Source organism: Centropristis striata, chromosome 18 (assembly GCF_030273125.1).
Source record: "Centropristis striata isolate RG_2023a ecotype Rhode Island chromosome 18, C.striata_1.0, whole genome shotgun sequence".
In the NCBI taxonomy this organism is placed as follows: Eukaryota; Metazoa; Chordata; class Actinopteri; order Perciformes; family Serranidae; genus Centropristis; species Centropristis striata.
The window spans coordinates 21,185,440-21,473,797 of record NC_081534.1 but is presented as its reverse complement, the minus strand read 5'-3'; the positions used below and the strand labels follow the sequence as shown (position 1 = coordinate 21,473,797).

The 288,358-nt window shown below is 39.7% G+C and overlaps 9 protein-coding genes, 3 long non-coding RNA genes and 3 other non-coding genes across 21 annotated transcripts; 6 read left to right on the top strand and 9 right to left on the bottom strand.

The window, feature by feature from the left end:
* The first annotated feature begins 8,088 nt into the window (after positions 1 to 8,088).
* myct1a (myc target 1a) lies at positions 8,089 to 11,654 on the top strand. The gene is made up of 2 exons (XM_059356256.1): positions 8,089 to 8,488; positions 9,995 to 11,654. The coding sequence occupies exons 1-2, from the start codon at positions 8,434 to 8,436 to the stop codon at positions 10,540 to 10,542; spliced, it is 603 nt and encodes a 200-aa protein (XP_059212239.1). The 5' UTR covers positions 8,089 to 8,433; the 3' UTR covers positions 10,543 to 11,654.
* Positions 11,655 to 12,223: 569 nt separating this feature from the next.
* Positions 12,224 to 22,288, top strand: serac1 (serine active site containing 1). The gene is made up of 17 exons (XM_059356255.1): positions 12,224 to 12,345; positions 14,315 to 14,415; positions 14,571 to 14,607; positions 14,700 to 14,842; positions 15,331 to 15,420; positions 16,055 to 16,186; positions 16,280 to 16,401; positions 17,166 to 17,294; positions 17,405 to 17,518; positions 18,860 to 19,022; positions 19,241 to 19,391; positions 19,502 to 19,640; positions 19,867 to 19,967; positions 20,576 to 20,673; positions 20,847 to 21,029; positions 21,125 to 21,268; positions 21,372 to 22,288. The coding sequence occupies exons 2-17, from the start codon at positions 14,322 to 14,324 to the stop codon at positions 21,506 to 21,508; spliced, it is 1,977 nt and encodes a 658-aa protein (XP_059212238.1). The 5' UTR covers positions 12,224 to 12,345; positions 14,315 to 14,321; the 3' UTR covers positions 21,509 to 22,288.
* On the bottom strand, positions 15,074 to 27,371 carry LOC131990989 (uncharacterized). Of its 3 annotated transcripts, XR_009396095.1 has the most exons (5): positions 26,937 to 27,371; positions 19,232 to 19,320; positions 18,839 to 18,940; positions 16,379 to 16,506; positions 15,074 to 15,413 (listed from the first exon to the last, which is right to left on the bottom strand). It is a non-coding gene; the product is annotated as an uncharacterized LOC131990989 (long non-coding RNA). The 3 variants fall into 3 exon arrangements; XR_009396096.1 differs by having other exon boundaries at positions 15,074 to 16,506; positions 18,839 to 19,028; XR_009396094.1 differs by having other exon boundaries at positions 15,074 to 16,506.
* On the top strand, positions 22,731 to 24,571 carry gtf2h5 (general transcription factor IIH, polypeptide 5). Of its 2 annotated transcripts, none has more exons than XM_059356257.1 (3): positions 22,731 to 22,801; positions 23,186 to 23,273; positions 24,062 to 24,571. In XM_059356257.1, the coding sequence occupies exons 2-3, from the start codon at positions 23,239 to 23,241 to the stop codon at positions 24,240 to 24,242; spliced, it is 216 nt and encodes a 71-aa protein (XP_059212240.1). In that variant the 5' UTR covers positions 22,731 to 22,801; positions 23,186 to 23,238; the 3' UTR covers positions 24,243 to 24,571. The 2 variants fall into 2 exon arrangements, with proteins under 2 accessions (XP_059212240.1, XP_059212241.1); XM_059356258.1 differs by having other exon boundaries at positions 22,791 to 22,812.
* LOC131990990 (uncharacterized) lies at positions 24,160 to 25,623 on the bottom strand. The gene is made up of 2 exons (XR_009396097.1): positions 24,938 to 25,623; positions 24,160 to 24,724 (listed from the first exon to the last, which is right to left on the bottom strand). It is a non-coding gene; the product is annotated as an uncharacterized LOC131990990 (long non-coding RNA).
* Positions 27,372 to 35,442: 8,071 nt separating the features above from the next.
* LOC131991017 (uncharacterized) lies at positions 35,443 to 43,090 on the bottom strand. Of its 2 annotated transcripts, XR_009396099.1 has the most exons (4): positions 42,963 to 43,090; positions 37,820 to 37,881; positions 36,255 to 36,357; positions 35,443 to 35,649 (listed from the first exon to the last, which is right to left on the bottom strand). It is a non-coding gene; the product is annotated as an uncharacterized LOC131991017 (long non-coding RNA). The 2 variants fall into 2 exon arrangements; XR_009396098.1 differs by lacking the exon at positions 35,443 to 35,649 and having other exon boundaries at positions 36,055 to 36,357.
* LOC131991726 (U1 spliceosomal RNA) lies at positions 36,610 to 36,774 on the bottom strand. Its single transcript, XR_009396163.1, has one exon. It is a non-coding gene; the product is annotated as a U1 spliceosomal RNA (small nuclear RNA).
* Positions 38,909 to 39,099, bottom strand: LOC131991748 (U2 spliceosomal RNA). Its single transcript, XR_009396180.1, has one exon. It is a non-coding gene; the product is annotated as a U2 spliceosomal RNA (small nuclear RNA).
* LOC131991737 (U2 spliceosomal RNA) lies at positions 41,345 to 41,535 on the bottom strand. The gene has a single exon (XR_009396169.1). It is a non-coding gene; the product is annotated as a U2 spliceosomal RNA (small nuclear RNA).
* Positions 43,091 to 49,072: 5,982 nt separating the features above from the next.
* ankrd6b (ankyrin repeat domain 6b) lies at positions 49,073 to 93,479 on the top strand. Of its 3 annotated transcripts, none has more exons than XM_059356295.1 (16): positions 49,073 to 49,237; positions 67,690 to 68,034; positions 77,248 to 77,346; positions 79,724 to 79,822; positions 80,928 to 81,026; positions 81,840 to 81,938; positions 84,394 to 84,492; positions 85,125 to 85,223; positions 85,748 to 85,825; positions 86,290 to 86,394; positions 87,024 to 87,137; positions 87,322 to 87,489; positions 88,476 to 88,628; positions 89,739 to 89,852; positions 90,503 to 90,803; positions 91,493 to 93,479. In XM_059356295.1, the coding sequence occupies exons 2-16, from the start codon at positions 67,909 to 67,911 to the stop codon at positions 92,086 to 92,088; spliced, it is 2,349 nt and encodes a 782-aa protein (XP_059212278.1). In that variant the 5' UTR covers positions 49,073 to 49,237; positions 67,690 to 67,908; the 3' UTR covers positions 92,089 to 93,479. The 3 variants fall into 3 exon arrangements, with proteins under 3 accessions (XP_059212278.1, XP_059212279.1, XP_059212276.1); XM_059356296.1 differs by having other exon boundaries at positions 67,687 to 68,034; positions 90,506 to 90,803; XM_059356293.1 differs by having other exon boundaries at positions 67,687 to 68,034.
* A 940-nt stretch (positions 93,480 to 94,419) lies between these two features.
* On the bottom strand, positions 94,420 to 97,134 carry lyrm2 (LYR motif containing 2). Its single transcript, XM_059356297.1, has 3 exons — positions 96,923 to 97,134; positions 95,102 to 95,242; positions 94,420 to 94,690 (listed from the first exon to the last, which is right to left on the bottom strand). Exons 1-3 carry the CDS (start codon positions 96,965 to 96,967, stop codon positions 94,610 to 94,612), a joined length of 267 nt encoding a protein of 88 aa, XP_059212280.1. The 5' UTR covers positions 96,968 to 97,134; the 3' UTR covers positions 94,420 to 94,609.
* Positions 97,135 to 100,998: 3,864 nt separating this feature from the next.
* Positions 100,999 to 167,478, bottom strand: mdn1 (midasin AAA ATPase 1). The gene is made up of 102 exons (XM_059356069.1): positions 167,204 to 167,478; positions 166,681 to 166,907; positions 165,234 to 165,458; positions 164,259 to 164,366; positions 163,924 to 164,116; positions 163,640 to 163,849; positions 162,280 to 162,411; positions 161,994 to 162,097; positions 161,011 to 161,125; positions 160,045 to 160,223; positions 158,329 to 158,410; positions 158,016 to 158,111; positions 157,268 to 157,380; positions 155,755 to 155,903; positions 155,494 to 155,554; positions 154,607 to 154,818; positions 154,410 to 154,513; positions 154,114 to 154,258; positions 153,683 to 153,779; positions 153,260 to 153,373; positions 152,255 to 152,402; positions 151,990 to 152,097; positions 149,945 to 150,096; positions 149,039 to 149,217; positions 148,030 to 148,238; positions 147,122 to 147,268; positions 146,858 to 146,999; positions 146,628 to 146,762; positions 145,566 to 145,704; positions 145,288 to 145,420; positions 144,691 to 144,821; positions 143,497 to 143,635; positions 143,123 to 143,237; positions 141,948 to 142,208; positions 141,658 to 141,855; positions 140,987 to 141,195; positions 140,760 to 140,882; positions 140,424 to 140,621; positions 139,784 to 139,891; positions 139,097 to 139,285; positions 138,410 to 138,499; positions 138,056 to 138,319; positions 137,697 to 137,961; positions 137,398 to 137,557; positions 137,148 to 137,264; positions 136,855 to 137,063; positions 136,621 to 136,769; positions 135,636 to 135,835; positions 135,321 to 135,544; positions 135,032 to 135,145; positions 134,544 to 134,673; positions 134,054 to 134,160; positions 133,768 to 133,901; positions 133,070 to 133,236; positions 132,712 to 132,832; positions 132,284 to 132,497; positions 130,512 to 130,749; positions 130,289 to 130,412; positions 129,715 to 129,879; positions 129,393 to 129,607; positions 128,425 to 128,812; positions 127,677 to 127,789; positions 126,525 to 127,194; positions 126,262 to 126,423; positions 125,735 to 126,020; positions 125,360 to 125,598; positions 124,679 to 124,774; positions 124,378 to 124,472; positions 124,078 to 124,202; positions 123,084 to 123,236; positions 122,117 to 122,226; positions 121,931 to 122,004; positions 121,637 to 121,820; positions 121,398 to 121,542; positions 120,789 to 120,935; positions 120,570 to 120,696; positions 119,533 to 119,638; positions 118,839 to 118,954; positions 117,096 to 117,503; positions 116,777 to 117,003; positions 116,486 to 116,623; positions 115,365 to 115,555; positions 114,253 to 114,414; positions 113,970 to 114,107; positions 113,414 to 113,549; positions 113,052 to 113,224; positions 112,751 to 112,882; positions 112,464 to 112,605; positions 111,036 to 111,352; positions 110,766 to 110,924; positions 110,036 to 110,137; positions 109,737 to 109,935; positions 108,312 to 108,485; positions 107,968 to 108,128; positions 107,762 to 107,851; positions 106,763 to 106,878; positions 106,048 to 106,222; positions 105,733 to 105,806; positions 105,400 to 105,514; positions 104,214 to 104,280; positions 102,171 to 102,313; positions 100,999 to 102,089 (listed from the first exon to the last, which is right to left on the bottom strand). The coding sequence occupies exons 1-102, from the start codon at positions 167,297 to 167,299 to the stop codon at positions 101,904 to 101,906; spliced, it is 16,593 nt and encodes a 5,530-aa protein (XP_059212052.1). The 5' UTR covers positions 167,300 to 167,478; the 3' UTR covers positions 100,999 to 101,903.
* Positions 167,479 to 167,569: 91 nt separating this feature from the next.
* Positions 167,570 to 180,597, top strand: casp8ap2 (caspase 8 associated protein 2). The gene is made up of 11 exons (XM_059356478.1): positions 167,570 to 167,894; positions 169,591 to 169,668; positions 170,319 to 170,393; positions 170,494 to 170,571; positions 170,713 to 170,810; positions 172,218 to 172,292; positions 172,486 to 172,601; positions 172,810 to 175,187; positions 176,739 to 179,370; positions 179,894 to 179,993; positions 180,095 to 180,597. Exons 2-11 carry the CDS (start codon positions 169,635 to 169,637, stop codon positions 180,155 to 180,157), a joined length of 5,649 nt encoding a protein of 1,882 aa, XP_059212461.1. The 5' UTR covers positions 167,570 to 167,894; positions 169,591 to 169,634; the 3' UTR covers positions 180,158 to 180,597.
* A 2,567-nt stretch (positions 180,598 to 183,164) lies between these two features.
* On the top strand, positions 183,165 to 187,826 carry gja10b (gap junction protein alpha 10 b). The gene is made up of 2 exons (XM_059356289.1): positions 183,165 to 184,577; positions 187,392 to 187,826. The coding sequence occupies exons 1-2, from the start codon at positions 183,165 to 183,167 to the stop codon at positions 187,428 to 187,430; spliced, it is 1,452 nt and encodes a 483-aa protein (XP_059212272.1). The 3' UTR covers positions 187,431 to 187,826.
* A 5,871-nt stretch (positions 187,827 to 193,697) lies between these two features.
* On the bottom strand, positions 193,698 to 281,698 carry bach2b (BTB and CNC homology 1, basic leucine zipper transcription factor 2b). The gene is made up of 5 exons (XM_059356199.1): positions 281,509 to 281,698; positions 225,615 to 225,869; positions 211,161 to 212,660; positions 201,942 to 202,148; positions 193,698 to 199,566 (listed from the first exon to the last, which is right to left on the bottom strand). Exons 2-5 carry the CDS (start codon positions 225,855 to 225,857, stop codon positions 199,066 to 199,068), a joined length of 2,451 nt encoding a protein of 816 aa, XP_059212182.1. The 5' UTR covers positions 225,858 to 225,869; positions 281,509 to 281,698; the 3' UTR covers positions 193,698 to 199,065.
* Positions 281,699 to 288,358: the final 6,660 nt, after the last annotated feature.

Genomic DNA, 288,358 nt, shown 5'->3' with positions numbered 1-288,358 from the left:
TTGCATTTTGGTCATTTTGTGTCTCCTTGTGGTCATTTTGTGTCTCTTTGCCGCTAGCTGTTTTGTTTCTTTGCATCACTCTGTAGTTGTTTTGGTCTCTTTGTAGTCTTTTTGTCTATTTGTATTTATTTTATGTTCCTCTTTGGTCATTTTGGGTCTCTTTATAGGTCTTTGTAGTCATTTTAAATCTCTGTGTAATTGTTTTGTGTCTCTTAGTGGTCATTTTATGTCTCTTTGTGGTCATGTTGTATGTTTTTATGGTGGTTTTGTGTCTCTTTGCCTCTTTTCATAGTCGTTGTGTATCATCACAAGCATTCCTTTGTAGTTGTTTTGGTCTCTTAGTAGTCTTTTTGTCCATTTGTAGTTGTTTTATGTTCCTTTGAGGTCATTTTGCGTTTCGTCCTGGTTGGTTTTGTCTCTTTAAGTTGCATTTTATTTTTGAAGGCCAGGAGGGGCTCTGACACTTTGGGCTCCTGGGCTCATCCATTCATTCAGACCACAGGCAGCATGTGAGACTTAGTAGTATATCTCTACTCGAAGCTACAAGCAGAAGACAAGACATCTCTTATCTAAAATGCTAACATGCCATAAGACATCTGCAATAGAGCAACTGTTGGTAAAGGGGTTGTTTGTGAAAATAGATAATGTAGATACCCCCAGCCACAAGACCCAGGCAGAAGAGTATTTTTGAAACAAGCCACACACAAAGCTGCATTATTTACACCTGATGTCATTCCCTGTGTTGTTGTGTAAAGTATAATACTGAATGCATCTACAAGCACTGAACTCCCTTATGGCTTTTTATTTCTTTTACCTTCATTTGCAAACATATCTGGATATGCCAACATTTAGTATAGATAAAATGCTATGCAGCTTCCCAAACAGTACCAGGGGATTGTATGCTCACTTTTACACCACTGAAATGTGATATATTATCAGATTTTCTCCTGATATGAATTAATACATCCATCCGTCCTTGCACCCGAGAGAAATCTTAAGTAGAAGCTTCTAAATTTAGATCAATAGGAGTACAATCGGGATTGAAAGAGTGCACCCACACCTGCACACTGTGATGCAGAGGAGCCACGTGGCTGCTGATGCTGTTCTCGGCTTTCACAGAAACTGCCACCTCAGAAGCCACACAGGGAGCAGCCATATTGGATCTCAGCTCTGGTGTCACCTGACGTTCCTGCTACTTTGCATGTGTCATCAATCTGATGCCGCTGGTGAGGGATGTGTGACTCTGCCACACAGAAACGCACTTTTTTACAGTGGTGGCTTGTGAAATAGTTACAGATACACCTACATTATTTGACTTTTAGGAGGGGGAAAAGGCTGAATAAATATAATAGACAAATGAATGAAAAGTTAGATAAGATAAGAAAGACAGAATCGGTGTTGAATTCACATGGCTGTAATTCATGCCAGTGTTGCCATGGTAAACTACATGTACAGTAGGCTGAGTGTCCACAATGAAGAATTGACTTCATCCAGTCAACTTCTCTGGGGATTAGCTTTCCTATTGTCTGCTTCCCAGTCTGTCCACATACAGTAACGCATACATGCACATATTGTACTGCACGGGTGCATGTGCAAGCATGTACACACAGACACATGGACAGTAAATACATACAAGAACATTGCAATAATTTGTCACACACCGGCTCGCTTAATCTCATTTGCTCTGGTAATTACTTTCCCACAAAACAGAAAAAATCATTAATTTTGCCACACTGCAGAGTTCTACGCAGACTTACAGCAACTGCATGAATCTTTCTCTATTCTCTTATCATGAAGAATAAACTCCACTGAAAGTAAAGCCAGCCAATGCACTGATAACAACAGAATGTCAGACAAAACATAACTGATTATAGTGTACTTGCATGCTGTGATACTGCATATCTAATTCAGGTATGTCCTTCTCATACTAGACATTTTTAAGACATATGAACTTGGACGGATAAGACGAACAGGGTCGGAAAGGATAAGATGCATGTAAGACATTTTTTATAGTAACTGTAAGTGTCTGAGCTCATACGGTTTTGCTGTCTCATGCCAAGCACTAGGTCACCTCTAAAAACGCTGCAAACCGAGGTGGAGCAGTGTGAGTGAGTAAGCATTTTACACCTACCTTGCAGCCTCTGCATCACATTGGTGATATCCCGAGCAGAGTGTCCGTAGTGCCTGGGTGATGCCATGCTGCTGTCCTGAGGTCACCAAAGTCACGTCCCAACTCCTGAGTGCGTCACCCTGGCAAGGCTCTCATGTTGTGATCAGATTGGGCTGCAGTAGTTTGGTGCTGTCACACAGACTGCAGGCTCTCAATGCTGAATCGTGTCCATGTTGCTGTGTTTCTCCTTTCAAGTCATCCCTGTTGCAGTGGCAGCCTGCAATCCTCACACTCTGAGAAGCTCCTCCCCTGACGATGATGTAAGTGCATACTGTATTATGTGTATGCGAGCAGTCACATACAGTATGCCTGAGCCTTTTACTTGTGCAGACAAGGCAGCTTCCTGGTCTGCATGCACTGCCACCTGCTGTCCAATCAGAAGAGATGGCTCTTGCTTCTCACCGAGACATCAGGACCAATAGCATTCCAGGTGTCTTCTCATGCCAGCTGGTGCCACTGAAAGAGATGTGTGTTATGTTTGTGAGTGTGGGACAGGGAGTGTTTGTCAGCAAGTGAGTGACACAACAAGGGAAGAAGAGAGGACAGAATGTGCTGCAGCAAAACTCACCTCTGATGGCAAAAAGTTGTTTATTTCTAAACCTCACTTGACTCCTTCTAGGGGTTGTTGCAAAGTATTAGAGACTGATTTTGTGGGCTTTTAGAAATATTACATAAACTGTGAATTTGTTTTATCTGACTGGATACTTGAAGCATAAGCCTGAAATAATGGATTACAAAAGTATGAATATTTACTTAGATTACTGAGAATAACTGCTTGAAAAGCCATGTCAAGAAATTGGAAGAAAAGGGGAAGCCTAAGTGTAGACAAATAGAAAAAAGTGGAGAACAAACCAGTAGAGAAAAGTAAAAAGCATGTGGAAGAAATCACATAAACAATTCAAGTCAGTGTTGAATAAGAATGGGCTTGGTTTGTCTGTTTGTCAGCAGAATTAAGAAAAACTACTGGCCCGGTTTTCATTAAACTTCATGGAAGACTTTAGCATCATTGGCCAAGGTGGAAAATCTTGGCAAATATCGGAATCGAGATTGTGCTGCATTCGTGTGGTGCCAGAATACTCTGAAAAATGAGTTCCCAACTGGGAAAATTCACATGAATGCCCCCTCAAGTTGGAACATTAACATTGGGAGAGAGCGAATTGGCTTTGGCATTGGCATTGGAGGTCTGCACTGCTCTTTTAGCTGATGCATTATGGGCTATGAGTTTTTCCTGCTCTAAACTGTCGTGGTTGTATCAGACTTTAAAAATCCAGTGTCAGTTGACCTCTATTAGGTATGTATGTGTCCATAAATATGTACAGTACATATAAAAGATATGTACATACATATAATTCTTGATGGATTAAATTAAATGCTTATTACGCTTCTCTGAGATGCACTTTCATACTGTTTTTGATCAATTTTACTACAGTAATTTTCTTTTAGTAGTTTGAATAATTAAAGACACACAATTATGATCATGAACCCCATGATGATGATGATGATGATGATGATGATGATGATGATAATAAAGTACTAAAGTATAAAGAAAAAAACTTTCAGGCTTCCAGCTGTCTCACAAAATGTGAAATGAAAAAGTATTTTTAATATTATTTGGCTTTTCTTATATTCACTTTTATACTGTTTTTGTTAAATTTTACTACAGTAATTTTTCTTTTAGTAGTTTGTATTATGAAACACTCAAAATTATGATGAATTTGAGGTCATGAACCCCATCATGCTGATGATGATAAAGTATTATAGTATTAAGAAACTTTAGAGCTTCCAGCTGTCTCACAAAATGTGAAATGAAGTTTGAGTATTTTTAAGATGTTACCTTGTGTGTGCGCTTTTACTCTATTATGAGATGCTCCATAATTCACTGCTTATGGAGCAGCTCCAGGATTTATCTCATGACATCATTATTTCAGTCTGCCCAACTGCTGCTCGGGTTTAAGGGGGATTTGTTCCACTTCACAAATCAAAATCCTGGGCAACAACTTATTTTAAAAACTAATGGGAATTTAATAAAAGAGTGGATTTTTCCGTTGAAATAAAATGTGAAAACACAAGTTAATTTAACAGGTGCAATGAAAATCAGTAATACGAGTAAACAACTGATCAAAACACACCGCTGCCAATAAAACATCTCTCCAAAACTCTATGTCCGATATATGCTACTGCACGGCAGATCAATGCCACTCTTTGAAATGCAGGAGGGAGGTGTGATGAACCACTGGGCTCTGAGCACTTATCGCGATGTGTAATCCCATTAGACAAGTCCTTTCATCATCATCTCAGGAGAGCTCTTAGAGGAGCTGAAAGGGGAGCTACGCTGCTCCGGCCACAGCCTCATTCAACAAAGTGAGAGATAGAGGAGTGGACATGAAAAATACGAAAGCTGATAAATTATTATTGATTGCAGATCTTCGGCTTAATTTTTGTAAATGAATGACACTAAATAAATGCACAGATGTAGTGCATGTTCAATTCAATCTGTTGGGATGACAGTGTAGTGCAATCTGCTTTCAGGATTAATTTATGGAATGGCTTTATGTTAATAAGCCGGTGGCATCAGGAGCAGGTGAATGGGAGCGATTTTATGGATCTGCGGCACAACAGAACAGCTCTCCACAATCTATGTGAGAGTCCAGATTTCTTGATCTCTTCATTGTCTAGGCTCTCTTTTGAAGCTCTGCTGTGTACTGTTTGTCTGCAGTGACTGAATAAACATGATGTTTACTGGGGGAAAAAACTCTTAGCCAAAATGATGTGGGGGGAGGGGTGATTATTTAGATTTAGGAATTGTTGAAAGTGAAAATCTTTCTTTCCCAAAAGCAGGCAGCTGTTTTTATAGGATATAATTGGCAACGCTCACTACAAAATAAGATCCAGTTTCTCTGTTGTCTATAAAAATGACATGTTATGGGGAGAATACTGCATTTACATGACAAAAATGAATATAATCCATCCAAATTACATGCCTACCCAAACTGAGCTGTCATTGGAAAAACCTGGGGGAAATCAATTACCTTGTTAGTTTAACCTCACCCAAGTCAGTAACAACTAAATCAGCACTTCATAATAATAATACATACATAAAAAGATCCAACATTTTGTAGTTATGTTATCAGCCGTTTGACTTGCCGGTGTGATAAATCGTGGGATTTAGTTGGATAGGCCGGCTCCTCTGCAGCAGAGACGGACTGCTGATTCCTACATTTTTACGCAGCTCGGCTGGGGGTGACCTCTACCGTCCAGAGCCCCTCAGGACCAAACACATTCAGCAAAAGAGAGAGCACACAGTGCTGCAGCAGAGCAGAGTAGAGCAGAGCAGAGAGCACAGACAAAGCAAAGGGGTCAATGAAAAATCTGCCTGTAGTCGCCGTTAAGATACATTTTCTTATCTAATCATTGCACAGGCAGAGAGCCGGGGCCAAGACCGCCAGTGGGGTAATCTCTTTCATGCATAGTCAGCACTTTTCTAAAATCTCATTAGAAAGTTTGTTGTCAACCTGCATGTCAAAATCAGCATAATGCCGCAGAGAAATACAGTTCTGTAACTCTTTTTATGTACTGCAAGGAAGCCATTTAATCTAGTATTGATTTAGGTTTTCCCCTAAAGGGAACAAATCTTTATAGTTAGAGGTGAGGTTAAAGAAGTTGCACTAATGTTTGGAGCCCTATGTCTACCAAAGTAATAAGAGGAAGAAAAAATAGATGTGGTTTCAACTTGCAAACCATTTCCATTTATTTAAATGAGATAAGAGCCACATGCTTTCACAAATCTTGCAACTAGATGTCCAGTTTCTGCCTTATGTCAGCAGACCATTACTCATTAAGCTGTACCAATGTGTGTCATGTTAAAACGGTGGAGAATGATGTCATGTATAAATGCAATCTAATAATCAGTATTGCTAAGCAAACACATTATTTGCACATGAAGAAAAACTTTTTGCGTGTTAATTATGAGATTTTACTTCAGCTCCTGCATTACTTCTGTGGAAAATACAGGTAGATTAGCCGACTTGGATATTTTATATATTTATTTTTTGGATATGATTTGAAATATGTAAAACAGGTTAGTCTGCATGTTTAATGGTCAGGTTTGAGTGGAGCTGCTTTCTGTTGGTTTTCTGGATGTGGTGTGAGCTTATCCTGGAGTATTACTCCATCTAGTGGAGATAGTCACTCCCTGGTTGTTGGCATTTCTTTCAACTCAGACCCTCTGCATCAATTATTGACCAGAGTGATATTAAGTTACTGTAGATAAAAACATCTTGAAGAGAGAAATTACAAGGAAAGTTTATATTACTGTTTACTATTTATTGTTTTTTGCTATCTACTTTGCTGCTGTAACACTTGAAATTTCCCCGTTGTGGGACTAATAAAGGAAATCTTAATCTTATTTCAGTGAAGAAAAGGTAACGCCTGCACAGTTACTCCACAAAAGTTAAAAAATTACAATTATTTTCCATTTGTGCAATATGTTATAGCTTCTCACATATTGTCAGTAATTAAAGCTATTGTTAATACATGCAGTAGTTCTGACACTGTGTAAAATGATACATACATACAAATTATTGCTTTTCAAAATTTAGAAACTTATTGTTCTATATGATTTTCAAAACACAGCACTAACACATTTTATCATGTATTGCTGCCTACATCCTTGAAGTCTTTACAGAAACCTAATTTTAGTCCTGGACACTCTAAATTCCCACCACTCTTCGCAGTGACATTTTGATAAGGCCATGAACTTAACACTATAGAGCTCAAAGAATGTCGCCTCCACCTATGAGCCTTCTACACCCCAATTACTCCGTAACAAAACACAATGGCCACGCATACTACTTCACACAGTGTTATGGGTGTTTGCTGGTTATTTTGGAAAGGTTTTATGGCAGGGCCAACAATTAAAGGAAGTTCAGGCTTTGGTCGGGCCATTCTCTCTCCATTGGTCCTACAGCCTTCTTCAAGAGATTCTACCAGACTAACTGAATTTCCCCTCTGGGATGAATTAAGTAATTTTGATTTGATTGATTCGGTTTGCCAGAGAGAAGGCTGAAGATTGTTTACTTCGCAGATTTGGTCTTAAAATCTCAGAATATTTTTTTATCTTTCTGGAAAAACTTTTAAAGGATGATCAACTCTGGAAAGTAAAATCTAAAGCTGATGGGGCAAATGGTTCTGGTCTATATTAGATGCATACCAATATGACGACTCGCATCCTTCCCTCTGACTGTACTGATGACCTTGCACATTTGGCTTGGAGGGGATTAAAACAATGCTGACTGTGGGATCATGAATGAGTAACATGAAGAGCTTCATTTCAATTCCCTGATGTGTTAATGTGTTAGTGTTGGTTAACTGAGAGTAGCTGTGCTGCTTTTCTATCTTATCAAACTACAATGTTTTTACTGGATCACTCCAACTGAGAGAACACCAGACGTCAAATGCAGGCACCGCTGACCTGGCAGACATTGTGGAAAGACTGAGCTTACGAACAAAGACGGTGAAATCAGAACATTGGGATATCCACAGCCTTTTTAAAAGTACACCAGAGTCATTCTTTGCATCATTACAACAGCGTATTAAAAGCACAGTACTGCCACCATCAATTCCAGCTGTGGTTTTGCCTTCAACACCCATTTCAGGCCTGTAACTGCTGGTGCAGTTCATGGCTGTCGCCTGTGGTTTCTGTGGTGGACGGAAAAAATATGCGAGAGATTAAAATATTTATAATTTCTGAAAGGAACGCAAATATTGGTGAGTGTGGTGGACTTTCTGACGGTGAAAGTTCTGGGTCTTAAGGCGCAGCGGTGTTACCATTTTACATTAATCAACCTGAAGGAAATGATGGGAGAGGAAGTGATTATAGGAACACCCCGTCTCCCCACCTCCAGGATCTCTGTCCTGGATAGATAAGCCACTCCTGTTGCTAATTTCAAGCAGAAAAGCAGGAAATGTGACAGTGTAGTTTTCCGCTTCCATAAACAAGACGAGTGCCAGAGTTAGCCGCCAGTCCTGTGTGCCTCTGGATTGAGTCTCCCTCTGAGGGAGACAGACATACTGACAGAGAAAGTGAGCGAGGGACAAGAGAGGGAGAAAGTGAGAGAACAGGAAAGAGAGGAGGCAGGAAGACAGGAAAACCCATCAGAAGAAAAGACAAACGGGCAGGAATTGAAAGAAGAAGAGGTGAAGGGAGAAGAAGGGAGTAAAAGAGACTGAACTGTATATCAGTCTCTCTTCTTCTCCTCGGAGTCATGGCTGAGAACAGCACAAATCTCTTTCTGGAAATACTTCAGTCTTTTGATGCTGGTGAGTTTTTTCTAACTTCCCTTCTCTTTTAGCTGGTCTTTTTCATGTGGTCTCCCTGATTGGCACCGTTGTTCTCCCAGGAATTCAAGCTTTAATCACCTCTGGAATAGATACAATATGTGAGCCTGATTCCTTTAGAAGATTACTTCATCAAACTTAGAGAACACTCAGAGAAAACTTTTGCAACTCACTCTAAATCTATAAGGTCCTGATATGTTTTCTTAGTGTTATTTTTCTCTCTCAGTTTTCCCAAATGTCATTTCCAGATGACTTTTGACCAGTGTCTCCTTTCCTTTCCCCCGAAATTAGAGCAAAAAAACTTCTGTGGAAATATGGGCTGGTAGCAAAGTGGGTTTAGTCTTTTTAACGCTTTACTGTAGTGAAAGGAAATTGATTTGTTTACCCTGGCAGCAGTCCAATGGGATTTGTCTTAGCCACCGCTTTCTCTCTCTTTTCTAAAGCACGCTTATGTTGGCACAACTGCTTCTAAGAAAAAGAAGCAGTGTCTTTTTCAGTGGCTTTTTTGTGGGAATGAATTGCAATCAGTTTGTTGTTGTCTCCAAAAAAAAACTTGCTCTGGTAAACATGAAAGAGGAAAACCTTTTATTATTCTGTCAAGGGGCACCATCTTGCAACACACTGCTGGCAATCCTCCATTTGTGACAAACAGATGGTTTTTGCAATATTTGGTAAAGGCATAGATTCTAATTAAAATTCTTTCCATTCCCGGGGGATAATAAAAAAGGCTGTTATTAAGGTTAAAGCGAGTCTAGATTGTATTGCTTGTGCATAACTATTTAACTCTTGTCCCTGACAGTGAACCTGGAGAGCAAATGGGTTAGTTTTACAGAAGAGATTAAAAAACGAGTGAAGTAGAAACAAAAAATATGGAGCAGCGGCAGTTCTACACAGGGGCCAACAGGGTCCACTGCCCCTGTGAAGAAGCCCTTGGCCCCTGCTGTGGCCCCTGTGTCAAATTAATAATAAAATGATCAATTTATAACAATGAACAACGGAGCAACTCTTACCTATTATTTTGTTCAAACAATATCTCATTGTACACAAAAGGAACCCAGAATGTGTACATTGTGTAACAGTTTAATTGTGCAATAAAAGCTTGTGTGTGTGTGTGTGTGTGTGTATGTATATATATAGGACCATTCTCACTGTACTGCACTTACAAAAAAAAGTAATTGTGTACAAAAATGAGAAATCTCATTGTTGTACAAAAATAATTGTTATTGATGGCAAGTCTCATTGTTTAAATCAAAGTATTTGTATCTTCCAAATATACTTAAGACAGATTTTTAAATAAGCTAAAATAAAGGTTTTGAATGCTTAAATATCATCTTTGACGTTTTTTAATGTGCCCCTCTGATTAAACACTGGCCCCTCCTTGGCTCCCACAGTAAAATTGGTCTAGAGCCACCACTGGTGTTGAGAAGGATCCATATTGAAGCACAGATGATAACATTTCCTTTTTGATTTGCGTTTCTCTCTTCACAGTCCCTCTGATCATAGCATTCTGCGTGTCCATAGCGGTGGGCCTGGTTTTGGGGGCCTTAGTTTACGTTATTTTGACCTGGATGTCCCGTCGCAGAGCAGGCTCTGCCAGGATCACCCGCCGCCCTCCTCGACAATCACGTGCATCTGCCCGCAACCGCCCAGGCTTTAACCGCAACAGCAGCTACGACCGGCGCAGCAACAACAGTTTGGTCAGTGCAGCTTTCAGCTTCCACCGCCAGACTTCCTCCCCAGATCAACTCGACCCGCTGGGGCACAAATCCAGCTTCAGGGCCTCAACCTTCCACCCTCTCCTCCAGTGCAGCCAGATCGCGAGGGAGGCTGAGGAGGGGAGCCAGACCACGCTGCCTCGCACACCAACTCTGACCACGTCAACTGGATCAGCTCAAACAGTAGTTCAGCCAGCGGCCACCCCACCCAGACCTGCGTCATTTTGGGGGAACAATGGCCTGAGGGGTTTCCAAGCCACACAGACCCCACCTCCAGCCTACGAGAGCGTTATTAGAGCCTATCAGGAAACATGCACCTGAGAGGAGTCAGAGCTCCAGGCTGACTGTAACTAAATGAGCCCAGAGTTGTAAATGGATTTACAAATGATATTGGACTAAATCTGTATTGATTTTATGAGCAGGCGGAGCAGAATGGAGCCAACAAGGACGTCAAAGGCAATTGTTTGTACTGCTCTACACTTTGAAACAACAGTTTTGTTTGTCTTTTGGTTTGTTAATATATATCTGGCGTTGACATGAGCATACTTGCCTTCATCATTCAATACTGATGTAAAATATTTTGTAAAAAGCCAGTTTACACTCTTAGAAAAGAGGAATAATGGCTGCTTATGAACAGAAATTATTCCTCTTAATAATTAGCAGTCTGTATTAAATGATGATTGACATTGTATGTTTGCACAGAATCTTTGTTTACTCTAGACAAAGCTACAAATCATACTCTAGACTGGGCATTCATGTGTTCTTTGTCCCTGCTGATCATAATAACTATGCAAAAGAGAGAATGATTGTGTATGTGTACACCAAAGAAAGGAGAATGTTTATGTTTTAAGTTGTATTTAATAAATTCTGTCATCCATGTTTCTATGCAAAGCCTGGTGGAGACCACTTTAAACTCATTTGATGTTTTAATTGCTGTCTCACATATGTTTTTTCGAGACTGTGGTATGTGGTGGTGTGTGGCATTCAAAGACATTTAGTGTGCCTGTGTTTACAAGTACAGTAAGTGTGAGCTTGAGAGGGAGATTCACAGAAAGTTGGGTAATAGCTGTCAGATGTCTTTCTAATTTATATTTGAGTGTAATTTACTGAAATTCCAGTAGTTTTCCATACAAAACCTCTATAGGGAGTTTGCTAGCCTTTATCTTGCAGATAAGGCAACAGATATGGACATAATACGATATAAATCATTAACATCTGTTGAATATTGCAATAGTGCAGTAGTCCTAAAAAATATACTACCTATACTATATTAAAAAGAATATAATGCAATCGAATACAACACCACTACAAATGACGGCCTTGTGTCAATCAGTCAGTACTGTACCACTGGCCCAACATGTGTTTCTCTGGACATTATTCAAGTAAAGTCCAAGTTTTTGTAAAAAATGTAGTTAACTCTGAGTCAATGATAGGCTACAACTAAATGTATTTCACGAGAGACAGGTCAGCTTAGCAGTAAAAACACTAGTCACAATAAGAGCACTAGTCATATAAAAGATGAAAATAAAATAATGCAATGTAATAAGATAATGTCACAACAATATGATGAAAATACAACATAGGAAAAAATGGGATGACATAAATGAAATAAAGCACAATATACATAGAAAAATTAGGATGTTGTGTAGACGTGACAAGTTTATCCAACATTATTGCATAAATGTAACAAGCAAAAGGAGGGAGATATGGCATAGGAGAGAATGGAGTGAGATAAACAGAACTACATCACTATGTACTTACAAGGATTTGTGTGAGCCTCAATAGCAGCATTCAGGTCATGTGGATTTTGATTGTTGTATTGGGTCAAAGCTGTTTTTGTAATTTATTAATTTGTCCACCCCCTTAGAGTGAAGACGTCCAATCTGACTGCTGTTCTGGCTATAAAGTTGGGTACAAGACAGCACAAACATATAATCACAAGCAGTTGTTTATACCTTTTTTAACGTTAGTTGCGGTACATGCCGTATTATTTGTGAGACAAGTTTTAGTCGTGTTTATGACGTATTATTTATGAGACAAGTTGTAGTTTTTGAACACCGGGTGTTGCAGTCGTGGAGAACATCACGGCAGTCCTTTTTAAAGGTTGTCAGTCGATAAAATAAGGTAATGTCACTTTTCAACAATTAAAATAAACCCGAACAAAAGCCTTAACCTAATCAGTGAGCTATGGAGACAACAGTTTGTAAGCTAGCGGGAAGCTGAAAGTGAAACACTAGCCAGAAGCTAAATCTTGAGTAAGTTTGTGCTAGCTAACGGTTAATTTATCTTGACCGGTCGTTACAGTTGAGAGATTATTTTAATGTTAGCGCTTTAGTTGTCAGTGTTACATAAATCTGAACAAGCGACAGTGGAGGTGGCATTAGCAACTGGCTTAACGCTAGTTAGTCCTAGTTAAGTGCCGCTATGTAAGCTAACGTTAGCATGTGAATCATTTAATGACAGTTAACCTTAAACGTTAATATTGTCGCTCGGTTGGTCATTAAAGCCTTGCAGCTGGATTGCTAACATACCAGGGTTGTTTTGCTTAAGACCGTCAATTATCAGAGGTGGGGGAAGTACTTATACCACACAAATACTCTCTTACATGCCGTCACACTGTTAAGATAATCGCCTAACTCATTTTTTCAAGTTTTTCAGGAAACACAAAAAACTTCACCAAAAGTGTAACATATGACATTTATTGATCATTTCACTCAAAAAGGATGTAACAAAGGATGGCTATTGGCATAGTATTAACACTGTGTGTAAATTATGTAACTTAAGAGAAATAAATGACTTAGGCAATTTTTGAACATGCCTTTGTGGCTTAAGCAAGATATGGTAACACTTTATTTTAAAGGTGTCTACATAAGAGTCACACAAGCCTGTCAGAAACATGACATGACAAGTATCATGAGCATTAATGTTACTTAATGTGTCAATAATGTTCATGACACATCCCATGTCATGTTTATGACACACTCATGTCACTCTTATGTAGACACCTTAGAGTAAAGTGTTACCAATATTAGTGTCAACAATAAAACACTGATCAAGTAAACTGATAACTAAACAATCTCCCTCTAGCTCTTCTTTGCTGGGTTCTTATCTGATGCCTATGAATGTGGCAAATTGTCAAAGAATTAATTACCTTAAAGGGGAAAATCACATGATCTGATCAACTGAGGATGTAGGCGATTTTACAATAGGTGGTTGGCATCATGAGGAGATGATTTAGGCAAAAAAAAACAATTTTGACAAAAAATGACGATTATTTTAACAGTGTGACGATAAAAGGGATGAAAGCCCTGCAAGAACATGTCTCTTCAGTAAACGTATGTAAATATAATCAGGAAAATGTATTTAAAATTAAAAAGACTTTTACTCCATTATGCATTATAACATTAGTTTGATATTACTTATACATTATTTTAAAAGCAGGATTTTACTGCTGCAGTTAGTTGAGGAAGTGGTGAAGCTCATATTTTCATTATGGGTAAATCTAATTAATATTATCATTATTAAATAATCAAATTATTTTATCCAGTAATTGAGTGATATCTTATCTGATATCTTAAGATTATCTTATGAAAATTCTAAGAAATAGTGAGAAATGCCAACACAATTACCCAGAGCCCAGAAGTTTTGCCCAGCCAACAATCCAAACCTCAAAGTTATTGAAAAATATATTAAAATAATTAAAAGTAAGGGCAGTAAATGATGAAGCTACAACCATGACTTGACTAATCTTTTCAGCTGTGCTTATATAATCTGTTGTTAAGTTTAACATATAAAACATATCTTATAAACTAAGTATGTTTTATGTATAAATATATAAATGTGTAAAGTATCTAGTAAGCTTTCAGTTAACTGTAATAAAGCAAAAAGTACACTCTTTCCCTCAAGTAAAGTATTTCAAATTTGCTTTTAAGTACAATATTTAAATAAATGTATTTAGTTACATTCTAAGACTGCTAATAATATGTGCTTTTCATTTAATTAGCTTTAGAAAAAGTGTCATTGGCCTCATGTCTGACTCAGATAATTCTAGTGGTCTGATTGACGTATCCCCAATATACTGGTTGACGTACAGGCGCAGAATGTCTGGTGCGGCTTTACGTTTGATCCGCTGTCGAAGACTGAGCACAGCTGGGCCGCCTGGAGTGAGGAAAGTGCTTCAGTGGAAAAATATAAGTAAGTTATTAGACATAACTGGCCTATGTGTACACTGCTTACTGCCAGCAATCAGATCTAAGGATTCTAAATACATGCATTCAACCTTTATGCTTCTGTGAGGATTCAGCTTCCAACACCTATCTAATATAGATTCCCTTTCTGCTGACTTATAGAGAAGGTTGCGAAAGTAACTGGTGCCATTGTGTCGGGGTAAGTTACAGTATTTACGTACAAACTTTGATCCCTGACTTGTGTGAAAAGATCTGTCACTGTGTTAAAGCTTATCCATTACCCTTCTACAGGGGCTGTCTTTTTATCACTTATGAAGTGGCGGCCTTGGACAAGGCTGTGACCATTGACACTAGTGCAATTCTTCAGGAGAAGTACAAGTCTTACATCTATCTGAGAGCCACTCCTTCAGATGAAAAGGACAATCTTACTGCAGGTACTGAACGTCATCCTCTAAGTCTTTATGTCTAAAGTTGTAAATTACTGTGTGCTATTTTAAATCCTTTCCAAAATTGAAAAGTTTAAGAGCATTTTGAGATTCCATTTTAGTTTAGAGGTGTTGTTTTTAGACTTCCCAAACCAGCTGGATAACATCTGGAATATGATGAGTGGCTTTTTCCCCCTTGTATGAGCGCATATCATACTGAGTTTGCCAGGTTTTCCAGGTGCCCAGTGATGTCTGTTATCATTACTTCCTGTCTATCGTTCCTTCCCCTCTCTACTATATTTCCTGCCTGAATATTTGGGTCAATCTGTTGACTGATCTCACTTCCACTGGTCAAGGTTCTCTTATTTAATGGAAACGTTCACCTAACAACCTATACTGGGATACCAACTGGGAAACTTAAATAGTGTTTTTATAGAAATGAAATTATGTTGTTTTTTTTTAGGTCACTGCAGTTATTTATTTTACACTGTGTCTAGGGCTCACACACAAAGCAAGAAGGGAACTTCATAAAGCAGCAAGGCGGTTTCTGGAAATGTCATCACGGGTTTTGCTGCAATCACTAGACGGTAAGAAAACAAGAGCTTCAACTAAAATCATTTTATAGCAAAATGTTGTACTGCTGCATGTTTCTAAGATTGGAAAGCAGAAGTCGCTGCCTCAAAAAGCACAAACCAGAAAACTACAGTTGTCCACTAATTTTTATGTGGGGTGGGCACATTAAGACCAAAGGAAGCACCTGCCTTGTACATCCACATCCTGTTTTCAATGTCTTCTCGCTGGTGCATTAATGTCAGTGTGCATTTTTTGACATTGGCTGTAATATACAGTATATAAATTATTGTTTTTTTTCACCTTATTAGCTCTGTATTTAACAATTTATCACTTTTTTGTGTAATTGCACAGATTTCTTCCCAAATTATAGAAATATGACATGTTTTTATGACATCATATTCCATCTAATTCATTACATTTTGGCTTTTTGAAAATGAATAGCTGCCAAGTTGATGACAAAAGGTTTGAAACCACAAGGTTTGTAACTTCCTAGCTGTAGTAGAAATCTGAAAGTGGTACTGTAGATGCTGGTTGTTAGTCACAGTAGATACAGTTGGAACACAATTGGGTGTCTTTGGGAATATTTGTAGTGCTCTTTGTTCTGAAAATGTTCAGCTAGTGAGTGTGCTCTCTACTTATGTGTCTTAGAGCACTTCAGCCATGTAGATGCAGACCCACATGAGGTGGCGTTATGGGTCCTACTGAAGAGGACACAGTCACCCAATAAAGCCATCAGACTACAGGCTGTTCAGGAGCTTGCAGAAAATCACCACTGGCACGGTAAAATAAACAAGTTGTTGCATATCACTTAAGGTTAACAGTATATACAACAAGTAAAGTGGTATTAGTTCACTCCTGTTGTCAATAATGCAGACTACCAGTACCAGACAGCAGCCCAGGTGATAAACCAGCAAACAGCAGTGGGCCTGGCCCGAACTCCTCAGGTAGACCTTCGATTCTTCCTGCGCTCACCTGCACTTCCTGACCTGCAGGATGTAAGTATCTCCATAGATCTGCCTATTATATAGAGCAGGAGTAGGCAACGTGAGGCTCCGGAGCCACATCTGGCTCTTCAGGCCATCCGCATTGGCTCTCTTTGGCTGTGAGAAAAAAAATATACGAAATAAAATGGTTATTTCTTTGGATTAATTTTTTTAATGATATAATTATTGGTGTAGACCCACAGCTATTTTTATTATTCAGTTGTAAAAAGGCATAGCTTAAATATAGCATTAAAAAAATGTTTTCACATTTTAGTCAACTTAAATGTGCATCATAGCTTATGAAAGTCTACACCCCGGCGCCTTAAGCTCTAAATTTTGTCAACTTCGAAGCTGGTTTTGAGTTTTCCATAACCAGGCTAGCTTTCAATTCCAAATTTGCACTTGGGTTCTTGCTACATTCTGACAATCATATTTATAAACGTTCATCATGACCTATTGGTCATGCTGGTAGGCTAATTAAGACTTAGTAGGCTGTTTTATCTCCATTGTAGGGCTCCAAATAAGGTTTGCAACTCAATTCCAACATTTATTGTCTCTTTTTGGCCAACAATAGCTCTTTTGTTAGTAAATGTTGCTGATTCCTGATGTAGAATATCTCAATATCATTATTACTTCCTCAGAGTTAGTGACTCAGATTTTTCTTTTAATAGCTTTCTTTCTTTCTTTTTTTTGCAAAGATATTGTGTGGAACATAGAGAGATAGGTAAGATATGGAATATAGTTCTGTTAACTAAGACGTGTTGACTTCTTCCCAGGGTTTGTCTGCAGAGGATGGACTGAGGCAGCTGCTGGCGTCTCTGCCTCAGTCTGAGGTGGACAAATGCGTTCAGTACTTCACCTCACTGGCCCTCAGAGAGAGCACCCAGTCATTGGCAGCACAACGGGTAATTGAGATGGAATGTCTGTGTGAACTTCTGCATACAGTCTTTTGCTTAAAGAAGTTGAACATTCAAATCTTTCAAGCCACTTACACATATACTCTCCTGTGTTGCAGGGTGGTCTGTGGTGTTTTGGAGGTAATGGGCTGCCTTATGCCCAGAGCCTTACCTCTGTTCCCTCTGAGAAGGTGGAATCCTTCTGCCTACAGGCACTGGTACAACACTCAAAGGTAACGATGGCCATTATGCATCTGAAAATAATCTAGTCTTGGAAGAAGTTGTAAAAAATGAGATTTAAAAAAAAAAAATTATAAAGCAGGTATAGGTGCTTTCTAAATTCTGGTAAAGTATCCAAACTAGCGGTGCACCGATCGATCGGCCGGCCAAACTATTGGCACTGATTTCCTTAATTCTGCGGGATCTGCGATTGGCCGATTCTTTTATGTCAAACCGATCTTATCTAGTGATCTGATCTACCTTGATAATAACCCCCCACCCGCGAAGCAGTGCTCCCAACTTTGTTGCCCCCTTAGCAACTATTTTTCAAGAAAGTGACTGGAGACAAACAATTCAACGACTCCTTCTTACTCTTCTTAAGAAGAGCTGCCGTTAGCGGCAGTTAGCTACAGTTAGCTCTGTAGCAGTACAGTGTGTATGTGCTGCTGCTGCAGGAGGTGTTCACTAAGCCATCTCTGTTTGTTTACAACAAGCACCGGACACTCTGTGCACAGTTAGCAATGCCGTTAATTCACAATCACTATGTTTATGATCAGTGGAGACTCTGTGCATAATTTGGCATGCTGCTTTCAGCTGCTGACATTGTGCACAGTTAACGACGGTGAAAACCACACGTCACCTCCGAAGTCTCTAAATCCCTCTGGGGGCTAACTTGTCCCGCCGTGGAAAACCCTCTCCCCTGTTTGTTTCTTCTTCTACAGCTTGGCATCTAGCCCGCCACACTGTATCATCAAATGCTACGCTGCCCCTGTGTGGAAGGCACCATAATACAACTTTTTTTTCCTTCCAGATATGATGAACTATTCGATTTTTTATGATTTAATGACTATATGAATATTTGAAAATCGATGCCCAGAAATGGTTCCTTTAATGCGCCGTCAGGACTGGCGTAAGGTTTTGTTGTCAAGGGATGGATGCATTTCCAACAGAGGGGAAATATACAGCTTTGTTCAGAAGGACAGTATGAGAAAAACAATTTGAATTTTGAACACCCAAGCATATAAGCATGTTCTTTCAGAAACCCAAAATACAAGTATGAACCTGAAATAATATGTCCCCTTTTGAACACAACACAGAAGTTCATCAGCAACAGCTCATCTTGTTAATGTTCCCTTAACATTTAAAAGTAAAAAGCTCATTCAAAATACAAAGCACCATTTGTTTTAGTTGGAGGCGGAGTACCCTTTTTCAGCATGCAAGTATTTATAGAACAATGCTTTATTTGTGTACACTGTGCACTTGAATTAAAACTTCTGAGCAGACTGTGTTTAATTTTGATTGCTAGGTGAGGTGAATAAATGTTCAGAACTTACTGAAACACATCCTGTCTGCAGGTCCAGAGCCACTGTGACCATATAGTTTCCAACGGGGGCCTGCAACTCCTCCAGAGAGTTTATCAGCTTCGTAGAGACTCCCTGAAGATACAGAGGAACATTGTTCGAATCATAGGAAATTTGGCACTCAATGAGAGCGTTCACCAGGCCATATCCCAGTCTGGTAAGTCTGCAACAGAGAGATCATGTGTAATCTTGACTGGGTGAAATGGGGATGATCTGTGGATAAAATGTGATTTACTCATCTACAGATGACTGGTAAACCCAGTTATGCTTCATATTCATTCACAATGTTTGTTTTTAGTTTTATTAACTGAAGACTAAACAGCACATTATAATTGTTCCTATCATTTTCTTTTATTTATTCCTTACCATATTCAGGCTGGGTATCCGTCCTGGCTGAGATGATGCAGTCTCCTCATGTCATGCAGGCGTCTCATGCAGCCCGCGCTCTGGCCAACCTGGATAGGGAGACAGTGAAAGAGAAATACCAAGATGGTGTCTATATCCTCCACCCACAAACACGTGGCAAGTAGGAAAACTATTAACTCTATTGTTATATCATTTTTTAAATAACGTACTAGCTTCATTTTATTGTATCTGAAAACAAATACTTATTTCTGATAATGTTTTGATTTTCAGCCAGCCAATAAAAGCAGACGTACTTTTCATCCATGGGATCCTCGGGGCAGCTTTTAAGACGTGGAGGCAGAAAGATCGCACCATTTCAGAGGAAGAGAAGGCAGAAAGCATGGATGACTACACAGAGTGCTGGCCAAAGGTGAAAAATCCACCAAATTGCTCTTATTATCGTGGAGTATTATGGATCTCTTTGAAGTATCTTACCATGTTTTTCCTCCTACAAGTAAATTCAATATTTGTGGCAACTATGGTTTGTCTATCTGGCTGTAGGAGTGTCTCATGTAGATTTTTTCTATTAATCTTAAAAATATTAGTCATCCCTCATTGCTGTTCTTCCATGTTCTTCTATCCTCTTTTATTGACAGTCGTGGTTGGCTGCTGACTGTCCAAATCTGAGGGTACTATCAGTGGAGTATGACAGTCACCTCAGTGACTGGGTGGCCAAGTGTCCCGTTGAGAACCAGAGGTAAGGAATCTGTCCACTGGTGTTTAAGTATAAAATATTATAGGGTTGTGCAAGTGACTAGGGTTACTTGGCAATAGTAATAACCCTACTATTTTTGCACAACTCATCTGAGATCATGATAATTTAAGGGTAATTCAACTAAAATTCTCCATGAAATTAAATGTTGCAGTAATAATAATAATAATAATAATACATTCAATTTCTATAACGCTTTTAAAAGGTACTCAAAGTTGCTTAACATATCAGAATTGAAGCACACACAAACACAAAATGCAGAAAAAACAAAAACCAAACGGATATGAGACATAATGAGTTCAGGTCTTGTAAGCTATTTTGAATAAGTGGGTTTTTAGTTGATTTTTGAAGGCGTGGGGTGAGTCTGAATTGCGAATGTGAGTAGAGAGGGAGTTCCAGAGGGTTGGGGCAGCAGTGGAGAAAGCTCTGTCGCCAACGGTGCGCTGCTTGGTCAGTATATATTATGTATATTATATATATCTTCCCCTCTATCACCCCCTTTCTATCTCTCACTATCAATAAAGCAACAAAATGCCAAAAAATAATCTTAAATAAGTGAACTGTTCATTCATTCTTTGTGTTGGTCAATTCAGGAAGTCTTTGGCCTACAGAAGTCGAGAGCTGCTAAACAAGTTAAAGCTGGCTGGAGTTGGAGAGAGGCCTGTGGTCTGGGTAGCCCACAGTATGGGAGGTATTCTGTCAAAACTTTCCTACCACAAGCATGTCAAATTTTTACTCTTATCCCTTGAATGCAACATTAAACATGAATGACTTCCACACCTCTATATGGGACTGTTTTTGTCTGTTTTAAAAATGGCACTCACTGTCTGATTGTATCCTCTTGTGTTTGATTTTTTTCATCAGGATTGCTTGTAAAGAAAATGCTACTGGATGCCTCAGAGGACCCAGACATGCAAGAACTGTTGAAGAACACGAAGGGCATCATGTTCTACAGTGTTCCTCACCATGGCACCTTTATGGCAGAGTACTCTGTTAACGTCAGATATCTCCTCTTTCCCTCTATTGAAGTCAGAGAACTGTGTAAAGGTAAGTAAATAAAATTAATTCTAAGGTCCAAGAGTGATTATGTTTCATAAAAACTGTCCAATTGGTATTGAGTCATTTTTTTGCACATTTTTAAGACTCACCGGCACTTCGCAACCTGAATGAGAACTTTCTGAACATGGCTAAAGAAAAAGAGTTCAAGGTGCTGAGCTTTGCAGAGACGCTGCCAACAACCATTGGTCCCATGATCAAGATACTGGTGGTGCCAGCACAGTCAGCAAGTATGTAACATGAATGCACATGGGAAGTGAGACGTGTGTTTATGTCTATATGTAATATTGTTGTTTTATCCCTTACCCTGTGCATGCTTTGGTTTGCTTTCAGATCTCGGCATCGGGGACCTCATTGAGGTGGATGTAGATCATCTGAACATTTGCAAACCGGAGAAGAAGGACTCATTTCTGTACAAGCGCAGCCTCCAATTCATTGTGGAAGCACTGCAGAGCTACATAAGCCACTGACTGAAATATAAAATACACTGATAAAAACCTCAGTTTTACTTGAAATAGGGGAGAGCACCGAAACTCACCCCTCCTCCCCTAAACCAAATGTAAACCTAACTGCCTCTCTTTGTTGCACATTTACATCAACAACCACTAATGTGATCGTAGTGTAATCAGGAAAATTAAATATGTTTTACACATTGACTTCTCTGGAGAGTTGTCAGTTGTAATAAAAAAAAACTTGGATGCTATTTTGTTCTCCTCGTCATCCACCTAGATTGGTCTCTCTCACTAGTGAGTCAGAATTTTAAAGACCATTGATTTTTTTAAAGAACATAACTTTGTTCAGATCATGATAATGTAGATTTTATTTTTTGGACAGTTTGTTCCATTTTGTCTTTGACTTACCATGTTGTACATTTAACATAATATGGTACATCATTAACATTTGCTTAAATATGCACTGATGCACTCATGCTCTTGAGTATTTTTGACCAGAGTGGGTTAAAATTTTACTTTTTTAATTTATTTTTATTCCTACTACAGTATGAAAGTCTTGTTGTTTGCCAAACATATTCCTTCCTGAACCTAACCGAAAAATGATCCTCTATTAACATTAGTTCAGGTTGCTTTGTTTGTATAAGACTAATCAAGAATTTTGTTTTAAATCTTGATCTTGTCTTTGTAGTCCAAACTGCCACAAACAATGCTGATAGTGAATAAATGTAAGAAGTTTGGTGTACTTGTCTGTGCTCTCTATCATTGTCATTCGAAAGCCATTTTGCAAACCATATCTTTTTTTCCCCCAGCAAAACAATATACACTTAAGAAATGTACATTTTTTCTCTTTGACCTCTTAGACTATTGTGCATGACTTCTTTATGGTTATACTAATTTTTTTATATATAATTTTTGCATCAATATGTTGATGCACCTTTATTTGTCATAAATTAATTTCACAGTTAGTTATTTTATATGTAACAGCCTCAAAATAGATGATCGAGGAACGTCCCTTATGTTTTACAAACAATTGATTGTATACATTTCACCTACCATATTAGCTGTTACATCATTGATAAAATACAATGCTACTACTATTTTTATGAATGGTACCAATATGCACTAAAAACAAGTATGCAGCGTTCTCCAGGTCATTATGGGAAATGACATATGATTTTTATTATACTGTAGTTATATCATATGCGCATTTTTTGGATCGCAGAAGTTTGTCCCTCGGCACAGACCGTACGTCATCACGTCAATTCCACAATGCTGTGAAACATCAGAGGAAACAACAACAGCAGCTAGCAGGTTAGCTGAAAGTCTGTCTCCTGTCGTTTTTAGCTCCTTCGCTTGAATAAAGCTGGGGATCCAAATCTTTATTTGTAGCGTGTTCGGTTCAATATATAAAAGTCGCTGTGTTTAGAAGAACAATCCCGGGATTATGGACTTTTTAAACTGACATTAGCGCTAACAAGCTAGCAGCTGTGTTATCTAAACTCTAACTTTACTTAACTGTTTTTGTTTTTGACTGGGGTAACTTTAACTTAAATAGATTAATGTCAGAGACAATATAGACCGAGACACAAATATGTTACCTTTATAATATATGTTTCTTTACTGGAATTTACTTCCCTTTTACTCCGTTAGCTTATCATGTTCAGGAAAGTAACACATTTGTTTATTTTGTTGCAGGTTTACACTTTTTTCTCTTTAGAATCGTCTACTGATTTCTCTTCACCTTTAAGATGGTTAACGTTCACAAAGGTGTCCTCGTTGAATGGTGAGACAATTGTAAATCTGCCTAGAAGTGTGTGCATCTAGATCAAGTAATTCTGATAATAATGATCCATTTCTGATGCTGTTACACACACACACACACACACGTACTTCTATCTTTGTGAGGGCCCTCATTGGAAGTTAGTTTCAGTTAGTTTTTAAGAGTGAGTTTGCTAGTTTTAGTTTAGGTTTTTTGTTATGCTTAGTTTTAGTTTAATTTTTTTTTTTTTAATGGGGCATTTGTTGGGTGTTAGATTACAAGAGGTCATAATAATTTTGCCTTTGTTTCCTTTTTTTATCCATCTTCATTATGTATGAAAAAAGTTGACAAAGACGAAAATGGACATTTTCACTAACATTTTAGTTAGTTTTGTAACCACAAAATATCGTTTTTTTAAAAAAAACTCGTTTTTATTTTTATTTCAGATAAGGAAAATGTTTTTTCAATTCTAGTTTCCGTTATTTCGTTAGTTTTCGTTAACTATAATAACCTTGTTCCCGAGCCCCTTACTCTAAGGTAACCATGGTTACCCTAACATAAACCCGATTGTAACCTGAACCGTAAAACAAAGTCTGAAATCCCAATAAAGCCTTTAAAGAAGTAAGGACCAGTCGAAATGTCCTCACTTCACTAAAATGTCCTCACTCCGTTGGTTAAAAACGTGGCCCGCTTCTCACTATGTAGGAAGTACAAGAACACACACACACACACAAATGTACTACCTAAGGACGTTTTTCTTCACACTTGTGCACGTTATTTCCCCACATGCCACCCTCTGCTCGCTGGTCCAGCGACCCTGCCATGAAGCAGTTCCTCCTCTACCTGGATGAAAAAATGGCCCTGGGAAAGAAGTTCATCCTCAAGGACCTTGACGACACACACCTCTTCATACTGGCAGAGGTGGTTCAGACCCTCCAGGAGAGGGTTGGCGAGTTAATGGACCAGAATTCATTCCCCGTCACACAGAAATAACACTCAACTTTCTCGAAGAAGTTTTGCCTCTTGGACTTTAAGGATCATGGTGTGCACTGTTTTAGCTGCTGACTAAAAAGGAGTAATTGCTCATTTTTTGTTACAATGTGGGAATATATAAGTAAAAAGTGCTTTTACTTTGTTTGCTTAATTTGTGCTGTCTTATTATGTCCACTATGAAATTAGATGAATACGTTTGCAGAACTTTGTTTAAAGTCAATTTTTTTGATTTGGTATTTTTACATCTGCCTCAGTTGTTTAGTTTAGTTTTTTAAAATAAGAGGTTGATTAAATCAGTGGACCAAAATAAAATGCTATATTGACACAAACATGCATAGGACTGCGGTTATCTTTTAGTATATGTGGCACTTTTAGGGACCTTTTTGCATTTAAAAGGTCATTTTGTTTAGTATGTAATCCCAAAACATCACTAAATGCTTGTTTTACCATAGGAACTGTCATTCTCATGTTTGAGAAAAAGACTGACGGATATAAGCAGAACAAAGACATTTGTTAACCTTAACATGTCGGTGGTCCAGCTAATATTGGGCATATTGGATATCCGCAAAAACAAATTCAATATCGCGCATCCCTAATTCATGTGAGTGATTGTGCGGATGAAACACAGATTATGTTCAAAGTCATTTTTTCAAGGAGTATATTCAAATTCAAGCATAATCATTATCTTGAATAACTGTTAAACAATTCCTAAACATTCAAGACATGGTATGAACCACGTTTTAAGAAACGAGGGATTCATAATTTATCACGCGTGAGTTGTTCGTTCTGATCCAGTGACAATATAAATTATTAGAAATAATTTGCAGTTACACACGATCATGCAGCATAAAAAAACATACAAACCTACTAAAAAAAGCTCTGGTGGTCTCTAGTGGAGAGCAAAGCTTACTGCAGGTTTCAACTTTCTACTGAAAATTTGAGCCAGTATGGAGTCTCCTAATATAATTTCACTATATACACTGCTCAAAAAAATAAAGGGACCACTTAAACAACACAATGTCACTCCAAGTCAATCACACCTCTGTGCAATCAAACTGTCCACTTAAGAAGCAACACTGATTGACAATTAGCAAGACACCCCCAATAAAGGAGTGGTTCTGCAGGTGGTGACCACAGACCACTTCTCAGTTCCTATGAGAGCTTTCTGGCTGATGTTTTGGTCACTTTTGAATGCTGGCGGTGCTTTCACTCTAGTGGTAGCATGAGACGGAGTCTACAACCCACTTACTTGATTCCTATGGTCTATGTCTAGTACCATCAGGTTGAATGCACTTATTGTAAGTCGCTTTGGACAAAAGCGTCTGCCAAATGACATGTAATGTAATGTAAAAATGTAAAAAGTGGCTCAGGTGGTGCAGCTCATCCAGGATGGCACATCAATGCAAGCTGTGGCAAGAAGGTTTGCTGTGTCTGTCAGTGTAGTGTCCAGAGTATGGAGGCGCTACCAGGAGACAGGCCAGTACATCAGGAGAGGTGGAGGAGGCCGTAGGAGGGCAACAACCCAGCAGCAGGACCGCTACCTCCGCCTTTGTGCAAGGAGGAACAGGAGGAGCACTACCAGTGCCCAGCAAAATGACCTCCAGCAGGCCACAAATGTGCATTTGTCTGCTCAAATTCAGAAACAGACTCCATGAGGGTGGTATGAGGGCCCGACATCCACAGGTGGGGGTTGTGCTTACAGCCCAACACCGTGCAGGACGTTTGGATTTTGCCAGAAAACACCAAGATTGGCAAATTCGCCACTGGTGCCCTGTGCTCTTCACAGATGAAAGCAAGTTCCGTTGAGCACATGTGACAGACATGACAGAGTCTGGAGTAATTTTGAGTGTGACTGCAAATCCAGACCTCCATGGGTTATTAAATTTGATTTCCATTGATTATTTTGTGTGATTTTGTTGTCAGCACATTCAACTATGTAAAGAACAAAGTATTCAATATGAATATTTAATTCATTCAGATCTAGGATGTGTTATTTTTCCCTTTATTTTTTTTTGAGCAGTGTATATATTTATTTTTTTTACCGGGGATTTTTAAAAGATAGAATATTTCATCAGAACAAATATCTGCAAATCAACCCAAATCTTATTAATCTGATTCATTTGCAACAAAAAGGAAGAGATGTTTCTTCATCAGCTCCAGATGCAACACTAAGTACAGTTCAGTGTCGGGTTAGTTCCACCGGTACGTGATGACATCCTGACGTGCGTCTTCAATAGTTCCATTATCTCCATGGTGCCCAACAAATGCATATTTCTGTTATTATTTAAAAAATTGACCGGTCGCCATTTTGTTTGAGTAATTTCAACATCAAATTTGGAGGTTTTGATGCCCCCAAGCCAAAATAACAATGTTTTCAAACCAATACACTACTTATTCACACATTCCACACCCGCCCGGGAAATTAATAATCCCCCTCCCCAAGAAATAATCATTTTATACGGAGAAATCGTCGAGTGAAAGTTTTACCCCACATTTGTGCTTTTCCAACAGGGTAAATGACCTCGATAGCTTTAATTTCACAAATTTACACTTTTACTTTTTATTTATTTTTATTTTTTTTTTTAGATTAAAGGGCTTTGAAGTTAAAGTAATCGCTAATTTTATCGTAACTAAAACAATGGAAAAAATTTAAAACGAAACTGAATTAATTTTTTATATTAAAAATTGTCTTACCTGCAGGGTTAGCGTCCACCTGGGTTGCAGGTCCTACCAGCAGGTGGTCCTCAGCGACCGGTAGTCCACTGAAGACTATTCAGACTCTTCGGGTTTTACACAAAAGTTGCATGAAGCAGTATTTTTTTTTTTAAACAAGATCCGTTTTTTAGAAGTTTGCAAAAGTTTGCTTTCCTCAGTTTGGTCAAGGTGCAAAAGGTCATTTCTTCGTCCAGGTGCAAAATGAGAAGCGACAGGTCTGTTGGCCTTTATATAGGCCTACATGACGTAACGATCATTCTGTTTCCATGACATTTACTGACGCACGTGCGTCGTTTGAAACGCAGAAAGATCTCACAATATCTCATATATAACGTTCCCAAACTGTGGAACAGGCTATCCAAAGATATTAGAGGCACGACGCAGAGTCTGTTGAATTTTTCAGAACTAAAAACACATGTCTTTAACTTACCCTTTTTATATATACGATATATAATTGAGTAATACTAATCTTTATATTCAGTGCATTCTAAATCATTTAATAAACACTTAATAAAAATAAAATGTAAAAATAATTTCTTTGGAATTACATTTATGTTAGTGTTATGACCTACATTTTACTTTAAGATGAATTGGTCGACCAGAAAATACAGAATAAGTATAACCTACGTAACATACAATGACATTTAATGATTCACAAAAGTAACATTTTTAAGCAAACTTTATTAAAAAGGTACACAATTCAATTTCAGTTCAAACAGATCAATTTTGATCTTAAAGAACCGGAGTGCAATGGTTAAGCCTCGCCCTGGGTGAAAAAATAGTAATAGGTCAAAATAGTTAGACATGCATAAATCTCACAATGAAATATCCTGTCACCAACACATCTTCTTATCACCAATTAACAATGATATTCCATCCAAGACGCATTTCATTGAAAAGATATTACACCAAAAGGACATTCCTTTCAGAAAAGGTCCCGTTTTGTGTCCCCGTTATTATCCCTTTAGGCACTTTCATTAAACAATTTATCAGGGGAGAGCGCGAACGCAGTCCCCCACTACCAGAAATTATGCAGTCGAGATTCCCACATTTGCAAAAGTCTACGTTGAACGTAGACAGTTACGGCCCGTCATTGGCCCAGAGTCTACGTTGAACGTAGACTCTGGGCCAATCAGAGAGCCAAACTGTCTACGTTCAGCCGGCCAACGTAGACTACCAATCAGTACCAATCACTACCAATCAGTGCAAAAGTCTACGTTGAACGTAGACAGTTACGGCCCGTCATTGGACCAGAGTCTACGTTGAACGTAGACTCTGGTCCAATCAGAGAGCCAAACTGTCTACGTTCAGCCGGCCAACGTAGACCGGTAGTCCACTGAAGACTATTCAGACTCTTCGGGTTTTACACAAAAGTTGCATGAAGCAGTATATTTTTTTTTTTAAACAAGATCCGTTTTTTAGAAGTTTGCAAAAGTTTGCTTTCCTCAGTTTGGTCAAGGTGCAAAAGGTCATTTCTTCGTCCAGGTGCAAAATGAGAAACGACAGGTCTGTTGGCCTTTATATAGGCCTACATGACGTAACAATCATTCTGTTTCCATGACATTTACTGACGCACGTGCGTCGTTTGAAACGCAGAAAGATCTCACAATATCTCATATATAATGTTCCCAAACTGTGGAACAGGCTATCCAAAGATATTAGAGGCACGACGCAGAGTCTGTTGAATTTTTCAGAACTAAAAACAAATGTCTTTAACTTACCCTTTTTATATATATGATATATAATTGAGTAATACTAATCTTTATATTCAGTGCATTCTAAATCATTTAATAAACACTTAATAAAAATAAAATGTAAAAATAATGTCTTTGGAATTACATTTATGTTAGTGTTATGACCTACATTTTACTTTAAGATGAATTGGTCGACCAGAAAATACAGAATAAGTATAACCTACGTAACATACAATGACATTATGTCAATATTGTCAATATCCTGTCACCAACACATCTTCTTATCACCAATTAACAATGATATTCCATCCAAGACGCATTTCATTGAAAAGATATTACACCAAAAGGACATTCCTTACAGAAAAGGTCCCGTTTTGTGTCCCCGTTATTATCCCTTTAGGCACTTTCATTAAACAATTTATCAGGGGAGAGCGCGAACGCAGTCCCCCACTACCAGAAATTATGCAGTCGAGATTCCCACATTTGCAAAAGTCTACGTTGAACGTAGACAGTTACGGCCCGTCATTGGCCCAGAGTCTACGTTCAACGTAGACTCTGGGCCAATCAGAGAGCCAAACTGTCTACGTTCAACCGGCCGACGTAGACTACCAATCAAATGTATGGTATGCAAATGAGCAATCAACGCCCTCAGACAGGTTTTGACAGCCGGCGTCAAAAGAAATACATCGCGAAAAATCCGATACATTTTCTGCCCTGTCTGATTTTTGCCCCAGGAATACGATACATTTTGACTTTTTAGCACTTTAGTTTTGTCTGGTTTTCCTTCGTTACGTCTTTTCATCACGATCGAGCATCATTTGGTACCTGATCGCCTACAGAGAAGGACGTATACCGATCGAGAGACCAAGCTAACTTTTTTTACAAGCTTTTGAGGTAAGCAAACTATATACTATTCAATTTAAACACTTATAGACACATAGAAAATGGCTTGTGTTGTGAATTCTGCGAATTCCCCAAATGTGGGAATCTCGACTGCATAATTTCTGGTAGTGGGGGACTGCGTTCGCGCTCTCCCCTGATAATATGTCAAAATAAATTCAAAGCTTATAAGAGGCTTGGTGTGTTGCTCACTGACTCTGTATTTCATGCATAGGCTGTATAAAATCTCATGTGATGTTATACAGTGAATATTAGTTAACCCTTTATCAGGCAAAGAACTATATTTGGTTACTTCAGGTGATATTTTGAGAAAAAAGTTGCGTATTTATTAGATTAGCGGCAAATCTACAAAAACAAAACAAAACGCAGATTTAAGAGATTTAAAGTGGCAAATCTGTGCAAAAAAAGTCTCAGATTTGTGGGGAAAAAAAGCTACTTTTTTCACCACTTTAAATCTCATAAATCTGCACATTTTTCTCTCGTAGATTTGCCACTTTAATCTCGTAAACTTTTTTCTCAAAATATTATTTTCATATGTTTTTTTTTTTTTACACTGATTATTTTGAGGAGGGATGAATGTGATTCAGCAGTGGTTCTCAAAATCAATCATGTGGGTTGTGAGATGAGTTACATCAGAGGAAAGCAAAAATATTGTCTGCAATACAAAATAATGTTCTGATCTTATCTTTCATCTGGTCAATGTCAATATTCCGAACAAATATTCTGGCTATTTTCTTTTTTTAAATACATTTGCTACTCGTATTAATTTCACAGTACCACAACTTGTACTTGTTCTTTTTATCACATGCCATTCCACTCTTTCACCACTTGGGGGAGACAGTAACTACACACTGTTTAGGCTCCTACAGTCGAGGTTCTGTCTGCCCAGTCACAAGGCTTTAACTTCATGCATTTTATAAATTCCACAGCAATCATTTTTGTCAGACAGAGTCCTCATGGAACTTTTTCTAACAATAGTGAGTGTTTCCACATATAAGTAATGTAGCTCAGATCTCTCTTTACGTGGGAACAATCTTACATAATCCTTTCCTTTCCTTGTAATAGACCCAACCCATCCCACCCAATGCCAGCACAGGACAAACACGACTACAGCTGAGTCTAAAAACTTTATTTATAAAAAGGAGATAACATAAGAAATGGCAACAACTCAACAGAAAACTACATAAGACAAATATGTTTTCATAACATAAATGTGATAGGGTACAATTATGTTTAGTGTCAATACAACCTTAGTGAGATGTGCTATTTTCAGTTTTACTATTTCTAGCGATTTATTCAGAAAAGTAAAGGTTGTATATAGGTCTTATTTGCTGCTTTATTCTTCATAATGACAACAACAATAATGCATCCAGTTAGCTTAGTTTATCCCCAGCAGCCAGACTTCGTAAGGATATTTTGACTGTTTTAATTAATGGCCAATTTGCATGCAGTTTAGAAGCAAAATTATACAAATCAATTTACTACAGCAAGAGAGACTGTTTCTTATCTCAATGATTAAATATACATCTGACCTGATGTACATATGATGTATCCTGTGTTTGTACTCACTTCTGTACTTGAAGGCACCATGTTGTAACTGGAAAGTTACTGGAAAGTGGAAAGTCACAGCATGGTCAAAATTACACTTACAATGTGTCTAGTGGAATAATACCAACAAACAAAATACCTTTAGTACACAATGCTCAATTTTTTTTTAACAGATTGTGACACAGCTGTGACATTAAGGCATGGGGTGTAAGTCATTAGTCAGTATTTACAACAATGTGACTTGTCTTACAGGATGTTCAGTCGGTTGTTACAGTAATTTCCGCTTACAACTTCCTCCCTTCTCTAGTATATACTTTGTGTTCATACATCCATCGTCTAAGTCATCCCATACAACCTCCCACCCTGTTCTCTTGTTCAGTTCCCTTCATATTCTTCATGATTTCTTTCAATGATTTGACAGAGACACCATTCAGTAATCAGCTGTCAAATGATTCTGCACGAATGCAGGATGGAAATGGCATCAGGGCCCTCTACTGCACTGTACTGAAATTTGCCATGTCGGTAAAAAAAAATATGAAATTGCATTCAGTTGGGACACTATTTAGGACACTAGTTTGGAGCTACCGATTATTTTTGTTTGAAAGAAAATCATATCTGTCCATACACCTAACAGGTAGAGTTAGCTGACGCTATCTATGGAACGCTGGCTCTCCTCTTAAAATCACCTCAGAATAGCCAAGGTGGACACTTTAAAAGATCAACTACAGCATTTATTTGATATAAAAAGGGTTTTGTTTGGTTGATGTGGGCATTCAGTCTTAACTAGATCTAGCTTGTAATGTTAGCCACCAAGTAGTGACGTAGGTAGCTTGCTTATCGCTAAAAAATGGAGATTATAAGTGAACTTGAGGCTACGATCGTACATTTTGGCCTGCATTTACCTACTACGATCATATTCTAGCGATATACCTCTCTAATTTATCAACAAGATCACCTGTTTATTTATAATACAAGGTTTTTAGCATAATGTTAAAGCTGGATGACCGTACGCTGTAAATATCTCCGCGTTGCACCATGGGTGTTTTGTTTAATCAACGCTATAAAGTTTATTTTTAGGAAAAAATTATACAGCATGGCTATATTTATATCGTTTTCCTGTCTACTTTGTGAATGTCACATCAACAGATAACAGATAACGTTTTTAGCGTTGTAACATGGAAGTCGAGTGACACCAGCGACAATGCACAAGCGCTCTTTCGAGCTGCGACTCGGTCAAGTGCGTCTGCGATTTGGCCCGGAGACATTATTTATGCAAAAAAAAAAAAAACTCTATCCACCTTGTTTGTATGAATTTTAATACCGGTTACATTTGCCAATTGTATATTTTCAATTCTGGTGGCAATGCTATTGCTTTTGCCTCCATTTGTGTAATAATAGTGACTATTGCAATGGTTATAATGATAATGATATTGCTAAAAGTCTATTGCCAATTTCAGGACATGGATACTCAACATCCACGACACCAGCCTGCCGGCAGAGAGGCAGCAGTGTGTTCTTGCGACCTCAAAGGCAGCCAAGGCCCAGCAGGGCAGGAGTCAGGTCTGTCCGAGGGACGACAGGATGAGGGACCCCAAGACTGCCTTCGACGAAGGTAAACATCTTGGCATTGCATTTATACTACAAGTAATGACAATGTGGTGCACTAGAGCTTTTGCTTGCCTGTTCACTAAGGTCATAAGATGTCTTGTCTTCAGCAAAGAGGCGCTGTGGCGTGCCGAGGCCTACTGAGGCCCAGTACCTGGGCCAGCTGGTACTGACCTTCGGCCGCTACACCGGCCGGACCTTAAAGTGGCTGGTCGAGAACGACGTGGGCTACGTCAAGTAGTAAGCATTTACAAGAACACCAAAGCAAACCATGAACAGTTTTCCCTTCACTGAAACTAACAGCAATGTGTGTGTGTGTGTGTGTATTTCAGTCTTGTCGACCGCCACGTAAAAGAGAACCAGCGGCCGGAGAAGCGTGGGATCAACGAGGAGTGGCTGAAAGACAGCCTCCTCAAGTATGTGGAGCTTTTTCCACCCATCTCCTGCCACCTTGAGAGGAACGTAGACAGGGCCATTTACGGCATGGGCCGTTTCCGGTCGTTTACGTTCCTCGAGATGTGGCAGTGGTACAAGCGCCACACAGCGGACCCCAAAGCCGGCAGCGAGCAGGAGCGGAGGATGGCGCAGGAGGCCCACACCTCAGTCAAGCAGCAGCTGCCACCTCCCACGCGCCGTGGTCCGACGACGCTCCGGACGACACTGCTCTGGTGGATGCCCTCGCCACCTTCGAGAGCCATGGAGAGCCCATCTCCACCAGCCAGCCTCCTGTGTCCGCCGGAGGCTGCCTCTGAGCAGCAGCCTCCTGAGCAGCAGACGCCCGTGCCGTCCACAGCGCCTGGTCAGGGGCCCCCTGACGCTCGTCCCGAGGAGCCGCCATCGACCTCACAACCGCCGTCGACCTCACAGCCGCCGTCTGCCACCACCTTGTCACAGAGTGACTCTCCTGTAAGTGTAAAATCACAAAAAACACAAGCAATGTTAATGCATTTCACAAAATGACCGCATTATGGAAAATAAATTACTAAATGTTGTGTGTTGTTGTACACCTTGTGTCTTGCAGGTGGAGCTGGAAGGCTGGGTGCGCCTCTGGGAAGACCCCAACAGCATCCCCTATGCCGACATCCCCTGGCTGAAAGAGGACAGCGAGCGAGGCCTCTTCACGCCAGTGCAGGTCTACAAGGACATAAAGGGCGTGATTAGAAGGCGGCGTGTGTTGAAGTCGGACCGGATGTGGTTCTACCCACCCGAGCAAACACATTTCCATCACATTGCATTAATCTGATAATACCTGTTTGTTGTGATGTTCAGGTCCCCACTGTGCCGCGCGGCCTTATCAGGTGTACCTGATAAGCGGCATCGCCAGGTGGAATGCTGACCGGAGCTCCGACGCGGTGTTTGGAGGTGGAGGCCGGCACCACCGGGTGTACTCTGCGCCCCTCATCGACCGCCTGAACTCCCGCTGCCAGCAGCTCTTTGGCGAGCCGGTGGAGCGAAACTTCAGGGCCCCGGCTGATGTCCAGTCCGATGAGCTGCTCGGGCTGGAGTACCTCTTCAGCCAGAGCACGGGGGACGCGTTCTCACTGGAGGGGATCATCAACGACGGTCCTGGGCCGAAGGAGGAGGTCGTTCAGCCTGGGGAGGCTGACCCAGACGTACCATACTGATGTGGAGCCCCGCATCACGCTGACCAGCAGCGAGACTGCTTCCGTCAACCCTCCTGCCTTTGTGAGTACAATATCTACTGATAGAAGAGAATACAGTGTTAATGTGAAAAACTGAAAAACAAGACATTGTATACATTGAAACTTACCTACTTTTCTCTCTCTCTCTCTCTCTCTCTCTGTGTTTTACAAGAGGACGTCTGCAGTGACAATCCTCTGCCCGGGTTCCAGAAGCTGGAGGCTTTCTGTGCTGCGCTGGTGGAGGTCGGCTTGACGGACCAGAAGCTGCTCCTCAACACTGCACAGCGAAACAGGGTCCTGGATGCCTGGAACGCCGTAGAGGAGCACGACAAGCAGCCGCAGCGGTACCACCAGCTCTACCGAACCCACTGGGGCAACACCCTGTACTGCAGGACCAAGAGGGACGACCTGGCTGACGCCGCCGTGGTCCAGCGCGTCAAGATGGCAAAGAGGTACGCGCCAGCTCAGCAGGACATCAGCCCGCAGCACAACCGGCTGATGTATGTGCTGGTCAAGCTGCGCACCCCTCAGGCCTCTCGCTCCAGCCCCGAGAAGACCAGCATCCTCAAGGGCTACAAGAGGATCCAGCACCGGGTCTTGGTGGAGGACCCGATCTTGTGCAAAGCGGGCATCCCTCTCCCCAAAATCAACACCAAGACGGTGAGAGACTTCATCCGCCAGCAGGAGAGGCTGGTCAACCTCCACGCCACCAGGCAGCCAGTCGCCACCTCAAAGAGAGCGTCTGTGTCTTGTGAGCAGCTGCCTCCTGCACCGCGCCAGCCTGACGTCCTCCCTCCACCTGACTACCCCGTGATGGAATACATCCCCACGCCCAGCACAGCCGGCACCAAGGTGTTGAGGGGTCGGACGAACCTGCTGCTGGAGACGCCGCAGCCTCCTCCACAGCTCCTGCCTCTGCCAGTGAGGAGAATCCCCGCCACCTCCACCATCACCAGGCCTCCTCCGGTGCTGCCCCTCGTCTCCTGCTCTGCCCCGTCCACCGTCACCACGCCTCTGCTGCCCCTCGTCTCCTGCTCTGCCCCGTCCATCGTCACCACGCCTCTGCTGCCCCTCGTCTCCTGCTCTGCGGGCCTCTCCTCCACACAGCCTGCTGGTCAGGCCTCCATCCCGCAGGTCACTCCGCCTGTGTCCATCAGGCCAGCTGTTCAGCCGCCCTCTGGACAGAGTGCTGCTGCGGTAGGGTCGTCATGGTCCCGATCCGCGCAGTACAAGAAAAGGGAGGCTGACAGACCACCCCACCGAGCTAGGCGTGAAGCTCACCAGGGTGCACCATCTCCCGACCTGCAAGGTATGCGGGCAAACAATCCAGGGACACAAAAAGTACTCTGTGAGTGCCCTTTAACGCAGCACCTTTTGTTTTTCTCTGCACTGACTGCACACTGTTGTCCTACTTCATGCACCTTCATGTCATCAGCTGTTTACTGTGTTCTGGTTCAGCTGGATGCTGTTTGCTGTGGTACTGAATAAAATTGGTCAGTGCTACAGTCACAATGAGTCGTGGAGTGTCTGTGAATTGATTAAACAATAATAGAGCCTAGTTAATCAGAAATAAGGGGCAATATAAGTCCCAGAATAACTTAAAGTAAAGATATGGGGGGGCCTATAGGGGAATAAATGCCTCCAAGTCAAGTCATAAGGGCCATATAAATAAATGGCTTCTAGGGAAGTAGCATAAGAGGCATAGGAGTAAGTCATAATCATAATAATACTTTATTGAAAGAAAGGGAGCAAAAAAATTACATGGCATGACTTTTGAATAGCTTTTTGTTCATATACACACTTGAAATATAGCAAAAGTATGACAATGAATGCATTTAACACTTTATTCTGTTGATTGACAGCCTAGGAAGAACAGTACAGTGCATTTTCAAGCACTGTAATTATACCTTTAACTCTTGACAGAGAGGTCACAGGTCACTGTTTTGTTTGTTTTGATGATGTCAGAGCCATGTGTGCTGTCAAATCCTTGGACTTCCTGGTCCAAAACACCTGGGGGAAGGCATATGCAAATTACCATGTGGGTCAGTGACATCAGAATAATTAATTTCGCCTACGTGGACTCTAAGCCTATGGCGTGCAGGGTCAATTGCACTCCTATTCAGCACATCGCCCATTGACCTAAATACATGAAATAGATTCAATAGACAAAACAGACCAAGACTCCATAGAGTTCAGAAAGGTTTAACTGCTGATAAACTCAACAGTAGCGATCATTTAAATAGTTTACTTTTAACAAGTTATCAGGGGAGAGCGCGAACGCAGTCCCCCACTACCAGAAATTATGCAGTCGAGATTCCCACATTTGGGGAATTCGCAGAGGTCAGCTAAACCGGCTGTGCAATGGTTAAGCCTCGCCCTGGGTGAACCACCTTCTTGATCATGGTGTCTCCCCTGCCAGGTAAGTATGAGTTGTACACATCGGAGACACGTGACTCATTCACACACATACAGTGCTAACTGATGGTGCTGCTCACAATATGGAAATCTCCCAAACCAGACACTTTAAATTATCTGATTATCTCTGACAGCCTTGGTACAAAATAATTTATTTTATCTTCAGTTCATGTAGATTATTTACATTTTACTCGAGAAATGGTTATATTTCCCATCATGCATTGCTGTATTTTCATATCAAAAGCGGACCAGAAGAACACCAGTTTAAACTATTTCACTCCAAAACAAAAGATTAACAGCCCGGCAGAAATCTCAAATGAGACAAAGCTAAATAATACTGCTACCAAAAGTAGTATGATCTGTATTTAAAATTCAGAAAAACGAACAAAAGCACATTTCTGTTTCTCAGCTCACCATACCACCACTTCCTGATTCTTTGTTCATTTTTGGAGGGAAAGTGACATTCATGCTACGGACACCTAAAGGTCTGGAGTGTAACCAATGCTTTTTAAACATGCTTTTCTTTTATAAGTCAGCAGACTGGGAAACAATGGTTGTCTATTAATCAGACTGAACTTCGGTCAATTAAAAACTACAGTATAATGGAAATAAAAATCGCCATAGAACATGAACTGCTGGAGAGGATCTATTAAGAAAAAGTGTTTTGTTTTTCTCATAAGTAAAAAGGAAAAAAAAAATCGTGCTACTGCCACCTAATGGTCTGGAGTGTAATCAATGCGGTTTTTAACATGCTTGTCAACTGTGCAATCTTCTGTGTTACAGCACAAAAAATATTTGTTGAGACGGGGAAAAAATTAAGTGCACTTTTAGCGGCTTGGTACTCTCTCTGGCGTTGTGTAATTTACGAGGAGACGAAGACGACCATCTCATTTGGCATCCAGCCGTTTATTTCGGACACTGGCACTGGAATTAATTGTACAGTCAATCAGGTTTTTGCTCTCTGACACACACATGCACATCAGGGAGCCACGAAGGTCTGTTGAGAGACTTGCTCAATTATTTTCAACATGAACATAAAATAATACACTAAGCATACCTGGCACAGGAATTAATTGTACAGTCAGTCAGGTTTTTGCTCTCTCACGTACACAAGCACATCTGGAAAATATAAAATGAAAAGACAGTGCAGGTAAGCTAACTTGTGGCACTAGCCATTTTGTAAAACAAAAATAAAATAAAATCACCGTCAGCTTTTTACGAAGAGGGATGGGTTCAACCGTAAGGGAGCTATATGTAAAAAAAAAAAACACACAACTTAAACCACTCCTTTGTAGTGAAAATAAGGTAATTAATAGGGAAAAATGACGGAACTCATAGCTCGTGCACCTACAAGGGAGCCACGAAGGTCCGACTGTAGCTGCCCCCCGGGGTGCATGACCCTAAACCACTGGGGTGCTGCGTTTAATTACTATGGGACAAACAAGTTTGCATGTTGAGAGATTGAGTTTTTATATGGCAAGTGGAATCAAATTTCTTATTAACTCCGTTTCACACTCATCAAATATTTGCTTTTCTTTTTATGTCAGTAGAAAGCAGATTGGGAAACAATAGCTGTAGACAGTAGACAGAATTGTCCTCAGTACAGTCCGATTATTAGACCTAAAATCTACAGTGCAATGAACATACAAATAACATATCATAACACATGAATTGCTCGAGGGGACCTATCAGAAAAAGAACATATTTTATGTTCTTCTCATAAGTAAAAAGGGCAGTGAAGAGAAGTGTCTCACTCAACAGTTACTGAGTGGCTCATTTTACAGCAGCATGCATAAGACTATATAGTATGTGGACATTTAAACGCGTCCTGCTCTCTGCAGCGAGTTATAGACAATAGAGAAATATAGAATATAGGTTTTGAAAAATCAAAACACCAAATAGAAAAATCGTCCAATATACCGATTTTAGAGGAAAACTCTATGGTAGCCTATATAATGAATTGCAAAACTACAGCATAAGGCACATAATAACACCATCAAACGAGAACAAATGTGTTACTCACACCCTAATGAGAGGAAAAAGACAGTCGAGTTCCATGTGAATCTCCATCTAAATCTCAAACAGCACAACACATCCACGTTGTTTGCCTATATTAGTTTATAAGTTTCTTTCCTTTGACAATTTGAGGGGGTGCACCGTTCCTGGAAGTACTGCAATACCAGGTCGATGCGTGGAGTGGACGGAGCAAGCCCCTATTCCATCTCCCTGTTCCAAAAATCAATTTAATATATGGTCCCCGGGTAGGGGACGTATCAGATATTAAACTGATAAGAACAGATACTACACTTGATCTTAGCCAAAAGGCCGAGAAGCGATACCCACAATGGGTCCGCGGTAACCGGGTGATTCGCCGCACAGTCGCTCTCACTCACGGTTTAACATAATTTCAACAACTACAACACATGTAAACTCTCAGATTGGAAATACACAGTTTATTTATTCGTATATTTATGCCGAGTCGACACCAAACGGAGAAGACTGCACACTTAAGTTTTTAAAACAAGGATGTAAAAGTTAATGCTATGTCTGGTCACATGAGCTACCACTGTCCAATACGAGCTCTCTGCGAAGGAAAACCGTAAAATCATATTCATATCTTCTATGGATGTAGACTAGTTTGTCCATCAGTAAAACTATATGGTGGAGGTTAATATCACCAATTCTAATGATGGGATTTTGTATGCTGATAAATTAACTAAATAAATGAGTTACGTTTAGAGTTTACCTTACAGACTCTATTACAACGATACAAAATTATGCTTTGTCTCCCTCTGGTGACAGAAACTAGTCAAGAAACTTCACTCAGTCTGAAACTTCCACCACTCATAAATAAACTACACAATCTATTCATTCACCCTTCAGAAGATTTCCAAACATTTGTCAGTTTCTTGTCTTCCTCATTGACGATTTATTTCCATAGCTGTTGAATAAAAGCGGAAAGCCATCATAACTGTGCTTTTATTGTAGCAGGATTTACCTAATCTGGATTAACCTAAATTTATTGTAAGGGTATATTAATATCATTATCACAGGAGGTTATTTGGGTTTTTTAATAAAGGTGCACAAATTACATAGTATTATAAAAATACAATTATTTACATACCACCTTTTAAAGAGTCTTTAAAAAAGTGCTTTGACAGACAAAGCAGGGCAAGAGCAGAAAGCAAAAAGGCAGAAGACTAAAACAGTGCAGCCAGACAAGAGCAAGACAAAATCAGGGTGAAATGAATACAAGAAGACATAATATTTACCAGAAAGAGAAATAAAATAAACAAGTAACTACATCTGGATACAAAAACACAGAGATAAAGAGGTAGAAGCAATATAGACCAAATCATTTTAATTGATGGTTAAAACGGAAGAATAGAAAATTAGTCTACTAATATACGTCCAACCCTCTGGATGTGATGAAGAAGTCATGCTTTGGTGCTTTTGGAGAATCCAGACGTAAAAAACAAAGCAGCGTGGAGCTCTACAGTAAATTTACCTCTAAAGTTCTGGCTGTAAACTTCATGAGGCCAGTTTTAGTTTGATAATGATATACCAAGTAAAACTAGAGACAAGGTCAATTTTTTGTATAAAATGCTAGAACTGGATGTAACCCTCTTATATGTTACATTTGCAACATTTGTTTACATTTACAACATTTACATTTTTTTTATTGAGCATGATAGTGTTTTGAAAGTTAAAAAAAAAAATCCAAATCACATTTTATGTTGGACTAAAGAACTAAAAAGTGACACAAAATGACCAAAAGACACAAAAAAAACTTATAAATACATAAATGCTGCTGTGCTGCTCACAATATAGAAATCTCCCAAACCAGACACTTTAAATTATCTGATTATCTTTGACAGCCATGGTACAAAATCATTTCTTCTATCATGTAGATTATTTACATTTTACTTGAGAAATGGTTATATTTCCCATCATGCATTGCTGTATTTTCATATCAAAAGCGGACCAGAAAAAACACCAGTTTAAACTATTTCACTCAAAAAAAAAGATTAACAGCCCGGCAGAAATCTCAAATGAGACAAAGCTAAATAATACTGCTACCAAAAGTAGTATGATCTGTATTTAAAATCCAGAAAAAAGCACACTTCTGTTTCTCAGCTCACCATACCACCACTTCCTGGTTCTTTGTTCATTTTTGGAGGGAAAGTGACATTCTTGCTACTGCCACCTAAAGGTCTGGAGTGTAATCAATGCTGCTTTTTAAACATGCTTTTCTTTTTGTATGTCAGCAGACTGGGAAACAATGGTTGTCTATTAATCAGACTGAACTTCGGTCAATTTAAAACTACAATATAATGAACATAAAAATCGCCATAGAACATGAACTGCTGGAGAGAGTCGGAAACTCTATGGTAGCCTACATAATAAAGGTATAGTGAATTGCAAAACTACAGCATAAGACACCTAAAAAAACCATCAGCCTAGAATAAATAAACAGCAAGGCTCCTCGCAAATCTTCATATCAATCAAGAACAACAGCGGAACTAGACAGCAAATAAGCATTCGATAGGCATGTCAAAATTACATTTTCTTTAACAAGTTGAGGGGGTGCACCGTTCCTGGAAGTACTGCAATACCAGGTCGATGCGTGGAGTGGACGGAGCAAGCCCCTATTCCATCTCCCTGTTCCAAAAATCAATTTAATATATGGTCCCCGGGTAGGGGACGTATCAGATATTAAACTGATAAGAACAGATACTACACTTGATCTTAGCCAAAAGGCCGAGAAGCGATACCCACAATGGCTCCGCGGTAACCGAGTGATTCGCCGCACAGTCGCTCTCACTCACGGTTTAACATAATTTCAACAACTACAACACATGTAAACTCTCAGATTGGAAATACACAGTTTATTTATTCGTATTATTATTTATGCCGAGTCGACACCAAACGCAGAAGATCGCACTCTTTAGTTTTGAAATCAAGGATTTGAACGTTAATGATATGTCTGGTCACGTGGGCGACCAACGTCCAATAGCAGCGAAGGAATACCGTGAACTCAAATGTATATCTTTAACGATGTAGACTAGTTAATTTATTCAGTGATACTATATGGTTGAGATTTATTTAAATAATTCTAATGAAGGGATCGTGTATGTTGATGAAAATTAACAAAATAAATTAGTTTACCTCATAGTCAATGCGTTTACAACGATAAACTAAGCTCTGTCTCCCTCTGGTGACGTATGCTAGAAACTGCAATCAGTCTGAAACTTTCGCCACTCACAAGTAACCCGTACTTTGCATTACACTATATTTTAATACTGGCCACTCGGAATTCAAGGAAATGTGCAAAACTCAACAAAATATCAGTGTTAGTACATGTAAACTAGCGCTATACGGTGATACAGACCCGGTGCTGATAGAACAGTTTTAACTTCCGGTATTTACGTTTTCAAAATAAAAGTTGTACTGGCAAAGTCTTAATTTGTAAAAAGTAATGGCAAAACGGTGTTCCCCGACCCGGCCTCGGATAAGCGGATGGAAATGGATAGATTGATGGTATTCATGACTAAGAATACCAAACGTTTTTAATCACCTGTTCCGGTAGTATATGTATTTAAAACGTTTGCCATCTGTGTGTGATAGACAGGCAACGCTAACCTACACAAACTGCAACTGTTTCAGACCCCCCCCCCCTCAAACTACAACATTAATGCGAACTCCCTAACTAATAGTTAGTAACTATACACTCTTTTGCAGCTATAATTATTAAAAACACGGAATTTCAGAAGAACCTCTGCGCTTCATATTTAGCGTTAGGTAACAGCAGTAGCGTAAAGTACGTTTTTAACGTCGACCGAAGGTCACTAGAACAGTGAGCGTAACTGCGCAGCGGAGCGCTTCCATCGGTAAACAGTTTCCAAGTTTGTTTAGAACGTATAAGTTCGACAGAACGAGTGTAACCGTTAACTTAATATTACTATAATAATGTGCATATATTTTGACTCCACTAACACACCTTGAACCTTCCGTTAACATCGCCCACCCGATGCTATTCCGCTAGCAGATATGTTAGCAACAGAACATGAACGACACATAACTCGACAATAACACTCTATAACGTTATCCTGAACATTAAACCTAATGCCGACACGGAGAGGAATGAAGGTAAAATGCGCTATCTAAAAAACCGAAGCATGAACACTGCATAAACATACCTGAAATTGACTTCTACACATTGATGACACTAAACCATGACCTTCTCGTTAGCCAGCATGTGAAAAAACAGCTGCGTCAGTTCAATGTTATACAACGGAAACAATGTTTCCTTAAAAAACCAACAGGGGTCAGTGTTCTCCCTGTGTAAGTATTATGTTTGATTCTATAATACCTGTCCATACCAAGATTTTTCTTTTTTTACGAGACGATTATTGACAGTTCTAATAAGAAGCAGAAGTGTAATCAGCGTGACCGTTAATGTAAATGACAGGTTTTGGGTTACCATTTACCAGTTAGCATAGTTACCATTTTTTAGAATACAAGGGCTACTGTTATAGAGATTCAACTACTTATCATCATTTTAACGTAAACTTTTACCTGAATTTCATTCCCTGCCTAAATCAATATAAATAAAAATCAGAATGTGCCACTTCCTTACTGTGTTCCATTCATTTAGTATTGTGGGGCGACAACAAGTCTAGTGCTTGAGCATGTTCTTTTAACATATTCAATTGAACTGAATCAATGCAATAATCCCAAACGTTTGTCCAAAATGACCTCAGTCTTCAAAGAGTAGTGCAAAGAAAATATCAATATTACTTTCTACATATCTTTAAGAAGTTACTTGTTAAATCTGAAGCTAGGAAGCTCAGCTGTTAGAGGCATGTTGTAGTGTATCGTGTTATGCAATCATCTCACCACACAATGGCACTATGTGGTAACCAAACATCTTCACTTGATACCATTGTTGTACAGTCCTGAGTAAAATGCATAACAGGGTGCTGTTACGTTTTGTCATGATTCCAACAGAGATGTTGATCTACTTAATTAGCAGCCATATGCCATTGTTTGCACAAAATCTGCTGTCTTGATATTCAACATCATAACATGCTGCTGCTCAAAGAGAAAAGATAGTTCTGTCAGATTTATGGGACATCTGAAGTCGGCATAACTGGCCCCAGGCAGTGGCAAACTATGGGGCCAACAGGCCCAACAGGGAATAACTGGAATAACTTTTTCAGGCTTTTCTTAGTTTGATGTTGTACCAACCAAGGTTATGATAGTTTTGGATTTTTCATTAGTTTTAGTTTTAATTTTGTTGTGATTTCTTGATTTCAAATTCAGTTCATCTTTCATTCATTTTTAGAGTGAGTTTGCTAGTTTTAATTAGTTTTTATTTTTTGGAAAATGCTTAGTTTTAGTTTAGTTTTTATTAGTTTTGGATTTAGTTTTATTTTTTTTTGCAATGAGGTATTTGTTGGGTGTGAGATTAAAAAAAATCACAATAAATGTTGCCTTTATTTCCTTTGTCTTATCCATCTCAGCCCCAATAAGTTTATTAAGTCATTAAACCAGATAGATGAAATAGATTTCACATCAACCAAAAATATTTACGTGTGAAAAAAGTTGACAAAGATGGAAACGAAGGACATTTTAATTATATGTTTGTTAGTTTTGTAACCACATAATACAGTTTCAGTTAGTTTCCTTTTTCTTTTAAACTCTCGTTTTTATTTTTATTTCAGTTAACGAAAATGTTTTTTCAGTTCTACTTGCAGAGGTTGCATTTAACCCATCCTTTTTTTACACACAAGTGAACACTCCATGCAAGGAGCAATGTGCCTTGCTCAATGGCACTTCAGTCCTTGACCCGTCAGTACCGGGATTGGAACCGGCGACCAGTAACAAGCCCGATTCCTAACCTGTAGGCCGAGCACTGCCCCGTATAACAATATATTCAATGGTGCATAACTCAAAATAACTGGGTATCATGAGTGCATAGCTTATACTGGTTAACAGCTAGTTAGCTGTTGTGGAGTCTGATGGCAGTGGGGACGAATGAGTTCTTGAGCCTGGTTGTCCTGCAGTTCACACTTCTCTACCTCCGGCCGGAGGGCAGAAGTGTGAATACAAAAACACAAAACTCAAGAATCTAAGCAGAAGGTTATGGGGTAATATGGGATCACATTCCAGCTCTGGAACTTGAAACAAGAGAAATGAAACGTCTTCAGTGCTTTTGGTGAGTAGCTCTCTGCTGCACATCAAAGGTCAGAGCCAATGAAGTGGGCAAGAAAAGCACTTTTACCTCAGCAAGGTGAGTGTGACTGAAATAAAGCCTTTGACATAAGCTGACAAATCAGGTCCAGGTTGGAAGAATACACCAATCATGTTTCAGTGATCGAACTACCAGAGAGGTCTTTCCTGGGTTCCTCCATCACTGAGCGAACGAAAGCTATTATTCTTAGTTTTTCATTGAAAAAAAAAAATGCTGCAAGCTAATGATACAATTTTTAGACGAGTCATGGAGATTAGTGAGAAATCTCATGCTTGGGACAATTTCTGTGAGGTAGTTAGTGCGGTAGACGACAGCAGCATTGGCTACGTGAAGTGCAATTCCTGTGATAAGCACGAGCGTGAGATCCATAAGACGTGTATTTAATAGCGGCGGGGCGGGATGGGGCGGGTTGTGAAAATAAATGAGGTTGTGCGGGCGGGATGGAGCAGGTCAAATTATTAAACAAATGCAGGACCCACGGGTTGGAAAAAACCTGACTCATGCATCACTAATGGAGATCATATTTTGAACATTTATAAAAATACACAAATAATGTTGTCTAATGTATCTACGCTTACAGTGTTAGCATATCTTTTTACAAATTATATAAAGATTTGTCACATAAATTACAAACACAATTAACTGCAATATTATTATTACTTAATATCTCTTATTTAGAACACATAAAATAATGTATTTATATGAAACATATGTGATTGGTGGTATATAAAAAAATATATCTTCTTTAAGCACAATTAAAGTAGTGACTTTGCTCAGCTCTGTGAAACCTGAAACCTGCTCATTGTGACTTTAATTTGGTGTCTTGAGAACCACTTGCTTCTGTTTATCATAAAAGACTTAACCTGGAATTGCTGCAACTTTATCCTTGGTACTTAGGAGTTGGTCAGTACATCACTGAAATCCACATTAAATCAATAGTGTTTTTAAAAATGATCAAATCAAACTTCTCATCGATTGCAATAAGATAGTTTAAAAGTCTGTAAGTACAGCAGATCTCAGACCCTGTAGATTTTTCAACTTTACACAGTGTTAAAGAAAAAAATCAAGAAGAGTACACTGTGAATTTGACAGGCACTGTATTTGTACAACTGAGCACAGCAGCCTGAATCTGCATTTATTCTCACATGCACTTATCCTGAAGTCCCACTCAACAGTGGGAACCACCTTATATGTGTGAGCCCGTAGTTCTTTGAATTGCGGATAGATCAGAACAAGCCCTTAGGTTAGTGTAACACAATTTGGATCAGCTCCCATTCCTGTGACTCAGTGGCTGAGACAATGATGTTTCTAACTACCTGAAGAAAGTGTGTTAGTGTCGGCAGAAGACTCACTAAAGAAACATGAACTGACAGTTACACTGCGTTCAATCCGTGCTTCTCCAATATCTAGTTCCATTCTTTGGAAATATTCTCTTAGGTTGACAGCAGATGAAGAAGAGCACAAAGAGAAGTGGGGTGACACATCCAGGTTGCTGCAGACACTCCCTTTTCTGCAGGACAGGACCATGGCTGGTGTCCATGGCTTGGGGGCCAGTAGTGTAGATGGAGAAAAGGTGAGACAGAGTCACAGGACAGGGACTTGCTATGATGTCACCATCCTAGAATAAAGAAGACGTTTTACAATTACTCTGTCCGACAGTTTTGGCACAAGCAGAGTGTGAAATACCAATAGCTGACATTAGTGTTGCCTGTCCACTAGCACAAACAATAACATCAAACTGAGCAATGTATATATAGTATACATTCACAGCCGTATTCCTTCCCTTAAGGACCAACTAAGGGATTTTATTATCTTGCATTTCAGGGACATTCAGTGTCCCATTACAGCCTAAATGCCCGGGGCGTTTCAGCTCTTGTAAGAGTTGACATATGGGAACTGAATGCTTGTATGTTTTGCATCCATGTATCTTGTGTTCAGTCTGTTTGGAAATCAAAACACGGATAACGAAAAGTGACCTGTTTTTTCAATAATCAACTTTTCATTTACATTATACATTATACAAAAATCCCACTTTTCTCTTTTTTCAAACACAATGCACGGTGAGGATATCAAGTATGAGAAAAAGAGCCTGAATGTTGATTTTGAAAATTTACATTTTGCAATTTAGTGGTCATGTGGTTACAATTCTATGACCCCGAGGTTCCCGCAGCCGCGTAATGTCTAGTATATTTCTGTTCGTCTCATTTCCCATTTTATGTTAAGGGAGACATGGAAAATAAAAATGAGAAATGAAAATCAATTCATACTTTACAGGCATGTTTTGAAGAAAGCATTCCATTTTTACTTGAAAAAAATAAAATAAAATAAAAAAATACAACATGAAATCAAACTTGTTTTTTCGTTTTTCGTGTTTTGATTTCCAAACAGATATGGATTGAACGGAAGATTCAAGGATTGTTTTGTCATCAAATGTACAAACAGAACCAATAACTTTCAGCTCATAGCTTCAGTACAACTTTCTTGCTTACAACAATTTTTACTATAGCCTTATTAACCAGGAAAACCCTTGTTGGACCACAACCCCCATCTGAGTGTGTTTCATCCAGAAACCCATATAGTGGGTTGCAGGATCATTATTTTCTTATTGTGCTTACTTTCTGCTGTGGAAAAGTAAAAAGTAGATTTGCGACTCACAACCTGTAACTGCCAGATGGACTGCTTAGCCTGTTGAATAATGTCTGTTGTAGCTCTGGAGGAGCTTTGAACAAGTCTGGGAAAATAACCGTGATGATGTCATCAGGTCATCAGGGGTTATCTGAGCCAAGGCAGGGAGACTACAAATTTCCAAAGTAAAGTGTATGTTACAAACTTAAGGGGTGGTTTTTAAACATATCAGCTGTGTCCAAAATTCACACTAAACACTTAACTTAGGTTCTCTGTTTGTAGTGTGCACTAGAAAAGTGACTAATTTAAGTATATTCAAAAACATCACTATAAGGATAAAATGTAACTGGGTGTAAGACTACAGAACAAACAAAAAATAGTCCAACATTTTTTGGAGAACATTTAGCTTTCCCTTTAAGTTTAATTGGCTGTGGCACTGTGACATTGGCTGAGTATTCTGATCAGTGTATGTATTAAAGGATAGCATCTAATTTTAATAGAAAGGCTTTTTGAATGCTTACTGCAAAAAAAATAAACCAGTATAGTGTAGATTGTGTAAAATGTTGATCCGTGCACTTGCATGATGGTAAATATGGGATCCAGTAATGTTTGTTTGTTTTTATCTTGACCCATAATTACTAAAAACTCAAACTCTGCAGAATCATTTTTTATCATTCTTAAAACCTGTCTTTTGCAAGTTCCCAATTTTTATGGAACTACAATGTTTAATCACTGCAATATCCCCTTCCGTCATTAGCTGTTTAAATCAAATGTTATGTAGTCTTTGTTAGGCCATTTTATTTATTATATTTTATCATTTTTAGATTTATATACATGTTTACTTGCCAAAATCGACTATACACTTCATTATGAATGTATTGGGCTATAAATGCTTGTTTCACCTGTCTAATGGCTGGTACAGCAACTACATTGCTTGTAGAACACAGAAGAAGGAAACCTGCATCTGGGGCAAAGTCCTACTCAGTTTTGGGGCCAAAGGTTAAAAGGGGGAATAGTTTTGGACCGGAAATCAGCTGTTGCTGAGCTTTGTCTTCTTCCTCTCATTTCTACGGAGCCCCTCTGATGTCATGGTCAAAAATGTTTTAATTGTGGCCACAAAATACTAATTCGTGGCCATTAAATACTAATTTGTCGCCACGAAATATTAATTCTTGGCCACGAAATAAGTATAACGTACGCACGAAATACTAATTTGTAACCACGAATTAGGTAGCCTATAATGTGTGCATGAAATACTAATACTATTAATTAACAAATTAATATTTTGTGGCCACGAATTAGTATTTCGTGCGCACGTTACAGCTATATTGTGTGGCCACAATTTATTTATTTTTTGACCATGTCAAAAAAAAATGTTTGGCATTTCACTGTATTGACAGAGTATGTCAGCGTGTCTGTTGACATGCAAATTGGACAGAGAGGGAGGCGGCAGCGGCGGGGAGCGACGACAGAAACCACCGTGTGTTTTCACTTTATACCTCCCTCCCAAACAACGTGCACTTCACAAGACTATCGGACTAGCTAACACCGTCTCCGTACCAGTCAACGCTGGCGTGACAAACTGCTTTCGAGGTTAGTGCCTTTTCTTAATATTTATTTTCATGCTTTGTCCAAAATATCAGGGTTTGCATGGCTTGTTTTCGACTGCGTAAAGTGGACGTCACGAGCTCAGCTTCGGGACTCACTGTGCTGACTTCTATTATGTTCCGACTCAGAAACAAATCACTGCAATGTTCACATCATTGAGGCTAGTTAGCTCCCACACTAACTTTGGGTAACTTATCATTATTTTGTCCTTCTCTGGTAAATTTATTGCGACTTCATAAAAAACGGCACTCTCTCTGAAGTGCCTTTTCTTTACTCCCTTACTCCAAGACACGGCAGAGGCTACCTACTATCATGAAAACCTGTTAGACTTTCTGCTAACTAACGTCAAATGCTGAGTTTACAGGGACTTCAGTTTACTTAAGGTTTTGCTTTTAAACTTGGGGTGCGTCTATTTGACCTCCTAATGGTTAGGAACCCCTGTAGTCCAGTGGGTTGTCATATAAATTACAGACTATATATATTATTATAGACTATATCAGGCATATATATACATATAGTTATTATCTAAGTTTGAAAAGCTACTGTATTTACAGTATTTGTCTTTAGTGCTCGCTATTGAATAACCTTGCCGAGATATCTCCTTACTGTTCTCATTCCAGTAACATAATTCTTCAATAGATAGATAGACACTTTCTTTATCCCGAGGGAAGGGAGTTACAGTAGGGAGTTACTGTTGTTACAAAATACTATTCTTGCAATTCTGTCTTATTCTAATTCTTAAATGTAAACTATTCTAAGGGCTTTGATCTGGATTCAGATAGGTTTAGTGCATGTGAAAGATATCTGAAAACAAGAATAAATTAAGTAATTAAAAATGAATCATGACACTGGGTAGGCCTGCACAATATCTCCTGCTGTATTTGATGCAAATTAGGCTACAGCCCCTGGAAAAAAAATAACAAGAAAATGTGAAATAAAGTAGGCTTATGTGAAATCCTCTCTGCAGCATGGAACCTAGCATTTGGCTTAACCTAAATATTTAAGTCTATAAGGGTTCAAATTGAGGGTACTTAACAGTTCAAGATATGAGCTTATTAGGAAAGGCTCGGCAGTAATGTGTTATAATGATAATACCTCAGCACAATACAGCAACTTACACCCAGAGGGCAGAAGAAGTGGTTGTTGTGAGCTGTAGTAGCCTGATCTTGATGGAGTGCTACTTCCTTTGAATGAGATTTGTTTATAAGGGTTTTTAATGTCTTCAGGCAAAATCAGGATCAGTAGATCCTGGAGGGATACACACAGTAATGAGAACTCTTTTCATTTTCATGTGGCTTTCTACATTTGACTCACAGTAATATAACGGTTGAGTTTTCACTTTCTGTTTTCTGACTCTTATTAGAATTACAAAAACCGAAAACTGCCTAAAACAAAACACCCTCTGGTTCTAAGAGGTTCTACAGTATTTGATGGACCTCCCTGCCTGGTAAATGCCCAAATATTTCAAAACACCTAATTTGTATCAATCTGATGTAAATCTGTAGACCCAACCCAGCTGAGTTAAGGCTTCTATGTGAAGTGACTACTGTGGAGCAGTGTTTTCAAGGGTGGGTCCCTGATTGTAACAAAGTGCCAACAGAGGCAGGGAAGAACACTGCTAACAAGCAAACATTGATGTAAACAATTAGTGTTTTTGTCTAAAAAAAATAATAAAAAAAAATGCACTTAACACTTTTTTTTCAAGGACAGACACTATTTTTTTAGAAACAGTAAACATAACCATAACTTTAAAAAAACATAACAAAACAAACATACATGATGCTGTATCGATTCTCAAAAACACTCTATGGGATGGATGCAAACGCAGATCCCACGGTTCTGATTGTAGACGAATAGTAACGTTTTTTCTCAGATTTTATGCATATGTTGGTGTGTTTTTCTTAAATCAAATTTAAAAAACACCACAACACTATATATTGCCTTGCTGATAGTATTGAAATATATTGGCTTGTATTGAGACATAACCCTTGTGTCATGATAGGTAACATATCGCCAGATTCTTGCCCATACATTACTCAGCCCTCGTGCTGAGTAAATCGACTTTGATATTAAATCAGTAAGTTGCCCCTCTTAAACAAGACAACAACCGAACTTCCTACAGCAACAGAAACAGCTCAGTGAAATGATGGTGCTATTTTCCTGGTGTCAAAAAGCTACTGAATTCAAGTTCGATTAAGTCAAACTGATGATTCTTTTATTTATTTTATTTCTACTCGGCTGTTTGGTGCAAAGCCTATTTCCAATTTTTTTAATTTTCCTGAAAGCAAACTGTTTGAGTAATAGATGACCCTCCATAAACTGAGATCATTTAACAAATCTTTATTTTATAAAAACCTTTATAAACTCATGAACAATGTAAATTGGAAATGGAACATTCAGCCTGAATACAGCGACGTGTGGTCTTGCTCTGTGAATGCACCCACGCAGTTAGAGTACAAGCAGCCTTACACGTCTGTCCGTCTGCTCATCTCCCTGGGGAGCTGATTAGCACGGCACAGTGCAGGCGAGGTCAGAGGTCACCAGGTGTATAATGGGCACATAATGAGCCTTAATGGGCCACAGGGTGGGGGGAAGGGGCATTTTGCAGGCTCCAGAAACTAGATACTGTATGAGAGGCGATTATTTGATTTGTCTGTCAGATGGTGAGATGATGGCTATTGTGAGCAAAGTGCAAGTAAAGATGCTGAGCCCTGCCAATTCCCATGATGCTTTGCAAGTGAAAATCAATGTACTGTGCCGATTGACCATTATAAAATATGAGATCTATGATATTAATGTAATGTTTTAAGGAGATAATATCACTTCAGATTTACACATTAGAATTATAAACCCAGTCTCAGGTGTCAGTATAATAGGATAGATCCTGGATTAGTACATTGTTTGTCATAGCACTGCTTCCTAGTGAGGCACTGGAGGTGCAAGTGAATAGCTCTGTGGCAAATGAAAAGGAGCTTTCTTTAGTCTTTTGCCTTGCAGGGACTCTAAATCCCACTTAACCCTTTATTGGTAGCTTGAAACAATGAACTCCACGGCCATGCACAGCCTCTTGCTCTTTCTCTCTGCATCTGCTGAATTCTCCCAGGCCAGAGGATTAAAAAAGTGGGGGAAATGTTGGTGTACGGTCGTTTTTTCAGGACCAATGTGAAAAGAGACAAAAGACTGGTGCTGCAGAATAGAGCCTGTACTCTGTGTGTGTGTGTGTGTGTGTGTGTGTGTGTGTGTGTGTGTGTGTGTGTGTGTGTGTGTGTGTGTGTGTGTTTGTGTGTGTGTGTGAGTGAGTGAGTGAGGAGGTTTGAATGCTGTGCTCTACAGCTGACACTGTCTCCAGCTGGAGATGCGGCACCCCGGGAAGCTAAACCTCCTCCTCCTCCTCGCTCTAATTTTTGGGCGTATGTAGAGCAAGTCAGTGTAGGAGAGAAACAGAGAAAGACACCATCAGTAATGTTTGTCTGCCTGATTGCTGCAGTCATCAGTTTCTAGATCAGTTTATCTAGATGATTTAAACCAGGGACAGCCTGATTATCAGGACTAAGATAAATTTAGTTGTTTTGCAAGGTGATTACCAAAACGGAACAGAAAAACACATATCTGTCACACAAAATTGTTATTGGCTAGTTTGACCTTTTTGGGCCTCAAAAGGGTATTTAAATAAAACCCAGATTAACATAAATTAAGCAGAATGTGATAATTTGCTGATCCTTTTTTACATAATTGAATTGAAAACTTTACAAAGAAAATATTTTTTATGTTAAAACTTTTGTTTTTTGTAAATGCACTCTGAATTCTGAATTTGATACATTCTGTTTTTATTTATGTTTTTCACTCTTTCACTTAACTATTTTGGAATTGGGATTGCAATACTATTATTGCAAAATTATTATAAAACATTCCTTCTGTATATTACTGCAGATAGGAACAAATCTATGAAAATGAAAGCCAAATTGTAATAAACTAATTATACTTTAAGAGATGGGAGGGACCATGTGATTTTCTACACTTAAATGTGGTCCTATGGTGGTGTTGCGGTAATGCATTAGTTAGACCATGGGTGGTGAACTCATTGAAAGGGTAGGGGCATCTCTCAGAGGAGCACAACAGGCCTTTTCTGCTCAGTGCTCCTGGACAATAAAGGAAGACCCAGGAGGTGATTATGGCTACCAGACTGGCAAGGCTCTTCAAACTCAGAAGCATTTGGGAGGGTCTTCTTCTTTGAAGTTTAGTCCTGTCACAGTGCAAAACATGCCTATTTATAATCCGTGAGATTGTTTGTGGTGATGCTTAGATACTTACCAAACATCTCTCCAGCCTCCATTTTAATTTAACGGACGGAGATAGTTACAGTTTATACAGTAAAGTTTATTTTCAGTGATTTACCAGACTAAAGCTACATTTCCTTAATGGATGAAGAAGTGATGAATCTGACTGAAAAGGGCCTTTTGGCTTTAATGTGACAGAACAAAACACAGAGGCCAGCAACTGAAGATGAAAAATAAAAAAGACATTGAGGCATGAATGTAAGCTCACATTCTGATCCAGTTGTAATTTGTTTGGAAGGTGAAATACAGTATATTTTATATTTTAGGCATCAACTCAGATCTTTGCACCACAGCATCTACTGGCTGTATTTACCTTTTTTAACATATGTAGATAAAACCGGTTCTGACTGCCTACACAGCCTATTAAAACATTCTGCAGCTACTGCACCTCAGAAATATAATATCCATAGCGTACTTCATGTAATCATCAATATAATCATCAATATTATAGGAATCATGTTCCATTAGTCATTTATCTTGCATGTCATTTAAACTGAAATTCTGCATTTCAGTTGGTGATGCTATTTAAGATTTTATCAGAACTTTTTGGCGTAATTCTGAGAAAGTAGTCCCATTTTAACACAAGTTTGAGTTAAATTACTGTTTTGCAGAGTGTACAGTACTGGAGCTATTCTTAGTCTTTTCAACAGCTTTCTGCAGATGGAGAGAAATCAAATGACAGGACAGCAATGAATTGACATGTAGAACTTCCCTAATGCTTACGACAAGAATCCAGAACTGTGACTTCTGAGACTGAGCTTTCTGTCCTTTAGCTGGTTTTGTGCAGGCACTTTGATAAGATGTTCTTATTGTATACCAGGCGCGCCTAAACACCACCACACATAATCACCCTGACCATGAGAATGCCCTTAGTTCCCCAGGGAACATTTTGCTTCGCAAGGCCAATGTAACACTTCTTTTAATAGTAAAATGTTACTAGAAAAACTAGAAAATGCCTCTTTTTTCTCTCCAAAACTTCACTTATTTCTTACTTTCCTAGGTTGAAGTCAAAATAGTGTGAAGGCACAACATTACAGCAGAGTTGCACTAAAAGGCATGACATGTAATTATTATTAGGCTTATGTTTATGTTGACTTCTGTACTATTTATATAGATCTAATGTGGCTCAGCTGTCACATGGATGATAGATTTCTTCTTTCAATCAGTGACCTGAGGATTAGCCAACAGTTCAGCAGCCCTCCATTTCTCTACACAAAATGCACAAATGTTTGGCAGTGATTAAACCAATATATAGGTGTAAATATTTGTCTGGTTCTCTCTGGGGTATTTGTGTCCTGTTTTGCCCACCATGGCTGCTTCAGTCAGTACACAACCTCTGTCCCTCACTGTTGTACTGAGCTAGCACTGAAATAGATCTTGGGATTAATGAGTGGGTCAAAGTATTGTTTTAATCTGGTTTTGGCTCTCTGTCCCTGACTGGTGCGGGAAAGACAGATGGTGGACTTTTGAGTGAAATCCGAGGGTGGAGGGAGGGTTTGAGTGGACTTTTCTTTCTGATTACACATTTCACACACCATATAGATAAGCCACTGATCCATCACATCTACAGAGCAAGGGGTAAAGCCCTCCTGCTGGGCAAATAGCTGCACTGTTAAGAGCAGTCGAGAGGAAGCTGTTTGAATCCGTTACTGTGTTGTTGGTCCTCTGCAGTCAGATTCAGTAGTTTAGTTTTTACTAATGTGATGAGAGGAATCACCTGCAACTCTCCAACCAGAAGGGTGGATTTGCACAAAAACAGAAGCCTGATTTTCAGCACTCTGTTGCCGAGCGACTGGATTTATCAAGCATCTCAGACCCTGTTGCACTTGGTTTTAAATGCAATCAGATCACAAGTGGAAAGATGAGACACATCGCAGTTTACACCTATTTGTATCATGCATCTTCTAGGGTGTTCAGCCACACATTTATTATATGCAGATAAAACCTTGTGTAACTCAATTTCAACTGTTTCCAGTGCTTACTAAGAAGATGTTGGCCTGCATGTTGTATGCATCAGGGCACATCAGTGTTTACACTACAAAATATATGTGGTCAAATGCATTCTAGATGGGGTCAATGTACCTTGGACTCTATTTATACTTGTATTTAGCGCTGACAACTTGTGATCCGATCGCCCAAGACACATTTTTAAGCCATAGTGTAAACAGGGTCTCAGAATCAGTCCTGATTTTTGCTGAGAGTTAGGACCAAATACACTATTATGAAGCTTACACTGACAAGATGATCATGATGCATTATACTTTTTTAGTACAGTCTATATTATGTTATTCAATTATGTGTAAGTAATTATTTAATTTATTTGAGTGAATGAAATAATTGAAGTATTTGTATAGGCACACAGGTAACTTAAGAGGGCTCAATAAATGCAAAGGTATCAGGGATATAATGGTACACAGAAGGCACAATTCAGTTCATACCCCAGTGCCATGGTGTGTGAATTCTGTACAGCAGGAAAAAAATGAAATACATAAGGATCCTTTTGTCCATTTAATTTGAACCAACAGTACTGCAAATTTCAAAGACGAAATCCTCTTGCTGGTTAGCATGTTCAGTGTGTTTTCATTCACTGCTGCGTTTGGTTGCAAGCACCGGACCATTACTGCTGTGACCATGACATTTTTGCCACAAATACATGACCCATTTTTACATTATTTAAAAATATGTGATTAAGATTAGGCATTGGTATGATTCACAGACTCACAGGGCTTTAAAAAAAAGTCTGTTTGTTTTATAGCCTATAGTGCCACATCGTGCACATACAGCACATGTTGAAGATTCTCTCATTTACTGTAGTCTTATCATCTCCCCCACTTTCCAGTTCAACCTTCAGCTACACCTGTTGCATGTCCCTTACATGCAAGGAGCATTTGATATTTCTATAATGTCAGTCTGCTTATATATCTTAAATAAATAAATATTTTATTTTGCCGGTTGTAATTAAAGCTGGGGTACGCGGTTTGTTTTTTGCATCATTGGACAAAAATTACATATTGTAATTCATTCATTCAACTAATTTTAACCAATTTGATTCCTCTTTGTACTGTACTGCACTATAGATACATGGATGGATGACAATAAAATATTTCTTATCTCAGAGTTTAGCCTTAAATTAGTCCTTCATGTTTATGTAGCTAACCAGAGTATAGGGATGATTTAAATGAGTGACAAGGTTACTTTGAAGTGTGTGCACATGCCTGTTCGTGCTCATATGGACGGAGGCTTAAGACAGAGAAGGAGAGATGCAGGGGGAGAGCTGTATTTTATAGATCTGTATTGTATAGAGGAGGTATTTCCTAAGTCAGGAAAGTTGGTGAAATAATGTCGTTTGTTGAAAAATGGGTCACTCTGAGAATTTTTGGTGATTAGGAGTGATTTGATGAGATTCTTAATTTTTTTCATTTTCTGTTTAGCAGAGGTGGTGGATCTTGACTCATTGTTAGTTGACGAGGATGTAAACAAAAGCTGCACTCATTTAATATCCAGCATTTGCTGTGTACAATAACTCTTTCGCTGTTTCCCCCTGTGAACAGCAAAAAAGTCACGTTTTATGACATTTAAGTCTATTCATGTGTTAGTGTATTTGTTGTCTATTCAGGATGTTAGATTGTTGATGGTTGGTACGTGAGGACACCGACCTCTGGTACACTTGCTGCTCTGTGACTTTATGTAATTACACGTTGCAGCTAAATATATCAGCCGTGTTTAAATAGTTAATTTAATTTGGACTGCTGTAGTTCATGATAATAGTTATAGCAAAGAGTGAAGTCCTGAAAAATAATAGTAAATGCAATGCATTTATGCATTTATGTGCCGCCATATGTTACTACTCGTGGGTTTTTTTTTTTGTATTAATCAGCAAATGGATAAGACAGTACTGTTTGCTGTAGTTAAACTTTAGTTGTTTCTGGTCTCTTCCTTCGGGACAGCTTTTCTCATGTCTGTGTACGTATCTTCATGAAGTCTGTATATTTAAACAACTCAGGATTAAAACATTTGTCTTTTCTCAAATTGAAATCTTTTTAGCTTGACATGTCTTTGACAGATTTTATGGCACCCAGAGTCCATTCTGTGCGTCATACTTATGTACGCTGTGTTTTATCATTTTTTATTATACATTTAATGTGATCACAACTGCAACTAATATAAAATAATAATAATAAATATCAGTTATCATCATAAGAATTTCCCAGAGCCCATGGTCACTAGCTTTGTTGAACCAACTCAAAAATATTACATAGCCATTTAGCAGCCTATGCACATACTTATAGAACTAGAGTTACATCATACCTTCTATTTTCTTTGAAAATGTTTTGCAAGAAAACACATCTATATTTCTATATATATAAGATATGAAATGTGCTGTAGTGAGTGGCTGGACGAGTTAAGATACAGTATCTGTGTGTTAACAGCTCATGCAGAAAACCATGGGGACTGTATAGTAACGCAGGCATGCTCTATGGAGCTGTGAGTGCTCATATAAACAGTTGGAAGCGATGACCCACATAATAGAAAATGTACTGCAGGCAGTGTTGTTGCTCAGAACGCTGCAGTTAATTTTAGTACATTCATGCTTCATTACACAAAGGTAATACAGATTACTTTTTCATGTTTTCATCCTCACAGTGCAGTGAATGTTAAATTTGTATCAAGCTGTATCTGTATGCTTTGACCCCTTGCAGACTTTTTGTTCCCGGGTGTCTGAGAACATGCAGCTAATTACCTCTTAGAGGGATTTTTTTTTTTACATTTCTATAAACAACAACTGTTTCAAAGCTGGTGTTTTAAGTGTGAAGAGTGCTTCATTATTTATGATGAGCAAAAAACATATCTTTCTGGGAGGGGGAAGTAGTCTAAGCCTAAATTATTGTGCTAGTAGTACTTCTGCAGGGAACACTTTATTTGAAGGGGTGTGCATAAAACTAATATGGTCAATTATGATACTTTTTAGTAAGTTTTTTCTTTGTTATGAGTTGACATGAACCAAGACAACATACCTGTTATAAACATGTCATAGCAGGCCTAACTATCAAACTTAAAGAAACTATTTAGCTTAATGTGTTATCATTACATTAAACTATCATATGTGTTTGATTTTGACATTGGCTCTCATGAATATTTTTCTTGAAAAGTAAAGTAGAAATTTTGACTTGTTTTTAAAATATCACAAATGAATGAGTGAGGTGCACTACCAACGGGTAAAAACCCATAACGTTTTATAAGACGTCTACAGACTTGAGATATCAGCAGTAACAAAACTGTGGGATCCTGACACCCAATATATTTAACAGTAACTTACTGTATGTATGCAGTGCATTTTGTCACAGAGTCATATAGTCAGTGTTAGTTTTAGGTTTACTACATTTCTTTAAGTTAAGCTATAGCATCTTGAGTTGTAGTAGAATGTGGATAATTTGGGAGCTATGCAATATATCTGTTTGCAAATGATTTTTCCTGCAACCTCATAGCCAACATCAGCCTGGCAATGACAACATGTCTCGAAGCCACTGACACTAACAATTTACCAAGCTAGCAACTGTTAATGCAAGAAGCATTGTTAATGCAGGAATCGCTAATGCCTAATGAACATTGGGAATATCAACATTTTCCTCACGACATTATATACCATAAAACTACAAAGAAAAACTCTACACAACTAAAATTACAATATATTGACCTATCATACACCTAAAAACTAACAACTATGGCCTCTGTGATTTTCTGAAAATGTCAGTATTCAAGTCACTACTCATGAACATAGAGCTTTTACATATTTTCCACTTCCAACATCATGAATACAACAAAAGGATGCCATTCATATGGGCTCATCTCGTGCCGAGTTTGAAGGCACCAATAGACAGTCTTTGGTCAGGGATACGGATAAGTGTTTACACTACAAAATAGCACTGAATGTGTGTCACGTCTGTATGCAATGTGAGTGGTTTAGCTGACTCTAATCTTAAGTTGTTATAATATTAGTTGTTATAATAGGGGGGTGGTAGATGAGACAAATCCTCCCACCCTCCCTAGCCAATCATTTGTAGTCTGTAATCCAAAACCTATTATCACAAGCCAATTTTTGGGAGGGGAAACAGGAAAATGCAACAGAACATTCCTCTCCTGACATGTAGGTTAAAGGATGTCGGTGCACTTTTCAAGGTATTTTTGAGGTCGGTGAATGGGTCACATCACTTCCCTGTTGGGCAATTGAGAAATCTTCACACCCACTTAAACTTTAATGAAAACGTTTCTGGTTGGGGTTTTGAATGGGCTGCTGTTGGATATGCTCACAGGTGGGCACCAGCAGTTACATTCCTGGCATACTTTGGATATCAACTGCTGCCCAAGGCCTTAAAGGATGCACAGTTGCCTTCTGGCTTATCAGTTGACAGCTACCAAGGGACACTGACTTCAGCGCTGCTTTGTGAGCATGAAGAAGAAAATACACCATGTGTGTCACTGACTCAGCATTATTCATCACTTGAACACTGTTTTGAACAGTGTAATTCAGGGCTGTCATAGTGTTGTGGTAATTTGACTCAGCCGGCACACTCGCTGTGGAAAACTTCTGAAACTTCATCGCACCAAAAAATCTGTTTGTGTTGCTGTGTCAGTCCTCATATTACATAATGCGAGGTTCAATTTTACTTTTTTTCCCCCGTCCAAGGTCAGAAATCTACTTGCCTAAAGTACATTTTTACGCTTATATAATTGTTTTATTATTTATAACAACAGACTAAAATGAATTGTCATATTTCATCTTTATTTAGGTAAATGAAACATAACAAGGACAGTGTGTCATTAATGCAAAGCAATGTCAATTCTTGCATATCAAAAATTGTATCAGACAAATTCTACATTTAGGGATATGGGACAAGGGCATATGCTGGATTTTATCGCTGCAATAAATATCATTTCAAGGGTTCGCTACATGCCTTTTTAGAAAAATTACATATATTTTTTAAGTATCATAACTTTGCTCTGTTGGATGAATTGTCCTCACCAAGTTGATTGTAAAGATCTGGGAACATTCCAGCATCTCGAAAAGTAAATCTGACATTCTAGAAACACAAGCTGTCAGACAGGTTGTAAACAAGCCAAATATTATACAGATTACTGAAACCACTCTATGGAGGTCAAACTAATATGTGAGTTTCACCCACACCAAAACTCAAGCTCAACAGCAGTTATTACTGGGTATACCCTGTTTCATGTGTTTGAGACTTCAAACCTTCTCATGCCAAGTTGCAGTCAGAAGTCCAAACATTTGAGAATGGGAAGGAGCACATCATTTGCCTCTGGGACATTGTTAAACAGTGTTTTTGCTTACAGCAGCACAGTCAGGCTCAGGTGATTGTACTTCAAGATAACTGCACACCTGTTAAGTGACATAAATGTTTTCCCCTTGTTTACGTGTATGTTGTTGTTCAGGTCATCTTATGCTCAAGTAGGCATTCTTTTTTAACAAACTGGCTCAATCTCAAAATCTCAAAAGTTTAGATTTTGTTATCGATTAATTATTGATAAATCTGCCGGTACTTAATTCACAATTTTGGAGCTGTGTGGGGTTGTGCGCCATCAAATTTTACGTTACCGAATATTTTACAGTCTGTGAATCTTAATAACCAACTCAGTTATTTCTGAAACATGCTGAAACATGATATTTTTAAATGACACAGACATTACTGCAATTACACACAGTTCAACACTTCAAATCGTGGCCGAGTGTAGTGTTAACTTGGTGCAATGGTAAGTTTAATCATCATAAGATTGCATAATGTTAGCTAACTAACACTTTGAAGCTTTATTTTACAAACACAGACATCTTTTGATTCCAAGTATTAACACAATAAGTTAGAACACTTGTCTATTACTTATGACTTCAATCATCAAAGCGGTGTAATAATTTCTTCTTTCATTCGCTCCCGTTAGCATATAAGGCAGCATTATCTGGCTAATAACATAAGCTAACAAACTACTGTGAGCGCTAATAATTGCTAATAAATAAATAAAATAAAACAAGAATGCCACTCACCAAACAAACTGGAACATGGGCATCTTGTGCAGCAGTGGTACAGCTCACCACACAGCAAGTGGTGTTATTTGTCCGTTGCTTGGATTTAAAACTCCAGTGAATTGCCAGTGAATTAGCTGTGGGGCTGCAGCGTTGGTACTTTCGGTTCCGGTTCTTTTTCTTCCAGACGCTTTTCGTCACATGACCGGATGTCCTTCCATTTTCATTTTTACCTTTCGTTTTCATTTACTAGTGCAGTGCCCATAGGAAGTATGTATTCGTATAGTGGGAGATTAAGTAGATTTTTCAATTATGGCCAAATGAGGTTGAATGTGAAAGTGGGATGTACAATGAGGTGTAATACTCTTGCGTAGTGTTAATATACAAAGTGTATTGGGTAAACATAGTAATGCAACATAAGTAGTGAATAAAGCTAAATCTCTGCTTAGCATGCTAATCGCGAATAACAGAATTTGCACATTACATGCAGACTACGACAACGTCTGCAACTCCATAAAACACTTACTTTTCATAAGGTACGCACAACATCCAGCACATACACATTGAACATTGATTTACAGATGAGATGAGTCAGGCGTGGAAATCCAGAGCGAATTGGGTTACTGACCAGGTGTAGGCCTATCTCCCCTAAAAGGCGTCCGATCGGAAACAGTGCAATGCTGCAACACGTCCTACGTAAATAATGATATTTAGAAAAATTAATTCAAAATCAAGGATGCACACGTTTGTGCCATGCGCAAGCCACATCCGAAATCTTAGGTCAGTCTGACTAACGGTCAGCAAGATATGCCCTAGACACACATCCACAGACACAGACGCTTCTTGCTTTTATAGGTAGATTACCTTCCGTTTTCAATTTTTACCTTCTGTTTCCATTTGTTTACCTTCTGTTCATTTTTTTTACCTCTCACATACACAAAAAATACCTCTCACATTCACAATTTCACCTCTCACATACACACTTTTTGTGAACGTGAGAGGTATTTTTCGTGAAAGTGAGAGGTAAAATTGTTAATGTGGAAGGTAAAATTGTGTTTGTGAGAAGTACATTTTGAAGGTTAGAGGTATTTATTGTGTATGTGAGAGGAAAGAATGAATTATGGCCCATACGGCGTCTCATACAGGAAGGTCAGAGCCGGTATATCACATAGGTTATCAAGTGGACGCCTCCCATCACAGCTGTTTCTGTGAATGAAGCCTATCACACCTCAAGTAGGCGGAACAGCAAGATTCAACATGTCAGCTGTCAGAGATGCTGCTTTGACCCAAACAAGGAGGTTTTGCTGCCTGTTTTCCCACTTCACTCAGCCCCATGCAATAAATCATTGTCTAAACAAATGAAGATGCATACTACAATACACAATACTGTATTATAGTACAACCCTTGTTCCAAAATTTGGGACACTGTGTAGAATGTAAATAAAAACAGAGTCAATCAAATTTAGAATTTAAAAGAGTTAACCTTTACAAAAAACAAAAATGTATTATATTTGTATATATTTGAACTTTGTACAGTTCTAAATTGAATATGTCAAAAACGATCATCTGTTTTAATTTATGGTTAAGACAATGTCATCAGTAAACCTAGTGATTTAACAAAAGTATACACAACAGTAAGGGGCGGGATGCATTCCAGTGAGGTCAGACTTTGGCAACCAGGTTGCTGACCCCAGACTGACCCCAACTTCTCCCTCCAGGGTGATAGAAAGGGTGATAAAAGACATGAAGGTTATGGGTGTGGACCGGTCATCCTGTGCTCTTTGTATAGAAACTCTGTATAACACCAATGTTAAATCCAGGCTATTATCAGAGTTCCTGTGTCAAAACAGAATTATTATATTCAAGGCATTCAAAACACTGACTGAAAACAACATGAATAATGTGCACTAAGTTCTAAAACCGGTATCTTTACACCTGGCCAAAGATAGTTTGTCAGAGGAAAGTGTAGTGTGTAGTGTGTTGAAGTCTAATGGTTTTAATTGCAAAACAAAATATGCTATGAATGTATTATGTCCACCAGTGCATATAGTATAAAATAATACAACATTAATACAACTCCACTGCAACTATATGTTCCTCTTTGGAATTTAGGTCACTGTAATTTTGTTTTGAACATTTATCAAAAATAACTCCACTATCAATTGCGCCTTTCTTTAAGGAGGAACCACTACAGATATGAAGCAGTGTGTCTGCATGAGAAGGCAGTTGTTTTTCAGGAGCGAGCAGGTTAATAAGTATTCTCCGGGGCCTCCCCCCCTAAGCCATGTGAAAAGCAAGGGCTTGGCATTTCTTGTTCCCGGACAGAGTCCTGAGTTCCAAAAGTTTTCACAAAAGCCCCGTTGCCTAGCTGCGTGTGAGGAGCCTAGCTGCGTGTGAGAAGAGCCTCACTGTGACTGCCAGGCCTGCTTTGTGTGCGCCAGTCTCTGACTGAACAGGATCTTCTGGAGAATCGACAGGAATGCAGTAGGGGAGTGATTTACCCCCTTGTTTAATCTTATTCAGTTTTCAGCTGGCAGGAGGGAACCACTGAAATGTTTCCATAGTGCATTAGCACCCTTTTCAGCTCAAGTGAAATGACCTCCAATTGTGAGGTTTGTCATGCATTCTTGGACATTCCACTTTGTGTGGTCCAATTTCAAATTTTTGGAATGTTTGAAGGATTTTTTTCAGTGTGCAGAATCTGTTCATCCATCCGTTTATCTGTCCACATTTTCATCCATCCATCCATCCATCTATTTCCTATCTGATGTAGTGCAACTGCTCCTTTTCCTTGGTACTCAATAGGTTTAATATTATATTTCACAAAATGTGATATGGTATGGTGTAAGGCCTTTGATCCTCTTCTGCTTTAAAATTGAAATAGTCCAGTGGAAACAATCTGTTTTGCACAGCCGTGTTTTATGGTTCAGTTGGAATGAAGGAGCTAATGTTTTAGAAATAATCTACTTCTCTCTCTGTTTGTAGCAATGTATGCCTGCGGCGTTGTGAAACACTCTTGTTGATGTCATCTGTACCATGTTCTCTCATTCTCTGCTTTGTTCCCAGTAATGAAACACACAGTCATTAGAGGGACTGTCATCACAGATTAGACTCCAGGGATTAGATGGGACATGTCTCTTCCTCTTCACAGTGGAGCTGTACAATCAGTGTTGAGTTGAAAATGCTGTTTCACTGTCTCTTGCATCCTGTGTTGCTCTCAGGTTACCAGTTTGTGCGTGTGACTCTGTGGCCCTGTGGCCCTGTGGAAACGAATGATTACAAAGCGCTAATTATTTTCGGCTCATACTGTTTTATAATGTTAGCATAATTTTTCATGTACACTCACTCATTTGTTCAGTGGGAGGCATGTTGACAGCAATTAAAGAAAAAAAACCCACTCACTTCCATTACACTCTGTTGATTTTTGTGTCCTTGTTTAGTAACAGCCTTCAATAAGGGAAAGCCAAAATCCTGATGCCACAGTCAGGCTGGCTACTGTAACTCACTGCAATCTCTCATTAAGCTTTTTCTAAAAAGCAAAGCATGTTCCGGAGGTTTACCATCCATATGCTGAGATAAATGAGTATCGTCTACCGTTCTTGCTATAAGAATTTAAACCCTTGCAATGCTAACAAATTGAGACAACATCATTGTGCTTCCAACATTACAAATCTCTTTAGAACTACTGCAGAATTTGGTTAGGATTTGGCAGGGTGTCCGCAGGCTCTTAAAAATTCTTAAAATGTCTAAAATCCAATAATTTGAATTCAAGGCCATAAAATGTCTAAGATTCTCTTAAAACCTGTTGTTGAAACCTGCAGAGACCCTGTTTGGCCAAAATTGTGGTTGTGGATTACAAAAAGAATGTTGCTTGCGGGAGCAGAGTCTTAAAAAGAAGTGTTAAATTCACGTATTTGCACTTTTCAACATTTCTTACTTGTCTAACACAGGTAAAATTAGCATTATGAACCAGCGACTTTCATCACATAGTTGCTGGGGTATCGGAATAGACAGAGTCTTGACAAAGAACAAATAGACATATGCATCCATTAGAAGAAAACATGCATTTTTCATTTGCATAACAGAAACTAATTAGACACATGGGGAAAAAATGTTCAATTCAGCTCCTTTTGTTAGCAGTTTCACATGCAGTCTTTTTTGGGCATTAGGGTGGGATATGATATCTTTCAGCTTCCAAATGGGGCACACCAGGAAAATTTGAGAACCTCTGTTTTAGAGAAAGCCATGCAGCCCCACTGAGGTTCACAGAGGGGGTCAGAGGCACATGCAGGGATCTCTTTAATAATCTGACCGGGGCATCATACACCAACATTAATCCAGTTAATTGAGGGCTACTATTGGATGAACATGAGACTGTGAGAAATTTGACTGAAGCCTCACTGTGGGAGACTGAGAGAGAGAGAGACCTTCTGGCTGGGATGAAAGGCTTTTTAGCAGAAAAGTTGAAGAATGCATCTCTGCAGCCTCTTGTTTTATCTTCCTCTCTCTGCCTCCTAGCATTCAGAGAACCGCCCCATTATGACAACAAAATTATTGCAGAGAGGCTGCTCCCTCCGAAACTATGTTCAAAGTGTGTAAGCATGTCAAATAAATTTTTTTCTTATCACATTAAATTGTATTGGATATCATTTTCTTTTCTTGTACATTAAATCATAGAATGCTGTCAAAGTAAAAGCACAATTTAGTGTGTGTGTGTGTGTGTGTGTGTGTGTGTGCGCGCGTGTGTGTGTGTGCGTGCGTGCGTGCGTGCCTGCGTGCGTGTGTGTGTGTGTGTGTGTGTGTGTGGTGTGCTGCTGTGTGTGTGTGTAGTGTGCGGCTGTGTGTGTGTGTGTGTGTGTGTGTGTGTGTGTGAAGTGTGCGGCTGTGTGTTATGCTTGTGTGGAGTTTAGTGAGCATGGATAATCCTGGCCACAGTTCCAGTTTAACAGCCAATAAACACCTCATGGATCATAAAATGTAATTTGCTACAAGAATACACAATCTATAAAAGGACAAAACCCTGTAATATATGCCCATATAATGTGAGTTCTGGCAGCATAAATAACATGCAATAGAGACTCTTTAATCACAGTCTTCGAGTCAGGACATGCCGAGAGCGTCTGTTTTCACTCAGATTATTACCTCCTCATTTTATGTTTTTTTGTATTCAAAGGTAGCCTGTGGTTTTCATCCACTGTTTCTCAGAATGTTAATTTATGGTATTTAAACCATAGTTTTTCTTTAAGATTGTTACTGCAGGTTGGTTGAAAGGTTGCTGTTCAGTGAATCAAAGACTAATGTACTGCTGGATTATTTGCTCTAGATGTTTTATTGCTTGGATTCTAATTGAAACGGATAAAGTGTCACAAAAACATCAAATCTGCATCAACTTAACTATGACAAAAAAAACGTTGATTGACATTTGCTCTGGTAGCCAATTTGTTTAACACATTTTCACAGCTCTGGGGGGCCATTTTTTAAAGGTTACAGATAAGGTCAGCAGTCAACTACAGTAAAAGCAAAGTGGGAGAAAATAGTATCTTTGGGAAACTTGTGAAATTACTATTTATGCAGGAATGAACTTCAGTGTATGGTAACTCAATGTCTGTCCGTCAAAATATTTTTATTATGATGAGGAATCAGATGAGACACTTGGGGCACGGCAGCCTTGTAGCTTAAGTCACTCTATCTTCCCTGCGGTTATGCCAAAACCACAGAAATGTTTCAGAGAGGAACTCATCAAAACACAGAAGTGTGTCTGTGCTGTTAGTGCTGGGTATGAGGGTGCTCTTGCATTTTTATTGGTGTGTCATTGTGTGTAAAGGGCTTGCTTCACAGTACAGCGAGCACTCTGACCAAATTTGACCTCACTTTTTGGCTCTCATTGCGGATTATTTCTGTACAGCTCACATGATCCCACAAGGACTGTACATGGGTTTAACAACCTGGACAGTAGGGACGTCGGCCCACTCAGCCTATTCCTCCCTGTTTTCCTGTTTGCCAGCATAATGAGCGGACACATGCTGGCTTGTTTTCACTCCATGTGTTTCCTGTTCTCTTCCCAGCAGCTGAGAGGATGAAGGGGAGGAATCCTGGCAGTTTGTGGACTTTGTAGCAACAGAAGAAACAGCAGCACTGGCAGCAGCACTGGAAGCTCCTGTTTGACACCTCTGTCTGCAGCCGAGCTCACCATGAGTTAGAGGGCATTGGAGACCTTCACCACAGCTGCCTTCCCCATCGTTTTGAGCACCTTGTCACCTTGACAGCAGCATCACTCGCCCTGCTTCATGAGCCAGCAGGATGCGTCTGAGGTCCTCGCACTCTCCGAGCGCCTCCTCATAGCTTCACACAAGGGGCAAGCCGACAATGTGGTCCAGCTCATCAACAAGGGCGCAAAAGTAGCCGTTACCAAGGTGAGTGAGTGGTCCAGGGTCAATAATTAGACAGATGATGCTGGTGGATACTTTTATGCATTTGTTGTTTTTTTTTTATGATTTTGCCTTTCCAATGGCGCCCAAACATGTGGAGTGGCAGTTGGTTAAGCACATCTGCAGTTCTCTTGTTTTGTCTGAAAACTGCTTGACTGCTGGCGGACTCTTTTTGCTTGAAAAACTCACTGAATTATTAAAATTATTGCAGTTTGTTTTCTTTTAATTGAAAATATACTAATAGACTTGTTTTTTCAGATCCAATTTGGTCCTTGACAATGTCAGTACCAACCAACTTGTTGTCCATCTGTGCTCAACAGATGAAAACAATCAAATGGTGCTTTCAGATCTCACCTATTGGGCTATGGTTCCAATGGACTCTGGTGTGTCTGCCTGTTTGGTTTAGGTCATTGAACTTTGGTGAGGGCAAACCAAGCGGGTAGAGACAGTCTCGATCTGGTTGTTCAGGGTTTTTTTGGTTCCAATGGGGCTTTCAAAGAATGCGGTTTCAACACAAATTCATAATCATAATTTATAATTGATGTACTCTATATTTATACTGGATCATTTAGTAACCATGGTTTGTTAACACACATGCTCAAGTGCAAGGCTTTTCTCCCTGATACAACAGAAAGTGAGAAGGACAAAAACGTGTGTAATTAAGTGTCCCACCCTGAGCATTTTAGCAGTTCCTCGTTAAAAAGGTGAGTGTCATGAGTTAAACGCAGAAGCTACACAGTAACCACCCGCCCCTAATATCTCAGTACAGGACACCTCTTTATTGTCCTGGTGTTTTCTCTGAATATAATCAGTTAGTGTGGCTTGGACCAAAACTAAAAGGCAAAAATCATCAATGAATTTTGCCCTTTTCTGGACCAACTGAGTTGAGCCACAGTAAAAGTAACCAAAACAGGGAAATCTGATAAGTAGTTCAAATCAGCCCACAAGCTTTATCTTCCCGTCAGCAGCCTGTATTATAATGTCTGTCTGCATCTGTTGGGTGTCGTTTTACTCCCATTGTGTCACTGAATTGTGTGACTCATAGATGTGGGCCTGAGTATCGCAGATAGCCTGAGTCTGTGTTAAGGTGTCTGAGTAGCTAATCATACTGTTCTTTCACTGTAAAGTTGTGAGCTTTCCATAATGTCACACTGTCATTTTCTACTGTTTGTGAGCCAGATATCACATCTGTTCAGTCTTTGAGAGGTTAATCAGCTTTGATAACACAACAACACTTTTTCCACGGGCTCATCTGCATCTCTTAAATCAATTAGACACAAAACAGAGCATGAAAGGATCTGCTATCATATGAACACACCCCCATTATCTTTTAAACATATACTCATTAAAATAATTCCAGCAGCTTCACATTCAGTCAGGGGAACGATGTACAGACAATGTATTCACCCCTGTTGACGTTTTTTAGCCTACTCCAGGCTGTCTATGATTTTATTGTTTTGGTGAAGTGTGGCTGTGTTGTGTTGGCTTGTGTGTGTCACACATGCAGGGATCTCCTCTAAATGACACTGTGTATGATCATAGAGGGGAGGAAATATTCACATGTCTGTTGGATCCTCCTGGCTCAAATTAGCCAGCATTCATGTATGAAAATATGGTTTCATTTTTGTCAAATACAAGCCATCAATTTTAGTGTTGGATTTCCTAAAGTTGGACCTTAATAAATAAAAATAATGAGGCAACTCAGAGCCTTAAAAAAGACAATACTGTTTTTAAGACTGTTACTGATATTGTTCTGATATGTTTTAAAAATCTGACATCTACCCATTATTATAAGTAGTACTATTAAAAATTTATATTTTTACATATACATAGTACATAACTATAAGCAAATTGTATACAGTATTTATAATGTAATTATCTATACCTTATCCAAAACTCTGGACATGGAGAGTTAACATTGGGCGAGAGATGGGGTACACCCTGAACAGACAACCACTTCTGAGCATTTTTAGAGTCACCAATTGACCTAAACTGCATGTCTGTGCTTTCACAACCCAAGTCCATTTGGTTTGTCTAAATCAGAGTGAAGTTGATGCTTTTGGTTAATTTTGTATTTAGTGTAGTTTGTTTTCTCAGTGCAGAAATGTAGGCGGACCAAATAAAAAAAAAAATGTTTTAGAGGGGTTCGTGCGAAGGCGGAGAGCTGGAAATATACTTGCACTATAATTTCTTAATGGTTGGAAAGTTGGTGGTGGAAAAGGTAAACACGGAAATAAACAAAGCAACATGGAGCCGAACGCACCCTGAAAATATTACCTTGACTCTGCACTGATCTATTGTGTGCACGATTCCTTTCTCCTCCAGTTGATCTAGGATGATTTCACAAATGTCATTGTTTTTCTGGACTGTATTCAGCATCTCCTGTATGTGTTCTTGAGGTCAGAAGTCAGTCCTCTCCCAGTCATGTTGCATCCGTCACTCTGTGTACATTTCACAAAATGCCCGCGCAGGTAGCCCACAATCCGCTGTGTTTTGGTTAATTCCCTTTAATTGGGTCGGATTACGTTCACAGTGCAATGGAACCAAACTGGGTTTCATTTGGAAACGGACCAAGAGCCTCTCTCGCAAGTGGTCTGGGACCGGTTGTTTTTGTCCGCGCCAGAGTATGATTTGATCTTTCACAAGTGACCAAACACTCCGTAACAAGGTTTTAACTGCACCAGAGTTCCACTGAAATGGACTAAACATTGGGTTGTAAGTGCCCTTTTCTGCAGGACATTTTACAATTAACTATGTAGTCTTCTCTAATGAACAAACTACTTAATGATGGTTTTGTTTTTACATTGCCTCAAGCCTCCTTAATGTCACCTTTTGGCAGCTTTGATTTGCCATTAAAATAACTGTACTTAGGATCCTTGTACCATATGGTGAATTCATTTCCAGTTCTTAAATATCAAAATACAAAACAATTTCCATCAGCTGGAGTGAATTTCACTTTACTACAGCTGACCCAGCATGTATGCATGACCCATGCTGAGTAACCTCCAGGCGTTTGCGTTTGTATGCACCCAGATGTGTAACAGTATCACAGCTGAGCTGAGTGTGGCCAGATGGATCACACCGACACAGCTTTCAGTCACACACATACAAACATACAATGACAGCCAGAACTGGCAACAGTGTCTCTCAAGGCCTTGCTTTATTCTCTCATCCCAGCTCTCACGTCACCTATCAAGCTGTCCATTCGTTTTTGGTCTCTTAATGCTCCACTCTGTTCACCGCCTCCTTGCTCACTGTGTCTGTCTGCTGTTTGGTGCTGAGCATGTAGTTTTTTCATGTTTTTTTTAGGGTTTTTTTCTCTGAAAGCAGTTGCCTGCTACGGCTGAACAATTCTATGAGAGCAGTGAGAGAAAGCAGTCGAGCATCGAGTCCGGCTTTACACTCGACGCAATCTTTCTTTTTGTATGTCGCCATCTTGTTTTCCGCGACTGGGAGCAGACCATATTTGGACTGTGCTGCCCTACAAAGCCTAACTGCAGTAACTAAATTTTGGTAGAAATTGAGTTATAACTAAAAATGAACCCCTTGATGTCTGTTTTATCTTGTGTTTTAGATTTCAATTTTACTTTATTTCAGAGAAATAATGATGTAAAAATTGCAGTAACCACAAAATCCAACTCAAAACCAAATCAGTTTGTTATCACTGTGATACGATGTAGCCTTGTATTTCTTCATTGTGTTGAATAGTGAAGACAAGAATAATATAAATTATACGTTTATTTGATAGGGTAATTATTATATAGATATTGATTAAGTGAAAAAAGTGAGATAAAATGATATTAAGACTAAAATATAACATTACTTTATAATATTAAGTCTAAAATACAGAAATATTTGAATAGAGTTGTTAAACACTTTTAAACACACTTGTAACAAATTCCATTTGAAAATGTTTATTTACTGAAAAAAAAACTATAAAAGCTGAAAGAAAACAACATTGTAGTTACTGCACTCTGTTTCTGCATTACTATTAGAACCTTTTACAGCAAGACAAAACCAGAGTGCAGTAACTACATTTTTGGGGTCAGAGGTCAAATGAATCGTCATGATTTTTGAGCATAAATATTACATCATCAATACATGTAGAAAAAAGTGTCGTATCACCAACCTACCTGTAACCCATTTAGCTGGCCAGTTAAAAAAAAGGGCAGTGCGGGAGAGCAAGAGGTGGCAATTAACATAATATTGTCTTGACGATTTTTTACTCGCAATTGAGACCATAGTGTTGTCATGACAGTTTTTTTTGTGGTAATAAATCAAGTGAGAAGATAGATAGGACCAAAATGCTTCTGCAACTGCTGTCAGCGCCCCCCCGTTGGAATTTTTGGTAGAATGCAGGCTGAAGGCATTTCCAGGTTTGCCTCACTGCTCAGACCCGGAGGTTGCCTCCTGGGCTGGACAGATAAGCAATCAGCTGAAATTCACTATAAATCTTTCTAAAGTCGAGGGGTGCCACAGAGTTTCTGTTTGGAAAACAGAAAATCTGTGGCATGTTTAGCCAGTGCTGAGCTCTAATCATGTTTTAATGCTTTGTTTCTTGGATGATTCTGTTGTGTATCATGTTTTCTGTTTTATATTCTGGCATTGCAAACCAATTTTCCATGTGAACATCATAGCACCATATTATAACAGCAACAGCAATATTGCATCTGCTCTCAGTCGCTCTGATTATGTTGTTTCGACCAGCTGTATTTGGATATTTGGGCAGGATGCCATTATGAAAACTTAATCCAAGATAAAGGGGGCAGAGTTTCAGAATAAAGCATTCCTCTGCAGGGAAATGGAATGTAGGAATAATTTTTGGAAAGCTAATACGATTAATGGATTGAGACTGGGACAACATGTAGAAGATGAAAAGGGAAAGAAAGGATGAAACCAGGGGCTTGAGGAAATTAATATAAAATAAAATGTGAGGAAGAAGAAAGTGAGGATATAATGGCTTAGAGTCCAGAGCCTGATCACTTTGGGGTTTACAAAAGTTTAATCTGCATAATGACAAGGGCTTGTTTTGATCCAAATGTTTATTAGTAATTAATTAAAACAAATGATTCACACTTCACACAATATTTTTACAATAGAAACATTTAAGGCTAATATACCATTAAACATAGATGCAATACTATTATGAAAAAGATACCTGTTTTGATACCAGCAAAAAGAAAAAGGCACACAAAATAGGATATTTTGTTGTTTTAGCCTGTATCCACCATAGCTTGTGGACCTAGGGCTGGACGATATGGATCAAAAGTCACATCCCGATATATTTAGGCTGAATATATATACAATATATATCCCAATATTTTTATCGCAAAGTGAGGGCAAATGTTCAGTCAAAGTTAAAGCCAAATATGACATGTCACAAGTAGTTGAACATAAATACTGTATAACAACAGGAGGGTCTTAAAAAAAAAATTAAAACTCCATAAAGTGCACATTTAAATCAAAAATATCTTGAACAGCTTCATCTTATGAACAGCTGTACTCATGCAATGCTTACAATAAAAAAATTACTCAACAACTTTGCTAACACCACCAAACTTCAAGCAAGTATAGCAACACAAGACATAACAAGCCAACTGATATTACTAACTCATGCAACAGCAAAAAGACCTGCTCAGCATCTGCAGCCTTTTATTTCTCTGTCTCCTTTTTGTCTTTTTATTCTCTCCTTGATGTCGTCACATGATACTAAGTGAAATTGAACTACATGTCATGGCAAATCAAGCAGTTCAAAGCCTTGGGCCAGATGATGGCGATGGGCCCCTTGACTTACCAAAAACACATGCACCAAATCTTCCAAAAACTATGACTCAAAAATGAAAGAGACAAAAAGTTTAAGAGTTTCAAGCAGTGGAGTTTATTCTTGCAAAGATCAAAACCCGTATGAGCTTTCTTTGGTCCAGACCAAAAACGGACTGAAGATCCTGTCTGAAACACCAGCTTTTATACCTTTTCTCATTCTTTCTCATCCTAGGCCCAGCTTTTCTGAAAGGAACGCCTCTGACCTTCAGCAATATTGGTGTTTTTTAGCAGGCTTGCTTGGTACTTCCTAGGCTCCAATTGTCCTGGTGTCAGAGTTTAGACCTTATTTGGGCGTTAAAAATATGTAAATGGATGTTTGTGAACGTTGTAATAATTAAAGTATGATTATTCTTTAAAAAAGGAACTAACCTTTTCTGCAGGAATATTGGTGGCAGGAAACAGGAAGTTAACACATACCAAGATTTTACCTTTCTTTCTCTAGCTTCCCTGCTGCTTTTGATCAGTTTTATTTATTTATTTATTTATTTATTTATTTATTAAGTGATTACTGATTGTATATCAGGTTACAGCTCTTACTTGTAACACACACACACATTTAGCTCAACATAGGCCAAGAATGATCATGACTTCTTTTCACGTTGTTTAACACACACAACTGGATAAATGCATACATTGTTTTATACTTTCCTACAACAACTCCTGTGCTGCGATTCTGCTGCTGCTGTAAGGAGCAGACACTTTCTGTTTTTAATTGTATCGTTTGTCGTCCGATAAAGTATTGATAACAAGCTTTATGTTTATACAAAGTGGAGTCAGCGCTGATACATGAAAATCAGTTTTATTTCTATTTTGAAAAAAGTGGGGGCCAGTTCTTTGGATTGATTTCATTGATTCTAATGTAATTTGTTACCTAAAAAAATTAGTATATGGATCGGAACTTGAAATTGGCAGATACTTCATATTAAATGACTCTGATAGGGGCAAAAACGTGATGTGGACATTCCTTAACATAACATAAACCTGTTTAATTATTGAGTTATCCAGGACACTCCCGTGTTTCTCTGTTGATGAATATTGATGAATAAAGGAGCCCGGAGGAGATTTCTTATGAACAAACAAAAGCTATATTTACATTTAGCGTCACTCACCAAAACATGGAGAAAAACATCTAATGAATGCATTATATACCAGCAGATAAAAAGTAAAAAAATAAATAAATAATAGAATGTATATGCAGCTAAACAAGAGCATATTATGAGATAATGTGACACCTAACATACCACTACTGATAAAAATACAAACCCAAAGAGCCACAAATGGACCCTCAGTCAAAGGAGACAACAGAGGCTCCCTGCTGGCCTGAGGCCTGCTGTTTACCTGAGCTCGGGCCACTGTAACTCAATCTGTGGACCACATGAATACAGAGCAGACCTGAGCCACACCCAAACAAACCACAAACCTCCAAACTGTGTGGGAATACACACTTGATCTGTAATTAAACTGTTGACTCAGTATAACGACAGATTAACAGCAATCACCTGGATTTTGTGTTTGAAGTTTGAACAGTTACATCCTGCCCTGTCATTCTTCTTAATGCACTTCATTATGTTGGATGTAATTTTCAGGATGTCAGGATGTGTTGAGAGCTTTTAATCTTATCTTCCCAACAAAAGTTATTATATACATATATAAACATTAGATGTACTTATGCCTTTATCTTTTATTCCTTAACTTATTTCTATATATAATATTTTACTGAGATTGTCAACCTAACTGGAGATGTGGTATCTTCTATAAGCATGCTTCAGTATTTGCAGCATATATAATAGTGGATACAATGACTGATCGGTATTCATTCAGAGGGATTAATCATGGTGTACTTGAGCTGTGATGATGGATGTGAAGCAGCTATGACTCATAATCTTTGGAAGCATCCTGCTGCCTGATCCAGTGCCTGAGGGAGGACATTCTCTTCTTGAATGATTAGGGCTGCAACTAATTATTTTATTTTCATAATTGCAAAATATTTATGTGATTAATCAATTCATTGTTTTGACTATTGATATGTCAGAAAATAGTAAAAAAACAAAAAACAAACATGACCCATGTAATTTCCTTTAGCATTATGTGGCATCTAAAACGGATGCACTGATCCAATACTGACTCAGATGGCTGGATTGGCTGGTTTTTACCAAGTTTGGTGCATAATTTATTACTTTAATAACTAAATAATAAATAGATATAAGGAAGAATAAAGGAAAGGAACATTTAGAAATTAATTCTTGAAATACATTTATGTCCTATTTAATTATAATTTGTTTAATTTAATAATTATATTTATCAGCTCTATCAACTTTCATTTAGTTAATCATACATTAACCATTGATTATTTATTACCTTTATTTATACATTTTAACTGGGTCTCCTTACTGTTCTCTTTACTAAGAAACAGCGCCCACAAAAATCCTGCGTGTGGACGTAAATATATGACATCACTATATTTTTATTTAGGACTGAGCTTACTAGCATTATTGTGATGTTACTTTTTCCTGTCAAAGTGGTTTTACTGGGACCTTTCCTGTGCTCATCTATTGGTTGTTGATTGTGTTACGTCACTGCGACAAACCCAAGACTAGGAAAAGACTGATATGAAACAGTGCAGATTACTATGTTAAATTTAACGTTGGAGATAATGGGGGCACGCTGTGACTCCAGTAAAACTCCTAGTAAACTAGATTTACTAAAGACTTTCAGTTTTTAGTCTGGGACTGTGGAAATCTTTTGGTGTAAGCCCAGCATAAGCCACCCCATCCTCAGCCCCTCCATGTCTCCCTCTGAGTCCCTTGCTCACTTTGAGCATTTTTCAAACTCTTGAAGGAGGTGGAGTTGGCCTCAATGTTGTATGACTAATGCAATTCAAATCGTTTCTATTGTATTGGGATGGAAGCAGAACTCTTCAACATTGGAGAGAAACAAATAGTTTATTTTTTTATGCTTGGAATTTCAGTGAGCTGATCCTTTAAACCTCTACAAAGTTAAGTGACCTTTTGGCTCTAGGGCCCGCCCACAGATCCTTATATTGGCAGGATGCAGAGTTTATCCTCTACTGAGCTATCATGAACAGCTGTGCAGATTGTGCACTATTCTCTTAAACCATGGATTAAGTATTTGTTTGTTTTCAGCGGATTCATTACTGAGATGGATTGTACTCTGAAGCAGATTGTCTTCAGTTGTACCAGCAACTATGAGCATTGTTACTTACTCTGCAGCAATATCTCACTCACTGGACTGTGATTCTATGTCTGGGACAGCAGAGGTGGAGTCTTTTTACTCAACTTTGTGTTTTGTTGTTTTGTTGTGTGCACTCTGGTGTTTTGTTCACTGAGTTAAGATGTGTGTGTTTTGTGTCCACAGTATGGCAGAAGTCCCCTGCACTTGGCTGCCTACAAAGGCCACATTGAGGTTGTTCGTATTCTGCTCAAAGCTGGCTGTGACCTCGACATCCAGGACGACGTGAGTAGACTCATCTGCCTGTGAGCTGCGGCGGCCATGTTTCCACGTATCATCCACTTCCAGCTCTCACACTGTAGACCTGATTGGTGGTCACTAATGGATTATTTATCCTGTTTTATTGGAATTATTTTTCAGACATATTTTTAATAGAAAGATAACTGTAGTCTGATGACCTCTAGTAGCCTTGAATGGGACCCTCTGGACTGCCCGCTTGTGGGTTTGCCCTTGGAATGCAAGTCCCCCTTTCCCACAGATAGTAATAACCCAGATCTCTGGCATTGCCAAATTCACTCTCTGTGGTCAATGAGCTCTGCAACAGGCTGCAGTACATCCTCCACGACTGGAGGGCGCAGGAGGTGCAGACAAAGGCAGGAGGAGGAGAAGGAGGAGGAAAAGGAGGAGGAGAGAAGACAGTGGAGGAGGGCTGGGGAAGAGCCTGGAGGATCAGGGAGAGTGAAGGAGGTTAGCCAAATCTGCTCCCACTGAGCCAGCGGAAATCTGTCCCCACCATCCTTACTTCCCTGAGCAAACTCCACTCCGCCACCGCTGCTGCTTCTGTGCTCGGCTCAGTCCTCATCTAGCTTTGAATGACCCTCTCCTCCTCTTCTCCCTCCTCTTTATCCTCCATCTCTCATGAAAGTCACTGCTCATTGTTCTTTCTTCTAGTGCTCTCATGTCCAAACCTGGCCTGCTAAGTGTCACTCATCACTAATCTGCTCTGTGTGCAGAAATTCCATTTATGGCTGAGCATAAATGTGAACCTAATCTTTTCCCTGGGACTGTATGTCACTGCTGTCATATACATACATATACAAACCACTCTTGACTCTAAACAGCAAATAGAGCTGTTTGAGATGATCTGCCGTGGTTTGTTTAACTGCAGTATTGGGACATTACAGGTACATCTCCAAAAATTAGAATATCGTGAAAAAGTTCAATATTTTTTGTCAATTATTTCAGAAAGTGAAACTCGTATATTATATAGTTTCATTTCACATAGACTGAAATATTTCAAGCCTGTATTTCTTGTAGTTTTGATAATTATGGCTCACAGATAATGAAAACACAAAACTCAGTGTCTCAGAAAATTTGAATATTACATATGATCAATTAAATTATTATTATTATTATTTTAAACACAAATGTCAGGCTTCTGAAAAGTATGTTAATTTCTATACACTCAATACTTGGTTGGGCCTCCTTTTGCATGAATTACTGCATTAATACGGCATGGCGGTGATCATAAAGAAAGCCCATGTTGCTTTTATAGCAGCCTTCAGGTCATCTGCATCTAGTGTCTCTCACTTGACAACAGCCCATAGACTTCTATGGGGTTCAGTTTAGCTGAGTAGGTTTGCCAGTCCAGCCCAGTAACACCATGGTCACTGAACCAGCTTTTGGTACCTTTGCCAGTGTGGGCAGGTGCCAAATCTGGAAAATGAAATCAGTTTTCAATCTCCAAAGAACTTGTGGAAGTATGAAGAGCTCTAAAATGTCCTGCTAGGTGGCTGCTATGTTGACTGTGGACTTCAGAAAACACAGTGGACCAACACCAGCAGAGGACATGGCCCCGAACCACCACTGACTGTGGACTCACATATTGAACTTCTTCACAATATTCTAATTTTCTGAGATACTGAGTTTTGTGTTTTCATTATCTCTAAGCCAGAATCATCAAAATTACAAGAAAAACAGGCTTGAAATATTTCACTCTATGTGAAATGAATCTATATAATGTATGAGTTTCACTTTCTGAAATGATTGACAAAAAATATTTAACTTTTTCATGATATTCTAATTTTTTGAGATGTACCTGTATAGCAGCATTACCGCTCGAGAACTATTAACATTTAAAAAAAAAAAGTTTTTCTACGGTTTTAAATTTATGTCAGTAGGTCAGATGAGCAGAAGTATATCTTGAGTGTGTATAAATATGTGTAAATCAGGACATGTACACCAGCTGATCTGTGAAGTTCAAGGTGTAATTCTATTGAGCAGGACTACTAAAATCTAATTAAAATAAATAATTTAGCTAAATTATGTTTAAACTGTATGAACTCACATACAAAAGACAACCATTTGTGTGTTTGTGCCATTCAACGTAAGCAGGAATAAAACCAAAATCCCCAAAAACTAAACTATGTCTTCTAAGAGTGTGTCACCACTGATTCTGAACATCTGGTCAGAACAGCTGATTTTTTATTTATTTTTACTAAAGTCAATTGATTTAGGAAATCAACAGTTTTGAAAAAAAGTCTTATGTGGCTTAAATGTTCTCACATGGAACAGTTTTTTCTGTGGATGGATGCTGTTTTTCTGTCCTGCTGAGTGTTTCTTGTCGTTAGTTGGTGTCATGTGTTTGTGTGTTTGTTGGCAGGGGGAGCAGACGGCGTTGCAGCGGGCCGCTGTGGTGGGAAACAGTGATGTCATCAGTGCGCTCATCCAGGAAGGGTGTGCACTGGACAGACAGGACAAGGTGCACATCAAACACACACACACAGAGGCCACTGGCACATATATAACAGTCAGTTTGAGGAACAGGGTTTGTTTTAAAGCCATCATAACGACTGCATTAAAGCATCTGATAATCACAGAGAAACAGTGTGCTCATAATCTGCTTAGCCTCATTCCCCCATTAGAAGTAGAGTAGTGGGTTTAGGGTCACAGTGGAAAGAGGAATGGAACAGAAATATAGTGCATTAAAAGTCTATTTTAGTAGCTACTTAATGGTGTGTCAGTGAGTGTACAAATATAATCCAGCCAGTATCATTATGCATGATTTTATAAAGCCCTTATTTCCATTAGTCCTTTAAAGTTTTTTTTATTTTTATGAATGATAATTCTTTCTCTTTATCCTGATATAATTGGGCATACTCCAGAAACACAGTTAACCCTCATGTGATCCTTAAAAAATGTACTAATTTGTCCCTAGAGCCACAAAACGACCACTTCCCAAAAACTGCTGTAAAAATCTTATATACTAATATTTTTTTTCCACTTTAAACGAGTCAATCTTTTACAACTACTTCAGCTTGAAATATACATATCAAATTTGAATGATATTTTAGAAGTTTTTAACCATTTAACTGTCTGTTTACACAACATCCCACTTGTTTACTGAAAAAAACAAAAACAAAAAAAATAATAATTTTCCCTTAAAAAAATCTAAGGAGTATTTACTAATTACTATTTTAAGGCCATGGGATGGGTCAATGATTGGCAGCAACATTGATTTTGTTGCATCATTATTTTTTCTACAGTGTCAGATTAAATTTTTTTTTACAAATTTGTCCCTAGAGACACAAAACCACTCTCCAAAAACTGCTGTAAAAATCTTATATATTAATGTTTTTTCCACTTTAAACAAGTCAATATTTTACAACTACTTCAGCCTGAAATATACATATCAAATTTTAATGATATTTTTGGAGTTACTCAATACTCACTGTATCGTCACTGTAATTCTACATTCGATTCCTAATCTTGATGAGTAGAAATATGTTGGATATTTGTGTTGATATGAAGTCAAGTGCATGTGTCTGACTGTTGTTCATGTGACTTTTTGTCTTCTGTCCTGTCAGGATGGCAACACAGCTCTCCATGAGGTGTCCTGGCACGGATTCAGTCAGTCTGTCAAAGTACTGGTGAAGGCTGGAGCCAACACTCATGCTAAAAACAAGGTGATTCTGCAGTGGAGTTCTCAACTTCCATCCACAGATCTGAATGAACCTGTTTGCTATTAACCGATTCAGTGCTTCCTATATCGAGATAAATTCTCCAGGAAAGAAGTACAACAAAAGCTATCCATTCAGAACGAGACGTTATTTATAAAGCACCTTTCAAAACATAGTTTTGAAAATTATTTTTGATTATTTATTTATTTGATATATATTTATTTATTTATGATAAAAACAGAACACATTTAAAACACATTGCATACTGAAATCAAAAGTTCAATTGATAAGCAAAAATGACTTCTCATTTCAGTACATGCAGTGGTTTTACTGCTACAGCCTGAATTGGTCTGGCATGACCTGTAACTTATTTTGCTGATGTTAGCAAACTACAGACATTACTGAGGCTTAATGACTCTTTTCTACTTGTGCTACTGTAACGCTATGTTTCAGCTTGTCACACCTAAACATTTTTATAGGTTTATCACAAAAGTAAAACAGGAAGTGTTCACAGTGGTCTCATTTCACTCACTCAAGTCAGCTCAAATAATCTGGTCTAATATAGGAAAAGTCAATGTTCCATTATTCTGCAGTTGCCACTTTCTTTTCTCTCTCCCTCTCTCTTCGCTATCTTTTCCTTATTCTTTCATCCCACTCTGTTATTTTTGCCATCTCCACTCTTTCCCCTCTCTCATTTTTTTCTGATCTCAGTTCATTTTGCTGTCCATTCATGATTGTCAGATGAAATATGTTACCAGAGATCAAACACTGTGAACCTGAATAAGATAACACTAATAAATATTGACACTTTGTTTCTAGGCAGGAAACACAGCACTCCACCTTGCATGTCAGAACGGTCATGCTCAGAGCTCCAAGGTTCTGCTCCTGGGAGGCTCCAGGCCCGACAGCAAGAACCATGTAAGTGTTCAGCAGGGTCCAGTGGCAGTGGCGGCTGCTGCTGCTGCTGCTGCTGCTGCTGCTGCTGCTGCTGCTGCTGCTGCTGCTGCTGCTGCTGCTGCTGCTGCTGCTGCTGCTGGAAACACCTTTTTGTTGAGATGGATGCAGAAACAGCCTGCAGTTATCAAGACCAGTCGGTCCCCTCTGAATCTGCTGTAGAACATTATGGCAGAGTGCTAGTATCCCTGTCTCACAGAACAAGGCCTTTTGACATTTCTATTAGGTACCATATTCTGTCATCATTGGTACAGTGTTATTTTGGTTATGCAGGTGATGCAAAATAACATTATTGGTTGAATGCATGTCCTCAAATTCAAATTCATAGAGAAGCAAGGCTCAAAGTAGAAGCTGCATCATGTATATCATAATCAATCAGTGTGCTTCCAATAACTTTAATTTACTTTTTATACTGCTGACGAACAGGCTTCCATTAAAGCTGCATTATTCATTATTTTTAAATGAACAGAAGAAAACATGACCGTGTGTAAATCCATAGACAGTTCACCTGACTCTGCAGTCCCCTCAGCTCTACAGAGATGTTTAGTCTGACAATAGTCACTGCTTTCATCAACCTGGTTTTCAACAGCAGTAGGCAGTTGTTTTCTGGGAAACAGTCCTGAAAAACCCAGTGTACACTACCTTTCCAGCACCAAACAGCAGAGAGACAAAGTAAATAGCTAGATATTATTGTCATGAGTTGGTAGAGATTAAAGCAAATCTGATGGGGGTAAATTTTGAATTTCAGAGATATGACTGCTGCTTATCTGCTGAATTTGTAAAGAGGCAACTGCATTTCCCATGGCACCTGTATGTCAGATGTTTTATAGCTTGTTGCACTGCCCCCACCTGGCCAAAAATCTATCAATGCAACTGTATCAAGTTTTGAATACAGGTGGGACTTTTAGCTCCTTTAATTAGTTATTGACTCACTTCCTGTCAGTGAACATTTACTGACTCCTTCATCTTAGATCCTTGTTTTTTTTTTGTTTTGTTTTTTTACCTTTTCTTCCTCTGTTTCTGTATGTTTTCTGTTCCTTCTTGTAAAATGCTCTTTGAAAAAAACGTGTATCCTTTCTTGTTCCTCACCCGCTCGCATTTTTCTGATTTCTATTGTCCATCAGTTTTGAAATGCAGGATGTCAGCCTGCTCTCTGCAGCGCACTGCTACCACATTGTTGTTTACATGGCACAGAAGTCACTTAATTATGAAACACTGCATGCTACATTTGCTCTGTGCAGCCTCACAGGGAAACTGCTGTTACTCAGTACAACACAAATGCAGGAGGAAGTTGGTGGCGATACGTCTGAACAGCTGCTGTCCTCAGAAGCACCCTGAGTGCTGTGTCATGTGCTGACAGTGAACAGCCTTTAATATTTGATTGTGTTGTTTGTGGCAAGAGGACAATGCTCTTTAGTTACGTTAAAGTAGACATAGAAATAATATGTCTCACTTTTTGAAAATATTGATGCATTCATGTAAAAGGACTTAAGGCTGAAACTAACGAGGACAGCCAGTGCTGGTTAATCTTTTGTAAACTCATCACTTATTCCTTAAATATCTAAAATGACAAATGGCCACTGCAAGAAGCTAGTATCTTGAATAACTTTTTGCTTTTATTCTTGGTATAGGTATTGGAAACAGAAAAGAGGCACTTTTTTCCAAATAAACAATTTAAATAAATGATCAGTTTTCTGCATTATCATTTAATTAGTTAATCAAGGAGTCTTCTCTGAAGTATAACTAATATTTTCTATATCTATTGTATGTATCCATACTGTTAGTTAAATAGGAGACATATTTTATCCACCACGACTCGTCATTTATTCCCGTGGCCTCCACTTCGCTGTGTTTTCTTTCCATCGCTGTTCAGCTACTGTCAATGACACTCAACACTCAACACACTAATCATATTTTAGTAATTTAGGTTTTTGGATGTAAAACATGTTCTACAAACTACAATGAACTAAAAATGAACAACCAATGAGGTTGCTTTGAAATGCTTTGCATAATCAGTTTAAACTTTTCATGTCAGCCAAGCTGAGCGAAGTTTTTAGTTTGTGAAAAATTGCTGCTTTTCTAAAATAATACAATTGACATATATGTCATATATTATGGCTTTTGACTCCAAAAACAGTTGACTAATTCAGATTTTAATTTGATTCTAATTTTTTTTCAGTTTTCATATTAATGTTCACTTTCATACCAGAAAAGCACAATAGATAAATTACAATAACTGAGTACAGTATTGTTTAAACATACAGAGTCAAGCCGTAAGAAAGGACTTCATATGCTCCCGTAAAATGCTAAAATTAATATTCACATTCTGCTGTGACATACAGTATATTTTAAATGTAATTGAATGCACCATTTTTTTTTTAAATAAATACATTTTCAAATTGCAAAATATGTTTTCCAGGCGGGGGATACGTGTCTGCATGTGGCGGCCCGCTACAACCACGTGGCAGTGATCCACATCCTGCTGGGAGCCTTCTGCTCCGTGTCAGACAAGAACCTGGTGAGTAACTGCCTGGTTACAAGGGCTGCAATGATTATTTTCACTATCGATTACTCTGTCAATTATGTAAATGATAAATCGATTAGTTGTTTGGTCAATAAAATGTTCAATAAAAAATATCAATCAGTGTTTCCCAAACCACAAGATGACGTCCTCAAATCTCTTGTTTTGTCCACAAACCAAAGAGATATTCAGTTTATTGTAATAAAGGAGCAAAGAAACCAGAAATATTCACATTGCAGATGCTGAAATCAGAGATTTTGGACTTACTGTCTTTAAAAAACTGCTCAAACCAATTTTTCGATTATCAAAATAATTGACGATTAATTAATAATCGATTACTGTTCGATTAATCAAATAATTGTTGCAGCTCTACTGGTTACCATCAGTTAGATACCAGCCAAGAGTCCTTTATGAGCTTATTGTAGAGTACTAACTAATTTGACACTGGTGTGTGTGTGTGTGTGTGTGTGTGTGTGTGTGTGTGTGTGTGTGTGTGTGTGTGTGTGTGTGTGTGTGTGTGTGTGTGTGTGTGTGTGTGTGTGTGTGTGTGTGTGTGTGTGTGTGTGTGTGTGTGTGTGTGTGTGTGTGTGTGTGTGTGTGTGTGTGTGTGTGTGTGTGTGTGTGTGCAGGCTGGGGACACACCGCTACACGTGGCTGCTACTCTGAACCATAAGAAGACAGTACGTCTGCTGCTGGAGGCTGGTGCAGACAGCCACATCTGCAACGTTGTGAGTGCCTGCAGCCTTTTTCTACATCATTACTGCTGAGAAGAAGTGTTTGTGCGTTCATAAGAAAGGCCTTTGTTCTTATGCGAATTAGCACACATTTCTGTTGTGTTACCAATCTGCTCTTGAGGCATTCTTCCAACAGCACACTATCCCTGCCTTCTGTTATCTTTTTAAAAGCTGCACTCGGCAACATTTCACACTGGTAGACACAATAGGTGGCTGCTGGAAGACTATTTGAACTCATTTGGTGTTTTAAGGGGTACACAGCACACCTATGCTTTTTAACCTGCTCTGATCACTGTAAATAAGAAGATGTTATCACTTTCAGTCAGTTAGATTCCCATCACAGACTTATCACACAAGTTAACTTACAGAATCGTCTTGCCTATTGCAGTTTTAATCTAAAGAGACGTGTATTACTCACCACTGTTTATACCACTGCCTCTTCTTGATAGTTTACGGTAATTTCTTTATCTGTTTGTGTCATGTTTTTCACTGTCCTTGCTGTCTGTGTGTCTCTTCAGGCAGGTCAGACAGCTTTGGACCAGGCCAGAGAGCACAACAACCCAGATGTGGCTCTTCTACTAACCAAAGCTCCCCAGGTAAAAACTCCCAGTCCCAGCAGTCCAGACAGCTGCATACAAAAAACGTTCTTAGAGATACATTTGTCTTCATAGCAAATACCATTCCAAGACAGCTTCTATTAGCATGATATGCAGTTAAATTAAATGCATTTTCTTTTTTCTACTTTGTTTTATCTGTTATATTTTTTTTTAGCATTTTCATTGTAAAGATTCCTTGCTCAGATTTTTTATTTTCTCTCAGGTTCTTTGGTTAAAATTGCAATAGTTCTTTCTTAATAATAATAATAATAATAATAATAATAATAATAATAATCAGGTACTTTTTTGTAAACAACAGTAAAAACTGAATAGTGAGCCCTATGTACTTGTGGCCATGTTTACTGTATATACCTTCAGGGTTTATAATCTGCTTTTTTATTTTATTTACTAAGCACATGATGATTCCAGTGAGTTTTTTCTCCTATTTGTGTGTGTGTGTTCAGGTGCAGAGTTTTATGCGTGGCAGGAGTGTGAGGAAGAGGAGAGACAAGCTGAAGGCAGAGGGCAGAGCTCAGTCTGTGCCCAGAGATGAGATGCTGCCCTGTAAGGTAAAAACTGGACCATTGGTTTAAAGAAATAAAAACAAGCCAGACTGCTGGAGGGGTCATGGGAGTTTGCCCATCCAGTCTACATGTGTTTTGTGGATTTGGAGAAGGCTTATGACCGTGTCCCTCAGGGACTCTTGTGGGGGGTTCAGTGGGACTATGGGGTACCGGGCTCATTGCTACGAGCTATCTGGTCCCTATATAACCAAAGTGAGAGCTGTGTCCGCATACTCGGCACAACGTCAAACACGTTCCCGGTGGGTGTTGGCCTCCGCCAGGGTTGCCCCTTGTCTCTGATTCTATTCATGGTCTTCATGGACAGGATCTCAAGGCTCAGCTTATTCCAAAGCGTGTCATTATGTGTCCTCGAGTCAAATGTCCTGATCCAACACTTTGTTTTGTTTAGTTTAGTTTTATGATCGCACAATTCCATCAAATGGAAATATTCTGGATGTAGTGTGTATAATTTGAAACACATTTCTTCAAAATCTTTGGGGATTCGTAGATCTCCACTACAATTTTAGATTTGAGGGTTTGAAAATTTTGGCTGCATAGCATGAGTTTGTGTGAGTGCTTAAACATTCCCAGGAAAGTGCTCTATCAAACCTTTCCTCCCCTTCTGATCCCTGCAGGACAGTGCCTCTGCTGCAGATGACACTCAGAGCAGCGATCGAGCTGCCTACAAACACACTGAGGTCACAGAGTCAAACACCAGGAGAGGAAAGAACAGGAAGCAGAAAGAGAAAGTAGGTCCCTGAAGTCACCTGAACTAGATAAACAAGCTTTAATCCATTCTCATTACATCTTCATTTAAGAATAAAGAAGCTAACTGATGCCAGTTGAACCTCTGTAGACAGTTTCTTCCACAGTTACTGTTCAAGATGTACAAGATGGAATAATTACTAACCGCAGGTGCTGTTGGTGTTTCAGCCTTTATCTGACCCCCTCCGGCGCAAAGAGACCAGGCACAGTGAAGCCTTTCACAAAAGGAAATGCAAACTGCGAGGAGCCGCCCATCATGCATCTGTCCCTCCACATAACTACAAAGCCTATCAGCTCTACACACTGTACCGCGGCAAGGATGGCAAGATCATGCAGGTAAGTGCACAAACAGAGGAAGGATTATTATATTATTTATTTATATCTTGTAGTTGCTCAGGCATGTGCTCTGTAAAGTAATGTCAAGTTTTTACGATACATATAACTGAACTGCACTGGAGAGATTGAGAAGAATATTTACTAAGCCCTGTAGTGTGGGGCTATGACACTATCCACAAAGCTACCAGAGCATTTTCTTTGTGCAGTCAAACTTTATCTCAAACTTTTCAACTTTACTAACTTTTTCTGTGTACTTTGGCAGCAGAATCAGAATCATCTGATCATAACACGTATTTTAGTTCATGCATAAACGTCAAATCAATGGCAAATCCATTTATTTTCTGTTTCTAATGAAATTATGATATGAAAATTTTGGCATTTGGATATTATTCCCAGTGTTTTCAGCTTCTTATCAGCCTTACCTTGCCTCATCGCTACACCCAGACTGTGGAACAGTTCCTCACTGTCACATCTTTCTCGGCTTATTTTGTCTGTTACACATATTTACCTTGTAGTATATGTTTTGCCATAAGATATTAAAATTAAGAATTGGGTGCCAGACAGGATAATATTAACAATCCTACCCTGTCATTTTCAATAAAAATGTTAATGTGAACCAGCTGAGGGTTTAGCCTGGATAGCTACAAAATGGACAAGATAAACAAAACAAAAAGCATCAATCCATCATCAATTGAATATTATTGTATTATAGTAAACAAATTAAATGGTTTCAGGTAAAAAATACATTTCACACACAAAATATCCATTATACCTGCAGAAAAAAACCCAATTGCGCTCCTGAAGAACCTGAGCGATGTCTCTTTTCTGTCATGATTTTACAGATTCAGTGTCTTAGTGTGGCTGCATAGTTAATATGGACTAAACACTTGAATACACTTGTACCTGCAACAGCCCGTCCATAGTTGTAGTTTGTTTGACATGTTTGCTGTGTGTGCTGATCTGTTGATGTTTGGTGTGTGTTGCAGGCTCCTCTGAATGGCTGCCGTTGTGAACCTCTCATCAGTAAACTGGAGAACCAACTGGAGGCCACTAAGGAGGAGATGAAGACAGAAATCCACACTGTACAAGACCTGATGAACAGCAAGATGGGCCAGCTGGACCGCAAGAACAAACACCAGGTAACATACACATGTTAACAGAGTACAAAAGTTTTCTTCTCACCTCATTTGTTTTTTTTTGTTTTTGCTTTTAACTATATATAATATACTTATAGATACAAAATGGCATGTTGCAGTGCAGTCAACATGCAAAATACAGCCACAAAGTATCCATTATCACATCAGAATGAGCTACAAAAATGCATTCAAATGACTTTTCAATATGGAAAATGTGTCTGAGCCACTAGAATGTAAAGCAGCAGGTGTAAAAAATGTGTTTAAACCTTGGACGAAGTTGTTGTTGATTTGTGTAGTTAATGTGCAAAAGAAGGTGATTTTAAATTCTAAAGTAAATGTAGCTGTGGCTGTTAAATGAATCGAAAGGGGTAAAGTGGCCAAAACAGCTCCAAACAGTGGCCCTGTGCATCTGCTAACAATCTGAACTGACAGCACACCTCTACCACAGCAGAGGTTAGGGACTCCATTCCCTGTGTAAGTGGTTGGAACATCACAGTAACAGTGCTTTGCCTTCATTCCCCCTGGAGCAATCTTTTGCATAATACATGCACTCACAGTAGTGTAAGACGCTTCAGTTAAAAGCTTTTATCAGATAATACACAGTTGTTGATGCATGCACTCTGAGCACCACTGCTAACTGAGAGAATACAGTAGTGAATGTAGGCAGGAATGCAAAATCAACAGAAGCAGGTATGTAAGCTCAAACTTAAACACGAGAGGAACATTGGAAGTTGAACAATCCTCAGACTGAGGGACTGCAAGACATAATGGTATTTACTCTACAGCTGACTGACAAAACACTATGTGGCACAGATGTCATCATACATTCCAAGCATTTCATAGTTGAACATATTACACCTGGCTGCAGAGTTTTGCTCCCATTCAGCCACAGGAGTCATAGAAAGGTCCAACACTGATGGTGGGTGATAAGGCCTGTCAGCGCTTCAGTGCATCTCAAGGTGTTGCATGTTGAATCAGGAAAGGGACACACATTTTATTGGGAGACACTTAAAACTAAAACAGCCGAGTAAAACTGCATTACAATTAAGAAGTGTGAACAACTTCACAAAGAAGAGCCTTCTCAGTGAGTGTGACTTGTGGTTTTGCCTTCAGATCCGAGCTCTTGATAAGATGACAGTGGAGAGAGTGTCAGCAGAGAGGACTGAGTGTGTGCAGAGGATTGAGCAGCGAGCTCTGCAGGAGAGGCTGGAAACTGAGAAGAGACAGGTAACACTAACAACCCTCTCAACACAACACAGTACACAGTGTTGTGGAAAAGTTGTACACCTCTTTATTTGTTGCACAGGTACTGTATTGTTGTAGCAAAGTTGAAATAGTTGTTTTTCTGAGATATATACCTGATGTGTGATTATACTACTACTACTACTACTACTACTACTACTACTACTACTACTACTACTACTACTATATATATATATATATAATTTTATCACTTTTTACTTAATAACTATCTAGATAATAATGTCCCTATTAAATGTAATTTCTATTAATATTGTCTTCATTGTTTAACACAATGAAGAAATACAAGGCTACACTGTATCACAGTCAAATCAGTGTAAGTGTAAATTACTGCGCTCTGCTTTGGTTTTGAGTTGGATTATGTCGTTACTGCAATTTTTATATCATCATTTCTCTGAAATAAAGCAAAATTGAAATCTAAAACTTTGTCACAAGATAAAACAGACATCAAGGAGTTCATTTTTGGTTATAACTCAATTTCCACCAAAAATTTAGTTACTGCAGTTAGGCTTTGTAGGGCAGAACAGATGGCTCAAATTCTTCTAGAGTTGTTCGTCTCAAGAGATATGCCATCAACCAATATAAACTCTCCTGTGTGGTTGTATCTGCCCTTTAAGCAGGCGTCCCTGGTCAGTGAGCTTAAGAGCTGGTGTCTGTCCAAGCTGCAGAACATGGATCTTCGATTCACAGGAGATCCCAGCAACACCAAGCTGCAGCGCTCCTCCCCCGTCGTCGAGGGTCTGGATGAAGCCGATGGAGCCGGCCTCACAGTGCTGCCCTCTGGCCAGGGAGGCAGCTCCGAGTGCCTGGAGCTCCACAACAGCTCTACCCTCCTGGAGTCCAGCCAGGGCCAGCCCAGTGTGGCAGAGGGCGGCTCAGCCAACCACTACTTTGTGGTTCATGTGGAGAGCTCTCCAGGTAACGCTGCAACAGCTCATCCAATCAAATGTGCAATATAAACATTTTCATCCCACACAGACACAGGCTGATTACCATTACAGACTGAAAGTTCACCCAGATACCTCTCAGAAATTACTAATTATGGAATAAGATACAAAGCAGGCATTTCCCTTGATTCACTTAATAAGTTTGATTCACAACATTTTAACTGTTGGGACCTTGTGTGCATCTGTTGACTGGAATTTGCTCACATATTAAAAATCACTATCGTTGGATATTTTTGTTAGATTATGCTGGTATCAGAGACATAATTTCAAAGATACAGTAGTAGCACTAATTTTATTACCAGAAGTTGTGTTGGAAGTTTTGTCATTCACAAGTTACAAAACGTAAAAATAGAAAGCCCTTCAATAAGATTTAGATCTGTGTTTATTCTTTGGAATAACCAACATCACATTACTTTTTACTGGTCATTATATTTGCTAGAAACCATAATTATATCACCAAATTTTATATGCGAATGGATAGTAACATAATAATAATAATAATAATAAAACATCAGTGAAATTCTAACTCAGTCTGCCTTTGGTGTGCTTGTTCATGATTCAGTGTTACTGCACTCTATACTCAATAATAGCTCCGATAATAAATAATTTCTGCTGCGTAGTGGTGACTGTGTAACTGAATCTCTTCTGAATATTGAACAGACGGTGATAAGGCTCATAATGCACAAGTCACGTCTCCTGCAGCAGCCAAGAGCCCAATGTCATCTGTCCAGGTGGTTCGGCCGAAGGAGCGTCCTGTGATTTGTACTGAAACCCAGAGGAAGAACCAGGACCTGCAGGACGTGGACATGTTGGAGTACGGGGGGAAAGGAGGCAAGAATTACAGGGCCAGCAGCCTGTCTCCGGCCACAGAGCGTGTCTGCAGCAGCAGGACTGAAACTGGACTCAGAGACAGGGAGAGAGGGCGGGAAAGAGGGAAACACCACAAGAAGCACCCCCAGGGCAGGACTAAGTCCAGAGGGGCCACAGGGGTCAGGACTCTGGAGGTCTTTGGAGACCAACCCAATGAACCCTCCTTTGCTCAGGAGCGGGACAACATGCACGCTCTGGAGGTGACCCAGTACTTCTTTGAGGCGGTGTCGACGCAGATGGAGCGCTGGTATGAGAGGAAGGTGCAGGAGGCTCGCTGGCAGGCGGATCAGAGGGCTCAGGCCGACAGAGCTGCTCTGATCGAGAGGATCACTTACCTGGAGGATGAACTGCGCATGCTGAGGACTAACAGACATGATGACTGCTGACACAACTCATATGTCACCACCAGGCTGCATAAAACAAAAATCCATGAGATTTTACTCTCTTCCAACAGCCATGACATGACCCAAAAATAGAACAGATATGTTCCTGGACAGCCACAGCCATACTGAACACATAACTGGATTCATTATGTCCAGTGCAGTAGATATAAAGCTGTGGGGCCTGAAGCCATTACATCATATCATAATGGAATACTAAAAATGTTTCACACATAAACCCCTGTCCTGTTGGTTTTTATGGTAGCACTGTACTGGTATGTTAAGATGTTTAAATATAGTTCTATAGAAATAAGGGCAGCTCGTGTGCACTGTGTTGTAAATATACCAGTAGATATAAAGCTATGTGTCAAAACATTAATCCAATGTGCCATTAAGGAGATAGATACATCAAACACCAACAAGGTGTTCAGTGTGTACACACACACATCTACGTACACACACTGTCAGCCTAACCTTGCTCTCGATGTTGATGTGAGTAACACCATGAGCAGAAAAAATATGTAAATGTCTGAGATCTGCACAATGGTCATTGGATTAGAGTGAAAGCTGTGTGGATGGAGGGAATTACAGTATGATAAGCTTTTTGTTGGTATCAGCATGCTGGGATAAGCCCTTTCACTTTAGATGAACAAACTACTGTATATCAACCTGAAGGTTTTTAATATTTTTGCTACATGGTGTGATTTGTATAGTTATACAATTTTACAGTATTTAAATGTTTTAATTTATTAAATTTGAGAACAATTTGATCAATTAGGCATTTAAATTAAAAAAAAGATTTACAAAAAATGACATATATTTCCTCATCCTGGTTGAAAATGTTGAACAAATGGAATTGCAACTAAAAACGTAACTCCTTGGTATTCCCTTACTCATTTTCAGTCACAGATTGTATGTGTTTACATTAACATATACAGTACTCATTTCATGATCACTTTAATTTTAAGATGTGTGCCAATACAGGTACACTGAGGTTTGGAGACTAAAGGAACATTAAAGGTATTGTCTTTTTTCTTGCCTTCAATTCAGATTATTCATTTTTTTAAATGACTGTCAATGATGTCTTTAGATGACAGTTAGATACTGTTAAAGTGTATAAGAATTGCATCTGCACACTCCAGACTCCATAGATTTGAAATAACAAAATAATGGGTAACTGCTCGACCAGCTTCAAGCTAAACATTTACTCAAAAATATGGCTCAGTCAAGGAATGACATGTCTCCACACCAGCTTTCTGTAGGCAATCGAACTGCTCAGTAGCTGTGAAGTGTAATAAGTGTGTGAGTGGAATTAAGTGTTTACAATCAACTGGAATGGGCAGTAAAAAGAGGGCAAACACTCTTTGTAATTGTACGCATCTCTCTACTATTCTGTTTGTGGCTGAACCAGTTGATGATCTCTACACCTTCGACACTAGGGCTGCAACAATTAGGTGAATAAACTGTTGGTCACTTGAAAGAAAATTGATCAGCTACTATTTTGATGATCAGTTTTAACCTTTTTCAGGATATTTTTATGCACAAACACCATGATGCCTTGCTTCTTTTCTGCATTTTATGTAAATTTCCCCTTTTCGTTTTACAGATCAGGGATAGACAGAATCAGAAATGAAAATAGACATTAGTTGCAGCCCTGGTTGACACCAAACAAGGTTATATGTACAGGTGCATCTCAATAAATTATAATGTAATGGAAAAGTCAATTTCCTGTAGTTGAAGTCAAATCACCCCCAACCAAGTATTGAGTCATAAAGATGGACATACTTTTCAGAGGCCAACATTTCCATATTAAACATACTTTTTAAAATTGGTCTTTTGTAATATTCAAATTTTTTGAGACACTGAATTTTAGGTCTTCATTAAATGTAAGCCATAATCATTATAATTAGGATAAATTAGATAAATTAAGACATGAAATGTTTCATTCTGTGTGTAATGGATCTATATAATGTGTTATTTCCACTTTTTGAATTGAATTACTGACTTTTCTATGATATTCTAATTTATTGAGATGCACCTATATAGTCAACGGTTCAGCATTACGACATAGCTTGTCTTCCACTATGGCAATGTCCTGCCAATCTTGTCTCTTAGTTAAGGACAGTCCCGACATAAAAGATGAATTCTGTCATGTTGCATGAAGAAAGTTCAATGTTGTTACAGTATTACTGTCTGCTGTATGTTTGATGTAGTGATTGTCTGCTCATACCTGTTGATTAGTTTTAGACATCTCTGTGAATAAGGATAATGCACTCTGTACGGTGATACCAGATAACATTTTTTGTATGAAAAAAAAGATCATTCTGAATCTGTCTGTGGTTTCATTAGTTCATCTTTTATACATATATAACAACACAAACAAAAGTATGGCAGATGGGCCTCACGGGTTAATGGGTTCCCATTAGCATGAAACAAAACTCCCTTTAAAAAGGTGTTCCTGTCCACACTCAAGTCTCCACACAAAATCAATCGAGATCAGTCCGTTGTACACAGCAGCTCGCAGCATTTAACTCCCGGCCAATGCCAGAGACTTCTGCAGATCCTCTAGGTGGTTGTTAGCTTGTGTGATCATCATACGAATTGCATCCTGAATGAATAGTGGAAAAAAAGGAAAATTGCAATAAGGGACAGAGCAGAGGATTCTGGGAAAATAAGTACAATTTGTCTACAAATATTCCATTTTCACACATTTAGCTTTAAGAAAAACTGGTAGCTCAAGGTTCATAAAATGTTTTTTCTTGAGCTTTCAATCCCTCATTGTGGTCTTGATAAGTTTTCAACAAACTCCATGTGCAGATGAAGACTGAGAAATATGGTTAAAAGCTACAGGGAAAGCAAGTAAGAAGAATATGAGTTAAGATTTCCACTTTCAAATATTCTGATTAACATACCCTTGCTCTGAACATGAACATGAGCTCTTCACCCTAATCAACATGACAAGTCTAGGCCAACTGGCTGTGGAATGGAAAGGGAAACGCATTCATATTTTGTTTATTACCTGATCTGTGGCACTCCGATTTCTCTTGAACTCCTCTCTTGCCCAGTCCCTGAGGTACTTCCTGTCAGCCTCATCTGGTACTTTCCGTATGGTCCTCAACATATTTCTGTATATTCCCAAAACCCTCTGTCTCTGTAAAAACTGTCAAAAAAATCAGCAGTTTAGACTCAGCAGAGACAGTTTAAAACACATTTTCTTAATGAATGATCTAAAAATGTATTAAAAATTCAGTTGTAGGTGATATTACTGATGTTTCCAATAAAACTTGATCCCAAGGAAAATATTTACAATTTCAAGTTCCAAAATTACAGCAAATTACCAACAAACGTGTTCACCCCACCTGAGGCTATATATGCCTGTAGATGAAATGTTTCATCCCTATAAAAGGACCGCTACAGGCCCAATGTGTCTTCTCTCTCCCTCTGATGTCCCAATAATACATGACACAAACTTGTATTTTCCCAGAGTACTCGCACTTTTCTTTGCTCTCTCTTTCACAGGGTGGCTCGGCATCACTCCTGCTGGTCTCACTGCCGTGGATCTAGTTCGGCCCCAGATGGGAATGCTCCTCTCTGGTTCACTCTACACTCACTGCATCACTACTGGCCAATGGTGGCGCTTCATCACCTGCTACTGTCTCCTCCCAGAACTCCTGCTCCTCCCTGTCTCTCTCCCTCTCAACCATCTCTCTCTATCCTCCGTCCCTCTCCCCCTTCAACTTCTATCTACTCTTTTCTACTCTGTTGATCTGCCCTATACAACCACATCTATTGCACATCTGTTCGTCCTGGGAGATGGGTCCCTCCTCTGTCTCTCCCTGAGGTTCCTTCTTCTTTTTCCCCTGTTAAAAGGTTTTTTTTGAGGAGTTTTTCCCTGGTCGCTGTGAGGGTCTAAGGACAGAGGGTGTTGTACCATGTACAGTCTGTAAAGCCCTTTGAGGCAAATCTGTGATTTGTGATTTTGGGATATATAAATAAATTTGACTTGACACATCCTTCACTCCTATAATGAGGAAAGAGTGCATTTCTGACAGTTTTACACAAGAAAACCAGCACTGGGGGGCGTTCCATACAATGTCCAGGAAAAGCATGGCTTATTGTAAAAAGTCCAATTTAAGAGCACAGACTCTTACACAAGGAGAAATGAACTCCGTGCTGCTAAATGTATGTTTTTAGAAGCACAAACAGTGTGATTAATGTTGGAGTAACAGTGTCTAAGACTGTAGATATTAACACTTGTTTAGCCTCAGATTAACCCTGGCGACTCGCTAGGCTTCAGTCTGGAAAGACTTTGTTGTTTTGTTTGCAGACGTCTAACCGCACAACTCTATTATTAACCTGAGAATCATCAAACAACATTTATAATCGGCAAATATAACGGAATTGACGCACGAAAAGGTCTCCGTGTAATTGTTGGGATTTTAATAATTTAATAAGTAGTATTTGTTTCTCTACTACTCACAAAAAACATTCTGAACATATAATAATAATAATATATAGCTTGATAACCCCTGTGGTGGGTTTTGACAGACACACACCGGTGACCACATGAATTAAAAATATTTTAACCAATTTGCGTCACTGTAAGTAACAGTTGCAAACGTACAAAAGTGTGCCTTGAGTTGTAAAAATCACTTAACAGGTTTAAGTTATTTTATAGTCTATGAGTTCAACGAGTCGACCTAGCAAAGCTATAATGTTACAGATCTAGCGTTAGCCAACAAGCTAACACCGCCTCTAAACTACCGGAGGGGCGGACCGCAGCTGTACTGTAGCCACCAGCTCAGATATACAGTACTCCTTCCACTGTTGGTGTATTTACCTGTTTGAGTGAAAGCGCTGCAGACGGTAACCTTGAGACAGCCATTCAGACAACTACACTTGCACAACTTAGTCCATGAGACTCGAGCGGATGTTATTACATTTATTGTGGCTACTTCAGTATTTGTCTCCCTCTGGTGTAATGGAAGACGAATATCAGCTGGACAATGTATTTAGAAATATTTACTACTGTCAATAACCATAGCAACGATCCATTTACCCTTCCGCGTCCAGGGTCCTGGTCCTACGGAGGCCGGGAACGGCCATGGGTTTTTTTAATGCACCGTTATCTCGTGATATCACTTATTTTCTCGTCTTTCATTGTCGTCACCGTGTTAAAATAATCGCCTAACTAATTTTTTCAAGTTTTGCAGGAAACACAAAAAACTTCACCAAAAGTGTAAAATATGTAACTTTATACTTCTACTCCACTACATTTTGAGGCATATATTGTACTCAGGCCAGCTGACAGTCTTGCCTGGGCCCAGGACGAGATTATCTTAGATGGGCCCCCCGCGCCCAGATGTCTCCTTTTCTCGTTGTTCCTCTCCTCTCCTCTTTCCTTATAAGCCATGACTAAATGTGCAGCTATTTACCCTGTAGATTATGACTATATATTTTGAAATAAGGGGCTAATTCCCATCTTTCAAGTATAATATCCCTGATTTACAAAAAGCTTTTTTGCAGATAGCCTATTTGTGCAATGAGCTTTATGAATCTATTTTATACTTAAAAAATAAATTAAATATTAATTTAATAAAACATTGCAAGCAAAAACATTCTCTCCTGTTCCTCTCCTCTCCTTTCCTCTCCTCACATCTCTCTTTGACAAGAGACAATAATGGTTAAGATTAACAAACTACACATGCGCTGTTGCTAAATACACTCTTCATATGTATTGGAATTCTGACACTAGCAGGAAAATAACTGACTAAATAAATAAATAAACTATAAATGACTCTCTCTCTCTCTCTCTCTCTCTCACCGGTAGCCTGTCCCTCCTCTCCTCCCGCATCACTCTCTCTGTCACCTGACAGCTGCTGGATCTCTCCCCTCTCTGTCTCATCCTCTCTGACGGAGCTACCAAACTTTGTTTCTGTCAAAGATAACGTGTTGTGTCAGGCTTTCATACAAGCTAATGGACGTTAACATTAGAGCGAGCTTGTTAGGTTACGTTACAAGGCTGTAAACATTGGCTGCGCTGTTTTTTACCTTGCTCTATGTTCACTTTACTAGTCCCAGCTTCACCGTCACCACCTTTTTAAAAAATATTTGTTCATAAAATAAGGCCTCCATTTTCTTCTTCTCGTCTTCTCTTTTCTTTCCGTTTCTGAGCACCGGACTTGTGTTTACCGGACATTTTGAGCGAACTGCAAATCAAACGGCAACATCAAAGTTTGATCAGTGGCCAAACCATTTTTGTGTTGGGGGTGGGGGGGTTCTTGACCACTAGTTCAAGGACAATTAGGAAGAAAACAAATAAAAAGCTTTTAACTCAAATAAATATTACATATTTTTTCCACAAATAGGCCTATTTCATTTTGTTTTAATCATTCCATAATTTAATGAGGGCACAGTTCTGGGCCCCCCCCCCCTACCCTGGGCCCGGGACAGCAGACCCGTTTGTCCCCCCCTATCGGCGGGCGTGATTGTACTTTTTACTCCTCTACATTTAGTTGACAGCTTCAGTTACTTTTCAGGTCAAGATTTAAAATGAAAAACATGATACATTTAAAATGATTACCCATTTTTATAAATTAAACCACTTAAAAGTTTATTAGGTAGTTTAAATGAGCGGAGTGGAGTCATTTCACAGAGTGGTATTAGTACTTTTACTGAAGTAAAGGATCTGAATACTTCTTCCACCACTGTCCTTTTTACTTCTTTACTTTTTTTTTTTAAAGTATTTTTTTAACCTTTTTTTTAAAAGTTTTTTTTAAAAGTTTTTTTTAAAAACTTTTTTCTTAACTTTATTTTTTAAAACTTTTTAAAAACTTTTTTTTAACTTTTTCTTTTTAAACTTTTTAAAAAACTTTTTTAAAACTTTTTTAAAACTTTTTATTATTTTTTATAATTTTTTTATTTTTTAAATAATTTTTTAAATAATTTTTTAAATAATTTTTTAAATAATTTTTTAAATAATTTTTTAAATAATTTTTTAAATAATTTTTATTATTTTTTCTTCTGCGCAATGCGCATGCGCGGCTTTTTCCCCGCTTCTGCGCATGCGCGGCTTTTTTACGCTTCTACGCATGCGCGGCTTTTTTTCACTCTCTGCGCATGCCCGGGGTTTCTCGATTATGCGCATGCGCGGCTTTTTTCGCTTCTGCGCATGCGTGGGTTTTTCGCTCTCTGCGCATGCGCGGGCTCAGAAAGGCCGCGCATGCGCAGAAGCGGAAAAAGCCGCGCATGCGCATTGCGCAGAAGAAAATTTTTTTTTAAAAAAAATAAAAAAAAAAATTAAAAAATAATTGAAAAATAATTAAAAAATAATTAAAAAATAATTAAAAATTATTAAAAAATTATTAAAAGTTTTTTAAAAAGTTTAAAAAGAAAAAGTAAAAAAAAAGTTTTAAAAAAAGTTTAAAAAAATAAAGTTTAGAAAAAACTTTTAAAAAAAAGTTTAAAAAAAAAAGTTTAAAAAAAAAGTAAAGAAGTAAAAAGGACAGTGGTGGAAGAAGTATTCAGATCCTTTACTTCAGTAAAAGTACTAATACCACACTGTGAAATGACTCCACTCTGCTCATTAAAACTACCTAATAAACTTTTAAGTGGTTTAATTTATAAAAATGGGTAATCATTTTAAATGTATCATGTTTTTTAAATCTTGACCTGAAAAGTATCTGAAACTGTCAACTAAATATAGAGGAGTAAAAAGTACAATATATGCCTCAAAATGTAGTGGAGTAGAAGTATAAAGTTACATAAAATGTACATAAAAGTACCTCAAAATTGTACTTTAAGTCCAGTACTTGAGTAAATGTACATAGTTACTTCCCACCATTGCTACCTGCCTCTTCTAACTTATACATATCAGTTAAGAGTCCTCCTTCAGACACTGTATGAGGATTAAAGGGATAGTTTGTGCATTATTATACAAAACTTGGTACAATTATTGTCAATGCCCTCCTGAGGATAACCCTTTAAGGTTTTATTGATCGGCCCCAAGGTTGGCACTGTGGTGGCAGTCTAATTTCATATTTGGTGCCGTGGCCACACTATAACACTTAAGGCAATGAAGTTCATAGGGGTGGTATAGACTGGCCCCTGTAACGCACACACCTCGACGGCAGCATGCCCCGACACGCGTGTACTGCGAGGGCCCGTTCAGTACTGCCTGCAGTCCTAGTTACAACTTGTACTTGACAACTAAGGTTAAAATATAGCCTATAAGTGCAATTAAACTTCACTACACTGCATGTGCAGTTTCCAGCTCTGTGCGTAATTTTACGTGCATGGACCTACAGTATGCAGTGTTTATCTCATTCTTGCATCCAGATGCATCATATACACATTAGGTAGGTTTAAGCTGCCTGCAGACACCATGATCATGGTCACCTATGAATATTAAGTACTGTAGCCATATGGAACCATTGCGAATATTAAGTAGCCAATATGATTCCACCAGACCTTATGTCTGCATGGTTTAACCCAGACATTTGTAGTTAACTAATAAGGTAAAACATGTTATCTGTGCTGCATTTTGTCAGGTACTTCAAAACAGCCTAATTAAGCATCAAAACTTAAGTTTATCTAAATTGTTATCACGAGAAAACGATCTTTGTTATATGGAGATAACCAGATAACTCGTTATCACGAGATAACAGTGCGTAAATAAAACAAATCCATGGCCGTTCTCAGCTTCCGTACAGGTCCTACAGTGAATGCTGAAATTAAATGAATTATAATCATTCATGTTTTTAATTCACCCGAAAAAGTTTATGGTGAAAGATGGTGATACAACTGAATATGTATATATTGAAATTGGTAACTATTCGATATATAGACTAGTTTAGGGATTTTCTTATGATGCCATGACAAAATGTTTAAAAATGTGAGCACAGCCACAGGTGGAGCAACCTTGTAAACGGTTTATTGTCAGGATCATTCATGCTAAGGTTTAACAGATGGATGCAATGAAGAAGCAACCTCTAACATGTCAGTCCACATTACAAAACACAGAGGTGATAATTAACATTTCAATGCACATTTGATCAACACCTACCCCTACTGGACACAGTGTCACATATTATGGATGGAAGATCAACATAGCAGATATGTGTCTTTATAACCACAAAGGTGGGTTATACTGGGGCATTCACCAGAACTGGGATCTGCAGTCCCTGTGCTTTCAAGTGTAGAGAATTTCTCGCCCCTGCTCCATCACCCCGGCAGCTGATTCAGGTGTGAATTGAGATGCAATACTGTTCTTCCCTCCAAGGCACATTTTTGAGTTCCTTCGAATGCAATTCATGACCACATCGACATGCTACTGTTAGGTCATGATGCTATGAACACAATCCAACAACTCTCCTGTCAGCTCTGTACATCTGTTGTTGTTCACATTGAAGATACATGATTTGAAGACCTCCGTAACACTAAAACGTCCACACAAACATGATTTCAGGTCTATAGTACAATGGGGACAGAGGTATTTACTGACTCTTCACTGAGGTGTTTCACACAAAAGGGAATCACATTTCTGTTTATTTTTTTCATTTTTCAGACGTGCAAGTTAAACCAATCCTCATTACATTACAAAAGAAACTGAATTCCCCTGATAACAAAGACAAAACGGCAAAGGTTGCTATCAAACTCTACTAAAATCTACAGTAAAAATAAGAAAATAAAGGCACATGTACAGTGAAAAATACGTCTTTTTTTTCCCAGTCCTTTTTATGAGTTGTGGCTGAGGCTGGCAGCAGAGCAGCATTGTGCATTTGGTTGCTGCCCACTTATCTCTTCCTGTGAAAGATGGCTTATCATTGGTCGGCTGCTGTGACAAGTTCAAACCACTGTCTGAGTGCGTCGCTCAGGGTTTCTGGCAAGGCGTTGACATCTCGTAGGATGACGTAGAAGGGGAAGGGGAACTCTTCCATGTAGGAGCGGATGTCTGGCAGCTCTCCCGGCCCTTTGAATATGGGCACCTTGATGTCCAGGATGGAGTCCTGCAGCACAGCACCAGAGTTTACTTACACATTGTGTCTGGACATTCAAAATAGATAACGATCAAATTCTTCTTCACTTACCCGTGAGTTGGGGTTGTCAAGTACCACAAAGATGATGAAAACATTTGCGCTGCGTGCCGCCCGCACAGCTGCCATCACCCGCTCCTTGCCCTCCAGGAACAAGCCTCTACCGTCAGACACGATGACCAGAAGCTGGGCTGTCTCTGTGGAGGGAGGTCAGAGAAGAACAGTGGAGGGTTATATGAAAACATGTATCTATTCATACAGTTAAAATAGGTTTGCTTGCATTTCAAAATGTTCCCTTCATTGTGTGGGCCAGTAAAATTTGCCTGGTTCCAGACCCCCACATTTCAAATTTGTTCAGTGATTCTAATAGGTTGTGTATTGCTGTTATTGATGGCTGCTCTGATTCCAATGCTCATTTACATTAAGGCTTAAACTTATGCATAATTAAGGGAATTGCCACTTTGAGTGACAGCACAGTGCTGAACAGGTAGTGTAGAGTTTTTTGTTGTTGTATTTTAGCTGGAACCAAGGTTGATGAGAGCAATGGTGGGACAGAAAGCCAAAACAATCAGCTCAAAGAGACTGATCGGCTCCACAAAGCTGATGAGAACTGAAGAGTCAGGTATAGAGGTAAGAGTACATGCATTACATATCGACATTTGATCCACTGTTTATTCAAAAATATTGATAAATGCACTGAGGCTGAAAACCCAACGTTTATTTGTAATCTCTCAGAAAAGACGAAATATCATTAACTTAAGTTCTATCTCTAACTGAATAGAGGGTTCAATCTAAACTTAAACCATCTTCTTTAATGGTGGAGGACGTTTTTTCTAAAGCAGAAAGTATGTGTACTGGGTCTGGAGGTGCTGATTCAGAAATACCTATTGGCTATTTGTCACAGTCGTGCAATCTCAGAAGTGTACTGCAGATTCCAGTCTTATTTTGTGTTTAGAGTCCCAAAGGTTGACTGAGTGTCTCCACAATGCCACCTCTATCCCAGCTTCATGAAAAGGAAATGTTAGCTCCACCAGGGGTTTTAGAACTTTGACAATGACTTGTTTCTGCCTCGGAGCACCTGGCTCAGGTCCTGGACCTCCCTTCTCTGCTGGTGCTGTACTAAAGGCTTGTTTGATGGATATCAGATGCAATCTGGGTGCAGACTTCATTTACTTAGTGGCACACAGGTCAAGCCAGAGGCAAAATTACTTTTCAAGAAGTAACACTAACTGATAAGTTTGGCTTATATGGTACAAAATTGTGTTACATACATCTGTGTATAAAACCAAGAAGCGCCTGTGTGTGTGTGTGTGTATGTATGTGTGTGTGTGTGTGTGTGTGTGTGTGTGTGTGTGTATGTGTGTATGTGTGTCTAGGGCATATCTTGCTGACCGTTAGTCACACTGACCTCAGATTTCGTATGTGGCTTGCACATGGCACAAAGGTGTGCATCCTTGATTTTGAAGATTTTTGAATTCATTTTTCAAAATATCATTATTATTTACGTAGGATGTGTTGCGGCATTGCACTGTTTCTGATCGGGCGCCTTTTAGGGAAGCTCCGCCCAATTGTGTGATAGGCCTACACCTGGTCAGTAACCCAATTAGCTCTGGATTTCCACACCTGACTCATCTCATCTGTAAGTCTATTCAGCCTATCTATCTTTCGGAGTTGTAAAGTGCGCTACAATGTTCAATTTTCCAATAATATTCAAATAGTTTCCAGCGAATATCAATGTTCAATGTGTATGTGCTGAATGGTGTGCGTACCTTATGAAAAGTAAGTGTTTTGTGGAGTTGCAACCATGTTGAATGATTAAGTTTCTTTTTCTTAAAATAACTATTTCTGTGTCTCTTTATATCTCAATGTACATCCATGTATTACCCAATATACACTTTGTATATGAACACTACGCAAGAGTATTACACCTCATTATACATCCCACTTTCACACACAACCTCATTTGGCCATAATTGAAAAATCTACGATAAACCAGCTCCCAGCATGAAAGTGAGAGGCAATACATTTGGCTTTGATTACTTACAGAAAACTGCTAATTCACTGTTTGATACTGGAGCATGCAGTGAGAGTCATTACCTGAGTTTAGAGATCCAGGAATCTGCTGTCGTGCAGCTAGAAACATATTTGTTGAGGTCTCCATAAACTGCAGAGGACAAGCATGAAGAAAGAGAGTCAGTATGACATGATCAGTCACATCATATGTTTAACCACAAGCAACATGCTAAGTAGATCATTAGAACTTCAATATTAGATAAAGAAATAAGAAAAAAAGGAAACAAAATGTTGAATAAAAATCCTTTCTAATGTGACAAACTTTGACATAACAAAGTTTTTTATTAATTGTTTGAAGCATCACACCAATAAAAAAATCTGATTTGCTTCATGTTCAATTCAATTAAATTTTAATATATAGCCCAGAATCACAAAAGGCAGATTTGCCTCAAAGGGCTTTACAGACTGTGCCGGTTGCGACACCCTCTGTCCTTAGACCCTCACAGCGGCCAGGGAAAAATCCTCACAAAAACATTTTAACAGGGAAAAAAGGAAGAAACCTCAGGGAGAGCGACAGAGGAGGGACCTCCCTCCCAGGATCTATTTTGCAGATTTTCCAAAGTAAACAGCTTTGCCATTATTTGCCACAAAAAATCACTCAAAACGTAATTTCGTGGCCCTTTTCACTCTGGAAAAAATATTCCTACTAAAAGGTGAGTAAACCTTAATTTTCGATAGTTTCATGCAATTCTTTTTCTAAATAAATAATGGAAACTTGATAAAAAATGCAACTGTTGCCCTGAGGCAACAATGTACAATTATGGAAAATTGCTATGTTGCCTCAAGGGAACAATGACCCATTATGGAATCAGCATGGCAGCATGAGATATTGGTAGTGTGTGTTTAGGTATATATAATGTTCTAAAGCATACCATTCATCATAATTTTGTTTTGATCTTTACAATTTAACAAAGATATATTTGATGTTGGTTGCAGTAAAGTCAAGTTCAGGCTATTACTATACTCTGTAGGTCATAGTCTACTATTATAGTGAACTTTGCATGTCTTATTTGCTTAGAATTTCCACACATGGCAACAGGCAACAAACCCCAAAAACTTCCTCAGATGATGTTTATTTAGTCTATTTTAAGACAAAAAAAACATTTTTTCCCAACTGGCATCATAATGTGTACGATAGAGGGTTAATAACTCACACATGGCAGTTAAAGTAAAGGACAGTTGATGGAGGTGCAGTACAAAGAAAAATTACCTGTGCTATTCGGGTCTTCTTCTGTTGGAACTGACAAAGTCGGAGAATCCGAGCCCCTGACTCGTCGTTAAACTGCTGCTGGAAGGGGTGGAGCAACTGCACCTGCTCGCCGAAACTGGACACACAGGTGGAAATGTTAGTCTCCCAAATAAATACATGCAGACACAGTAGGACATCACAGATATTATTTTCTTTCCAATTCACACGTTTCGTTATTTTTGTTTTGTTTTGATTTTGAAGTGTACCCGTTTGTTAGCAGGTTCCATAAGTTTTTCTGCATATTGTTTTTCATTTTTATTTTTATTGTAATACATTGTACGTGAATGACCTTACCTGCACACAGACACCTGTCCAACTTCCAGCAGAGTGAGAGCGTTGATGATCACTGAGAGGGATTCAAACGCCAGCTGCACACACAAACGACACAGTGGCAGTTATTATTTGTACTTATTGAGTTCCATACTGTACTTTTATTATTTTTATGTACTGTTATGATCCTAGTATACTGGACTTGTCCAGTCCTCTACCGGGAACAGAAGATCATCCCTTATGAATAATTAAAACAGCCAGTTGTCTTGGTGATTATGAACATGTCATAGGAAGATCTACACAGGCGGCCTGTGAGTTTGCATACCAGGGCTCCCTTACCTGTTTGGAGTGGTTGTCCACCATGCTGGAGGAGTCGTCCACTGCCAGACAGATCTGGTACTCTCTCTTGCTGGGCTTGGTCCTCCTCAGCCAGATCTTATCTTTACGGAACTGACTGGCGATGTAGGGGATCACCTTTCTCATGTTCAGACGCTTTCCTGTGCGGTAATCACCTCTGTGGAGCAATGGAACATTGCACATATGTTTAACAGCATTGTGTCATTGGCCCTCATTTATCAAACGAGCGTATGACCGATAGTGAGCATAAAGTGTGCGCACGATCATTTCTATACAAGGCTCGGCATTTATCAATTTGGACGTGAGCGGAGGGTACGATCAGATCTTATTTTTGGTCTCAGCTCGTGTACGCAAATTTGAGTCAGTGTGAAGTCCACACGTCTGAGCAGAGAATAATTATTAGACTATTGTGTCGATGCCTGGAGCTGGGTTTTGTTTTTTAATGGTGACAGTCAGATCAGATCTGCGCTCGTTTCTACGCTTGTTTGATAATTGAGGGCCATTATGTCTCTTTGGTGTTGCATTAGCACTGGTAAACAATGAGCCTCAAATTGTCATCACAGAAGGCAAAACCACCAAAATGGTGGTGACCACAAAATAAATGGGAAGAGTAAGTATGCCTAACATGTATTTGACCACACTACATGTCATTTAAAACATCCATTATAGACACGGTAGAGAGTGTGTTGGCCCTCACTTGAGTTTAGCAGCCTGTGTGGGCTCCAGGATGAGGCGGAGCTGCTCACACAGCTGCTGGGACAGCGCTGAGGTCAGAGCCTGGTACTGGTGCCACATGGATGCTGCTGCACTCTCCTGGAACAGACAAAAATAAATAAAACTTAAGAAAATTCTTAAGAAAAAAAAAGATGTTCCTAAGAATGTTCTTAAATGCTATTCACCATTTTTTTCTTAAGAATTGTCGTATGTCTTAGGAACTTCTTAGTTTTCTCACTTAAGAAGTTCTTAGATTTTTTAACTTAAGATCACAAAAACAATTGTGGGCCTAGATAGTCTATATTGTCTAATTAAGACAGATCAGGGAGTGTAAGAGGATCCATTCTGTCTCTCAGAGGCCTATTGGTGGATTTTGCTCCCTAGCTGCCACCCAAAGAACTTCCATCTAAAAGTAATAATAGTAAGGATATGGCTTCAGTAACTTGGCCAACTTAAATAATATGTTCATAGTGAATAATTAAGTAGTATCAAATACAACAACTGCCCAACTGTAATCTAGGAATAGGCCGACACGTCACACAGACTGAAAGGACATTTCAATTATATGTCAACTTCCAAAATTAGCTTTATGCAACACATTCACAAAAAAAACAACTACTCTGACCAACTTCAATGAACAAAATGTGTTAACACATTGTCTAGGGCTTTACTAAATATTAAAGAAATCAAATAAATGTCATACTAATTTGTTCAAGTAAATACATAAAGACTTTCCTTTTCACTATAGCTGTTTTAAGACTGCTGAGGGCTTCTCTTAAAGTTGCAACGAAATTAAAGAAAAAAAAGTTGACAAAGACAAAAACTAAGGACATTTTCACTATAATTTTAGTTAGTTTTGTAACCACAAAATACTGTTTCAGTTAGTTATCTTTTTTTTAAAAACTCTTGTTTTTATTTTTATTTCAGTTAACAAAAATGTTTTTTCAATTCTAGTTTTCGTTAACTATATAATCTTGCTCACCTCCTCCTGAGTTCCTGGAGCCAGTTTGTGCCAGGCCTCCAGCTGCAGCTCCATCTCCCTCCTGATCTCATCTGGGTCTCTCTCTGTTTTCTGCACACGCACAAATACACAACTTTTCATGACATTACTGTTACAATACAACCTCTTGAGATCCAAGATGATCTGTGTGAAACAAGAGAAGAAATGAGAAAAGAGTGGTTCTTTACCTGCATGGTGTCCGACAGCAGCTCGGGGACTGTGTGGATGGTGGATTCTGTAGCTCTGTCTGTTTGCTCTGCTTTGGAATGCTGCCGGTCCTTCCACCTTTCCTCCTCCTCCTCCTCTCCCTGCCTCTGCACCTCCATCTCCATCTCCCCACTGTCTACACCTGCACAAGAACAAGAGGAAGGTGAAGGGGTGAAGTCAGGTGATGTGCAGGTTTCACAAAGCCACGACAAAGGAATGGAGTGAAAATCGATAAAGAACATAAATTCACCAAAAAACAAACAGTTGCTAAAAAAAAAGGAATTTATTTCAGCCTGACTGGGCAGGATAAAAAGAAATGCGTCACCTTTCTGGGAGGCCTTGGTGGAGTCCAGCTGTTCAGGCTTGAGCTCCTGGACCTCAGCAGCCTGGAGGTCCTCTTCCTGCTTCTCTGTTTCCATGGCGACATCCTCATCATTCTGATCTTCATCCTGGTCCTGATGAGGTCCAGCAGCTTTTTGCTGGTCTGCACTGGCAACATCTGAAAAAAAAGCAAAACCCACAGAGATGACATCAATTTATTCACTAAAAAAACCTGATCTGATGGATTAAAAAAAGTGAAATGGTAAATGGAATGGACCTGCGCTTATATAGCGCTTTTCTAGTCGCTTTGCAACCACTCAAAGCACTAAACACTATACTGTATTACAAAGCCTAACTGCAGTAACTACACAAAGAGTAACACTGAGAAAAACTGCTTTAAAGATTTTTAATGTTTTTTAACCGGCCAGCCAAATGGGTTATAGGTAGGTAAGTGATATAACACTTATTTCTACAAAAAAAATCATGAAGATTTATTTGAACTTTGACCCAAAAAATATAGTTACTGCACTTAGGTTTTGCTGTAAAAGGTTCTAATAGTAATGCACAAACAAAGTGCAGTAACTACAATGTTGTTGTGTTCTTTCAGCTTTTATATTTTGTTTTCAGTAAATAAATATTTTCAAATTAATTTCAAGTGTATTTAAGTGTTTAACAACTCTAATCAAAGATTTGTGTATTGTAGACTAAATATTATAAAGTTATGTTATATTTTCGTCTTAATATAATTATATCTTACTTTTTTACTTAATCACTAACTAGATAAGAATTTCCCTATCAAATAAAAGTATAATTTCTATTATTTTTGTCTTCACTATTCAACACAATGAAGAAATACAATGCTACACTGTATCATAGTCTGCTTTGGTTTTATGTTTAAATTCATATATATATATATCCAAATCAGACTGTGGTAAGTGCAATTACTGCGGTGTGCTTTGGTTTTGAGTTGGATTTTGTAGTTACTGCAAATATATTATATCATAATATATCATTATTTCACTGTAATAAAGCAAAAACCTAAAACTTTGTCACAAGATAAAACAGACATCAATGAGTTCATTTTTTAGTTTTCACTCAATTTCGACCAAGATTGTAGTTACTGCAATTAGGCTTTGTAGGGCAGTACAGACTGCACTCATTCACCTGTTCACACACACATTCATACTGGTGGCAGAGGCTACCAGCCTGCCACCATTGGGAATTCATTTACACACGGGAGCAATCTGGAGGTCAGTATCTTGCTCAAGGATACTTCGACATGTAGGCTGCCACAGACAGGGATCAAACCACCAACCATCTGATCAGTGCGTGACCACTCTACCAACTGAGCCACAGCGGCCGCAAATGTTGTTATAAAACACAAGAACAGTTACTTAATAAACACTTTTCAGTCTCATCGATTACTGACCATATGTCTGAGTGTCATAGGCCGCCTCTCCCTGTTTGATGTGTTCATACAGGTCTGACTCCTGCTGGACATCACTCTGCCTGTTGTCCTCGGTGCGATCCTTACTGCTCTCCACTGTACGCAGACGCTTATTAACACGTTCGTTGTAATCTCCTGTTGATCGCTCGTTGTCTGCTTGACCAGGTTTTCTCTTGAAGCTCTGGAACAGCACAGTGAATTTAAAAACCATGATAAGATGGGATGAATAACGAAAGGGAGTTAGAAGTAAAGAATCATCATAATTCAGAGGACAGCTGTACTTGAGTCTTTTTCTGTGTCTGTGTCTGTGCAGCCATTCTTGCTGTCAGCTTGGACTGGTGGCCCTCTGATTGGCTGGCATCAGCAGCTCCACTCCCATGCTCCTAACAAAGCAGAACAAGGGAAACATCTTAGTCTTTATCTCCTTTAGGGGATCATTTGAGTGTGGATGATGGACTGAAAACATGATAAGTAAGAACAAAGCAAAGACAAAGAAAGAAGACAACAAAGCAGACAGTCTCCAGTTACACATGTTGAATCTGAAAAGCATTCAGTAAACAAAGTGTTCATAAGAGTTTCAAACATCACTTTTAAGTGTCCTCTGGAAACACTTCTGTTGGGTTGTGGTCTTTGCAGCGCGTTTTCTAAATGCTGTGCTCGTGTTGTCAAATTGATGAAGATGTTTTCTCAATTTGCTTGTGTTTTGTGTATTTGCATGTTTTTTCTTAAGTTGAAGCCCTGTGAGCTCTCAGGGCCACCGTAACTTGATTAATTTCTTAACTACAATAGCCTCGGCCTGGTCATATTTCCAAGGTTATAATGTATGTATATAGGAGGCTATTACACTTATCTGCACCCAATGGTGACACCATGTTGCACGACCCTAGAGCCTTAACTTGCCGCCCATGTCAGTAGTCTTGCCTACTTGTCAAGGTGAACCTTCGTGTGACGTGTGTGTGCCGTGGCTTTGTCTCACCCGTTGTACCACACAGTGAGACAGGTGAGCTGTACCTCTTTAGCCTGGTCTCTCTCTGAAGCCTCTCCTGCCAGCTCCACGGCTGTGTCACTCTGAACGTTCTGCTCTCCAGTCTGACCGTCGGTGTCATGCTCCTTCCTCTCAGCTGACTCTGGCTGCTCCTCATCCTCACCTGCTCCTTCCTCCTCCTCCTCCTGTAAGCATTAAAAGTGCCGATAGTGATACACAGAACAAAACCATGAGTGTGGACAACGTCTGTGCTCATCACACAGTACATAGGGACAGTAGTTGTTTGACACACACACCTTTGGTTCATGTCCTTTGTCATTTGGAATAGACAGATCTTCGTCTCTTCCTGCGTCCTGTCCTCTCTCCTTCTCCTTCTCCTCCTCATCTTCATCTTTATCAGCAGCATCCTCATCTCCTTCTGTTTTCTCTCCTCCTCCCTCCTCCTCCTTCTCTTCTTCAGTCTTGGGTTCCTGCCCGTTCTCCTCTCCTGGCTGGTCCACCTGGTTCTCCTCCATCTCCTCTGCTCCCTCCCCCTCCTCGTCTCCATCTTTCTGTCCATCTTCCTTCTCATCCTGGGCCGTGGCTTTCTCATCAATATCGAATGGATTTTCCTCTGAGGAGGGAAAATGCAATCAGTCTTCACTGAGCTGCTTTAAATAAAGTGTTGTGGCTTTCACTTTAAAATGGGTAAACAATGTGTTTCACAGCATTAAAGGGCTACATGCAGCTTATGTAACTACTACTAACAAATGATTCTGTATTATTTTCAATGCTAAACCTTCAAAAAATTACACAAGGTATGTATAGCTTCGAGAGCTGAAACTATTAATTCATAATTAGATCAACAAAATGTATTTAATTAATTAACTGCTTTTCAATCTCTGGTTGCAGCCAGAAAATTATCTCAGAAAAACCATACTATGGTCTTAACGGCTAGTGAAAAATCTTCTTCAAGACAATATGATGGTAATTGTGTAAATAATGGTCCCATTTAGAACAAAATTATTTGGGGCGTGGATACCTTTGATTGACAGGTCACTAACAAGACGTGCTGTCATAAGAAGAGAAGAAAAGCAATGCATATCCACGGCAACGTGTACTTTAAAATAGCTGTGAACTTTGTCATTGTCTGTGTTTTCATCCGGTTTGGTCTCATAACTTTGATCCTTTCACACTGTAGCGTTATTTAATGTTTTTCTGAACATTTTGTTCATTTAAAAATGTCTTGTCCAGCGTTTGGTTGGACTAATAGACACTCCAATGAGTCACTGTTCATTTTTTTTCAGGTAAGAAATGTACATTTAGTTTTAGTTTTTTGCTAGCCAAACTTAACATCCCAGTTAATGCTCCAGTTAATGCTAACATGAATTAGCAGCGACTTCGCTCAGTCAGGTTGCCGGTGTAGAGAGTTGTGTAGTGTAGTGTCCTCGGTCAGGTCCACCTCTGGTTACAACTTAACTGTTACACTTAAGTCTCAATATAAATGCTCATTCCACTTTCCACTTCATTCCCTTCAATGTATTGCCAGTGTGTTCTGCTCTGCCCTGCTGAAGTCACAGTCATGACTCTCCTGTAAATACTTCAGGGACACTTGTCTTAGTGGTCTCAGAGACCATCAACCAAGGACTTCATTAACCGCAACAAAACTGTGGTTATATGCACTTTACATATTCCAGAACAACATTACGCAGACAGTAACGCTGAGCTTTGTATGCAGGTCTCACCGTCACCCTCGCCCTCTTCTTCGTCTCCAGCCTTATCATCCTGGTCCAGGTTGAGGTCGTCAGGCAGATCCATGGCCTCAGGCTCAGGTCGCTTGTCCTGCTGACCGTGGTAGGGGTCCACTTCATTCTCATCAAACTCCCGCTGGTTAAGGTAAGAGCACAGATCAGAAACAAGCATTTGGAAATCATTGATACAGTCCTGAATTTAATTTAAAGAAAGAAGGGGATGGTCCAGTGATTGGATACACTGGATACATTGGATACACTTTCTAATAAAAAAAGATTACCTCATCTCCCTGTTCATGGATTTTCTCTTTCTCCTCCACATCCATCTGTTCGTCTTTGTCCTGGCTTTTCTTGTCTTTGTTGGGGTCTGCAGCATCCAAGTTGTCGTCTTTAGCAACCAGCTCTGACTCACCCTAAGAATCAAGTGTTGACAAGAAGTTAGGGCACACTGAAAAAAGCCACATCTAACTGCTTTATATAATAATAATTCATTTAGAAAAAATATTCGATGGGCAGATTTTCAGTTTTAATGTTTTTCAAGTGTTATCTTCAGAAGTCTCGTAATAATTCTGTGTAATGTACCTCGTCCATGCCCTGGCCATATTCCTCCTCCTTGTCACTCCCTTCCTCCTCCTCATCATCCTCATCATCCCCCCACATTCTTTCATCCAGAGTGTCTGTCTGTCCTTCACCGAGGTCGCCCATCTTTTTATCCAGCTCCTCCTCCTCCTCTTTACCTGATTCATCGTCTTCACCTGCAAACGATGAAAGGAAGTAAACTCCAGTCAGCATTGATTATGGGAGACGTCTCATATTACTTTTTCTGTCGCTGTTACCCTCGACAGCAATAGAAACCTGACGTCAAGAGACAAGACTAGAAATGGAACAGACCCTAACATGAGTGGGTTTTACAAGCTCAACAGGCTATAGACAGTCCATCTTACCTGCTTCTTTCTCATCCCCATCATGCATTTTGCCATCAAAGTCCTCTGACATCTCGATAGCGTTGTCCTCCGCCTTGATATTCCCTTTATCCTGCTCTTCTTCTTTCTCCTGGCCCTCCTGGAAAGTGTCCTCCACCTGGAAGAAGAATGCAGGATAGATTAATAAGAAATATTGATCCACCTTATACATCAGTTTATGCTGCTTCAGTTAATCAATCTAAAAGAATCTCATTAATACCGTCAGCCCAAAACTCTGTGAACCCCTTGAACTTCTTTTGGAACAGATTCCACATCTCAGTTAGACATGCTGTGTATTGTCATTTTAAATGTCACTACTCAGAATACCATTGATGCAGAAGTCGCACTCAACATGTTAAAGAACAGATTTTATGGGAAAAAAGGTCACCACTGCCACTTACTAGCTTTTCAGAGCTTTCAGCAGATGACGAGTTCACTCAAGACTCATTGGCAAACAAAGCAAAGAGATGCTGTTGAAAGCTTAAAAAAGCTACCTTGAGTTAAGATTACTTTGTAAAGTTTACTAAAGTAAAATTACCTGATCTTCATTTTCTATCTTGTCACTGACGTCTTTGTTTCCCTCGCCCTCTCCTATACCTCCGCCCTCATAGTCGTGAAACTCTGTGGCACCTTCTCCATCTCCACCAGCCATGAGCTCCTGAGGCAGACAGAAACCCTGGGAAGGAGGTCACAACCATCAGTTAGTCACCAATTTTAGTTGAACTTCACTACCAAATAATGCCTGTATCACTTAGGAAAAAAAAGTAAAAAAAACCCAACATCTTTCAGATGGGACTGAGTAAGTGTTGTTGTGTCTGTACCTTCTGGGCGAGCTCAGTGAAAATGCTGGCCAGTACAGACAGCAGTTTGCCAGTGCTCCTGTGTGCTCCCAGTGACACAGCCACGTAGTAACGCACCACGTCAGAGTAAATCCCCAGCAGGGGCTCCAGATGCACCAGCATCCTGCACGCTCTGTCCACCTCCTGAACATAAGCAGACAAAGACAACTTAGACAGATGCTGATGACAGTGCATGGTACAGTACAGCTTAACCACAAGGCCCCATTCTGAAATAAAAAAGAGCTCCACAACAAATTAAATATAGTATATTAAATATAAGAATATATGTGTGTGATCTTTTTCAAGATTAAAAGCGCCTAATCTGATTTTTATGTTAAAGCTAGTTTGATGTGATTGTTTAGAACCCCATTAGTACAATTCTGATTATAGATGAGAACATGTCAATGATAAATGGAGCTAATGGTGCTTTTCTAGTTGTTTTGCAACCACTCAAAGCGCTATACACTACAGACTTCACCCATTCACACTCACATTCATACTGGTGGCAGAGGCTACACTAAACGGTGCCACCTGCCACCATTTGGTGTAGCCTCGGCCACCAGTGTATGAATGTGCGTGTGAATGCTGATCTGTGTTAAAGCGATTTAAGTTGTCACTGCGACTAGAAAAGTGCTATACAGGTGCAATCCATTTACCAAATTGGATACAGTTGTTTACTAAAACACCTAAAATAAATTTGTCACACAATAGAATTTGTGGTTTTAGTATTCTGCCATGATTTGAGAACCAATCATGCTTTCAATTCCTGACTCATGTTGCTTGTATTTCAAAATATGAGTGCACTCTTATTCAAGGACACTTCATCAGGATTAACTAATTAACTCTGTTTGAAGAAGCAAGTTAAAATTAGGTGGATTAGTTAAAAGCTTCAATTAGCTAAACTGAATGAACATAATAAACTGGTAAGCATCATAGCAGCGTGGATTAGTAAAGGTAAGAATTCATATAATTGAATTCTTGACTGAATCAACAAAAAAACACAATTACTTGCTTGAATCACTAAAATCTATATTAGTTATAGCTGGAGTAAAGGGTCCTTCTGTAGATGTCATATGAGTAGTTGTTGTTGGTACCTGGAGCTGTGGTGACTGACAGGAGTCTCTGTGTGTCTTCAGGTGGCTCAGCAGCTTCTCCAGCTGGGCAATAACATCTCCCACACACAGAGCCTCCACCTCAGCTGCCAGCTCCTCCTCCAGGAGTCGAGTCAGGTGACCAGGCTTCAGCAGGTCCTCCACAGGCTCCTCCTCTTCCTCTTCAGCACCATCTGAAAGATCAATTAACATCATGTAGACCAACATTAGTGCTGACAGAAGACATTTGACATTCTAATATATCTTGAGGAAATTTAATAACACTTTGTTAGTGCCTGTGCTTTTTCACCTGTCATTAGTAGCATTATTGTGACGGGGCGCTCTTTTTGTTTGAGTGAGTGTTTGAACAAATAAACATGGTGACTTTGGAAGATCCTAATACCAGCACATGGAGAACAAATTGTCAAGCCATGTTCATACAGCTTTAGCCTCTCTCAGGCCACAACCAGGTACAGTACAGTGGTTGTAGGATGTATGTCGGATGGGAACACAACACTTTATTTTAAATGCACACACATTAATGCACAAAATAGAAAAGAGTCTGAACCAGGCGGCAACCTCCAGGTCTGAAAACCAGGAAGTGCCTTAAGCTGCATTCTACCAAAAAGTCAGGCAGGGGGTGCTAAGTTTGGCTGCAAAAACATTTCTGTCCAAATAATGGCCCCATTTAGAAGAAAAAAGAAGATAAAGAATTGCATGATTTGGGGGGTGGCTACATTTGATTGTCACTAACAAGACGAGCCGTCATCAGGAGAGAAGCAGAACAATGTGTATCCACGGCAACGTGTCAATAAAGTTATATAGATATAGAAAAGGCCGTATAGCAGTTTGGTCTCATAACTTTGACCCTTTCACCCTTTCAGTTTTCTTAGGTTAGTAACATACATTTTGTTTTTGTGTTGCTAACACAGTTAACCTTCTTGGCTACAGTTTCTCCATAGGAAGGCCAAAGAAAGCCCGCTACTAGACAAGTGTATCTAATAACACAGCAAGTATAACAGTGTTATATTGCTGTTAGAAAGGTTCAACATTTGAGTAAGTTTTGAGTGTGTTTCTCTTATTGTAGACAGCAGAACAACTGGCCCTGAATGCATCATTCTCACCTCTCCTGGCATCTCCCTGCTGCTCTCTTTGTTGCTCTCTCTCCCTTCTCTTCACAAGCGTCTGCACAGCACACAGCACTGTGTTGATGTTTGTCTCCAGCTCAGCAGAGAACTCAGTACAGAATTCAGGCTGGTGACCTGTTAGGGAAAGAAGCAGAGGAAATGTCAGTGGTACGTATGTGATTTCATCTTACTATTTAGCAGAAGCTGGTTAGTTAGAAGTCTGTCTTTATGTCTGTTGTTAATATTTGACGGAATGATAGTATAAGGCTCATTGGTCAGTGCCTCCACCTGAGTGTGGGTGTCCCAGGGAGAGCAGCTGGGTCTTCCAGGTGGTGAACTCGGTGATGTTAGCCTCCACCTGCCCTCTGACATACTGTAGGCTCTGGCTAATAGCTGGCAGACTGTCTGCACTGCCGACGCACAAGGCCGGGGTGAAGAGCTGCTCCATGCTGGGCATCTGAGCCACTACGGCTCCCAGCTGGTCGAAGGCTGAACAGCATGTTACAAAATGGTTCCTGTGAAAAATGACAGAGATGTCGGGATTGTTTTTATTTTTTGTTACTGCTACATCAGATTACAAATAAACTATTGGGTGATTCTGATTTACCATGTGTGGAGTACTCTCTCAGAGGTCTGCTGTGCCACGTTGTCCAGCTCCGCCTTGAGGTTCTTAGTCTGCTTCAGCATTTCATTCATGCGCTGGTTTAGCTGGCACCAGGCGGCGTCTCCCCTCCGCATCAGACAACCAGGAGGCTGCCGCTGTGCTGCCAGCGGGGACGGGCACCTCAGGGTGTGCTGTCTGCAGCTGCTCGTCTCCTCCTTCTGCTGGAGGTCCTCTGGGCAGCACTGCAGCAGCCACGCTAGCTGCTGCAGGAGAGTGGCGCACTGGGCAGCCAGCGCCTGGCCTCTGCCGACCCATCCCTGGAGAGAGGCCTGGGGCGGGAGGGTGCAGCTTGTGTCCTCACTGACACTCTGGAGGTGGGCCTTAATGCCCTGGATGCTGTCTGTTAGCCTCCTGGTAGTGGCGATCAGAAGAGAAAATAGGTCAAGCTACAGTAATGAACAACTTACCACACAGAGTCCTTTTAACTGAGAATTGGTGGTTGTAGGCAGTGAATGTTTAGGGGGAGATAGCAGGTGAACAATAAATGCCAAATAGAATTGACTGTTTCCAGTTGTTCTGGTCAAAAATATCTAATAAACATGACTTAGTTAATTGATTAATTAATTATTCTTTTTTAAACCTATTAAGGTGTACAAGGGTTCAGATAATTAATATGTTGCTATCTGAAGCCCATTTCCATTTAAACTATGTCCCATAAGGCTGTGATCATCCTAGAGGTCACAGCAGCTCATTTTATACAGTGAGGTTGAGACTCAAGAAATGCCCTGACTGCAATGAACTGGCTACTACTGATGACTAACATCACACCACTTGAAGAAAACTGGGCTCCTTGAATCCACAAGAGGCTCAGCTTTCCAGTGACACCCAGTAATTCAAAGCCTGTTTAGGGACCTAAGTATGCACAAATATTCACATACAGTAGGCGGAAATAGCAAATTTGATTAACATGATAAAAACTATGTGGTTTCTGCCTTAAATTGCATGTTATCAGCATAAAGTAGAGAAGTAGTATGTCTGTAAAGAGGAGACTTGTGGGAACCCAGAGAACCTATTTTCATTGAGATCGCATGATGGCTTTGAAAATCACCATGAAATATGAGAAATAGCCTAACTTTGCAGCGTTATTTTGACAACTTTCCAACACGATATCCTGGCATACTTGGTGCCTGTAGATTCCTTAGTTTCATATAATACCAGTATCTCCAGTATATTACTAAGGAACGCTAAGCTGTTTTAACAACACAGCAACACATTGTGGATCATTTCAACTCAATGGGTCCATCTAGTAAAATCCAGCTACATAATATTGCTTTGCAACATTAACCTCATAATCCAACTTCCAAAACTGATTAAAGATGTTTCTATTCACAATTAATATTCTTCTAAAAAGATGCTGGAATTTTAAGTCAATGGTGAGACTGTAAATAACATACATGTAGCTTTTTGTAATACGGATAGAATTCAATCATAGACCCACTTCTTTCTTTCTTCTTTCTTTCAAGTTATTTTATCTGTTTTTGGATTAATTTAATACTGCAGAGATACAGAGTGAAAGGGGGAAAGACATGCAGGGAAGGGGTGCCAGCTGGATTTGACCCTCTGCTGCATGCTTATAAGGATTAAGCCTTCATGGTATGTGCACTACCAGTTGTGCCATTGGAACACCCAATTCTGCCCCGTTTCATACCGTGTTCTGCACATATAGTGGTGTGGCAGCAGACTGACCTGAGTTGGACCCACTGGTCAGTGAGCTTGGCCAGTCGATGCCTCTGTTTGAGGAGCAGCTTAAAGAGGTGAGAGGAGAAACCTCTACAGCGCTCTATGTTCCCCAGACCCAGCTCCTAAAACCAAACAGTAACACACAGAGAAACTTAAGACCAGAGAGCCAAATACACAAACACTCACATACTGAGGAACTTCAGATGCTAAAATTTGAGATTCATCATTAAACCCCCTTTATTTATATAAAACGTTTATAGCAAACACAGGGTTTCCGAAGTGCTGCACAAAAACACAATAAATATATAACACATTAAAAGCACAATAAAAAAGATAAGTAGACAATAAAACTATAAAATACAATAAGATAAAATAGAATAAAATAAAAATAAATAAAATGCACTGCCTGCACAAAATTAAATATGCATGTATACACATAAAATCATTTTAAAAAATCATTAAATCAACACTCTACGTGGTGTTAAAAGCCAACGAGAAGAGGTGGGTTTTAAGAAGAGATTTAAAATGAGACAGTGAGGAGGCCTGTCTAATGTGCAGCAGCAATTCATTCCAAAGTTTTGGAGCTGCAATGGCAAACGCTCGTTCCCCTCTGAGCTTAAGCCTAGCTCTCGGCACTCTCAGGAGCAGCTGGTCAGCTGACCTGAGAGACCAGAAAAAACAATCAGTATCTGGGTCTGACCTTGGCGGCCTGCTGAAGAGCAGTCTGCAGAGCTGATCTTCTTGCCCATGAACGGTAGAAGTACTTCTGACATCCATCCCATGCTGTCAGCAGATCTTGAAACAACCTACAGCACCGGCAAACAGAGAAAATGTCTTTCAAAGAGAACAGAACTGGAGCGACATTATTGGATAGTGGGGAATGAAAAACAATTATTTGAGATTTGCTGAAGATATTACATTGTGAAATAGTAGCAAAAGTAAAACAGTGTCATTAAGGCAGCAAACTGGCTCAGAGCTATCACAACAATATCTTGAAAAAGTTTGCTAACATTAGCTTATATTAGCCTCCTATTCATACCAGTACAAATGAGGCTATAGTGACAAAAGCCTTCAGTGTATTGAAAAGAGCATTGCTAAAGAATTCAACATTTATTTTGTTAAAACATACAAAGTTACACAGTGTAAACATAAGCCAAGATAACATGAGCTGGCAGTAGGGCTGGGCGATATGGACCAAAAGTCACATCCCGATATATTTAAGCTGAATATCGATATATGATATATATCCCGATATTTTTATCGCAAAGTGAGAGCAAATGTTCATTCATAGTCAAATATGACATGTCACAAGTAGTTTTATTGAAACAATTTTTTTAAGTGAACATAAACACTGTATAAAAACAGGAGTACCTTTAAAAAAAAAAAATCAAAGCTCCATAAAGTGCACATTTAAATAAAAAAATTCTTAAATAAAAATAGCCTATGAAATAAAATAGGCCAATCTTTTTCTGAAATAAATATATTTATATGAGAAAAGAATAACGAGCAGTACAAAAGAACTAAATATGACAAACCCTAGTAAGGGCAGCATTTATATATAAAGAAAGAATTTTTGTTGAACTATATCGATATATGTGATATGGTCTAATTCCATACAACATTTAAAAATATATTAATATATCTTTTATATCGATATATCGCCCAGCCCTAGCTGGCAGTAATACCCAAAATAAATACTCTCAGCTGTTAGTGCATCTATAAACAGGTTTTGCTTACATGCTTTCGGCCTGATCCTGGTTCCTGACAGCAGAGAGAGCAGCACTCATCTCCAGAGGCTGCATACAGAGCGTTTTCTCTGGGTCAGCCGTCCTGTTAAATGTCAGGCCTTTACGGTAGGACAGACCTAAATGGGACCATAATATATACAGAGAGAGAGGTGTGATGATTGTGTTTTCTTTCTAAGACTTAAATGACTGCGACACCTGTAAAACCCACCTATTTCTGTGAGCATCTTAAAAAGATCTGACAAAGCCCTCTGTTTCTGCTGCAGGATGTGCTTGACCTCAGCTTTCTGCTTATCTTTCTCCGCGGATGTGTCGATGTTGAGGCTCTGCAGGTCCCGCAGGTTGCTGATGACCTCGCCTGACAAGAAGAAATTAGAAAAAGTACATTGCATTAACACTGCAGCAATGCCACAAATTAAGAAGCACCTCCGATATAATGATGAATGTCTGATGTCGTTGGCTAGGTAAAGACACATGTAAACAACAAACAAATCTCTTCCTTACAACAACTACAATCAAACTGAATTAAACACTTGATTGATGAACCAGAGATTATTGCAGTGACAAACCACATTAACCAAGGGCAGGACCTGGTGACACCTACACCAACACTGGGCAACACTGATTTTTGGACCACATTTTATAGCAATTCTTTTAGGGATATTTCAGTCTAGCTTAAAGTTCTGCACCAAAGGATCAGTAGTGGTAAAATGTGAATTACCCTGAGAGTGGTGGCAAAGGAAAGGCTATAAGGTATTTCCATTTAAAAGTGTTTATCATTCTAATATGCATATTTGATGTGTACAAGTGGGATTCTTACCAGTGAAGTAGTCCAGGTCTTCAGTCAGCTCAGGCACTGGGTTTTTCTTCAGCAGCTTGACACACAGTTTCTTCATCTTCTTGGAAAGAACAGGCAGGCGTCCCTGTAGAGATGTTGCTTCAGCTTCCTCATCTGAGCCCTCAAGCTGAAATAAACATCAAGGACATGACAATTGCTGATTACCTGTGATGATAACATAATAAAATGGAAAGAGATGACTCATTTGGGAACACATGTACCTGCAGATCTCTGCCCTTCCCTGGCAGGTTGCTCTTCAGTGCCTTGTGAACCCGATGGACGGGTGTTTCCTCTGGGTTGGCATCCACACTGTCCAAGCTGGCACTGCTTCCTTGTTCCACCAGAGATGGGACACTTGGACCACTTAGAACCTCCTCAAACTTCTTGACAAACTTGAATAGAGTTCTGAAAGAAAATATATAAGCGAACAATGTTGGTGGCAGCCATCAGTCGTGTCGAAGAGTCCTGAAGCAAGTCCTAAGAATGTATCGAGTTTAATCAGGGTGAGATTTTACCGATGCGTCTTCTCAACAGACTGCTTGATGGACCAGAAACTGACATCGTTCCACTTGGATATCTTGACAAAGTCCTGAGGACGACAATTGATATCACAGAGATTAAGCATGCACTGTGTTACTCTGTCATGTGTGGACAAAGTTTCACAGTATTGGTATGCAGTGAAAAAGGACACCAATATCAACCTTGAGTTCCTTCTCGATGGGCTGTCTGAGCTGGCTGATTCTGGTCTGGATGCAGTCCGAGAACTGACTGTAGTATTTGTGCAGGTTCCAAAATAGACTAGACAGTGGCTCTGAAAAAGAAGGACAGAGGTAACAGGTCATCCTCCATCAATGGTGCAGTCTCTATTAAAGCCAAGAGGCAACAAAGATTAGGCATGACCTTGTTTTGACCTGAAAGTATACTACTTTTGGCTATATTCAAATGTATGTCAAATGTAGTTTTGAAACAGTAAACATTAATTAAAGTGATGGGGTGAGATAGATAAGACGATGGTGTTCTCTGTTTAGTTTAGTCGAAATCCAATCAGTGATGTCTGAAATCACATCTGACATCTGGACAAAAGACAACTTAGCACCTAGGGCTGATGCCTGAAACAATACATCTTCTTTTCTGCAAACAGAGAACTGATAATGTGGAGGACAGTCCGTATAGGATGAATTTATTTTGAGCTGATTATAAAAAATATCATTATCATCAATCACAGTTCATTAATTTGTGGTTCAGCTCTATCGTGTCTGTTATTGTAACTTCCGAAATAAAAAATAAAAGCTCATCTTTTCTCACATTAAATGCTAATGTATAATAGAGTTTCCGAAACATTTTACCACATTAAGCACACATATTTATGTAATGAAGCAATGGTAAAATTTCCCTATACATTGCATTAACATTTAATTGATCATTTCTATGGTCAAAAGAAGATTTTGCACTTCCATCAAGTACTTCACCACTGACTCTCACTATTGTAATGTACAAATCAAAGGTTGGCTATGAAAAGACTGTGGATTTTGTCCCCCATCGTCTACAGTGTCATCTTTTTAGAAAAGCATTGCTTCATGGCAAGGGATGCTTACATTGAAGAATAATTTTCTATAGGTCATGTGTGTACTGTGTTAAGATTTACTGCATAGAATAGTGATGGCTGACCTTGTCCAGCTTGGTTGGGTACCAGCAGGAGGTGGCAGTGGAAGCTAAGCAGCATGGCCAGGCGGGTGTGGAACTCTCCGAGGGTGGAGCCCTCCATGAAGGCCTGGAGGGTGGAGGACACTGAGGACAGGGAGAGACGCTCCACCTCCTCACCTGGAAAGGACAATAACAGAATGAAAATTAAAATTATTGCCTTGTGGTTGTATGTCTCTGTTAACCAGTCAAGTTGTAGATGGCATCCATGTCTGTCTAGATTCAGTCATTGACACAGTTTCAAGATTAGTGTCATCATTTCATCAGCCAACCAAATGTCTCCCCTTATGTTCCTGAGTTATGCCACTGAATAACGGCCAAAATGTTTTTGCAGAATATTATGCTGACCTTTGACCTTTACCTACCTACATCAGTTGGGACAACTGGACTACATAATGCCTCCCTCCTCTAACTGTGTGAGGGAGATTACATGTGTCTGTTGTTTCCACTCACAGACACATATAGACACAAGCAGGTAAAAAAAACTGAGCTTCTTTCTACTTTATATATACATAGTTTTAATTTAACCCATAGAGGTACACCTCAAAAATAGATATGATGAAAAAGTTCAATATGTTTTGTCAATCATTTCAGAAAGTGAAACTCATACATTCTATAGATTCATTACACAGAGTGAAATATTTCAAGCATGTTTGTCTTGTAATTTTGATGATTCTGGCTTAGAGATAATGAAAACACAAAACTCAGTGTCTCAGAAAATTAGAAGTAAAATATTTCACTCTATGTGTAATGAATCTATATAATATACGAGTTTCACTTTCTGAAATAATGACAAAAAATATCGAACTTTTTCACAATTTTCACATTTTTTGAGATGCACCCTTGGTAGAAGTCTTCACTCAGCCAATTTAACAATATTTAATTGGATAATTAGCTACCTCAAAAATAACCCATCTTAAACACTTGACTGAAACTACTCTCTTAGGCATTGTGTATGTACCTGTATTAGCATCAGTCCTCTGTTCCTCCAGATATTTCTCCACTAGCTGGTAGATAGAGAACCAGTGTTTGGTTGATTTCTCAGTGTGCCGCTTCATTGCGTTATCCAGACTGCTCGACCAGCAACTACACAGTGACAGGACAGGACACATTCACATTCTACACATAGGAACAGTAAAGAGCTTGCATACTCTGTGTACTCATGGGCATATTGAGGACCTCATAGCAGTTTTAGAGTTTAAAAGCTTTGAAAATGTAATGTGTTAAAATGCTGGCTGGATTAAGGCCCTCTGTGTCTTACTTGAGCTCCAGTTTGCGCCACTGAATAATGAGCTGGGTCACTGGTTCCAGTTCCTTACGCAGAGAGACCGAGCGGCTGGCGTTATTCTCCCAGTCCTTATGAGAACAACAGAGTACAGAGGTGAAAACAAATACAATTGCATTTAAGAACTAGAAGATTTCTAATGTTTTACCTGATTTATGATTGCAGCTGTAAAAATGTCACTGATTTCTTTTCAAGTGGACTAAATGCATCAACATTAAGTGGAGCTCTCTAATTTAATCATGAATGGCAAATAAGGTATCTTGCTAAGAGAGCTCACCTGTGCTTTACTGAGCAGGATCTCCAGGCCATTAAGGAACTTGGCCAGTGGACTGGCCAGACTGAAAGTCATGATCCTCTCCACCACCACAGCCAGCTGGAAAACAGTACATACAGACAGGATAACACACGATATTAACTAAGACAAAAGTTTCCCAACGCATACGTAGAGTACATATTACTACAAGAGGTGTATTCAGAGCAGGAAGTGACCAGCGTTGTCTACAGGCCACAGGACAAGACCAGTCGCCTTGAAATTGTATAATTTTACAGTTCGAAATGGGCATTGTGGGTAATGGTTACTAATTTGAATTTTGAGTTTGTCATCAGTAATGTCTCACACAACAAAATCAATTAATTTAACCATGAAATATGGAAGTTACCACAGTTTTTGTTTTTATCGATATCCAAGAATCAAAATGTTCATGGTCAGTTTGGTAGATATGGATACTAATAGATCGGTAGGTTTTTTTTGCAGAAAGGAGATTAATATTGGATTAACATCCAGCTGAATTGTGCTCAATGTCTACTCAATGGGTAATTAGATATTTTTTCGACAAATTAAGTAATAATAAAAGCAAGTCCATTTAAGGATCCTGCTTCCTGTTACATTCCTTGTGTCAAAACATTTAATCTCTACGTGCCAACTCACTGCGGGCATCGATGTAAAAAGGTAACTGACCTGTACGAGAGCTGGGTGTTCTGGCCATTCCTCCTGTCTCTGCTTCACTGCCACACTCAGCTGCTCCAGGACAGGAAGACAGAGGCGGGCCTCACTCATGTTGGGCTGCTGGTAAAAGTCATACGGTCCTTCTGAGGTGATGACCAGACCATCAGGACCCCCCAAGCCCTGCACAGTGTTCTGGAGGAGCGCAGAGAGCAGTAGTTCACTGCCTGTGAGCTGCTGGTCCATTTCAGCATCTGAGGAAGAAACACAGAGGTCATGATCCACTTTCTATTTGAAACCAATACTCCATTCACAAGAGTACATTTCAGCTTTACTGCTGGAAAACTTTCCCTCTTGATTATATGAGTGACAGTAATCAAGGACACTGACCAATCAAATGATAGAAGTGTGCCATCACAGGGGAAGCAATCTGATAAGAGGAGACCATGGCGTTGATGTGTTCTCTGCTGTGATTGGCTGGAATTGTGCCCTGGTACCACAGTGATTGGGCATATCCCAGACAGAGTCGCTGGTGAATCTGGACCACTGTGTTCATGGCAGACGGAGACAGGAAGCTGCTTCCACTGGAGTCCTCCTGGTCTGTTTCATCCTCCTCTTTATGTCCCAAGTCCCCTGGACCCTCAAGACTTGGCTGGGACACGATGTCTGCAAAGTCCTAATGAAGTATGAACAGAGACCTTTAAATGTTTTTCATCGTCCACTGTCGTCTCACTGATGTCTCAGTGACGTCTTAATGAAGTATGGACTCTTGCTCTGGACCAAATCTCATCACTGTGCTATCTGATATGACAGCAGCATTTTCAGACACTTTCTAACACCCACTAAATTCCACCAATTTAGCAGGTGGATGAAATTTCAACATGCACTTGAGGAAAGACAAGAGATTACATGAATACCTTGTTGAACTGAGGGAACTGACGTTTGAAGTCCCTCTCCTCCTGTTCGTCCTCAGTCAGTCCTGAGCCGTGCAGTCGACTGCGGTTGCGGTACAGGCTGGCCTCCATCTGCTCTTGCTCTCTTTTTCGTCTCTCCTGTTCGTCCCACTCGTTCACCAGAGCCTGAGGAGCATCATGTCACAGCATTTAATTTGGATCTTATAGAACAGAGTTAAACATTCAGCTAGAGATCAATAGTTTGTGGTGCGAAGTGAAGCTCTGACCTGACAGATGTGTCTGAAAAGGCTGTGTGACTCCTTGCTGAACTCTCCTGTGGATATGGCGTGGCACTGCACATACAGCAGAGCGTTCAGCAGCAGTATAGTAGACTGGGGGACCACTTGCTTGGGGTCCTGCTGCTGGGGTAGTAGCTTCACTAGGCAGCACAGAATGTCCATGCAAGCTCTGGAGCAGAGGAAGTCTGCCCGTGCTAGGTAGGATGGCAAGCTTGGGGACAGGGTGGGGAAGGCCAGTAGGCAGGACACCAACTTGGGTAGACCAGGTACAGGCGTGAGCTGGGTGGACGCCTGAGAGGCCACCAGCCTCATCCCGTGCCGGAGCTGGAGGATGCCAGCTCGCACCGGCCCAACCACGTCAGGGTACAGTGGGTAATCTTCCAGCAGCCTCTGGCAGAAGCGCTGCTGGGAGTTCTGCCACACGGCCTCCTCCTTCAACAGGCCCTGCACCGCTGACCTAGACTTGCAGGAGCCCTGCACGGCCTTCAGCAGGTGGGACAGCAGGTCTTCCACAGCTGATGCCTGGCCGATGCTGCAGAGGTAGTGCTGCAGCTCCTGGAAGAGGCGGCCATACTGGGGTTCATGGGGGCGACAGGCTTGCTTCCTGGAGAGCTCAGCTATCTGCTCCTTCACCTGCTGCATACGGATCCACAGGTACCTGCAACAAATCAGAAACAAGAAGTTAAGGTGTTTTTCACAAGTCTGCCCTATTACATTTATCACATGCCATATGTACACTGAAAAAACTGTGGGTCGGTGTAATTGTTCCTCCTTTCCACATTGGATGTAAAACAACACCTTCCTCATGCAAATATTCTGTAAAGGATACTCAAGTTGCATGTAATCATGTAAGAGGACTGAAGATTCTGTTCCCCTTATTTATTTATTTTTTACATTACAGTCACACTAAGAAGATAAATCAACTTTCTTTGTAAAACTGCATCAAACTATGTTGGTAATGTAGTAATGTTCCAAAGCATTATAAATCTTTTTGTTCTGTTCACCTGTTCGCTTGCTCGCTCGCACGCACGCACAAACATGATCCTTTACTCTTAGTATTTACACCAAATGTCTTGAGTGTGTAATCTAGAGATTTCTGGTTGATATATCACATAATGAAACCCTGCAGCTTGTTCCAACCTGATTCGAGGATGCTGGAAGCCGTCAGTGGTGCTGCTCTCCTCCAGCTCTGCTCCAGTCATCAGCTGAGACGACAGGCTGCGGCCTCTCCACTCCTCCTGCAGCAGAGCCAGCTGCAACAGACACAGAAGTAAGTGCCAATCTCATCATGTATCCCATTTCCAGTTTTAACCACCTGCTGGTGTGCACCTTTCTCTGTGCATCACATAAATTGCTAAAAAAGTACGAAGTACAGTATTCTGAAGACAGGATGGGATTCTGTTTTTAAACTGTGTTGTCCCTCGTAACTTTTTGTCATATTTCACCAAGAAAAAGACAACATGATGGCTGTGGCTCAGTTGGTAGTGAGGCCGTCTACGGCTCGGAAGGTTGGTGGTTCGATCCCCGACTATGGCAGCCTACATGTCGAAGTATCCTTGAGCAAGATACTGAACCCCAAATTGCTCCCGATGCACTCAATTTACCATTTATGATAGCTTTAAAGAAAATGTACACATCGTGTGAAGCTCCATATTGCACTAACAGCACACACAGCTTATTTTACAGCTAAAAGCTGTATGTAAGTACTTCATTCTGAGTGCCCAAGGCAGTAGACAGTGAACAGTAAACAGTAGTTGTTTTCTAGAACATATCAAACGATCCATGTGCCTTGAATGAATTAGCAGCTATAATGTAAGGATTTTTAAAATATATGCACTTTTTTATGAAAAAAAATTGGTTGAAAAATCACAAACAAACAGTTGCTGACCTCCTGCTGTGCATAGTTGAGTTTGTATGCTCTCTTCACAGCTGGGTCAAAGATGGTCTGTGGTGTCCACACTTTGATCTGCAGCAGGCCCATGTTAACCCAGAACACTCCTGAGCGGGCCAGGGAGCTGGAGCCTTGGACTTTGCTTTGGACATACTGCTGCAGGCAGGTAACACAGGCCTCCACCAGGCCATCAGGAAGCAGATTGGGAGGCAAGAAGTCTCTAAAGACAGTCTGGATCTCCTGGGCGGCTATCAAAGGGTCAGGGTCTTCCACCAGGCTCTCACAGCTCTCCATGTAACCCTCCTGCAGACTGGGAGGCAGCAGGTCAGCCATGCTCTGAAGCTGGCGACGAAGGACTGCGCCCTGGAGCCTAAAGTCTGTGCCCCTGGGAAGGTAAAGGGCTGATCAGTAAACTTAAAAATGATACATGGTGAAAAAGGTGACCAATACTGGAAGAAATGGAGGGACTACATATATGAGAGGTGATTGCATATTCTGTGTGGGAAAATCTTTTTATTTTATATTATTGTATTCTTTCCCTGGGTCAGGAGCGTTTCTCCCCTAGTATAAATATGTATATATATATATATATATATATATATATATATTCCATTTCCGCTTGTTATGGGGTTCTTTTTTATTTTATTTTTTGTACCGGTGACCTTGTGGACAGCACAGACGAAGGTATTTTGTGTCACTGGACCGAGAGAGACTAGAGAACTGTGGGTGCCTTAAAGCCTCTAGACCTGATTTATCAGCCTGATTTATGTCAGCCCTTTGTTTAGAACAAAACCTGCCATTGTATTTTGCTATGGATGACCCTGTCTGATGTACCTGTTCTGTGTGTATAATTATATGTTTGTGTTTTGTTTTTTCACTGAAAAATCAATAAAAAGAAAGTTAAAAAATGTTTTTTTTTTTTAAATGATACATGGTTGTGCAGATAATTTGTTGTTTTAAGATACCTGAAGTCAGCCAGTGCAGGGATGGCCATATTGTCCCACAACACAGCAGACACGTCCTGCAGCTGCTGGATCCTCTCCTTCCACTCCCCCAGGGTGACATGGGAGAGGGATAGGAGGGTGGCACCTGATGGTTCCCATCGACCTCCAGTCTCACTGCTGCAGAGCACTCCCAGCGTGCAACAAGACCACACTGCTTTACTCAGCAAGGCTGGTCCCTAAACACAACATGGCCATGCATTAAACCAGCATGAAATCACTTTGATAATCAGAGAGGGATGATTTAAATAATGCAAAATCAACAAGAGACGTTAAAGGTCATTACCATGATGTCTGCTCCGTGGTGCAGCTTTGGAGCTGGCTTGGCCTTGGGACTCAGAGGGTCTAATTTCAGCCAGAGGACGGGGTCTGAGGTCACACTGCTGGTCCACAGGGCAGCGAGAGCTTCTGATAGCAGCTCACACCACACAAACTGCAGCTCCTCAGATGGCTGGAGAACAGTCATGGGAATCATCAGCGACATTGTTTATGTTTGTAGCTTTTATTTCCAGGCATTTTATCTGAGTGTACACAGTGGGTAGCTGACAGAGAACAAAGCGGGGAGGGATTCGAACCAGGGACGCTGTGATTACATGGTTAGTGTTTAGATGCCTGGGACACCAGGAATTTATGTTTTTAAATTAAATCAAATCTCTCTAGAATCTCTGAATGTGCAAATATTGTTCATTTCCATTTCATTTTGTTCATGTTCAACTACATGTCACATGGACTGTTCGGGTTTCACATCATACAGATACACGCTGGACCAGTTCAGGTGAAACATCCGCGTAAAGCAACAATAAGCGATACACATTTGAGTGGGGGGTTGCATATTGTTGCTGAAGCCTTATTCTACTGACCCGGTCGCTGCTGAGCAGGAACCACAGCGGCTGAAGCTGACTAACGTTCATCGGTGTCGACTGGAGGCAGTAGCGCAGATGTCTGGAGAGTTCTCGACGTAAGCTCTCCTCAGCCTCCTGGTCACTGCAAATCAATGGGAAGAATTCACTGCAATGTCCTTCAGTTGTTAGAAACTCAGTTCCAATAAATATGTTTGCTTTGATGAGGGGAAAAGAGCTTTACCCAGGAGAGACAGCCAGGTGCAGCAGGTCAGTGCTGAGTCGCAGCTGGTTGAGTACAGCCAGTTCCTCCATCAGCGGCCAGAGCTGAGCCCTGCGGCTGAGCTGCTGCAGATCCTCTCTGGCCAGGGGGACCGCGTCCCCTGACTCACCCTCAGACAGGGGGCAGACATCCAGCAGCCCTCTGGAGGTCATCTGACGATGCGGCTTCTCCACACTGGACACCAATCTCTCCAACACTCCTGATGGGATAATAGAGTATGACATTCATATATTGCAAGTGTCCCACACACACTACAATACTTATTTTACAACAGTATGAACTTGCTGGACAGGACAAAAAATGATTAAGGTATTCTTAGAGCCTGAACAGCAGAGGTGCTGAGATGTAAAGTTTGTCCTGAGGGGGGTGCTAGGCACATGGAGTGATTGCAAACAAGAGATGGTAGAATGAGAGCCAAATTTAATGAACATGGACTGATTCTGACTATGGCTAACCATTGTCAGTTTGACCAACTCTCACAGGAAGTAGGGTTGTACATCTCTCTGTGATAAACGATTCGATTCGCATCTAGATATAACGGTTACGATAGGATTAAAAAACGAAATACATTTATTACAGACTGATTTGATGCAAATCGATACAGTGTAAACACGATACGATTTGATTCTACACTTAATATTTGTTGTAGATATTTTTTAGTGTGTCACTCACAAGTTTTATATGTTATTTATGTGATTCACCATGGAGTTAAAAATCTGTTTTATTGTGGGTCTGAACAACAAAAAGACCACAAACATCTTTCTACATTTATAATTAATGTAAAGAAAAATCGTTCTAAAGGCTTTTTTTCCTTTCATGATCTGTTATTTCCCCCATTCAGATTTATTATGAATACTATACTAAAAAAACATTAGAGAGTTTGTCTGGCAGCAAGAAACACTTGTAATTTCCATTCAGTTCCACCTGAGGCTGTCTGTGAAGCCGCCAACCGATTCCATATCTCGCGATACCCGATCCATGACTCCACAACCGAATAATCTAGGAATTCATGGCTGATTTGTATTGATTGAGGAGGCTGCTACCGACGCAGTTGTATCTCTCACTTGTTAAACCGAATATCCGGTCGCATCGGTTTAATGTTCACAACCCCAACAGAAAGGTAGTGAGAATAAGCCTCATGTAGGAACCACTTGTTAAAAGAGATTTGTTCTTATATACAAGTTATTTAAGAGAACTTATCTTCTTTACTTTACCATATTATAACAATATCAAATAAATGTAGTACTGGTAGTTATATTTTCTCTTTTTTTCCAGGTAACAGGACACTGCAAACTGTGTTCTGTTTTCATCTGCTGATGGCTGACAGCAGAACTTTAAGTAATGCAGTATTAAGTTCTTCTTTTACTCATGTGTCATTAATGTGAATGAAACAGACAAATGAAGAAGTCACTACTTGTGAGCAGGTGACATTTATACATGATTCACACTATGGGGGCAGAGGGAAAGTTTTGATCTGATGATGGTGCTGTCACCCAAATCATTAGGAGTCTCTAATCCAATTCATCGGTCTCACTTGTACACAAGAAATCGAAAAATTCCTATAACGCCCCATACCAGCAACGCTTGAGATATCTTGTGCTTTGAGCAATTAGACAGACCTGCCAAACAGCCCAACATCCCCATTCAAAGGCCTTGTAGTCCCCACAGTAATATATATAAGGTGTTCAGGTAAAATAAAATATCTTAAAATATATTTCTGTAACACAACTCACCAGATTTCTGTGGATCCAGTTGGTTGTTTGCCAGCAGAACAAGCCCCCAGGCTTCGAGCAGACTCTCCTTGATGTCCAGCCCGAGTCCAGCACCATGAAGTCGGACCAGCTCCTGTCCAACTGGCCCTGTGGAGCCGTCCAGCCTTAGATCACTGACATCCAGGACTTTACTCAGGAGCCTGAGCCGAGACGCACACTCAGCCACTGACTCCAACTAGAGAGGAAGATGGATTTAGGTTTATGAAGTAGTTCAGAAAATTGCATTACATTTCATTACATTAAGTTGTGAATTGTGACCAACATTACACTAAACTGGCATTCAAATGCTTTCTTCTTTTTGGCTGGCCAATCATATTAGACAAGATAGAAAAGACCAAAGCAAAGACTAGGTCTGACAGTAAAGAAGAGCTGGTGAGGCGTCTCCAGACCTTGAACGGCAGAGCTTTCCCGAGGGTCTTCTGGATGCCTTTCAGAGCTGTGGCTACGGACACCGGGGTGGACAGAACAGTCTGGATGGCTGCTGAGACTGCCTGCAGCTGTTGGTGACCTCTGGAGAATGGCACAGTCAAAAGAGTTAATAAGTGGAAATATTTTAACTGTAAAAAAAAATCCTGTAATACAATTGTAATAAAGAAAATACAAGTATTGTTTGTAAGATAGAAACTCCCATTGCAATCTTATAGTCGTACTATCTCTGTAATGGTAAAGCACATGTAAAAAAATAAAATCATTACTAACTAACCAACTTCAATTTCAGATTCTATTATTATAGAGAAAAGTGTTTACTCGAAGTTGGTGTCAGTGTCTCCCAGCAGCAGTTGGGGGAGTCGGAGGATGAGGTGTTTCTGCACCCACTGCCAGTGCAGAGACAGGACAGAGATGCCCTGAGAGTCGGCCGGCAGTGTGCTGCAGACATCCCAGAAACGATCGAGCCACTGCAGCAGCTGCAGGATCTAAACACACATGACAGGGAAAAGCCAGGAGTGAGGAGACCACACACGTTTGAATTTCATGAGAACCCTGTTCAACCTCTGCTGGCTTGCTGATTGCCTTAATGATTCCCTTCATATTTTCACTAAGATGGAGGGGATTTGCATGATCTTACGTTCCACTTGCTACTGCTCCACCTGCTCTATTGATTGTTGATTTCATACTTAAAATAACAAATTGTAGAAATTATTTAAGTATTGTAGAAGTAGAAGGAGAAGAGGTAATATAGTACATGTAGCATCTGAGGAGGCAGTAGGAGAGGTATTGGTATTATTGGTGTTGACATTTTATTAGTAATGGAAGTAGTAGTCATAGCAGCAGCAGTAGTAGTGGCAGTGATCATAGCAAAAGTAGTAGTAGTAGTAATAGTAGTATTAATAATAATTAGCCCCTTTATGTGTAGTGGTAGCAGTACTAGTAGCAATTACAAAAAGTGCATGACTGTCAGCAGTTGGCAGTTGTTGTAGCAGAAACAGTAGTAGCAGATTTCTGACCTCAAACATGATGTGGTCTGAGATATAGGGCTGTCCACCCTGCACAGCCTGCATGGTGAAAGAGTCCCACAGGTCAAAGAAGGTCCGCAGGTGCATCAGCACTGGGTGGGGCAAGTGACCGATATCCACAGTCCCTGTGAGGAGAGGAAAACATATGTTGCACTAACTAAGTTACAAACTATGCTGCTTTTGATGTAACTTAGTAGGTAGACATTTTACAGGTGTGCGTCAGATAACAGGAATTACACTATGGCATGAGTTAAACTTCTAACAGTTCTGTGCATACCTTTGCTGAAGGCTGTGGCTATTCTCAGGGCACAGTTCTGAACAGACAGGTTGATAGCACAGGTGCAGATGACAGACCTCTCCTCTCTGTCCATCATTAGAGAAATCCTGACAAACACACAAACAAATTGTTAGCACACTACACCTTAAGAACAGTTCTACAAAGACAGCAGCTTTAAATTTTTTTTTCATATTTCAATTTATGGTTCTGACATTTAAAACAAATATATTTGTATGGAAAAGAAAAAATATCAGATTTTTATTTATTTATTTCCATTCATTCAAAAACTCCAGAATTCCAGATAATTTGACACATTTTACAACAACACCTGTAATTCTTCGCACTGTATTGTGTGTTGCATTTGATTTGTTAACCTTCCACTTTCAAATGTACAAATGCCAACTCATTCTAATGTAGCATGGGCAACGTGCTTCAGCCAAAATTATGCACAAAATTATGCAAGCAGGAAAAAGATGACAGCCTATTGTACCTGTTTGCAACTGCATTCAGCGCCTCCAGAAACTCCATGTATCTATCCTCATCCTCAAAGTTGCACTTGTTAGCTAAAATATCCAGGTACTGCTTGTTCCATCGCATGTCCACTAGAATCCTGTATTCATCTGGAAATGTAACAGAATTTGGGAAATGTTACATGAAGATGGCAGCTGTATGCAATAACAACTGTAAAAAAACATTTCATGTTTTTCTTCTGTCATGGTGAAGTCATGAACTCAATATTGTGTACATAATATCAGTCACATGGGTAGGCTAATTTACTAAAAACCTTCACTGCTATTGAGCCATTTTAAGGTTGCATTGTTATGAACAATATTTTTCCGTAATTACCATATTTATATCTCAAATTTGGAATTATACATATTTATATTTGCAGGTTGTGCTCAATCAATATTCTGGTTAGGCATTTTAGCTGCAGTGGGTTTTTTTTTTAACAGAAAAACAAGACAACAACGAGTTTACCTATGCTGTGAGGCTGGAGCAGCTCTGCTAGTGACTTGCCCTTGGCAGCAAGTTTGCCACCAAACACAGCCTTCAGAGCCCTGTTTCCTGCCTCCACCTGGACCAGAGCTGGATCTGGAAGAATCAAAAACCACACTTTTCACGATCCAAGTACCACATAGTACTGGAAACTCGTGAGACACCTTCCATATTCATTTCTGCAAGGTATTGTCATGACAGTATAAACTGCCACTTCTTGCCAATGGAATCTACTATCATGTTGGGCTGCTGTACGTGCAGAGTAACGAACCAGGGGCATGTTTGTAGCTCTTCCCCAGGTGTGAGAGCCAGCTGCTGCGGAGGATCCAGTCTCCATGAGAGGCTCTCTCTGTGAGCAGTCTCACCGCTGTGGGGATCAGTCTCAGAGTGTCTCCTTCTGCCAGATCCACCACCCCTCCAGAGAACATCAGGCCTTCGTGGAACCCACTGCTCTGCAGCGCCCTCTGCAGGTCACTCAGACTCAGCGGACGGTTCCTGAGGACAACGCCGTTTGTTTAAGTATTACATGAAGTGTTAAACTTTATTGCTTTTCTCCTGCCTATGGTTGTGTTGTAACTATCCTTACCGTTTTCCCTGCAGACTGAGGGTATTCAGGCAAAATGAGAGGACCTGTCCATCTCGGAGGACAGCAGAGAAGCAGGAGTCCTCCGTGGAGAGGAGGGCAGAGGGGAAGCCGTCAGGCCAAACTCCAGCACACAACAGCCCGCTGCCCCAGTCCTCTGTGTCCAGGATGGCCAAGTGGTGCTCTATCACCTGTTGGGCTTGCTGGAGTGAAAATAATGCATTCATTGTTATTTATCCTCTGGGGAGCATGAGTGTACTCACTAGATGTTTTCATTCTTGAAAAATGGTCGAAGACAGGATTTATAATTTGGCCCAAAAGTTATACATATAATGTGTGGCCAAAAGTTTGAGACCACATTGAAAAACCCTAATTTTTTCAAGTAAACAGAAAAATTTAAAAGGTTTGAGAATTCAGACACGTTTAAAATCACAACATATATATGTGCCTCCAGCAAATCATCACTTACTAAGCAGGATTGTGATAGTGGGACAAGTGGAATCAGAACAGTAAATGTGCCGGAAATGAAATCATTTTTCTAAGCAGGGAGGGGCTTTCTAAGCATCAGATCATGGCTAGACTAAATGTTTCCAAGCAGTGGTGCTTAGCTCTCTGAGAGGTGGAAAGGCAACTTCATCACAGATGAAGACTTCAATCAGCAAAGTACTGTCAAAACAAGTCTCTTTTGAGGTATTAGAGGATGAGTAGCAGTTTCTAGACCGGGGACAAATGCTTGGGGGTGGGTGAAGAAATACAATGGCTGAATGGATGACTAGGGAAAAAAGGTCCTACTTAATGGTTAATCCAAGTTTGAGATTTGTCAAAGTAATAGAGAGACAGAGAAAAGCAAAAAGGAGCAATGAATTAGGTCCTCGGTGGGCAGCACTGGTAAGGAGAGCAGGAGTGAATAAGGCCCCTACATGAACAAATGATGGTGAGACAGAGAAATATTACAGTTTTGAATGCATTGATAAGGGGTTGTTAAAACCTTTTGGGTGGCAGTGGTACGTTGGCAGAGTGAGTAGGCCTCTCCACAGGCATGCTGCAGGGCACTGGGTAGATCCACACCTCGCTGCAGCTGGCAGGACAGCAGGGTGGCAGCATGGAGGAGAGAGGCCATCGACGAGGCAGGGGAGTCTGAAAGACAGAAGACAGCATTTCCTTTTATTGGCTGTGCCGACTGACTGGCACCCTCCATTTGTTCTCATCATTCAGTGCTTACCCCAAATGGCAGATTTGATGCTTTTATGTATTTCAATCAGCAGATCACACACACAGTCCCCGGTCAACCCTGCAGTGTGCAGCAAGGTCTTCAGGTCCAGTGCGTCCCAGCAGAGCCCGTCATGTTCCCCAGGGATGTAAACCTCCACCCCTCTGTTCCTCATGGCTCTGGAGAGCTCCCCATGGACAGGGTCCATGGTCAGGAACAACCTGCACACCCCCACAAATCAGCTGAGCATGGATTTCTTTAATGACCTCAACAACAAGAAAACAAGGTCCAACATTGCGTACTACCTGAAGTTAGGATGTGGGGTGATTTTGGGTGTCTTCCCGTCTATGACGCCACGTTCGTTGATGGTGAGAGATCCACCAGGCTCCAGCAGAGCATTGAGGCGATCCAGGACAGAGGCGCTAAGCACATAATTCATAATCAGTGTGATTTGCGAAACATTAAGACCTCCATAAGTGTTTTTTCAGGCTTGACTTAGGTGACTTAACTTTCCAGACAGTTATACTTAGTGCAGATCACTGCACTTTTCCTCACCTGCAGAAGTTGACATTGTCCATTAATAGCCAATCACCAGCCTGCAGGGCCTGGACCAGCATACCATCCAACCACTCAAAGCAGCCGTTTGTCCAGCCGTCCTCCAGCTGAGCCAGTCGCTCCTTCAGCAGGGTGAAGTCCATCTGCAGTTTGGACATATCTGGAGGACAAACCCATGCAAGCATGTCACGGCACTGGGTACACATTCTTATACTTAGGAGACGAATAAAAAAACAAACATTTTGAAAGAATTATCAAATCAGGCAGTATTCAGCTATGAGACACTACTTGATCATTACCAGTGAACACTTTGAGTTTGGTGTTGAGTTTCTGCAGGAGGAGGATGATGACCTCGAGTTTATTCAGTGCCTCTGAGTTGATGGTCCCCCCAGTTCTTTGAAGTCCTTCCTCTTTCAGCCAGTGGCAAAATAGACCCCACGTCTGCAGCAGGAACTCTGTGTCCTGGATGCCAACATCAAGCGACATCAGGCCACGCCTTATTACCATGGCAACTATGTAGTCCACGCTCTCCAGGACTTGTTGCCATGGCCGCATGATATCAATCTGGAATAAAGAAAAAGGGTGCAAAGTGATACAGTCTGGCGTTTCCAGACAATGAAAGAGGCTTGGCAGAGTAAAAACCTGAGTTCCTGGTTACCTGCTCAAAGCCTCCCAGCAGCTCTGTGGTGTCCATGGCACTGTTCATGGCCATGACCCTGAGGCGGTGTCCTGTCAGCAGAGCCAGCAGCCTCACCAGGCTGGTCTTTCCGCTGGCCGTGGGGCCGACCAGTATGGTCATCCAGCCCATCTCCACACACTTCATCAGGGACTCAAGGGGCCGCAGTGCCTGGTGTGTGATGGACAGTGGGGGGTCCAGGGCCACAGGGGCACCGCCACTGCGCTGCAGGGCAGAGAAGCCCACCTACAGGGAAGAAGAAATCCTCTATCTATCTGTACAATTGGAAACATTTGCATAAGTTTTGCTTCTGGAAATGTTGTTGTTAAGACAAACCTGCAAGTTGAGTGGAGTAATGTGGAACTGTCTGGAGCCGCTGTAGGGCTCAAAGTCCTCCCCAAACACCTTCCTGAACACAGACAGGACCTGGGTGGGACAGGAAGGTGTTCACAGACTGAAGAGTTGGAAAAGGCTTTCCAATCTGGTCAGCAACAACGCAATTTTTTTTTTTGCATAAAATAGCAATTACATAATATTGTGGTTCTCTCTTTTTTTAAAACCCAACACAACCCTGACTAACTCTTTCTTAGGGAAGTTTTTTTCTCTTCAACCACGACCCAATTCTCATATTAAAACAAGAAAAATGACCAGAACTATTGACTTTTATAACAAAAAACTTCTGTTTTTGTTCTGTTTTTTTTGTTCTTTTCTCCATAAATGCCACCCTCTCTCAGTTTAACAATCATCCTGATTAACTATCAAACCATTTGTCAAATATTATCTTAGTGTGCTGTCATTTTTATGCAAAGCCAAGAAACATCAGCATATATATATATATATATATATATATATATATATATATACATATATATATATACAGTAAACTAAAGAAAACAACATAGCCTGTTTAATACCAAGACACCAATCATTTGAATATGATTTCTGTAAAACCCAATGAAACTCAGAACACAGATTTAGTTGATGGTTGTGCACCATAAACTACAGGCTGGAGTAACTGTGTACCTGAGCCTTGTCAGCCTCTGATCTCATCCTGTCAGCATACACCAGGGCTACATGCTGGCCTGGATTGAAAAATCCTGGGGACTGGTCAGCCTGCATCAGCTGACACCAGCGGAACATGTCACGCAGGTTGAATTCCCAGGGGCTTCCTTTCTGTCCCCACTGCCGCTCAACACACACCTCCTTGATGAGCTACAGGAGGCAGGAAAAAAATGTGTCTTTTTTAGGTGTCTTATGACTCACTAACAGCTTATACAGGTGCATCTGAAAAAATTAGAGTATCATAGAAAAGTTTATTTATGTCAGAAGTGGAAATAACACGTTATATAGATCCATTACACACAGAATGAAACATGCCATGTCTTAATTGATTTAATTACTTCTAATTATAATGATTATGGCTTACATTTAATGAAGACCTAAAATACAATGTCTCAAAAAAATTAATATTACAAAAGACCAATTTTAAGAAGTATGTTTAATATGGACATGTTGGCCTCTGAAAAGTATGTCCATCTATATGACTCAATACTTGTTTGGGGAAATACTGGAAATTGACTTTTTTTGATTTTTTGAGCTGCACCTGTAAACATGCAAAGCAGTCAGATGCTAGACTTGCAGGTAGTATCTTCAGTTGCTACAGCAGAGTCAGTCTCTCATTTAGAGGTCATACATTAGAAGGCAACTTACCCTGTTACTGAACTCCACCATTTTAGCAATGGTTTCCTTATCAATGCTGGTGAAAATAGAGTCTCCTATGAACTCCATGTCTTTGCTCGTCAGTTGGTCCACAAAAACCTGCGAACACCAGGGAAAGTCACAATTGATGGAAGTGACTGCATTTCTTAGGATAAGATAGCATCACAAAGACAGATTATTTTCTTCTCTTTCTAAAGAGACCCTAATGTTTCCTACACATCAGAAGACTTTGAAAGATCTGGATTTATGTTGAATGTGCTGATTTGAATTGAAATCCCCCCCCCCCCAAAAAAAAATACTGACAATTAAGGCCATTGTAAATCCTATAGTAAATGGCTCAATTGGCAATTCCCTCTGTTCTGACTGAAGCTCATGTGGGCCTTGTTCATATTATTATCTGTTTTAGTGTGAAAGGGAGCTCTGACTTTAGCCGATCTTTGCTGGTAAAATAAAGGTAAAATAAACTAATAAAATGCCCAAACCCTTTAAAAAGTAACACACTTTTAAATTCAATTATCAAAAAAACCAAGGTCAATCAAGAAATTAATCATAGATGAGTAAATAAGATTAAAGAACAGAATTATACAGAGAAGCAACAACAGTTTGTCTGATCTTTTTGACTGTTCCTTACCTGAGTGAACCGGTTAAGGAAGGATTTGGGCAGTCCCTTACGCCCACCGCCTTGAGTGAAGGGGTTCTGGCAGCCAAAGATCTTGGTCTTCTCCTGCTGAACCTGGAAGCTCATCCCCAGCTCAGGAATGTAGATCTCTGCTCGGTGATCAAAGCAGGCGTTCAGACCCTCCAACACCGACTGAGAGGCCAGGTTCAGCTGCCAGCGTGAGGAACAAGTCATGTCAGTTTAATGTTGCAAATTGTACAAACATCATTACAATGTAAGTTGTTTTATGAAGGTGTGGAAAACAGGCTTCAAGTAACCAAAAGCGTAAAAATGAACAGTGGCCGTTACCTCGTCCAGGACAACCCAGTGTCCTGCCTTCAAAGCAGCCAAAAGGGGGCCATCGCGCCATGCAAACTCTCCTCCCTTTCCTCCCTCCACAGGGAGATCTGTTCCAAACAAATCAGTGACATCCTGCCAGAGAGCACATGTCATCAGCATCAGAGCCAGGTAGTATTTAAAGCTAATTTAGGAGCACAATTGAGAGCTTTTGAGTATTATTTATATAAAGGGCCTACCGTTTGCTCTGACAGGTTGATTCTGACCAGATGGTTCCCAGAAGCTTTTGCCAGTGCTGCCACCAGACTGGTCTTTCCCACACCAGGGGAGCCCTCCAGCAGCACGGGTCTCTGCAGCTTCAGTGCTCGCAGAAGCCTCTGGGCATTCACTGCAGTGGTGCCCGCTGCGATGGCGTAGTCTGACAGGTTATGGCTCTCTGTCTGAGGCCCTGGGTGCACATAGAGTAATGAGCCGTTTGATTTAAATAAGAGAACAGAAACTCAAGTGTACGTAAACATTACTAAAGAAGTTTGTGTCAATGAAAAATGTGAACCTATACTTATCAATTTCTTTACACCATGAAGAAGCCCAGAAGTAAAAAACAAGAAGCCAAAAATAGTACAATAATAAAAACTGACTGACAAGAATTTAGACAAGAATTTGGTCCCTATGAGTGTTGTAATCATCATAAAAAACTATCTTATTGGCAGATGTAGGTGGGCATACACTTGAAGATACAGCTCTGTAAGGAATTTGTTGAATTGTAACGCATATAAATGAGTTATGTACAGTTGGCTTTTTTTTTTTTTTTGAACAAAAATATGAGAAGCAGATGATATAGGGTATGAACATAGATGAGGGTATGAACACATCACCTTACACATCTGTCAGGAATCAGTAAAGTCCGTACCTAAAGCAATGTAGAAGGGGTCAATGCCAAAGAAGTCTTCGCCCCACTGGGGTTCTCGCAGCAGGCTGCTGTCATACACTCTGAGGGCATCCAGCATCTCCTGATCCAGCTTGGTCATGTTGCTCAGCCGTTGTTGCAGGTAGCCCAGGCACAGCCGGCGTGCCAGGAGGGCACTGTCTGCACAGGAAACTGTGGTTCCTGTAAGCAAAGGAAGTCTCAGATCAAATATTTTAAATACATCCTTTGGAAGAGAAAGTCTGAGTGGAACTACAAATGATCCATGGACTCACCAGAGCCAATGCCATCTATGTAGACCAGACATGCAGCGTGAATGAAGGCGGTAACAGTGTCCAGTCTGAGGTCCCACTCTGCTTCTTCTTCATCTTCCAGGGCTCCCATGGTCATGAAGCCATCCTCGTCCCGTTCGCACACAGTGTTAAGGAAGTAAACCCATGACAAGATGTCTCTGACGCTTAGGATGCAGCGGCGGCCAAAGTCCTGCTGGCTCAGCCAATCTATGAAGTCCAGCATCAGCTCTGCGATATCACCTCCTATGTTTGAGACCAAAGAAACCACATGAACAAAACTTTCTACATTAGGTCATTGTTAAGTATGTTTTGGCATACATTTTTACCAGGCGGCAACCTCCGGGTCTGAGCAGGGAAGCAAACCAGGAAGTGCCTTAAGCCTGCATTCTACCAAAAATTCCAGCAGGGGGTGCTAAGTGTTACTGAAAAAACATTTCTGTCCATTCATTTCAATATAAAATGAGAAAACTTCTCACTTGATTTATTACCTCACACACACAATATGGTCTCAATCGCTAGTAAAAAATCTTCTTCAAGACAATTTGATGTTAATAGTTCAAATAATGGCCCATTTAGAAGAAAATAGAAGATAAAGAATTGTAGATTTGGGGCGTGGCTATCTTTGATTGACAGGTCACTAACAAGGTGAGCCATCATCAGGAGAGAAGCAGAACAATGTGTATCCAATAAAGTGATATATAACGTTATATAGATAGAAAAAATGACCGGTTTGGTCTCATAACTTTGACCCTTTCACTGTATTTTCACTTAATGACAGTTTATTTGAACATTTTGTTCATTAAAAATGTCTTGTTCAGCATTTGGTTGGACTAACAGACACTGGTGGGATGTGTCAAAAGAAGTTGAAGTAGGAATAGTGTGAAAAGTGGGATGGGTGGAATTATTATGAATGTAATGAAAACTTGATTAATCCAAATAATTGTAATTGACTCTAAAACATAAATAATTATCATGTAACAATTATGGTCTAAGGTTCACCCAGAACAGAGAGTTTCCCTAATCTGTCCAGCAAGCAAAGGACTAAATATGTATTGTATAACGTGAAAATGTTTGTCCATCATTTGATCAGTTGTAATCAGTTTTAAACAATTAAAACTTGTTACAGCTTCAGTCTCCTCATCTACCAGTTACTTTACCATCAAGTGAGAGGCCTGGGCGCAGGTTGTGTTGAATGATCTGAACCAAGTCACTGCGGCTGTTGCTCTGAGGACACCAGATCTCTGTGAAACGATTCCTGAGGGCAGGAGAGAGCTGTCCAAAAACAGACAAAACCCAGTCAGAATGCATACAGTTCTGATTAGTTGCTCTTAAAGCACATTCAGGTATTTTAAGAAGCAAGTTTAATCATTGGGACAAACACCCTACTTTTTAATTAAGCAGAATCAAGTACAGGCAAATGCAAACAATGCCTTTTTACAAACATTATCAAGTACAACTTCAGTAACCTATGAGCACTGTGGTTGTGCTGCTACCTTCATCCTAACATGAGGAAACGGTCTTTTTTTTCTACCTCCTTCTTGCCAAAGTCTCCTCCAGGATTCATCGTGGCAACCAGGCGGAAGCTTGCAGCCGCTCTGATCAGTTCCACATCATCGTTGTCCCCGCTGCCCTTCTCTGCAAGCACGAGGGACTTCTCCGTCTCCAATACACTGACAGGGAACACAGCACACGGTCAAGAGCTTTACATAGTTCATTTTTCACCTGTATGTGGTTGTAAATGGGACAGTCTGTCAAGCCTTTAGGACCAGTGCTTCCCACAGGATTTTTTTTGCCATAAATTTTTGCCCTTAAAGCCTAAATTTGATGGCCTCTCGCACATTCTAATGCCAGTATTCCATCTTAATCATTGCATTTTTTAATGAATGATTGTAAAGGAGAATAAGGGTTCCGTTTTACTTAAGGCATCATATTTTGACAGTTTTCTTGTAAATTCTGTGGTGGACTCTGGTGGTGGAACACATCCATGTGCTCTTATTTTATGTGTTTGCTTTTATTTTCAAGGCGGGTCTAACACGTTCCTACTGTAACGCCTTATGTGTGTTTAATTTACACTGAAGTTGGAACTTGAAAGTCGGAACTTGTAGCTTGTAACAACGTTGAAAATTCTGACATTCGTGTAGACCTTGAACGCACCATTAGCTGTAGCACACAAACGCCGGACTCTCTTTGTGCGCTGCAATGTAAATAAGTCTAAATAATGGGCAATGGGCAATCCTCTGTTTTACCAGCAATGTTTGTCGCCTTATGGAAGGAAAGTGTGTGTGTGTGTGTGTGTGTGTGCGGGGGGGGGGGGGGGGATTGGGATCACTATGAATCTGGGGGGAACATACCCCCCCGTCCGTAGTGCCATCTGCGAGCATGAGTGACACATAAGTATCTCCTGACATACAAACATTCTACAGAGTAGCTTCTTTCCTCAGGCTGAGCGAGCCCTCTACTAATTTTTTTTTTTTGCACACTTTTAATTTTGGTTTAGAAATGTCTCCTATTAAAGCTGCCACAGTATAGCATGTCTATTCTCTAATTAAAAGGATTATCCAGAGCAGATTCAAGGAGTAGCTAACCTATGTAAAAGTTAATTATACCCTTGTGAGGACTGTGATCCAGTACTTAACACCATATACATCAAATCAATACCTTATTAAGTGTCATTTAATTGGACGACTTTAAACTTCATTAGAGATGTGTGTTTGAGTGTTTCTACCTGTTGAGTCTCTCCAGCACTGAGTCGTCTGCCAGCGAGATCTCATCCATGAGAAACACTGCTCCCTCCTTCATGGCCAGCACCAAGGGGCCGTCATGCCACTGAAACAGCCTGCTGTCCTCACCATCAGTCTACACAGACAGCGTCAGGACAGGATCAGATGTCACAAACTCTAAATAAAATGTGATAATATTGTCCTCTGTATTCTTTTTATCCCCAAATTAAAGTGTATCAAAATCTCCACTCTCTGGAAACCTTAGATGGGGTGAAACATACCATGAAACATAGAGTGTAACAGGTGCTCATTGTAACTACAACCTGAAATGGATAGACATTTTATTGCAATACATGCATATTAATCTTGTTCTGTGAGCATCTGTTGAGAATGAAAATGGAATATCATTAAGTTCAAAATGCATTGATTCATTCATGACATTATTTGGGTCCCAAAAGTGTCAGAATGAATAAGGTAAGGTGGCAATTGTCATCTTTGACTTTTGCCATTTAAAATAAAGTCTTGGATTTAGACTCTGCCCTTCTAACTTTTTCCATTACCTATCATTTTTACATTTCAACCCACCGCCCACTCGTCAGTACCTGATGTGTGTGTCTAACAGGTCGCAAGCCTCCTAAGAAGTCAGACGTCTCCATGTGTAGGTGACAGTTGACTGAGAAGAACTTCTGTCCAGACAAAGCAGCAAACAGCTGGCAGATTGTAGTCTTACCACATCTGGTGACGGAGCAGGAAAAAAAGCTTAGCACAATGAAAATAACCCCAAAACCCCAACTCATAAAGTTGCTAAAAATAACCACTGAATTTTACTCTGATCGTCTAAAGGTAAGAATTGATTGGGCCTGGCAGATTTGAATCGTACCCAGTGTCTCCTACAAGTAGGACAGACTCGCCGAATCGAAGCGCTCGCCCTGCCAGGACAGCTAGTCTTCTCATGCCGTGAGTCCACACCACATGGCGAAACTCCTCTGGGACTCCAGCAATGCTGTCGATGAAGGGGCCTGCCAATCAGAGCATAAAGCCAACATGACACTAGTTCATCTGGCTACATTGTCTCATTTTTCAAAAAATCAATCAATCAACCTACCAACCAACCAACCAACCATCTGCTGAACATTGACCACAAAGGCAACAAGTGTAATGACAGAATAATGGCACATTGACTGGTTTGTCTGTGGTAAAAGGCAGTAGACAGAGTCAAATAATTACTGAACTGACTCAGTAATGTACATTATACAGGAATACAAAACAATGTATCAATTTTTTAAAACATTAGCAATAAAAAGCTACTGGTCATACTGCATCAAATAAGACTCAAGCAGCAAAGGCCCATAATGTACTGCCACTGAGCAAGATGGCTTTATTATATCTTATGAATTTAACATGTGTGATGGCTGGGCAAGTCTGGATGCTGGGCAGCCATACTTGGTGGACTGTGTGTTATTGGTATTGTTTTTTTATCAAAAATAAACATTGTGTGAAATTAAAATGTGAAAAAAAGAATTTTATTTTTACCATTATATTCATATGTATCATTGTATCATTTCCTAGGTAGGTATAGCTGTGTATTTTAGCCTTATTTTTTATATGGACTATGTCCATTATTTTACAGTCTATATGTGTCACCTTCCCGCAGGTGTATAGGTGTAGTGTGCATGTGTGTAGGTGTATTTGTGATTTTTTTTTTTTTTTAATCATTTAATAATTTTTTGGGCATTTTTGCTTTTATTGAAAGTGATAGATAGAAAGGGGGAGACAGAGGAGAGGACATGCGGCAAAGGGACGTCCGGATTCGAACCCGGGTCCGCCGCAGGAAGGACTCAGCCTTAATGGTACGCGCTCTACCAGTGTGAGCCACCGGGACGCCTGATTTTTAACATAACTGTCAGTGTGAGGTAGTAAAGTTTTATTATGTTCCACTTACTGAACTGGCCAGTGACCTGTTTCTGAGAGAACAGGTTTTCAGGGTTCACCGCCCTCTTGAAGTGTTTTTCCAGGATGGAGAGGATGAGGGCCTCTTCCTCTGGCTTCCTCACACGTCCTGCCAGCAGCATGTATCCTGATGGATGAAGAGGTTGACAACAACTTTATCTAAGCTTTCAATGGGACTAAAGGGTCTTGGGTGACTGCACAGACATGTCTGACAAGCCTCACCATCATCAGCCAAATGCTGCAACCAGTCCCGAGAGGTGTCCGTCTGCTCCTCTAACCTGTAGCGATCCGCCCAGCGGAACAGATCTCTGAGGGTGATGAAGCCATGTTTCCCCGCAAACACAGAAGATCCCCTGCGTAAGGACTGATGGGAGAAAATGCATTTCCCACATGAAGTTAGGATCACCCAAAAAAAGTAGGTTATATGAAGATATCCGTACCAGTATGCAGTCAGTACCACAACAACATAGAGGAGTGTATAGTTACCTGAAGGTCCTGCATGACCTTAACCAGCTTGGTGCAGTAAGATGGAGGCAGGCTGCACCTCTGGTGGAGGATGGTTTCCAGCTCTCCACTGGGCAGCTCATCAAAGTGCAGCTCCACAAAGCGGTTCCTGAAAGCCCTCGAGAGCACCTGGAGATCAGTCAGTAAAGATTACTCATATTGTTTTTTGATACATTTTGTTCATCAGGTAAGATGAGAGTAAGTTTATTATTTTAATCTCGGTATTAGATACATTTCAACCCAAAGCAACATTGCCTTAACCTTTATAAAGCTTTTTGTGTTCAGTTTTTGTTTAGTCAAAAAGAGAAAGATTTGTATGTAGTTTCTCATCTTTAAAACAATTTGGTCCACGGTTTTCTTGATAATAACATCATTCCATCAAGATCAAAGGTGTACCTGGCCCAATGTTCTTTGCTATTGGTCAAGAGTGCAAATTTGTGGGTCACAGTTTGCCAAAATTGAATGCAAATTCAAATTCAAATATTTATGCACATTTGACCCCCCAGAATCCATCTATATGAATTGACAATTTAAAAAACATTTTAAATGCTGGTGTGACTGAGCGGGCAGAAAAAACATTTTTTCATTATGTATTAAAACGTTTTTTTCACTTGAAATAATTGGTCCAGTGATTGTAATGTTTTATTTGTGCATAAGAGGACATTTTTATTTAAAAGTGATGCTTCAGGATAGATTACATAGTCGCCAAGACATTAGAATAAATCCTGTAGGGACCATAAATATCCAAATCAAATTTCAGGGCAATCTGATCTGTAGTTATCAAGCTATCTTGATCTGAACCTATGTGTTTGACCAAAGTGAATCTGAAGGTAAATTCACTGTAACCATGCCATCGGACAAATCTCTCTCAGACTGAATTAATACTATACCTTTCTTCCACCGTAGAGACCAGGGGGATTCTGGGTAGCAAACAGCAGGAATCTAGGGTGTGCTTTGATTACTTCCTGCGTCTCAGCCACAAAGAGCTCCCTGTTGTCGTCCAGCAGCCTGTTGAGAGCCTCCAGGACGTCAGTGGGGGCGAGGTTCAGCTCATCCAGGATGATCCAGTAACCTTTCCTCATGGCATCTATCAGAACACCTGGAGCACATAGACAAGCAAGTGACTGTTTCAATGGTGGACATTTTCTCTATATAATGGCCAACAAGCTGATTTCTGAACTTATAAATACAGTATATAATCAAAATTTAAAAATAATTTTAAAAAGCTGCATTTTAGATTTAAAAAAAAATCTGAGGACATTGTAGCTCCAGCCCTGGTTAGCGCATCTATCAATCAAAATCTATCTGTATATATCTGCATCTATCAATAAAAAATTATATATATATACATATATACACACACACATATACATATATGTATATGTATATATGTATATATATATATATATATATGTATATGTATATATATATGTGTGTGTGTGTATATATATATATATATATATATATATATATATATATATATATACACACACACACACTTATGTATATATACACACACACACACACATGTATATATACACACACACACACACACACACACATATGTATATATACACACACACACACATATGTATATATACACACACGCACATATGTATATATACACACAGACACACACACACACACACACACACACACACAGACACACACACAGACACACGCAGACACACACACAGACACACGCAGACACACGCAGACACACGCAGACACACGCAGACACACACACACACACACACACACACACACACACACACACACACACACACACACACACACTATTATTGATCACATCTTCCTTGATGGACATTTCATATACTGTACAATGTGCTACTAAATAAGAATCTTGTTCTCGAAACAGGCTAACATGAGCATTCATACCCTCTTTGAACACCAGCTTGCCCCTGTCATCTGATGAGTAGCAGCCTATGTACTCCTGGATGTCTGTGTGCTCGTGGTTGTTGATTCTCACACACTGGTTCCCCGTGGCTGCAGCCAGCCAGCAAATCAGGCTGGTCTTCCCCACAGACGTCTCTCCCTGGATGAGCACAGGGTGGGTCCTGCGGGGCCAAAACATTAGTAGGGTGATGGGAGGGCAGAACTGGCATAAGCTCACTGTAGAGTGATGTTGTAACCTGAGTGCACCAAATAAAGCCAAAGGGCTATTGAGCGGTGAGAAAGGACCACTGAGTCATACAGCAGTTACTGTAGACAATAAACATTCCAACAACCATCTGTCACCTTCATAAATCACTGTTATTGTTTGTGACAAGAAAATTATATATAATGATTGAATAATGTATGCCTTAAATCTGCACTGTCAATATTCACTCTCAAATTAACAACGCAATCATGAAATCTTCAGGAGTTTGGTGTTTTGTCATTAAAACATTGACCTAATGCCAATCTGAAACATCTACACTTAAATTAAATGTTGTTATTTTGTATACCACACTAAAGTTCTGACTGTAAACCAGGTCTTATTGCCCAGCAGCAGTGTTTGATTTCAGTAAGGCTCTATCTGAAAAACTCCAATGTTTCCTGAATGCAGTGTTGGCTTGCTGTTAGCACACAGTGTTCGGAGTTCACTAAAAGCTAATCCTAATTGCTTCCTGTCCAACAGATGACTGACTGCAGGGGAATTCAGTCCAAACACATTTTTTCCTGATGTTCTCTCCTAACGGGCCAGAATTAGCTCTGACAAAATGAACGTCTGGACATTTATAGATGATCCAATTGATTTGGGGGGAAACATTGGCAGGGGGTCAGGCTGGCAGTTTTTCCTACCCTGCAGATACCACTCTGGAGAGGTCACGGAGGTTGAGCTTGACTGAGGCAGTGAGGATGTAACTGGGGTCCAGAGACTGCTCCATCTCCCCCTGGGACACCCAGTAGCCCTCCACCTCAACGTAAGGCTGGCCTGAGGGCATCGGGATGGGCTGCAGGAGACATGACAAAACAACAATCACAACAATCCTTGTGTACATAAAGAGAGGTTTAAGCATTTATCTAAAATTCAATCAAGGAAAAAAGCATATTTGATAACTAAAATGTTTGTCCTAAAAACTTTAGTCAAGTAAAGTAAAATGATATGCTTGTGTGCTTTTTGCAGTTTTCCCATTGTCATTTCATACTATCAAACCACATATTATGATGGAGCTATTATTGCAGTTAAGAGTAAACATTAAGTCCTTTCAGACTTCTTCATTTACTCTGGCACACTGTATACAGTCAGTGTCGTGTTCTTCTATTACTATGAACACTGGGTTTTACCAGAGGAGCACAATTTCTCCAGCTTTATTCACTCTCTGTACACTCGTCTGTGGGTGGATCAGTGAAACTATTTTTGTTTCAGAGCTAGTAACAACATCCACTAACAAATGACTATAAATGGGGAGTATAATGAAGTGGGTGAATACAGATATTTAGGAACAATAATATACAGCAAACTGACATGGAATTCAAACACAGATGGGTAGACATAAAGTGAGGCAGTTCACAGTGGACAGACATATTATACTGGACCTCTTCCATCAATCCTTTGTAGAGAGCATTTGAACATTCTGTTCTATGGTATTTTCCATTGTCAGTGAGTAACAAAAATAATCTGCAGTAAATTGTCTGGTAAGCTTGCTGGACAGTGTTTAGTGAGTCCCGAATGGTGAAGAAAGCGGCAGGTGATCAATAAAGAAGCCTAACATCCTCCATTTAGTGCATACAAGCTGTCACCATCAGACAAACAGTACAATATATCTGTCTTACTGTCTGTCTGTGTATGTAATTTATATAAAATCACAGCATAGTTTGTAAAAAAAAATCCACAAAAAATGTTAACAACAAAACAGCATGTACTAATATTGTAAGTAGATATAAATATTATGAAATGTGTCTCACTAAAAACTGTCATAACTGTCTGACAGAGTTTTCTTATTGTAAGTTCTAAAAAAAAAAGCACAATAAAGGAAACAAAGGCCAACTCCATAATAATAGCACAAACAATAAAAGCCAGTTTCTAATGAAGGCCTAATCTCCCATAGCCAGATCAGCCTCTAAAGGGCTGTTTCAGCACTGATGAGGATAAACACTGGCTTGTTCATATTTCTTTAAACCAATCACAATCGTCTCAGCCCCAGGTGTAGCAGTGGTGCCCCTGTACAATAAATAGCTGAAGGGAAGGAGTATTTTGTCTGAAATGGGCGGCCAGTAGCAGGCTTATCCCATCAGTCTACATCTGGCGAATCCATGTAAAAAACAGTGCCAGCATGAGAGTTTTCGCATTCATACTGATTGAAGTAGTGCTGCAGAAATGTACATTATGTTGAATGTATCAAAACAACAAGTAAACATGGATAACGTGTTGCTTTTGCATTAACAGCAAATTAAAAACAGGATCAGATCGGAAAACAATGATGATTTACAGGAAAAATAAGAAACAAAGGCCATCTCTAATGTAAGGAACAAAAGACACAAGGTCTGCATCAGTCTGCAGCTGAGGTAAATTAAATTACGTATTTGAGAAATTGCTTGTTACTGGTTCTATTTTTGAGTGATTGTGATTGTGTTCGCTATTGTCTAACCCCATTGAGGCTCGGCCTTGGCGTCCTCAGAAAGATCTTTGCACTGAACACCCAATCAGTCGGTAGTAACTACACTCTAAAGAACACCAGTGCTGTTCAACTCTCTATTCTACTCAGCCAACTTGAGTATAGACACATCACTTAATGAAGCATTTGTCACCCTCCAGTGTCACTGAGATACATCCAGTATGGTAACATTCACAAAAAAAATAATGAAATAAATAAAGGGAGGAGCTAGCTCGAAGAAAGTCTTACTTGTTTGAGACACTTGGTGTTCCCCATCAGGATGTGCTGGCACACCAACTTCTGAACCAGAGGGTGGGAACTTCTGTCCAACTGAGTCAGGAAGCTCAGACAGAAACCCTGCAACCATGAATCATAACTTGGAATACACGCAGGGGATGGAGATGAAAACAACCAGCTCCAAAAATGTAAAATTATTTAAACCTCATTCAGCACTCAAATGTATAGAAATAAAACTTTGACACTGCAAAGACAATGTTCTAGTTTAGCTTCCTACCTCATAAAGGGAGCGCTGCACGCTGTTGCAGGGGTTTGCTGCGACATACTTCAGTGCCCTGCACAGAGTGCGCAGGCTGTAGTGGGGTCTGTGGCCTGTCCCATCCACCAGATGTGAGTTGGCCTCCTTTCGTACTGCCAGGTAAAAACTGTGCACAAACACAATTAAGGAGGAAATCAGCTTGAGCCTACTCTGAGATTCTTAAAAAAGGAACAGCAAAGTAGGACGGGTGAAGAAAAAGTGAGGTTGTTATGAGGAGGATTGGTATGTGCTATTATGAAGTATTTTAGTGTCTCCATGAACACAATTGATAGTAGAATATTAAAGAAAACATAAAAAGTGCATATTGTTGTATTAGTAATGAACTTCTCCAAGAATAGGTTATAACTGTGGAGAGGTTTGTGTGCCCCAGTGACCCTGGGAGCTGTGTTGTCGGGAGCAACAGCTCCTGGTAGGGTCTCCTAAGGCAAAGTGGTCCCAGGGGAGGGCCAAACTAAGAGCGATTCAAAGATCCTTATGAAGCGAACCCTTGAAAATCAGTGCACCTCACCCAGTGCACGTAAACATCTATGTTCTAACCCTCACCTATGGTCATGAACTAAGGGTAGTGACGAAGAATGAGATCACGGATACAAGCGGCTGAAATGAGTTTCCTCCGTAGGGTGGCTGGGCTCAGCCTTAGAGATAGGGTGAGGAGCTCAGACATCTGGAGGGAGCTCGGAGTAGAACCCTGCTCCTTCGCTTTGAAAGGAGTCAGCTAAGGTGGTTCGGGCATCTGGTAAGGATCCTCACGGGTGCCTGGATGGATGGACTAATGCACTAACCCTTAACCCCTAAAACATGCAAAGGTGGGATCACTCAGGCCTGAGGTGGATTTTTATAATAATGTTCTGTAAAAATTGCTTTCCTTATAAACTGTCTTACACAGACTTTCGATCCTTGTTTACTTTCAACACTATCTAAAGCAGGGATAATTTCATTCTGTCACATTATGTAAAAGCTAACCTTATGATGCCACTGATGATATTCCTGTGTGGATTCAAGTACTTGAGGTAGTCTGAAACCAAAATCCGCAGGTCTCCCTCATTCTCCATCTCCTCCACATACAGCTCAGTAAATCTGGTGGAAGGAACACAAACACACACAGACACACAGAGCAGGTTTACACAAGAAAAATGTTGTTATATCGCTGTCAGATTAACTGTAACTGCAACAGCTATGGCAATCACTGCTCTATAACTACATTTGATCAGTTTTACCATTTTATCTGGGGTTTATCTAATGAAGGGAGAAATGTAACAATGCTGTGTTTAGGTATCTCATTACTGCTTTTGCATGTTCATAATATACTCTGCATGTAATGTTTATAAACTAAAATAAAGTGAAGCTAAAGAACTTTCACTCTGTTTCTCCTCTGCATACTCTCACCTGTTCCTGAGGCCCAGAGGCAGGTTTCTCTTCCCCACATCAGTAGCTGGGTTCATGCAGGCAAAGAGCCGGAAGTCTGGGTGGCGGACCAGGGGCTCTGTCATCAAAAACACAACAACATTTTTGAGAATCTCAGGAACATAAATAAACATAATAAAGCAAAATGGCTATTTCAAAAAGGGGCAAAATGAGGTGTATAGTTGGTGGAGGTGATGAAGGCTAAATGAAGCTTGCTTGCTGAAACACGCCACCTGTAACAGCATGCGCCTGTCACTCAAAGCAGCCACATCCTTAACCATCAAAAACATAACTTTAAGTGTTAGTATAGTCTAAACAGGTGAAATTCCCCTCCCTCACACTTCATGGAGGAAAAAAGCTAATGTGACTGGAACTGTGCATTGCCCAACCCTATATGTGATAGCAGCCCTCACCCGTGTCTCCACGGTCCAGCAGCACCAGAGATCCTGCGCTGCCCTCCAGCAGTCCACTCAAACATTCCAGAGTCTCGGCTGCTGCCAGGTTAATCTCATCCAGCAGGATCCAGTGGCCCTTCTTTACTGCCTGAGCTAATGTTCCCTACAGAGGAGCATAAAGAGGTCAGAGCTGGTAAACCCCTGTACACTGGTCTTTACCCAACAGTTAATAGTACAGGGCAGGGATTTATGGTAATGTGGTATGCAGCCAATCAGGTCACACCATAAATATATATATTTTTTAACGGCTTTACCTCCACAAAGGCGAAGACCATGGCTGCCTCACAGGCTCGGATCTGCTGCTGGGTCTGGTTCAGCTTGGCAGCCAATGCCTCCCACTGCTCCCGCAGCAAGTCAACTGCAAAAACACACAAGAAATACAAGTCTTTCATTTTTCTGCAGTAGCCAGTATACTAACTGTTATACTTGTTTACACTTTCTGGTACACTACCATTTGATTTCTCCTGCAGCTCCTTAGTGAGAGCAGACTTGCAGACGTGGTCCATGAGTTTGAGCAGATCCTGCCAGCGCTTCCCCCTGAAGCAGGTCTGCACATGACCCAGGAAGGTCAGGTTTTGCTTCCTCGAGTATGTCTGGGAAAAAAGGTCCTCAAAGGCCTCCCGCAGAGGGAGCAAGATTTGCTTGTGGTCTACTGGCTTGTACCTGCATTAAACAGGAAATAAGGGTTTATACTGGAGTTTTGCTCCAAAACAAAACTTCTGCCATCTCCCAGCAGTGACACAGATTCAGTAATCCAGAAAATACTGAAGGAAGGGCATGCTCAATATCAAGATGACTGCTTTTCAGACAAAGAAGATGAGACCATGGCGTGCACTGTACTTTAAGTAGACAGTGGAGTTTTCTTATGTTTACATTGAATCCAAAAAATCAGGTGTATTCTTGAGATCAAACAAATATTTATCAATTCGTCAATTTTAATCAGAAGAATAGTTGAAATGGAGGGGCGCAATATAGCTTGCAAGCATGACCAATTTATAAGAGATATGGTTTTAATGCAAATAAGCTCTTTGATGATTTATGCACTGTTGTTGTACCCTTCCATACAGTGCTGCTCCTGGCTCTCATCAATTGCTAAACTCTACAGTGACACACACTCACCTACAACCTAGAGACCCTGTAATCAACCATTCATTGTTTAATTCCACAGCTGCTTTCCCTAATTCTCTTGGCTGTTTGTCAGTGTGTCATTTTAGTCAATATGATTTTTTTGCAGGAGGGGTTGTTTTTATCCATCAAAATGACAGATGGTATTTGATGTTGCCAAGACATGAAATGTGTAGGCTACGAAAAAAACAACAACATTTGCGTGTCACTCACCCTCCGAGCAGGTCAGCAGTGTCACTCTGCTGGTTCATGTTCACAACTCGCAACCTGTGTCCTGAATTGAACACAAAACAGGAAATATTTAAATCAGCAATGGTGACAAATAATTTATGGAGTTCTTTTAACACATTAGACTGTATATCCATCAGGAGAAATATGAGGTTCAAAGACACTTTAGCATGTGGACAGGATGAGCACTGCCAACCTTACAAGAAGTGGACCTCTTGCTCTAGCTGCTGAGCCTCCTGAGCTCACCTGTAACTCTAGCCAGGTGTTGTACTGTGGAAGTCTTTCCAGTTCCTGTCTCCCCCACCAGTAGAACAGGCTCCCCTTTGGCTACACACACTGCCAGCTGTTCGAGCAGCACAGCGGAGGGACGTGTGGCAGCGAAGGTCTGGTTGTCCCTGTTCGTGGCAATAAAAAACACACAAAATGATCACACATTCAGTTGCAAGCATCTCATGTAGATACTGGTGACACAATCAAGACAATAGTAAGAACTTCAAAAGGCTTAAAGGTTGAAATACTTTTAAAAGTCCAATAAGGATAAATCACTTTATCTCCCGTGTCAACACATTTAATGGACTGGAAGTTGCTATATGTTTAGACAATATACAGTGCCTATTATGCTATCAATTGAAAATTTGTGTCTAATTTGTACCTAAATATGAATATAATCCTGTTTACGAGATGACAGGTTAAATTCAAATATTATATATATTATAATAGAATATTATACTTTTTTTTTTTTTTTTAAATATCCATACACCTGACTGTGAAGGTTTACAATGTAAATACTTGAAAAAATATAAAATAATAAAAATCGAGAGAAATAATGATTCCTTATCTCAATAGTTTACATAATTACATTTGGTTTTAAGAGTTGTGACAATATTATATATATTATTTAAAAAATGTTCTAAGTGCTCTAATAAGATGTAATAGAGATCCAGTTTCTAAAGTATCTTAAACACTTGCTATTTCTTGCTAATTATTGAAAGACAAATTTGCCATTACCAACGTATTTGCAATAAAATAATATTAACATTTATTGGTCAGTCTCTGCAATTTTTAAATGTTATTAGCAGTTCATGCAAAGTTGTATTGGGGTGCAGGTAGACATTAGACGTCAGATGCAGAGATCTTAAAAAAATGGACAAATAAAACCAAAGCTATGAAAATGTGTTGTTTTGAGGTGAACCGATAGTGCCGGCTTTAGTCAAAAGTGGCAAGTGATTTTGGGATAATGGTAAAAATTTTAATGTAAAAATATTATATTAGCCACTATAAGCTGCTGGTTATACTAGAGCAAGTGGGATGGTAGCAACAGTGTGTTAAAATGAGCAAAAGTGTGTTTTATTGTTTATGAATCATTATGTATTTTGTGTATTTATATGTACTCAAAAGTTACTCACTGGAGAAATAACTAGAGAATAAAAGTTTTAAAAATCCAAAACATCAAAAATCAATGGACTTTAATATTACCGGTACTTGGCATACTGGACACTTTTGTGTCAGTTTTTGCATGCAACTATAGAAAGTCACACTTACAAAAGAATCAATGTGAATATTTGGGCATGTTGTGATGGCTGTGCCATTCAATAGCTTTGTTTACCATAATGTAGTTTAATCAATTCAGTGTTTATTCAATTACCAAGCAGGGTCTAGTTGGTTCTATCAGTAGGTGATAGTTTGCACAGCAACTAGCCAATGCATATATGGTGTAAACAGAGGTCAAAGGGGGCGGGAGGCAGGACGTCCCACTTACACACTCAGCTGCACCGCTTCAGTCTGTTTCCGACCCAGAGTGACTCTGCCCACCGAGGCCTCCAGCTCAGTCAGCGAGATGCCAGGCTGATACATGTGGCAGAAGTGCTGGGCCTGGAGACAAACGACAGCCAGGAATTAAAACCATAACACGTTTTTGTATACAATAGATCATAACAAAGGAGGGAGACAGCAATTCAAACACAACAATGTATGAAAATTTTCCTCAATATAAGATCAAAATAAAGGGATAGTAGGGTTGTCAAAAGTATCGATACTCAAAAAAGTATTGATACTAAAACATTGTATCCGGATACAATACTCATTTTCAAAAGTATCGATACCACCAAAATATGATGCCAAGTCCCCAGAAGCTATGAAAATAAACAGAGCTGTGGCAGAGTACATATGTATGGATCAGGTTCCTATTTACACCGTGGAGAAACCTGGGTTCCAACAATTTATTAAGCAGCTAAACCCAAGGTATGCTCTTGCCTAATATTGTGCACAGCATACAACCTCAAAATATAATATAGTTTCAGTTTCCTTTTGCACAACTGTTTTTTCTTATAAATATTTAACCTTTGGTTCTGTTAATTTTTACATGTTGCATTTTTCTTGTTCATAAAAATATTTCTGTTAAATTTTGGGGTCTTTGTTTTCATCCTTGTGGTATCGAAAATGGTATTAAGTATCAAATATTTTCCTGAGTATCGTATCGTTTTTGCCAAAACAGACTCATCAAATACCTTCTCTTTGGAGATGTTGAGCTTGCTTCCAATGATCTCTGCCATTCGCAATCGACTTTCAGGTCGAGACAGCATGGCTGTGAAGCAGTCGAGAGCCTGACAGAGACAGGCACCATGAAAAGCCATATGTTAATAAAAAACATACATCCTCAATCAAAACACATTTTCACTTCAGAATTTAAAAGGGATTCCAGTGCAATAGGACTAGACAGTTAAACAAATACAAGTAAATGTTCATTTCTGGCTGCTGTGTAGGTAAGATATTTTTATTTTTATTTGCTTACTTTTTCATTAAAAAAATCAAACCACTAACCTCATGGAAGACATTCTGTGCTGTGGCTGATGAGGTGTTATCGAAGTTAACACTGATCCGCTCACACCATTTCAGTAGATCCCTGTGGAATCATGATAAAGACACATCAAGAAAATGAATGGTACTACTACGAAAAATGGATGACAGAGACATAAATCCCTGAAATGTTCAGGAACATATCCTACATGGGGTCATGTGTGAATGGGAGCAGGGATCGATACTCAGGAAATCTATTCTGACACTTTCCCACCTCGAGACACATTAACATGTCAGGGAAAATGCCAGCGGTCTGATGGAAGACGCTTTTACATGGAGCAAGTGAAATATTCACAAGACTACGCTGATGACGTATTTGAATCTGCATCTAACTTACAGATTAGTATTTACACAAGTGTTTTGGGGGTGATTTGATAACTAACAAGCAATACAACTTCTTTATTTGTAAACAAGCTTATTTTTTCAAGACTGGCTGGAAAATGAATGGAGGCGTTTTCCCATATTCTTCTTCTTCTTCTTCTGTTGTGTTTTATTGCGGTTGACATCCATAAGCGTTGCATTACCGCATTCTACTGGACTGTCCCTTGGCCCATCTATTTTCTTAGCATTGTCTTGGCATATATGAGAAGCTCAAGATGAAAATGTTGCTGAATGCAGTGCATGTGTGCTTAGTAAAAAATCACGAGCCGTGGCTGAAAGGTCATCCCTGTAATTTACCAGAACTACGTATCAAAGAGGCGTAAGACTTATTGGTCCAAAGGAGACAGCATCACAATCACTGAATTAACTTGTTATTCAGGTATTACAGGCAGTCTCCAGTGATTAAGAAGAATGAAACTGAACATGACTGGCGACTGTTGAAAGTTCTGCATGCCCACTGAAAAGGATAAAATGAGAATTTAATGATCCTGGAAGTGAATCAATAGCCTGGAATCATCGATAGCTTTGCTATGGGCTTAAAGTCTTAAGATGCAACATGTGGAATTATAAGTTGACATAACTGCACATGAACGAGGACCTTATTCAATAGCATGACCCCTAATGACCTCGACCAACACATATGGGCATTGCAGGCCTAGCTATAAAGTTAATTACATTGATCCATGAAAACCATATGTACTATTGAAGGGCAGAGCGTGGAAACTACAGACACATTGATTTAATGGCTGAATCTTAACCAGCACAAACATCTCACTGAAAGCAGATGGAAACTCTCCAAAGCACCAGGGCAGATGAGTAACATCTCAAGAGTGGAAGAGTTTATAAACCTGTTGCCTCATGAAAATGTCTTGGTTTGACTGGTAGAATCTGTGATTCCAGCTCATCGTACAGAGACCAGTCCAATCAATAATCTATTGAACACAGCAGCAGCTAGTGGAAAGCTAATTAAAGGCTGCCTGGTAGTTTTGATTGGGGGGATCTGACAGATGTAGGGCCAAGAGGGCTAAAGCGGTCTATGTTTACACCCACTGATGAGGGCTGCTGTTTGGGAATCATAATTCAGGGGCACTGTGTCTATACAGTATTATGGTATATCAGGGTGTTTAGAAAAGTTTGATTTTCAATACCATCAAAAATAAAGATGCTGCTCTTTCAGGCTTGTTAAACTGGTCGTCGTGTTTTCTTTTTAATGTGTAATGCGCAGCAGCCGACACGAGAGGCGGACCAATCAGCTTTAGGCTGACGTGTCAGTACGTCCCTCTCTGAAACAAAACTCACCTCAGTGACAGGGCTCTCCCCTCCAACGGTGTACTTTTGTCCTCAGACTGCTGGCTGTCATCAGGGGTTGGGAGGCTGCTTGTGTCCAGGTCCAAGTGTCTCTCTCCAGTCAGCTGGCAGTAGATATCCAGGAGACGGTCTACCACCACTGTTAGCCGAGGATAACTGCTAATGAGCACCTACACACAGAGAAAGAGGATAAGCTAGCAATACACTAGATACATTCTAGAATTTCTGTAGTAATATATACAAAAACGGAACTGTTTCCTAGAATGTATCGACCAAAACCATCTGGCCAGGGATTACAGATGAAAATTACCCAATGGCTAACTCTGGCACATTTACAGTAAGGTTTATCAATGTATACTGTCGCTGTTAAATATAAATTAATAAATAAAAATATTATGGACTAAGTTGGGTGGAGCTATGCAGGAAATTGCATGATGTCACGAGCTTTTCTAAACTGAAACTGAAAAACTGCTACGAATTCAGAAGCTGTGAGCGAGCAGACAAACAGTGTAACCTTAGGCTCATTACCATGGAGGCCCATGGTCTTTGTTATTGTTTACATCCCACCATCAGCTGCTACCAGTCATCTTCTATTACATTTTTATTTTCTTAATCTGTTTTACTCATTTTCTCACACTCAAATTTCTCCCATGGGGATCAATAAAGGAATATCTTATTTTATCTTACATAGCAAGTCACACTGCTTTCAAATGAAATTGAAACTGTCTGTCTGTCTGTCTGTCTGTCTGTCTGTCTGTCTGTCTGTCTGTCTGTCAGTCCATTCTACAGAGTGGAAAGAATGTGCAAAAACACTCTTGGTTAGGGACAGTGTGACCCCACGGTTACTCCTCAATTTGTCTTGCGCCATTTATTTTCAGTTTGTACCTTTACAAATGGACAAAGCCTACATTTTGTTATTTTTTGTTAAGGAGGGGCTTTAAAGTAAACATAACTCACCTTCTTCAGCTCTTCCCGTGTCATGCTGCCTATTTGCAGCTTGGTCCAGTACTTATCCAGCAGCGCTGCATGAGAGTTCTGTGGCTTGTACCAACTGCCACCACTGTAGTACATCCTGCAATACAAAAACATACTTGTTTTTGTGAAGCATCATGCCCACTTTATGTAATGACTAGCCGGCTCCTTCTATCACTGTTTGTAAGTACAGATGTGTGCCTTTGTGTTGATCATTTTGTATTCTTATCCTCCTACAAGAGTCTCCCACAATACGGCTAAGGAGTTTGGCCATGGTACATGAATCTTTTTGTGTTAGTTTTGTGCTTTACAGGTCACTCCCGCTGTCCTTTAGAACATGTTTCCTTTCGAAAAATCCTGTGCATCTGAATTTGAAGTGCCTAAAATGTGCCAAATTTCAGTCTCCTAAGGCAAAAATTGTGTTCGCCAAAGGGCAGGGAAATTTTTGTGCACCCATCGACAGAGTGAGCTGTGGAGCTGGTGGATGCAGTTCAAAAAGTCTTTATTTACCCAGACTTCACAGCAGCACAGCACTTTCACTTAAGAAAGTCAAGATCTAGACAGTTTTGTACATGGATGGATTAAGAAAACTGTCTCCAGTCTGACTATTTGTTTGATCACTAATTAGACTAGTTAGTTTGATCGCTGGTAACTCTGCAGCCAGGAGAGGACTATGATGGCAGGCTTTTAACCAGCCTGACTGTGGCCATTTAGAACACTTTTAGAGAGGGTCAGACAAGTCACTGGACAAGCTAAAGTGTTTCAAAATTACTGAGAACTTAAAAATAAAAGAGATCAGAGAGCACATAGCCTAATGTCAAGAGCAGGATTTTTTTGGGGGGACATACAATCTTGACATATTCAGACTGTGAGAAACATCCAAAAAGTGAAAGATAATCGGGTTACCAACACAAATCATATCACTGCACGCTGCTGTTCCAAAACTGCATCGACAAAGACATTCTTACCTTCTTGTTGCAAAGAACTGAAATCCAGGAGCAACATCAATGCAATCTTCCCGTCCTGGAATCATCAGCTTTTTATTCTCCATCAAAGGCAGAAGCACGGATATCTAAAAAAAAAAAGGAAACACATTTCAGTGAACTGTTGCAATGTTACATTTACAACAAACTAGTCAAACATTAAGCTGTTTATACAGAATCTATTCAGAGAATGTTTTGGTACAAGGTCTGGTTGTGTTGGAAATGGAAATGAAAACAAAGGCCATATTCTAGTTTGTAAGATTGAACTCACCACATCCAGGGGTGCATGGTCAATGTCTTCCAAGAGAATCCACTGGCCCTTGGATACCGCCTGTGTCAGCGTTCCTGGCTGCCACAGAAACTTCCCTGGTATGTCAGTACAACGGTACATCCCTAGCAGCATCTGTGAAACAATCAAAACACTTACAATGGCACTGTGACTGTTGCTTTAGTATTTGGCCTTTGAATATACAAGGCACATTTTAAAAATCTCTAACTTTTAGTCCCTCGCATGGACCAAGCTTAAAAAATATAGGATCCTTAAATTTCCATACACTTCATACTGTTTTTTATCAGACCCTCTTAAGTGATCACTTCTTTCTTAACTCACATTTCCAGTTTGTAATGCAGGCTGTTTAAAATGGTGAGCCTATGTCATGTTCAGGCTAATGTTTCCTATGCATCAGAAGACAATGAAAGGATTTTGAAAAGACTCCCGGAAAACTATCAGCTCACACCTGCTCACATCTAAAGACAAGTGTTTAGAGTTTTTAGTCCCAGCCTAGTCTCAGACTGTGAATCTTGCAGGGTAACTATTTACAAGACTACAACTAGATTCTTTGAGCGTTTTTTTTTTTCATGCAATTTTCTTCCCATCATGCTCTTAGTAAAAACTTACAAAATGGAGGAGAAGCAGCTTTTGGCTCCAGCTGCTCCAGTGTGTGCAGTGGTTTGTGTTGGAAAAAAAAAAAAAGAAGAGGAGAAGACGCCACAAAGTGCCCCCTCACAAAGCTGAAAAAGGGTTTCTGTTTTTCTGAGATGAAAGTTGACTATTTTACAGTAAAAATAGATATAAGGATGGATAAAGGAAAGGAAATTTAGAAATGAAATACATTTATGTCCTCTTTAATTATTTGTTTAGTTGAATAATTATATATATCAGCTCTATCAGCTTTCATTTAATCATACATTAATCATTGATTATTTATTACTTATTTATGTATACATTTATTTATACATTTTAACTGGGTCCCCTTACAGCACCCCCGAAAAATCCCGCTTGTGGACGTAAATATATGACATCACTATATTTTTCTGGAACCGGGGACCTTTCCTGTGCTCATCTATTGGTTGTTGATTGTGTTACGTCACTGCGACTTGTGATCATCGCAAACCCAAGACTAGGAAAAGACTGATATGAAACAGTGCAGATTACTACCTTAAACTTAACGATGGAGATGACGGGAGTGCGCCGTGACTCCAGTAAAACTCCTAGATTTACTAAAGACTTTCGTTTTTTGTCTGGGACTGTGGAAATCTTTTGGTGTAAGCCCAGCATAAGTAAAATGAATATTATATGTGAAATTGACACATTGCCCCTTGAAGTTTAATTTGATTCCGTGCACTCTCACCTTGCTGTCAGTTTGATCCCCGAGCTGGACCTTAAGGATCTCTGTAGCTTTTGTATGTCCTGTGACAGCAGCGATAAACTCAACCAGGGCAGTTTTACCGCATCCAATTGGACCCTCAAGCAAGACGGGTTTCTGGGAAGCCACAGCCAGGGCCAGTCTTCTCAGATTACGGCAGGTTGAGTCCACCAGCACCAGATCCTTTTGGTTTCTCTGTCAATTGAGATCAACATTAGGGCCAAAAAGATCAACAGCTAGATTGACACCTCAAACCAAAGGATACATACCTGATCAGCGTGTTTAGGAACTATCCTGGGCAGGACAACACCACAGATTGCCACAACATTCTGCGACAGGTCCTCTGACACCACCTGGCCCCTGGTATACTTATTAGCTTTCTCCTGGCGCCACATCACAGAGCCCTGATTGGCTAACACCAGGGCTTTCTCTACCTCCAGCTGCTGAGTTTCTTCCAAAGCTCTAAAGAGGAAATAAAGAAAAAGTTATGATTCTGACATGACACTTAGGTAAGGAATCTTTCATCATACATTGAAACAAAAAGTGTACCCTTCATATCCTACATATGACATTAGATAAAGGAAGGGAAAACAAAGGTACATACTTAATTTTCATGTGCAGGATCTCATCACTTGACAGCACCTTTCTCAGAAAGATGTTTTTTTGATTATCAGTCATATGAGAGACCAGTGCTAAACAATGGGCAGTATACCTGTTAGAGACAGTGAGAGGAAACAGTATGTTTTATTTGTTGGACAAACAAGTAATCAACAAAAGAAAGCAAAAATATTGTATATCAACACTGTAATAGATTAATGTTAACACCAAGACAGATTGACAAGATCGGATAAGATCACAGGGTCTTAACTATAAACTGTTAAACTGTTAAAATATTAAGACATTTGAAGTCATTCGTAGGTTTCTGAAGAGTTGCTTTGCAGTATAAATACTGATTTATTACTCATTGTCATCGTGGTAATCTGTAGCCAGAAAATCTGCATGTAAGCGAAGGAAACACAGTCCCACACAAAGAACTGCAAGATGTTCCACATCATCCATGTCAGCTTATGCATTGAGTCGCTGAGACTTAACACACTTTGAATACCACAAGTAGTTTTAAAAAGCTGACCGGATTTCTACGAGATGTACTTCACACAACTAACATGGAATCTTCCAAACCAAAGTGAAAAAGTATTATTTCAAGTAGCTAGTACACACTTTCATTAATATCAGTGACTTTGTAAAATTAGCTGGCTAAAAAAATCAACAATTGAAATACAAAACAGTAGGAACGGGAGCACCTCCAATTAACCTGGCTGAATTTGTGCACTATTGCAGGACAGTTTATCCTTATTCTAACACCTACATGCCCTAAATTAACCTGTTCTATTGTCTCACATATACATATATATATATATATATATATATATATATATATATATATATATAGCTTTTTGTTAACAAGGGCAACCAGATACAAATAAATGTATAGTGTAAGCAAACCAGCTGTGGTGAAGGATTTCTATATGGCCCATCAGGCCTCTGTACGTCTAAAGCAGAAGCTATAAAAGTTACATACCCTCGAACCATGACATCACTGGTGAGCAGCTGTGATACGCAGGGACTCCAGTCCCAGAGCATTCGAAACTTGGCACAATCACTCTGGAGGAAACGTAGGGTGGCACCCATTAGGTCACGTAACTTCATCCTCCTGGGTCCATACTGAACAGCTGATGACTCTTCACTGGTGAAGAAGAGTCTCTGAAAAACTGGGGGGGCATTGTTGAAGTACCTCGCAGCAAATCTTATGGAGAGAAGTAGAGAATTAGTCAGGTCAAATGTAGCCTTTAGGAGTGCTTGCTTAGGTTGCTGTATCAGTATTTCATTGAGTGCCAAAGGATCCAGCATCTTTGGAGATTGAGCGACACTAAGAACAATACTTCAGGATATTTTAGCCTCTTTTTCATCTACTTCCACCATTCTTTTTTTAATGGTCTCTCTCAAGTCCTTTTTCAAAGTGCAATAGTAAAGTATTGAAAATGCAGGCCTGAAAAAGTTGCTGCTTATATGATCACATTTTTTGTGGGGGGTTTTCTCCAGAAATTAAACCACAGTCATTCATACCTCAAGTTTCAAGTTGTAGGGTATTGGAAGATTTATGGAGAATGATAATAACTCCTCTACTCCAGCTTTGTAAACATGCAGTGACTATTGATGTGTTCATTTTGCCCAATTTGAATGTTGGTTGCAGCTCTTCGACGGGGCCAAAAAAAGTCAGGTCAAATGACCGCTCAGGACGGCTCATATTCAAATTAGGGGCGTTTTGGTGAGTGAGACCGGCCTCATTCCGGGTATTCGACTGTAGTGGAAACACGGCTAAGGTTGGACACAGTGGGCAACTGCAGCAAGACCCAATATCCTCAGGACCCAGAGCTTTTTTCTATGTGTAATATCAACTGAATTGAGGTGTATCCTATCAGTTAGAGGAGTTGTTAAACATTTTTAGAAATGTGGTTTCTATCGGAAAGTTCGATAACATGGATCTCAAGCTCAGGTCTGTATCCTGTACAGAGCTGGAGTCAGGACTCAGCTAGCCTTGCTTGGCATAAAGACTGGAAGCAAGGGGAAACAGCTGGCCTGGTTCTGTCAAGAGTCCAAAGCTCATTAACATGTGGTATCTCTGTTTAACTTGTACACAATGTAAAAAATGACAATTTGTGGTTTTATGGGGGAGGAACATGATTGCTAGAAACTATTGAGTACATGTTTTGAATTTGTATTTTTCCCCCCAAATGTTGAACTATACTTTTATTCTAGATACTTAAAGATGTGTTATGATACCTTTATCATGTCAATAAATAGTATACTGACAGAGTTCACATAAATCTGTTGAATTTGTTCACTTGCAAGGCCCACACATCCTCATTTTACCCAAGGGCCCTCGACTGAGTAAATCCAGCTGCATGCCCTGATGCAGCAACCAAAGTATCTGCAGGGGCTAGGTGAAGAGAATAGAGTCCACTTACGCTTGTGCATCAGGACTGATGCTAAGGAGTTTGCTGAGGGCAACACACAGGCGCTCGTGGAGGTCATGGTTAATCCTGCCACCAGCTTTGACCCTCTCTGCGTTGCGCTCCAATAGGTCCAAAACCAGCGGTCGCAGGTGTCGAGCAATCAACAAAGTATAATCCTTCTCCAACAGCAGCTGGGCCACACACTCCAGAATACACTGCCTGTCCTGCTGGCTCCATACCTGATGAGGGATCATATGGAAAAGGTCCCAATTGAAATACTGATTGGTTGACATTAAAGGCACAGATTTGTCAATATTTCTTCAAAATATGTAGATCCTAGAATGTAACAAGGCAGCAGAATAGATTAAATGACACAAAATAGACTAAAATGATGTAATTTGTACAGTGACTGCTGACATGTTAAGGGGAGGTTGCTGCATGCTGCACACAGGACACGTTTGGAGACAGTGTGAAATCAAAACACTCTAAACACATTATTTTGATTCCATAAAAGCCAGGAAATACAATGTCTTACCTGTTTTGACAGATATTGGCTCAGTTCGTTGTGACTTTTGTCAACATGTCTGGATATGGTGCCCAGTGATGACAGGCTCATTTCCAAATTTTCCATCGTATCATTTGTCGCCTCCAGATGGGCTATCTACAGCGAAAACAAGCCCGCGCAGTGTATGAACAGGTATCCTGATTTACAGTTATTAAACCAAACTATGAGGCTCATCACGCGCTTGTCAGTCTGGAGTTGTATCACAACACACATGCACGTTCCCGTCACTGGTGTTAAAATCCTGTCCACATGTGAGTGAGGCACAAATCCTTCCGGGTCGGATTCCCCTGCTGTGACGACGCGCAGTGATGACGCGTCGGACAGCGACGCAAGCCGAGCACTGTGCTACGAACTCTGGCTGCGAGTGGGACAAGTTTAGCTCAAGTGAACAGCCCTATGTGCTGCTATTTAATGCTTTGATTTACGGCAGTTGGTTGTGGGGGAATGTGAACATCTGGAGAAGACGGTGAGACTTGGCACAATTGGTCTCCTTTAGGATTTGACTCCTGTTTTAGAATATTTTTACAAACCGGGGAGCTGCGAAAACACACCCACGGCAGTGACAGACCGCGGGAAAATGTCGTTACTTCCTGTGCAATGAAGTCTTGGCGCGGCATTACAGTTGTAAACAACAGGAGGACATAAAACAATACGGAAACAAGTAAGTCTTCTTTTTCATCGTTATATTACTGTAATATCAATTGTATTATTGTCTGGCCGGAGTATAGGGTCCACATTAGCATCCCTAACTTTCCCAAAAGAGCACTTTCACTGGCGTTACCTTCAGTCCTGCATAATACTGGACACGTTAGCGGGGAAGTTTGAATATGTAGCCTACTGTGGTTAACTGACCCAAGTTGGTTAATAAACAATAATGACATGTATGGTTATGTAACAAAATGCCTTTAATACAATTTTGTTGTAGCGTTAGTGCATGATTCACTGTTAGATTTCAGGATAATTTATAGTCGTGTGGGGGTTAGGAGTTCAGAACAGGGCGATAGTAGCCATGGTGATGTTAATGTTCGCTGAAGCCTGAACTCAGAATGTCATATAACCGATTAAGGCCACAGGCAGAAAGTAAATAATGAAGCAACATTCAGAAGGGTGAACATTATGTTCAAACTCAACAATGTACTACCTGTTACTGTCGTTCTGCTCAGCTCTGCTGTTTAAGGCTTTGTTCCATGATGTCGTCTTTGGACAGTAGTGAACAAAAGAGGTCAAACTACACCACCATGTTAATCATGCTAACAGCACTGTGACTAGTCTCAATGTGTCCACTACATATGTTACCATCTAAAGTATGTTTACCTCATACTTAGTTTTTTTTTTTTTTAATATTTGGATATTTGGATCTGTAGGTAGGGCTTGGCGATATGGACCAAAAGTCATATCCCGATATATTTAGGCTGATATATGATATATATCCTGATAGTTAGACAAAATAGAGCAAAAGTTCAGTCAAAGTCAAAGCCAAATATGACATTTCACAAGTACTTATTGAATTATTGCCGTTTATATAAGTGAACATAAATACTGTATATCAACAGGAGTACCTTTTTTTTTTTTTTTTTTTAATCAAAGCTCCATAAAGTGCACATTTAAATAAAACATATCTTAAATAAAATAAAATGAAATAAAATAGGCCAATCTTTTTCTGAAATAAATATATTCATATGAGAAAAGAATAACAAACAGTACAAAATAACTGAACATGACAAACCCTAGTAAGGGCAGCATTTATATGTAAAATATATTTTTTAAACTATCGATATATTCGATATTGTCTAATTCCACATCACATTTTAAAATATATCGATATATCTTTTATATTGATATTTTGCCCAGCCCTATCTGTAGGAGTTGGCAATATGGATGAATCATTATATTCTCAACCCAAATGATCTGTAGTGTGCACTGCAGTGGGGAAGTTTAACTAGACTAGTTTACTCCATTGCCACCCTATTGATGGAAATACATTTCCATCAATAGGGTTGCGCATGAGACGGATTTAGTAAAGATATCAAATATATTTCTACCTGGCCTGCCTATCTACATCTTTAAAACAACACTATTATCTATTTTTTAACCAAAGCCCCCTGTTATAAATGTTTAGTCTCAAAGAGTTGTGCTGAACTACATGTAAATTTGCCCTTTGGTATATCAACTCTAGAATTAGTTCTGGATTCATTAAATGTGTTCATGTTTAGTTCTGGTCTTGCCTCTGCTATCAATATCTCAATCAATGTCTCCATCAGCCAGGTGTCACAGGTTAATCTTCAGTCTGTGTTCAGTGTGTTCCGGCTTATCTTTTTGGACTGGTAATAACTATAGATTTTCCTTTTGTATTTCAGTCAGAAACATCTTAAGAAACTGAGCAACAGAGAAACTTGAAGAAATGGAAAAAATAGACACAAACAATGCTTCTGGTCGTAAGTTAAACCCTTATATTTACACACATATTTACATTTAGGTGTGTTTAGTGGTAGTTGTGTATTATGATGAATTTTGGTTTAAAAAGAATATATATATATATATATTATATTATTTATATATATATATATATATATATATATATATATATATATATATATATATATATATATATATATATATATATATATATATATATATATATATGCCATTACATTATATAATGTATATGTCTCTACCAATGGCCCTAGAATGAAACTATAATTCATCTTAGAAACACCATTCATATTGCAAAATATCTAAAGGTACTTGGCCAAAATATACCTAATTTCTAAAGATAACATAGTTATTTTATTCAACATATGGTTTGAGGACATTTGTTTTGATTCACAGTAAATATGGGCAAATATTTAGTCCCTAAAATGACTTTGCTAGCCAGTGCACTTAATTGAATCCAGCAATTTGTATTTTGTTTCTCAATGCTGTGGATAATAATGCACTAAAAAGACTGTGTGAATCTGGGAATTAATGCTGGAGTGATTTGGACACAGCCACATTTTTTAGGTTAACACTTGTGTTCAAAGTTGACTATCACTGTACATAGCTGATTATATACAGTATATTTATAATGCATGGATAATATCCACAGTCCTGGTTCCTGATGTCACTGAAGATTCTATGGATATCTATGATGGTCTGGATGACAATTTCAGCAGCAATGCAGGTAAATGTCCTTTTTGAAAAATTACTTTATGATACTTGTGTTTAAAAAGTGTTTATTATAGGTATACATAACTGACATACATTTATAATAATTTCCACAGTCTTGGTAACTGATGTCCATGAAGATTCTGTGGATATCTATGATGGCCTGGATATAGGTTCTAGCAACAATGCTGCAGGTAGCAATATTTTAATGACTAATTATAATTAGTAGTATTATGTTCTCATGCTGGGAAAATATTCCAGCTCAGATTTCTTTGTCCAACAATGAGACTTTCTAATGCAATTTATCTTAATTGTCTTATTTTAATTCATTACAGGGAAGTCATCTCCAAAGGCTTCTCAGAAAGACTCGATGGATCTTTATGAAGAAATTGTCGCAGAGGAACAGCAGAGCAGAGAGTCCTCATACTCTGAGGTGAGTTGCCATAATCCATGCATCCTCACTTTCTGTTGACATGTCATGTTAGATCAATCAGGGCTTTAAATAGACCTATGTGTTCAGCTGATGAACAAAGATCAACACAAATAATTGCGAATGACAATTTAATTGACTATTTCTGTTCATTTGATATCACACAGCAGTACCTGCCTAACTAACCCTAACCCTGTTCTGTGACAAAGTCAAATGATGCAATCATTAGCAAGTCATTCATGTATCTTAAAATCTAAACTGTGTGTTTAGTTACTTTAGTTCTTTCTCTCTCTCTCTCTCTCTCTCTCTCTCTCTCTCTCTCTCTCTCTCTCTCTCTCTCTCTCTCTCTCTCTCTCTCTCTCTCTCTCTCTCTCTCTCTCTCTCTCTCTCTCTCTCTCTCTCTCTCTCTCTCTCTCTCTCTCTCTCTCTCTTATTAATAATTAAATTAAATTGATAATACCAGATATCTTTGCTAGTTCTTTTGTTTTTTTACGTCGCCTATTTTATATTTTTTGTGGTTGCATTATTCTATCTATGATCAATTTGCTATCAAGTTTGAGGCTGTAAGAGATGATCTTATAGATAAGTTAAAGCCATAGACTGCAAGTCTTTCAAACCCGACTTCCACAGAGAGGAACATTTTAGTGTATTGCACTGTCGCGGACTGTCATACCAGCTCGATAATGTATAAAAATATCCTGGAAGATGATCTCTGAAAAACCCTGTCTCTGCTATAAATCATCTTGTGTTGGCAACACATTTGATCTCATATGAACTGAGACAAATGAACTCTTCCCAACAGTTTTTCCATGTTTTTTTGCCTTAACACAGCTGATGGAAGCCCACCTAAATCCCCCCCATGTATGTGCTAACACATTTATTACATTGTCTTAAAATCCCCCTGTCTCAGGCATCTAATGATTATGCAAAATGATCAAGGTTAACTCAAACAACTATGTTTTGGCCCTCACAGTATCTTGCTGAATGACATCGCATTGTGTTTGGGCAAATGTTGAGCCAAGGTCAGCTTATTTGCCAGTTAAGCCCTCTGTGTCATGACCCCTGCTGAGCCAACGCATGAGGGGCTGCATTTTACAAATGCAAATCTTTTGTTGCAGGGTCTGGCTGTTCTCTTTTGGTGTGTTAAGAATTACAGATGCAGACTCAGGTCTGGAATGAGAAGTGGCTACTATAGATTTCCCTTTGATCAACAGTCTGGTGTGAACTGTCAATTACAGGGTTACCAAGCACAGCCCTTGTTCATTATTCAGTGTCATACATAACATGTATGTGTTAAAGGAGTATAACTATTGCATATGACAATGCTCTTTTGGAGGCCTCACAGAGATCCACATACTCCGATACAGAGTGCTGCTGTCTAACAATTATTTTCTTTTTGTCTGTTTGCAGTTGAAGTCCAGATTCCAAGCAGCTCAAAACCAAATTAAGGAGTTGCACAAAAGATTAGAGCAAATGGAGACACAGGTTTGTTTAAATTTTTCTAAATTTTCTGCTGTGGTCAGCTGTTGGTAAAGCTTCTTACAGAAAAGAAGAAAATAGATAGAAATAGAAAATAAATTAGTTATGAATGCTTGGACTGATTCTGAAATAAGCTGGCAAGGAATCCTGGGTATTCTAGTGAAAATGGTCTCTCTCTCTCTCTCTGGGTTACTTTCAGACTACGAGGTTGAACACTGAAAACTGCAAATTAAAAAAGAACATCTCTGCACTTCTACGAACAGCTAGACAAGAGGTGACACGAAAAGATGCTGAGATACAGAGGTTAAACCAACGGTAAGTGTTTTTTTCCCCAGTAAATCGTTATGGCTCTAATATCTATTTAAAGTTAACCTGTAGCGTTGTAGGTTAAATTCCAGACCTGTAGCTTGTTAATTCTGTTAATGATTGCCTATGACTATGGTCCGTAAACAAAAAAAATCTAATAAAAAAAATTCTACTGATTTAAATGAGATGATTAATTATTTAAAACTGTTCTCCCCAGGTCAGACAAAAATTGCCATCATCCCCAATTTCATAATAATCTGCAAGATCAAAATTCCTCTAGTCTGAGGTCCACAGGCAGGCCTATGACGAGGCCTCCTCCTCCTCCACCACCACCTTCTATTCCGCTGCCTCCTCCACCATCAAGTCCTCCTCCCCCTCTTCCACCTCTGCCACCTTCACCTCCTAAGGAGGATCACCCCTTTATTAAACCTCCCCAACCCTCCAGGAGAGAAAGCAATAGTTCCAACTATCAGCCCAGTGGATCCATCAGGAAGTTACGCAGCAGTTCATCAAGCCGACATAGCGAGTCAGGGAAACACAAGGTCAAGCACAGTGAGGAAAAACGGCCAAGCCAAAAACTATCTGAATCAACAGATAGGAGACATAGAGATGGTTCAGATCCCAACAAGGACTGTAATGCGTCTGACAAAAACCGGTATCACAAAGCAGACAAAGACACAGGACAAAGATATGACTCTAGATCCTGTAACAACAAGAACTACCTAAATTTTGAGGGGCACCATAGGTCAGAGAGGGCTAAAAGCCCTCCATTAGAGACTGCAGTTTCTTCTGATGACAAGAAAAAGAGAAGTCGAGAACGGAGACAAGATACAGCCCATATGTCCATATCAGACTCTGAACATAGTGCAGCTAACAGCTTAAAAGAGGTCAGCCGAGATCATCGAAAAATCAATAATAGTGACGGATATGACAGAAGGGAAAAGGACCGGAAAAAGTCCTCTTCAAATCAACATGCTGAGCGCCGCAGTGAGTCCTCCAAAGAAAGGAGAGGGGATAGACTATCAAAGGATTATCAAAGGAAGGAGGATAGAAGACATGAGGAAGAAATTGGCAGAAAGCATAAGAGGAGCACTGCGTCAGAGTCCAGCAGAGAACGGGAGAAAGCAAACTCAAAAGTATCTGATCAAGGAAAAGTGGATGTCATCCTTAAGGACAGAGAAGAAAAAGCATGTGAGGCCGTGAAAACATCATCTGAAAAAACAGATATCACTGTAACAAGCTCTGTGGAAGACAATAGTCCAAACAGGAAACTGTGTTTCATGGAAACATTGAATCTAACTCTTTCACCAATTAAAAAGCCAGCGTTGCCCTTCGATGCTGGCCAGAGTAACCTCCCGACAGAAGAAAAGGTAGCTGACGACGGTCCAGATGATGAGAGTTCACAGCCTGATGTAGAGGATATGTGTGTGATTGACGAAGTGAACAGCAGTGAATTGGAGGATGTTACAGAGCAAGCTTCAGATACCCCGAAAACTCAGTGCTCTGAAAATATGCATAAACGGTCTGAGCATGTGAAAGATGTTCAGGAAACAAAACAATGTGAAACACCTGCTGCTGATGAGCAACTTGAAGACAAATTAGTCCAAACTACCTCAGCTCATAGCCAACACCCAGGTACTGCAGAGAATCAATTGGCACCAACATCAACAGAGTTTAGTTCACTAAAAGAAACTGACATTTCGAGAAATCACGAGGACAAAACCAAGCAGCCCTCAGACAGCCAGATAGCAGATTCTGGACCTACTGATGGTGACAGTGACGCGTCTGGAAGTATTTCTAAAAAGCACACAGGCAATTCTTCACAAAAAGTAAATCCTGGAAATAATACTACTGAACCTGTTGGTTTTGCAAACTCTGCTGTGCTCAATTCAAATGTGGAACTAAAGTGTAGAACTCCTAAAACTGTAGTACAGAAAAGCCTCCCTGTGAAGTCAGTCGACAAAGGTGCAGCAACTTCTGCCTCAAGAGGAAATCCTGTAGCTGAAAATGTTCCTGACAAGGCTAACGGCGAAAGTCAGCTAATTGCTGCCAGTATTCTACCTCAGAACTGTCAACAAGGACTGTGTCCTCCTGCTTCCATTGCCATTCCCAAGAAAGATGCTTGTTTTATGCAGAATAGTCCAAAAGATGCAGAGGCTGTATCCAGTTCAATCAGTCTGGAATCACTTCCACAAGAGGGGCTGAGTCTAGCTGAGGCTATTTATGTTTTAACACAGACAAATGAAGACACCAATGACAGCAGTGGCATTACAACTCAGCCAAGCTCCTCTACTGGCTGTATCGCCGTGTCCAAAGTCAGCAGTACAACAGAGGAGACACCACAGCCAGAGAAGTACAGTGACCTCACTTTCACGCCAAAGAAGAGCGTCACCCTTGGAAAGAGTCATGAGAATAACGCTGAGCCTTCCAGTTCCATGCCTTTACTCCATGACGAGGACTCCATGATGCGCACACTGAGCAATCTAAAGAAAATCCCTGATGCCATAAGCCCTCTGAGAAGCCCAATACGAATAACCAAGAGAAGTCATCTTCATGTTCATGGCAAGCCAGGTCATGTCAAGAGCCTTCAAAAAGGTACAGTTGTTTCATGTGTGTCAAATCTAATAACACATACATCCAGAAGATTAGAAGGACATAACTTATATTTCTCTCAGTCATTATTTCTTAGGCACACAAATCTAATTTACTCAAGATGGCAAATCGGGGTCTTATCTTAAAAGGGAACTCCGCCACTTGCAGAAGTACCGCTGCATATTTGAAAAGCCTTTTGTAGCTTTTTGTAGCTGTAGTGGAAGTCTGATTAATGTTCTTTAGTGATGTAATTTGAGCCGGTGTTGGTTGGGGCTGAAAACTACAAGTCTGAGAATGACAAAAACAGTGCAGGCCACTCCTCATCTTGCCTCCAGGCTAGAGTGTTAAAGCTACATTAGCCTCTACTAGCATAATATACTACCCAGGCTAATAATATACCCCAGTTTCTCACCAAACTGTCAACAGTCAAATTGCATTGTGGTAATGTAGGTGTCAGGTTTTGACATAATAAGAAAAATACATTAAGCCTCATTCACAAACAGTGCATAAGTACAAATCTGTGTTGAAACTTGGAATTATTTGTGCACAAATTTTCTTGCATGATTTAGTTTAGATTTTGAAAAATGTAGAAAATGTAAACATGCACCTTTTAACACCACATTTAATAAAAAAGGCTTTGATAGACAATATTTACTGTTAATTTACTAATGTGGTGTTACTGTGACTATAAAGTTTACCACTAAATCCTGGAGAGTTTAATCCAGTGGGCTATAGAGTAACTTGCAAAAGTAACTGTTAATTCTGGCACTGTATACTGCCACTGTTGGGTATTTGTAAATAGCATGTGTAATTTAGTTCTAACTCTGATTGTTAAATTGATCTGGTAACTAGAGCTTGCCCGAAGGCCCAGCATTATTGTACATTTTTATCGGTGAAGTAACTACACTGCAGACTGAATTATAGTAATTACAGAGTGACAGCTGACTCATGAACAGATCCAGCGTGGATTTAATGGCCATCCACAGGTCCATCTTACATGCTTCTTGTGTAGGAAATAACTATTATCACCGTGCTGCTTTTATGAAATATAATATGGTTGTGGATCACGTCTCTGGCCTGTCGGGCACTGTCATCGAAGTATTGGTTGCTCAAATGGCAGTAATGGTTAATCATTTTAATGTAATAATCTCAAAGATGTTAATTTAAATACATTAATATCTGTTAAGTAACTATCTATTGCTAAATTAGATAACACAATGGATGTCGAGCCTATGGGCCACTGATGAAAGCCCTTATAGCTGCAGTGTTACTAACTTGGTGTCTGTGTTGACATTCCTAGGAAAAATCACAAGCAACAGGTGACACTATCTTTGAGAAGTGAAATTCCAAAACACATTTGCAATAGCTTGTTATAACCATAGGTGCTGCCAAATAAAATGAAACAGATCTTGAGATTATAACTTTAAGAGCACCGCACCACATTAACATAAGATACAGATCCTTAACACAATGGGGACCTGGTAATAATGGGATACTGTAATTATGAGATTAGATGTATTTTTCATTAACCTCTTTGCTCTCTGTCCTCTGCAGAATTCTCCAGCACAGCTATTGATGCCAATTCAAAGACGTTGGATGTAAATAAAGAAAACAAATATCCAGGTTCTCCTGCAAAAAAGGACACACTCAACTCAGTGGACAGTGTATCCGACCAGCCTTCAAGTCTGTCTGACACTGAGCTGGAGGAAGGGGAAATTATAAGTGAAAGTGATGAGACCGCCGCAGGTTCTCCTTCTCCTGCAACCAAGAGGACAAAGTTAGTACAACCAGTCAAAAATAAAGCCAGTCCTAAATCTTTGTTAATGAAGAAGACTAAAGAAAGGTACGTTGCAACAAAGGAAACACAAGAAACAGCAGGTGGATCGACACGAAGTCCCAAGAGTCGTTTTAAAACGGTTTGTCCCGCAGCAACCAAAGCTTCATTTTCTACCATAGAAGAAGTCATGGAAACATTCAAAGTGGTTCGTACTGAAATCCGAAAAAAGTACATGAAGCTTCATAAAACATTTCCCAAGAAGAGCTTCTATGGTGTGATGGATAATTTCCAGGAGTCTTTTTTCGAATTTGTGGATGGTGCTCATTTTGGTCAAATATGCAGCCAGGCGGGGGAGCTGAAATCTAAGCTGAAGAAACTAATTGCGTCTGTGTTTAGTAAAGTATCAAATAACGGTATTGTGAAACGCATCTTTGACCAGCAAGCAGTCGATCTGAAGCAAAGATTATGGGACTTTGTAGATGTCCAAGTTGACTACTTGTTTAAGGACATTAACACAACACTTAATAGCCTTTGCCAGCCAGCAGGAGCTCAGTCTGAGGACAGTAGGCCCAGTGGGAATGAGAAAGCATCTGGACAGCCTACTGCAAAAAAGCCACAGTGTCAACAAAAGAAAGCACAATTGCCCCCAACCAGCCTGAATCAAGTCAAGTCTTCCGCTGTGATGCCTTACAGAACAGGCCTCGGGAGCAGAGGCAAAGATATCAGAATCATACACGTGGAAAAAGACAGGACTGTTGACCCGCATCCAACAAATTTCCCAAAGAGACAGACTCCAGAGAAAAGTAACCTATCGTCTTTGGTTGTCTCTCAAAATGTCTCTTTGCTTGACAAAACTGACTTTGAGCTTCTCACAGAACAGCAAGCTTCCAGTTTAACATTCAACCTGGTGAGAGACACTCAAATGGGAGAAATCTTCAAGTGTCTCCTGCAAGGATCAGACTTACTGGAAAACGGTGGTATCAGTGGAGACAACACAGCTTGGTCCCTCAGTACACCACGGAAGGATGGAGAGAGACTCCTCAGCATCACCACACCAACTAAATTTGACTCTCCGTCTAAACTACTGTCCCCAACAAAATATGATACTCCCTCAAAGCTTATCGCAACGTGGTCTAGCATTTCACCTCGCAAAATGTCTCCTCAATCCAAAGCTCATATTCAACTGAATCCAGCTATATTTGATGAAAGTTGCTTGTTAGAAGTGCCAATAGAGAATAGAGCACTGCTGCAGTCCAGCTTATCTTCACAGAGGTCCTACTCCATTCTAGCTGAAGATCTGGCAGTGTCCCTCACCATTCCATCACCTCTTAAGTCCGACAGCCACCTCAGCTTCCTGCAGCCGTCAAGCATACGCGTCATGTCCACTCCAGACAGCGTCATCAGTGCTCATATAAGTGAGGACGCCCTGCTAGATGAGGAAGATGCTTCAGAGCAGGACATTCACCTGGCCCTCGACACCGACAACTCCAGCTGTAACTCCAGCAGCAGCGAAGTACTCGCCACACCCTTCGTGTTCAAACCTGACTTGCCCATGCAGGCGCTGGTCATGGAGAAGTCCAACGATCATTTCATTGTGAAGATACGTCCGGCAGCCACAGGTGCAGATACCACACTCACTGCTGATGACAGCTTAAGTCGAACACTAACAGAAGAAACGCTGCCACATAGTGAGAACAACGCGGAAAATAACGACGGTCAAGAAAAACCTGTTTTGTTGGCCAGATCGCAGAATGGCGCTCCTTCAAATGCTGTACCACCAGAGAAAAGTCTGTCTGGGATCTGTCAGACTGCGACCAATGCAGCTATCCATCTCTCTCAAGATGAGAGCTTAACACTAACAAAAGATCTATCCCACAAAGAGGATTCACAAAAGCTCAAAAAGCACCCTAAAAATAGTCTTTCAGAAAACCATTTGCACCACGGTGCTCAAAGCTCTGATCATTTCTTTGGACAGATCAGCCAGGCAGCCAGCAGAGAAGATATCGCAGTCACTGCTGTTGGGAACTCAAGTCAAACACACCACAGAGAAGAAGACACAGCAACTCAACAAAGTCCCTCAAAAGCCTTAAAGATCATTTGCCCCCAAACTGTAGTGTCAGATAAAAGTCCACATCACTTTACTGAAAGGCACTCCCTTGCAGAGGACATAAACAACATACCACAGAAAGACCAAAGGCATTGTGACAAACGTAGAAAACGGAAGAGCCATCAAGAGAAATCACAAGCCAAGCGTTTCCGTAAGGAAGAAGAGAGTACAGAAGAGATGGTGTCGAACTGCAAGAAAGTCAATAGTGAATCTAGATTATCCCCAACATCTCTGTCCCCCAGCAGTCTCTATGCCAAGAATGTGATCAGGAAGAAGGGCGAGGTGGTGATGGCTTGGACCAGGTCAGTAGTTTGTTCTTTATTGTTTTGCTCCCCCTCCCCTGTGAATTTGTGAATAAAAGATTAAATCTACATTTAGCACCCACATTATTTGCAATGCATTGCCATTTTCACCCAATCGTCAAAGTGAAGTGATCACAAGCCTTTTCTGCATTAGAAACATAATACAATAGAATCACTGGTATGGTTGATACATAGTTACTAAGTACATGTGTTGCAGTACTGTGTTTAACAAGCTTTGGTCAAATTCAGATTAGGACTTTTTCTTTTCCTTTTACTTGTAAAATCTGTATGTTGAAGCATGAGGGACTTTATTTCCCCCAATTAATGTTTTACTGATTCAGCTCTCAAAGCCATTTTGGCCCCATACCTAACCCATGGGAGTGGGAGGCAGTGTAAGAAATGTCAGTGGGCACATATAGAGACAGTGATGGTAGCAGCTGTAACATAATTTGATTGTTTTATGAAAAAACAATGTCCCTGAAAAGGATTAACGCTTACTATTATTGCTCATTACTTGTTCCAGAGATGAAGATCGAGCTATTCTGATTGACCTGAAGACGAAAGGTGCTTCACGTGAGACTTTCTCTGCCTTGTCAGAGAAACTTAATAAGCCCTCAGAGCAGGTAACTTCATCTCTTTTCTTTTGAGTTTTACTTATGTGATATGACTGTATAGGCTGTGATGAAGGAGCATACAACAATTGTTATTTTTTTTCTTTTATCAGATTGCTCACAGATTCTACCAGCTCATGAAACTTTTTAAGAAGCAGGAGAAGATGGACACTTGATCGCTCCGACTGTGTTATTGCAAGAAGTTCTTGTTTTGGAGCCTTTCCACTCACATTCTGTTGTACCAACACAGGTATGTTGGCTGCTCTTCGTGTAACATGGTGCTGAAAGAAGTGAACACAGGGTCATTACAAGTCCCTGTGGGTCACAGTATCAATCCCCATGTAGGCTTCTTCATCTATCAGTATCTGGAGCTCCACTTTGTGCCATCAATAAAGATATGAGCAGCCACTGTAGCTCAGCTTTGTTTTGTCTTTACGGAAAGTCATTAATCCAATTACTGTCTCTGAAGGTATTTAGTTTTTTTTTTGTTAGTTAACACTGTTGGAAATTAATTTGGTATGAAGAAAGGATTATTTAATGCCTTTTCCTCATCACAACTGACAATATAGATTGTAGATTGATAGACAGTCAAAAAGAGTACAGTTAACATCAGTGTTATTATTTAGATGCACTTTTTTGAATCACTACTGCAGTCATTACTTCAGCATGAGGTCTGGATATGATGTCTGGTCCTCACAGAAGCACACAACTTTGTCCTCATACAGCATACATGTTTTCCGTTCTCTGATACATTGCAAAAATGGTAGTCTCAACAAGTTCTCGAGTTCTGATTTCTAGTCCTAAACTTTTGTCAATAGAGTTGGGATAAAAAATGCCTTTAGACTATGTTTAGTGCAAGTATGTTCAAATGTTCCTAAAAATCAAGAGACCTTTTTAGTACCAGTGGACACACAAGAGACAACTCAAAGCATCAGCCATCAGTAGACCTTAAGCTATAGGACTGAAAGGTTGGGCCATTTTATTATAATTCTTTGTGTCTTAGTGTTCTTTTGGATCTTATTTTAATGGATGTTCGCGTGCGTGCGTGCGTGCGTGTGTGTGGTGTGTGTGGGAGGGTGTGAAAATATTTGAAGGTTAAAATGTTTACATGTCCAATTCATGTACAGGACAATACATTTCTGTCTGTTAATACAAATGAAACATTTTATCTGAGGGCCTCAGTGGTTTTTTGTTTGATTCATGCATCACTTGTAAATAGAACGGAATGCAATATTGTGTGTAATTCTTTACTGAAAATAAAGTTTTTATTTATTTATGCTGGTGTCTGCTTTTATTCCTTGTTTAATAAACAAAACTTGCAATTTGTATACAATATTTTTTGTAAACGGGCGAAATAAAATATCTAAGCCAATTGGTACTTGTGGAAGAAAATTGGTTAGGTAGCACTGCAAATATTCATAAAGTGGGCCACAAAGAATAGATATTGAGGCATATTGAGTGCCTTGGGACTATTTGAAACTCACTGGCAGGACAGCCAACAGATGATGGTAGAATTTAATGTGCCGGACTTTGGCAGGTTGTCTCCTGGTTCAGTTATATACTAAATATACTGTCTATAACTTATCATGCAATGCTGTATGGCATTAATAAAATGTCTGGCAGTGAAAGTCGACTGAAATAGAAACTTTCTTTGCTTCAAGTCCTGCATTTAAGTAATACTTAAGTAAAAGTACAGAAGTATTTTCAGCTGTAAAATTACACATTTCTTTATATTGTTTGTTTATTAGACTGTTAATACTGATGCAATAATATATGAACAGCATTTTACTGTTGCTGCAAATTTAAACTACAGTGCATCCAGAAAGTATTTTTTTCCCCACATTTTGTTATGTTACAGCTTTATTCCAAAATGGATTCAATTCATTTTGGAATAAAAAATTCTACACAATAACCCATAATGAGCGTGAAAAAGTTTGTTTGAAATTTTTGCAAATTAACTAGGATTTCTTAACCTCCATCAAGTTGGATAATTACAAATTAGTAAAAAAAAAAAAAATTAAATCTGATACTGAATAAAAAAGAATGATGCAACAAAATAAATGTTGCTGCCAATCATTGACCCATCCCAGGGCCTTATAATAATAATTAGTAAATACTCCCGGAAAAAAATATTCCAGCAGTTTTTGGGAAGTGGTCGTTTTGTGGCTCTAGGGACAAATTAGTAAGTTTTAAAGATTTTAACCATGAACATCAATTGGGTGTAAAAAATAAATAACTAAAAAGGCCACCAGCTGCATGCAGTGGAGCACCAGCACATATGTAGATGTTTTCTAGCATGTAGGGCATGCATCATGTTTTCTAGATTTTAAGACCACCCTAGGGGGCACTTCTTTGTGTTGTCTTTAATGGAAGGATATTGCATCTTGTTTTCTTTAGTGGAAGGACACTATAGAGGGAATTTATCATGTTTTATCTTCTATAGGGCATTTCTGTTGCATTTCCTTTAAAACATGGGAGCATTAAGATGGCTGTCCCCACTGAGTCCACCAGTGAATGTACTGCCTCCACCTGGCTGAAGGAATTCCAGTTCAGTCACAAAAGTATTTTTGGGATCCATTACTGATGTGCCCCTGTTGATGCTGTAGCTAAGGTCAGGGATTGATCCAGGCAAGTTCTTCCACACCAAACTAGGAAAAACATTTCTTCACAGAGCAGCTTTTGTGCACGTTGAAAAGGGGCAAACACAAACTATTGTTACGAGGTTGAAAGCACACTTTGGCATGCTATTGTATGTAAGCAAGAAAGTTGAACACATTGTACATGGCTGTGTATCGACATCTCAGTTGATGCTATTTTCAGTGTACTGTCCTGTTAAAAGTGTCAGGGTGAAGCTAGCCTCAGGGCGTTATAGGGCCATGTGTTGGATCAATGGCTTCAATCTGGAGTCCTAGTTTGCAACAGCATTGAAATAGTGTCGGCAACACTGCACAATGGGGTCTCATCTGTCTTTTCGGGATGACAAATGAGCCCTGATGACTCCACAAATGAGTCTGCTCTTTTATAATGGCTTTATTCTGATGAGGATGAGACAAGGACCCTAGAAAACATGTAAGTAAAAGCCTTTTTATTCAACTTTTGACTTTCCATTTGATGAAAAACCTACAATCTCCTTGTCTTTCTTTATTCATTGACAGATAATAAAAAATAATAATGTAACAGAAGATGGGTGATTGGAATTTATTAGGGAGTATTTTAGAAGAGGTCCATATTCATTCCACCATTGTGGGGAAGATCTGGCTTACCATCCTCTTCATTTTCCGCATGCTTGTCCTCGGTGTTGCGGCTGAGGACGTTTGGGATGATGAGCAGAGTGAGTTTGTTTGCAACACAGAGCAACCGGGCTGCAAGAATGTCTGCTATGACCAGGCTTTCCCCATATCCCTCATCCGCTACTGGGTGCTGCAGATCATATTTGTATCATCTCCGTCTCTGGTCTACATGGGACATGCATTATACCGGTTGAGGACCCTTGAGAAGGAGAGGCACAGAAAGAAAGCCTGTCTGAAAGCTGAGCTGGAGGGGACAGACCCTGTCCAGGAGGACCATAAAAGAATTGAGCGAGAGCTCAGGAAACTAGATGAACAGAAGAGAGTAAGGAAAGCTCCCCTTAGAGGCTCATTGCTGCGCACATATGTTTTCCATATCTTAACCAGATCTGTGGTGGAGGTGGGTTTCATTATAGGTCAGTGTGCTCTGTATGGCATTGGACTGTCTCCTCTGTACAAATGTGAGAGGTTGCCTTGTCCCAACAGTGTTGATTGTTTTGTATCAAGACCAACAGAGAAGAACATTTTCATGGTTTTCATGCTGGTTATTGCTGGAGTTTCTTTATTCCTCAACCTGCTGGAGATTTTCCATCTGGGGGTGAAGAAGATTAAACAAAGCCTGTATGGATACAAATATGGAGACGATGACAGCGTGTGCAGGTCAAAGAAAAACTCCATGGTGCAGCAGGTTTGTGTGCTCACTAACTCCTCCCCACAGAGGTTGATCCAGCTTACACAGAGGACCTGCTCTGTTGTGCCTGATGCTAATAGGGAGCCACTGCCTTTGAACTGGGCTCCAATTGCCCATCAGAATAGGGAGGGGTCCATCAGCTACTACCAACAGCCCACACAAACACACTTGCCCAGCCAAGCTGACAACCAGGGTCTTCAGCACACGGGGGTCCCGGAGCGGCGGAATATGCTGGACAACAGGAAGCCCTCATGCAGCAGCGATGAGTCCAATGAAGCTCATGTCTCGGGCCGGCCCCAGTACCCAGGACCTCGACCCACACTGATGGCCGGCCACATGGAGATCCCAGCTGCCCTGAGGAACCCGCAGAGGAAGCAGAGCAGAGTGAGTGTTTGTAAGGAGCTCAGTGACATGAGTGATTCTCCAGAGAGTGACCATTACCCCACAGCCAGAAAGTGTAGTTTTATGTCCCGAGGGCTGTCGGAGGGCAAGCTGGCCACTCCGTCTGACAGCACCGATTCTCAGAGTGGAACCGACGGCGAGGCCCAGCACCTCAACCAGCGAGAGAGTCCAGCAGTGACCCCGCCGCCTCCAGCAAGCGGCAGGAGGATGTCAATGGTGAGAACAGAAAAGGGGGATTCAGTTTAATTTGAATCCTTTTAAGCAGAGGTACTCCACTTGTATTGGCAAGGGGCCACTTTTGCAAAATGACAGGTGGCCTGGGGCAATTGATAAACAAATATTGATAATATATATCATATATATTTATCCGCTCTGTACAGTCAGTCACAGCAGGTCAGGTATACACAGTGGCCTCAGGATGTGAGGGTATTTGGGACCTAGCCCAGACCAAGGTTAAAATAATTTTGGATTTTTAATTAGTTTTAGTTTTAATTTTGTTGTGAATTTTTGTTTTCAATTTCAGTTAGTTTTAATTCGTTTTAGAGTGAGTTTCCTAGTTTTAGTTTTTTTGAAATGCTTTAGTTTTAGTTTAGTTTTAATTAGTTTTAGTGTTAGTTTTAGTTTTTTTGAAATGCTTTAGTTTTAGTTTAGTTTTAATTAGTTTTAGTGTTAGTTTTAGTTTTTTTATAATGGGGTATTTGTCATGTGCAAGATTCAAAGAGGTCATAATAAATTTTGCCTTTATTTCCTTTATTGCCTTATCCATCTCAGCCCCAATAAGGTTATTAACTCTTACAGTTCCAGGTGTTTTGAATTTTGGTTGAGTGTAGACATCTCAGTCTACCAATGTGTTCCTGCATGTTCACTAACCAGCAGCTATTTGGTCGGAGCTAAATAAATACATTTCATATCAACCAAAAATGATTATGCAGTGTTGCCCCTATATGTATTCTGGTGGATTTAGTTAGTTTTGTAACCACACAATACAGTTTCAGTTAGTTATCGTTTTTTTTTAAACTCAAGTTTTTATTTTTTATTTCAGTTAATGAAAATGTTTTTTCTATTCTAGTTTTCGTTATTTCACTATAATAACCTTGGCCCAGACCTCTGTCACGTCTCATGTATTTCCTTCTAATGCATGGCTGACATCAGCTTGTGTCTCCCTGGACTGTGCTTGGACAGTAGATGGTTTTTCGTTTTGTAATGAAAATGAAAACCAATAACAGTAACATTGCGTTTAATATTGTCAGGTTCATGCAGCTCATTGCTGGACAGCACTGAAATATAATTCAAATCTTCACTTTGTCTTTTTGTTTAGTCATTTGTAAATTAATGTCACAATAAAGAACTGCATTGAGTCATTAAAGACAGAGGCTAAATATTTGCCTGTAAGCATGCTGTTCATGCATTATAAGGAAATAGATCTAACAATGTGAATTATATATTTGTATTTCATTTCTTTGATTCATTTTTATCTAGACAGTTTAAAAATTCCTCTCTGGATTAAATCTTTTAGTCTTCTTGAAGTTTGCTCTGTTGCACCTACCAGTGATATCACAGTGTTCGACACACCTTGGAGTGCAGTTATTCATCACTGAAGCAAGGTGAGAAGTTAAACCCCTGGGACAAAATATGTTCCTCACTTACCTCTACTGTTATCCATCAAAGTTTGAAAGCCCTCATGAAAGTGACATTATTTGTTTCTAACTGAACCCAGCCCACTTGGAATAGAGCTCCACCACATTCTCACGTCAAACCCTTCAGATCCCAGTGCTTGTGGTCAGTGTTCCTCGCCATCAGATACAGATGCACAAGACACCTTTAGCATTAGTTTTGGACTTGTCAGGGGCGACGTGTCAGTTTCTGCTCATTACATGCATGGAGAATAAACCTCCGAGGCAACAAAACCACCTAATTATGGTTAAGGTAAAGGACTGGGATTAAAAACAGATACTTCTGCACTTAACTTCTGTTACGCAGTTGGTTTCATACAGGACATGAACACTGGTCTACTGGGTCAAAGTCTGGGATTTGTATTAACCAACCACTCCAAACACATCTTTGCATTATTTATACTAGTGCAGTGCCCGTAGGAAGTACGTATGTATTCGTACATTACATGCCACACTACAACGTCTGCAGCTCCATAAAACACTTACTTTTCATAAGGTACGCACAGTCACACACCATCCAGCACATACACATTGATATTCGCTGGAAACTATTCGAATATTATTGGAAAATCGAACCTTGTAGCGTACTTTAAAACTCAGAAAGATAGCTAGGCTAAATAGACTTAAGTCCACCATAGAATTAGCAAAAAGACTGTCAAAATATGACGCCTTAAATAAAAAAATATAAGAACCCTTATTATTCTTTACAATAATTCATAAAAAATATGCAATGATTACGATTGAATAGTGGCATTAGAATGTGCGAGAGGCCACCAAATTTAGGCTTTTAGGGCAAAAATCTTCTCCAGGGCAGCTTGCTCCCGGACACCTGGACTTTGTTTGGGTCCTCCCGTCATAGTCTCAGAAAATCCTGACAGACAAGAAAATGCCCAGCAGTATGTTCAGGGTGATGAAAGGAGGAGAGATGTTTTTGGGACCTTCATTGAGTCACCTTCAAGTCAGTTAATTTGTTTGTAGAAACTTCTTTTATGTAAATATGTCGGTTGTTGTTTACACCACAGTTCATTTAAAAATGCTTAAATAAAAAAGGCATGGAGTGGAAAAATAACAAATTGAATTGAAATCATTTGGTAAGCTTCGTCCCCCCAGTTCAAAAATCCCATCTGCGCCCCTGAATAGGCTACATTATACCTTATACATAGCTGATGCTTCTACATCAAGATAGCAAGATTTAAAAACAAACCAAAAAAAAAAAAAAAAACGTGCGGAACCCCTCCCCCCAAAAAAACAACAACAAAAAAACAAAACAAAAACAAAAACCCAAACAAGATTTCTGGCTGCTAAGAGAAATGTTTGAATAATAACCATGTATTGTCAACACTTTTCTTTTTTTCAGAGTATGATTCTGGAGCTGTCTTCAATCATGAAAAAATAATTGAAAATGATGTTCTGTGACCAAGCTAGAAGCATATGGGAGTTCAAAAGGGACCATGGGAGCCTGACCACAATGGGACTTTCATCCTGTCATCCTAACTATAACTTTATGTGTTCACCGTATGTTTATACAGTATGTATTTGGCATGAACTAGAGCTTCACTTCAAATATGTTAACGTTTCACAGACAAAAGACATTTAATGATTTGCTTAATGTACTTTTCAAATGATATCTCCAGCATCAGATATCTTCTATAATGATAGTTTGCAAGCCACTTGCTAAATAAAATATGAATCCAAATTATATTTGGGTGAAAGCATATGTGACTGCTCATTTAATGAGAATAAAAGCCTGTTGAAAAGACTTTTGACTGAAGATTGTAATTAAAGATTGTGGAATTGGCAACCACAAAAAAAAAGAAGAAAAAAAAGGGAGCTCTTTATCAAGTGTTTATGCTTTATCATACATAAGAGGACATAAGAGGATGAAGGGCTCTTCCAATTCAGTGTTTTGTTTTGACTGAGAGTATCCCAATATTGTTTGAATCAGTGATTCTTGAGAACTGGGACATTTATTCTAAATTATATAATATGTGACCAGTGCCTACAGAAACCCATGTCTGGAAGCAGGTCTCATCACACTCCAATGCTTTAAAAAAGCCCAAAAAGTAATATAACTTTATCAATATTATGTGTAGATAAAGTAGTATCTATTTCATAAACATTCAAAAATATATTTTGAAATGTTTTAATGTACTTTCTGGTCAACTGAAAATGTGTCAACACCATCAGACTTTTTTGAATTGGGAATAAAATCAGGAATAATGTAGTGCAGCTATAACTCAAAGAACCCCTTTCCTTCCTCCTTGGTCTTCCTGATGGCATGAGAACATTTTAGCTCTAGTAAGTTTTTGATAATACTTTGCATTTCATATGTACTAACTAATATACACATGTCACAACCATAGCGTGTCAACTCCAAAATGACTAGAAGTCATCATTTGAGTAAAATGTTCTGCATATATATATATATAGCATTGATTTACATAGATGGCTGGACCATGACCAACATATGATAAACTAGATGGCTTCTGTGAGAATCCTGTGTGATATAAGGAGAAATGTGCTAATTTGTCAACACCATCAAATTTTGTGTCTGACGGTGTTGAAGCTTTCTGATGGTGTTGATTAATGCCATTTCAGTGTCCAGTGTTTAAGCATTTTAATGTTGTTAATACCAGTAATATCACTTCATATGCATTGTTATTGCTATTGCAGTTTCATGTGTCAAATTCAATCGAGTTGTGATATACAGCAGTGTACTTGAATATGTTAAAACCCTAACCCTAACACAAAAGTTACGCTTTAAACAGCACCATGATCTAGAATGACTGAGATGTTTCAAGAATATAAGACTTTTAAAGAATAGAAGTCTTTCAGTGTTCAACGTTTTAAAATAATTTATGCTTTGAGCTACAAACTGTAATTCCACGGAAGGAATAACGAATGCATGTAAATGCAAAAAAATGTGATCGGTTAATGTTTGATTTACTCACTGTAGGATCATTGTAGGATAGTTTAGTTCAGGCGTCTTCAATATCCCTTTCCGAGGTTTTCCTCAGTTTATAGAGACAGTGGAGGGACCCCATGTTAGCTCACATGTAAAATGGTATAGCATTAACATGTAAAAAGGACAGTAGTGTGAAGTATTTGTAATGCTTTGTCAAAAATGTAATAATTATCAACAGACTAATATCTAAGATATTAGGTGTGTTTGGTGACTGTACTCTTTTTTGTGGAAAAAGAAAAAGAAAAAGAAATGGAAATTTGTATTTGAAAGATTTGTGGATCCCCTGTTGAATATGTCTGGTTTTGTTAATATAAAGTAATGTACTATTGTTACACTAATATGTTGCACTCTCTTATGAAGTAATTATAGTTTGAAGTGTTTGTTTTTTGAGAGTGAATAAATAAATTGATGAATGAAATTGATTTATTTGTGCTGCTCCTCTTCCACCTTTGTGTTTGGATCTCTACCTGAATTCATGATGGCAAGCAGTCATTAGTAATGTGTTGATTTGATCTGTGTCTCAGTGAATATCTACATGCAATTCAATGAGGTTCTGCACGGATTTCAAGAGGTCCTACTTCATAATACATTGTCCTTTTTTGAGCGTTTTTGAGGGAAAGCCTTGTCAACTCCGATGATGCCTTGTCAATTCTGTCAGATCATTATTTTTTATAGTATTTCTTTGAAAAGGGCATCTGTTCTATTCCTTGAAGGATATGTGTTCAGAGAGTAACACATTTCCAATGGTCATGTTTATTTTAATTTCACTGTTAAATGTAAAGGTTAAAGACAAATGCAATTCATAATATGATTTCAATTCTATTGACTAAACATGGACTTCTTTGGCTTTAAAAATGTTATTTTATTGATTTTAAGACCTATACGCATCATTAGGGGAACTTGGAAAACTAATGAGTGAAAATATTTATGATTACATAATTTTTTGTATTTTTATGTGTCTGATGGTGTTGACAAAAATTAAGTGTTGATCCAGCAAACACACAATTTACATAAAAAACATCTACAACTGGGATAGAGAATATATCATTTAACAAAAATGTATTAATATGTTTTGGAAATTATCCAGATATTTTTTTGTAAAATCAAAACCTGTTTTGTCCGTTATCTCAAGGATGACTGGAATATATCTGACAAATGTAAGCTTTTTTGTGAATGTTTTAAAATTAAACTTTTCCCCCTCTTCAGAAAGATTGAACTGTTATGTCGAAGTGGTTTGTTGTTTTTTCCAGAATGACTCCAGTGTGACTTCCAGTCTTACAATGTGTTTTTTTTTGAAGAAGGTGATATTAGCCAGTTGGGTGGCCTCTGTTCGAAACTTTGGCGACCGCAAGATATCTCAACAGCTAGTCTGTCCAGATTATAAAATGTCCTATTGATATTAATTGTTCACTCATCATAAACATGGCTGATATGTACAACCAATGGCCTATCCTCTGGGACAACAAGTCTACTTATACAGTACATGAACATTACTGGAAAAGAGTAATTGTGTATTCAAGTTCCAAATTATTATCTTCTATTGAATAGTATTCTGCTGCCTTTATGTGCTCTTCAGTTACTGTGGACACAACAGACCAAAACATGGTAGTTTCATTTTGTGTGGCTGTGAACTATGCAAGTACCATAGAAATCAACCAGTAGGCCTACTGAAATTCTGCTGTCAATGAGTTTGTGGTAATTCGTTGAAACACAAAATTATATTAAGAATATGCACCATTAGTCTAGTCGTAATTTCTTGAACCCAGAAATGTTGAGAACCCTAAAGTTTAATTGCAGAAGTGTCATCTATAGGTCTAATGGATGGAAATTAACTTGGTTGCTAAAAGTTGCACTTTGGGCAATTTACATAATTAGCATAATAAGAAAATGAAAAATAAAGTAAATAAATAAAATAAAGTAAAGACACCACAGGTGAATAGGGTAAAAAAAATGAAATAGATATCACCATGAAACTTTCTCAGTTGATTACTTATGTTAAGAAGAGAAAAAAATGTATTGCATGTTTTTTGTATTTTAATGTTTACATATGCAAATGAGGCCATAACTCATCAAATGTGCGCTCATTTCCATACAGACAAAATCAGATCGTTTGATAAAGTCATGCTCAAAATATTTTTTCCAAGAGTAAACATGTATACTTGGGGGTTTGAGTTGAGTCTGAGTTGGTGAAAACCTTTGTAGAACCTGGTCAGGAGGCAGTGTTGACCCATGGACGGACAGATTAAGAAATTAAGTGCCCCATGCAAAATAACTATATCCAGCATGCACGCGTACACAAATGCACAATAACTATATACAATATATACATACTGTCCTTTTTACTTCTTTCCTTTTTTATTTTAAATTTTTAAATTTTTATTTGATTTAAATTTTTTAATTTAATTTTTTAAATTTTATTATTATATTTTTAATTATTTTCCCCCTGCGCTACTGCGCATGCGCGGGCCCGGTGCGCTTCTGCGCATGTGCGGCCTTCTTCGCTTCTGCGCATGCGCGGGCTTGGTGCGCTTCTGCGCATGTGCGGCCTTGATGCACTACTGCGCATGTGCAGCCTCCTTCGCTTCTGCGCATGCGCGGGCTTGGTGCGCTTCTGCGCATGTGCGGGAAGCCACGCATGCGCAGAAGCATAGAGAGGCCGCACATGCGCAGAAGCGCATCAGGGCCGCACATGCGCAGAAGCGCACCGGGCCCACGCATGCGCAGAAGCGTACCGGAGGCGCGCATGCGCAGAAGCGCAGGAAAAAAATAAATAAATAAAAATAAAAAAATATATTAAATAATTAAATAAAAAAAATAAAATAAATAATAATAAAATAAAATAAAAAAATAAAAAAAAGTAAAGAAGTAAAAAGGTCAGTGGTGGAAGTATTCAGATCCTTTACTTCAGTAAAAGTACTAATACCAAATAAATTCATATTTTAGTTCACATCAATAGCATGAAAGGAGTCACTTGTACTGACAAAGAATTATCACTAGCCCGCAGTTTCCTCAACTCTACAGAGCATTAGGGTTACAACGATTCGTCGACGTTGTCGACAAAAATCGATAATAGAAATAGTCGCCAGAAGTGTTTTTCCAACAGAGTGACGCATCTCACTTCATTACAATCTCTGCCGAGCGCGAGCAGTAACGTACACAGAAATGGTGGCGTCCAACACAGCTACACGTACCAAAACTTAGAAAGTTTGGGAGCATTTTAGCCTGGATACGGCCAATAAAAAAATGACTTGCAAGGTTTGCAAAGCAGACCTTGCGTGTCACGGCAGCACCTCGGCGATGCACGAGCATTTAAATAGAAAGCACGTCGGGCAGTTGAACCAAACGGAGTCAGACTCGCCTCGGTAAGATTCAAGTAACATTCAGCCGATACGTTTTGTTTATAAGCGCATTTTTTCGCTTTAAAAGAGAGCTTTAACGTTATGTCTGACGAACGTATTTTAAATTAAATGCATGCAGTCTAAAGAAGAGAGCCAGCATGGAGCCTTTCTGCAGAAGAAGCAGATGTGCAGCAACAGGCTCCTCACTGAGTCAGTACTGGTGCTGGTCTGTGATATGAGGTTCCAACAGGTGAGCCCAGTTCAACCCAGACTACATCCAGAACCCAGAACCAGTTCCACCCACTTGATGGAGCAGAAATACTGTTTTATAAAACACATTTTCCTGTCCAGAAAAAATGGACAGAGGTTTATTTATTTTTTGTATGAATCAGTGGCTGAATTGTTGAATAAAAGATGCATTTTTCATTTAAGTACCCATCTTTCTTGTGTTTATTATCATTTGCCACATATTTAAAGCAACTTCATGCTAAATTTAAGAAAAAATTAATAATTATCCGATTAGTCGACTAATCGTTTCAATAGTCGGTGACTAGTCGACTATTAAAATAGTCGTTAGTTGCAGCCCTACAGAGCATTTTAGTTTCTTTCAGCCAATTATTTTGATTTTACTGCCCACAACTTTACTGTTTTAGTTCATCCTCACTGCTCTCACCAGCAAGCAACTGTTAAAAAAGTAAAAAGGTAAAAAGCTTGGATAAACCCATTGTACATGACCTGCTTATCACCAAACAGCAGCCAGGCACAGTCAGCTACTAGCTGATGACGAGACGTGAAGCATTCAGCAGTAAAGGGACACATATTTTTATTACTTAATTTACTTAATTATTACTCCTTTCTTGCAGGAGGACAGACATACAACTCCAAATGATGTCTAATGTTGCTCTGTGATTGTTGGACGGTTTAAGCAACGTTTGTCAACATGTGTACCATATCAACTTTATATGTGTTTGCAGCATGTTCTGCTGCCCCCAAGTGGCCAAACACATCAATGAATGCAGCTTTGATGCTCACCAACATTCTTTTTGCAACAACATCCACAAAACACAAAGCATGATATGCATGTTTCTTTATTTCATAAAGAGAAATGGTGTCTAGACAAAAGAGTCATTTATATAACACTAGCAATTGAAATGAATGAAGATGGGGTTTGCACAATACCGTATTTACAATGGTTATTAAGTCATTTTAATTAATTAGGGTCATGAAGCATTTAAAAATTATAAAGGTAAGAACTCTTAGTAGAGAATAAGCAAATAACAGCTATTTCAAATTGACAATATTAACACAAAACAGTCATCTAGAAAAATGAAAGAAAAAACAACAACTTGAACTACAAGCTTAAGAGCTATTACATTAAAAATGATGCACCAAAATCTACTAATACAATAATCCATATAATCTGTGTAAAAAGCATGTAGAAAAAACACCTGATGCAGTTTGCTGATACAGTCATTGACCAGTTATGAGAGGTATGAAGGATTTCACAGGTAGATAAGTGTGAGAAAGTCCGCACTGGTGACTCAGGGATGGGGGCCCAGGCCCCTGCATACACTCACTTCACTTGAATGTGAACTATGGCCTCTGCAAGTTCTAAGGCAAATATCGGAGGTGCACTTGTATCCATGTAATGCTGACCCATCCCAAAAGTGGATTAAAGACAAGGTGAGGAAACTCATTCTTTGTCTCTTTACACAACACCAAAAACCAGTCCAATTGAACCGAACAATTTTTACATGGCAAAAATTGATCAAACATGACATGACACCTTTTTGTAAACATTTTCCATTTTTATATTTTACTCAATAATCTCAGCCTGTGCATTCAACCAGGATACCAGATTTTTTTTTCTTTTTAAATAAAGCTGAGCAGTCTGTGAGAAAGGCATGTTTTTTGTTCATAATCTTTTAAAGAACTACCTTTGGAGTTGAAAAGCCAGTGTTTGTTTCAGAGAAGCAGCAACAAAAAATGTTTAATCAAACAAGACAAATACACAGCAAATAAGGTATGAGCTTTCAATTACAGCAACAGCAATCCACTGTTGACTATAGCCAAAAATGTAACCCGGAGGATTCCTCGTGTCTCTCAGTTTCTTAAATTTGTTTTAGGTGTTCATGCCCATTATTACTGTTACATAATTCTAAAGCCACAAAAAAAAAATCTGTATTTTATATAGTCGTCAGATCAGATCAGATGACTATGTGTAATGTGAAAGGGGTTGCTTGTAGAGAAATACCAGCAGAAAAGTATCCCCAAAACTTCTCTTTAGCTCTTCAGAACTCTTTTAGCTCATTGTTTTGGTTACCAATCAGCAAATTCATCGATCTTGTTTCCAGCAGGCAGCTGTTTTTCACAAAAGATCTTTATTAAACTCAGTGTTTGCTACCTGCTGAGTACCAAATGGAACAGATACTAGCTGGTGACAATAGTCGAGCATTTAGCAGGTAAAGAGACAAATATTTCTCTCAGGAATTGGTGGACACCAAAAAGCAAAGCTAAAAGGGTTATTGGAAGTACACCACACCAAATGAATGATGATGTTGCCCTGTGCCTGCTCAATGTGTTAGTAGGCAACACTTTGCCAAATTGTAAGCCACTGAACGTTTAGAAAGTGATAATATGTCCATGTTATGTTAAAAGCTTGCTCTGCTGCCCCTAAGTGGCCAAAATCAATGAATACAGTAAGTAACATTGACAAATTGTTTTCAGGGATGCTTTGTTTGACTCTTAAAACAAACAAACAAACAAACAAATCTGCTTCAGAGTGATATAGAGAGCATGTTTAAATGCTTGGCACCCTGAGACACTAAAGGGTCTGTTCACCCAAATGACAAAAAAATATTTTTCTCACTTACCTCTAGTGGTATCTAACCATTCATATAGTTTTATATTTTATTCATCAATGTTTTGAGACTAGTTCTGAAAAAAAGTACTGTTTACAGCAATGTGATTATAAGAGGAAGATATCTATATATGAATGTCCTGAGTGATGTGAGCACCACAAAGACAATTCCTCCTCTGTATGCAGAAATCTTACAAAGATAAAAACCTGGACCAATAAAACTGAAACTATCTGCAGGACTAGATGTCACAAGACACAAGTGAGAATTTTATTTTAATTAATTTTTGTAACTTAAACTGACCCTTCAAAAAACAGTGGACATGTTGTAGATGCTGACATGAACTCATCCCACCAGTGAAGGTGATACCTGTTACTGTACTTTGTTACCAAACAGTCAGTGTTAAACAAACAGCTTTTCTGATTGGAGAAAGACCCTCAGGGGCCTCTGTTTATCCTAAGATCAATATGTATAAAATAAATTCTGCTATCCAAAAACGTCTCAAGTGTCAATATTTTTTTTCTCCAAACAGAAAGTCGGCGCTCTCAAATGCAACACCTAGGTTCCTTAATGTAGGATCAAGCAAATGTAAAGCACATGAATAGAAAATGGATTGCATAACATTTGCCGTAAAGAAGATTCTGTAATGTAGATGGTTCTACTTTAGTTGTCTGGCTTGAACATGGGTCAATACTGTTGTGCTGCAGAAAATATGCAAAAAAGAATGAACAGAGCACAAATAGGATAAAGAGATGAACAAACACGAAAAACAACACCAGTCGATGAAGAACCACTACTTCTCCACACTTAGGCTGTGCCACAGCGTATGTACTGTGTGTGTATTGTATGAATATACGTGTATGTGTGCATGTGTTTGTGCATGGGTCTATGTACCAGTCTTTTAAGAATTTTAAGACAGGTTTAAATACACTTAATCTGAAACAGTCTCACACGAGACATCATATTTAAAACTACATCTAAAATTTACATCCGTTAAAGTCAGGGGGAGAACTTCAAAACATTGAATCCAAAGTTTAAAACCCCAATCCCAGACTAATTTGGCCAAAAATAAAAAGATTTTTCGGGAATTCAAGTTTTGTAGCTTTAAAAAAATCTTAAAGAGTACTGAAACACTGTTTTGCTGGTTTGCTGTCCATATTGTGAGACAAATGAGTATTTACTACAGCACTTTCTATTGAAATTTGAAATTTGTGATTTTAACAAAGTAAATTATAAAATCCTGTGCATGAACCACACAGCATAAATATGTTGTTAGTCTGCATTTATAGGCAAACATTGTTAAAATGTCAATGTGATTTTGAATTGGGTTTTTTCAAAGATTCACATTTCAAAATATAAACTGATACGATGAGCTGAACCTCCTTCAAATGGTGTAAAACATTTTGTGCCCACTTGTATGAGGCTACCTTGAAAGTATGATTACATCAAAAGGGGTGGAGCTTTGTAGCAGCAGTTACAGCTCCAAACCAAGCAAGGGAGTCCAACTCAAGTTTTAACAAGTCAGCATTTAAAAAGAAAAAAAAATGCTGACAATATCTCAACCTACTTTTGATATAATTCCCCACATACAGTCAATATGAACTTTTTTTCAAATCAGGAAGGGTTTTTAATTGCAAGTACTGAAGTATATACTCCTTTGTCTCAGAGTGAGAATAGTAAATGTTTGCACGCATCTCAATGATGCAGAGAAGCTAATGGAACAGCAGCTGAACTACAGGTGACATCAGGCTAACAGGTATTGCCATTTTGGATTGGGGCTTTAAAGAACAACTTCATATTCCAATAGATTTCAACCTTTGTGCTAGAGTATGGCCCTGCTTGTACTTGAAGCCTGTCTCTAGTGAGGGTGATTCAGCTCATCATGCCTGTTTATACACAGAAATTTAAAAAATATATCATTTAAAAAGCAGACTGCTCCAGAGAAAACTTACGAGGTAAACAGAAGCTAGACAAACTAACTAGGCCTATAGCTATAGGCAGCATGCATGCACATCACAAAGGAGGATGTTCAAACAAATGCACAATTAGGGCAAACGTGTTACTATCTTATATGATTGTTACTCAATCATTTGGACAACACATACAATGCTTTCACATGAAATGAAATCTGAATGAGCTTATTCAATTCCTAAAGAAATACAAATATAAGGTGTGAACACTCTTATACTAAAACATTAGCTTCTTTTTGTGTTTAGTTTCAGATACATTTCTTCATTGAGAGATATTATTTGTATATAACCATTTCAACAAGACGTTTCCTCTTGAAGTGCCAATTTAAGTGCTCCAGTCTGAGACTTGTAAAGGGTCTAAAACAAAGACAAACACCCTTATTGAAGTGCTAAATGGCTCTGAGCGATTGGGGCCAGAAACAAAGTGCCTGATTTGAATCAATATTTTTTTCTTTTAGTCAATAGATGCTCATTTCTTTCAGGATCAATTTGAAAAAAACTTAAAGTATCTGTCACTTATATGTTGTCAGCGATTTTTGCTTTCTAATGGCAACACTGAAGAAATCCAATGCATGTCTGCGACAGTGTACACAAATAGCATCTTCAAATACTGATAAGAAATAAGATTTCTTCCAAAAAACACAAGGCAGAACTCTTTTTTTTTTCACATTTAAAGAGGAGTCAAAGGTGGAGAGGAGCTGGCCTGAGCCTCGCGTTAAAACACGTCTTGAATGTCTAATTTTATACATGCATGGGGCTCAAAATGTTACATGTGTTGACGCATGTGTCTGTGTGTACTGTATGTGTATGTATCAAGCTGATTTCCTGAGTATAAGAACACTCACTGTGATGGGGAGCATTCATTAGGCAGGACAGGAAACAGCAAAGCAAAGATTTTCCCTTAGCAAAAAGGTGCTTGATATAACCCCGTGAAAAAGAAACATCTAAGCCTCTACCTGTACAAAATCACTGTTACAGTCATCATGCTCCATACTATATACATTTCTGCCAAACAAGCACTTGAAAATCACCGTTACAACATCCAAATACAATGGTATTGCTGATGAGTGGGAAATAAAAGTAGCCATTTAACTGCCTGCAAAAAAAAAACCTTTTTTCCTTTCAAATCAGTGCTGAGGAAGGCAAAGGAGGAATGTTTTCGGTTACAGCCTGTACAAAATTCTCCTGTACAGAAATACAAATGCCAGACGCTTGAAGACATTTTTGCATATGAACATTTTACAGTCTAACTGCATTGTAACTTCCTCGTGTAAAGAAGCTGTATTCTCATTTTTCATGAATTCGGTTGAACATTCAGAGGATTTTTTTTTCCTGAGTTTGAATTGCTGTGACGAAAAGGGCCACTGAGATATAGTTAGATAAAAACCACAGACAGACAGAGAGAAAGAGAAAGAGACAGAAAGAGGTAGAGAAGATTGATAGAGACAGAGTGGGAAAAAGAAGAGCAAATGTGAAAGAGAAAGGCAGGAACAGATTCTGTTGGTACACAGAGAGACAGAGAGCTGCTGCTTAGGTCCGATGAGGTTCAACTTTGAGTTGTGATGTGTGACACATGAAGAACAGAGTCTCCACTGTAGAGGTTGCTGTCGGGGTTAGCACCATTGTTAGGGTTTGGTGAGAAGTTCCCACTCTGTCATGGTAAGAGGAGAATACCTGGAGAACAGTATTGCTGCTGTTAAGACAACTTTAGTGTCAACCGTTCAAAAAAACAAAAACAAAACAAAGACAGCACAAAAAGACATAAACTCAAACAAAGCTTGTTTTTCAGTGAACACTGGCAGAGGCTGACCATCTCAGCAACCCCGAGAGAGGGTTTGTCAGAAGAGTAAAATTAAATAATAATAAAAAACATCAAAAACATCAAAACAGAGAACCACCACTACTTAGTACAATCCTTCCTTGGCTGCTCATCAGTTGTACATTTTTCAGTCATTTCCTGGCAAAAATCCACTGTTACCGTCTGGTTGGATTTTTCCGTGGACTGTCCTGACTTTGTGTACAAGCTGGCGTCTTGGCCGTCCATATCTTTGTCTGCCCCGTTTCTGACGGCCGAGTCGGGCTCGCTCTCTGAGGGGCCGGGCGACCCGTGGAAGCTGGGCTCTGGCGTGGCTGAGCCCGAGTGGGCGGTGAGGTCGATGCTGGTGGTGGTGTTGATGGCGGGGCTGGGGGTAGGCTTGGGCTCGTGGGCAGCGTTGATGCTGGCAGTGGAGTTGGCGGGCCGTAGCACGGGGCAGTAGTGATGTAAAGACTGGACCTGTTCAGGGCTCAGCTGGACGTCCCTGCACACCTCCTGGGACAGACAGGAGAAGTTCTCCCACAGCTCACCCATACACGCCTTCAGCTGGTTCCTCTCCGTCAGCAGCTTTTCCTTCTCACACACCTGAACGGACACACACACACACACACACACACACACACACACACACTGCATAAAGTCTGTTGCTTTTACACACTTTCCCGATAAAACTAAACCCACACATTCAAGCTCTTTTAGCAGAATTGACACACAGGCTGTTGCGTCTCCAGGGCCACCAACTCCCTACTTATTCCAATCCTGACACACACACACACACACACACACACACACACACAGTCTTTTGGACTAAATCTATCCAACCATTAGCTTCTCTTAATCTCTTCTAACATGCATTGGTCAAAACTCTATTTCTGCTTTCCACACAAAACGCACTCAATGACCATTTTCTAAAATCCATTCATTCTTTTCTCTGTCACCTGTAAAACACTATATATTTACAGCACATTTTTCAAATGCTAACACACTGTTGAAACACAATAGTTTCCTTCATCATGTTTTGTACAGTCAGTGAAGTGAAAGTGTATAGCCAAGAGAGGCTGCTTGTTAGGAAAAGGTAAACATTGGTAGTTTCAATTGGCTATACAAATGAATAATGTTTTGTTCTTGGAAGGACAGTTTAACTCACTGCTAAAACTGTACTGTCAACTATATAAGGCGTAATATTGCATTGGGGTTTTTATGCAACATGGTATCATGTTATGGACATTGTGAATTAATTTCATTCCAGGAAAATCACTGCACACAGTTTAGTTTAGTTTTGTAAAAGTGATGGGACTGGAGGAGAGAAATGTACAATACTGTTGCAGTTTCTACTGCATGCCAGCAGAGGTAGACAAAACCCACGTTCTTATAGGCTGGCTGGCTGTACAAAACGAATGCTGTATGGTATCCCTATCAGAAGGATATTAGGAAGGAACGTCCAGTACAAACAGCAGGAATAACTGTAGCAAGAAAAGGATTGTGCTCTTATGGGGCCCTGACTGTTGTTTTAAAGACTTAAGGCTACTATAACGTCCCTTCTGTATACTGTGCTGAAATGTTACTGTACTCATGTTAATATAAAAAGTATGCTGTATTATGAGATGAATAGTTATTTTAACACTCTCACTCACACTCTCATGGCATACAACTGCCGCACGCCTGTGTGCACTGCAAAAAGCGTGAAGCTTAAAGAGTATTTTGTTCTTATATCTAGCAATAGTATCTTAATTATATTGTTTTGAGTATGATTTACCTACTGACCATAGCTTTATATGCTTATGTAATTATATTAGTATTATTATTATGTGCTTATTTAATTATCCTATTGTTTAAAGGCTTAAACGCTTAAAAGGTTTTTACCTAAAATATTGGCTCCAATTGAGAGTTTTAGTTGCATGTAGTTTAAATTTTATTTCAAAAGCGTTTTCTACCACCAAAACTACTTGTTTCAAGTATTGCTGGCTTATTTTAATGTCACTACAGTTGGGCTATTCAAGCCACAATTGCTCAAAATAAGTATATTTGGATTTCAAGGCATCATTGGTTTCTCCGTGCCTAGATATTTTTACTTATTTAAAGAATTCTTACAAAGTACTTACTGCACTGGCAGATAATTTTACTTTTTTCAAGCATGTATTTGCTTAATTCTAGTTATTTATTTCTTATTTTTTGTCAGTTGGTTTTTGCAGTGTGTGAGTCCATGGAAGTGCATCTTATGTGCGAAAGGCAAAAGGTGTATTGATATTACCACCATAGTAGCCTTCTTCAACTGACTACTGCAACATTTCCAAGCTCTGACACAACAAATCAGGCAACTGTCATTTTTTGTGTGATTTAAACCCATCACAGAAAGAGATGACAGTTGCCTGCAGGTTGAACCAGAGTTCACCTACCCACATACTGCTCCACACACTCAGCCAGAGGGCACTCAGATCATGGTGATAGAATGGAGCTGCTCTAAACAATGCAAGCCCATTGGAGAACAGTGAAAGGTATTTCTACGGAAACATCTTCATCAATTTGACAACACAAACGCAGCATTTAGAAAACGCGCTGCAAAGACCACAACACAACAGAAGTGTTGATATTATCATGTTATTTCAAGATAATGGTAATTTCACGTTATAACGTTATGACCATAGGTTATGATGTGAAATTATTATGAAATTATTATTGACCTGTGTATCACTTTTAAGTGTCCTCTGGAAACATTTCTGTTGTGTTGTGGTCTATTTGCAGCTCTTTTTCTTATTGAGTTGTGTTGTGGTCTTTGCAGCGTGTTTCTAAATGCTGCACTTGTGTTGTCAAATTGATGAAGATGTTTTCTCAATTTGCTTGTGTTTTGTGTATTTGCATGTGTTTTCTTAAGTTGCAGTTGCTGTGAGCAACGAGAGGAGAGTCTCATGGACAGATCAGAAGGCAGTTGGTGAAAGTATTGGTGGAATCAGCCGACTCACCAGTTTTCTGATCTCACACTCCAGGTTCATAATGCAGTCGAGTTTCCTCTTACGGCAGCGCTGCGCCGCGATGCGGTTCTTACTCCGGCGCCTCACGTCATGGATAAACTCGAGCTGTTCCGAGGTCAGTTTGTGCATTTTCACCAACATTTGGAAGTCGTTCCGTGGAAGATTTGTGATTTGATCAACAGGGAAAGGCAGCTTCACCTGGCAAAGGGAGAACAAGTCCATTAAGCATTATGTATAGCCTAAAACAAAGTAATAGTATTTTTTAATTATTGAGCTTTAATGGTGGATGGAGGTTTCCCTTAATGTACAAAATACCAAGTCTTTTGTAAGGAGTCTGAAGTGTGCCACTGGAATGATTACTGACTTTTGCCAGTGTTTAATACAACAATCCATTTTAATTTATGAACGCAATTATGAATTGATTGATTAAATTGAGGATGCATTGTGGAATTAGAAGAAAAGAAAACCATTACAGTTGCCAACAAGTAATGACAAAGCAGTAAACAGACATATTCATTGCAAGAAGTGGGGTTTCATTTAATTTAATACATTCTGTTTTTTTTAAAACATTTTCCTAGCCTGTATCTTTCTTTCATTTTTTGTTCAATACAATTATTATTATTAATAATAATAATAATAATAATAATAATAATAATAATAATAATAAATAATAATAATAATAATAATAATAATAATAATAATAATAATAATAATAATATCAGTTTAGACTTGCTTTTTTAACAATGTATTAGTTTATTATGATGATACACTTCTTTGTATATATACACTCACCGGTCACTTTATAAGGTGAACTGTGTACCTAATAAAGAGATCAGAGATGATCTGAGATGGTCTTCTGCAGACCTTGGTTGTAACCAGTGGTTATTTGAGTAACTGTTGCCTTTCTATCATCTCCAACCAGTCTGTCCATTCTCCTCTGACCTCTGGCATCAACAAGCATCAAGGCTCACTGGATATTTTCTCTTTTTCTGAGCATTCCATAGAGATGGTTGTGTGTGAAAATCAAAGTGGATCAGCAGTTTGTGAAATACAACAACCATACCACGTTCAAAGTCACTTAAATCACCTTTCTTCCCCATTCTGATGCTCGCTTTGAACTTCAGCAGCTTGTCTTCAACATGGCTAATTGCATTGAGTTGCTGTCAAGTGATTGGCTGACTTGATATTTGCGCTAATGAGCAGTTCAACAGGTGTACATAATAAAGTGGCCGGTGAGTGTATATATCTTGGTGGCGCACACAAGACTTTGAAGTCATAGTCACTGATTTACATTTCAATTTAAAAAAACAAAGAGCAACCAAAACATCTCTGACTTGTCTGATTCACTTAATAAACATGTCCAGTGTTATTTAATAATGTAGATTAATGAGGGATTATGGCTAAATTGACCAGTTACATAGAGAGAATTTGCGAGGTGAGCCAATGCATCACTGTGCCTAAAAACTGCAGGACAGTTACTACTTTTGACCACAAGATGGCAAAAGAGCACTGCCTTACCTGAGTCGCGGAGCAGGACTCAGTGAGCCACAAGCTGCCACGAGCTCTCTCTGTCTTACATGTAGCACATTCTCAGGCAGAGGGGAAAAGGTGATCCAAGAAAAGAGTCCCTCTCCATCTGTCCCTTAGCACCTGGAAGGGTGCCAGTACGACAGATTGAGGGGGGCAGTGACTTGTCAACCTGATCCAAATCAGTGTCAGGTGATTTCTGGGGGCATGAATATCTACACCGGCAACTAGCAGCAGTCTTCATGGGCTGCAGAACAAAAGAATTAGTGGAATAAATACAGCAGTGATTTGGCGGTGCACACCAAAATCAGGAAGCCATGTGGTATTTCTTCACTGATATGACACCATATCAAGGTTGTGTATGTTTATTCTCTTTTTCTCAGTTTGGTGAGCAACAATAAGTCAGCCTCCCTCCCTCAGGTGATGGCAAACCTTATGATAAGCACATCAGAGGCAGATCCACCCCAGCGGTATCTGTGTGCACCAGGGATCTGTAGCTTTAGGCAGCAAGTGAAGCAGTGGAGGCATAACAAAGAGCCAGAGGAAGACAGCCAGAGAGCTTGGCAGAGATGAGAGGAGCTGCAGCTCTCTTTCTCCTCTCCCTTTTCCTTTCCTTCCCTGTGGCTGCCTCTGAGGAGCACAGGAAGTCAAACAAAGGAGGAAGAGAGGAGAAAGAGGAACAAGCGATGTGATCGCACACTCACACTGTACCTGGCTGCTCTGGCTGAGCCAGGCCAGTTGTTCCCTGGAGACCCTTAACTGCGCAGATGACTACAGGCAGAGGCTACAGAGGTGGCTCAACTCTGTTTATCCACCAGACTTTACGCAGCGGTGGCTTGAGCCTCACCTGGTGTAAGCCTCGCACTCAAGGGTAAGCAAGGTGTCTACTTATGACAGAATCGAAATGACTCCTCAATGAGTAGCAAATCTAGATGTCAATCTATCCCTGAGAGAGAAAATGGCTTGAGTTTCCTCATTAGAAGTGAAGCCCTCTGAGCCGCTAGCAACCCTATTTCTCATCTCAGCTCGACATCTGCATGCAGACACATGAATAAATAATGACCCGAGCTTTCAAGGCCACACTCAGCTCTCGCTACTTTGCCAGGGCATGACAACTCCAGCCTCAAAGAGAGGAGCGGGGAAAGCAATAAAACATCAATACACGCTGCCAGCTTCATCTAAAGCAGAGGAGAAGATGACTCTGTTTGTGATTTGATCACCTGTGTACCATAATGCACAGCGCTAAAGAGCTGGGAGATTTCCCCTTCAGCGTCTGATGGGATTTTTGGCCAAAGTGGGCTAGAAAAACAAGGGGAAGGAGACGCGACGACCTTGTGATGGTTTCATTCTCCCCCTCATCCACCAGTCACCGGTACGCAGGGGACAGCTAAATTTAGCTACTTCGCCACAAGACCCAGTTCAGCAGTGATGCTGGGATGACAGAGTATGCTTCAACAGTGGTCATAAATTTACTCCCAACTGTTCTGAATAAATGTATTTCTCCATTCTCTTCATTCATCCTCCCTACCCGCAGTCACTCTTTCTCTGGGTCATTATTCTGCAAATGGGGTACAGAGTGAAAAGTAGCTCAGACATGACATCGTGCACCATTAAAAATAATGGATGTTCTTAAATTCACGATCAAAATAACACTTTTCTGTTGTCTGTATGTCACAAATAAAATGTATTTATTTATTCAGTAATTGAATAGACTTCTGTTTCTCAAGAAATAGTTCCATGATATAACCCGACGTAATCAAGTATTACATTTCTGTTTCTAATAAACACTTTCCTACTGCAAGCTGCTATAACTATTTAATCCAATCATGTCAGATTTGTCACTATAAAACAACTTTTAAATTGTGGGCACTGATTTAGGATATTTCTACAGTGTGTGAGGTTGGGCAGCTGGCAGCTGGCAGCAGGTGCTGAGTTGAGTTGCAGCAGGTTTGGATGCTTCGATGGATGACCTGGACAGGGAGGGGTCACTATGCTCTGCGCTCACCTGCAGTCTTTTGACCTGCTCTGAAGCAATAACATTCACTTCACACAGGCCCTGGCTCATATTTCCTGTAGCAGTGTGTTTTAAAAACTGAAGGTATTTTCTAAAAGGAATGCCGCTTGACACCTCTGGTCAAGGTCTGTGTAATACTTGCTCCTTATCTTACCCAAGCTAAAATGAGTTCTTATCTTGTAATATGAAATTTAGAATTCTGCACATTTCTGTTTCATGCTATCTCATTAATTACCCTGTTACATCTCACATGCTTGTAAATAGGATTATAAAGAAGCATCACACACTGATCTTAATAAAGATAACGTGAAGAAGCTCATAGGAACTGTTCTGTCCTGGGGGCTAAGGTAATAATCTGCAACATTAAATAAACACGATAAATAAATGATGAATAATAAATGAATGTATTGCTGCTCTCTTGCTGAATGATGTAATCATGAATCATATCAACCTGTACTCATTTAAAAAAAAACCTTTATTTATGTGAGAAGCATTCAGTGCCATGTAGAGAGTTTGATGTAAAATCATCCAATGCCTGTAATTTTGCTGGCAATAACTGCAGCTTTTTTTTTTTTAAATATACACAAGAAGTAATGTGTAGTCAATTAGGAAAAAGTGCCAAATGTCATCAACAGAAAATAATAAAAAAACAAAACAAACACAACAACAAACTTGCAGTAGTGGACTCATTGTTTGATTGCCAAGTTATTTCTGGGAATTTCAGTGCAAAAACACCACAGCACTAGCTGCCAAGATTCAAAGACATAGCCAAAATCAACACAAGAATCTTGAAGATTACCACTGTAAGGTAGCTGGATGCTAAATGACTGAGTTCTTCCAGGACTAACACCAGCTGTAAAGACCTGTAGAGGAATAGTTTCTGTGCCCCAGCTAGCACTGAGGGCCGACGTACTGTACAGTTTGCTGTATATGTGAGTCCAGTATGTATCCCTGGCAGCATCCTGGGATCCCCACTCCATCCTGATCAAACACTACACACACTATCCTCTTCTCTACAGATACGACAAATAAGAATGCAAAAAAATCTCCTGTTAGGTCTCTATATTTGTCCCGCTCTGCACAGCGCTACAGAGTGATGCCGCATACACTCCAGGGGCAATTCAGGGGTAATAAAGAGGCACTGTATCTCATTACCTTGATGCTACATTTTTTGACTAGATAAATATAGATTTCAAAGAAAAATGCTTGTGTAAACATTACTTCTCTTGTTCAATTTGAACAAGTCTCCCTCTGCGTACTCTCCAGGCAACAAAGTAAGGCCTACTGTGTTACAATAAGTACATTTTTATATGCAACACCATTGTTAGTAGCACTACTGTACTATACTACAATGTACTGTACTATGCTATACTATACTTTATTCTACCGTACCGTACTGTACCATACCATACCATACCATATTACACTGTGCTATACTATACTATTATATACTATGCTTTACTATACTGTAACATACTATACTCTACTGTACTATACTATACTGTACTGCACTATACTGTCCTATACTGTAACATACTATACTATACTGTACTATACTATATACTATACTGTACTGCACTATACTGTACTGTACTGTACTATACTATACTATACTGTACTGCACTACACTGTACTATACTGTACTATACTATACTATACTATACTATACTATACTTTACTGGACAGTACTGTACCGTACCGTACCATAGCATACCATACTATACAGTACTACACTGTGCTGTACTGTACTATACTATACTATAATATACCATACCATACTGTACTGTATTGTAGAATACTTTATTATACCATACTATACTATACTATTCTATACTATACTATATTGACAACTTTATTTACTATATTTAAAAATACTTTTTTCCAGCTGACACTTATAGATGTTGTCACATTGTTTTAATAAATTACCTGTAGTGCCAAGATGAAGGGGGGACATCACTTGAAAAAGAACCAGTTACAAGCATTTCATCTGACATCATATTCATATATATTTTTTTTAGCCCTATTAAATATGACTAAAACAGCTTCACGGCTGACATTAATAATGGTAAATCAGGCTCAGACCACAGCCACATCATATCTAGAGTAGACCAAAGGTTTACTTGAGTTGTGCAAGGATAGCAGAACTGATATTAAGGTCTGTGCACTTCCTGTCACACGTTCATTCTATTTCATGTTTGCCTGATAAAAAAATAAAAACAACATAGTGCTGATGTATCAAGATGACTTCCTCATTCCTCCCACTCTCTCTGAGATCAATATTTTCACCGCTGTGGCCAGACGATACGCTAGAATGAGCTCAACGCCTACACTGCAACCAGGAGCTGAAGCTTTGAGAAAAAAAGAGAGAAGGAGACGGACTGAGCCACTAATGGTGAGATGTATCGTACATTCTCAGCTGAGATGCTGGTGGCTGCAGTGGCAAGGCCTCAGCACTCAGCTCTACTTCAGCGTTGTCCCATCCATGTGGGACTGTGGCACTCTCACAATGCAGTGACCTGTGTGATTACAAGCTCTGATCTCTTCACAGATTTGAGACCTGTCATGTGGTTCTACTGGGAGACCATGGCAAAAGAGCTAAATCGAGGCTATTAAAGTAAGCCAATGAGACTTTGCTAAAAAGCTAAAAGTAGTGTAAAAGAAAAAACAGTAAATAAACATTATAAACTCATGTCAAATCAACTTACAGTGATGTCAGTTAACACATCAATATTTTTCTTAGGTTTGCTAAGAAAGGTTGACATGAGCCTTCATACAGGTCATAAAGTATACAAAATGGAGATCTCTGTTTTGCTGCTATTGGATGCTAAACAGCTTTAATTTGGCAACTAGGATGTTTGCAAATGCTAAAACATACTATAAGTAGGCTGGAGCAGAGTCTCATAGTCAGTGAACTAAAGCCTGTAAGGCTTACGCATAGGCTTTAGATAGTTTCTAAAGTAATGGGATAATGATTAATGATAAAACAAATATAACATAGCAAAAAAAAGTGAGTGACTTAGAGAAGTCAATCTTAATTTAGCAAGCCTACTTAACAATTTAGCATTCCTACAAAACCCTTATCCCCACCAGTAAAAAATCTTCCCCATATAACCAACTCATATAACCAGCTTCCAATTTTACAGAACAATTCCACTGCTCTTTCACGTTATACATAATTCTTCTTTAACTTTTTGTGTCGTAGGAAGGCCTATACATTACTGCTGTTGTAACACTAGACCATATTTCTCTGAGCCGGATCCAAACTTGGGTCCAACTATTCATTTGTAAGAGAAGAATGTGTGTGTGTGTTTTTTTAAAGAAGACTCTGCTGTGTGAAGCTACTGATAGTTCTCAGATGTGACCCATATGAACGCAACAGGCCATAACCACGAATCAGGAGCTGCCCAGAGACCTCAAGTGACTCTGGCTACCTTGAATGGCTAGGTTTCGTCAGACTGCCCTGCACTTTAACAACTTCCTTCCTCATCAGGATTCACTGTGTCCAGCCCGCAGTCCAGGGCTGCAGCTATTTTTAACAAAATCTGCTTTTCCCTCTGCCATTTTCTCTGCAAACACAGTGAAGCCAGCCATCTCTATGTTTTTTTAATGTTTGTGTGGCCAGATTATAGAGAGGGGTGGTAGGAAAACAAGTGGCCCAAGATGCATAAGGTAGCACTTCTCCACCACATAAGAGGCCAATGGAGAGTAAACTAACACTCAGCTTTGTTAATACATCTCTGTGACCTCCACTTTAACATTGGTGCAATGAACTGTGGAACAGGCAGATCTGGGAAATATTCATTCATGAAGGATCTGCTCAACAGCCTGTGATAGTGAGTTGAAAGCTGGCAGATAATTCTGTGTAAGTCAAGAGAGATTTGACAAAGGATATTGTGTAGAGTAATGGAGCGCCAACAATGGTTGACACAAACATATAAACACAGTCATACCCACACAAAGAAATGACAAAGGGAACTGAAATGTCTCCTACTCATTTTTAGGCTGCTCTCCCAGTTGATAGCTCAGTGCTGTAAATCAGTCCCACATAATTTACAGTGGCACGTTGGGTAGGCCCTTTAAAGGCCCATAAATCTAATGGCGATGGGTGTTGTGTGATACGCTTTGAAGGTAATAATTACACATTACTGCTGAGCCTCTTTATCTCGCAGCGCTGTTTGAGCAGTGGAACTGAATTCTTTCCAAGGAGAAGCAAAATCCTGTCATATAGCTCCAACCCTTGCAACACACCGACTTGTTCTTTGAATCTGATCACCATGGCAACGCACCAATTCTCTGTCTCTCTCTCTCTCTCTCTCTCTCTTCCTTTCTGCTCCCTCTGTGCACTAAGAGCAACCATCTCCACCAAGCTCATCAAAAATAATTCTGTCTGCACCTCAAGCTAACATCAGTGTAATATCACAAGAATCAAGATGAACTGGTAGTAGCATGGAGTCGCCTGGAACTAAAAGGTCATAAGTTCAAGCTCTACAAGAGCCAGCATGTCATGTCAAAGTCTAAAAACCTCATAACTGATTTTAGTCATGTATACTTTATTGCAAAAGCATTTAAATCCCAACCAGGGAAATAAAATAACTCCCTTTCCAAGCTGCTAAGAAATGAGCATGTGAGAGAGAGCAATGGTATGTGTCAGTGAAAGGCAGCACTACAAGGAAGCAGAGCTATTCTTTGTAAATTGATTTTAATGTCTTTCATTTTCCATCAGATGGGAAATCTGCTCATTTTGATATTATTATGCCAGTGCTGTACTCCATTTGTGAATTGGAGAGTCCCTCACTGATCTTTACCTGATAAACAACAACAGTCGTCTAGTCTGCAGCTTGGAGGACGTCTGCCCAGGTGGATTAGGAGAGGATGATTAGAGGATTGGCTATTCATCCTTGTCAGCACTGTCGGGCTGCGCTACAATCCCGCCATGAGACCGAGTTGAACCTCCCGCCCACACACATACAACTCACTGCAACCACCGCCCATTAAAACTTTATGGGAATAGCACAGCACTGCTGTAATGTATTGGTTGTAATCCCTTTGCAACACGCTGCACACCTTCACAGCGGCTGGGTATCACAGCTAATTGTCGATAGATCAGAAATGTCAGAAGTCAGCAAGGCCTCACTGAGAATTACCATATGCATATTTATAGGGATGGATTACAGATGTCAGTGTTTCTGCTGGGATTAAATGAGCTAGTTAGGGTAGCTGGCACTGGCAGGGACACAGATAGAGCCACAGGGAATCACTTCAGAGGGCAGTTTTACCCTGGGAGAATCCTGAGCCTTCAATTGCCGGCAGTGCTTTTCACACATACATGCTACTCTTAGCTAGGATGATGAACCAATCACAGTCTTAAAAACAACACCACAGCGTCCTGTATTTAGACTTTCCTAGTGCATTTTGGCTCAAATAGACTCAGACTCATTACACAGATCTCCAGCAGTGCATAAAGCAGATTAATAATATCAAAGCACATCTGTGCCCTTTGGTGATGCTGTAAATCTTGTACTGAACACTCCTGCTTCAATTACATGATGATTTAATGACTGCTAATGCAGACCTGGAGAGCAGGGCACTGGGATATAATTAGCCATGGTGGAATTGAGTGTAATGGCTACATTGTGTGTTACATGTGAAAGACAATGTTTTACACTCACCTCTGGCCCTCGCTCCTGTACACTGTCTCCCTCTGAGAAGGAGCCTGACTCATCGCTGGAGTTGGTGCCGTAGGACTGCTCACATTTGATCTTGGGTCGCACCTGGTTAAAAAGGGTATCCCCGCCCACACTTTGCTCCTGCTGGTCCACATTGAGGCAGCGTGCCACATTGGAGCATGGAGAGGAGGAGAACTCAAACTGGGGCAGGCTGCAGGGAGAGCCTCCACTGCCATCCTCGGCATAGGAGTATGAAGAGCAGGAGCTGGAAGTCCTGGTGCGTGTCTCACAAGGCGGCGAGCGAGGGCACACTTTGATTGGCACTGGGCAGCTGGTATTGGGTCGTGGGCGGCACAGGAGTGGGGGCTCAGTGGAGGTGGCATTGGGAGAATAGGTCTGGGAGGTGGGAAGGGACTGGCTAGCTCCAGCCCACAGGCCCTTCGGCATGTGCTCAGAGAGCTCCATCTCCAAAGAGTTCCCACCAGGGTAGGAATGTGCTGGGGTTCCCAGACGGTTGCAGGCCCCAGAGGAAAATATGACACTACGGCGGTCTAGCTCAACTTCCTGTTTGCAGACCCCATCGCAGGAAGCGGACTTGAGGGACAACCCTGCAGGGAAACCGTCCACATCCTTTGGGGATGTAACAGACAGACCCAGCTCCCCAGTGAAAGGCCTGAAGTCTTTTTTATGATCTCCCTGAGAGTTTCCTTTGTCCTGGGGGCAGACAAGTCTGTTGGCAAATAGCTGCTGTGATGTGTTGGGCAGACTGGGGAGGTCCACCCCTTTCTTGAAGAAGGCTCTGAGGCAGGAAGGGGACTTAGTTCTCTTGTTTCTTTCCACAGATATTGGGTTATCCATTTCCATGGCTGTGACACTGTCCTTATCCCTGGGGTCCTGCTCATCCCCTGACAGGCACAATGAGATGGCCTCTTCGTCTGCCTGTGGTTCAACTTTGATCTGTGCCAAAGGCAGCCTTCCCTGACCTGGCACTGCTCCGCTAACGCTGCTCTCCTTTAATGTGCTTGGAAAACCTGAGGTACTGGTGTGTGAGGAGGTGTCATTATTGTGCTTGTTGCAAGCCCACTGGTATTTCCTGTACTTGGGGCATCGCGGCAGGTCTGATGCTCCGTGCCGATCAAAGTCCAGCCGGCCATCTGCGAAGTTACTAGGAATAGCCATTGCTAGTCGATCATCGTCAGGATGTCCGAAGGAGGTGAGGGTGTCAGCACACCGCCGTGCCTTGGGGGAGGTGGGCTTTTCCACTTCTGACTGCATGCTCTCATCCTCTGAGTTGTTCACCTCTGCTGCCACCTTGTGGCAGAGCAGCAAGCCATCCTCCTCGCTGCGCAGCTGAGCTTCCAGGAAACGAAAGCATGAGTCCTCGAGGTTGTGCATGCGCAGGAATTCGGCACATCGAATGACCTCCTGGATGTTTTCTCTGCTGAGTAACAGCTTAGCAGTGTAGGCAAACTGCAACAATGGAGCGAATCCCCTGGCAGTGACCTGCAAAATAACAGGGAAATTGCCAGCATTACCATCAGCATAGCCATTGTTCAGAGCACTTGGAGTGTGGTGAGACAACCCGACAGCTCCAATGACCATAAACAAACACTGTAAAGTACCGGTTAATCTTTCTATCAGGTCAGCACTGAACATTCTATACAGCGGTAAATAAGATCTGGTGCTCTGGATATGTTGTCTGTCCAACCTCATGTTCATAACAACCTGTGGGACATTCCACTGCACTGTCCACTGTCTGTCTGTGGTCATAGCATTGGTTTTGCCTACACCCGCTCCTGTTAGTGCTTTGCATTTGCAAAATTCACTTACTTGACATAAGATGTCTAAACACATGTGCCGCTTTACATTCATTCAGTCAAATGTTTCCAATACTTTTCAGTGAAGTAAGAATCTATGTTGAAAATAGTGTCTTAAATACATTGCTGGAGGGCCAGGTGATGGTAATTCTTAAAAAAAAAAATCTGTAAAAATCTTCTCGACTTGTTCAGTAAATTGTACCTAGGGCAGGTAAGTTTCAGCTTCAGTACTGAGGCTTGGTATCAGTTTCAAGAGCTAATACTTAAAAATTCTTTTTTTATATACTTTTATACTTACTTGATATGAAAAACACCTTTTTCATTTAACAAAAAAAGCCAAAGTTCTAATGAGTTGGTATTATCATTTTTTTAGAACTGATTTCAATCAGAACTACTTGATCACAGAATAAGTAAACAAGATTACGGTGCTGACCACACATCTGATGCCAGCTTTTGGGATGGGCATCAAAGAACAAAATATTGAGGTCTGACACCCCGTTATGCCTTGGACCCTAGATTAAAATTGCTTTGGCTACCCTTATCACAACCCTGATTTGATTTGGTGTCCAGCAGTGCACTCTACTGTAAGTGACCCACTAGGGGCTATCTCCACAGCCTCACTTTCTGTGTCAATGCCCTGTGTCCCCAGGTCAAGTGCCTGTAAAGCCTAATGGTTTGTAAGACTACGGCTTATCCCCGTTGTGGCCATGTGGCGCGGGATGATAGAGGGAAGCCTTCCATTTAGACTTAATGCCAGATAATTAGGTAAACTCCTGAGCCTGCAGAAGTCCAGGCCGCCCTCTGCTGCTGTTGTCACAGAGCACACAGACGGGAGAAAGGAGCCAAAGGAGCCGACTTTAATACAAGGCTTGTCTGCTGTTTGGAGATCAGCGTGAGGTTCACACTAGGTTGCATTCATCACTTTACTCAGGCTCTAGCAACCAATCCCTGCAGCTTTATCCTGGTTCATTCTCTGGTGACAAACACGTTAGTGTAAGGCGTTTAGGGAATGCAATCAAACCACACACAGAGAAATGGTGCGCTCGCAAACACAATTGCTATGTTTTCACTTTGAACCTGAGACTGTCATGTATTGCATGACCTACAAAGTACCTTTTTAGAGGCTGAATGATGTAAAGTTTTTCTTACAAGACTTAACAGAGGCCCGCAGGTGTAGGGAATGAGGAGCACAATGTGGTTTTAATGAGCCCACTGTATACTGATTGTTTTGTTGCCTTTGTTGGGGGAAACAAGAAGACGAATTACCCTAGGTGGAACAGTACACACCATGTGAGCACTGCAGCAGCTTTCAGAGTTCCAGTGTACTCTGCCAGACACCCCACTAGTAAAACAGGATTTTCCCTCTTTAGTAATCAAGCTTCAAAAACCACAGAATTTGCTCTGTGGATTTTTCCGCCTGGAAAAACAACTAAGCAGTATGCATGAGGAAACACAAATATGTCAGTAAATAGCTTGAGGTCATCGGAGTGACTCTAAGAATGCATTAAATCATCTGGCTTTGTGGATTTTTTGGGAGATGAATAAACACATGCAATAGGTTAGTGCTTTTTAAAGGTTTGTACTTAGTATTGCCAGTATTTTATTGACTTCTTCCTTGTTCACTTCAAACATTCTGTGTGAAATTAGAGATATTACATGCTAGAGGCTCTGAATTCAACAGCACAATGGAGGATGTGTCTGTGCCAAATTGAATGGAACATGACCCCAAAATACAGACAGGGATTATGTGATTAAAGAACAGATATGAGACTTAGGGCTTTAAATTGTAAAACACCCAACTTGACTGTCAGCTAAACTCAATGATCAGCAAGGTGATCTGTCAGAACAAGTGTACTAAACAGAATCTGCCTTTAAACTGTGTTTGGATGATACTATGTGTAATTGAATGCATTTCTTGAAACAACATACATGTTGCCAGTTCTTTTGCAGCGCCAACACGGACATTTTATAAACATTGATGTCATTACAACATAACTTGTATGTTAATCATTTATATGTTTCATATTTTAGTTGTGAAGTTAACCATTGCATTATGTTACTTATATGTATAACTTTTTACTTTTCCAGGAAAACAATTCTGCTGGAGGAATGAAGAAATAATAACAAGTCAAAATTAAAAATACCAGGTCTAATAATGTTATGTATCAGCCTCTATACTCTCCCTAGGATGCTAAAACCAACCATACTAACCATAGTGTCAGTGTGCAGTGTGCATTATAAAAACTAAGATGCAGATACAACACAGTGACAGAAATTTTGATTCAAGCAGCTTAGTATGAAGACTTGTTACATATTATGATGTTGCTAATTTACAACCTTGTTTTCTCCATGAAAACCTATTGTGTGTTCCACTACAGTGAAGATTGCCTTTACAAAGCATATTTCTTATTTCATTACAAATGTACTTTTTGGGGTGATTTTAGTCTGACACACTGGACGTAATCGAATATTTCACGTGGCATTCTCCTCCCCTCTCCACTTGCAGAATGATAATGTGTGCAGCCAGACCCTTCTCACTGTGCAATTCACTTTTAACTTTGTTTGACTGCATTACATCAGGATGTAACATCTTTTTTAAGGGGTCACATTATCTTGTTACAGAGCATGGATTTTTAACTTATGTGTCTCTTCCCTGATCTTCCCTGACCCCTCTATTACACATTGTTCCCTTCCTAGGCTGTAACTTATTAGAAACAACTCTGTAAGTCCCTTTTGAAAAGCTATAAATAAACATTTCTTATTTCACACTGTTATTGCAGTGATGTGAAATGAGGCTTGTTGACAGCATCAGCTGTCAGATCTTTCAATATTTCTTTCAACTGGCCCGAGACAGCTTGAAACATTCCCCACATGAGTTTATAAGTCACTATTTTTGGCTTTATTATCTCCATTACCAGTGTATTTGTGACCACATTTTTTCAACCATACTATAAAAAGAAATTAACATTTACACTTGATGAATAGGGTGTTTGCTGTCGATAATTTTGGTTCAAAAACTGAATTCTAAAGTTGATTTCATTTCACATCTGCTGAATTTCTTTGTTGCTGTGTTATGACTACAGAAAGCCAAATGTTTATGATGTAAAACATCAAACCAGCATGAGTCTTAACAGATGTGAGATATGCTAAATACACATCTGTTTGCACACAGTGTATAATGTGTGATGGGACAGTTATATAAACAATAAAATAAGATTTTTCTGTATTTTTGATCAGCAGATATGGCTCCAGCTGGATCTAGCAGTTGACCCTCCATCCTCCTTGTGTTAACTCAGTGTGTCCACAGGCTGCAGCCTCCGAGTATGGTCGAAAGCACCTTGCTGTGAGCTCTGGCTAACAGACATCCAACAGCACCAGGAATATCAGTCATTGTTAAGAGGAAGCTGCTGACTCCATATCTGTGAGGGGGGATGGTGTGTATGTGTGTATGTGTGTATGTGCATGTGCTAGGGTAAGTGGGTGGGTGGGAGTGTGTGTGTCTGAGTACGAGGGACTGGGGGGAGGGTAGAGGCTTTGAGTGGACTATCCGCTCTACTGATGAGCGCAGCACATCTACTACACTGCTACAGCACTGCTCTGGAGCGTGCGCGCACACACACACACACACACACACACACACACACAGACACACACACACACACACACACACACACACACACACAGACACACACACACACAGACACACACAACAAACACACCCACACACACACACCCACACACAACAAACACACCCACACACACACACACACACACCCACACACACCCACAAACACCCACACACACCCACACACACACACACACACACACACAGCTACAATAATGAATATAATGGTGTTTATGTATTGAGGATTTAAGATCTGTTCTATTCAGATACACAGCACATAAGAACAAAACACAAAGCAGCCTGAGCAAGTGTGCACTCAAATAACTACCAGTGGCCTTTCTTCTTGCATACACACACACAGTTAGTTGCTGTAGATTGGACCATGCCGACTGTAATGGTGAGGCAGTGGTAGCTTCAATGAGGTTGCTGATAAACAGTAAAGCTGCTGGAGTAAAAGTGCTGAGCGTACCAGGGATCTATTTTCAGCTAGTATCAGCAGCTGCTGCCTGCGGGAGCGCATCTTTATGTGTGCCCTGCACCATATGTGATTACTCCACTGTTACAACCAGCACAGCAGCCTAATGAAGGAAAGCGTAAAGAGAACGACACAGGATGGAGGGAGGAAGGGAGGGAGGGGGGTAAATACTGAGGGAGGATGGATAGAGGAAAATGAGAGAGGAAGGGGAACAGTCACAGCATAGGGAACTGTTAAAGGAAAATGAGAAGGACAGGGAGGATACACAGTGTTTCTTGGTCATTAGCTGACTGCCTTGATGTTTGAAGCATTTCAGCTGTTAGCAGCACTTAGTGTATGAGTTAAGACAAAGAGCCAAATGTATCAACGTGACAGATTGGGGCCATTTTAGGCAAACAGCCCGCTCTGCATTTGGAGTGGACATGCGATACCATTACAGAACTGGAAATTATAGCCAATGGCCAATCACAGACATGGACAGTTCACATGACGTTTTAGGAATCCTGCCAAATATCCTTTCATAAACAAGCTGAGCAATAATACTCCACTCCCCTCTCCTCCCTAAATCATAACCCTGTCCCTGTTCACTCAGTACTCCTCTCTTTACATCGGCCTTTTGCCTTCGTAGAAGAGAGGGCTAATTTATGCAAATGTGCTCCAGTGAATTCCAGCATGTCATGCATTCTAATGAGGACATGGCATGGCATGACAATGGAGTGCAAGAGAAAACACTCCATTGGATAGAGCAGCCAACGCTTTAACATTAGATCTGCTGAGTAACCTGACATTAACCTCTGTGTGCGCAGACAAACAATAAGGAGCCTGAGTCACAGCACTAATGGAAATAGGCGCTATACTGTACACTATCATGACGCCATTGTGGGTTAAGTTGTTATGCTGGAGGAGATGACAGGAAATGTGCAGGGACAAAGAACTGCTGCACAAGAGAAAAGCTCTCGGGCTAAAGGAAAGTGTTTTATAAAGACAGCTGGAACAGACGTACAGTAACTTACTAACCTGTCGGACAACATAAAAATACATTTTACTGAGAAATGTATGACATTATCTATCATTACTGGCTATAAGTCAGGTATAACGTGTCTTTTTACCATACCTGAAATTTCGCTTATTCATTTCAATTAGAAGTCAAATGTTTGAAGGGATTTTCAAAATAACAATTTTCACTCAATTCCTTGTGGTATAAAAATTACCCAAAATGTCCTAAATTAAGTAATCAATCACAATGAACATATCTGCTTTCGTTATTGTTAGAAGTTTCTTTACTGCAACAAGCAACAATGTAACTTTGACAAACATGAAATCAGACTTGACATTTACTGTGATAGATTACACTTTCATGTCTAAACTACAATTATATGCAAGCTGTGGTATGAAATGGATAGCTGCCTGGAAGAAAGGAAAAACTTAAAACTAAAATTTAGTATGATACGGGTACAGGTATGAAACAGTATTTTTTGAAATAGGTGCAGCAAAAAAGCCAACAACACAAATTGTAGTAAGAAATAAAACTGAAATTGACTTATATACATCACCTATATGATACAATATTATATGGCAAATGATACATTTCTTCTGTTCAGTGATTTTAATTTGACAGTGTTAACCAATATTTAACAAAAATATAAATGCGAACATGAACACATTTTTTAACAAAAAAACTCTACATACATATCATTGCAACATATTAAGTACTAGGACATTATCATTTATCATTTCATGATAATTTAGCTGAATTCTTACAAAAACGATTGTAAATTTGATAAGTTTCAGTCATTGTAAATAACCTTCATAAACTGAACTAAATAAAAAAAGTACTTTTATTTGTATATCAGAAAACATACCAATGAGGAGCACACGTTAATGTACAGTATATATTAAGATGGTCGGCCTGCTGTTTTATGAATCAATCTCTATTATTAAAGTCCAGTTCAGTAGATGAACTCAATCTGTATTTAGTGCACATTTGAACCTGTATTACAAGTAAAAAGTGGTACTAAGCGCAGAGAGTAGTGATGTTGAAAGACTTGAAACGTGAGGAAAGTGTCATCCTCAGTGACAGCAGAGGCTCAGACATCCCTGGTGCTGAACAGTGGGTAAGTAAACCTCCCCCTGACAGTGGATTAAATCAGATAGTGTACGTCCTAATCCCGTCCTGCAGCTTACTGTGCAGGCCAGACACTGCGGAGGACATGACCCCACCTCTACACTGTTGAAGACACAAGAACATTGTGTTTGGGCTGTTTCATTCAAGTACATTATGTGGAAGGCTACTCTCCAGCATTTGTTTCGTCCATCTCTCTTGTATGGAAGGTTTACCAGCCCAAGATGATGAAAGTCTGAGTACTCCTTTCATTAAGTGGGATGTTAGCTGCTTATCTGTGCCAGGTTTGGAGGTTAAATACAAAGAACGCAAAACACAGCGATCACACCACAGGCTGCGGCCCGCCTGGCTGATTGCTCAAGGTGCTCTTCTACCCAGCCTCTCACTCTCAGACAAAGACCCGGCATCTTCTCTGTCAGCTTACGAGATGTGTCCTTGTGCTGGCAGAGAAAGAGAGACCCCCTGCTGGACCAAGGGGGTTGGGTATTAGCGCCAGTACTACCTCCCCAGCGTATCACTCCTCTCTCCAACGCTTCCTCTTCATCTTCCATCACCCAACCCCCCATATTCAAGGAAGGCTGGTCCTGGCTCCCACCATCTGTCTCATAGGCTGTATTTCTATGATAGTGTCCTGCCCAAGCACTCGGTGTGGGGCCTGTCTGTGTGAGGCCCCCTCAGATTAACTGGCATTGTGCAGGTCGAGCCCCGATCAACTGCTTGACCTCAGGTGGTGAATGGATGTCACTCATCAACAGTGATGGGCAGTAACGCGTTACTGTAATATGATTACTTTTCTCAAGTAACGAGTAAAGTAAGGGATTACAATCGCAAAAAAAGTAATTAGATTAAGGTTACATTCACCCCAAACAGGCTGTGGTACTGCCTTACTTTGTTTGTGAGAGTGTCTCATGACAATCAGGTATGAGCGGTGCAACATCAGTGGTAACAAACGTGTGTGTCAACAAGAGATGGAGTGCGGTAGAGAGCAGGACCATGCATCGTTTAATGCCTGGAAGTACCGACATAACTTTGAGTTTGACTCGGTAAAAAGTGACAAAAACATTAGCATCCGCTGTACACTCTGCGAGGGAAGAAAACTTTTATCTACAGCGAAAAATTCCACCTCAAATCTGAGCGAGCACCTAGCAAGATGGCACAGGAATGTCAAACTCATTGAGACATCCCTGGATCCCCCCACTGACATGACCGCTGCAGCTACCACATCCAATTCAACCGGGCAAACCTCCGACAGGCCCCCTCCTGCTAAACAGGTGAAAATAGACTTAAGAGTGACAGCACTTAGTGCCGCTGAACTGAAGAAGCTCGTTGCTGGCTGTATTGTCGAGGACATATTAACCATTTCCACTGTAGACTCTGAATCATTCCGACGCATCGTAGAAAAAATACCGACCAAAAGCGGTGTCAGACTGAAAGGTCTATTGTTTTATAGCATATTCAGGTTGTGCATCATGTTTTTTTGAAAAGTAACTAAGTAAAGTAATTAAAGTAACTAATTACTTTTGAAAATAAGTTATCTGTAAAGTAACTGGATTACTTTCTTGGAGAAGTAGTTCGTAATCAGTAACTAATTACTATTTCTAAGTAACTTGACCAACACTGCTCATCAACCTTCCTAAAAACCAACACAAGAGCGTTACATGTGGGGCGGCTGTGGCTTGGTTGGTAGAGCGGTTACATACTGAACGGAATGTTGGTGGTTCGATCCCGGACCATGGCAGCCTACATGTCGAAGTATCCTTGAGCAAGATACTGAACCCCAAATGGCTCCCGATGCTGTGTTCATCGGTGTGTGAATGAATTCCCAATGGTGGCAGGTGGCACCAATGTGCATAGTTTGAAGCGCTTTGGATAAAAGCGCTATATAAGTGCACTCCATTTACCATTTGCTTGTCTCTGGTCTATCTCAAGCTCTTTCTCTATCTCTGAGAAGTCTTTAGTTATCTCACAAGCGTCAAAGTCAGAAGTCCAATAGGTGTGTGTTGTGTGTGTTTGTGTTTTCTGCACTGCCACCTCTGTCTGGTCTGGTTATATGTTGAAAAGGATATAAATGTATCCCCTTAATGTACTTTGCATCTGACAATTATATGACATAGTATCTTGTTTGTAAATATGACAATGGTGGCGTCAGTAGAGAAAAGGTCACAGGGTGAATTTTCTCTGCAAACATCCATGGATTTACTCTGATGGTAACCTACCCACCATCAGGATGAAACTCAGAAGTATTAACATTTTCAAACTGTATAGTATAAAGAACACTGTTGCCTTTAGGGGCCACACGCAGCACTTCAGACTTGAGTCTTGTTAAAATAAATCACAGCAAATCCTTTGCGACACTGCAGGTGGATACACTCTGCCTTTTAAATCCGGGTAAAGATTTGTGTATTGTCTTTCCACATGAAAAATGGGCAGTGTTCCCTGGCTCATGACTAAGGAAAGAATAGAGAAGCAGGAGGTGGTTTGAGGTCTGTGAACCAGCACTCTGCTGAATCACAGTGCTGCCTCCTGTCTGCTTTTAGTTTCCCAGAATAACACTCAGAGAGAGCAGAAATGGTAGCACAAATGACCCTCCACATTCTGTAGCCCTCCACTGTCCCCAGATGTTCAGAATAAGTCATGCAGGAGCAAGCCATTGAATTACTTGTGTAAGTTTATTCATTCAAGTAAACAAGATTTTTCACAGACGAAATTCCTGCTACAAAATTAGGTTTCTGCTTTATCATAGGAATACATCCCAATTCTTCCCAGTTGGGAAGATCACCAGAATTTCAACAGGGAAAATGCTGCACTAACAACTGGCTGATAGTCATCTGCTGTGATCATGGCGGTGAGGATTGAGTCACAGCTTTCACAGTTTCAATATGGAGGTCATTTCTGTTTGTCACAGTGAGGGCTGCTCTCTCTAGTGGAGGGCTCTCTTCGAAATTCCTCTCTCTGGCTTGTATTTGTGGCACACTGATTCTTATGAATCCCCCTTTGTTCCTACACTCACAAGAAATATGATGTAGAGAAACACTGTGTGTGTGTGTGTGTGTGTGTGTGTGTGTGTGTGTGTGTGTGTGTGGTTTGTGTGTGTGTGTGTATGTGTGTGTGAAGACTCCATCACCCAACGCGGACGTCGTGCTCTGCTGTTCCTTCCCCCTGCCGGCTGGCCCGGAGGACAGCATCGCTGAGATAAAGCAGGATTGTTTTGTTCCCATGATGTGATGGCCAACAAAGCCCCTTGATGAAACTGGCTGCCCCTCCGCGAGCCCACAATCACATTAGATATAGATGATGTCACTCACCCGCGCCAGCTCCGGCTATTCCAGGGGCTGCGGGGCCACAAGAGAGGAGTGATAGAGGTTGTGGGGGAGGTGGTCTTTGTTTCACATTTCATCTGCACCAATCTTCCCCTCTTTCCCCCCAGTGGCGGCTGCAGCCTTTCTGATTTGCCATTTTCTTACAGAAGGTTGGCAGCCTTCAGTAGCTGCTAAAGGAATTCTCTTCGTGACCCAGCCACTGCTTAAAGCTGCTACTCTGAGCAGACCCAGACCTCCCCCATTACAAGAGAGAAAACTGCGCTCAGACACAGGGATGCGTCAGCATGCTTCAGTCACTGACCGTGAAGCAAAGGGTGACAGGGACCTTAAAAAAACTTGACTGGCCACATCAATGAAATGACATTCCTTCATGATGATGAGGCTGAATTGTCAAGACAGTCAAATAGAGATGTACTACCTGCTGCACAGGGCAGAAGAATGCTATCTAAATATCTAAAGGAAATTTTCACTTTAAATAGATGACCACAGTCAAAAAAGCCATTCGCAAAGTCACTTGCATTTCCTATGGAATTTGTTGTTACTCTTGGACTTGAGTATTTTCATTTTTTATGCCAATTTATGCTTCTGCTTTACTATATCTACTACATTTTTTCCACAGCAGTACTACTATACAGACTAAGACATCATATATACAAATATATATCACTATTCACTCACATTGCTTAGAGTATTGATAAAGAAAATAACTATTTTGAAATGCAAAAAAATGCCTTTTTGCATGTCTGCAGGGTGTATAATTACATTGGCAGGGTGTTGTTAAATATGATATGTTACCTCGAGCGTACATTGAATGATAATTTGTTTATATTGAACAGGGATGGACAAAAGAAAAGAAGGCTTCGTTAAAACCTTAAACTCTCTCTCGCACATTAAAAAGCTAGTCAGTGAAACATGTTACTTTCCACACTCCATCTCACACCTGAAACACGCAGCAGCGCATGCATTATTCATGCATGCAGTGAGTGAATGAAAGAGATGCTGCTTTGAGCATCCAGGAGCAATTCCCTGCAGTCTCTCTTTGAGTTAAGGAGGGAAAAAAAGCCCCTGATGCTCATTTTACATTAGACGACAATCTGACTGCGTCTTCATTTTCAATGAGCACGGTGACAAAGTCGTTTGACAGGCGTTACTTTATTAATGCAAGCTGGCCCCAACGAGGAGCAAAAACTGCAGCACATGTGGGATGTGCCCCAGATTTCACAACAGCACATGCATGTACCCATATGTGTGTGTGAGTATGGATGTGTGACATCAATACGTCAGAGTGGTACTTTCATCATGTGTTCAGTGAGGGAGCTCTGAAGGGGATCAGTTGAAAGTGACAGTGTGAGAGCTGAGGTGAGCAAGAGTGAGGAGTGTTGCTAAACCTGATGAGCGCTGAGCCTGAGGTGGCGTTAATCTCACCACGAGACGGTACCTGACGCCGACAACGGCGGCGGTGGCAGCTGACAGGTGCTAATTGGCAATCTCAGTCTTTTAGGCTGAATAATGCACTTTCTCACACCTTTCACTGAGTCTTTATACTCCAGCGACCGGCACATCAAATTGAAATTCTGTTTAACTGCTATCCTCTCTCATGACAGAAAAGGGCACAGCAAATAGAAAAAAAATTAAATTACTCATAATTACTCAAAATGTTAACAGTGAAGCTAAAGTTGGAAAGAGATCATTCTATTACAAAAACCAAGCGTTGGAGGTAGGCTGCATTCACTCCAAATTAGGTGTTGTGGCGGAAATCACCAGTCCTCCCATTGATTTTAATGTGTGTAAGGGCTGCCTATTGGAAGAATCTGGCTATGCAATACATATAATGGTACAAGGATTACAATCATAGACTGGATAAAATATGGAAGTAGTCTCAGTAATGTTCTGAAGTGACAAAATGAAGCTCAATGTGGGTGGCTCGCCGTTTTGGCCGTACCTGACTCCTAACTCCGGCTAATCCATAAAAGATGGAGCGTGCATACATTAGAGGCAGGCTGAATGCAGCAGCTAGCCACTCGTGCCGGTACCTGCCTGCCACTCAATCACTAGTAAAAAATCTTCTTCAAGACAATTTGATGTTAATAGTTCAAATAATGGTCCCATTTAGAAGAAAATAGAAGATAAAGAATCGTATGATTTGGTGCGTGGCTACCTTTGATTGACAGGTCACTAACACGGCGAGCCGTCATCAGGAGAGAAGCAGAGCAATGCGTATCCACGGCAACGTGTCAATAAAGTTATATATTTTTTTGAGTAAAAAAAATGCATATCATGATATTGGCAACATTCCTACTTTTTGGCGTAAGGGTTTCCCATTAATTACCTAGACTGACTGCAAAAAAAAAACTCACAAAAAGCTTCTATTACTTCCTGTCACTAAACAATGCAGCTTTCAAAATAAGAGCACAGTGTGTTAACACCACATTATTTAACACACACAAGAAGACTGTCAAAATAAGTTAACTAAAATATGCAATGGTTAAGATCAGATGTCTTGTGGAAAGCCCTGTTGACTGTCAAAAATGTTATGTGAGGTGTTTGTTCACATTTGGCTCTCAATGTGCACAAGATTAATGCATTTTACTTATAAATGTACAAAATTTTCTCCCAGAGAGGACTTTGTCAAGACTAAATTCTTTGTAATTGACAGCTGTTGAGATTTTCAATATACACTACATTTTAGATTTATGAATGATTTTTATTTTGTTGTCAAATTTTCTATATATTTTTCTAGTATTTTGTAATATCGTCAAGAATATCGTTATCGCAAAGATACCCTGAAATATCGTGATAATCTTTTAGGGCTATACCGCCCACCCCTAATATGAACACCTTGTTGAGCTTTATGCAACCACAACCACCCATCAGACTTTTTTCATGGCCATAACTTACATTCTTTCAACTTTTTTTTTTGCTTATGGAGGAGGGAGGATAGGGGCGTTAGTCCAGCAGTCAGACATCACCGTGTGTTGCTCTAATAATGTTTACTATTATTTTAGTCTGGTGTCGGTTGGGAGTTTTAGTGTTGCATTGTCTGAAAGTCAATAGCACTGCTAGAAGTGTCAGGGAAACGGCATGTTTGATGGACGTACCTCTTCCGGAAGGCTAACAACCAAGCCATTCTCTGCCTGGCCCACCAGCGCCTGGAGGAAGTACTCGCTACAGGCAGCCAGCACGGACCGGTGCCCGCGGAACTCCTTGCCCTCCACCAGGACAGTCACATCGCACAGGATATCCTGCTTCCGCTGGTCGTTGAGGCAGAGGAGGATATTGGTACAATGAACTGTCGACTCATACACATACATGGGGGCTTCAGGCTTCTCATCCACGGACATTCCGCTCACGCCCTGGAAATAGAAGCACAACAGAGGGGGGTCAGCTTACAGCCAAGCCCAGCAAGCACATACCGCAGGGCTGACATCAGCCCCGGCAGTGTGCTACAGCCAGCCTCATGATTCAACACATACAAGCCTGACTGACTGCTGCTCCCTTCTTCACATGCTCACTCCCCATTTAACATTTAAAAGTCAGCAAAATGCTGTTGCGTATACCCCTGCTCAGTGTGGACCCACACAAGACATCTACACATGAATCATGAATTTGAGTGTAGTTCAGGCATTTTGTTTTCTGACACACTTCCATGTACACATAAAAACCACATGCACAAAAAATACAATCCCATTAACTGATAAAGACACACTGAACACCTTTTTTTTTTTTTTTTTTTACAGAAACATTACATTTAAATTAGCCAAGGGAGTCTAGCGTAAAGAACAGTTTTCTGTACTTTTTGCTCGAGAGATCCACATGTGTTTGTAATCTAAGAAAGACTCACTGTAAAGGTATGCTGAGCAGTTTAGACACACTCTAAGTACAAAAGCAGCTACATCATAGGATAAGAGCCCAAATTACAACAGGGAGATTGTTTTGTAGATTGGAAACAGTTAAAAAAAAACCCCTGTATAATGCAGACACAAAAGACTGCATTTCTACAGCTTCAAAAAAATACAGCAATTTCACCATCGTGGTTCAAAAACTTTATGCAACCTGATGAGCAAGGCACAAACCAGCTTGGTGCTCCAGCTCTGGGTCAAAAAATGAACCGTTTCCCCTACTGCTGCTATGCTATGTAATTTTTTCATCATTTCAATTTAACACAGTTTTATTTAAATGTACATTATCAAGCAATTTACATGTTTTCATCACTTTTTATTGCCAATTTGTGAACTGATTGAAACGTTACTTAAAAACTGGAAAAATCAAAATGATGATGCGACATTTATGCGTGCCTGAGTGCCTTGCCTCTCTTAAGTGCCACTAATGAGGAACACTAGCAAATGTGACTTATGTCATCAATCAACAAGTCCATGTAAACACTCACAAGTTTTATCTAGTGAAACCTGTCTGGCCAAATGGATAGCTGTGTGTCACTGTTATTGCTACGCTAGGCTAGTTGCACAAACTGAACTCAGTTGGTAATACATCTCTGAATTTACAAGAACACTTGTAAAAACAGCTTCAGGACACAGGACACAGAGACATGAAAGCTGTCATCTCTGAGCATAATATTCATTAAATGCAGAGGATATGTTGCAAAGTGTTTTGATCTACTTTGGCTCCAGCTACGCTGCTTGGCTGGTGTCATGGTAAGTCAGCATGGTTCCACATTTCCATCAAAACACAAACCCAAAGAAGCTCAGCTGTGGGAACATAACAACAAGTGCCCCTGATTTTTCAGCCAAACACTCTATCCCCTGTGATCTCAAGTTTGATATAAATTCTACTACTCTCTGTCATCTGCTGACACAGCAGCACACAGATTGAAGCTGTTCAGTCAACATTTGTTATATTTGGTTCTGGACCCTGGTGGGTTTGTGAGAGGATTTAAACTCAAGGATCCTCAACCAGAGTAGAATTATAAACTTGAGATATTGTGTGCTATTTGATTCAATAAAATTACATTCTCTGTCAAAATGAATGCATTGACATGAGCTGACTTTGTCCTTTTGTCCTAGTTTTAAACAGTTCTCATTAATGACATTTCCTTTGTTGGCTAGCAAGCTATAAGACAAATACAAAGGTCTAGAAAATGTGATTGTACACAGGAAATAATTCTTATTTACTTCATCCTTGTTCTGATTGGTGGAAAATAATCATTGTGCTGCATACTAACATGTTGTATGACCTGCTCATGAGTCAGATGTTTATCTAATGTAATTGTTGTGGATCTGATGTTTTGTTAAGACATGTTTTAGTGTAAGTAAAGCAAAAATGCATTTTAATTTCCTAGTGTGAGCAATCACAGGAAGCTCTTACTGACTAATACTTTTATGTATAGAAATATGAAAACTGCTTAGTAAGATGAGAAGTGTTACTTGAAATGAGGAAGCACAGCAACATAAGTAAAGACTCAAACATTCAGTGATGAGTGCCATCACTTGCCAAAACAAAATCCTTTCTCCGAGTATGTGGGAGGCCTTCTCCATTATCCAGGACTCATAAAATCTAGGTTCGCGTTGGTAGAAAAGGGATATCAGAGCCAGTGGATCTGGTAACCCCCCCACACAATCAAGGCCTCACAAAAGGTGGTGGTGTGAGTGTGGAATGGTGTAAGTGTCGCTACGACTACTGCAGGCGTGAAAATGGAGATTGAGAGGTGCCTTCATCTTGTGAAAATGGGGGAAGGCACAGTGCAGAAATGCAGTGCAAGAGAGCTCTCAATACTGCAGCTGATCAGATTCCAATAACTGGCTGTAGTTACATGAGAACAGATTTCCTTCCGAAAGCAATCAATCCAGTAGACAGTTCCCACAAAAACATATCACAGTGCTGAATGAAATAATTGGCTGAGGCGATCTCTTTGTTTCCATGTCTCACAATTAGTGCCTAATGCAGTTTTCTCAAAGGTTGTACTTCTGTGTACTGACATAACTGCTATCGTTGCTCCTGCTCTTTTGTTCAGAAGAAGCAAATTCATCAGGACATGGAACACTTTTTTGTACATAATGTACATTACATTTAATTTAAATTACATTAAATGTTATGTAATAAGTGAAGTCTGAGATATATTCTTCTAAAGAAGTTGGAATGAGTATTTAAATGATAACTTTCTGATCAAATAAAGTCCATTGAAATGATTGTGTAAGGTCTGAATATGGAATGTGTGTGGCTGTATCTGAATCCACAATTTTTTAATTTTATAGGAACTTACATTATTTGACTAAATGGTAATAAAAGTTTGGTTGTTTGGTACAAAAAGATATGGCATCTCTCAAATGACTCAGCAACTGCATGACCTATTTTTGACCTCAGGTTTATGAAGAAACTGATTTTAGGTGACAATTGACAGTATTTCCAGAACTACCAGCATCTTTGAAAACCAGAAGCAAAACTTATCATGGTGGTGCTTTTGTCCATTTAGGTGCAATAAGGATCATGTTGATGTCTCATGCACATAGGACAGCACTTATCAATTATCTACTAACTACTGTATAGCCTACTGGAAATTACGTCTGACGCAGGTAAATGCGCGCTGAGCTCAGCCCACAATGAGGGAAGTGAAAACTGTGGGTTGGCTATGTAAGGCTACATGAACCATAAATTGCATTAAAGGCTTTTAATATCAGGGCATTTGTAGATTCAGTTGTTTACCCGAGACAGAGTTGTAGTAATGATTTGACTGAAACAACAGGCAGACTGGTGTGGGGGCTGTTTTGGAGAACTTTGTCAGTCCAGACTTTTCTGTGGTTCTGGCTGGACTAACTGTTGTATAGTTTGCTTATTTCCACCAAACATTTCTCAGTTGGCTTCCTATGATAATGACCTGTCTTCCAAGAATAATGTTTCCAGATGTGGTTGCAAGGTTCAGAGCAATCCAAACATGCTATTTCTACCCTGGAATGCACATTTGCATCACTTGGACTTCAGATGGTTTGTTGCAGTGGGAAGAAAATGCAAGGATGACACAAATACAAGGCACACACACACACACACACACACACACACACACACACTGCAAGCATATTCATACACACATGCACTCATACAGACAGACACATACCCAGACGAACACACCACATAATAGCAGGTTGTGGCAGAATTCTGATTAGAAGTGCTGATGGATGCAAAAGGTTTCCCTTTTCTTTTCTTTTTTTAACTCCAGGGTCAGTTGTTGACGGCAGCTCTTTCTGCCACACTAATACTGATGCCGACAACCTTCTTGGTGAGTTGCTAACATTCCTGTGTAGATGAAAGGCACAGCGTGATGGTGATGAGTATGCTCCAGCAGCGGTCAGGGCTGACTTCAGAGTTTACCGCTGGCTGCTCCGGGAGTGGGCCTGCTGATTGGAGGGAGGCTGATAAAGACTTATGTGGTTGGAGGCCCGTTAGCTCAGCATTACCTATTACAGCAATTATGATGAAACTATGGTGCCACACTTAAAGCGTGCATCCACAGAATCTGGCACACAGCTATACTATAGAAAAGGTGCATAAGAAGGAATCATCCTGTGCTAAACAATGCATTCATTATGTTCACCTCACAGCCTTCATGTATGAATGGAGGTTCTGTACTGACTGTAGCTGCCATTGACTAACTGTTGTCCTTGGTCAGATTGATTGCTTCTAACACATGGTATAGCAGGGTATTAAACCCAGCCACACAGTTTGATTCATTGGCTCACAGTACAGATTTTTTCTGTTGCTTTTTTGTATTTAGTTTGGTTAGTTTAACAAAAGTCATGTTCTCACTGCAGTAATGTTCCTTCTTTTGAGCTAGATTGGCTTTATTATCATACAGTCAGATGTTAGATATATTGCCACCATTCAATCTACTGCTGGCACAAAATTGTACACCTCTTGAATTCTTAATAATATGAAATTATTTTTTAACTTTATAGAGAGATGAAAGATCAACATCAGTCTCATATGTGAGTGTTAACCATGAAGCTGGAAACAGAGTGTGGTTCGTCTAACTTAGCATAAAGAGTTGAAGCAGGGGAAAACAACTAGCCTGGTACAATTTGTGGTTCTATGGAATTACACCTGATTATGAAACAATTGGTTTAGGTTAGGCATTGACCTCGAGTGGTTAAGGTCAGACTAGCCCATTGGTCTCGGGATAGAACCTGAAGAAATTAGCACCTGGCCAATCTGCCAAGTGGGATTTGTGATAAGTCTTTATGCTAAGCTAGTTTAACCATGTCCTGATGCTAGCCCCATATTTAACACACTCATTAATCTTCTCACCTCATTCTCGGAAAAAAGTACATGAGCCTTTTTTTTTTAACAAAAAAGGTTGATTTATTCCTTCTAGTAAAACGAATACCAATACTACAATTCAGCTGTGCAAAGACAAAATAACTAAACTTTATTTTAGAACAATAAAGACTTTAGCTACAATGTGGACAAATATCCAGCGTCCTGTGTTATTTTTTTGTGGAAAATTTGAATGCTTTTAAAAACATAGCAAACTGAGCAGGGCTGCAACTAACAAAAGGAAATATAATGCCCTTTGTTAGTTGCAGAAATCACATTTTCCCAGAGCCTAATATGACGTGTTTAAACTGCATGTTTTCTTTCCAGCAACAGCCAAAACCCCAAAAATTACTACTTACAACTTACCATATAACTTAACTAATATAACTTCCTCCCTTTATTTTCATGCATCAGTACATTAGAAGAAGTACTGAGAGCGGATTAAGCAAACACTAGCAGAGAAAAAAAAATACATTTACATAGCCAGTCAGTGAGCTGAGTGGGGCAGGCAGCAGGATGTTTGAGTCAGCTTTGGCCTGACTATCATATGACGCAGTCTTAGTTTGGGGACTTTAAGGGAAGGGTGGGAGGGTGGGGTGGGGTGGTAATGTGTGACAGTGTGTCATAATGTGCTCTGTGATGTGTGTCCCCTCTGTCTCTTTGGGCCTCAGCAGAATAATGTGCAGGGTGTGTGGAAGGAATAAGCAGCGCTGGGTCATGACCAAATTAAATATATAAAGGAGCGAGGGCGGACAGACTTCATTGGCTGGGCTGGGCCCCCAGTGGCAGTCATGATTGCTCCTATCATAAAAAAAAAAAAAAGAATTCGGCATTCAGGAAGCTTACATATCTTGAACACATTCCTCTGAGACGCTCCTCTGCACTTCTCCATGTACATCTACAGCACAATGGTGGGAAATAGCAAGCCCCCCCCCAATCAAAACCAGTTCTGATAAATACAGAATGAAAGCTTCCTGCTTACTTTGTTCTTCAGGCAAGTAAGTACCTCTGTACCTAACCCTCCTTTCAGAAGGGGCTGCCCACTATAGCATGCTCAATCAGATCTTAAAAGTCCACTGCATTGAAGTAGCAGAAGACATAACCACTACACTCTATGATGAATCACATTGTTCTACTCAAAGCACTTTCTGAGTGTTTTCAGCAACCTGCATGAGGGAGATACAGTATTTGACCATCTATTGTTGACCTTGGGAATGGCAGTCCACCTTTTCCCGCATCAGGAAACTTTTGGTGTTGTTACGATGACGACGTTGAACTTGAATTACATTCCTTGTAGCAATCAGTACGTTTACATGACAAAAACGGATTATTGCTTTAATTTGACTCTAACTGGATAACTGAAGTGCATGTAAATGTGTATGACAAGACAACGCATGTGCACGCGCTCCGCATGCTCCCCGGAACAAAAACATTCAAGAAAGCCAGTAGCAGTAGCCGCCGATCACATTAGCCGGTTGCATTAGCCGGTTGCGTTAGCCGGTCGCATTAGCTGGTCAGTAGAGACGGCACAAAGGTTAAACTGTGCATGCAAACGTTTCCATGTTCCCAACCAACTTTTACTAATAGGGACTGAAAGAAGAAGCACTAAGAAAGAAATGCTCTGTCTAAGATATGTTGTTGTGTAAATGATCAGACTGCATATTCAGAAGCTCTGCTCCTTGATATATTAATGTATCTGTAATGTTTTCCATCATTTCCTGACAGATTAGTGTGCCAAACAGGGGGACAATGAATCAGCCTGCAGCAGAATGAGGCCCACAGGCCCATTCATAACACCAGCTGCAAGTGATGAGTTGGTTCAAATATAGAAATTACAGACAGGAGGTCTAAAGCACAGCTTACTGTGGAACAATAATTTTAACATAACTTGAGTTATTGGGATCATATTGTCAATTGGAACATTGACATGGCCTGATTGTGAAAAAACCCAACACACCCTGTGATTTCTTGTAATAAACAAGGTTAGTCTCAACTGCTGCTGCTACAGTCTAATAACATTATGCACTGAGGCAGTGTAGTCAGAGGCAGACTAACATGAACACTGTGTCACTGTGCACAATTAAGGGAGGAGGACTCCTGCCAGGTGACTGTAATTACACTGAGGATGAACATGACTTTAATTGGAGTGATCAAATTAGGCCACGGCAATGAATGCCCTTGGAGCAGTACAAAGTGGGAAATGTCAACATGGATGGTGATGATGATGATGATGATGGGTAAGTTAATGGAAGCCTTAATCCATATGGAAATCACTGACAGGTCTGCTGTATGACAGTGTTTGAAAGCAAGTCAAATATGTTTTCAAACTTTAATGTGAATGCATGTAAAATGCAGAAGATATTTTTGGAGCGTTTCATTTCCTCAAGTGAAACTATCTGCTTCCTCATACCCTCAGATTAGTTTTTGTGGTAGTGTTGGTAAGTGAGATACTACATCTATCCATCAGTCTGGCTGACAGTTTTAATACTTTGGTCAGAGATATTGCTGTGAAATTTGTTTCAAATTTGTGCAGCAGATATATAATGGCAAGTAGGAAGCACAAAAGATAGTACAGGATAAGTAAAAAGCGCTATCCATCTCCATTCCAGCACTTTGTATTGCAGGCTTTCGGTGATAAATATATAGTCACCAGGCAAATGTGGCACATGGATTTGCTGTAAAATGAATTAATGATCTTTAAACAGTACTAAAAATGATGAGGTTTTCAGTTTTCTAAGTTGAGGTGTCATGTTTAAGATGAGAATATCTACGTAGATGTACAGTACATCATACATTTAACACACAATAGCCGTTCTCCTTTAATGTTTATCAGGAGGTGATGCTAATCATACCCATGATGGTGCTTCACTGCAGGAAGAACTGCAGAGATCATCACAAACGTGTTAATGGTTCATTACGAGCATCAACAGGGATATCAGGCACAGGGATTGATTAAACTGGGATTACTCTATCTGGGCTGTAATAGAGAATGTTAATGAGGACAGAGCTCCTAATTTTTATCAAATGTCTCCCTGGCTATTCTGCTACAGCCCCCCTTTGTTTCATCTCTTCTCTTCACACTCATTTAGACTCTGGTCTAAAGGTTAAAAGATAGTTAATATACTCTAATGCATTAAATTATCAAGAACAGGCTGTGTAAAAACTTTGTGACTTTGTAAAGTTTTCACCTTACAAATGATATTTATCACTGTTTGTCTACGGGTTGATGCAACACTCTGACCTCTGTGTCCTATGAGACTGTTGCAAAACCAACGGAATACCAACAAATGAGCATTGTCATCGTGGCGAAAAACAAGGCTGCTTTGTTAGTTCCTGAAAAATGACATTTTCTTATTTCTCAATGTGTTTTTCATCTGCACAAAAAGCATGCGGCTCTAGAAACTCAGCAGAAACACGTCTAACTCCCTGACAGCCAAAACCATTCATAGTAAGAGGAAGGAAGCCTTATGTGTCTCTGCATTGCAAAAAGCAAACTAATTTAGGAAGTAACTGACTAATGAATTTAAAATCTGAAGTGGTTTGAAAAAAAGAGAGAACTAATCTGCCAGTGGGGTGAGATTTTTTTCAACAAACTTCAGCCTTCAACAAGTTTCTCCACACCTTGAAATAAGAATGCTCATGATGTTTTGCATTAAAACAAACAACCATCAGCACACCAAACACCAATCATCCCTGAAGATTGTAAAACAAGATTAGAGCTGCGCCGTTTTTTGGGGCTTTCCACACAGACTGCTAAAAGTTCACTAACATTCATGGCAGAGGCTCCTCATTCTGCACACTGCTGATAAGGTAAACAGCTCTTTAGAAGGTCACTGGGTTGCTGATATTGATCCTGAGAAAATATATGCAAGAATGCCACATCTGAGACACGCTGCTGATGCTCACTAGGCTCTGCTGATTAAATCCTGAGAATGTGGAAGCAAAATGAGAGTTAACACATCTATTAAAAGCAATACACAAGATCCCTCATGCTTGGTGAATGCAAAATTCAAGAAAAATCAAGGTAAACCATAACACAGAAGACTCAGTCATCTCAGGCTGCGGCTGGAGTTATTATGCTCAAGTCCATCCATAAATGGATCAAGTGCTTTTCCCTCCTGATAGAAATCAATACTGTCTCCCTGTGTTCGATCAGAGGACTGAGAAAACACAACACACCATCAATTCCTGAACAAGAATGCCCGGCACGGACGAGGTATTCATACACAAGATTCAACTGGACTCTAGAGATGTCTCCTGGATCTAATTTAAATGTCTGACCTGAGGTGGGACTTTCTGAGTCCCTTTATGTGATGTATTTAGCAACACCCAGGACTCGGTTAGATGACCAGATGGCGTAACCAGGGTTAGATTGAGCTTCCTAAAAGCCGTGGACCATCCTGCAGTGCTCCTGCTGCTGACAGTGATGAATGAGACAGGCTGTGAAGGCAAGTGAGCAAGTGTCTGTCTGCAAGGCCCAGAATGCACTTGGAGCGCAGCACAAACCTGCATTTATCTGCAATCGGCCTAATTAACACCAGTGCTACTTCATCTCCCGGCGATGGAGAGGTCCAGCCAATAACCTCCACCACATGAATCAATACTGAAACCACCGCTGAGATTTACCTTTTAAAAGAAACAATTACTGAGGAGCACAAGCTACATGGAAACCATCAAAGACAGCTGGATTACATTCTAAGCAACTCATTATTAGGGCAGCCTGCATCTGCATTAAAAATGCATTGAGGATTATGTCTTTGACATCAGAAAAAAACAGGACTACAAGGTAAAAGCTTGAGTAGAAAAATTGACTATTTCAATCCCTGTGATCAACAAAAGGACAGGTAAAGTGCAATATGTGGAAACTCCTGGCTGGGTTTTTAAGACTCGGTAACATTGCGGTGTCTTGCCTCTCGATCTATTACAACAACAAAGAGTCAAAGAGTCTATTAATAGATATGTATTGCTGACTAATCACTCTTGGAAGATCTACCCACAAGAACAAACTCAAGAGAAAGAACACCACCCAGAGCTAAGGTTCTGTATGTGGCCAAATCACTTTTACATAAGCAAAGATATGTATGCTATTTGCATCAGTGAAATGCAATGAAATCTGTTTCACAAAAGCTACTAGTTGCATAGAACCAGACTTGATTTTTATATAACAAGGATCATCTTCTCTGTCTATTCAAAGTCACAGAGATAGAAAAAGAATTAAGCCTTGAAAGTGTCAGCTGCTAGTGTCCATTGGCATTACCTCAAAAAGGAATCAGCACAGATCCAGTCATCTTGTTATTCCAGTCTTTGCTCTGACAACTTTCTAATGTCTCTCACTGTATGTTACCGGCAGCATCTGAGCCTATCATTGTCTGTGGGTGGTGAGTATGACTGAGCAAGTGAGGTATGTGTGAGTGAGTGTGTGTGTGTGTTTGTGATAGTTGTGTATGTGTTTGTGTGATGGCATGCCAGAGTATTTTTGGGCCCTGCCTGCTTAAATGCAGCTTGCATGAATCATGACTTCCCACATAGTAGGTCAGTGAGCGGGGTGAGTCATTTTGCTGTCTTATATGGTAACACGCTGCACATGTGATAGAAACACTGGGGTTATCTATAGACTGGGCTCGCTGTTTCAGATGTCTGAAGCAGAGCTGCTGTGTCTCAGCTCTGTCTTGCTCCTCCGATGATATTCGGACACATTTGTCATTTAAGTCTTTGTCTTTTTTTCCATTTGTTGTTCGACATATCAGAGTCGAACAACAAATATCTTTGATCGGTGACTTTGACTTTTTCGTTTTGAACAGTCTACTCAAAATGTTGCTACGCCACAATATGACTCAGATCCAATTTGGTTTCCATTTGACACAATTTCAGCCCTACATGTAAATACCGCAGCAGCCATAAATACTGCACAATATACAAAAGTCCCCACAAAGGACACATTGAGACTAAGTCTCTAGAATCTAGAAGGAATAGCAGACACTTATTGTCTTATTGTCTTCCTCATGCTTGATATATGCACTGACAATGACAAGGTACACCTGCACCACAATAATGTGTGTGTAAACCTCTTCCTGTGCGATTCGCTGAATCAACAAGGAAACTAGTCTGTTGTTTGTAGAAGTGTAAATCTTCAACTACAGAAAAGCACCTCACCATGGAAGCCAAATACCCTAAAACCATCACTGTTGAGAGGAAACGTGGCCTTTGAGGGACTGGATTAGGATATGTGTTATATTTTACAGCAGCAGCCAGAAAAAGAGCTGATCTTGTGCTAATTAGGCCAGTGATTGGCAGGCCAAAGGGCTGCTAGTATGAGTGTGCCCAAGACTGGATTATTTGCTGCATTATTAATGGGACTGGGTGGAAACGGATGGAGTGAAGAGTGGGGGGCAGGGTTGATATGGAAGCCTTTTATTTGAAACAATAAATCCAGCGCGCGCATGAAGTTGAAATTCAACCGTCAATTTTGACAAAAAGCTCAGAGCACTCATGGAAAAAGGCAAGTGGAAAGTCTCCCCACAGGAAAGAGTTGACACAGAGGCATCGCCCACGTCAAAACCTTCAAAAGCCACGTCTGTGCGCACGTATGTGTGTGTGGGGGTGTGTGTGCAAAGCCAAGAGCGTGTGTGCGCGCGTGTGATCATGCGTGTATGTGTGAGTGGGCTGGAGGGTACAGCTCTGTTGATATGGCAAAGAAAAGCTCTTTTTCACACATTGCTCTTGCGTGTGTGCGACATTTCAAGTTTTAAGCATACATGTAAGGGCTCTTGTTGTTGTAGCAACATGCATAAATGTGCAAAACCGCAGCAATGATATAAATATCCAGCTGAGATCAAAGGGCCGTCATGCCAGGGTGCGAGGAAGATAAAAGACAACATCTACTGATACGACTAATTGTAATACACCGTTGACAAGCACAAAGAAACATCGAACATGGCTTGAGCTGGACGACATGGCGCCTTTTCACGTCAAATTCTTTCTCGTCTATTTCTTTGTGTGCTGTTGTCACATCATGTTCAGCGGTTCCAGCTGCTATTGAAGACCACACAAAGCAACCGAAGGCCAAGTGAGTGGTCCCTGTCCTCCAGCCATTCACAAATAACCGTTCTTAACAGTGCACTTTGAAAAAAGGTGACTGTGCATGCAGCTCTCATTCATACTGGATGTTTGACAATGACCAACATCCAGTATACACTTCTTCTTCTAACAAAAAGAACATAGATTATTTGGATGAGATTTGGATGAACAAGTGCCACTCAAACTAAGAACAAGTGGCACTGATTGAATAAGGCACACACACCATATATATATATATATATATATATATATATATATATACACATACATACATTCATACACATACATACATATAAACATATATGACTATGTCTTGCAGACTCAGTGGTTTGCTTACTAAAAGGTAATCAGTCAGGTCACATATAAGCCTATGTCATTCAGGCAGTGCATGTGTAGGGATCTGCTGAACAGCCGTCACTGTCAGTGTGAGGGGCATGAGGGAGCAGGAGAGGCTGCAACACATTCACATGTTCCAACAAACTCACTCACATTACTCAGCCTGAGAATGGCCATACCGGGTTAGATGACCCACTGGCAGCAGCAGCAACACAGTATGAGGGAGCTAATTTAGGAAGTGATGTGAGGGTGAAACTACGCGCAAGCGCACGCACGCACATGCGCACACACACACGCGCACACGCACACACGCACACACACACACACACACATACACAGGAAAGGAGACTGGGCAGTGTGTGCATTGGTGTTCTACAGTTCTACATAAGTGTACAAACACCTACATATTGCTACATCATGTCTCTAAATAAACTCGCAGTCCAACTCTAACTTGCATTTCTTCCTGCTACTAATGTTTTTCATATACAACACATTTTTAATAGGTAATATGTTTATAAGAAGTGTAATGCTCCCCTTTATTCAGTAACACTTACATCCAGTGTCTTAACACTGATTCATATCTGCAAAACTGTCATTTAATGCAGCATGATTAATGTGTGCATGCTTATCTAAGGGCAACTCAAAGCACTTGGTTACTGATAGGTCTATAGCGGTAAGATGGGCATGTGTTAACTTTTTCGCTCACATGTTTTAAATTGGGAGAAAAAACATCACCAGTGAAAGTAATCATGGTTTTCTCCAAATGTAGAACTAGAGTTCACAGTCTTCAAAGTAAGATAGAGAAAAAACAACTTTTATATTGTATTGGTATCAAAACTTGGGTATTAAATTGTATCAGAAAATGCAGAAAAACCTAATATGGAATCACAATGTAGGCAAATATAGGTAATACGTTGCAAGTTGAGCATGGAAATTAATCTGTGACGTTTGAAACAATACTTTGATTTAAAAAAAGCCGAACTCATAGTTTAATTACTAGCTTTGTGAGTTTCCTTTTTCTATTTTCTGAACTAAACTGAACAACCTTCAAGATAAATAAGCAAACTCCACCTGTGTGATTGAGATTTTTATTAAAACAATATTTTGAAAAAACTGTAAGACCCTAGTCTAGCCAGCTGGCTGGCATGGCTAGCAACAGCCTATTAAATAACTGATATCATCTAAATATGAAATTTGCATTAGATGTATGATTCTTTGTGTTAGGCTAATGTTGAAAATCACTATTTTAAGTCCTTTTTGGTGTAGGTAACGACTTGCTGCACTTTTAACTGCAAATGGATTTCCCCATGTGGGATAATAAAGTGAATAGATCAATCATTCATTACATATTCTAAGTGACAACTGATATACATTCATGTGCCAAAGGTGGCACTAGGCTCATCTACCAGAGACCAGAAGAGTTGCAGAGTTAATGTCGACAGCATCACAAGAGAACACATTGTAATATTGGTCCCAGTGTATTGTGATATATTGCAGTATCAATAATGCTTGTATACAAAACCTCTGTAGCTGCTTATGTGCCGTTGTGTAATCTCTAATCTCAGTGGTTTCTGTAACCACTGTTCTCATTTCACAGCATTTGGTGAAGCACGGCTGTCTGAATCATGTGCAAGAGTTTGCAGGTTTCACAAAGCAGTCATTAGTCAGCTGATTTCAGTGATTCCGTACCCACAAAAGTACTGTTGACCTAACATGACTGAGAACCACGAACTAGAATCACAAAAGGAGTGCCCTTTTAATGCTTGACTAACAGATTTAAGTCAGAATAAACATATATCACACTATCTGTTAAGCACCGGTGCTGAGCATGTCTCATAGGTCAGCCAGAGCTGTCAAAGTACGCCTACACAAACACTGACTGCCTCAAATCAAATGTGAGGGCACAGAATGAAAGGTTACGGTTTCAAGTGTGCGCAGAAGTGACACAGAGTGCGGTTTAGTGGCTTTTGGGCAGCAGTATTGATGACTCAACCTGAGAAGAGAAAGTACTTATTTATTGGACCCCTTTGCACGCCAAGCATCACAAGTGACAGTGGAAATATTTGCAGGAAGGAGGAACTGCATCATCAGTGAACGGAGTGTCAAATGTTTGAGGCATTGTTTGCTTTTGACCACTTGTTTCCAACTGTAAAAACATACGATTCCAAATCAAAGTAGAAAGATTCCTTTCCTTTCCTCTGAGCCAGTCTGTCAGTCAATGATATCTTTCTGCATGTATTAAGGTAGTTTTAACATTTATCATTTTTTCTGTTTTAGGCTGGCAGAGAAAAAAAGGCTAAGCCACTCTGTCATAAAGCCCTTCTGAGTAATGTTTGGATCCAACCTATGATTTATTTACACATGGGTGGGCCAGCTGTGTCATGCAGCCATTACAGCAATCTGTTTCACACAGTGTCACAATCTGACTATTAATGTGTGCTGTGCACTTCTCTGTGTGAAGAGACCCTGACTGCTGCATCCTTACACACACAAACACATATAAATGAAAAAGCCAGAGTTCAGATAACTTCACAGTCTTGTCAGAGTCAGTACTGAAAGATCAAGATTTATTTCTGGAATAAGTGGTTTCATCTTGATTAAAACTTATAACAAGCTCGTGGAGAAAAAGCAATGAGTGAAACAGCACATGAGTCTCTCTGGCAGAAACCTGAACTCTCACCCCAACCACATCTCAGCACAGTACAGATATGGTAGTCAACAGTTTTCTGATTGTAAATGTGTGATTGATTTTTCCATCAGGGTTGGAAATGACGAATCCAATAATCAGTTGAAATTGCCATATCTATAGAAAGCACACAGCCAGTCAGAGTTGGACCATTTGTTTTCACATATTGATCCTTTGATGTGATTTATTATTTTCACACAAGAAGCAATGACTTACACAGAAATGCTCCACATAGTCTTTGATAAATATCAGATTTATCTTCCATTATAGTCTAGTTTTTTCAATGACTTCAGCTTGTGAGTGCAGAAGAGCGTGTGTTCTGACATTTGTTAGCATCATTACGGCAAAGAGTATGATGTCAAAACTGAATGTTCAAAATAAAAAAATAAATACAGAAACTAATATTAAAAGCAGAGTACCTTGATATGACAGGAGCAAAAAGTCCTTGGCTGCATGTAAATTTCCCTCTCAGAACATGAAAATAGGGACTGAGGTTGTGCTCAGTTCTATACACAAGTCAATCAAAGGGATATTAATATTAACTCTGCACTAATATTACTTATATGCAACTGTTTAAGTGTAAGTGGTTCAGATTGGGAACCATTTTTCCATGAGAAAGGTGTTCTGTTCTTCTTTTTATATTGATCAAAAGGTAATTATAAGCAGTCGAGTGGGGAAAGCTGAGTCAGAGACTTTGAGCTTTTTCAACAAGGACATTTCAACCACCGTCAGTTACAGCTTTATGTTACACAGATGGTCAGTGGTAGAGTCCATAATGTTAATTCCTGGGTATGCAATTTTGGGACCATCTTCTGTAGTGGTCCCAGTAATATTCTTAAAGTGTACTGAAGTAGCATATCATATGACTATATATAACTGCCAATGTCAGACAAAGGCCACTGCAAGACCTTATAGTGCAATCAATACTGTAAAAACAAATGGGACATTCCACATCAGGAAAGAATCACATTAAACAAAGCACACATGGCAACATATTCATTAACATTCTTCTGACTTCATTCAGTCAATTGCTAAACAAATGATCAGATTCATTTAGAATGAAAATAATCAAAAGGTGAAACCCTAATTTAGTGCAACAGCTGCCAGAAACACATCACTGTCCATGTGCTAAGAACAAGAATTGTTGCAGGAAAAACGTGCATGACTGTATTTTTACCCTACTTTACACTTTTCAGTTGAACAGGTAGGAGGAATCCTAAGTGTCTAAAAGGTCATCCTCATCCGCTGCTCACTAAGTCTAAAGCCAAGTCCAGAACAAATATTACAGTGATTGACGGACAAAGCCAGCCTTCCTCTCAGATCAGCCCTGTGGAAACCTCTGTGGAAAAAAATGCAGACGCAAGCTGCTACTATTTAAGGATGAGAGACAGCGTTGGCTGAAATGACACGTTGGACGATGGTTTGCGGGAGGACATTGGCTTTTCTAGTGGCACACAGTTCTTGGAAGGCATGATTGATGCACATCTCCGCAAGAGCGTCCTAAGCGTTTTAGCTCGTCAGTGGCCGTGCAGCTGCCACACAGTGGACGCAGACTGAAAGAATGCCACTCTTAAGCTCCAAACAGGGCTAAATGGCCCTTTTTTATCCTGCCGCTGTTTCCTGACCGAGGTCAACCTCTCTGCACACCACAAATTACTCCCTGAAACGCTGGCAGACAGAGCTGCTGAGAAATAGCCATTTGTTTGTTTATGGTTCAGACTGTGCACTAAGTCCCCTATCGTAACAGGCTATTTTTAGCTCCCTAATCCTTCAATGGATTCATAATGGCCCAAACTGGCCAGATGACAAAAATAAACATAAAGAGCTTCATGTTAAAGAGTAAGCTAGGTTTATGTCTCATCTGTCATTATTTTTGCCCTTCATTTCCATTATGCAAAAATAAATCTCTGCATCATATATGTATATATATATATATATATATATATATACATATACAACAGATTCCTCATGGAAAGCGTGTGCATCATGTCTTTCAGGACTGTTTGATGTGTGTCACACGGACATTCTGCTCAGCTAAGCATTAATTGTGCAACTAATCTGCTGAGGTGGGTGGGGACAAACATGACCACACACAGACTGCATGAACCCCCCTCAGGCTTTTAGAATCCTACAGACATTAACATGAAGAGGCTGGGCTTGGCCTCAACCTCTCGTCCTTTAATAGCTTTAAAGCATCACACTGGGACCCGGGCCCTGTTTTCCCATCATTATCTATCATTCTTGGTATGTACTGCTGCGGGCCAGTGGGCACACTCCACAACAAAACAAGATGCATGCTGTTTTTAGCATATTTACAAATGGTGAAAGGTATCATTTATCTATTTGTTTGAAATCTATAAACATTTATTTTCTGTATGAAAAAACATAGCCTATTGTATCAACTCAGTCACAAAATCAGTGATAACAAAATAAAGTTTTTGTTAGAATTGTTAATGTGAATCTGGCAAAATCTCTTCTTCTTCCTGTTATTTGTCACTATGTTATGCTTGTGAATTAATCTGACAACAATCCAAATTAAAGGAGTAGGTCAGCTAGTTAAGGAGGGTGATCATGGAATGTATTAAAAAAAAACTGGATACTCGACCAATAGATATTCAGCCCAAGGAGAATTGATTGCCTGGTACATTTAGCCAAAAAAGCTAGTTCCCACTTGCACAATTGTTTGCAGTGAGTCAAAGGTTAATTGCTTTGTTTTTTTTAAGGCATAAGATCTCAGCAATTAACTCAGTGAGTACATTGTTATTATTAGTGATAATAATAACTCTGACAAAATAATTAGAAAAAAGATAAAGATAATACCACTATTGTGATATCCCAGAGCTGTCTTTTAATGGAAGCAGTTTTAGCATGATGTCATTTTACCATGAAGCAATGTCTAAATATATTGACAATAGTGGCAATAGTGTAGATCTTTGTGTAGTGTAGAAAGTCAGTCAATTCAAGTCAACTCTAGCAGTCCTAGCAGATGAACAAGCAGACATGTGGTGTACAGCGGAAGAAGAGGCACACAATAGAATATATAAGTAATGCAGAGCCTGTCTGAACCCTCCAAACTACAGTGAGATAAGAGCATACACTAGGGATGATGTGATAGTAGCAGGTGATTTATGTTCCTAGAGTTGATGAATGGGTTCTGTTCATCATGTGAGAAGTAGGTATTCAACCCTAACCAGCTGCTCTCTCTGCCATCCGTCCATGGTAAAGTCCTGCACATGTCCTACTTCCCTGTGCACGGCCCAGCTCGCTGCTCAATATGCTCTAATGTAAAGCCAGCCATCGACTCGCAGCCAGCATGAGCTCAATAGCACTGTGGACACACATGCTTGCCTCAGCCATTGTATAGAGAGTAACTGTCAGCTGGTTTAACTCCTGAGTAGACAGTGTCATTTTTTATACATGTCATCAGTGCAGAAGCATTGATCCGGTTGACTGATCCATCACGATCTGGCGCGTTAAAGTTTCACCTTACAAGAATTCTGACTTTGAAAAAGCTTTACTGTTTGGAATAAAAAAATGACATAATGCAGAGGTGCAAAGGGGTTGTGAGACTTGGATTCTATATTCAGGCCAGTCACGATAACACATTTTTTAGGATGATATATTTTCCCTGAAACTATCACGATAAACGATAGTATTGTTGTATCGATGTTGTTTTAGCTTTACAACGATATTATTAGAGCATAATAAGTACATCCTTTTCCACAGCAATTATTTTTTAAATCTCGAGAATATTAAACATTGGAATTGAAATGTTGAAAAGAAATATGAAAATACCCTAGATAAATAACACATAAATAAATAAACAAAATAAAATATACTTTCAGGCTCTGTTAACAAAACACTGGACTGATAAACCTTATGTATTATATTATTTTATTATTAAAATAACATATACACAGCTGGAATGGCTGCTTGGGAAATATAGTTGTTGTCACAAATTTAAACAACAATATATTGTCAAGAAAAAAACTATTGTATCCATTTTTATATACTGAATAATAAGTTGATATAGTAATTATCGAGACAGGCCTATCTACATGTACTTTGGAGCAACTTAACCCGTACTGCTTTGAGAATGACTGGAATGACTTTTTGAAGACTTCAAAAAACTTCATCTGACTTCCAAAGTACGAGTGTTAAAGTGCTCTGTAGTCATTTATCTTCGGCTTACATTACTGTTCAGAAATTGCTCATTTGTGATTATGAATAAAAACAAAATTGTTGCATAATAACCAGATAACATGCATCTGAAACCAGGAGTTTTGCTCTTTGTGGCTAGGAAGCAATACTACGCAGAGAGTAATATTTAATGGAGAAAAAATAAAAAGGACAATCATGTTTATGAAGCTTACTTGTTTTTTTAAAATCTTTGTTAGTTATAACTGGGTTTTGGATGTCTATAGGAAACATTTAACCTTTGTTTCAACTGCATTTAGATGATTATATTTCAATAATGACAGTGTCTGAAAATCAATCAGTGAATCATTGTATTGAGGATACTCTAGACAAATTTCTCTGCAGAAGTTATAGGAAAGCAGTTAAAAGTGCAAATGCTTGGCTACATCTCCCTACAATAAGAATCAGCCTGTGTGTATTCACTTAATTTAAATACCTCAAAAAACTGTGTTTTATTAGTCTTTGTTCTGAGTTATAATGCATTAATTATAAAGTGGTACTCCAAGTGACAACTCTGCATTCCTTTAGCGCAGTATCTCAGGGATCTCAGTCCCTGCACACAAGCTTCAGCATGAGCACAGTTTACTAGCATGGCTCAGCAGAGCCTTTGGTCCTCACTTGCCTCAATTGGTGAACTTTTCTCACCTCTGCAGCTCACAGAACTCATAAAAGCTTCAGCCCCGACTTCACCTGTCAGGACAACAGAGTGAGTCATGGTCCAGTGATCAGCCCTCCACTGCCTGAGGGTTATTTGAGGGAAGAGCTGACGTCAAATAACTGGCTGCTGCTGTTTTGCTTCAGAATTAGTGTTTTCCAAAATACACACTGTAAGCTTTTTAATAGTCTGCTTGTGATCGAGGAACTGACACTCTTGGTAATGCAAATTGTCATGGTATTTGTAAGGACCTGACTTATTCTAAACTCTTTCACATCCTGTGTGACTGTCGTAATCTTGTTTCTAACAGTTGCTCAGGCTCGTCACAACAAACTTCGGCGAGGTGACGGGAGGCAGGACTGTCGGGGGTGGAGGGGTGGGAGGTGGGAGGTGCTGAGCTGCAGAGGAGACTCATAAACAGCTCACAAAGCACCGGGGTTGCCGCAGGACATGCATCCCCTCCCATTCTTCCACAGACACATACACAGACGAACAAGTAGGTGGAGGCGGTGGGGACATTTGAGATCTATTTCACTTCCCCATTCCCACAGATATAGAGCAGTGCAGGCCCACACACATTCATGCACCCATGTAAAATGTCCAAAATGTGTTGGAAGGATGACTCAGTATGAGCAAACATGTCTGTTCGGCATTAAATAGACCTGTCTGATACTGGCATTGTTCAATTTCTTTTACATTTAAAAACAATAATAAGAAAAAATTGCCATCTTATAACGTAATGTCTGTCTAACTGAGTGCAAACATGTGCATTATCGTAAAAAATTTTGTTGCTTTGTATGGTGTTTGTTCACTTTCCTTGTAATGACAAGTTTTATCCATAGAATTAGGAAGTACAGTACTGACAAGTGTTCCCAGCGCAGCATCCTACAGTAGCTGTGTCCAGATCAGCAGACAGAATGAGGCATAAAGTAAGGGTGTGGTTGCAGGGCTGGTTTATTAATCAAAATAATGTTTGCCTTTTTGTTAACCATGCTGACAATATTTCATCTAGTTGCTTAAACCTAACCACACCTTAACCAAACTTTCTTCCTTTCTTGCTAACAAAAAGAAAAAAAATGGCAAAAATCCCATTGACTTTCAATATAATCCAGGACTGTCAGAAGGATTTGGGTGTTGATAAGAGCATTATGTTGGAGCAGGTTACAGATATATTTGTCGGTTTTGGAGTTTATTACGGCAGAATTTCCTTAGCTTTTATCACCACTGCCATATATTTCTTGAAAAACGGTTGAATTAGCTCACCAAACTGACAATTTGTTTTCTTTTAAAATCTTGGTGACATTTTTTTTTGAATGCAGGAAGCAGCAAAAGGGCAAAATATGATCAGTTACGTTGAGAAATGAAAAGGCATATATTACACTGATAGGCATTTTATACATTATCAGTTTCTTTTAAAGGCTTTGAGTCAAACCCTAAAAAGATGATGCATGACTTGTTATGAATCAATCAACAGATATATATTTCATGAATTTAACTTCCAAATATCTACATCAATTATTCAGAAAGTACACCAGATGTGCAGTGATTTCTTGGAACAGCCACATTAATGGGAAACTTTTAGAAATGTATCTTGGGGCCACTCAAGCTCCTTTCACATTTGTAATCTGATTACATCATTTTATGAATACTGTATGGGCCTCTTACATTAGCCCTCTGCCCCTCACACACAGAAACACAGAGGAATGCTCTGAAGTATGAAACTTTTTTCACCCTTTGCCTCTGAGTCATAATATGAAGGAGGAAGCCAGGAATGAGTCAGAAAATGTTCCACAAGCCTAATAGTACATCTCAGTGCAGCATGAATGGCTCTCATGGGGTGTTTGTCTCTTGATACATTAAATAAGTCCAGTGACGAGACTGAACTTGCAGTCTGGTGTCTGGTGACATGTCTTTCTCCAATAAAAACTATGATGGATAAACACTGATCCTGCAGTATAAACTGTAGTGAGAAAACTTTCCTGAGTTTCCTGAGGTTAACTGTTTTTCCCATCAGTATGACCACCTCTGATGACAATGTAATTAATTTGTGCAAAAACATCAATGCACATTGTGTATGGTAACGCGGCAACATTCTCTACTGGAAAAATATGAAAAAAGATATTTGTATATGGCCCTCTCTACAACCCCTGTTTGAAATTCTACTCCATGCCACAAATTAATTGGCTTTGGAGGATGAAAGAGACGTGCATTGTTAAGTGCTAAGTGCTGAACTGAGAGGCTTAGTGGAGCAGCGTCACATCAAAGCTCCACCAATTACATTGGGTATCCCCACTCCATTGAGAGGAACAAGGCACACCGTGGAAAGGCGGGATGGGGGGATGGAAGGCAGAGAGGAGGATCCTGGGTAGTTATTCAAGCTTTGACTCAAGCTGTCAGTCAGTCTGTCCCACCTGACACATGAGAACGCTTATTGTTCAGCACCAACTGGATTTATGAGTCATTTACACCCTCTCTCATAATTTTGACTGAACTGCAGGACAATATTAAGACTATAAAAGATTTTCTTTGGCTCCACACATTAGCTTATTTCTGCCTACATATCAGGTGCATGTGGTTACAGTTTCAAAGAGGAAAAAATTAACTGCTGGGCTGTAACAGAACGTTGCTTTGCTCTTCACTACTTCCTGCTCTGGCATTGAACATCCGAGCTGAACGTGAATCATGAATTCAGTATGTGAACGTAATTCCTAGGGATGCTTGGCAAGAATTGGGATGAAAAACAAAATATAATTACTAGGTTTTTGGATCTCACAATTAGCAAAGCACATTGCAGTTTTTAGTTCTTGCTCTGGCTCTCCAAATCAAGGAATCTCCACACAAAAGTTAACTGTAACCAGTCAAAGGCATTTGTTGGAAGAAATACTGTGACTTCCTCTCTGTTTTCCAAACATAGTTTTGGTTGCAGGCAAAATCATTTTTACTACACAGGTAATTAGCTACAGGTAATTAACTAAGTCTAGTTTTAGCACTGTTTTTTTTTTTGACAAAAAAGTTACCTGCACCTTTTGATGTGAAAAAAAAAAGTGATCTGTTGAATCATTTTGCTTGTTAACTGATGAATCAATTCATCAATGAAAGTGCACAATATTGGTAAAGAAATATGCATCACCAGAGTCAAAAAGTCAAACTGCTTATCCTGTCCGACCCAAAAGATATTTGCTTTCAAATGACATAATAGCAGAGTCATCACATTGTAAATGCTAGAGTCAGTGAATGTTTGAAATTATTTAAACTAGTGCAGTACCTGTAGGAAGTATGTATTTGTATAGTGGGAGATTAAGTAGATAGAACACTTGCTTTTCATAAAGGACGCCCATCATCCAGCACATACACATTAAACATTGATATTCGCTGGAAACTATTCGAATATTATTGGAAAATCTAACCTTGTAGTGCACTTTAAAACGCCGTAAGATAGGTAGGTTAAATAGACTTACAGATGAGATGAGTCAGGCAGAGATCGGAAACAGTGCAATGCCGCAACACGCCCTACAGAAATAATGATATTTTGTAAATGTAATGAACTACTCGACTACTGTGTTTAAAGGTGGCCCCTAACAAGCATCTGTTATGTTCTGGTTGCAAGGCAACTAGGTGATCAAAATTGCTGGACAACTGACTACTTGATCAACAATTCTAGCAATAAAAAAACCAAAACATTTTGTTCCCTAAAGATGGAATCATCATTTTGTTAAAAATCATGATGACAAAATAATTACATGCCTTTGATTTTTCTCATAATCCTGGGTTCTGAATTGTGACAGGTATTCTGTGCACTGTCAAAACACTGGTCCACTATCAGGTGACATGAAATGAATTACCACTTCATAGCTGTTCCAGCAAACAAAGAGAGTGTCAGATAATAGGGCTCAAGATGTCCTCTAACTCAATATAATGCAGAAAATGTGCACAGCAGCACAAAACTGAAGTTCGTAAAGGGATACAAGAGGCTTCATCAGCAGATCCACAAATTAAGTGTTTCGATTATAATGGAGATTTACTGGTTCTCTTTCTCCCGAGGATACACAGTTTGAGGCAACACCAAGACAGCACAGCTTAAGTGTTCATCTGAAGAGGTGGCTCGCTCAGTCATTCATTGAAGAAAGAAGGATGAAAATTCCTATATATTTTTTAAAACTATTCTGCTGCTGCATGAAACACAGGGGAATTGCAACTATATTTATTGCTATTTACCAATCACTGAGTGCACAGTAAGAACAAGGATAAGTAAGGTAAAGTAAAGATGATATGGCATCAGAAACACTAAATACTTGACATGAATCCTGTTTCTGAAGGTCTACTGTAGACATGTCCATACTGATCCTTTATTAACCTCGTTACAAGATTTCATCCATCAAATAGCTGTTCGGATATTTCACTCAAAGCAAAAAATTCTAAGCTCATGGGGGCGCTAGACACATATGCCAATCCATGATGTATGATGATGTTGAGATATTTTACAAAATACATGAAAACCTGATCACCAAAGTTGTTAGGATTCATCCTCTGAAACAAATTTCAGTCCATCACTACACTACATCACTACACTACACTACACTACACAAAAAGTCTCAACCTCATAGTGGTGCTAATGGAAATGTATAATCTTTCTCTGGGGACAATGAATGCCTAAATTTTCCTTAGAATCCATCCAATATTTGTCAAGATCAAAGTGATGGAATGACCACTAAACGCAGCACTACACTTAGTGCTGAAAAATATAAATCTATTTAGGAGAAGAAAATCAATTTCGGAGACCACCGCACAAAATTTGTAGTATCCTGGGTGGTGTGATGATATGTAATAAATTAGTTCAAACATTATTAAAGGACCAGAGTATTTCACTTTATCTAGTTAATGAGATTTGGTTTATGAACACAGGTGTTGTATTTCTGTTTATCAATTGCACATTTCATTTTGTAACCAAACTCTTGCACTCTCTCCCGGCGGGAAAATGAAAGCTGTTGTAAAATCATCAGGCGTCAGTGAAACCCTAAGCACTCAATCACCCCTGTGAATTGTCTCAGCAGAACCTCAGTGATTTATTTCACAATCCAATAAAATGCTCAGTGTGAAAATGGTGGAAGGGAGGAGGGGAGTCCATCAATGTCACAAACCACTAAGATGTCGTCGTAGTTAACCGCTGATCGACCTGGTCTCCTTGTCCTCTGCTGGCCAGCAGGTACAGTCCCCACTGTTGATGAGGTGGCCATGTATGGGAGGTATGTATGGGAGGCAGGAGGCTGAAGGGACCCATCAATGAGTTCCTTTCTCCCTGGGGAGCCACTGTTTACTCAGCACAGGGCGAGCTGGAGAGCAGCACAATGGTGTTGCTGGGCCTCTGCGCCTAATATTGATGTCATACTACTCATCTCCACATTATCCCTGCTATTGATTAGTCTGATCTCAGCCCAGAGCGCTGGGGAGCAACAACAAACAGAGCTCCTTTTTCTCTTCTTTCTTTTCCTGTCTCATCCCACTGACTCCCACATACTCTGAGAAAAACCAAGCCGATTTGTTTTTTTCCAGACTCCTCCCTCAATCCCCTGCACCCTCTGTTCATGGTTTATCGATCATGGTTCATCAATATTGCTGAGATTCCTGAGAGAGTCCTGAAGTGCACTATCACACAGAATGAGTAGCAGCTTTTCATCCCTCATGGCTAAATTTGTTTACGATCATTAAAAAGATGCATCTGCTTTCACTCTACATTGTTGCTCATTTTCTTAAATCGGAGTAATCTGCTCAACAATATAAACATGTCAATCTATAACAGCTTCTGCACTGACTCAACTTGTGTGTGAGATGTGATGAAGAGTTGTTACAGAGGTGTAACTTTGTGCAGAAAAACTTTGAAGATGCTGTCTCATCATGCTAGCAGCTAACAAACTACTCACAGAGAACCCTCGGCTGCCAGGAGCTTTACAGTAAGCGGAAAATGTGAATCACCCACTGTAACGATTCAACCCCCAAATAAATCAGTGGAAATGTAGGCTGGGCCCACTACCTCTCATTGTTTCCACACAGGAAAATGTACAGGGCTTTAACATTCATATAATCAGAATGTATCACATCCCTGACTGCAGGATATCTGCCTCCACTGAACAGTGAAGTGGGCAGAACACTACTTTTGATCTAATGCATGATGAGTAACTGTATGACATTTAGTAAAAGCATCTCTTGATACATGTTGCTCCACACTGCAAATCACCAAAGTGATTGCTGATATCTATAACCAAGTTTGATGGGTCAAGAATCACAAGCGGATTATATAAAGCACATCACCTTGTCTCTGTTTGCATTATGTTATTAAGTGCAAGTCAATATGCAGGACTGCTTTATGGCAGTATTAGATTTAAAGAAGAGTTGCACCAACGTGTTGTCAGGTTATAAGTGTATTGGATTGAGCACAAGACACTCCAATCTACATAAATTATATTGATTTTTTTTAAATGCGTGTCCAGAAAATGTACTGTATCATATGAATAAAAGAATATTGCAATATGAAATTACATAAACTGTGAAAGAGGCTCATGTTATACTACCCAATAGCACATTTGTAGTATGTCACCACATTTTGACCTCGTTGATAGATTGTGTACTGCAAGTGTTTTGTAGTCACGTACAAGTGCATCTCATAAATTAGAATATGATGTAAAGTAATTTTCCAGTAGTTCAATTCAAATAGCCCGAACCAAATACTGAGTGCATATAGATGGACATACTGTTCAGACGTCAACATTTCCACATTAAACATACTTTTTAAAATTGGTCTTTGTAATATTACATTTTTTTGAGACACTGAATTTTAGGTCTTCATTAAATGTAAGCCATAATCATTATAATTAGAAGAAATTAAATAAATTAAGACATGACATGTTTCATTCTGTGTGTAATGGATCTATATAATGTGTCATTTCCAGGTTTTGAATTGAATTACTGACATGAATAAACTTGTCTATGATATTCCAATTTATTGAGATGCACCTGTAAATTTAGCACAATAAGGAATACAATGCATCTTTAGAAATAGTCCAATAATATAGTATGTGTTTATAAAGAACTATTCTGTCTCTGAACATAATGTAGCATTACTTAAATAAATGTTTGAATGCTTTTGCTTGAAAAGAAGTCTTTTTAGAGCTATTCTCACTCATGTAAAAGTCTAAATATTGCTGATTGTAGAAAGCTCTTGAAAGGAGCTGACATGAATTAGACTGATTGTTTTGGCTTGTTTTGATATGACATGATTTTAAGACTTAATAATAGCCCAAGTGACAAGGGAAAGTGATTTTTGCAGTGGAAGATAGAGCTGTACTCTGTTACTGATGATTACATCATTAAGATGTAACTCTGTGTCCTCTGTGGAGTCCAGATGGAAGCAGCAGTGACACCTTCCACTGTGTGACACAGGAACACTGTGCCCTTGCTCTTCCTGTGCTCTGCTGGCCCTCTGCCTAGACTCTGTCACTCATTCGTGTTGCCTTTCAGCCTTGCCTCTGACATCAGCGCTGCCCGCGGGGCCGGGTCGCTGTCTAACTTGGGCTCAGCCTATCTAGGGTTTCACGTGAAGCAAGGTGTAGTAGGAGGATAATTTGTCCTGTGATATGTGGAGGGTCACAGTATCTCCTGTGGCTAAAAATACACCACTTGTGTGTCCGCCTTCATACGTGTGCAGAGGGAAGCCCGTGGAGGGCTGGCGGAGGTTTACAACCGGTTTATTGATGACGGAAAAACAAATTAGAGCCATCTCTGAGCAGCCCGGGGAAACAACAAACCCCAATGTATGCCAGCGGAGCTGTCATGTTGACAGCTCACTTGGAGAATTCTTCAAGCGGTGTTTTCTTTTATATCAGGCCTTCATGTGAGCTGCAATTTAAGGATTTTTTAAAGTGTAAAATGGCAGCATTTGATCATTCCCATCAAGCAGATGTAGGCTACTGCATGCACACACAGTGTTGCCTTGTCTCCTTAAATATACACCTGGTTAATTATTCACAGCCCTGAGGGTCTGCAGTCTAGCAGGGTAGCTGCCTGCGTAAGGACCTGTCTTTCCTGATTGTATCTCTAAAGATTTCATTATTCTGGGCACAGAGTCAATGATAGGCACGTCATCAGAATTTTTTTTTGGTTTCTAGGAAGGGAGGGGAGGAAGAGGTCACAGAACAGTTAAACCGATAAACCTGGCTGATAGCGCAGCTAGGTGAACGACACCTCTCTGAGGCCAGACTGCAAGGCTTGCTGGAAACAGATGTCAAACAGGAACTTGTGTGTTTAACGTCTCCTCTGCAACAAGCTTCCTGATACAATCTGCCTCGACTGGGGCCGACCGGCAAACTGCTGCCTCATACTTTACCTCGGTCAGCCTGTGACCTACTTTCTGCTGGGATGTGGAGAGTCAAAACAAAAAGTACAAAAAACAAAAGGCGTACTCGCTCACTGGATGGTCTGGAAAGAAGGCTTTGTAATGTCTTGAGGGAGTGTTGGGACAGCGTCTGTCTTTTCTAGCTGCTCCTTACCCACAGGCAAAAACAGACTGAGCTCAAATGTCATTCAAGGAAAACATGGGGAAAGATCTTCAGCAGCCACAAAAGAAGCATTTTTAACATGACCACAGGCAACAGTAGTAACTTTTTAATTTAGAAAAAGAGCAGGGCAAACCACCACGGATGAAAAGAGAAAGAAAATGGTGCACCTGCACAAACAGAAACAGCATGACCGTACAGATTACACTGTTTGACTGACAGGTGATCAGCACCAAAACAACACCATAGTAAAAGTTGTAGGTAGGGCTGATTAAAAATCAGTAAATATGTTTCTAAGTAGTCATCTCAATAGAGATCCAGAAAAATCCACTGCATTTTCATTTTCTCAAAAAATGACAATGGCCCAGACTCAAAGAATTTACTTCATATAATTTATCGATAAGTTTACTTGTATATTTATCAAAAAAACAACTACATTTTTGATTTTGAGTATTTGCAACATCTACTTTTTGGTTATCCCTGTTATCATCTAAAATCATTTTGAAAAGGTCATCATCAGCACAGCACATTGGACCAAATCAAATCATATTTAACCCCAATTAGGTCCACCAACAGGATATGATACCGACGCACACGTAAAACCTTTGCTGACAGTGTGTCACTTTACGTTACATGTATAATGGCTTTCAAGTAAACTTCAGTGTTCACAGGAAACAGTTAAATTTATGCAATAAAACCACTTGACAAAAGTCACAGTAAAATAACAGGGCAGGGCTTAAAAACAACTTCTAACTTACTGAACAACTGCAAACAGTTAGAGTGGTCAATTACAAATAACAACATTAACTCTTCGTTTAAACACAAACACCAGTCTCCTGGGGCAATGTCCAGGGTTTGTTTCGCCTATCTACCTCCACTCAATCCCACCCAACTGGACCATCATGTCCTTTTACATTTCGCCATTTACTCACAAGGTTTAATATTGCCACGGACGGATTTACCTTAAAGTCAATGGAAAGCCCATTGTGCCTCATACACACATTGAAGGGTGACTTGTGGGTTGGCAACACACACCGAGGTAAACAATACCATCTGACAAGTGAGAAAGGGAAGTGGAAATAGCCCAGAGCATGGACCTCTACCAAGGCTGCACAATACGATGTCAGGACCAAAACACACATAGTGAAAGGCAATTGTGAAATACATATAATGGATATCTAAGTGAGCATTTTATGAAACATTTGCTAATGTTACAAAAAGACATTCCGAATGTTAAAAAAATAAGTTTTCAAATTCCTAGAGCTGTAGTTCTATCAATATCAACCAATACATTAATCTCCTTGCTGGAGGTAGGGAAACACAGATGGAGTACATGTAAGCGTACAGAAGCTGCTGCTTTAATGGGTCCGCCTGTGACATGGATCAGTCCAGCAGTTGGATGAAGGTGTTAAAGTGAGCAGGAACGGCACCCTGCTGAACACATCCACGCTGCCTGCTGCTGACGTGAGAACAACTTATTCCTTGCTATCTTCTGACTGTTCATTCAATATCCCCATGGACAATATTCCCATAGACAACACACTATGGTACGGTGTTACCCTCAGGCAACATACCCATTTTTGGCCTGTAAAATTTATACAATGCATGTTTTTGAGTGATGCGATACGCTAAAAAAGAGGGAAGAGTATAGCGAACCACTAGCAACGCTTTAATTTGTCACATGATCTCCAGGAGGCCATATTGAAAACCTTTTTTGCAGACTTTTCAAAAGGAAACAGCTTTGCCACTTTGTGCAACAAAAAATCACTCAAAACGTGATTTCCTGGCCCTTTTCCATCTGGAAAAAAATATTCCTGGCATCATAATGCGTACCATAGAGGGTTAAATCTATCCTATTTAAATACTAAAACAGATGAGTTGTTAAGCTATAATTATTGTGCAAAGCTCCGGTGTTTCTGTGCTGAATGCAGATGAAGCCCATTGAAATATCCCAGTAATAGTAATTGGTATGCAGACAGTACCACTGACAGCACAACACTGGATTCCTACAGATTCATGGATTATTGTTTTCTCATCAGATCAGTGGTCACAGAGGAAGACTGAGACAGCTATTAATCATTACACCTTCTCTTGTGATGCTTCCCTCAGGCTGAGGCCTGACTTTAAGATCCTGTCTCTGTCTACAGAAATGGAGTCTGAATTTCACCATAAAGTTCTGGCATGGCTTTATTAAAAAATGACAGAACAATTACAGAAAGAAGGACAGCACATTCACAACAGTTGGAACCTAGTAGGTGAGCGGAACTGCTTGAAGAACTTCTGTGAGTGGATGGATTTTTAATGAGGAGGTAATTAGATTTTGCTTGTGGAGGTCCAAAGAAATATAGTTTTTCCTATTTTATAAAGTCTGATATATAGCTGGGTTTCATTTCATTACTGAGTTTGTGTAAAAGTGGGCAATGATACCGATAACTATCTGTTCTGCACACACTCCCCAGCTTGACTCACATTCCCACTGTCATTTGTTTTTTACTCATCATGTGCTTATAACCTCAACGTTTGTGGCTTGAGGGTGACCAACAGGGCGACGGGGTCAGGTGGGGGTTGAATAAGTGCGCTGGGTGCATGGGTGAAGATAGCGGCCAATGAAAATCCAAGAAGCAAAGCATCTGTCAATAAGGGGATGAACGGGGAGGGGCGAGCAAACGATGAGCATTAGGGTAGGTTGAAGAACAAAACAGAGAGGAAAGTGGGAGGGAGGGGTGGGACAGACTGGCCGGTGGAAGTGGCTGACTAAGGCAGGGTTCACCGAGTTCAACTAGTAAATAAGTGACTGACTCCTCCAAGTGCATTCCAAAGCTCCACCTCACCCTCCCGCCCAGAGTCTTCTCGGGGGGATTCCTGGGGTTTCTGGGGCTGCTCTCCGCTCTGTGTGTCAACATTTCCAGACCCAGCTGCCAGCAGCGAAGGGGGGGGGAGCTGCTGCGTGGCTCATTCACTTTTAGTGTGTTTGCTGTAGATGAAGAGGGGAAGGTCCACATACCGCCTGCCCTCCGCCCCCCCTCGTCCCCTAACAAAAACATCCTGAAGGTCCCAGTCAATCGGCCTGCCACGGTAAATGAGCCAGCTACAGAAACCTCACACACCTCTGGAAAAGACTTCACTCCTATTCACGTAACACAAAAATAATTCTCATAGCCAAACATGGCTGTCCATTGAATGTGCAGATTAATACACCCCTGAAGCAATGCAGAATCTGTCCGTCGCACCATCTGCCTCCGCTTTTGCTAATCACCTCAGCCAGATGGGTTAGCAGATCTTTAGAAGGCTTGTTTTCCTGCTCAATAAAAACATGCCATATCAGAACATAGCACAGAAAATCAGAAAACGTTTTTTAAAAAAAAAAAAGAAAAAGGAAAGATGGTATTACACTGAATGCCTTAGAGCAATCGCAGGTGATAGCCGTTAAGATTGCTGAGCGTTTCAGATTTGAGAACCTATTCTGCCGATAAAATACCAGAGGGAAATGTCTGTGAAGGGCAAAAAGGTAATATTAATGTGAAAGAGGAAAATAAATTATATTTAGCATGGTCTGTTCAGTAGGTATGGCTGAGCCTGACAATTCAATGAGCATTCTGAATCAGCATTACTTTTTCAGTGAAATTTGAGTCTCAGCACATCTGCTCCATATGAAATCTTCATCTCATTTGTTTTTTTTGCCACATCAGGAAAAACAATGTGTGGTTCTTTTGCTCTGCAGTGCAAATAACTCCATCTCTCTGATCAAAGTCAAAATTGATTTTCTGGTCTGTATGAGTCAATTGAATTCATCTATTTAATTTGATTTCTTCTGTATAAAGATAGACAAGATCAGAATTAAGATGAATCTGAGATTCACTGGTGGCAGGTTTGCAGGTTTCTACTTGTTTATTTGAGATTTCAAACCTTAGCCGACAGCAGCTGGGTTGTTTTTACATCCCTGCATGGAGACGGACTATAGGTCGAACATTCCTGAGCCGAGGCCTGAAATCCTGAGAACAGCGCCTGAAGTAAACTAGCTCCAAGACAATGGTGGGAGGTTGAAGGTGAGGAGAGTGGGGCTTTTGCAGCTACTAATATATTCCAAGGAGATTTCTAAAGTGCTCTTCCGCCAATTGCCCCACATAATGGTTTCCATGGAGATGGGTCCTCGGATCCAGGGCTGCAGTACAGAAATGAACCGGCAGAACAATGACCCCAACTTCCACCACGTTACAGAACATTTTTCAGCCGGCTTCTTATTCCGTTCTGTGTCAGAAGGTAAGTAAACTCTGATTTACAGAAAAGAAAATCCGCTTTTGTCCATGTTCCCTTTCCATCTCTGCTGTTCCCATGGTCCATGGATACAGCCCCAAACTTCCTAAAGCTTTTTTTCCAGAGGCATCCTTTCAGCCTACGGTCTTGACAACACAGTAGGAATTTGCATGCATCAATCGTTTGGAAGAAAACAACATCCTTAACAGAATCCACAAGTGTGGAGAACCACATCCGTTTGCAAGGATTATTACCATTTCAGCATGAGTAATAAAAGGAAAATTTACATTATTGATCTTACCAGCACTCTACCTACTGCAGTATCTTATTCAATCAATAATAGTTTTTACTTTAAAAAAAAAGGTTCACACTTACACACTAAAACTCAACAAGCCACAGCGTATACGAAACAAAGCAAAAAATGTCACACTTTTGAGAAAAGCTATATAGATGGAGGCTGGTGAAATGTGTGATGTCACACTGAGAGAGGGAAACATTGGTACTATGCTTCCCAATGTCTGACCACAGCCGTATAGCTTTGGAACCAAAAAGACTGCACCAATAAGTAGAAAGGTTGTAAAGGTGGTGCTAATTCACTAATGCAGCAGATACCTACTAAGCCTAGTAGCAGTCTCATGAAGCTGTAGCTCTGTGGGTGTGCTACCTACTGATAGCAAGCTAAGTTGCTTGGTCTGCAATAAGTAAGTGTATTTCATTCAGAGTACATATCCCATCAACTTTTGTTCCCTAACCGTCTGCAAACCCTGTCTCTTTTGTGGAGCTTATAGGCTATAGGTCTGGCTCCTCAATGTATGCATATATCCTCAAAATATGCACATTTAAAAATCACTGGGTAATCCAGCTGATACAATGGGCGCTGTTACAGTTCACACCAAAGCTCTTTTTTAAAGTAATGGCACGCAAAGCATCTGAATTGTGGTTTAGGTGTTTTTCTTTGTATAAATCATCATATGAAGCTCCTCCTTCCATTCTGCCCATGAACATATAACCGCATGGAAGCATATACCTCCCAGAGAAAAAAGTCACACATGCACAGAGGGAGGATATACAGCCTCTTGACAGCTCTAACTGGAGTAGGAAGACAGGCTATAATGGAATCTAAATAACACTTGTGCAGGGCTCATTAAAGTTGCCCTGTGTGTTGGTCATTAACTCACGTCTTCTGTGACCTTCATCGCTCAAGGTGGGGTGGAAGGGGTTGCCGCTGCAGTGTACAGCTTTGTTTCCAACATGCTTAAAAACACAACCCCAAGACAGACTGTGCTGATTTATGTTCTGTGAGAGTGTTGCCACTTTTTATAGGCTGTAAAAATCATTAACCCACTGAATGTCCTCTAAACAGTTTAATTCCACAATGGGAAATATATTCCATGAAAAATGGCCTGTTCTGCAAAGCAAATACTGCTGTCAAAGAAAAAACTAAACTAAAAATACATTTTTGCGTCTTGGAGTGTATTTTACACTGAAGCAGAACTCACTGAGCATCACTGCCGCTGGCTACCAGTCACTGAGTTAACGCTGAACCTGATAATATCAGTCTTTGTCAGTCAAACTCCAAATTAGCTCAGATTCATTTATTGGTGCTAGATAGGCATGCTTTTATCTGTCTTCCAATTCTCAGGTATTGAAATTAAAAAATTTGACATGAGGCTGCTAGGTGAAAAGTCATGGGGGGAACATGAATATCTGAACCATATTTTATGGCACTTATCTAAAAAACAAGAAGGTTTATCTAATGCAAAAGTCAGGATCATGGATATCTTTACATAATTACATTACATAATCCATCCAATAGTTGTTATAATATGTCAGGACAAAGTGGTGGACAGACTGAATGACATTGCCATCCCTAGAGTCCCACTGCCAGTGTGGCTAAAACCAAAGGGAAAAAAGGAAAAAGAAAATTGACAGTGGCACCACAATTATATAAGTTTTCTATTCTGATGCTCAACTAAAGATGAAGGCTGCACCAACACTTCAGTGTACATTAACACACAGCCTAAATTAATGTTAATAGGCCAACTATGACCATTGACATATTCTTTCAGGTGTGATGCTACAGCAGACTATCACCTCGGTGCAGTGTAACCAGCCCAAGGCAGCTACTCATACTGTATCACTGTGATGCTAAATACAAGACTGACATGCCAAATCCAGACCTCCCTGCAGGGCAATTCACTCAAAACATGCATCTGTGAGAGGTCTAGCCGCATGAAGACGGCAGGAGGAAAACGAGTTCAAACAGCATTAATGGGATGGAAAAACAATCCAGTCTGTTCATGCAGATTAAAAGTTCAAACTAGGACTGAAACTTGCCTCCTTTCAGTGTTTTTTATTCGCCTGTGGTGGGTTTGTCTACTAAAAAGTCCCGTCTTGTCCGAAGTGTGACAGTGGTCCTGGGACGAGCTGGCAGGCTCAACATCCCTTCCCCCACTGGCAAGACCGGCAGTGTATTAAAATAAATCTGTGCACACGTCCCACCCCAACGAGACATTACCTTATACAAGGCTAGCACCAGCGTGTTTGCTGTCTGCTGGCCTGTGAGCAGATTTTAGCTCCCCTGCTGCCCCTGACCTTAACCCCACCCACCTCATTTCCCCGCAGCCCCCTCCACCTTCAGCCCCCACCTCTCCTGTGTTTCTGTGTATATGATCTCACATGACTCAACAAAACCCCAGGCCTGGAGCAGGGCTGTCCGGAGTTTTTTTTCCCAAGAGGGGAGGAGAAGATTGACTTTGTGGAAGCGACCTGGAGCGCTGCCCTCGACTTGGCTCAAATTGCCCACTTGTCAGGCCTGATGGATTTTGGCTAAAAATAAAAGCAAAAAGGGGCCCTTGACAGACGGATTAATGAACTCAGTAGTGCTCCTCCTGCTAACCGAGCTGCCACATAATGCAGCCTCCCTGGGTCCCGGTGCCTGAAAAACAAGGATGGCGTGCACGGCCCAGAGAGCGCTGTGTTTCACAAACAAAACATCCCCTTTTCCATGTGCGGCGGGGGAGATTCAGGAGTAGAGCAAATGCAAGATGAGCCAAGTGAGTGGGAATTCCTGCTCTCCCCTCCCCAACCCCCTAATACCCCGCCCGACACACATTCCCTCACCACATTCATAGCAGCAAAAAACTGAGCAAAACACAGCAGCAGCAGCAACAGACTGGATAGGAGGATCATAACCCAACCCAAACAAACACAGTGGCAGACAGGCCTGTGGGCTTTTCCCTCAAGGAGATTAAGTCTTGTTCTGATCACTGACTAGACCTCTAAACTCAACAAATGCCACTTTCTTAATGCATGTTTGAATGGCATTTATCAAACTTTTTGGCTGCTTTTACTGCTTCACTTATAGGCTTATAAAAGGCTGTAGTTAATTCACATCCTAGCAGGGCATATATTGTTGTTTACAGAATAAGTTAAGACATCCTTAAATAGTGTCTTTGAGTACCTTTTAAAGCACTATACAAATAAAATGTATTATTATTATTATTGTTATTAAATCCTTCTGTACGTGGGTGGTACTATACATGTCACTGTAAGCTCTGCAACCAATGACACAATAGAAAACAATCACCTAAATTACTTTAGAAAAATATGAATTTGATGACCTAGGATCCAGATTAAAGGGAGTGGCTTTTGGGATGTTAATCAACAACTGAGATACTGTTATCCAGCATTGTGTTCATGGTGTCTCTCTTTTGCAATTTGAAAGAGATTTTTTGATGCAGATGTGCAACATGATGTGCAACATCATGAATGCCTTCGAGGAGAGACTGAAAGCGTCTCCCTGTCTATGATTGTGGGCTTTTCACCAAGCCTCCTGAGAAAGGCATAAACACTTTTGCCTAAGGTGCTTTCTGATGACACTTTGCATTAACTGTGTTATCCAAATCCTGCTCACCAGACACTGAACATTATGAGTGAACTACTAACATTTGCAGTAACAAATGCACGGACCATCACTTGTTTGCACAGTGACCTGTGTGCAAGGCTCCTTTAAATATTCCTTTACTGTTCGCCATATGTGAAACTTATACAAGGTCTGCACGGGTGTTCCAGACTGCCATCTGGATCCTATCAGAGACCACAAATACAGATGTAGTGAAAGCGCTTGGTAGCAGAGCGGGCCGCCCAGCCTAATGAATGGGAAGAGCACATTTTCAACCCATGCAGCAGGTCAATGGCAGGCGTGGGCTTCACCTCCCTGCACACACACATGAAGCAGAGGGAAGATCAATTGTTGGGGAGAGGATCCGCCTCACCTCGCCTCCCACGCTACCCGAGTGTCCTGAAATATCCCTCCTTGCTGAACAAAAGAACAAAATGGCAAGAGGTGATACGTGATACAGCAGGGTTAAAAATAGACTCACGGCTGACGGATAGGGCAGTGTTTCATGACCTCTGCATAGCGCTCTTGGTTTACATCCCAAGTAGCAATGGCTAAGACTCCTACAACTCAGCTAAGGGCTATAAAAAATATTAAAATAAAAACACAGAGAGGCATGTTTGGTACCACTTATAGAATCAGAAATAGGACCAGGAAGCCTCACTTGTATTAGGATTTCATGTGGCCTGGAACTTGAGAACAGAGAGAATGAAACATTCTCACGCATGTCAAAGCAAAGAACGTCCTGTTTAGGGGATTCAAAGGGTCTCATTGGTATGTGAAGCATAAATGATCTGCTTGAGAAGACAGAGAGAAGTCCACCTTTCAGAGGGAGGATATTTCTTTTGTGTTCATGTCATTGCGCATGGCATATAGAGGATCATCAAAACATTACATGCAGGAAAAATCCACGAGAGAAGCTGCAAGCTTTACCAACTGTGGTTTGCTGTGCATCAGTGAGAAAAGAAAGGAATTAGAAGGATAGAAGTTCTGAAAGCCACTTGTTCTTGTTCAAAGTGTTACATTTGAATCGGGCTCTGGAGGTGGTCTTTGCTCCAGGTCAGGTATAAAAATGAAAAAAAAAAATCCTCAATGAGGGAGGAATTTAGCATAAAACAACGTGTTGTTTTTGATTTGAAAACTTGTAAACCTGTCTTTTTTCTTTTAATACTATACATTACTTTGTTTGAAACACAAGCATATTGTGACTAAATACTTTCTAAATCAGGACTTTGTAAGTCTGCTAAAGAGCAGTATTTATTCATACAGAATTGATTGATTCAAAGACATTCCAGGGGTATAAAGGGAATCATTTCTCCCACTCTGTGTCAGAAGTGCATGCAACATGCCTCAGAGTGACAGGAACAATGGCCTCTTTCACTGCCTTCGCCAGGCTGGAGATGGGGAGGTGCATCATGGGAAGCAGACAGGCAGACAGGCTCATACAGTTGAGCTCAGATACTTCAGAGAGGTCTCACACAAACCCCGGCAACAAGCAATGGCACTTAAACTTCCAGATATGGGCCATGTGTGAATAGTGTGCTTGGATTACTCCTGCTTTGTAAAACACACACTGCTGAAACACAGCCTGGATTAGAGGGCAGGAGGTTCACACACACCCCCATAGCTCCTGATTGGATGTAAATCAAAATGAAGTATGACAAGTGTGATGGGATGTTTTCACTTGTTTCTGATATACAAGCACGTCTTTGAAGTACAGACTGCTTTCTATAGTTCATATTTTTATAAGTCCTGTATTATTTCAAGATTTTGAACAAACTCACTATGATGGCAGTCTTCGCAGATTTCATAGAAACAGTTTTCTCAGGTTTACAAAGCATTTGAAAAGAATGTTTTTAAAACAAAATGAAAATATGTTGGGAATGTCGTTTGGAGAGAGAGAAAACCTTTGGATACTTGGGATACTTATTAGAACTTTGGATTACATTTACGTACTTTTTTTCTTTTGGCACATTTGTCTCCTCCTCCAGTTTGGCTCATGTTTCTCCACTTTTTGCCAGACATTGTTTTAATAATCACACAAGATTCAGTTGCCCTGAACAAGAACAGGAAACAGGAAGTCATTCAGGATTCAGGATTTAGTTTGAGACATTTCTTACAAAACCTAAGAAATACTAAACAAGTTAAAGAGGCTGCATTACAACACTGTAAAAAAACCCTTGCCAATAAATACGGTGTAACTTTTTAATATTACGGTAAAATGAAAACGCGGTTGATTTCACGTTTAAGATTGCCATTTTATTTCATATAGTACAGTAAAAAATAAAACGTTTTTCCATCAAATGAAACGCTGTTCTGCCATATAATTGACAAGAAAATACTTTATAATTGCCGCATAAATTAAAGATTTTACCATTAAATATTAGAGTATATTCTTGTTAGAGATATAGTGTTTAGTACATTAAAAAGTTTTTTTTTTTTTACAAAAAATAAATGCAAAAATTACAGTGATGGCTTGTATATACATCACAGTATATTTTGTTACAAACACGGTGCCAGTGTGTTTTACAGTGGAGTAATGTTTTTTTTGTTTTTTTTTAAACTGTAAAAAATTCTGTTTTGGCGTGTATATACATTTACTGAATTAACCCATTTATCATTTTAAGGTCTTTAACTGTCATGGTTTAGCGGGTTTTCACCGTAAAATCTACAGACATTTTTTCCAGTGAATGTCTATGATGTTTCACTTGGTATCATTAATAAACCCAATGAACTCTCCTGTGACCTCAGAACTCTGTGTGGAGTAAGACATCATGGACTGGCCTGGGGGCTGTTTACACTGACATCATATACAAACTATTTTAGTGTCCAGCCACAGATACTGATAATTACATTTCTAAAAAGTCATTTGTTTCAGTCAAAGAAGAAAAAACAAAAAACAAAAAGATACATATAGATCTCTCAGCAAAAGTAAATTATGTTTCCAGTTGTACATTCAGATATGCATTTTAGTAAGGCCCAAGACTCATAGCCCAGAGCAGCATGCCACAAACGTCTCCACGCTGAGCTGGTCTCAGGGTGCGACACACAGATGCCAGCACTCCACGTGGTCTGGGCTAAGAACTATTACAACTTGTACTATTACTACAGCAGCTTTAATAACGTCACTATATACGCTAAGTCACAAACTTTAGCTATGAGACTAACAGCTCCAGGACAAAGGACGCCTTTGTGTTTGCTAGTAGCTTCTTAAGAAAAGCAGGGATAAGAGTTCTGACTTTATATACACGTGAGAGCTGCCATAAAGAGATCTGTGAGCAGCATGTCACTTAAGAGTTATAGTTTCCCCTTTTAAAAAATACATATTCAATGGAGTATCCAGGATTTATTATTAGAGGGAGAAGGTTAAATGTGTTTCCTTTATTTAATTTGTGAGTTTTAATGGCTATGAGGCTTGTTAAGAGATTTACACTCGCATAGGAGAGAACAAAAGGCACAGTTTGATCAATTATCATTGAATATTAAGTCTACTACAGCCGCTATTCGAGCACCTGCAAAGGAAGTCAGATAGGGAAGCTTAATTTCCTCTGTAACAGTAAGTTATAGATGTAAATACACATAATTTATTAGTTTTGAACAGTGTGGTTTTCTCTTCTTGTTTTTGTGAGTACATAGTGATGTCATAAGATTTGAAGCACCTTCGAATGATTTGTTTTATTGGAGAATTTTTTAAATTTTTTTTTTCTACTTCAAAAGAGAAAATAATTTACATTTACATTTTTACATCAAAATAAAGGCATAAGTGTTGTTGCTGCAGGGATTTTAAATGCTATATTGAATAAATATAGATTATAAATTCAAGCAATCTGACTAAAGAACGGTCTGAATTTCTGTTTGTGTGTGTCACTGTGACAAATGTTTGCCTCGGCTTCACACACTCCAACCACAACAGGAAAAAATAAAAAACAGTCTTCCTGCCAACAGAAAATAATGTTTTGACATACAAAAACAAAAGAGAGCATGTGCCGTATTAGTACTTACACACTTGTCCTTCATCTTCTGGTGTTGACTAGTGATCATTTATCCACAAGCAGCATACGGTCACACAGACTCATCTACATCACTATCAGTCAGAAAGACTCAAGGTCAGGTACATGATTGGCAGGTCGCTGGTGCACGGGGAGGACGTCCCTGCAGCGTGAAGACAGACCCTCCTATCATCCACAATACTCATGCGATCTCAGGAAAGCTACAGAGACACATACCACAGTCCTTTCACTATCATATAAATGCAAAGATTCCAAACAGAGATTTTGTGGCTAGAAGTAAAGTTTGGTCAGAGATCTTTGTCTCTCTCCAACACTTATTAAAATCTTACAAAATCTATGGCAAGACAGGGCACGAGGACATTTAAGAACAATGTTAGGGAGTCATTCATTTGCATTGAATTCAGGTTTAAAGAACTAACCTCAATAACTGTACATCAAGTTGTTTAGGAATTTTGGTAACGCTTTATAATAAGGTCCTTAATAACCATTAATTAACAAGTAATAAGGCATTGTTCTCGCTTTAGATCTGGTAGTTGCAAAAAGCAAAGTTAACTTATAGTTAACTTATAATAGATGAGCAATAAAGTATATTTTAATATCAATAAGCAAACAAAATAAGATTAATAAAGGCATGGCAAAGACAAAATTGGTGGGTCATGGGTGTTTGTACTGCCATTATTAACACTTATATAAGCTTATAAACACACAATAATGTTAATAAGCATCTTGTAAGGACTTACAAGGGCCTTATTACTTGTTAATTAATGGTTATTACAAGGACCTTAATATAAAGCGTTACCGGAATTTTCTTGAATCAAGAATAAGAAATATAGAAGGATAAAAAGGGAAGATGAATCCACTTAAAGAAAATAAAAAGTATTTGATTTTACAAAGCTGAACCTGAAACCATTAAAGCGGCATAGATCTTTTCTTGATGACTGACTTTTAGTAGTATTAAAACAACTTAACAGAAAATGCCCCCAATGAACAACTTTGATAATCAGTTATAAATATATCCAAAAAAATACCAAAAATAGGATTTGATTTATGATTTTTCTTGACAAATTACTATTTCCAAAGTCGAGAATGAACACTGAACTACTGTATTAATTTAAAATAAAAGAGATTAATTAATAATTAAATACCAAATGATAAGCTTTTCTTATAATTTACAAAAATGAAGTCTGTTACTGATACAAGTTAACTCATTAATGCTTAAATTTGACTACTTTGGTACTAGTAAAGTTGTCTGCCTCATTATGTCTACACCAGTTCAATCATGAAACAATAAACAAGTGGAATTAGTGCAAATGAATCAGCTGGAGGGCTTTTGCAGCCAGAGTCAAATCCAACCTATAGAGCAGTTTAAAGTATAGACTGCTGAAGATGAACTTACTGTAGTGAGAGCTAATTCCTGTGTGCTCCTAGTAAAAGAAATCCTTACTTTCATATTCACATCAGATGAAGAAAATGCCTTTTCCTTTCTGCCACCGGTGTCAACTGATAACAATCACACAGCTCAACCTGAAAATGTGCTCGGGGCTGCACGTTCGCGACATATTGTGACTGTTGCAACAGCCCGCTGATGAATCACATTTAGGAAAAAAAGCAGCAGCGCTAAGTGAGATAGATCAGCCTGTTTGTGGTCTTGGAGGAGAAGATGACTGTGGTTGTTGGCGTAAAGTGCAGCATTAATGTTCCTCTTGTATCATCCTGAAGGAAAATACATCAGTGTTCAAACAGAATCAGAATGAGACTGAGTAGCACTTGCTAAGCATGATGAGAACCAATTTGCTTCCTCCCCTCCAGACACAATCCCTGAGTGAGATGAAAGGGAAGCTGGGCTACTGTAATCCATCTAAATGGCCGGCTGCTCCATCCTTTCATGCAGCCGTGACTATTGATCTCCTCTCTCTCTAACTCTCACTGTGTCTGCCTTTGTTTCTCAATTTCTCCTTTTATAGGAAAGCCTCTGAAACTGGACTTTAAACACGTGCAATACTTTATTCCAGAAAGCTAAAATCATGCTCTTGCTAATTAATCAGTGTTTTTTTTCCAAAAGCTACCAAGATCAATCTGTCTGATTTATTAACTGATCTGTCAGTTCCTGAATTAAATAATAGATTTACAATTTACTACTTTTTATTCACTCAACATACTTTTACAGCTTGTTTACACTGTAAAATGTTTTAGTTCTTTCACAGAATGTTTCTGTATTATTTTACAGGGGTTTTCTTCTTTTTATACATTAAGTGAAAAAAAACAAAAAAAAAAGTAAATTACTCTTTTTACAAATATAATGGGAATTATTATTATTTTTTATTTCTTTTACAAGATTATTAAATTGCTTAATGGTCTTAAATGTTAAAAAACTGTGAATTCTATGTAAAAATTAAGCCTTAAAAGAATACAAATCATATTGCAAAAATGTAAAAATAAAGTTATTTTTCCAGTCAAACTTTAAATAGAATGTAATTTTTTTTTTTTAAAAGTACAACGTCTGGCAGTTGCCAAACACTTATATTCAAATTAAAGTAAAAAAAACAAACAACTTTAGTTATTCTACAGATATAAAAAAAATACATAAATTTAATCAATGTTAACCGTATTTTTAAAGAAATGATCTGCTTAATGACTTACGGTTGTTAACTGTTATTTGAAGATAATTGTTTTGCTGCCAGACCAAATTTTTATTTATTTATTACAGTGTAGTATGGTAAGACGGCAATGATTGCAGTTAATTTTAGGTGGAGGCTTTAAATAAGCCCATATGGATTTTCTGCCTCTCCCTGCACTATACACTATTTGTCATCTTTGTCATTTTATGTAATTCTAACTGTGCAAAATAAACCTAAACCTAAACCTAAACCTAAAGATACATCTTCAAGTAAGAACAAAGAAGATATTTAATCACACACACACACACACAACCACACACTGAAACAGGTGGTGCTAAGCGGGTACAAATGCTTCAAAACAGCAAGGAGTGAAACAACTCATGACATGGTTTAGCACCACTAAGATGTTATTTCCAGAAGCAGAGGAAACAAATATTCTTATTAATAATTCACCTGTAAAATCAAAGATATAAACCATGAGTTAATGGTTTCAAAGTCAGAGGCAGGTTTGGCAGGCAGGCAGGTGTTTTAACATGCTTGGCTGACACAGATCTTGTGACTCAGTATCAACACTGAACCATGCACAACTTGGCCTTGTTGACCTTTCACCATCTGTCCTTAATGACACGGCCCGGCCAGTGGGCTGAACAGGGCTGCTGCAGGTACACAACAAGAGTATGCTTACTCTCTGCAGGCCAGAGAGAGACTCAGGTGGACAGCCACTGAACTGACCATGAACTTAGATCACACCTGCTGTTAGTTCCCTGTGCTGCTTCAGAGTTGACTTGGGTCATTTAGGTTCACTCTTCCAAACACACCAGGGCTCACACTGGCTTGATGTTTTTTTGCCTTAATTTATGGATGTCACACCATTAAAAGCACCTTTTATTACTTAAAGTCTTGCAAGAATGAGTAACTCCCAGCTATCAGATGGCAGTATCCATCTTTTTATACCACTAAAACTTTGTTCTCTGGGGTCATTTCCTCTAGTTACTCTGGTTTACATTCTAGTTCCAAATTTTGAGTAGAATGATGAGACATGTATGTAAAATACTGATTGATCATAATTATTGTAATATGTATTGTTTTATGAACATATTGAACATAATAAATAAGCAGTAAAGAATTAAAAAACGTTCAGTCTTAAAGAAATAATTTCACTCGTGCAGTGTTTTTCTTGCCTTATTACTCTTAAATGTTAAGTATCTCGTGTCTTCTCGGAGTGCCATTACTTATTTTTCTCAAATGTGATCTACATGTTGGAGGCTGGAACATACTTATCCAGGCTGCTTGTAGGAAAACACACAAAAATCTTAACATTTGTGCAGGGGTTTTGTTCTATTTCTAAGTCACCTCCTAAAAGGAGCTGGATTAACTAGGCTTTCACTAGAAAACCATAATTCCAGTCATTACTCCTAAGTAAACTTTCTGTATCCACGTATCTGTGGGGGTTCACATGGCAGAAGTTGTCATGTGATCTAATGTAGGCATGGATGGTATCCACTACTTAATTTACTATAAACAGAACTGCTTGTAAATCTAGTTTGAACCATATCTAGAACCTCAGTCATTCCATGCTGCTTTAGGGTACAATTTAATCTCAACTGATCAAATATATCAAAGTTTAGATCTTAAACTAGTCTGATGTTTTTAAACAGGAAAATAAGGATGTAACCTGGTGGTCTGGATCTACATCGTAGCCTCTAGCATCAGTCATCACATTGGTGGTGAAACATTCTAAAGCATCATTGCTGAACAAAGATATGTTGCAGTTGTTACTTTCCTTTTTTGGAAAAAACTGAAATACCAACGAACCAATAATTACGGATCTACGAAAAAATGAGTGTGCAAAGAGGATAGTAGGGTTTCGGGGATCGTGGGGGAACTCTCCAAAGTATGACTGCACTGCTTAAAACATGCCTGATGTGAACATGCGCTGAGAGGACTTGTGATTGTTTTCAGAGGCTTATTCAGAGTAAACGTCCTGCTCTCAGCTTTATATGTTTTCATTTCACAGCTTTTTCTTGCTGCAGAACTAATGATTCTTTTCATGCTCCTTTTCCTGTGCCATGATTTAAAAAAAAACAACCCTAACATCATAAGGAAAGCTATGAGGCACAGTGGGACACTGGAGCAGGATCTCCACCTATGGCTGCCTGCTGTGAAATGGCAGGAAGCCACCGTCGGCAAATCCTGCTGATCTCGTTGTATGCTTACTATTTTACAGTACAGCACAGAGACTCGGTGCAGGAAGTGGGCACATTACTGCACTTCCACGCCCACAACCTCCCCCCTCCCCTCCCACCACTACACCAACCCCCTCCCAACCACCTGTGCTGGTCTCACAGGATGCCCCCCTCCATCCCTCTTCTCCTCCCTCACACAAACTCCTTTACAGCTGCACTTCTTTACCAAACCGCACACTAAAGATGCTTTGTTGTTTTACACTCCACTGCCTCAACAACGTCAGTGAAGATATGATTCTGTTTATAGTAAACTGCCTCAAAATGCATGCAGTTGTTAAGAGGTTGGTTCACATAAACTAAAAAATAAACCCTATTTACTTCTAGTTGTATCAAGCCGTGCAGATAACAGAAGATGCAATTACTTAGAAGATATTAAACTAATAGGTATTCTGTTTCTGGAAAGATTTTGCTGTTGATTCTTATTTCAAGCTATTAACAGTTTTATTCTGTAGTTTGTCCACCTTATGGATTTCACATTAATTAGCGACAGCTGAGTAAATTTGGTGCCAGCAGCTGTCAGTTCCTTTAAACTGCGTCTCTTGTGATTTTACAACTGCACTCAATTTGCAAATTTACTATAAAAACAATTGAACTATGCATGCTTTGTGTCATGATAGAAGCAGACATTTCAAACTCACTGCAAATTATTTGTTTTTTATCAAGATAAAAAAAACGATTAGATTTAGAAGTATTGGATAATTTATCTTATTTTGAGAGTTGATTTCTTATTTTAAGTGTTCAACATGCTTATTTTTAGATTTAACATCTTAATTCAAGACATCTTGTCGAGTGAATTTATCTGTCCATGCAGCAAAATAATTTCCCTCAGACTTAGTGTTTTTATCTTGTTTTTAGACACCCCTTTTTTGCAGTGCACAGATCTCTTTGGACAGATAAACCAAATGCATGCAGAGATGCCATGAGGATTAAGTGACAAGATAATGTATGTTTTTTGTACTGTAAGTTAACTTTCATTTTTAGAAAAGGATGTTGTGCAGTAGAGTTAATAATCTTATGTCATTGTCAAATCTGAGATCATGAAGCGATAATGATGCACATGAACCAAGAGCAGATCTTTTCTTAAGTGAGCTCACAAAATAAACAAGAGATCAAATTGTTGTGTGCATCAACTGATCAATAGTTGTTTACTCTGACCTCACAGAAGCATGCCTATTATTTTCTATTTTCTCTTCATTCATCAGCCACAGATGTCAGAGCTCCGTGTTAACATGCCTCACAGGCACAATGGGAATGTCCTGTTTTTGCGGGGTGTCTCTGATGTGCAAAGCAGTAAAAAAAATCCATTTAGGGAGGAATTGTGAGCTTTGCCACAGCCAGTGTCACCTCCAAGTTCAGTGATCAATGAGCAGCTCTGGCGGATGGACAACAACGTCTGCCACAAGGCTCATCCCAGCTCCCTCCCCTCTTTCCCTAAAACAATGATCCCACTCCCTATAGCAGGAATCCGCTGATTGTTTGAAATACCTTCCACTATGCTTGACTGAGCGCCGCTTCTTTTTCCCATCGACCCGGAGAACGGAGAGAGAGGTGGGGGAAAACAAAACGACCTTGGCAGGAAACGTCCAGCCCTCAAGCAAGATGGGAAGTAGCTGCATTTGGCCCCTGACAACTAATGGTTGAAATTTCAGTCAGTGACGATGACGCCATTGTAACTCAGTAAGACTCATCAGAAAACACAGAACATTACTTTTATCAGTGAAGTGAGGGAAATGAGATTGGTGCAAAATGACGTGACCACTTTGAGGACTTTGATACTAATATGTGAGTCGTCATCATCATTCAATATTCTTTATTTTATACACAACATTAAATAACTTAACCATTTTATAATAAAAATATGCCTCTGAAGTTTGTTCAAATGTAATATATATTACTAAGATAATAGTAAGAGTATATATATAAAAACATATATGTATATATATGTCATTTTGAATGGTAAAACAATCAGAAATAAAGTAATTTAACTGATTTTAACTTACTTTTTGGTAACAGTCATGTACCAAAGGCTGGCATCAAATGGCATATTTGTAATGTATATGATATAGGAAGATTATAAGCTAACATTCAGATACCTGTATGTTATATTTAGGACTATTTTCTTTTCTTCTTGAAAAACAATCACTCCAGTATGTATTTAGATGAGAGAAGTCCACAAATGGCCTTTAATTTAGTTTTTTTTTTTGTGTCATATTTATCACAGCAGTCCTGCTTTCAGCATTCAGGAGTCTGTCTGATTCTAAAGACAAACCAAAACCCCAAAACAGCAGCAGCTGCTCAGTATGTAACAGTAGTGACTGTCATATTCATACACTGGAATAACAAACTAAACAGTGATGATTGCAACAGCACTTGCAATTTTCATTGTTGCAGTGTGCACTTCAATGTGAGAACAAAAGGCTGTCACATAAGGATATGACCTCAGACTACAGTGGAAGAAGCACACAACAGCATTCTTCTGCTTCTTATTATATCTAACCCATTCTTAGTGAACACACCATGCTTAGGAGCAGTGGCCGTGCACTTATTTTTTCATCTTATTAACGCCTTACCAGGAAAGTTTTTGTTTCATGCATCATGTTTCTATGTTACCAACTTAACTATGCCTCTTCCCGTGCTTACATTGGGCTCGTAACAACTTCCCTTTCCACATTAACATGCTTTTATTTTACTTTTTTAAATATCTTTGATGACACCTAACCAGGAAGTTATTTTGCTCTTACCTTAAATAATTACTTTTGTAGCGTAAACTGAACAAAAAACTGCAGCCTTTTAACTCAGTATTACAGTTTAGTTTTCAGCGTCTGGCCATTCAATGGGCTAATAACAACCTGCTGGACCTACTAGAAGGTGAAGCAGGGTCCTACTCACCCATGCTTATGGGAATATTAACCGCTGATAACGCCTATGTGTCTTATAGTACTTGAATGAAAAACACCTGGATCATGTGTTTATCTCTCCATTACTTAGAGCATTTTGATAGAGGTCTAAATCCAGATGATTACTTTTTTTTTTTTTTAATTCGCTTTAAAATAAATGGTGGTCACTTTGATTGGATAAAAAAACTTGATGCAAGAATTGTGCATCACAAAGAGCATTGTATTAAATAAAATGGCTCAGATTGTATGGGTGATTAGGTTTAAGGTGGACAGACTGAAACGTAGGCTGTTCTCTGGTCAGTTAGAGCTTCCACTTTATGGTTGACTCAGCAGCTGCAAAGAGAAAACTGCTGCCAGACAAGGGGAGGATTTTGAATTGTGGAACAACTATAACTGTTAGTTGTCAGGAGGACAAGGTGAGGAGCTGCAAACACCAGAGGAGGCCTAACCCTGGAGACACACTACATCCCGTTACAGAGCCAGGATCACTTTATCGAGGCATCCCGCTTCTGCCGCTTTCATAGTGTAGACTTGACGTTACAGAGCCGTAAATGTCGTGGCTTGAAACCGCCTCATTTTCACAGCAAAGTACTCTAATTTGATATGGTATGCATATCATTTCTATAGTGGCAGCAGGGGGTGGCCACTGGGGACCACACAGAAAACAGTGTTTACTATGATAACCTCAATAACCCTAAGAAAACCCAACATGAATATATGGAGGAGCTGGCATAGCTCCATGCTGCTGTAATGGCTATAACTGTTACCAAGGTGAATAGCTAGACACAACCAAAGCACATGATGTGACTCTTTTAGCCGCCATTTTCCCATTTGACGTGGGGGTGGGGGGCCTGTAGCACACATGTCAATCATTGTGCAACACTTATTCTATCACCCTTAGTAATGACAGAAAGACTACACACAACTCAGTGGAATATAAAACACTTAAAATGCAAAAGCTTCATCAAACACTAACTTAATCACAGAAACTTTACAACCATAAACTAGAGACTAGACTAGAGCATTCTGAAGATGAATACATTTCCTAGGTATATTGACAATAAGGGGGTTTCTCAGCAGTTTAAAACCAGAAGTGTTTGTCAAATAATTGCGGAAAATACAGAAATCTCCAAAATGTCTAACATTTTTTAAATCAAATCAGCATGGATTTTTTCTGTGTTGTTCCAAAAGGCTTGGTGTATCGATGTAATATTCTGAAGAGGTTTTCAACCATTTTTATCCATTCACAACTTTTAAGACAATTGCCTAATTCAGCTGCAAATGTGTTGAAGAAATTGTATCAAACCCAAAATTGCTGCAGCAACTTATGGGACATGGATATGGACTTCAAAAGCCACACATTAATGTTCTAAACCCCTATACACCTTAATAGGTTTACTTAATTGATAAGTTGATTAATTACCATCTCAAACTAATCTTCAGATCCCCAGCTTGATGTATACAACGTCTATGTGGAATCTATTGTTAACGTCATATCTACGCATAAAAATCCACTACCGACAACCCCCAATTCTCAATAAAAGGGGCCGAATGATTTAAATGTTAAATGACTGTTCTGTACAGCACTAGATGTGTGTTCATGAGACAACACATGTTAAATTTTAGTTATTTTTTATCAAGATAGATGTCCCAGTGGCAATTTAACAACTGAACTGTCCAACTGACAACAGAAGAAATACAACAAAACACAATAAAACATATTTGAGCTCTGAAATAAATGTTTAGATATCTGAGAATATACATTAAAGTCAAGTAAATTCTCAGAACTATGTCAGAACAGGAGAACATTTACTGTATTATATACAGATTATATAGGTATGAAATTAATGTTGAGTTGCTCTGTAGTTAGTCATGATGCAAAATGATGATGATTAATAAGTGTCCGAAACCTCCAAAGTAACTCCTCACCAGTGAGAAAACTATTGATTGTCTATAAAGAGTGGAGAGTGAGTGAACAAGGGAGTGATTTCAGTCGCAGCATTTTTTTTCTTTTTCTCAGAATTCTAATATATGAGTTGAAATCTGAAATTAACTAATTATGAGTTAAATTTTCAATTAAATTAAATAACTATTGACAACTGAGAATTTCTATAAATGAAAAAAGTAAAATAAATGAAGTCAATTTTAAAATATCGCTTCAGGAACCCTTCCAAATATTGTGTTTAATTTTTCCTGCAGAATCTAGAGGAAGATTAAGGCAATGTGAATAAAACAGAGCTTCTGAATGAATATCTTATTGTTTAATTTATTATTATTCTATGATAACAGATACAGATACAGATGCTTCTGAAGATTTCAGACTTCAAATTTAAATTCAATTGTGTATAATTCAAGGGAAATGTAACTCTTAAAAGTTAATCCTCAGAATTCTAAATTGTGTTATTAAACTGACTTTAGTCTGAGAAGATCAGAGGGTGTTTTGCATTGTTCTCCACTCCCTTTCCAGTAGTAGTAGTAGTGCTACGCTAATCCAATCCAAACAGCTCATTACACTGCGCTAAATGTTTTCTCTTTATTCACCGAATGCCACTTTACACACGGTTCATTCTTCTAAACTGCTTCAGAAACTACTAAACCTCCTGCCCTCCCTCTTCCTCCCTTCCAATGTTTGATTTTCCAAAGCTATTAGAACCAGATGTGCATCGTTTTATTAGCTCAATATGTTTAGCGCCGTTAACTTATGGATGAACACAGGACGGGTTACTAAAGAGGATTAACTCACTAGTGCAGAAGGTGAAGCTCTCTGCTGGAGGCAACAGGACAAGTCTGTGAGATCATCAAATAGGTTTGACGCAACTATCAGGATGATTTACGTGTCTTGATAATTTCTTACAGGCAGCATAAGAAAAAGAAAAAACAGAACAATCAGAAATCAGCCTGTGGTGTTTAAGATTTGATAGCTTCTTGGCAAGTGTCTCTGCTGAGCATCAAACAAACAGACAGGCACTGACTCTGCAACCGCAGACTGATGGCAGCTGGGTCTGCTGGGATAATACAATCTGATTTCACATGGTGAGAGATAGTGCTAGTGCACAACGCTGCCGTGAAAGGTGGGAGAAGGAGAATAAGCAGCCATGATATGATGGAGAGAGGAAAGGATCACAAAAGAGAGAGAGAGAGAGAGAGAGAGAGAGAGAGAGAGAGGAGGGGGGGACAATAGCCCTTGGTGTAATGTGCAGGATCTTAGATTTCTCCCAGCAGTGCTGTTCCATCGACGCCTCACACTGGCAGCAGCCCAGTCAAACATGCCTTTGTGCTGACGTGGGAGAGCTATGGGAACATGTTTTTTTCTTTTTTTTCTGGCCAAGGCACTGACTTGGGATGTTAAGCTGAGCTGGTGGGGGCTGCTCAAATATCCTCAGTGATGCAAACGATCCTTTAATGATACAGAGAAAAGAATCTATGCAAGACATGGGTATTTACATCTTTTTGTTGATTTATTTAAGGGGGATCTACGTTTCCTTAAACCACACTTGATCTTATGATTCATAAGAATAAAAATGATGCAGTTTGAGCTGCGGTTGTTTTCTGGACAACATCCATCTACAATCACACGAAGAGATCACTCCATCACATCCTACTCCAACTATAATTTCATGAATCATTAACCCATAAGTGCCTGGTTACTTCTGCAGCTTCTTTTGTCATCACCATTTTAATTAACTAGATTGGAACTTCAGCAACGTTAAAAAAAGAATTACTACAGGCTCAGCAGAAAGCTGGAGGAGCTAGCCCTGGACGCTTCAGAATGGAAAGCCTGAAGGGGGGACCAGCAGGGTCACATGAAGGGATCCTGTTGCCGTGTGGGATTTCAGCTGCGGCGAGGAACCCTGAGGGACCTATTATGTTGAGCTCCCCAAAACAACCTCACCCACACTGAGCAATGTTCTCAAACCAAGCTCAACTTGAGAGATGTTTCTTTGTTATATAATAACATTATGACGTATCTTTTCTTAAAGGACCTCAGTGGGCTCTTGCTTAATTTATATTGTTGCACTGGCAGTTGAGACAGAATGTGAGGGCTGCACTGAATAGAGGAAGTGTAAGCTTGAAATTGCTCAAAAGTGTGTTGGTGCATGTTTTTATATTAGAAATTGTAAATGCTTTAACCAAAAATGTTTTTAAAGAGGTGGACTTCCAAAATAGGGCTTTAGCTCCCATTTTGGACAACAATGTCATGTGTTTACATTTTTCTGTTCTATGGTGAGTAATTCAGAAGAGTTATTATATACCTATATCACTTGGATAATTTTAATGCCAATGAAATATTTGTATTACCACACCACAATTATGTCCCTGTAAATGAGAAGAAAGCAGTATTTCAACCTTCATATATTGAATAGATAAGTGAGTGAATCAAATATGAAAAATACCTGGTGTCTCACTTTTATCATTATCATTTTTATCATTGAAGGCAGAACAGTTTGGACATCCAACTCATCATGTCCTGATGAGATGTTATGTCTAAACTGCTCTGCCTTCAATAGGTCTGAAAAAATATACGCTTTAAATGTAACATCTCTTATTTGCTCTCACTAGGAGTGCCTAAAGAACTCTCTTCTTTCTTTCTTTCTTTCTTTCTTTCTGTTGTTTGATCAAAATGCCATGTGTGGTGAAGGGTGGTGAGTATATCATGTCAGCAGTATTTCTAAAGTCCTGGCAGTAGCCCTGACCCCAACCAACACGGCTAATTTGCGGCTTTAACAATAATGGAAGGAGCAGAAGAGTGGGGGAATTCAAAAAATTGTGATGCAATAAGTGGGAAATAGTTCAATATCATTGTTTAATGCCATTCAGTGAAATACATTGGGATATTATGCTCAAATCATGTTGTCATTTTACAGAATTATTTGAACCGACTGAATTATTTAGATGGAATTGCTATTAGAAATAGAAAAACGTAAAAAACAAACAAACGTTATTGCAGTTTTTTTCTGTTATGGAGTCATGTCGTGTGACATGTCTTTTTAAATGCCATTTGTGCATACATGTAGCATCATATACTTTATATCATAAACATATTCTTATTCACATTTAGATATTTGAAAAAAACCCCAGAAAAATGTCTTATTCCACTAATAAATAAAAATATTCCACAAAAGCATTAGTCAGTGGAAAAAAAAAATCATGTATCATTAAAGTATTTTTATCATTGTGATATACTGTACATAATTTGCTAGTGAGGTAAAATTGTCATTTTTTATTCTTTATAGTTGGACAAAGAAAATAGAAAATGCTGATGCAGAAAAAAGAAACATCATTGGACATTTCAGGTGATAATATAAGCAGAAATAAAGCGTTGGCAGATATGATGAAGTGGCATTTAAGCCTGACTGAGTCACTGTGGGGTGTACAGTTTTGGACACCCCTCCTCCCCCTGACAATAAGCAGGGGATTGCCATGCATGGGAAAAGAAAGGCAGCGGGGCTACTGTACAGAACAAAAGGCTCCCTGCGTAAAACTGCGTGCGTGCTGCCGCTATGCACGTGTTGTGAAAGCAGAGCGATGTCAGTGACAATGTGTTTTCATTTCAGCTCTTTTAAAATGTCAATGATTAGATATTAACGCGACAACACTGTTTTTCTCAGCAGGCACTCAAAAAGCATCTGCAGCACGGACTCATAATATTCAATCATTACAAATGTTTCAAAGAATTAAGGGCAGAAACGCGACACATGATGTAAGGAATGGTTGAGGATGGAGGGTGATGCTGCGATCCCCTCAGTGCCATCATCGCGTTGCATCAGCACAAACAGACAAAGAGGCTGTGATGCAGTGGATGTCACTGCTCCTCAAAATGCTGTATCACCGCATTAATGGCAGCATCACTCCACTACCTTGTGATTTCATGCGCCTTGTCGCCAAACACGTGGCGATCAAACAATAGTATCCCGAAATAAACACATTCATTCTGCCTTTTTGTTTGGCCAAGACACGGCACGGGCTGTTGGACACTGTGGACACATGCTGCCTTTATTCCACGAGAGACTCCGCAAACGTGGACGATGAAGGCTGATGAAGCTTGATTTATTGTCATGGTAAACTTTGTCCAAAACACATACAAACCACTTTGAATTTTCCAATCTTTAAGACGTGAATGGCTCGTTTGCATGACAGCATGTGTCATCAAACTGGTGTGTTCGGGGATTTTTTAAGGTTGAGGTGTTTTCCCTCCCAAAATACCTTATTTCATTTTTTTATATATCATTTTGTGAAACCTTATCATCGACTTGCATCGCAGCATAATTGACCACTACATCGCTGACGCCAACATAATAAGACTGACAGGGATTGACTAAGCCACTACTGCAGCACATCCACATGACAATGCAGGACCGCGCGTAAAGGCGCAGCTGTTTTGATTCAGTCACCACTTCATTAGGAAATGACCCGTGTTTTTTTTGTTTGTTGTTTTTTAAATTTATAATCAGCAAGATGACGGCAACAGAGCTTGATCCCCATATTTGTAATTTAAGGGGTTAATGGTAATGGTAATGAAAACATGGGTTCTTAAACGACACCGTAGAGCGAGTAAGAAGATTCCATTGGCTGTCGGAGCAAATGGCTTGTCCTTACACAGCAAATATTTGGATGATTTTTTTTTTTTAAATGTTGATTAATGAGATGGTGTAATAATCTCTAATTTCAGATTGGGCATGAGGTAAATACATTTTTGAGTGCACTGAATAATAATAATAATAATCATGATAATCATAATAACAACAGTTAATAACAACAGCAATAATATGCATTATGTTAAGCTACAAATTAATTTGATGAATGTACATTTAGTGAATGACGGAGGTGTGTAATGACGCTGCAAGTGACAGCGTTTTCTTTTATGTAGTATTTTTCCTGTAGCAGCGGCGGCGTGCCTGACCCTCCTCTGGGATCACCAACGCATCTACTTTGCAAAAACAGAGAAAAAGAGGCGCACACGGCGTACTGACTCAAAGCATAACAGGATGTGGTATAGAGTTGTGTTTCACTCCTGAACCCGCGTTCACACCCCAACATATTACACCCTTCAATATTCGCACCACCGCCAAGCCTTATAGAGTCTCTATAGAGACATGCATGCGGTTTTTCAGTTTTTTCTATAAGTGACTTTTTCCATAGATCACAGTGAGGACTCTCCTGGCTGGAGCCCACCGCTGCGACACTTATGCAAGTTTGCAACTCGCTTATGAGAGCATCAAAAACAGACTGAGATTGACAAACGGTGATTTCACAAATAAAACACAGCGAGATATTGATCAGAGAGGGAGAAATGCATGCCAGCTCACCTTCTACTTTCTATTCCGCTCGTATTCCAGCCCTTTTGTCCGTTTCCCACATAAGTTCTTTCACATGATGACTCGCTTTGTCGTTTCCTCAAAGCCTCCAGGCTGCAGATAAGTGACCTCTTCTCCTGTTGCTACAACTCGGTTATTTCTCACTTGCAGAAAAACAACGTCTGTACGGTCTGTTGTTGCCGCTGTGTGTAGCCTACGACTGCGCGCGCGTGTGTATGTGTGCGTGGTGATCCAGCGCGGCGTGCCGCTCCGTCTCCGCTGTTTGTTACACTCGACTGGAACGCCTACTCTCAGTCGCTACATTGTTGACATTCGGCCGCTGACGTCACTCTATCCCCTCATTCACAACATCGTTAGCGCGGTGCGGCCTTGCGTTGGTGCCTGCGGAAAGACCGCACGTACTCCTGAGAACGTGCGCAGCGGAGCTTGGAGAATCGCACTGCTGGCTGCTCACTCAAATCCCTCCCCTCGTGCTCGCTGGTTCGGCGGCATAAACCCCCCGCCAGCCCCCCTTCTCTCGGTGCACACAGCGGGAATATGACGGGGAAAGATGACACAAGGCATTTTTTAACAAGCTGCAGACATGAAGACAATTTACATATTATTCTACACCAAACCATCCTAAAACTTTAAGATATAAGTTCTGTACAAAACAAACTGAATGTCAATAATAACAATAACAATAATGATGATGATAATAATAATATTAATAATAACAATAATAAAAAACAATTGAATGTAGATGATAGTAATAATAATAATAATAATAATAATAATAAGTATTATTAGTGTTATCAGAATTACACAAGGCATTTTTTAACAAGCTGCAGACATGAAGACAATTTACATATTATTCTACATCAAACCATCTTAAAACTTTAAGATATAAGTTCTGTACAAAACAAATTGAATGTCAATAATAATAATAATGATAATAATAATAATAATAATAATAATGATGATAATAATAATAATAATAAAAATAATAGAAAACAATTGGATGTAGATGATAGTAATAACAACAATAATAAGTATTATTATTATTATTATTACTATTATTATTATTATTATTATTATCAGAATTACACAAGGCATTTTTTAACAAACTGCAGACATGAAGACAATTTACATATCATTCTACATCAAACCATCTTAAAACTTTGAGATATAAGTTCTGTACAAAACAAATTGAATATCAATAATAACAATAATAATGATAATGATAATAATAATAATATAAAACAAATGTAATGTCGATAATAACAATATTATTATTATTATTATTATTGACATAATATTGACATACATTTGTTTTGTAAAGAACGTTTATCTTAAAGTTTTAAGATGGCTTGATTAAAAACAATATGCAGCTTGTTAAAAATGCCTTGATAATAATAATAACAATAATAATAATAGTAATAATAATAATAATAATTATTACATTATTATTATTATTATCATCATTATTATTATTATTATTTTTATTATTCAATGTCCCAGTTTATTAAAAAAACTATCAAAACCAGTAGAATTCAGGTAGGAAACAAAACATTTCTTTATACAAGTTTTCTATTAATGTTAACCATGAATATGATGTGTAAGCAGTGTCAACAGCCTTTATTTTATGTGCTGGATCAAACAAACAAAAAAAACAAAAACACTTTTTGATATCCAAACTTTTTTGGTCTACTTATTATATTCCTATATTATGGTTAGATTATGCACATTGTGATGTGTGTTTCTACATGTTTCTTGCTCTGAAATGTTGGCAATGACTGATGAAGAAATAAGCTTGTGGTAATTTGATTAAATTAAACTTCAGGATTATGCAACATGTGGATACTATTACACCAAAATAATAAAAATAGATCAATCAATCAATCAATCAATCAATCAATCAATCAATCAATCAATCAGAATCTGTTTTGGACACAGATTCTGGAACTCCTTTGTTGATATTATATATTAATGATAAAATTTGCAATTATTCAAATTTCCAAACCCAACTGCTATTGAGTAACCTTGGGTCTCGGAATGAGGGCCAGGTAAACAGTTGCCCAGTTAATAATTCAGCCTTGGTGCGACAAGCAACCGTATATATCTTGCCTATAAAGAGTTACAAGTCTAAAATATTTGATAGCAGTGGTGATTGTATCAGAATACATTTTAGAGGGATATTTTGCACACAAAAAACCTTTCTTTCCTTATGTTTTGCGGTACTTATAATGGTGTGAATGCTAAAGTCATTATAATCTAATACACCAAGAAGGTTTGTAATATTTTAATGTTGTAAGATGGAGGGTCAGACTAAGTGAACATATTTTATTATGTGAGAAAACTAGTAATGTAGGGGCTTAATTCTCAGTTTTCAGAAGTGAAAACAGAACAAAACAAACAAACAGAAATGCAAATGCATGATGCTAAATGAGCGAAGCGAGGTGGTGGGAGGGAAGTAAGCTGGAGAGCGCTGCTCGGCTTAAACATCCACAACATGAGGGAGGCAGGATTTTTGTTCTGGAAGGAGCTCACATCCTATTTGGACAAGTGAAGACTCACTGGAAATGTTTTAATTTCTAATGTAAAAACTACCCCTGGGGAGTTTGCATGTAATTATGAATTATCACAGTACAGCAGACAGCCCCCACTTCATAGCAGCCGTCACTTTTCACAGGATATTCAATGAGTGGCATTCAAAGAGCAGCTCCCTGTGCTGCTGCATGCATTAAACTGGCGATTTGAGATGGTGCTGCTTCTGACATAAAAACAACATCACCAACAGGCGTTTGTTTTGGCATGGAGAAAGCATCAAAGTGAGAGAAAAAAAGGACAGAATTGTGCATGCTTTATGCAAAGGGAGATAATGATGCCATTTTATGATGATGAGTAGAGCAACTTATGAAATAAATTTACATTGTCATGATACTAGTATTTCAATCTCAATACGGATACTCAGGAAAATACTTATTACCATTTTCGATACCACGGGCGAAAAATTACAAAAAATTAAAGAGGCATCATTTAAAAAAGCAAACAAACATTGGAACGATATAAACAATAACATCAATAACAACATAGTGCAAAAAAGAAAATATATATATAATATATATATATATATATATACACAATTATTTTAGGTTGTCTGAGGGGAGTGACAAATAAATAAATAAATACAAACCAGCAACAACAATGACAACAAATGACCACTAACAGACCACTAAAGGCAGGTAAGCAAGTCAGATAAAAAAGCTCCCATGCTGCCTAGCTTCCACATTACTGTTAGTCGTTTTATTATTAGCCGCTAGCTTAATGATAATTTAACAGACCGCTAAAGTTGCTATGGGCTAATTACTAATAGTTAAACAGCTTCTGTGTTGTTGAAACGGGAACTTTAATGAAATTACCCATAAAGATCCTATCCCATAAAGAAGGCGTCTGTCTTTCAGATTTTTGTCTTTCAAGTTGTTGTGCTACTTGACTTGGTTGCCACCACTTTGTAGCATTTCTTGCACACAGGCTTATCGACATCTTTCAACTTCCCCTGGTGGTCTGCCTCATAAGCTAAATATTTCCATAAGGCACTTCTACTTTTTTCATTTTAGATCAAAAGTGGTAAAGTGGCAAGGCTCCTCTTCAGCTGCAAGTTGGTTTTGAACATCAGCTAGTGTTCAGTTGTTCTGCTAGTGAGGGGAGGGGCTGCCTCCTGCTGCGTTTTGTGTGTGAAGTTGTGCGGCGAAAACGGCCCTGTTGGTATCAATACTGTTGAAAATGAGTATCTAATCGTATCATTTAAATATTGATTTGTAAATGAGTATTGAACCCTAATGTCAACAATGAAAATGTCATAATCAAATTCCCATCTTTAATGCACAGGAATTCTTTATTTAACAAGCACTTATAACTATGAACCTTAAAAAAAACACTGGATTCTATACTCTATGCTACGCCCCACGACATACTTCCATGACATGACTTGGTTCTGCTTGGGGTTGAGGGTTGTAGTGGGTTTCGAAGTAATCTACTGGTACCAAACGTGTGGTGATATCTTGTCGAGAAGGCGGTAAAATATAGTTCCAATGTAATGCTAAATTTTAGCTAGGGGAAAAACTGTCATGACAATTTTTTAAAAGGGGTCCCTTGACCTCTGACCTCAAGAAATCGGAATGAAAATGGGTTCTAGGGGTACCCACAAGTCTCCTCTTTATAGACATTCCCACTTTATGCTTACCCATGAATTCATTTTTGCTGATGTATTTGAATCTTTCTCCATACTGGGGTCCCTAAACAGTCTTGGGATTGCATAAATTGGGTATCACTGGAAAGCTGAGACTCTTGTGGAATCCATGAGCACAATTCTTATTCATGTGTGGTGATGTTAGTCCCCATAGTAGATATTTCATTGTAGTGAGAGCACTTTTTGAAACAGGCAAAAAAAAAAACCCACTGTGTGATAAAAAGTCTCAACCATCTTCATTTACTAATCATAATGTGCTAAACCCTTATAACTTTACAGGGTTTAGCACATTATGATGAAAAATCTAAAAATCTGCAAATGAACTGCACTGTCATTTAAGTTTCCTAAGACAAAAAGTGAATTCAAGTTGGATTTTAAAAGGCTGCTTTCCAACAGGCTCTGAAAACATAGACGACCATTTGCTTTATCTAAATGACTTTTTTGCAATGTCAGTTTACCTCTAAAAGCTGAGATGACAGGCACAGATTATATTGAAAGATATAAATACTCGTTTAAAATGATTAAGTATTATTTTCAATTTAAAAGTTAATTGTGACAGAAGAAACTCAAAGGTGCCCTGATAAATAAGGAGCTAAATGCTGAAGAAGAGTACAGCAGTAAAGGGGAATTGCAATCTGTCATGGGCTGGTTTTGGGGTCCAGAGAAACAGTTTGACAATCCAGCAGCTAATCCCCTAGATTAGTGAAGGTATTCATATTCATATTCATCCACGCAGAAACCTTCGAGACATCTGAGGGTTTTTAATTCTGATACGTATAGTGGAGATGCAAAGCTAGGCCGGGGGCCTTCAGCAGGCAGGAACGGCCCGTGTCTAAAGGGGCTGGGAGACAAGCCTTAACTCTTTTGTCTCAGCGTGGTGCATTCACAGTCAACATCTTGCTCATGCTCCGAATGCACTAAATGCATGAGGAGAATTTAATTACAGAGTATAGACTCCCTGAACACACACATGCATAGACACACAGAGAGCAGTGGCATTCCTGCACTCGATGACCTCTCCCCGAGGCCTTTTCAAAAAGAGGCGGCTGACCGAAGTTAGGTGGCGGAAAAGGGGGGAAGGGGGGAAGGGGTGGAGTATGAATGGGGTGATGGTGCTGGGGGGAGGGGTGGGGGGGGTGGGGGGTGAAAGAGTCCACAGAGCGATGGTATTGGCCCAGCCTTCCCACCCAGCGCTCATTCTGTGGACAAACACTGTTCTTATGTCAGGAAGTCTAATTAGACTTAATAAAAGCAGCATGTGAAAAGTCTGCCATTCCTCCATGACGGAAAGAGGAAGCTCCATGTTGAGGGAGCCCCGGTCTATTTGGAAATTCTGAAACTCTCAGCTTAAGGACAAGGCAATGCTGGTGATTGTGCAACATCTGTGGAATGTTATTATTTGGTCGATAGTTGTCAGAAGAAAATGTGTCCTGTCATGCATGCCTTACTGAGAAGCCACTGATGAGACATAGCTCATGTCCATGTCAACGTACGGATCTTTTTAACTAACCATACAGGTTCAACAGTGCGCTAATCCTACTCACAGGCTAATTATGACAGGAGACTGATTGAGGTTGATGGTTTCAAAATATTCAGTTTCTAGTGGCTAAATTAAAAATGAGCTACAAATTCAATTCACTGTGTCTCATATGTGATGAAACCCTTTGTAAACTTGATGCAGTTTATTTCTACTCATACCTTTTATGTCTTTCTGTATGATTTTTAATTGAAATAATTATAATTTAAAAAATGATGCAGCTCTTTGTACAGTTATTTCCCCATCATAATACAATAACCAGTTCTGCACCTTTTTTCCCCCACATATTGGACTGTTATTTGTTTATGCATGTGTCTACTGTTATGTTACTATGTACTGTATATACAGTATACTAGACCAACCTTTCCCCCCCAAACATGATCCAGTTTTGCCTCATTTGGGTATGTGTAGTATGTGGTCAGGGTCCTATCTGTTTTTGCTTGATATCTTTCTGAATCCATATTGTTCATATATGTTTGCAGACTATCAACCTAAAACTATCACTTTGTTTCTGTGATTGTACTATTGTGTAACTGTCTGGTCTGTATATTCAATATCTAGTGCATGTCTGTTTATCCTGGAGTAAGTAAGGATCTGTCCCCTGTAGAAAACTCTCCTGATGACCTATTCTGTGGAGTTTTCCTTATCAAATTTCATATTTCTTTACAAAAACCTTCTTAGTCTTGTATGCTGCGATGTGTAAAGGCAACTGACTTGCAAAGCCCTGCATTACATTCAATGACAGCATTTTGTTATGCCCAATGTTATAATTTTGAAAATGATCCCTTTGCAATATTTGTGCAAATAAAGGGAGATTAATCACATATGCTATTTCGGAGGGAGCAGATGAAACATTTGCACAAAGACACAAAATGCAGCTGCAAATCCAGCTTCTTGTCTCTGCAGAAAAGTTTCATTATTAAAGTACCCACAAGAGCCATCTGCAACATATTGTGAAACTACAATTAATGACAGGTTTCATAACTCTTTTCCTTCATTCAACAATTTGGGGATTTCATTTGGCTTTTCATTCAATAACAGAAGTACAGTTCATATCAGTTCAGTATTGTCAC

What these genes read in the sequence shown, in the direction of transcription:
- myct1a (XM_059356256.1), top strand. Translation starts at nt 8,434, where the DNA reads ATGGCTGAGAACAGCACAAATCTCTTTCTGGAAATACTTCAGTCTTTT. An exon ending in ACTTCAGTCTTTTGATGCTG is followed by an intron (nt 8,489 to 9,994) that starts GTGAGTTTTTTC and finishes CTCTCTTCACAG; the next exon opens with TCCCTCTGATCATAGCATTC.
- serac1 (XM_059356255.1), top strand. Translation starts at nt 14,322, where the DNA reads ATGTCTGGTGCGGCTTTACGTTTGATCCGCTGTCGAAGACTGAGCACA. An exon ending in AGAAAATCACCACTGGCACG is followed by an intron (nt 16,187 to 16,279) that starts GTAAAATAAACA and finishes TCAATAATGCAG; the next exon opens with ACTACCAGTACCAGACAGCA. An exon ending in GGTGCCAGCACAGTCAGCAA is followed by an intron (nt 21,269 to 21,371) that starts GTATGTAACATG and finishes GTTTGCTTTCAG; the next exon opens with ATCTCGGCATCGGGGACCTC.
- gtf2h5 (XM_059356257.1), top strand. Translation starts at nt 23,239, where the DNA reads ATGGTTAACGTTCACAAAGGTGTCCTCGTTGAATG. An exon ending in AAAGGTGTCCTCGTTGAATG is followed by an intron (nt 23,274 to 24,061) that starts GTGAGACAATTG and finishes TCGCTGGTCCAG; the next exon opens with CGACCCTGCCATGAAGCAGT.
- ankrd6b (XM_059356295.1), top strand. Translation starts at nt 67,909, where the DNA reads ATGAGCCAGCAGGATGCGTCTGAGGTCCTCGCACTCTCCGAGCGCCTC. An exon ending in ACACTCATGCTAAAAACAAG is followed by an intron (nt 81,027 to 81,839) that starts GTGATTCTGCAG and finishes CTTTGTTTCTAG; the next exon opens with GCAGGAAACACAGCACTCCA. An exon ending in GGCCCGACAGCAAGAACCAT is followed by an intron (nt 81,939 to 84,393) that starts GTAAGTGTTCAG and finishes TATGTTTTCCAG; the next exon opens with GCGGGGGATACGTGTCTGCA.
- lyrm2 (XM_059356297.1), bottom strand. Translation starts at nt 96,967, where the DNA reads ATGGCTGTCTCAAGGTTACCGTCTGCAGCGCTTTCACTCAAACAG. An exon ending in CAGCGCTTTCACTCAAACAG is followed by an intron (nt 95,243 to 96,922) that starts GTAAATACACCA and finishes TTTTTTTGACAG; the next exon opens with TTTTTACAGAGACAGAGGGT. An exon ending in ATCGGAGTGCCACAGATCAG is followed by an intron (nt 94,691 to 95,101) that starts GTAATAAACAAA and finishes CTATTCATTCAG; the next exon opens with GATGCAATTCGTATGATGAT.
- mdn1 (XM_059356069.1), bottom strand. Translation starts at nt 167,299, where the DNA reads ATGGAAAATTTGGAAATGAGCCTGTCATCACTGGGCACCATATCCAGA. An exon ending in TCAACATCTCCAAAGAGAAG is followed by an intron (nt 157,381 to 158,015) that starts GTATTTGATGAG and finishes GTTTGTCTCCAG; the next exon opens with GCCCAGCACTTCTGCCACAT. An exon ending in GGAAAGCTCTGCCGTTCAAG is followed by an intron (nt 132,498 to 132,711) that starts GTCTGGAGACGC and finishes CTTCCTCTCTAG; the next exon opens with TTGGAGTCAGTGGCTGAGTG.
- casp8ap2 (XM_059356478.1), top strand. Translation starts at nt 169,635, where the DNA reads ATGGAAAAAATAGACACAAACAATGCTTCTGGTC. An exon ending in TAGAGCAAATGGAGACACAG is followed by an intron (nt 172,293 to 172,485) that starts GTTTGTTTAAAT and finishes GGTTACTTTCAG; the next exon opens with ACTACGAGGTTGAACACTGA. An exon ending in ATACAGAGGTTAAACCAACG is followed by an intron (nt 172,602 to 172,809) that starts GTAAGTGTTTTT and finishes TGTTCTCCCCAG; the next exon opens with GTCAGACAAAAATTGCCATC.
- gja10b (XM_059356289.1), top strand. Translation starts at nt 183,165, where the DNA reads ATGGGTGATTGGAATTTATTAGGGAGTATTTTAGAAGAGGTCCATATT. An exon ending in GCGGCAGGAGGATGTCAATG is followed by an intron (nt 184,578 to 187,391) that starts GTGAGAACAGAA and finishes TCTTTTTTTCAG; the next exon opens with AGTATGATTCTGGAGCTGTC.
- bach2b (XM_059356199.1), bottom strand. Translation starts at nt 225,857, where the DNA reads ATGTCCGTGGATGAGAAGCCTGAAGCCCCCATGTATGTGTATGAGTCG. An exon ending in TACAGGAGCGAGGGCCAGAG is followed by an intron (nt 202,149 to 211,160) that starts GTGAGTGTAAAA and finishes TCCCTTTGCCAG; the next exon opens with GTGAAGCTGCCTTTCCCTGT. An exon ending in AGTGTGAGATCAGAAAACTG is followed by an intron (nt 199,567 to 201,941) that starts GTGAGTCGGCTG and finishes GTGTCCGTTCAG; the next exon opens with GTGTGTGAGAAGGAAAAGCT.